Below are 274025 nucleotides of genomic sequence, written 5' to 3'. Positions count from 1 at the left end.
TTGGGTAATTTACACCCCAGCGGTATGAACATTGACTTCTCCAATTTCAGGTCGTCCTTGCTTTCTCCCTCCTTCCCCTCCCCTTCCCAGCTCTCTCACTGCCTACTATCTCCGCTTCTTCCATTTTTTCCACCCCCCCCTCCCCCCCCCCCCCCCCACGACATCAGTCTGATGAAGGGTCTCAACCCGAAAAGTCGCCTATTCTATCGCTCCATAGATGCTGCCTCACCCGCTGAGTTTCTCCAGCATTTTTGTCTACCTTTAATATGATTAATGATGTTTCTACTTTGGCATTTCTGCATATGTGGAAAAACTTGCTTTATGTTTATTCAATCAAATGTCTCACATTTCATATCTAATTTCTTCTTCTTGTCCTTATAAGTCCAGCCTCACATTTTCAGCACCATGCTGGTAAATCATTTTTACATCTTTCCAGAGTCTCCAGTGAGTTCTTTTAAAAATGTGTCCAGAGTTTTATGTGATACTCCAACAGTGGTGTGACCAACATCTGATATGCGTTTGGCATCATTTTTCCAGTTTTTAATTTTTCCTCTCAAATAATGGACAATAATGCTTAGCTTATTTTATTAATGTATTGATAATTCTGGCAAACTTATACTCTCTTATTCCTCCTAGAGGCATATTTAAAAAAAAATATATAATTCTGTTTACATACTAACCTGTACCACCATAAATTTAACTGTTGAAATGTATAGTCAGTTTTGTACCAAAGTATTGTTACATATTGAAATTACAGTTACATTTGAAAATATTGTTATATTTTGTTGTAGTTGACCCTGGTATTAAGAATCTCCTATTTTGGTGTTACTGCAAAGTTAGAAAACGATAGTTTATACAGTAGCATAGAAAAAGGCCATTTGGCTCATCATATCCATGCCAACTCTCTATACGAGCAACTCTTAATTTCCATCTCCTGGTAATTTTCCATAGCTCCTTAGCCATCATTTTCTCCGTAGCCTTGCAAATATTTAATCACCATATAGTTATCCAATTCCCACTTTAAGGCTACAATGGAATCTACTCCATCAGATTATAATGCTACAAACAAAAGTTTCCTCAGGCTTGCTCTTAATTCATTTTCCTTTTACTTTCTATTTGTGACCTTGAGTTCTCTCACCTTTTCACAAAAGTGAACAGACCTTCGCTGTGCATTCACTCAGAACTATCATCATTTTATATACATCTATATCTCTCTTCTCCAAAGAAATCAGTTATTGTGTCTTTAATCTATGTAGATTTATCCATTGAACTATTCTCATAAATCTTTTCTGGACCCTCTCTAATGCCTTCAAATCTTTCTTATCGTGTAGCAAGCAAAATTAACACCATACTCCATTTGGGACTGGGCCAATGCTTTTATACACTCTGTCTCCATGACAAAGCCCTTAATTGTATATGTCTTATTAACCCATTTCTCAGCCTATCCTGCCAATTTCAATGATTTGTGCGCACAGACTTCTGGATCCCTCTGTTCCTGCATTTCTTTCAGAACAGTATCCTTTCTTCTATATATTCTCTTCTCAAAGATAGACACAAAAAGCTCAAGTAACTCAGCGGGTCAGACAACATGTCTGGAGAAAAGGAATAGGTGACTTTCAGGTCGAGACCCATCATCAGACGCTCTTCTCAATCGTTCTTCCAAAATACATCATCTCTGAATTAGATTTTATCCGTCATCTTGCTACTCATTCCACTACGCTGTTCATATCCTGCTGTAATCTATCGCCAGCGTTTTTGCAGTATATACTGCTGCTGGGGTTTTATAACCAGTTTTATAAATTGTGGCATGCACCCTCAAGACCAGATCATTAATTTACGTTTAAAAAAAAAAAGGCTATTGTATTGATGAAGACTTATCTTCAATCCAGTTCAAATAAGCCATTCACTATGGCCCTTTGTGGTATGTTCTTCAGCCAATCTCCATTCTGTGCCATCAATGTCATTTTTATGACATATGCTTAAACCATGGTTATCAAAAGCCTCCTGGAAGTCCATGTACATGATATTTACTACAATGCCTGTAACTCAATTTATTTATTTCATCTAAAATTATTGTCAAATTGGCTAAGCATGATTTTATTTCAACAAACCTATGCTGGCTTGCCTTAATAAAAAATTACCCCCAGATGACTATTAATTCTATTCCAATTTTTGTAAAAGCTTTCCCACCACTGAGGTTAAATTGCCTACCTTGTAAATCCCAAACTTATCCATAGCTGTTTTTATGAACAAGGGATTAACATTCACTGGTCTTTTTTATCACTCCCATATCCAATGATAACGCTCAGTTCCCCCATAATTTCCTCCCCCATCCATCGAACAAACTCCTAGGATACATCTCACCCAATGATTCACTAATTTTAAATGCAGCCAATACTTTTAATACCACTATGGTCTCATTTTTGTAACAAAGCCAATGTTTCAATTTTCCTCTTTTCACTAGTATTTTGAAAACATCCTCTTCCCTGGTGAAGATAGATGCAAAGTTTTATTTTAGTATTTTAACAGTGCCTTCACCATCCTTGCACAAGTTGCCAGCATAATGAATTCTGAAGTGTATGGACATATCTTATATGCTCAAGTTCAAACAAATACCTCAAAACTCATTGGCTGGCAGTTCATTCCACAGCAAGACAATAATCCCAAACATGCTGCTAAAGCAACAAACTTGTTTTTTCAAAGCTAAAAAATTGAAAATTCTGAGTGGCCAAGTCAATCACCTGATCTGAACCTAATTGAGAATGCCTTTTATATGCTGAAGAGAAAACTGAAGCGGACTAGCCACCAAAACAAGCATAAACTAAAGATGGCTGCAATACGGGCCTGGCAGAGCATCACCAGGGAAGACATCCAGCAACTGGTGATGTCCATAAAAATCACAGAATTCAAGCAGTCATTGCATGCAAAGGATATGCACCAAAATACTAAATCTGACTACTTTCATTTACATGACATTGCTGTATCCCAAATATTATGATGCCCTAAAATGGTGGGACTATATATAAACACAGCTGTAATTTCTACATGGTGAAATCAAAATGTATAAAAATGGCCTTTATTAAAATCTGACAATGTGCACTTTATCACATGTGATTTTTTCTATTACAAATCTCAAATTGTGGAGTGGGGAGGCAAATAAATAAATGACCCTGCATAAGGATCTCAACCTACTTCTCTTTCACCATTACTTTGAAGGCACCCTCTTCCCTGGTGAAGACAGATGCAAGGTCTCGGCCCAAAATGCCAGCTATTCCTTTGCTTCCACAGATGCCTCCTGACTGGCTGAGTTCCCCCAGCAGTTGATTTTCTGATCCAGATTCCTTCATCTGCAATCCATGTGACTACATTATATTCCTATAAGGTAACCTGTCCCTGTAGTTCAACTTTATTTACAATATTTACACCTGGTAAACCAAATTTACTTGTTATTTGACGGCTTGACGGATAAGATGGAGGTAGTTGAGGCAGGTACATTAAAAAGACATTTGAGGGATATGGACCAAATAGAGGCAGGTGGTGTAGATGGGGGATCTTCGTTGGCATAGGTAAGTTGGGCTGAAGGGCCTGTTTCCCCGTTGTATGGCTCTGTGACTCTAACTTGTCAGCCTCACTAGTGCCCCACTCTGACTGCAGCCATTGCTCCAGCTCTGAAACCCAGATAACTTGCTACTTCAGCAGGAGATTTACTGCACACATGGATCAGCTCACAGGAAGTATCCATGCCTCCCCACATAGCACAATCCACTTTGCCAGATGGATTACCACACCTTCACTTTGCAACCTGTAATTTGTAAGACAGAAATTGGACAAAAGAACATGCTCACCAGCTACTTGCCAACTAGTAACCTGCCTTCTGCCTGCATCACATCAGAACTCTACATAACACTTTGCATATGTTAAATATTGGAGCAACTCAGCATGTCAGGCAGCAGCATCCCAGGAGAACATGGATAGAAGCATCCCGATCCAAAAGATTACCTATCCATGTTCTCCAGAGATGCCGCCTGAGCCGCTGAGGTATTCCAGCACTTTGTGTCTATTTTTCTAAACCAGCATCTGCAGTTCCTTGTGTCCACATTAAATGTGCTATTTGAACTCTAAAGGGCTCCCTTCCAGCTGGATTTACACTCATATATTTAAATTGTGAACGACAACATTGATCTGCAACGGTCCAAGCAGGTTTTGAAGATTTGGATCAATGATGGAGAAAGTACACTTCAAGGTTACAAAAAATCTATGTTTTATTAAAGTACAGTGAAATACTGTGAAAGGATTAGTAAGGAATTAATAACGCTACAAGCCTCACGCTCTTCGGTCTCTCCAGCGGGGACTCCATAGATTAGGTATGTTGCAAAGCCTACCTGAAGCGTCGTTGAAAATCTGCCGCTGCCCGTGTGCGCGATTTTGGCGCCGTTTAGAGGGGGGCGGGTTTAAAACGCGATTTTCTCTAGGCTGTTCAAATCGAAGATGTTCAGCCTAGCTAATTATTAACGAAAAATCGCTGGAAGACCCCGTCGCAAAAGCTATTATTAGGTTTAAAGGCCTCGTAAAATAGTTATAGTAGTTTAAAAATCAATCTCTAAACCCGCGACCGCCAGCAACCGCAGGGTCTCATAAAGCAGGCAACTGAAGTTAGGTTGTATATTTTTACATTAAAAAGGGCTTCTAAAGATCCCTTTATACAAAGTTTAATATTGCGAGTAGCTCATTTTGGGCCCATTATATCCCGCAGTATTTTTCTGGGCATTTGGGGCACAAATCTACCGCAATGTGAACGTTCTAAACCAGCGCGTTCCACAGGGACCCACTGGAAAGCTGATTTAAATGGGCATTTATTTACAGCAACTGAACACTGAATTCCTTCCATTTGGCCTATAAATTAATGTAAATGAGATTTAAAAATCATGTTTTATTGTGAATTATTTGTGAATATTATTTGGACATTTAGGGTATTTAAAAATGTTAATCATTTCTTAAGAAATGGATAGATGTTTAGATCTAGTAATTGAAGTCTGAAATTAGCTACAATTAGGTAACTAACTAATTATATGCTTTAATTTCAGGTCATCCAAGTAAGATTATTTTATATTTGTTTCAGAATGCTTCAATCTATGATAACTGAAAATTTCATTCAGTTCTCTTAATTTTTAAGAAAGTTATGGGCTTTTGACTGTTCACGATCACAGCTTTTTTGTTATGTCCATAGAAAATCAATAGGGAACAAGATGCTCATTTCCGAGTATGAAAATGGCCATAACTTTTTAAATACTTGAGATATGAAAGTGAATTAGGTGTCAAATTAAACTTATTTTTATGCTTTATCTGATGGGATAAATTACAGACTTGATTTTTAAAATCTCAAAATTTTGTAACATTGCTCCATAGATGAAGATTGTAGCAACGAGTCTCATGCTCTTCTGCCCGTTGGATACTCTATCAATGACAGCAAACCTGTCTTTCCTGGGGCTGTTTGGGATCACAGTCTGCGGAGAAGTTCAAAGACTCTTAACAAGACTCTCCCCTTATACACAAATACTATACAAAGAAAACAATGTCTCATGGCCATATACAGAGCACAGGCATTGAACTGTACAGCACAGGAACAGGCCCTCCAGCCCACAATGACCATGCCGAGCATGCTGCCAGGTTAAAATAATCACCTATGCTTGCACATGATCCATATACCAAGGGATGTCTCCTCTGGTACTGCATCTATTCCTTATAATTTATTAAGTTAAGTTCAATGTTACATGTGTTATCATTTCTGCAGATGATTTTAATATGTGTAAATTTAAGTCAACCAGACCTGGTTCTTTAACCTCCTTTATTTACATTAATTTTATATTTCTTCCTTTAATTGCCTGATGTTATGTCTACTTGATGTTTCATCAGGATACCATTCCTAACGTTCAATCACTTTCTGAACTGTCTGAGAATTATGACACTAAAATAAGTAATATCATTGTTAATGCATTCAGACTTGTTGATGCAACATTTGAAACAGTAATGAGCATGTTCTATGCACTTGTTATACTGAACATGTTTTTATAAATTTGTATCCAGATGGGGTTGTAACATCTCCAATAATTGTGTATATTTATTCAGCAAGCATTATCTTGCAGCTTTCACAATTGCAAAATATTTTTAATCTGCAACATACACAAGGAGGCTTACGTTCAGTGGACTCCTGCTGATAAACATTTAGGACATAGGTAATTGAAATAGACACAAAAAGCTGGTGATGCTGGGTCAGGCAGCATCTCTATTCGACACAAAACATCACCTATTCCTTTTCTCCAGAGATGCTGCCTGTCACGCCGAGTTACTCCAGCTTTTTATGTCTATTTTCAGTTTAAACCAGCATATATAGTTCGCTCCAACACATAGATAATTGACTTAATTTAAATGCCCAAGTAGATTGAGTGAGGTCTGACTGGAGTGCAGTGGGATGGTCGAGTCTTGAGGCAACAGAGATAGTGAGTGAGGATTTCAGAATAGAGCAGCAGAGGCAGGGATCATGTATTGCAGACATGTACATTGATGGCCTTGTAAATGGTGTGGATATATGATCCAGGGATCAATTTGTGATTGAATTTACATCCAAAATTTTGAACAGTGTGTGTAATTTCAGACATTTGCCAAGAAGGATAAATTTGTGCTGCAGCCCAAATACAATGACTTTAGTCTTCAATATTTAGTAGAATAAATATCTGTTCATGCAATGCTGATGCCTAGCAGCGTGATATTATGAAATTCATTGACAATTTACAATTAATTGAAACAAATTTGCAGTTTCTATTTTTTTCAGAAAAATGGGCAGGATCTGCTCGTGAGCCATCCAAGATCATCCAATTGCCTGCATTGAACTAGGCAAGATCTTTCAGCATGGACAGCAATGCTGTGTTCTGCTGTGAAGCAGCTCCCTAAGGGCCGGCAGTTAACTAGAGTTGCCGTTGCTTTTGAATGGAAATAGTGGTCCAATAATTCACTGCAGCCACGTTAATGTGCTCTCAGACCCCCCAGGTCGGGACGAAATCCTGTCGTCGTCTCACATTCGGTCTTGAGACTTGGAACCGTGCTTGTTTCAGTGTATAGGTGCAGCAGGTGTTGAAGTTGAAACAGGTGGTGTCCTAGCCATTAATGATCTTTTAATCACTTTTGCTGATTAAAAAAAATCACTATTGCATTATCAGAGGGACATTATCATATTGTTTCTGGTGCGAGCTTGAAGTGTACAATTTCGCTAACTTGTATTCTGCATTGCAACAATGTTTAGATTTCAAAAGGTAGTTCATTGGCTGTGGAGGCTAAGAGATGTTTAAAAGCGACGTGATAGGCACGGTGCAAATGAAAGGTTCTCACACTCGAAGCCTTTACACTCCTGGGACCCTCGTGGACTGCTGTGCGTGTGACGTCACCCGCCGGCGGTGGGGTCTGGGGAGGTGCGCGCGGCGCAGATTGGAATTCGGTGCTGGGAGTGCGCGGCGCAGATTGGAACTCGGTGCTTGGAGATTGGAATTCGGCACGGGCGCGCGAGGCTGGATAGACGGACGGACGGACCGGCAGGTGGAGGACGGTGAGTATCATCCGCGGCGGCTGCTCTTCCTACATTCTTGCACAAGGATTTCCCAGGAGTTTTGCTTCTGACAATTTTATAAGATTTAATGAAGAGAGTGGAGTTGAAAAGTAATCTTGCGGGGTCTTTGAACGAGAGGCAGCTAATTAGGTAGTTGGAGGGTCTGTTGTGCACCGTTGTTTAGTTTGCAGCATTAAAAAGTCGAGTGAGGATGAGAGAAAGAAACACAGTGAATGCACCCGAGAGCCAGAATCGATGCCGGTGAAGCTCGGTTGTTCGCTACCAGATAATTTGTTGGCGAAGCAGAATTTAATGTTGTAGTTCAGTGTTGCAATTTTGCAACTGTGCAGAATTTTATTTTTCATTTACAATTTAACTATAGAAGTGGCATGTTTAGGTTGGAAATTCTGAAATGCAATGAAGCGTTCTAACACTACTGGTAAAATTCACTTTGAGTGCTGAAATATTGGCTGAAATCCCAGCAGCTAGGTCATTTACGGACATTAGACGATTCCCGCAGTTAGTAAATGTTGGATAGATTCGACAACCCAGAAGTGGGTCATTTGGTTCAGTCAGTCCAGTTGGCACATGTGTTCCAGTCGTGCCACCTCCAATTCATTAACTTCATCATCCGTGACCTTCGAATTCCTCCCAGTGTTTATGTAGAATTTCCGTAAATTAATCAAAGCACTTCGTGGCGGCGAGTTCCATATTCCCACCACTCTGGGTAAAAGGAGGCTGTCATTAATCTCTCGTTTGTTTTTATCTGTCGTCAAATTCCGGAATGATTTTGAGGCAAACATCAGTGAAGAGAGAAACTGGTAATGCTTCAAATTGACTTTCATTGGAACCAATCAAACTTGGAAGTACCATTTTAAGGTAGCAATGAATGGGGAGGGATGGTCGGAGGTACTGGTGGAATGTCATGGATACAATTAGGCTGATGCAGGACATAGCCCACAATGTCAGTACAGAATATGATGCCAAGTTAAACTAATCTCCTCCGTCTGTTCACGATCAATATACCTCTGGTCCCTGCATATCCAAGTGACTATCCAAAAGCTCATAAAAGGAAGTGGTAAAGGCTGTTCGTGACCTGCCTGAACATATATAAATAGGAAACAAATTAAGATGGATTGGGTTTGGAAGTAAATTTGTTACTAGTTTGCATACAAACGGGAAAGGCTGGTTATCTGAAACTTGAATTCAATGTTAAGACTTGGGGCTAGAATGGACTAGATTCTACAATGAGGTGATTCTTGGAGCTTACACTGGGAATCATTGGTATAGTTTAAATAAAAGCCTAAAGAGTGGGATGAAAAATTCAAGTTTGAGCGTTTGGGGCCACAGTTGAGAACTGAACTGGAGTATTAAGCAAACCAGTGACCCAATTTATATTTGGTGATGCAGCAATTCATTTGTGACACTTCCAGTTTGGAAAACTGCTCTGGCTGCTCATGATGTGGCGTCTTCCACATCAGTGAAGAGAGAAACAATAGCAGGGTTTGAAATTTGAATTGATCTGTTGGTTTTGAGGTTTCTATTACTTGTACAATGTTTTTGTTGCCATAGATATTGTTGGCAATGTTGCCTATTTTCAGTCCCACCAAATCGGCTTTCCTTTTAATTTGTTTCCTTGACTTTTGCAATGTACTTGTGTCTTCAGTTATTGAACTTATTGTTCAATGTTTGCTGTCACCTAGATGTCCCCACATTTTCATTCCCTGTTACTGAGTGCAGCTTAAAGTTATTTATACATACTGGAAACACTTGGTATGCCTTCCAAGAGAACCTATGTGTATATACTGGAATGGGAAAACATTACATGCATATTAAGGACTATGTTCCATTTAATACCTGCCTGTACAAGGCAATCAATTTTCATGACATGGATTTTTTGGTAGGTGATCTGTGAAGAACCTTGTTGGTGAGATTGATACTTTACCATCTCATATCTGGATTCCATTTAGCATTTAAGTTTTATGTTCCTTATTACTGCTGTCATTGATATATTTATTCAATATAGCCATATTGTCTCTTTATGTAGGAAAGAGCTACAGATGCTGGTTTAAATCGAAGGTAGACACAAAATGCTGGAGTAACTCGGCGGGACAGGCAGCATCTCTGGAGGAATTAATGACGTTTTTGGTCGAGACCCTTCTGACTGGTCGGGGGTGGGTGGGACTAGAGATAGAATGTAGTCGGAAAACTGGGAAGGGGGATGGGATGATGAGAGGGGGAATGTAGTCGGAAAACTGGGAAGGGGATGGGATGATGAGAGGGGAAAGCAAGGGCTACTTGAAGTTAGAGAAGGAATGGGTGAAGTTTAGGGTCGAGACCTTTCTTCAGACTGATGTCAGGGGACGGGGTGGGACAAAGATAGAATGTAGTCGGAGACAGTAAGACTATTGGGAGAACTGGGAAGGGGATGGAGAGAGAAAGTAAGGGCTATCTGAAGTTAGAAAAGTCAATGTTCATACCGCTGGGGTTTAAACTACCCAAGCAAAATATGAGGTGCTGTTCCTCCAATTTGCGCTGGGCCTCACTTTGACAATAGAGGAGGCCCAGGACAGAAAGGTCAGATTGGGAATGGGAGGGGGAGTTGAAGTGCTGAGCAATCGGGAGATCAGGTAGGTTTAGACTGACTGAGCGAAAGTGTTCAGTTAAACGATCGCCGAGCCTGTGCTTGGTCTCACCAATGTAATGAAGTTGACTCCTGGAACAGCGGATACAGTAGATGAGATTGGAGGAGGTGCAAGTGAACCTCTGCCTCACCTGGAAATACTTTGGGTCCTTGGATGGAGTCAAGGGAGGAGGTAAAGGGACAGGTGTTGCATCTCCTGCAGTTGCAGGGGAAAGTATCTGGAGAGGGTGGGAAGGGATAACTTGACCAGGGAGTTTTGGAGGGAACGGTCTCTGCGGAACGTAGAAAGGGGTGGAGGTGGGAAGATGTGACCAGTAGTGGGATCCTGTTGGAGGTGGTGAAAATGTTGGAGGATTATATGCTGTATGTAATGGCTGATGGGGTGGAAGGTGAGGACAAGGGGGGCTCTGTCCTTGTTACTAATGGGGGGGGGGGGAGGGGGAGTAAGAGCGGAGCTGCGGGATAAAGAACTATAATGGAAGTGGTGAACCCCAGTTTCCTAAAGAATGAGGACATCTCCGATGACCTGGTATGGAACACCTCATCCTGGATACAGATGCAGGGTAGACTGAGGAATTGGGAGTAGGGAATAGTCTTTACAGGAAGCAGGGTGGGAAGAAGTGTAGTCAAGGTGACTATGGGAGTCAGTAGGTTTGTAGTAGATGTCGGTCAATGGTCTGTTTCCTGTGATGGAGACGGTGAGACCTAGAAACGATAGATGTTTCTATGCTAGGGAGATGTCGGAGATGGTCTAAGTGGAATTGAGTGCAGGATGAAAATTAGTCGTGAAGTCAGTGAGTTCTGCATGGATGCAGGAGGTAGCACCGATACAGTCGTCAATGTAGTGGAGGTAGAGTTTGGGGATAGGGCCAGTGTACGCATGGAACAGTGATTGTTTGACATACCCTACAAAGAGGCAGGGGACCATGCAAGTGCCCCTAGCTACGCCTTGGATTTGGAGGAAGTGGGAGGAGTCGAAGAAGTTAAGGGTAAGGACCAGCTCCGCTAGGCGAAAGAGAGCGTTAGTGGACGGAAATTGGCTGGTTCTGTGGTTGAGGAAGAAACTGAGGGCTTTAAGACCTTCCTGGTGGGGGATGGAGGTGTAGAGTGACTGGACATCCATAGTAAAGATGAGGGAGTGGGGACCTAGAAAACAAAAGTCATTGAAGAATAAAGTATCTCTTTATTGTACCTTGCAATATTTTTCACTTCCAGTCTTTTTTTCTTGTGTTTTTTTTGTCCTGGTCATATCTTTGCAATCTAAATACAATCTAAATGCATTGTATTCTTGAATTAATTCTTCTGTCAATCAAGGTTGCTTCCCTGATTGCAATTAGAAGTAGATCAATTTTATGCACATGATTCATTGACCGTCCCTCGGTTATGTACATCTGACTTATGGGCACCCTTAGTTACGACCGAGCCTCTATAATATTAACATCAAAAGTCCAATGTACATTAATGCAAATAGTACTACAAATGGCAGACATAGTTTCCTCTATCTCTTCACTTTTTTATTAATTGTTCTTTATTCCGTCTTGTGTGCATTTGGTGCCAAAGGCTGTGGCGGCATGGTTACCATGTCAAGTGAATTAATAAAAATAAATAAATTAAAAAAAAAAAAAAATTCCTACTTGTGGGGGTGAAAAAGAACCCAATCTGAATATGAAAATGTCTATCACCCAATAATTTTCTGGAGAAACTGTTCATTTACTAGTTGTACCTTGTTTTATTTGCCCCTTCATAGGCTGTTTATTGATTAAATAGGCTTTTTGCAGCATAAAAATGTTCTTATCGGCACCACCTCCAACGTCCACTGGCGCAGTAACAGCAATGCAGTAACAGTTCTTGTGTCTAGTCTTTTACACATTTGTGCTACCACTCTATTCTTGTTCCTTTGTGTTGATACACTGTTTTTTGGCTTTGGTTAAATTAAGGCACGTTCAATTTCTTTTGGATCCTATTACAACTGAAAATTAAGATGCCATTTAATTTCTAGTGGCATCTCTGGTCATGCTGTTCTAACCAGTTACATTGTTTTCTTTAAATGAGTACACTTTTTTTTGCAAAGGCTTCCCTTGTTTTGTTGGAAGTTCACTGGCAGATTTGGAGGTGCGATGTGCTGGCCACTGACGTTCCTCATTTTCACACTGCAATGGACAGGCATGGAGGTTGAGAGCAAACTGAGCCTTATGCTTCTTCTTTTGTGTGGCGTGCACAGCCTAAAGTTGTTGGGCAACTTTTTCTATTTGATCTTCCGTTTGTGCACGTCGAGTTGATTGCATTAGTCGAAACAGGGCGGACCACGTGAAGGTTGCAATCTTCCACCTCAGCCTTATGCTGAAGCCAACCTATGCATCTGGCTTCAGTTTGTTTAGTTTGGGCAATCTCATCACAATCAATTTCTCTCCTGGCATGAATAAAGTTTTATCATATTGTATAATTTGATGATATGTTATCTATAAATGCATGCACCTGTATATCTTTTCTTGACTGTTTTGTGATGTTTTTTCAAAGAATCTGACAGATTAGCAATGGTGCTAGTGTGGGCCTATTGCAGTGACAAAATGCTTATTAATAGTTCTCTAAGAGGTTACTTCAATTTAGAGTTGTGGGATGGACAACAAGCTGTTTTGAGGATGAGAAACTAGTTGTGTGAGGTGAATGGCTGAGATGGCGTGCTTTCGGACCTGGTGCTGAGATTGTTGCTGTGATTAAACCACAAAATCTGGATTCAAAATACAAATGTCAGATTTGTAGATAATACAGCTGGGCTGGGTAGTGGAATTGGAGAAGGCACCATTCGGATTGCAAAAAGCTGAACAATACCTGTGTAAATGTGTGGAATAAAGCCATTTGTAATTTAATCCAGTGAAATGCTATGCATAAAGGGAAATGAATAATACAGCATAGTATAGTTGAGACTGAAAGAGAGAAGAGACTTTCATTGTTTTGGTGTCTTCCTAATCGGCAAAGCTAAATGTAATTATGAATGGCTAAACCAGAATAGTATAGTCGGGGAGCTAAGGATCTAACTGCAGAGTTCCTGGGTTGCCAGAAAATGGAACATGAGTCACGGGAGAGTTGCTACACTGATTTGATGTTTTTTCTCTTTCATAAGGCGGGGGTTAATAAGAAGGAGAAACATTGTAAATTTGGTGATTGTAAAAGGATTATGCATGTTAAATTGTACTCTATTTTCAATTAAAAATAAAGTTAAACTGCATGAGTAGAATCAGTGTGATCAAGCTGGAAATGGGTAACATACAACTGGAAATGAGTTGCCTTCATGGCTAAACTCCCTCTTCATTAAATGATTCGATTCTGCTGTCGTGATTTGGATCGAAGTTTTGGGATTTCTGGATTGTGGAACAGCTGACCACAATTGTTATTTTGTAAAAAGAATAAACGAAATAATGAATGTCAACAAAGTTGACCTCTGACTGTGTTTCGCTTATCGTTCTTGGATGTTGTGTTGTGAAGAGCTGAGATTTATGAATGAAAAAGTGTCTACTTTCTTGTGTATTCTGCATTGACTTTTGAGTTGTGTGAACAATTAGTAGTTGTAACCATCATCAAGAAACAAGTTTAAAATATCAAGTGAAACCCTACTCCATTAAATGTGTAATGTGTCATATCTTCTAATGTTTCATATTAAAAACTACTGATTGAAATTACCACAAGCCCTGTTCTGCAGAATACTAGGTGGTGTGATCTCAGCAACGAAGCTTCTGTTTATTGAGACTTTGAATAACATTAAACTCTCGACACAAGACTGCAGATTCTGTAATCTTGAGCCAAAAAAAAACTACTGGATGAACTCAGTGGGTCAGACTGCTTCAAACTCAGTGCTCTCGCCTTGGTTGCAGAATCGTTTTACCTTTAATCCTGAAATTAAAATTAAATTATAAACAAAATTAAAATGTTGTTAAATCTCATTGCACCAAAACAATGTCGAACAAAAGTTGTACATGAATCGGCCGAATGTTTTCTTCACCTACAATTCAACAGAATTGTTAGCTGTTTAGTCAGATTGCACCCTTATCAAATTGGAGCGAAATAGATTAGATTTGACAACTTTGGTCATTTGGTAAAACTGTTCAGCATCTATAGAATTTAAAGCAAATGATCATCCACTGTGGCATTGTACCTTGTGGATTGATCTTTCCATTACTAGGTATAATAGCCAGATAGATTGGTAACCCTGTTTCAGAATGTGACTTGTGTTGTCATAAGTGGATACTGACCAATTCTGTCTGAGATGCCACTTAGCTAGATGGTACCAAAACATTCTACTGCCCTCTCGCCACCGAGCACTGCCTTGCTTGCAACAAAAATGTTTGTTCTTTTTCCTTGGGAAATTTTTTCATGTTCTATCTAGAATCTCTGCAAGATAAATTTAAACATGCCTTCATCTATATAATTGAAACTCAAATCTTGACCACTTCCTGTTTGTACTGTATATTGATTTTAGAAAAAACGCTACCACTTAAGGCTGTGATTTTTGGCCATCTTACTCAGAGTTTCCCTCCACTGCGCAGGACAAGAGGATTTTTCCCATCGATGAAAAATAAAAGACTTGTGTTAAAGTTGAGATTCTCTCTCCTGTCAATCTCGCCATGGAGGCCAGGCCCCTTCCGGTGGGAGGGGGGAGGGACTATAAAACCCAGAAGTGTGGACATGCCTCAGTCTCTACAAGATGGGGGAGTGAGAGGTCATGACTCTCAATCTGAGCTGTGAATAACACTGAACACATGTCTACTAAACTGTGTGTGGTTTTACTGACCTGTCAGTGCCCTTAATGTGGTTTGAAAATGAAGTTTGAAAATCAAAATGTGGTTGGTTTGAAAATGAGAGAGGTGGTTGGTTTGAAAATGAAAGAGGTGGTTGGTTTGAAAATGAAAGAGGTGGTTGGTTTGAAAATGAAAGAGGTGGTTGGTTTGAAAAATGAAAACGGTGGTTTAACTGTGCCGTGTTGAAGAGTGGCGTGCCGTGTTATATAATTAAAACTCAAATCTTGACCACTTCCTGTTTGCACTGCATATTGATTTTAGAAAAAACGCTACCACTTACTGCTGTGATTTTTGGCCATCTTACTCGGTCCCCCTCTGCTGCGCAGGACGAGGATTTTTCCTATCAATGAAAAATAAAAGACTTGTTAATGTCTAAAAAATGTTGTGATTCTCTCTCCTGTCAATCATACCATGAAGGCCATGCCCCTTCCACTAGGGGGGGGGGGGGGGAGAGGGACTATAAAACCCGGAAGTGTGGACGTGCCTCAGTCTCTGCAAGGTGGGGGAGCGAGAGGTCACGACTCTTAGTCTGAGCTGTGAATAACACTGAACACGTGCCTCAATGACTATCGACCAGTGGCACTAACGTCGGTGGTGATGAAGTGCTTTGAGAGGTTGATCATGGAGCAAATCAACTCCTACCTCGACAAAAACCTGGAACCACTGCAGTTCGCTTACCGCCACAACAGATCAATGGTGGATGCGATCTCGCTGGCCCTCCACTCCGCACTGGACCACTTGGACAACAAAAACTCGTATGTCAGGCTGTTATTCATCGATTACAGCTCGGCATTTAACACAATCATCCCTTCCAAGCTGGTTACCAAACTCGCAGAACTGGGTCTCTGCGCATCCCTCTGCAATTGGATCCTCGACATCCTCATTCACAGACCACAGTCTGTTCGTATTGGTGGAAATGTGTCAGCCTCGATAACAATCAGCACGGGAGCACCTCAAGGCTGCGTGCTCAGCCCCCTGCTGTACTCCCTCTATACTCATGACTGCGTAGCCGGTCACATTGCGAACTCCATCAAGTTCGCTGATGACACCACTGTTGTGGGACATATCACCGATGGGGATGAGTCGGAGTATAGAAGAGAGATCGAGCAACTGTCCATATGGTGCCAGCGCAATAACCTGGCCTTCAACACCAGCAAAACCAAGGAACTGATTGTGGACTTTGGAAGGAGTAGGATGGGGACCCACAGCCCCGTTTATATCAACTGATTTTTTTTTGCCATCTTACTCGGTCCCCCTCCGCTGCACAGGAAAAGAGGATTTTTTCAATCGATGAAAAATAAGACTTATTAATGTTAAAAAGATGTTGAGATTCCTAAAAGTGTGGGCGTGGCTCAGTCTCTGCAAGATGGGGGAGGGAGAGGTCACAACTCTGTCTTGTGGCCTTACACCCTGCTTGAAATGGTAGGAAACTGCACTTGAATTTGGTGGCCTTGCACCCTGCTTGAAATGGTAGGGAACTGCACTTGAGTTTGGTGGCCTTGCACCCTGCTTGAAATGGAATTTCAAGGAATAACCGTGAGTCAACTGCCAGGCCACCAGCCGTGAGTAGTGAGCTGCCAGCGCACCAGGCTTGAGAGACTGAGCTGCCAGCCCAAGAATCCATTCGGCCCACAATGTCCATACTAGCCCTCTGGAAACCAGTCCCTTCAGCCACAACACCCATACTAGCGCTCCAGAAAGCCCCCCCCCCCCAGACACCAATATTGGAATTGGTGGGGAGGTGGAATATTGCGTTGGGGGACCAGCCCTCCCGTGTGAACATGGGACCCAACGGGTTGTACTTGTACCTAGTCTAGTATATCACTAATTCCCTAACAAGTGGAAATTGTTTTCCTCTAATAGATCTAACTAATTCTAATTAAGGTATCTCTTGCACTTTGTGATAGCCATCTCCACTTCAATTGGGATAATTGGTCAGTTGTACAGTACAATCTTAATCCTTTGGCCCAATTCATCCATGTTCTACAAGATTCTCATATACGCTAGTGTCATTTGCACTCACTTGACTTGTATTCCTCTGAGCCTTTACTACCCATGTGCCTGTTCAAATGTATCTTAAATATTGTTATTGTGCTTACCTCAACTATTTCCTCTGGGATCTAATTCCATAAATGTACTTTATGCGGGGAAAACGATCTACCTCTGGTTCCTAGTAAATCTTTCCCCCTTGCCTTAAACCTATACCCTCTAGTTATTGATTGCACAATCCTGGGGGGGGAAAGGCTGTATGCGTTCATCCTATCTGTGCCCTTATTGATTTCATGCTGCTTTATCAGATCACCACTTAGTCACTCTCCTACACTCCAAAGAATTAAGTTCTGCCCAATCTCTCTAGCTCAAGCAACACCCTCGTAAATATATTTTGCATTCTTTCCAAATTAATGGCATTTTTTCTAGTTAGGTGACTAAAACTAAACACTATAGTCCAAGTACAGCCTCATCATCTTCTCTTACAACAGTGACAATAATGCCCCAACTTCTATACTCCATGTCATGACTAGTGAATGTTTGCGTGCCAAAAGCCCCCTCATCACCACATCCTCATGTGTTGCCATTTTGGGAATTTGTGTACTTTTACTTCTTGGTCCATTTGCTCTACAAAATTGCACAGGGCATTTCTGTTCAGTATTTGTTATGTTGGCAAATACTCGTTTGAACCCCTTCAGTGGTACTGTAGAGAATATATTGTCAGGTTATGTCACTGCCAGGTTCAGCATCTCGAATGCTCAGGAATGAAAGGATTACCAAATGTTGTGGACACATCCTGGTCCAGCCTTGGTACTGACCTCCCCACTATCAAGTGATCTATCGGAAGAGCTGTCTCAAGAAGGCAGCCAGTATTATCAAAAACCCACACTACCCTGGCTGTTTCTTGCACTTGTATTGTGGTTAATTTAATATATTTTTGTTTTAATATGATCTTTAGGTATTGTTTACAGGCCTGTTGTGCTGCTGCAAGTAAGAATTTCATTGTGCTGTTGATGGTGCATATGCCAATTAAACACTCTTGAAAGTCTTATTTGGTTTGATTTCCCAAATTCAACACCTTGCACATAACTAAATTAAACTCCATTTGCCATTCCTCTGCTCGTATGTTCAGCTAATTGAAATTCCGCTGTAAGTCTTTCGTCACTGTTTGTGATGCCACCTATTTTATGACATTTGTAACTTAGTAGTCATGTCTTGTACATTTTTATCCAAATCATTGATGATAAACAACAATTTGTCCAGCATTGATTTCTGAGGCACACAGCTAGTTACAGGTCTCCTGTCCGATAAATAACCTTCCCCCGCCACCTTCACACTTTCAAGGTGTGTCCACGCCTTCTTCACTTAGCTAACTCTTCCTGGATCCCATACGATCTAACCTTTCATATTAGCCGACCATATGGAACCTTATCAAAGGCCTTGCTTCAGTCCATAGGGACTATGCATACCAGCCTGCCCTTTGATTTTCATGATTATTTCAAAAAAGTGCAAGTCAATGATTCACAATCAGCTGATCACGTCTCATGCAATAACATGACACATAAATATCCAATAATCAATAAAACAATAAATTAATAATTAGTAATACTAGGTAGCCAGGACACAATGGGTCAGAACTGAAATACATAGTGCAACCAATACAAAGGCCATAGTTTCTGAGGTAGTGGTTAAATCTGCATTGCAGTAGAGTGATATAGAACCAAAATATTTGTTCAAGAAGGAACTGCAGATGCTGGAAAATCAAAGGTAGACAAAATTGCTGGAGAAACTCGGCGGGTGCGGCAGCATCTATGGAGCGAAGGAAATGGGCAACGTTTCGGGCCAAAACCCTTCAGTCTGAAGAAGGGTTTCGGACTGAAGCGTTGCCTATCTCCATAGATGCTGCCTCACCCGCTGAGTTTCTCCAGCAATTTTGTCTACCAAAATATTTGTGATGTGACATTGCCTGATTTGTGTGAATGCATGAATTGTTTAAATTGCAGCACAAAGTGCTTATTCAGTCCCCTGTTTAAGTGGAACTTGCTGTTTCGTTTTGGTTTATTGTCATGTGTACCATGAAAAGCTTTGTTGCATGCTAACCAGCCAGTGGAAAGACAATACATGAATACAATTGAGCCATGCACAGTGTACAGATACATAAGGGAATCACATTTAGTGCAAGGTAAAGCCAATAAAGTCCGATCAAAGATATTCCAAGGGTCCCCGATGAGGTAGATTGTAGTTCGGGTCTGCTCTCTGGTTGTGGTAGGATGGCTCAGTTGCCTGATAACAGCTGGGGAAAAAACTGGCCTGAATCTGGAGGTGTTCTTATGCACCCTTCTATACCTTTTGCTCGATGGGAGAAGAGGGAGTGGTCAGGGTGTGACTTGTCCTTGATTATGCTGCTGGCCTTGCCGAGGCAGCGTGAGGTATAAATGGAATCAATGGAAGGGAGGTTGGTTTGTGTGATGGTCTGGAGCTGTTCCCAAACCAAGCTGTGATGCACCCCGTTAAAAAAATAAATCTCGATTAAAATAAAATATAACTGGTCCAATCTTGATTATTAAATACTTCAAATCAGAATAATGTTCAAACAATCCCTCTATCTTTGACTTTCATTTTACACCTTAAAAATGTGCATGTCTTTCTGTTTTGTATGTGTTGGTGATTGAAGAGTTGTGGGGTGAAAAAGAGGTGGGCTTTTTAATTAATTTATCTAGTGAAATTTGCATGAGATGCCTGTTTTTGGTTCGGTCGCACAAAACATTGCTTGGAGAGAGATGCTTCAGTTTGGATTGGAACAATGTAAAGAGCGAGTTTACTGAACTTGTTAGGTTTAGTTCCAGAGTATCAACTATCTGAATTACTACATGCTAAATTCTGGTAACAAAAATATTGGCTGCAAAATAGAGAAAAGTGTACCTGCAAACTATAAATGTTCGAGTTGCATGCATCATGAACTAATAGATGATAAAACTCAATTTTGTTGAATTTGAATATGTTGGGGGGAAAATGTTTATTTAAATTGCCAGCATGAAAATTAGATCACTTGTATTCTTGCTAATGAATTGGTTGGCTGTAAATTTTAGTCAATTTTAAAGATCGAACACACTATCTTGGCTGACACTGCATTGCTAAAGGAGTTTTTGGATGTGATGTACTAAAGCCTTTCCTGGATGCAAGCCATCCTTCGGCATAATTCAAAGGGCAGGGATGTTCTCTATATGTGCTGGCCAACACTCATTCTGCATCAACAGCAGATAAGCAGACTATGGTCATTTCCTCTTTACTTTTGGACCACTGACTATTTGGCGCACTTCCCACGTTTGTCTTTTATTGAGTAGGTTTGGACAACCTGAGAATGTGAAATAGCCTTTATCTTCTCCCCCTCCTTGAATTCTTAGAATGAGGAGAAAATAAGTTGTAAATGTTACTGATGGGGAGCAATATTAAAATGTGCTTGCGGAGAAATTATTAATGATTTTAAGAATCTTTATACATAAAAAAAAGATTGATTTGGGAAGCAAAATATTGAAGTTCCTTAGACCCTGGTAAAATCATGTGGATCTGGGAAGCCAAAGATCAGAGAAATAACCAAATAAAATTATGTCCAGGGTGATGAGAGCAAAAACCGGTACCTTTTGGGAGTTGCAAAGTTGGCTTATTCTAGGCTGAGGAGGCAAAGAGTTGCCAGATGAGGACAGAGGAGTAAAATGTAAAGTCTTGAGAAAGGTATAAAGTGGGAGGGAAGTTTGAGGGGAAAGTGGGAGATGAAAGGGAAATGGGGGACTGGGATGGGAGCATACTGAGGAGAGGAAAGGAATATGGTGACTAGAGTGGAGGAAATTGGTGGGACAAATGTGTGCACACTGGGATGGGGGCAGTGGAAAGGGTTGGGATGGGTGGTTGTTGGTTGGGTATTACTTGAACTTGGAGGATTCAATTTTCAATTTCTGCCCCCCCCCCCTTTATATTTTCCAGAGTAGGTGACCATTCCTTTGAGTTCTTGCTCTCCATCAGCAAAGGGTGTTGCTGGATTTCCTGCTTTCTTACTATTTTAACTCCACTTCCTATTCTTGTACTGATCTTTCATCCCTTTGCCTCCTTCATTGGCAGAGTGAAGCTACATTGCGAACTGGAGGAACAGCACCTTCTATTCCACTTTGGTAGCTTGCAATCCAGTGGTATGAACAATGGCTGTAAGGTATAGGAGTAAAAGTAGGCCGTTTTAGCCCATCAAGTCTACTCTGCCATTCAATCATGGCTGATCTATTTCTCCCTCCTAACCCCATTCTCCTACCTTATCCCCATAACCTCTGACACTTGAACTAATCAGAAATCTATCTCTGCCTTAAAAATATCCACTAACGTGGCCACTACAACCTTCTGTGACAAAGAATTCCACAGATTCGCCACCCTCTGACTAAATTTCTCTTCATCTTCCATAAAGAATGTCCTTTAATTCTGAGGGTGTCATGGAGTCCTAGACTCTCCCACTAGTGGAAACATCCTCTCCATATCCACTCTATTCAAACCTTTCACTATTCTGTATGTTTCAATGAGGTCGCTCGTTATTCTTCTAAACTCCAGCGAGTACAGGCCCAGTGCTGACAAACCCTCATCATAGGTTAACCTACTAATTCCTGGGATTATTCTTGTAAACCTTCCCTGGACCCTCTCCAGAACCAGCACATCCTCAGATATGGTGCCCAAAATTGCTCTCAATATTCCAAATGAAGCCTTACCAGCGCCTTGGAGCCTCAGCATTACATCCCTGTTTTTGTATACAAGCACTCTTGAAATAAATGCGAGCATTGAGATTGCTTTATGAATGAACATGTTGAAAAATTTGCTGCGACCATACTGAGGCCGCGACTAGTTCCCTGAACGCTGGAACTCCTGTCGACCATGAAGGAGACTCACCAGAGACCACCAGCGATCATGTGGCGATCATGAGGCGAGCGCAGAGTCTCCTGCACTCGCCTAAGAAGTTGCCTAAATGGGACAGGCCCTTAACTTGAGATCCTCTGTGCATGTTGGGATCAGTGTGACATCACTTAGGCTCTAGAAGAGCACCATGTGTTGGGGTGCAATTATGATACTTTATGATTTACTATCTAAATTTTAGCCGTGCTTCAAGGTATTGTCATTGCTTTTTTAATACTTATCTATGAACAGAAATCGAGAATTTGGTTTCTCTGCTGTTGGCTATGTGGTTAAGTCATGCACTGCACGCCATTATAACTTGATCTGACTTCCATATGGTACTGCATATAGTACGTCCATTATACTTTGCAAATACCTGCTGAAAATGGTGTAGTTGCATTGGCTTTGAGTGAGGCCTTTGACTGCTTGTAATTGCAAGGTTTTTTTTCCCCCATGGGGTAGCTTTTTGATTTTAATTTTTAAATTGTTTTAATTTAACTCTAATTCATTTTAAAACTTTAAAAGAAAATCTGTGTTTATGCAGGCTTGAACAATAACTTGAAGACTTTTTTGTGCAAATGTTGAAAAGAACCTATTGGGAATGCATCTGATGTTTATTTTTATAAATGGCCGTCCAAGTGGCTTCATTGACAGTGCAGCAAAATAATAGAGCCAAGTGCCTGATGCAGTTTTCCTTTTACAATCTAGGAAGTTGGTTGGATTGGAACATAAGTACTTGTATTTGTTCATTAAAAATGCACGAGTTTTAGGTTTTATACGGAGGGAAGTTTGGCCACAAGCATCTGTTTTTAATTGCACTAATATTAAAAGCACTTTATGCTAGTGTTGGGATGGGAGCAGAAAAACCTAGCTCTGCTTTCTGAGCAAGCTCTCCCTACTGTTTAATTGTCATTTGTACTACAGGTGCACAACATTTTATCCGAAATTCCAAATAACGAAAAGCTCCGAATAGCGGACATTTTTTCGGTCCTTGAAGAAAGGTCCTTGAAGACGTTCACCGAGGGCGGCCTGCAGAGGTGACAGCGGAACCTCCGGTCGGTCCTCGAAGAAAGGGGAACTAAATCCCCATTCATAAAAGAGATGGTGAGGGTATATTGCGCGGGAGGGTTAATAATTGACAATCTGCTGCTGCCTGCCCGCTGAGTTAAGTTCCCACGGTAGACTCGCGATACACAGTGTATCGTGAGTCTTGCGTGGGAACTTTTTAACTCGGCGGGCAGGCAGCAGCAGATTGTCGCTCCCTTCAGTTTCACCCCACCTACACCCCTCTGCTTCCCGGCCATGTGTGTGACCCCTTCCCTCCCCTCTCCAGCTCCCCGCCCATTGCACTGGCGCGGGGGCTTTGCACTGTCTTCACGTCGGCGATGCCAGCAGATCAGTGCCAGTCACCGGAGACGTCAGGACCAACGGGACACCGACCCCCAGGCCCACTGCAAGCGCGGAGATCCCAGAGACCCACAGCCAGCAGCAGCCCAGCCCCGTTCCAACTCCAGAGGAACACGCTCCCCGTAGGGACAGAAGCTGATGGTGTGCAAGGTACGTCTTGTTCTTGGGGTTGCGGATGAGGGGGCGCAGCTCGGGCTGTGGGCGAACTGCCACTTGTCGCTGTAGCGGCCCATCGGGGAGCGGGTTCCTGTTGGTCCTGACGTCTCCGGCCACCCCCCTGGACAGGATCTGAGAGACGTCAGGACCACCAGAAGCCGCTCCCCGATGGGCCGCTACGGCGACAATTGGCAGTACGCCCACAGCCCGAGCTGCGCCCCCTCATCAGGACACCGACCCCCAGGCCCACTGCAAGCACGGAGATCCCAGATCAGCAACTCCAGCCCAGCCCCGCTCCAACTCCAGAGGAACACGCTCCCCGTAGGGGCAGAAGCTGATGGTGTGCAAGGTACGTCTTGTTCTTGGGGTGGCGCAGCTCGGGCTGTGGGCGAACTGCCACTTGTCGCCGTAGCGGCCCATCGGGGAGCGGATTCCTCTGGAGTTGGAGGGACAGGGAGACACAGCGGCTTTTGAGAATGGTGGGCAATCACTTCCAAAGTTCTGCCCACACAGTCAGTACACCTCTCCTACACTTGTCTCCCGCACTAAGATCATCTCGCAGAGAATGATCCCAGCCTAACCCTTCCTATTCTCTCCTATTCTGCAAGAAAAAACTACATTGAAGACTCAAACTCGCGATCGAGTAACTGCCGGGATCGAGGCGCAAACTCGCGACCTTGCGGATATGAGCCGAGCACTCTACCACTGAGCCAGCCGTTAAAATCTACGCTAAAAATCTTCCATTCCGAAAGCTGAAAATTTCCGTATTACGAAAAGTGTCTGGTCCCAAGGCTTTCGGATAAAAGGTTGTGCACCTGTAGTAATGGAACAATAAAGTTCTTGCTTCAGCTTTACAGGCCCATTAGCACAATAATAGATACATAAATGTGCAATAATCAATGTTCTAATAAATACGTCGGTAACCAGATCATGATAGTGATAGAGCCAGATAGATACTTGCTGGGAAGAAGCTATCCTTCAATCTGGAGATCATAATTTTCAGATCCCTGTACCACTTTAAAAAAAAATATTTTTTTTAATTTAAAAATAATAACACTTCGTTTTTCGAGCTTTAAAAAAGGTAGAAATAAAAGAAGTAAGGAAAGTGAGCAAGAGTCATGAAGGTGCAGGAAAGTGTTGGGAAAAGAAAGCCCCTTAAGGAAGAAGTTAGAGAAGGAAGTAAAGAAAGGAAATAGACCCTAGAAAGAAAAGAGAAAAAAAAGAGAAACAATCGCTCTATTATAACACAAAACTCCGCAAAAAAGGATATACCAACCGTGTTTTTTTTACCCCCCGTTACCAGATCCTGGTACCATTTATTAATGCTAGTAGCGAGCTGAGAGCAAGGTATGAGGATCTGATTTAATTTTGATTTGCTTTTTATTTAAAGGCAGTACTCCTGTCGAGCGCTTTGAGGAGTTCGGTACCCAAAATGGACTGGGCAATGTGCACCATACTACAGCCACCTTTGTTCCTGAGTGTTTGTTACCAAAACAACTTGTGATGCAATCGTGATCACTAAATGGCACTGAAGCATCTAAAAGCAAGTAACAGAACCTTTGAGTGGGATCCACATACTCAGCTGATTTTGAGCATAAAACAATGTGCTGGAGGAAGTTGGCACTTGATGATTCAGGTTGGAATGCTTTGTGAAATGGAAGCAAAAGGGTACAGGTGTGAAATTACTCTGGAAGAAGATGGTGAGACGCATGTTGAGCCGGAGGAAGAGATGATGGCTGATGCCTGGATGGGCTGTCGGGGTCCCTGAATGGAGATGAGGGAGGTGTAGAGACATGATATTTTAGATGCTGTGGCTGGTGGGATGAAAGGTGACTATCATGGAAACTCTTGTATTCCGCTGTGGAAGGGGTGGAGGAGGGAAGAGAGGACTGCAGGAAAAAAGAGACACGGATGAGGGCTCCATTCCACAACTGTGTGGGTGAGGGTATAGGAAAACCCATTTACTGATGAAAGTGGTCATCAGTAGGGTATCTGAGTGGAAGGCTGTTTTGAAGTTGATGTGGCCCAGATGCAGAAACTGCATGAAAGGGATGGCATTCTTGCAAAGACAGAATGGGAGACAGGATGGGAGGATGTGTCATCAAGGTAACTGTTGAAGCTGGTGGGTTGTCAATTCTTGAAAATCGATCATTTGTCTGTGAAATGGAGACAGATCCAAGGATAGAGACCGAGGGTCAGAGATTGTCCAAGTGAATTTGAAGGCAAGTTGGTTGGGAGACATTGAATCAACGTCATGAGATGCCTGGATTTATTGCCACAGTAGGAAGGTGTTTGCTTGCACAAATGCAATTTCTCCAACACTGCTGAATTTGTTGGCCCTCCTTTCATCTGCCAACATTTTGGAAGGCTTGCATGTTTTTTAAACATTTTATATTGCACCTTGCTGTCTGGCTTTTGCCAAATGGTTCTCCCCTCATTAATTGCCCCACTTCATTTTCCATAACTGAATAGTGCGCCGTAGTCTTGCCATTTGAGCATGTACAACAGCAATCTCGAAGCTGAGGTTGCATTTTTCAAAGGTTTTCGATGTGAACACTGCGCATTTTTATCCCAATATAATCTCCATCTTGACTCTACAGCATTCTCCTTCAGTGCAGCAGCAAAAAACTTTGTTTAATATTACTAGGCCACTTCTGCTTTCTGTCCTTCTGAAAATGTTAGGTAAGTAAGTTTATTGGCCAAGTATTCACATACAAGGAATTTGCCTTGGTGCTCCGCCCACAAGTAATAACATGACATATAGTGACAGTTACGAATGACTCGAACACTAAACATTAATAATAATAAAACATTAATGATAAAACACCATTGATCAAGCATGTGAACCAACAAAATACCAGATCAAAGGGAGGCTACAGATTTTTGGCTGTTGAGTAGATAAGTTCACCGACTTGTCTGACCTTAAGCCAATTTTTTTAAATATAGGTGGTGTATCACTCCATTCCGCAATAATCAATCAATTAATTTCTGATTTTTAATGTTTTAATTGCCATATCTAATCCTGATTCCTAAGCTTTTGTTTGTTGAAATCTTACTTTTAATACCACCCCTCTACTCTGGTTTCCTTTTTCAGTTTTGCGACCCTTACTGTTGGCTTTGCTTTCTGCATATCTGTCCATTCTCCCCTAGCTCCATATATCCCCTGCATTTAGTTTATACATTCCTGCCCCATGGGAGTTGCTGTCCAGTGAAGATATTAGCTCAGGTTATGCTCAGATGAAGACTTTCTCCTTGAAAGTCAGCACAAATACTAGGATGTGTAAGAAGGAACTGCAGATGCTGCTTTAAACCAAAGATAGACACAAAGCTGGAGCAACTCAGCGGGTCAGGCAGCATCTCTGGAGAGAAGGAATGGGTGATATTTTGGGTTGAGACCCTCTTTCAGACTGGTTAGGGATCTGGGAAATGAGAGATATAGACGATGTGGAGAGATAAAGAACAATGAATGAAAGATATGCAAAAAAGTAACGATGATAAAGGAAACAGGCCATTGTAAGCTGTTTGTAAGCTGAAAACGAGAAGCTAGTGTGACCTGGGTGGGGGAGGGATAGAGAGGGAATGCGGGGGCAACCTGAAGTGCGATAAATCAAATTTATACCACTGGGCTGTAAGCTGCTCAAGTGAAATATGAGATGCTGTTCCTCCAACTTGCATGGCATATCTTTACTTCATTGTTCTTTATCTCTGGCAAAAACTGCTGGATTGCTTGTATTTATTTGAATGGTTGACCTCTACTTGGTTGCACAGTTTCTAATCTGGGACTTTTGTGTATCTCAAAGAATGTTGACAGCTTTTTTTAATCGTTGTATGTATTGAAAGGATGAAGCTAATAGCCTGATATTGCGAATAAGCAATTGTATGTTGCAAATTTCTTGCCAGTTTTAGCATCCTCCAACCTAACTTCGATTGCGCACCTTTCCTGGTACTCTTAAAAATGCTTCCTATTCCTCCGAGCTCTAATCTTAGCAACATTTTTTCACTCCACATTATTAAGTATAAAGAAATGATTGGACAATTCTAAACTTGCAGCAGGATGTCAGTCTGGTAATGTTTCATCTTTCTTCACTTGTGAAGGATTACAACTACATCTGTAATATGTTTAAAATAAATTGAAGGCCATTTGAGCAAAAGCTCTGAATGAAAATCATCAGGATGCAGGATCAGGGTAACCAATAGAAACAGGAACCTAAGGTCAATTTTGAGTGTTATAGCAAAGGATCTGAAAACTTATGTAAATGTGATATTTCAGTTATTTATTTTGAATTACTTTGCAAAAATTTCTAAACATTTCTAAAATAAGGCAGTAACAACAAAATGTGGAAAAAGTGAAGGGGTTTGAATACTTTCTGAATGCACTGTAATCTCTTCAAACTGCCCGACCTTTACTCAGAAGTCAATGGCCTTTTTATTTTATTTTTTTATTTTTGTTAGAAGTACAATAATGTGGTACCACAGTACCTAATACTTATTGACATATTACGTTTCATATACAACTTCTTATTTTAATTTAATAATAAAACGGGAGTAAGGAAGAAAAGAGTAGAAAAAGAGAGATTATCATAGAGATTGGTGCGTGAGATAGTAAGGTAGCCCGAAAGAAGAGAGAAGTACACGAAAAGGTACAGAAGAATGGAGAAGAGAGAGATAAGAGAAGAAATAGAGAGAGAAAGAGAAATAAACAAAGTAGAGAAAAAAAAGGAGATTGAGGGAGATGTACCTATTTACTGTTCTTGGCCACCCGTCACCTGATTCTTAAACATTTGATTTCTACAGTTGTGTTGCACCATATCAATGGCCTTTAATTACCAAATGTACCAGGAACAAAACAATGAAATTATTCTTTGCTCCAGCTTTACAGGTCTATTACAATAACACAATAAATAAATATGCAATCAGTAATACAATAAATTAATAATCAGCAATACTCAGTAACCAGACCATAATAGTGCAGAACCAAAGTAGCTAGTGTAACCAAAACCAAGTTACTCATAGATTATTGCTGTGATAGGGTTGTGGTTGGTGTTGTGCAATGTGTACAAGAGCCTGATGGTTATTGGGAAGGAGCTGATATGATAGAACTTTATTTCTCCCAGGAGAGGATTATTTATCTGGGGTTCCTGACCCCAGAGGTCACGATTCTTTGGCTCCAGTACCTTCCCGCTTGTAGCAGCAAGATGAGTGTGACCATGGTGGTGTTGGTCTTTTTGAGGAAGCGACTCCTGTAGATACCCTTGATGTGGGGAAGTCAATACCCGTGATGGACTGCAATATCTATCATCATCAGCAGCCGCCTCTGTTTCTGGGTGTTTGAGTTATTTATTTACTCTATTAACATTTTCTGGTTCTGTCCTCTGTGTATTTTACGGACATTTTCAACCTCTCACTTCTGTGGTCTGAGGTCCCCACCTGTTTTAAAAGGGCATCAATTATACCGGTGCCCAAGAAGAGCAAGGTGACGTGCCTCAATGACTATCGACCAGTGGCACTAACGCCGGTGGTGATGAACTGCTTTGAGAGGCTGATCATGGAGCAAATCAACTCCTACCTCGACAAAAACCTGGACCCACTGCAGTTCGCTTACCGCCACAACAGATCAACGGTGGATGCGATCTCGCTGGCCCTCCACTCCGAACTGGACCACTTGGACAACAAAAACTCATATGTCAGGCTGTTATTCATCGATTACAGCTCGGCATTCAACACAATCATCCCCTCCAAACTGGTTACCAAACTCGCAGAACTGGGTCTCTGCGCATCCCTCTGCAATTGGGTCCTCGACTTCCTCATCCACAGACAACAGTCTGTTCGTATTGGTGGAAATGTGTCAGCCTCGATAACAATCAGCACGGGAGCACCTCAAGGCTGCGTGCTCAGCCCCCTGCTGTACTCGCTCTATACCCATGACTGCGTAGCCAACCACAGTGCGAACTCCATCATCAAGTTCGCAGACGACATCACTATTGTGGGGCGTATCACTGATGGGGATGAGTCAGAATATAGAAGGGAGATCGAGCAACTGTCCATATGGTGCCAGCGCAATAACCTGGCCCTCAACACCAGCAAAACCAAGGAACTGATTGTGGACTTTGGAAGGAGTAGGAGGGGGACCCACAGCCCCATTTATATCAACGGGTCGATTGTTGAAAGGGTCAAGAGCTTCAAATTCCTGGGCGTGCACATCTCTGAAGATCTTTCCTGGTCCGAGAACACTAACGCAATTATCAAAAAAAGCTCATCAGCGCCTCTACTTCCTGAGAAGATTACGGAGAGCCGGTTTCCCAAGGAAGACTCTCTCTAACTTCTACATGCTGACCGGTTGCATCGTGGCTTGGTTCGGCAATTTGAGCGCCCTGGAGAGGAAAAGACTACAAAAAGTAGTAAACACTGCCCAGTCCATCATCGGCTCTGACCTTCCTTCCATCGAGGGGATTTATCGCAGTCACTGCCTCAAAAAGGCTGGCAGTATCATCAAAGACCCATACCATCCTGGCCACACACTCATCGCCCTGCTACCTTCAGGTAGAAGGTACAGGAGCCTGAAGACTGCAACAACCAGGTTCAGGAATAGCTACTTCCCCACAGCCATCAGGCTATTAAACCTGGCTCAGACAAAACTCTGATTATTAATAACCACTTTCTGCTATTTGCACTTTATCGGTTTATTTATTCATGTGTGTATATATTTATATCATGGTATATGGACACACTTATCTGTTTTGTAGTAAATGCCTACTATTTTCTGTGTGCTTAAGCAAAGCAAGAATTTCATTGTCCTATACAGGGACACACGACAATAAACTCACTTGAACTTGAACTATTCTGACCTGTCAATGCTAAGCTCAACTTTTTAACGATTTCTGTAATACTCCCTTGGAAAAAGTCGCAAGCAATATTGTTAGAACAAGCTTGGCTTCTATCTCAGCAATGATCCACTGTGGACTCGCTCATGACACTCAGCCGCAGGTCTTTACCATTTCCTTTGGCTCCATAGATCAGCTGTTTAGTTGAACTGATTGAATCATTGCTATTAGCGTGGGTAGTGTGCTCAGTAACTTGTATTTTCATAGGACTGGATGTGGGAAGAGCTCACAAAAAACAGATTGTGAAGGAACTGCAAGGTGATAGTGGGGCTTATGACTATTTAATTGTGTTTCAAGGAGTATCTTAAAGGGGAAGTGAGGATGCAAGGATTGAAGAGTATTAAGAATTATTCTTGATACTTAAGTATTAAGAGTATTCAGGCAAGGAGTTTTGGTAACTGAAGGCATGAATGCCACCAGTGGGGTAATTTTAATTATGTGAGGATGCCTGAAAGATCCTAATGGAAGAATATGGAAATTAGGTTTATTTTAGAAATTAAAAACAGCATGGAAACAGGGTCTTCGGCCCACCCAGTCCGCACCGAACAACGATCCCTGCACATTAACACTCACGCTCACTCACGCTCACTCACGCTCACTCACGCTCACACACGCTCACTCACGCTCACACACGCGCTCACACACACGCTCACACACACGCTCACACACACGCTCACACACACGCGCACACACACGCGCACACACACGCACACACTCGCACACACTCACACACACTCCAAACCTGTTTGCAGTGTGGGAGGAAACCGACGATCTCCGATAAAACCCACAGTGGGAACGTACAAACTCCGTACAGACAGCACCCATAGTCGGGATCGAAACCGGGTGTCTGGCGTTGTAAGGCAGCAACTCTATCACTGCGCCACCATGCCGCCCAATTTTGAGAATCACAACAAAATGGGTTAATTTAGAATTCTTTATCGAAAAGTCTTTGAATGACGGTGAACTTAAACTGATTTGGGATACGACAGCAGCATTTTGATGCCCTCCACTTGAGTGTAAAATGAGCAGGATCAGCCAGGTGATTGATTGGAGTTATAATTTAGATTTAGTAGAGGGCAAGTAGGAGGTTGGCAACAGATGAAATTGATCTAGTGTTTATAGCTACTCTGTCCTTCCTGAGCACTTAACTCTTGTACTCCACTGTTGTTTTTTACACTATATGCATTATAACCATTAAGATAATCTAGCATTTTATTTTAGAAGTATTCAAAATTATTTTGTTGATGGCAGCATCACCTGAGTTTACTGCGCTTTAATTTGGTGTTGAGGCACTGATTCCTTTGCATCGTACATCCAGAGGAACATGGTTGAGAAATCCCACATGTGCATTTGGGCAATTTATGTTGATGTCAACATGAATATTTGTACCTTCCCATTTCCTAGATGGTGCCCCAATAGGGTTAGGTGATCCATAATTAATTAAGTGATTAATCCAAAAATTCTGCTTTTGTTGATCCCTTGGTGGGAATTTTATTCTGACAAGGGCATCAAGTCATAATGAAATGGCATAGAAATGGGACATTCAGCCAACCAGTCATTCCATGCCAGGTACCCCACTAATCCCACCAATCAGGTACCCCACTAATCTCACTTTCCAGCATATAGTCCATAGCCAAATATACTTTGACAGTGCATTCCCAATTGCTCTTTATGACAAAAGAAAGTTCTTCCTCTGACCTTTTATTCTGTACTTTAAAGCTAGTTTTGGATAGCTCATTTTGGAGGATGTTTCTTAATATCTGTGATCCACAATCATTTTCTATCAGATTCCTATTTTACCAACTGATTTATATCATTGTATGGCCATCCTCAACACAATCACTCTTAGAAAATAGAACTGTAACAGATGGCTGTGCTGATCATGAAACAAACTTAAACGGGCTCCTTCTGTCTGCACATGATCCACATCCCTCCATTCCCTGCCCGCAGGTTCATGTGTTTGTCTAAATGTTGCTAAATGGCACTATCCATCTGCTTCAAGTAACCTAGTGAAGTTCGAGGCACCTGTAATCTATATTACTAAATCTCTGTTCTTGACTGCTTTTGGCCTTCTGTGCTGCGATTTCCGAGAGAACGCCGCCACCTACGGCTGTCATTTTTGGCCACCTTGCTCAGAGCCCCCCTCCGCCGTATGTGTGCTGTGGGTTTTTTCCGTTGATGAAAAATGACAGAAATATTAATGTTTTTACAAAATTCCCCATTCTCTCTGCTGCCCCTGCTGGAGGGGGGAGGGACTATAAAACCAGGAAGTGGTGTGCCTCAATCAGTCTCTCATCAAGATAGAGCTCTGTCAATTAGTCTCTGTCACTCTGAGCTCTGAATGACACTGAACAAATTTCTTCACACCTGTGAGTAAGTACCCTTAATGTGGTTTGAAAATGAAAATATGGTTTGAAATAAAAAAGCACTGCCTGCAAATGGTTGTTTGGGGAGTTTGGGTTGAAATAAAAAGGCACTCTCTCTCCCCACACTCTCTGTATCCCTCTCTCTTTCTCTCTCTCCCCCCCCCCCCCCCCCCGGTCTCTCTCCCTTTCTCTCTCTCCCTTTCTCTCTCTCACCTTCTCTCTCTCTCCCTTTCTCTCTCTCACCTTCTCTCTCTCTCCTTTTCTCTCTCTCACCTTCTCTCTCTCTCTCCCTTTCTCTCTCTCTCTCCCTTTCTCTCTCTCTCTCCCTTTCTCTCTCTCTCTCCCTTTCTCTCTCTCTCTCTCCCTTTCTCTCTCTCTCTCTCCCTTTCTCTCTCTCTCTCTCTCTCTCTCTCTCTCTCTCTCCTTTCCTCTCTCTCTCTCTCCTTCTCTCTCTCTCCTCTCCCTCTCCTCTCTCAGTCTCTCCCTTCTCTCTCTCTCTCCTTCCCCTCTCTTCTCCCTCCTCCCCTCTTCTTCTTCTCCTTCCTCTCTCCCTCTCTCCCTCTCTCCCTCCTCTCCTCTCTCTCTCCTCTCTCTCCCTTTCCTTCCTCTCTCTCCTCTCTCTCCCTCCTCTCCTTTCTCTCTCTCTCTCCTCCCTTTCTCTCTCTCTCTCTCCCTTGTCTCTCTCTCTCTGCTCTCTCGTCTCTCGCCTTTCTCTCTCCCTCTCCCTTTCCTCTCTCTCCCTCTCTCTCTCATCCTTCTCCTCTCTCTCCCTCTCCCTCTCGCCCTTCTCTCTCTCCCTCTCCCTCGCTAAGCCCCTTTTCCTCTCTCTCCCTCTCCTCTCCTTTCTCTCGCTCGCCTCTCCCTCTTCCCTTCTCTCTCTCTCTCCCTTTCTTCTCTCTCTCGTCCCTTCTCTCTCTCCCTCCCCTTCTCTCTCTCTCCCTCGCCTCCCCCTCTCTACTCTTCCTCTCCTCCCGCCCCCTCTTCGTCTCTCTCTTCCCCCCTCTCCCCCCCCTCTCTCTCTCCCCTCTCCCCCTCTCTCCCCCCCCCCCCCTCTTCTCTCCCTCCCCCCCTCTCTTCTCTCCCTCCCCCTCTCTTCTCTCCCTCCCCCTCTCTTCTCTCCCTCCCCCCTTCTCTCTCTCCGCTCACCTCCCTCCCCGCCATCCTTGCTCTCCCGCCCCCTCTCCTCCTCTCCCCCCCCTCTCCTCTCCTCTCTCCCTCCCGATCTCCTCTCTCCCCCCCTCTCCTCTCTCCCCCCCTCTCCTCTATTCTACTCCCCCCCCTTCATCCTCTCGCTCCCCCCCTTCTCCTCTCTCCTTCCCCCCCCTCTCTCTCTCCCCCCCCTCTCCCTCTTCTCCCCCCCCTCTCTCTCTCCCCCCCCTCTCCTCTCTCTCCCCCTCGACCCCTCTCTCCTCCCCCCCTCTCTCTCTCTCTCCGCTCGCCCCCCTCCTCCTCTCCTCCTCCACTCCCCCCTCTCTCTCTCTCTCTCTCCTCCCTCCCCTCCTCTCTCATCTCCTCTCCCCCCCTCCCCTCCTCTCTCTCCTCCCCCCCTCTCCTCTTCTGCTCGGTTCCTCCCCTCTCTCTCCATCTCGCTCCTCCTCCCCCCCTCTCCTCTCTCTCTCCTCCCCCCCCTCTCCTCTCTCTCTCCTCCCCCCCTCTTTCCCTCTCTCCTCCTCCTCCCCCCTCTCCTCTCTCTTCCTCCCCCCTCTCCTTCTCTCTCTCTCCTCACCCCCCTCTCCTCCTCCTCTCTCTCTCCTCCCCAAGCCCCCTCTCCTCTCTCTCCTCCTCCCCCCTCTCCTCTCTCTCGCTCCTCCCCCCCTCTCCTCTCTCTCTTCCTCCCCTCGCTCCATCCTCTCTCTCACTCCTCTCTCCCCTTCTCCCTCTCTCTCCTCGCCCCCCTCTCCTCTCTCTCTCCTCCCCCCCTCCGTCTACTCTCTCCCGCTCTCCTCCCCCCTCTCCTGCTCTCTCCTCCTCCCCCCCTCTCCTCCTCTCGTCCGCCCCCCCACCGTCTCTCTACTCTCTCTCCTCCACCCATCCTCTCTCTCTCCTCCCCCCCCCTCGCCTCCTCTCTCCTCCCCCCTCTCGCTCCTCCCCCCTCCTCTCTCTCAGCTCCTCCCCCCATCCTCTCTCTCTCCCCCCCCATCTCCTCTCGCTCGCCTCACACCCTCATCCTCTCTCCCCCCGCTCTCCTTCTCTCTCCTCCGTCCCCCCTCCCCTCTCTCCCCGCCCCCCCGCCTCTCTCTCTCTCTCCTCCCCCCCCCACCCCCCTCTCCTCTCTCTCTCCTCTCCTCTTCCCCCCCCCCCCCCCCCCCCCTCCATCCAGCAATGTACACTTCCACCATGTCAACTAGGTTCTCACAGTTTGAACCTGTCTATGCCTGTCATAATTTTATAAACTTCTATCAGGTTGCTCCTCAGCTTCTGATACTCCAGGTAAAACAATCCAAATTTGTTTAACTTCTCCCTTATAGGTAATACTTGAATCCAGGCAATGTCATATTGAAGCTCTCCTGCACCCTCTCCAAAAGTACTTCATGCTTCCTGTTTAGCGGTGACCAGAATGTGCACCAAGTTGTAGTGTGAATTTGCAACTGTGATCTTTCACTAAACTGCCACATTGTTCATACGTGATCTTTTATCTATTTTAGGAAATTGGAGAAACAAGAACAACTTGCAATTAAGCAAATTTCCTTTTCTGAGATACATTATCGTAGTGAAATCATTAATGATAGGAATTTTCTTTCCTTCAAGTCGCTTGTATAATATTTTAAGGTGCAATAGTTATTTAGTGCACAACCACATCTTTTGGCCCAGCCTGTCCATACCAACCAGGTTTTACAACTGTGGTAGTCCCATTTTCATGAGTTTGGCTTATTCCTCTAAATCTTTCCTATCCATGTATCTGCCTAAATGTCTTTTTAACATCATTGTACTCTCCTAGTTTTCTCTGGCAGCTTGTTTCATTTATGCACCACCCTCTAGTAAAGAAACTGCCCTTTGGGTCTCCTTTATTTTTTTTCCCTTCTCACTGTAAATCTTCACCACTGTAAACCTTCACCATTTTATTCTGGACGCCTCTGCCCTATAAAAAAGAAACTTGCTATGCCTCTCGTGATTTTGTACAGGGTTAGCTCTTGGCCTCTGTTCTCCAAGGAGAAAAAGTCCCAGCTAATCCAGCCTCTTTATAACTTAACCCCCTGAGTCTGTATCCATTCCAGTTTTATGACATTCTTCCTATAGCAGGGTGACCAGAAGTGCACACAATACTCTTAATGTACTCATTAATATCTTGTACAGCTGTACAAAAAGTCCTAACTCTTGTACTTGGTACCCTTGCCATGAAGGCAAGTATTGCCAAACGCTACCTTCACCATGCTGTTGACCTGTCGCCTTTTTTCAGCTAACTGTGTATCCATATCCCTAGGTTTACTGGCTCTACAGTACTCTCCAGGGCCCTACCATTTGCTGTCCAAGTCCGGCCCCAGTTCGATTGACTCAACTGCATCACCCCTCACCTCAGAGATGAATCCCATCTGGTTTATCCAGATCATTTGTGCCCATTTAACCCTATAAATAATTGAAATGTTATATAATTTACAATAAAATTACCTACAAGAATCCCACTGCATTAAAAAGGTTTATTATATTTTGGGGTGACATTTTAATTTGCTGAATGTAAATGGAACATTCTAGAATTTTAATGTTATGGTTTACAGCTGATTCTTAAGTTTAAAAAAAAAAAAATATTTTTACTTAATCTAAAAATGATTACAAAAATAAATTCTAAGTTGCTGTATTTTCTGTTACAGATGAGGATCTATAAAGGCATTTTCTCTGTGCTTGTGCTAGTTAATGCTCACCAGTGGACGGATTAACCTACCCGTTGCTAAACAGATGCAATTTCCGACTGAGCATTAGTTCATGGAGCTCAGACGGCAGGATCTTTAACCACCTTTCCTGCTGTCATTTTCTGCTATGCCAGAGATGGTGCACTAAATCAGTTTCTGAAGAAGGCTTGAGTTGTAATTTGTTTGGAATTGGAGTGCTGAATGAAGACTCGATGAAGAATTGAGCGATCGCTTTGCTTTTTTTCTTGAATATTGATGTGTGAACAGCTTGAAATTATGCTGACACAGAGGCAGAGAGACTGAAGTGGCTCCCCAGTCTCCTGGTTACCTTGAACTGCTCTGCCTTACTTCAAGATTGTTCTTTCTCTCTAAATTTGGAAAAATAGAACGCCTGAGATTTTCTTCTCTGAATTGAGAGTTTGCAATCATGCTCATCATGGTAACAATACTTTTATTGATGCTTTGTAGTAGCACTGGAAGTGATGATCAGCCATGGGGCTACACAGCTGAAAATAAAGCATTGGAGTTTGGGGCTGTACCTGCTAGCAACTATGTGACTCAGGTATATTACGATCCAGGACTTGAAGGAATCCTGTTCCAGCTGGCACGTACATTTCTGCATGTCGTACAACCAAATCCTTTTCCTCAAGGCAAGTATGATTATCCAATTATCACATTGTGCAGAAATCTATATCGTCTAAGTTGTTTGAACATTCTATAATTACTGCTTTCATCAATACAGTGATTGTTTCATTCCTTCAGGTTGGGCTTTGTTTTAGAAAAAAACTTCTGAATTGATTTGTCTATATCTGGCTCTCTAGTTATTTGTGTATATTCAAAACATTTATTTTTGCAGACTTGTTACATATTTTTAATGCAGGTGTGGTATTTTCACTACAAATTGTTATTTGCCTGGATATTCTCGTACTGGAAAGGCACCCGTTGTTTCTGTTCTTCTTTCAGAACTTTGGAAGTAAGCAGTTTTAACAAAAATAGCTGCAATACCCAAGTTATACATTAATTATATCGCAAATCTGATTCTGTTTTCTTCATGTACTTCATGTTTAATTGATAATGTTCATTATTGTTTGGAGAGGATGGCAAAAATGAACAAGGAGAGAAGCAATCCACATGGACAGGTGAGTGCGTGCAAGTGAGGAACACCAGGGAGAATGCGTTACCTGAAATATTTCCGACTGAGTTATAAGCAACCCAAGGGGAATACAAGATATCCCTCTTCTAATCAATGTTTGGCTTCCATAGCAAATGGCTACAGTAGAGGACAGAAAAGGGGGAGGGAGTAATTTTATAATTTGCTTCAGGCCATTCTATATTTTACTTCAAGTGACTGAAACAATAAATGAAAACCCTGAATTGAAACCTTCAAGCTCAAACTACTCTTTCCAAAGGCACTGCCTGACTCGCTGGGTGTTGCCAGCGATCTGCTTTTGTCTAACGTACAGCATTTGCAATGTTCCCCACCGATTTTTCATTTGGATGAAACAGTAGATAAACTAACGTAATAAGACGCCAGAAGAATAAAATTCTGGTTTTCCCTTGGTTCCCATAAATAGATGCTTGTTAGGCATGTAACATTTTATAAATGCATTAATCTGCATTCATAACTAACACAATGACAAGCATTTAGTACTATCCATGTGCCTTCACTGCATTTCTTTGTAACTAGTACTAGTCTTTCATGGATTACATTAAAGTAACATTTTACACAATTTTTGACATTACAATGGTGCTCACATTAAAGTGGACCAACAGCTTATTACTCTGAGGAAGGCTCTACTTTGTCATTTGTCAGTCTGAAGATTCCAGCTAAGATGTTCATTACAACTAAAACAACATATGGTGGAAGAGCTTATAGGATTTACTAATTAGATCAGGTGATTCAACTGGCCATACCTCACCTGATCCCTGGATTTATGGATCATTTGCAGAAGCAAGAGTTTTAGTCATCTACTAAAATAACATGCTGACTAATATGCTGCATCTGCACTAGTCCCACCTGCTTGCTTTTGGTCCATATCCTTCTAAACCTATCATAACAATATACGTGTACAAATGTATTTTAAACATTGTGATTGTACCTGCTTCAACTACCTCCTCTGGCAGTTCGTTCCATATACCTACCACCTTTTGTGAAAAGTTGCATCTGTGGTTCCTATAAATCTTTCACCTATATTCTCTTGATTCCCCTACTCGGGGTAAATGCAATATTTTACCCAATCTATTTGTCTATGGAACTGAGGCACTACAATGCTGAGAACTATGTTCTGTGCTCTGTGTCTTCCCCTTTTGGACTACCTATCGTATCTGAGTTTGACTTGATTGTATTTATGTGTAGTATATCTGATCTATTTGGACAGCATGTTAAGCAATGGTTTTCACTGTACCTCCGTGCTTGTGACAATAATAAACCTAAACCAGCCGCTGTTGCATATCCCCCTTGTGGTGTTAAGTAATGTCAATCGTCCCTGTCAGACCCTATGCAGAGTTTCAACCTGAAAGAAAAGACCTCTAATTGAATTATTTCGACTATCCACAACTTCTGTTCTGTTGAGTTGAGGAATTGCAAAGGCAAGAAGACACTAATTGGTGTTATCTACAGACCCCCAAATAGTAGCCCGGATGTAGAGTGTAAGTTGCAGCAGGAGTTAAAACTGGCATGTAACAAAGGTAATGCCACTGTGGTGATGGGGGATTTCAATATGCAGGTAGACTGGGAAAATCAGGTTGGTTCAGGACCCCAAGAAAGAGAGTTTGTACAGTGCCTCCGAGATGGATTCTTAGAGCAGCTTGTAATGGAGCCGACCAGAGAAAAGGCAATTCTGGATTTAGTGTTGTCCAATGAATACATCTCCGGTCGGTGGGGGCGCTGCAAGCCGGCAGCCCTGTCAGCAGCGTGTCTGTTTTTTTCTACTTTTTTTGTTTTTTTTAGTATGTTTTAATGTATGGTTTTGATGTTTCTTTGTGTGTCTTGTGTGGGGGTGGTGTGGGGGAAACCGCTTCTGTCACCTCCTCCACGGAGAGGCGACTTTTTCCATGTCGCCTCCCCCGTGGCCTAACAGCAAGGATCGGTGCGGCCTTTCCCGGGGACGCGCCTGGGGCTTCAGCGGCGGGTGCAGCGCGGACTCTCGCCGTGGAGCGGGCGACGCTCCATTCGCTGGCCCGCAGCAGCCTGAAGCCTAAAGCCGCGGTCTGCAGAGCTCCAGCTGGCGCGGCGTCCGCAGCCTGGGATCCCTCGTGGGGGACCCGGGGGAAGAAGAAGCTCCAAATGCCGGCCCGCGGCCTACTTCTACCACGGACGCGGCGTGGACTTGCCATCAGGAGCGGGGTCCCTCGCCGGGGATCCCTGGAGGGGAGTTTCGACTGCCAGCCCTGCAGTCTGTGGTGCTTCTGGATGCGGCGCGAACTTTAGATCTTCGACTGCCGGCCTGCGGCCTACACCAACTTGAAGCCGCAGTCTCCGGTGGGGAGGCACCGTTTCAGGACTTACCTGGACTTTTTACCTTGTCTGCACATCTGGACGCCCGCAGCAACGGCTGCGGAAGGTTGAGGTCCCGACCACGGGGGGAAATGGAGGAGGACTGGCCAAATTTTGTGCCTTCCACCGCAGTGATGAATGCTGTTGTGGATGTTTGTGTTAAATTTCTATTGTGTTTTTGTGTGTTCTTTTTCATTGTACCACTGCTGGCAAATTCATTTCACTTGCACTTATGTGCAATGTGACGAATAAAACTGATTGATTGATTGAACCAGATTTGATAAGAGAACTCGAGGTAAAGGAACCACTTGGAGGTAGTGATCATAATATGATTAGTTTTAATCTGCAATTTGAGAAGGAGAAGGTTAAATCAGAAGTGTCAGTGATACAGTTGAACAAAGGGGACTATGAAGGCATGATAGAGGAGCTGGCCAAGGTAGACAGGAAAGGGATACTAGCAGGAATGACGGTGGAACAGCAATGGCAGGAATTTCTGGGCATAATCTGGAAGACGCAGGATCATTTCATTCCAAAAAGGAAGAAAGATTTAAAGGGGAGTAAGAGGCAACCGTGGCTGACAAGAGAAGTTAGGGATAGAATAAAACTAAAAGAAAAGATGTATAACACAGCAAAGAGTAGCCGGAAGCCAGAAGATTGGGAAACGTTCATAGGACAACAGAAGGAAACAATTGCAAAACAATTGTATGTAGTCAGAAATATGGTGCAATTCTCACCGTGCCTTGTGACCTTTAGGAATGAGACATGTGGGATGATGGCTTCATATGTTTGTTCTTCAGATGAGTGGTAAGCCATGAATTAGATAGTGCATCTGAAAAGAACAGAAAACACTTTTGAAAGCCAGGGTGATACTCTAGCTATCCTCAAGCAGTCAGTTATTAAACTTGCGTAACTGGGTTCCTTTTAAATGGGAGAAGATTGCCATAAAGGGCCATGGAAACCATTTTTACATCCATTCACACGAACATTTAAAGATTACAGGATCCATCAATTTGATAGCCTCTAACTATCCTTGTGCATCCCAACCAACTTAGCAGTTGAAATATTTTGAACATATTTTTAGCAGAAAAGGTGAAACCGTGAAGCTCTGTCTCCTACCTTCTCCACCTGATCAATTCCAAACGTATTTTAGCCACATGTAGGTTCTTGCAGATACAGTATTTATTTGTATCAAATGCTTGATGTTTGAATATTACATATTTTTTCCTAACGCTCTTAATTATAGCATTTTATTTTCTATCGCCATCTTGATTAGACCAATCATAGTCTAGGCCATAGATCAGCGTGGCCTTGTGTTAGGGTGACATTGTGGATACATTGGTTTTTCAGTCTGGTTTTACCATTTCACGAGCAAAGCTTTCAATTTGTGTTTTTGATTTGTTTTTAAATATTAATGTGATAAGCTATAGTTGGTGTAGTCAAATCTCTTGCCCACATTTAAAATCTACTATAGGATTCCCCCACTCAACAATTGTGATTGCTGAAGTTGTACCATATGTGGTTGCTTCATTCTCAAGAGTACTTTGACACCTGTTAGGTTGTGAGCTCAGCTGTGTCCAGATGGAGAAGAATTAGTATTTTGTTTGCTGCAGGTTGCTGAGAGCAGCTTATTTATAGCTTTTTCTGTCCGTTGCTGTGGAGACCAGGTGTTAGCTTCAGTAAGCTGATAATCTGGGATTCATTGGTTAGCATGATGTGCACAGCAAATCTTGAGCTTTATTGCCTGCATCTCGCAGCTGAGTCCAATGTTCCAGTAGTTTAAGCAGAGCTGTGCATATATAAAAGTGAAGCAAGACTATTACTATTACCCCCACTGCAAAGGCTAGAATGTCAAGCTGTGGCAGAGAAGCCTGCATTATTACCTGCCCTGAACATTTCACTAATGATGACAAGAAGCGCTTACTTATTGTAACTTCCTCATGTGGATTGGTACTATGTGCATGTACTTCAGAAGCGGGTACCAAACTGATGTTGCAACTGTACTTTGGACATTGCAAAATTGGTTGAGCAGATGGGTCCTTTTTTTCCTTTTAAATTGTACAGAAATTTAGGAAGGTATTTTGACAGAATAAATAACATAGCAGAGCTGCAGGAAGAGCAAGCCAGCAAAGGGCACTGATGTCAAGAAAGAAGCTTACTTTAAGGGCTAAAGTGGTGCAGCAGTCATTTCGATCTAATTAAATGTTCTTGTTTGATATGACATTTTTCAGCAAGTCTTCTGAAAAAAAATCAATCTGGTGTTGAACTGGTAGTCTTACAAATTTGGGGTTTATTATCAAAGATTGGTGGCAGCTGTATGAATTTTGATGTTGCAGTATCCCATCTGACTGGGCATGTGCTCCATGTTGGTAGGCCTGGCCTACCCTGTTCTAAATAGCCTTTGTCTTTCAAATATTGATCTAATTTATTTTCTAAAGGTTGCTGCCAAATCTGCTATGATTATCGTTCAGTGCATTCCAGGTTATCATCACTTTCAATACAAATATTTCCTACTGTTATTCTGTTTTTGCATATCACTGACCCTACTCCAAACATGTACTAAATCACACATTTTCATTATTGGTTTATTATTGTCATATGTACCTAGATATAAATCTTATGTGATATATATATATATCCTACCCTACTCCAAACATGTACTAAATCACACATTTTCATTATAAATACTTTATTGATCCCCTCAGGGAAATTCAGATGTCCAGAAGCTCCCAACCAACAAACCCACAGATTCAAAACGAACGCAGACAGAAAATACATAGAATACAATGTGGACACTACCTGAGAGCAATAAATACTTAAAAAGACCAATAATTAACAGTTAAAAATTAATAATTGCAAAATGCATCCCCCTACAGCCTAGCGGTCCGAATTATAAAATCTAATGGCTGCAGGGGTGAAGGATCTCCTGAACCGCTCCGTTCTACAGGGCAGGGAGAGGAGCCGGTTGTTGTTCCGAGTGCTCTTTTGACTCTCCAGAATTATATGGAGGGGATGCCCGGGGTTTTTCAGGATGACCTGCACCTTGTGCCTCATACGCCTCTCAAGCACCTCCATCCCAGAGTCTACATGACAATAATATAGATAATGCCACACAAGATATATATATATAGATAATGCCACACAAGAGTAAAGTAAATCCGGTAGTGCATATCCAAATTGCCCCATCTAGATTAAATGCAGTAAATCTTCTTGTGTCCTTGGAATTGTCCCAGTTTGTGTTGCCCAGACCTGAACATAAGGCAGTTTTGAAAGATACATTAAATGCCCTTGTTCTGTACTCTGATAGTTTACAAAGTCCAGGGGCTGTATGCTTTTTGAAACACTTCCAAGCTGCCCTGATACTTGATAATTTATGTACTTATCTGGTCCCAGATCTTTTGTCCTGGTTTACATTGCCCTGAGTTCTCAACTGAAATGCAACGCCAATATATTTATGCATTAAATTCCATTTATTGCCTGTTTGTCCAAACTGTTGATCTGTCTACAGTCACTTCATCCATCATCATCATCCTTTATTGTCATCTTGCAAAGCAACAGTTGTACAGTGCAAAATGAGAAGACGTTTCCCAGGGAATACCGGAGCATCGCACATAAAACTTAAACATTTCACGCATAAAATAAAAACAATAACAAAGCAATCCAGTTCCTGATAAAACAGTACGAATAGTTTAAAAAAGTGCAGGTAAAAACAGCAACATTAAAATACAAGTAAAAACAGTCATAAAATGTCCAGGGCAGCTGATTTAAGTGGCCAGAGCCAGTGCCAGAGTTATTACTCAGTGCCAGTTATTAAATTGTCAGTGCAAAGCAGCAGAATCGGGTGGAGTGACTGTTTAGCAGCCTCACAGCCTGTGGAAGGAAGCTGTTTAGCAGTCTGGTTGTCCGGGCTTTGATGCTACGGTATCTCTTTCCTGATGGTAGGAGATCTAGATGTGTGTGGAGGGGGTGCAGTCTGTCCACTTGCAGCCTGACTGCAAAAGACTGGGGCCTCGTCCACTACCCATCCCCTCCGTGCTGCCCAACATCAATCTGGCCACTTCTCCATCACCAACAATAGAATTTGAGGAGGTGGAGAGGCTGTTCAGAAGACAGAAGCTGTAAATCTCTAGGACCAGACAATGTGGCCACTAGGGGCACTGCATGATGGCAGCCTCTGCCTACAGTCTATCTGTTTTTCTATCCTTTTATTTATAGTTTGTTTAAAAGTACGTTTTGGAGGATTTTTTAAAGTATTTCTATGTGGGGGATGGCGGTAGGGTAAGGGGGAAACCGTTTCTCAGTCACTTCCTGGCGAGGATGTGACTATTCTCCGAGTCGCATCTTCGCCCCCCCTCCCCCCAGCGGTCTACCAACTCGATTGGCGCGGCCTTTCCTGCCGGAGTATTGGGCCTGCTGCTTCACCATCGCGGAGCTGTGGTTTGCAGAGCTTGTAGCGCGGGCGGTGCTGACCAACATTGTGGAGTCCTGGGATCCCTTTGCCGAGGGCCGCTAGTGTGAATCTCCGCCCAGCTTGGCCTGTGAACTTTGGGAGCCGCGGTCTCCGGTAAGAAGGGGCTGATTCGGAAGTCCAACCTGCTGACAATGTTCCGACATCGGAGTTCCATCATCCCGGCGAGTGGGCCTGAACATCGGGCAGCTCGTAGCGGCGATAGCGAGGGGTTCGGGAGCCCCCCCGACCACGGGTGAACAACAGAGGACAACAGAGGAGGATGACTGAACTTTGGGGAAACTTGATTCCGCTGTGTGGGGATGTCTATGTTAAAGACTATCGTGTTCTATGCTCGTTTTTATTTGTATGGCTGTATGGTGACCACAAATGTCACTGTACTAATTAGTGCATGTGACAATAAATGTCTCTTATTTTTCCCCCACTACTCTCAAGCTCTGTGCCGAACAACTGGCAGCAGTCTACACAGACATTTTCAACCAGTCCCTGCAAACCTGTACTGTCCCTGCCTACTTGAAAGTCTCCAATATTGTCCCTGTCCCCAAAAATACATGGATTACTGGTCTTAATGACTACAAGCCTGTTGCACTGACCTCTAGTCATGAAGACACTTGAAAGACTTGTGCTGGCCAAGGTGAAAAATATCACTAGCCCCCTGCTGGACCCTCAGCAGTTTGTATACTGGGCCAATAAATCTGTGGATGGTGCAGTCAATCTGGGCCTGCACTTCGTCCTCCAGCACCTAGACCGCCAGGAGACATTTGTGAGGATCCTGTTTGTTGATTTTAGCTCTGCATTCAACACCATTGCGCCAGAGCTACTACACTCCAAACTTTCCAAGTTGACTGTGCCTGAACCCCTCTGTTGGTGGATCACCAGCTTCCTGACAGACAGGGAGCAGCATGTGAAGCTGGGAAAGCACATCTCGTACCCGCAGACCCTCGGCATAGGAGCAATACAAGGCTGTGTACTCTCCCCTCTCCTCTACTCTCTCTACACCAACGACTGCACCTCCACTGACTCCTCTGTCAAGCTTCTCAAGTTTGCGGACCACACAATCCTGATTGGGCTGATCCAGGATTGGGAGGAATCTGCCTCCAGACAGGAAGTAACACAGCTGTGCTCTTGGTGCCATCGCAACAACCTGGTCTCATTGCTCTTAAGACAGTGGAATTGATTGTAGACTTTAAGAGAGCTCCCTCACCCACTCGCCATCAACAACGTCTCAGTCACATCTGTGCAGTCTTTTAAGTTCCTGGGAACCATCATCTCCAAGGACCTTAAATGGGGGGCCACCATCGACTCCACAGTCAAAAAGGCACAACGGAGGATGAACTTCCTGCGGCAGCTGAGGAAACAGTCTGCCACAGGCAATGATGGTCCAATTCTATACGGCCATCATAGTTTGTCCACCTCCATCATGGTCTGGTTTGGCTCAGCCACCAAGCACGACACCCGGAGGTTGCAGCGAATCATCCGATCAGCTGAGAAGGTTATTGGCTGCAACATTCCCTCCATTGACGAACTGTATACTGTAAAGGCCATGAAGCGAGTGGGTAAGATCAGCACTGATCCCTCGCACCCTGGCCACAAACTCTTTGAATCACTTCCCTCTGGAAGGCGACTCCGAACTGTCAAAACTGCCACAGCCAGACATAAAAACAGCTTTTTTTCTACCAGTTGTAGCTCTAATCAATAACCAAAAATCTGTAGCCTCCTTTTGCTCTGGTATTTTTTAATTTGCTTGTTTAATCAATAATGTTGTATTATTAATGCTTTATGTTTCATTCTTAATTGTCACACTGTCATGTCACTTGCGAGCGGAGCACCAAGGCAAATTCCTTGTATGTGAACATACTAGGCTAATAAACTTATTCATTCAGTTTTGCTCATAAAGTGGGGTACTGATGGCCAGTTGACATCCAGAGTACAACAATGTTGTTAATCTGCCATACATGGACTTGGTTTATTATTTTTCCAACATTCTTAGATGTTTAAAATACATTAAAGTGACTTAATAAAGTACTGCAGATAATACATAAAATAGGTATGTTGCAAAACGTACCTGAAGGTCGCTGAAAATCTGTCCCAGCCTGTGTGCGTGATTTTGGCGCCGTTTAGAGGGGGGCAGGTTTAAAACGCGATTTTCCTTAGGCTGTTCAAATCGAGGATGTTCAGCCTAGTTAATTATTAACGAAAAATCGCTGGAAGATTCCGTCGCTTGAGCTATTATTAGTTTTAAGGGCTTTATTTACTTGTTATAGTAGGTTAAAAATTAACCTCTGAACCCGCGACCGCCGACAACGGGCCGGATCTCATACAGGGGAAAACGGAAGGTAGGCTGTTTATTTTTACGTTAAAAAGGGCTTCTTAAGATCCCTTTATACAAAGTTTAATGTTGCGAGTAGCTAATTTGGGGACCATTATATTCCGCAGTATTTTTCTGGGCATTTGAGGGCACAAATCTACCGCAATGTGAACGTTCTAAACCAGCGCGTTCACAGGATCCCACTGGAAAGCTGATTTAAATGGACATTAATTTACAGCAATTGAACATTAAATTCCTTCCATTTGGCCTATAAATTAATGTAAATGAGATTTAAAAATCATGTTTTATTGTGAATTATTTGTGAATATTATTTGGACACTTAGGCTATTTAAAAATGTTAATCATTTATTAAGAAATGGATAGATGTTTAGATCTAGTAATTGAAGTTTGGAATTAGCTACAATTGGGTAACTAGCTAATTATATGCTTTAATTTCAGGTCATCCAAGTAAGATTGTTTTATATTTGTTTCAGAATGCTTCAATCTATGATAACTGAAAATTTCATTCAGTTCTCTTAATTTTTAAGGAAGTTATGGGCTTTTGACTGTCCACGATCACAGCTTTTTTGTTATGTCCATAGAAAATCAATAGGGAACAAGATGCTAATTTCCGAGTATGAAAATGGCCATAACTTTTTAAATACTTGAGATATGAAAGTGAATTAGGTGTCAAATTAAACTTCTTTTTATGCTTTATCTGATGGGATAAATTGCAGACTTGATTTTTAAAATCTCAAAATTTTGTAACATTGCTACATAAAAGGACACTACGTGCTTGAGTCACTCGGCAGGTCAGGCAACATTTATGGGGAACATGGTTAGGTGAAGTTTTGGGTTGCAGTCTGAGGAAGGGTGAAACAGTGCTGGATTTGGGTAGCACCGTGGTGCAACTGATTGAGCTGCTCACTCACACTGCCAGAGACCCGGGTTAGATGCTGACCGCAGTGTCAGCCTGTGTGGCGTTTGCATGTTCTCCATGTGACTGCGTGGATTTCCAGGGTGCTCCCATTTCCTCCCACATCCCAAAGATGTGCAGGTATGGTTAATTGGGGACTATTTTAAGGACCAATGTGTAAGAAGTGATGACGGTATTTACTGAGGATAAAGACAGGAGGACGGAGGAACTTGGGGCAGTCAATGGAAGTATCTTGAGAGCAGTCAGTGTTACTGCATAGAGGTGCTGAAGATAGACAAATCTCCAGAGTCTGACCATATATATCCGAGGACATTGTGGAAAATCAGAGAGGAAATTGCGGGAGACTTGGATGAAATTTACAAGTCTTCTTTAAATACAGGTGAGATGCCGGAAGACTGGAGGGTGGCAATTGTTGTGCCTTTATTCAAGAAGGGCTGAAGGGAAAATGCTAGGAACTATAGGCAAGTGAGCCTAACATCTGTAGTTGGAAAGTTACTAGACAGTATTCTGAGGCATAGGATATACGGACATTTAGACAGGCAAGGGCTGATCAGGGATAGTCAGAATGGGTTTGTATGTGGGAGGTCCTGTCTCACAAATCTGAGTTTTTTGAAGTACTTGACCAAAAAGGTTTGAGAGTAGAACTGTAGATGTTGTATATAGCAAAGCATTCAACAAGGTTCCATATGATATGCTGCTCTTGGTTAGCTCACATGGGATCCAAGGAGAGATAGGTAAATGGATAGAAAATTGGCTCCATGGAAGGGATCAGAGGGTGATGGTGGAAGGTTGATTCTCGGACTGGAGGTTTCTGACTAGTGGTGTGCCTCAGGGTTCGATGCTGGGCCCGGTACTGTTTATATCAATCATATTCATCTATATCAATGATTTGGATGAGAACATACGCAGCCAGATTAGCAAGTTTGCAGATACAAAAGTGGATGGTTTTACAGAAAGTGAAGATGATTGTGAAAAATTGCAGCAGTATCTTGATCGATTGGCCAGGTGGGCTGAGGAATGGTTGAAGGAATTTAATAGGAATGTGAGGTGTTGCATTTTGTGAAGTTTAACATGGGCCAGACCTACACAGTGAATAGTAGGGCTCTGGGGAGTGTTGTAGGGCAGAGGGATCTCGTAGTGCAGGTGCATGGTTCCTTGAAGGTGGAGTCATGGGTAGATAGGGTGGTCAAAAAGGTGTTTAGCACATTGGCCTTCATCAGTCAGAGTATTGAGTATAAAAGTTGGGAAGTCATGTTGCAGTTGTATAAGATGTTGGTGAGGCTGCATTTAGAGTATTGTGTTCAGTACTGGGCACCATGTTACAGGAAATATATTGTCAAGCTGGGAAGGTTACAGAGAAGGTTTACAGGCATATTGCCAGGGCTAGTGGGTCTGAGCTGGTGGGAGAGGTTGAGTCGGCTGGGTCTATATCCCTTGCAGCACAGGAGGATGACGGATGACTGGGGCCCTAGCATGTGCGGTACTGTATGATTAACATAGATTCTAAATTGTTGGAAGACCAGCTTGTAAAGTAGGAAAAGGACTGGCAAAGATGAGAGTTTGAGTGGTTTAAATAGCATGTGGGTGCAGAACGGGTCTCTTTCCACAAGGGTTAAGCTATGGGAACCAAAGTCAGAGTTATTTAGATGACTGGAAATTGTGAAAGAAGGAAAGGTGTACACTGCGTGTCAGATAAACTTCAGTGAGAGCTGGGTTGAATATAGTGAGCTGAGAGGGGTGAAAATAAAAGGGAAGAGGTTTGGGGGAATAGCTGGGAAGGGGAGGGGATGGAGGGAGAAAGCAAGGACTACCTGGAATTGGAGGTCAATGTTCATACCGCTGGGGTGTAAACTACCCAAGCGAAATATGAGATGCTGTTCCTCCAATTTGTGCTGAGCCTCACTCTGACAATGGCGGATGTAGAAAGGTGTGAAATTATGCATGTTGACAAAGAATGAGTCCAACACAAGAGTAATGTAGTGTAAGATTAATGTACATTCATAGAAAATGATGTCAATTCAATGATATGAGTTCCAAAATAATGCTTGAACGGAGTGGCTGCGATTTATTTTGATTTAATCCCTGAAAATTGCTATTAAAGGCTATAGAATGTGGTTTGTAAGGATAAGAAGGTCCTAAGGGGATGCAGCAAAAATGTAGTTGAATGGTTCCAGAGGTGAGGAATTTTAATCACAAGATTAGACTGGAGAAGCAGGAGGCCATGCCTGAAACGAGGAATTTGGAAAGCAGAGTTGATAGGGGTACACAGCATCACAATTGCTTTAGATCTGCCAACTGGACCTCTGTTTGGTTATTTTACTTTTTTGCACTACTTCAGAGTGCATTGTAATCTTTGCATTCATCTGTTTATTGTTGTACCCATCAATATTGCATGCAGTTTATGAGTTATGTGAACAAGGTATTTCATTGTACCTTTGTGTGTGTGTATGACAGAAATCAAATCTAGAAGGAAGCTCCTCTTATCGGCCACGTTCAATGAGTGGGGATGCATTTAAAATTCTAGACTAAAGGTGTGGTGAAGGAAAATTCTTTATCCAGACCAGTTAAGATTTGGAAATCACTGCCTGTAAGACTGGTGGAAACAAATATGGTTCTTGACAAAGGAAATGGATGTGCACTTTAGTGAAAGTATGTGGTATTGGTAAAAAAAACGTGTGATAGGATAGGCTGTGAGGATCCAGTATAGACTGAGAGGCTGACTGGCTCATTTAATGATATAACAGTTCCATCATTATGGACTTGTTACATTTGCTGTTTCAGCCTAAATGTCACAACTTTCAGCCTAAAAGGAAAAGCTGTCTGCTTGGTGGTTTCCCCAAGTCATGCACTACTCAAAATATGAAATTCTTCTCCAGCTCTCTAAAAGTAATTGTAAGATTGTATAGTTTTCAAAGGTGATCAATCACTTTATTGAAAATCCTCCAGCAAGTAGCTCTGCACGAGTGGGGTTTTATTGCTGGTTTAAAATTTGGTGTAATTAAGTTGCAACCATTTTGGAAAAACTCTAACGAGCATAACAAATACTTCTGAATAAATAATTTGTAACTACGATGCAATAAATGTGATTTAAAAAACAAAACAGAGTTGGGCCTGTAACCAAGTTTTGAGCAGACTGCGTCTGCATCAGTTCTATGAATGAATTTCTTCTGAAGAGAATGCAGAAATTGCTCAGTGATGAAATCGTGCATATCAAATGTTTTCTTCAAATCAATGGCAGCGTGAGCACGGGTGAATTAACAAGCCTAATCATTAATAGAAGTAATGTTGATAAGTTGGCCTGCTTTTAGTAAGTGGGTGTTTGATAGCAGTGTTTATACACTACCAGTTGGGCTCCTGGCTGACTAGCTCTTAAGCTTATGACGGTTGGCCTTTTTATAATCCCTTTTACTGTAGATGCACTTAAAACTAGACTTTGATTCCTTCGTTGCTAAAAAGAGCCTGTTCTGTGGCATTGCATTTGAGTGCTAGTGAGTGTTTCGAACTGTCGATGCAGGCATATCAGACCCACATTTAATTCACATCCCTTTGCTTGGAAAGAGAACACTGATGTGAGTTGGCATAGGGAGTTAGTTGGATTTGTATTACAACACAACATTCTTTTATTCCTGTCCTCAATTTGAGATATTAGCTTAGACTTGGAATTGCTTTAACTATGTACTGGAAAATTTAGTATGTGCTATTTGGGGAATTGAAGTTCCCCAACCTTGCTAATGTGTGATCTTAATGTTCTGGTCCTTTGCACAGAGGTGTTGACAGTTGAAAGCTGCAACTGGCAGAATACTCAAATTAGACTCGAGGATCACTAAATTTGGCTTGTTCAGCACAATTTATGTTCAAACAATTGATTCATGCAGATAGAACTTTTCTTGCCTGTCAGAAGAACCAGTTACAACCTAACATGCCCTTGAATTTCATAATTGTAGTGTTGGAGTCTTTGAAATTGGTTGTTTGCTTTCTCCTTCTTTCCTTCCCTCTTTGACAAAGCTCTGAGTAAAAATCCTTATCACTCTCCCTTCCGCTGCTTAACCCAATGTCACTACATTTATCATAATTCTTGGAAATCTGGTTTTATTGTAACTACCAATGCACTAGACAATTAAGGATATTTTCATTGCGTGCAGTATTGTTCCATAACATTTTATGAAAAACATTTTGTGCCTAGACATCTGCAAGCTCAAATTTGCTATCCAATGTAAAGCAAGTGTGGATTTGCACGAGTGTGATTTTAGTTTATTTAGAAATAGTTCGGAAACAGGCCCTTCGGCCCACCGTGCTGACCAGCAATCCCCAAGTCCATGCTGACCAGCAATCCCCAAACATTAACATTATCCTACACACACTTGCAATTGAAAACTGCTACACATAATTTGCAATTATACCAAGCCAAGGAAATACCAAGGAAAACATTTTTCACACAGAGAGTGGTGAATCTCTGGAATTCTCTGCCACAGAAGGTAGTTGAGACCAGTTCATTGGCTATATTTAAGAGGGAGTTAAATGCGGCCCTTGTGGCTAAAGGGATCAGGGGGTATGGAGAGAAGGCAGGTACAGGATACTGAGTTGGATGATCAGCCATGATCATATTGAATGGCGGTGCAGGCTCGAAGGGCCGAATGGCCTACTCCTGCACCTATTTTCTATGTTTCTATGTTAATTGACAAACCTGTACTTTGGAGTGTGGGAGAAAACTGGAGAAAACCCACGCTGGTCACAGCGAGAACATACGAAATACGCACAGACAAGCACCCGTAATCAGGATTGAACCCGGGACTCTGGTGCTGTAAGGCAGCAACTACTGCTGCACCACCATGCCGCCCTCTTGTACTGCGTTCAAGTTTTGCTCTTACAGGGCATACTTGGGTCCCATTTTGTGTGTAAACAAAGCCGTTCCTAACCTTGCTGTGTTATTAGATGAGTGTGCCTCCTACACTCTATGCGGATGCTGTGGCCAGCTTTGTGCATTGGATAGCAGTTGTTATGATCGGGATCCTTGGAATTTCTTTTGACCAGATACAAGTCCAGGACTTCTGAAGCCCATTGACATACTAAAGCCAGTACAAACAAGATCACAAGTTAGGGACAGAGTCCTATAAAACTTGTTCTGCAGCCACGGTATTTATATCTTCAAGTTGTTTGGTGGCTCGTGTAGAAATGAATATACCCAGGTCTCTCAGATGAGATGGATGTTTTCAAGAGAGAGTTAGATTTAGCTCTTGGGGCCAAGGAAATCAAAGGGATATGGGGGAAAAAAACAAAACGGGGTACTGATTTTAGATGATCAGCCATGAGCATATTGAATGGTGATGCTGGCTCGAAGATGCTACTCCTGCATCTATTTTTCTATGGAACAGCGTGTATTAATTGATGTGTTGAACAGTAATCTGTATTAGACATGGATGGACATTGATGTGCTTGCTTTCATGGCTATGATTTATTGATCAGCATGGTACTAATAGTATTAGTTTTTCTTGAAACACTTCAAAATCACTTTAATGAAATCAGCATGCATATTGTTTTCATTTTTATGTTCACACTGCCACTCTTCCTTCTGCTAACACTTTTTTGATACTTTAAACTTTTTTTTCTCTATTTAAGATGTCTTAGGCACTTTACAAAAAGGTGTGCTTTAATTTTAAAGTGGGCAAGAAAACATTCTGGAATGGTTCCAATCATTTGATCTCTTGCAGTTCTTTGAACAATCCACAGCCGATCCTTGACTCGCGATCCACAGCCAACATTGAATCCTCTTCAGCAACAATTTTATGTATCACTAGACCAATTTGGGCCCATTGGGTCCCTGTCACACGGGAGGCCTGGTCCCCCAACGCAATATTCCACCACTCACCCATGGCCCCCACGGGAGGCTTGGTTCCCCCAACGCAACCCGTTCCCCAAGGCAATATTCCACCACTCGCCCATAGCCCCCAACTGCGCAGGGGCTGCTCATTTCACCTTATTCAAAATACTGTGACTTTAAAATATTTTTAAAAATGCACTCTCCCTCCAGTCTGCCAGGAATATACTTGCTGTAACATTGTTGTCGTTGCTGGTGCTGTGCAGGGGCTGCTCATTGGGTCAGCAAGGATTTTAGCTGCTAAATTTGTCTTAACTTGAATTTCTAAAGTTAAAAATTATGAATAACTTGTGGAATATAACATCAATCTGAATGAAACTTGACACAGACCACCACGGGACAATGGTGAGTAAGGTGGTGCAAACATTTTAGAGCTATCGTGTATCATTTTGGCAGAGTTCCAGGTTAGCATGAATAAGCATAGATAGATATAGATAGATGGAAACAAGATGATAGTTTTAGTAATATAATAATAAATAATAATGTAGATAGATAGGTGAATAGTTCTTCAGATTGAGAAAACGGTTTTTGATTATAATATGCAGGTTTTGTGATTCAATTTATATTGAATTTAAATACAATTATTTTGTAGATTTTAATTTTCCATAAGATAGCTAAGAAATTGAATTGCATAATGCCCTTTTATCCTTTTAAAATGCTACTTTTACCTGGAGCGAATTGCAACTGGCCCTTTCTAGGCATCTTCTTTTGCAAAGTTCAAAGAATCAATTGTTGTTCATTGCAAACCAGGCACTTTTTACAATCATGGATGTCATCATGTCGCTGGAGATACAATTCACGTTGAGGTTCGTGGAGGAGGGGGGCAGGAAATTGGGATAAATTGGCCTGGGAATGACCATGGTTGGGCATTTCCAAGACAGCGAGGGTTTAACAATATAATGCTGCTGTGGAACCCTTCTAAGACAGGCTCTTATTTGCCCCTCATCTCCTCGATCATGATTAGTTACTTGATTGTTGCCCCTGATCTTTCTATATTTATCAGTCTTTTGCCACTGCCCTCTGCCACCCCCTACACCTGATCCCAATTTTGATTAGTGCAATGTCAAAAACAAAAACGTGTATTGGCATTTCATTAGTGTCTCATGTCTTTTTCATTTTGCTGTTTGGAAACCTATTTTTGGTTGTTAAAATTACCACTGTCTCTATTGTCCCTCATCCTCTTGATTATAAAATTGACACAGGGTACATTTCACCAAATGTTATGCCATGAAATTGGTGCAAAGCTGCTACTTGGCATCTGCTGTTTGACATTCTCCTATGAACTTATGACGACCACGATCCCTCAGAATTTTTAGTGTTTTTGAGTCTATCTCCAGATGACTTTCTAGCATTTTGTTATTTCAGATTTATAACATCACCAATTTTTGTTTTCCGTTGCATGACTCGCCACGTTACTGACCCTTGTAAGCTGACTTAATCGTAGGTGAACTAGTGCCAGATTTTAATCATAAATTTACCCTTCAACTTTATTTTGTAGTTTGGTGAAAGCTCTTTCATCATGCATTTTTGCACAAGTCCTATGCATAACCTTGCGGTACTATCAAAGATTAAAATAAACTGCTATGTGATGCACAAGGACTGTTTTAAATAAGTTGAAAAAGATATGCAAACTGCTCTGTGGCACTGCATTTAGTGCCTTTGCTGATAAAACCCACAGCTTGTGGATCATAGAATCATAGAATCATAGAAAGTAGGTGCGAGAGTAGACCACCAGGTCCGTCGAGCCCGCACCGCCATTCACTCATGGCTGAACACTAAACAGACACACTTACCCACAAACAGTAGACACAAGACACAGAACACAAGACACTACCCTCCCCTTTATACCGCTATCACCCCTCTCCACCCCAAGAACCGCGTGATCTCCTGGGGGAGGCAAAAAAACGGATAAAAACCCAGGTCCAATTCGGGAAAAAAATCCGGGAAATTCCTCTCCGACCCCAATCCAGGCGATCGACACTTGTCCAGGAGATCACTCAGGTCTTACTATACTAACCATACCTAGGTCCATATCCCTGCCCTCTCCCCGTAGCCCCTTATCCCCTTGGCAGCTAAAAAACCATCTATTTTTGACTTAAATATATTTAACGTTTCTGCTTCCACTGCTCCCTGGGGCAGTGAATTCCACAAACTAACCACCCTCTGGGTGAAGAAGTTCTTCCTCATCTCAGTTTTAAAAGAGCCCCCCCTCACTCTGCAACTATGTCCCCTAGTTCTAGCCTCCCCGATCATTGGGAACATCCTCGGTGCATCCACCCGATCAAGGCCCCTCACGATCTTATACGTTTCAATGAGATCGCCTCATTCTTCTAAACTCCAAAGAGTAGAGTCCCAGCTTACTTAACCTTTCCTCATATGTCAATCCCCTCATTGCAGGAATTAATCTTGTAAACCTTCGCTGCACTGCCTCCAGGGCTAGTACATCCTTTCTTAAGTATGGACCCCAGAACTGTACACAGTATTCCAAATGTGGTCTCACTAATACCGTGTACAGCTGCAGCAAGACCTCCGTGTTTTTATACTCAATCCCCCTAGCAATAAAGGCCAAAACTCCATTGGCCTTCCTGATTGCTTGCTGCACCTGCATACTGACTTTTAGTGATTCATGTACTAATACCCCTAGATCCCTTTGCGTTGGATAGAGTACATTGGGACATGTTGCCAGCAATATAAATTCCCGAATTTCCTGTCCTGAAGTCCCAGAATTTCCTTTCTCAAGAGTCTGCGGATATGTTGCCAGCAACGCCACTAGGAAATCCTTTGGTTTAATGGGGAAGATTTCCACATCAAGGCCAGTTTCTTGTCTGAAGCTAATACAACCAGCTGCTTCTCATACACCATCGCTGTTGGGCAGGTCAATGTATGTGGATGGCAAGTTCTCATCTCCCAAATACCTTGTACCTATCAATACCCAAAGTTGGCAATTCTGTGGTGGTCTCAAGAAAACGTGAATATCCACCAGTTGGAAAACGTAACCCATGCACAATGGGAAGTAGCTACTTCAAGGAGAAACATTGCGCCTTCACAGCTGAAAATAAGGTAACTAAGGAAAGATCCCATGCAGTAGAAAATGGGTGCGCAAGGAGCTGTCTGAGTGTCTTATAGGCTCCATGATTGGATTCCCAATCATCACTAGATCTGCATGTAATTATTTTGCAGCGATGGTCCTATGATAGATGGGCAACAAAGATGCCATGTTGTCTCTGAACTTTATTAAAGCTTTATTTCAGACACAGGTCCATATAACACATCAAACAGTACAAAGAATTACAAAGATACATTAAAAAATTGCATATTAGCCTAAAATATATATAAGCTATTGCACCAATGCCGTCTTAGCCTAGAAGTGAATCTATAGCAGCTTTTCAGAGGGCTGACTAGGGCTTCAATTATGTGGTTCTCTGATTTGTCCAGGCGACACATAAAACTAAACATCAGCTGTCTTAAGAGTGCCTCACAGGTTGGCACTCTAGTGGAAACAAACAATTGACTGGCACTATGCCACCTAGGGACACGAAGTAGCAACCTCATTGCATCATTGTATGCAACCTTAAGCCTCTGCATACTCTTTTTCTTATAATTAGACCACAATTGAGCAGTATATAACGGTGTGATGTAGGTTCTGAACAGGGAACACTTCACAGAATCAGAGCACATATAAAACTTCCTTATAAGCATGTTGGCTTGAAGATAAATTTTACAGCGCTGTCGGTAGAGGTCTTTGTCATCCTTCCAGTCATCAGATATGACATGACCTAAGTATTTAATTTCCTCACACACAGCAAGAGGACTGTCTGACAAATAAAAGGTCGGAAAAGTTGATTCCCTGTCCTCAGCGCTTCTAATTACCATTATGCGGCTTTTCTTAGCGTTATACTTAATGTCATAATCAAGGCCATACTGAGAGCACACCTTCAGCATCTGCTGCAGCCCAGCACTATATGGACAGAGCAGGTCCAGGTCATCTGCATACATCAGATGATTAACAATAGTGTTGCCCACAAGACAGCCAGTTTTTAGCCTATTTAACTGATTTGACAATTCGTCCATATAAACATTAAATAAGATAGGAGACAAAATTCCTCCTTGCCGCACTCCGTTACTAACACAGAATGGAGCAGATACAACATTGTCCCATTTAACGTAAAACGTTTGATGGGCATACCAGAACACTAAGATTCTCACTAAGAATTTAGGGGCACCTCTATTTAGCAATTTTACAAACAAGTGTTCATGGTTAATTCTATCAAATGCCTTGGACGCATCAATAAAACATAGGAATACAGATGAATTCAGGCTTGTGTACCTGAAGACAATCTCTAAGAGCATAGATACACAGGTCAGTTCCATGTTTTCTTTTGAACCCAAACTGATTGTCAGTAGTAAGGACATACATTTCTAGCTTTGTCAGCAGTATTCTCCCCAGTACTTTAGATAAGAACTGTCTGAAACTGGTATTTTAATGGATGGAAATTTGCATTGCAGCAAGATGTGAAGATAGATGTCAAGCAATGATTCGGTTTATTGTTATGTGCACTAGGATGTAATAAAATTCCTTGTTCACATAAAGCTCAGAGTAAACATGGTGATGATAGATACAACAAATGTACTGAAGAATGCAACAGTAAAATGGTGGATAGTGTAGTGCAATAAAAATAAAGTACAATGATGGAATAACTGATTTAATGTTATGAGAATCTCTTCAAATCTGTGTAATAAAATGTGACAGCAAATCTATGTACATCAAATTGCAAATTAGATTAATTGCAATATGATCGTTTCACAGCAATTGTAGGATGTCTGTCTCCCCTAGCACTTGTAATAAGGTTCAACACAAGCTGAAGGGTAGTCTCCTGCAGCAGGAAACCGATTGAAAGCAGTCTTTGGTCTTGTGGATGTTGGGTGAAAGGTCATTCACCTTGCATGCTTTGTTTGAGTGAGTTGATTGCATCTTGGTGTGTGCCCTCGGAGTGTGCACAAAACTGTTTTTTATTTTCTGCAGGTTGTGAATCTTGAGTGTAGTTGGTGGTTGAACAGCTTCCACTTGGTTCCACTCCAAGGGATGTTTGTTGGAGGTGTGGTGCAATAAGCGAGTCGGGTATTCCGACTGCCCATGCCCAAGTCATTGTCACTGGAGATAAACATTGGAGGGTGCGGATCTGCTGTATGTGATCTTTGGTTATCAGACCTTCGTTTCAGTGATTGCTTCATGCTTCGTGCTGCTCCGTGGGGTCAGGGTCCATGGTCGGGTCGGGCGAGGGTGTCTGGCGCCGCCGAGCCGTCGCTGGGCGCCCCCTCCCCCGGATGTTCCGTCCGGAGGCGGCCACAGGTGTTGGGCCGGGCGCTGCTCCGGCTTCCGGGGGGGCCGTCTCCCCCCCCAGAGGACCGGCTGCCGCGCCTCTCCTTGTCTGGTGGCCGTTGGTTTGCCCCCTCGATGGAGGGCATGTCATTACAAACAGCGAGTCGGCCCGAGCTGGGATAGGCAATCAGTTCCACTAGATCTGCTTGTAGTTTTCCGGCATCAAAGGCCCTGCTGGTGGAGGGTGTTGTGACTTAGACAGAGGTTTGGTGGCGGCGGGGGCCAAGCGCCGGCCACGGGGAGGACGCACACGAGGTGCCGCGGTGGGCCAGGGAACATCTCCAGAGAAGGGTCTCGACCCGAAACGTCACCCATTCCTTTTCTCCGTCCAGTCTGGCAGCATCCCCGGAGAAAAGGAATGGGTTCCTCGGGAATAGGAGGGCTGGTGCAGGCGCCTCCCCGAGCGCCGGGGACGGGCTCGACCCGGCCTGTGGATGAGACGTGGGTCTTCCACTGACATCTGTCCCCTCTCTGTCGCTGTTACACCCATTCTCCCGCTACCTGGCACCTCGTTCCTCAGATTAAATATATTTTTACACGTAAATCATGAATAAAGATAAGAATTTACATACAGTTTATGCAGCCAGTGCTTCGTCTGCTTTTTCTTTATAGCCGGTGACCTTTGACAAATCCCATGATTCCTTGTGTTTTTCTGAACACTGAATTCACTCACACTGGGGAGGAAGATTTGAAAACAATCAGGGTAATGAAGCAGTATTGGCTGACTGGTTCTGAGGATGTTTCTTTTCCAGACCTGCTGGTTAATATCCTGACTTGCATATTGTCAAGGAGCAAAGTGTAATGGAAAACTCGTTGCTCTGGATAACTAAATCTGAGTGTGTTCCACAGTAATTGCAGATTTTAAAGTCTGAGACTTTAGTGAGGCAAAGTAGTTAATGTATAATAAATGGTGGTGCTCTTTTTTAAAGTTGTCGTGTGGGGCATTCATATCTGTTGTCTCCAGATGGATGGAATTTGCACAGACTGGTGTGTAGCTTTCTTGAAGATGGTCGTGATTGTAGCATCTTTCAAGTCCCAGGTGCATGTTAATCTTTCCCAGATATGAGTAATGAGATTGTGGGTTGCAAATCAAGCTTGGTGATTTCAGTAGTGATGCCGCCTGCTCCAGAGTCCCTGGTACTATTAAGTTTCCTTGTAACTGACACTGACTTTTAGGTTGAGCATATGTGATGGAGTTCAGGGTACCTGTGAAAAGTCCAGTTGTAGTTATGAAGGCCTAGAAATGCTGCTTCCAGCTGGTGTCATTTATCTTGTGTCTTGAGTTCAATCCCTTGGGTCCGTAGGATAAGGCCATGGGAGTCTGGACCCTTGAGAGCTTTAATTTTGTTTTTGCAGCAATGTTCCTGCTGGTATTTTGGGGCCAACTCTGGAGATTGAAGTGGCCAGACAACACTTGTGGCATGGGTGATGCAGATTTTTGTAGTCCCTTGTATAGACAATGATGCAACATAATAAGTGTGAGGGCTTGTAATGTGGGTGCTGCCATGATCTTATCACGCTTAAAGGTGACCCTACTGGGCCATTACTTCAGGCCAACATTGATCAAATCTATTCTGTTTGTATGAAACAATCCTGAGATCACTACTTTTGAGGTCCTGCTCTTTAAACAGCAACTAGCGCCCTGAACTAGTCCCATCCCATCTACCTATGTCATTGATAAGTAGTTTTAGAATGTCCTCCAGCTACGTGGAGACAGGTCACAGTTTCAGAAAGATGGACCACCTGAACTATAATTGACAAAAATAATTGGGTTAATAATAAGAGTTCAGGGGCAAAAATGAACAATATTGCAGAATGTAACCATCTCTTGATTGGTAACTTTAGGGATTTGAAGTTCAGTTTGATGCCAGCTGGCATTCAGCTTTGTTCTGGTTGTTGAGAAGCAAGAATCATCAAGGAAATGTTTTGCGAGATTTAACATGGATGGCTTGGTTACAAAGAATATTTTCCTTTAATGTTTTAATTGTTGACCTGGAAAATGTAGCCACTTCAATGAGTGAGTAAAATGAAGAGCAACTGTAGGGCTGTATGTGTGTTGTTTTAATAGTATGGAGAAATGTGGATAGAAAGGGGGGGGGGTTGGGCTGGTTGAGTCCAAGGATTAGCTGCAGAAACAAAAAGGAAACCCCTACTACATATGGCTGGTAAGGACTGCTATTGCACAAATAGTCTCGCAGAACAATGATTTGAAGGAGACAGTACAGCATGGTTCTTTGAAGTTCCATTGAAACTACAGATTAATGGGAAAGAACTAGAGAAATATGACTCGTTCACACAACTTGCAGGGCGCTGTCTTTAGGAGAAAGCACAATAGTTGGAGAAAACATGAAGATACTGGGAGGGTTTTGAATGTGGATGAAAACAGTTTTTGAAGGAAAGTGGATCATGAATCATGTCAGCTAGCATGGGAATTGAAGAAAGGAGTTTATCGTCTAATTATGGTCACATAAGTAAAATTAGATTGACAACCAAATTTTGTCTTGATCTAATTACTTATTATAGATGAGCAAAAGATGCTTGAATAATATAGATAGGTTTAGTAAACTAAGGGGATTCCTTGCATTTTTCACATTGCAGTTTATACTTTTGTGAAATTTTTGCTTTTATTTGAGAATCCTATCAGTTTTTGGTCATTTTCTTTAACCTGGTTTTCACTATAGCCTTGTTCATCCCAGAGGAATGTGCTTTAATTTGGCAGCATGAGTAGGACAGTGCACTGTAATTATGCAAGCTTAATATTAAGGCTTGCTCTTTGAAAAGAAGATTGCTCTTCGATAAGATGTGCTCGGCATTACAATTTTAAGGGGCATTTTTTTTCCTCCAAAGCCCTTTGATATTTGAATATATTGGGGGGTGGGGGGGGGGAGGAAAGAGTACATTTAATTTCATCAGGATTTTGCAAGAATTTATTTTTGCTTTAGAAAACGTTTGTATTGAAATAAGTGCATTTAATTGCTGAGTTCAAAAGAGACTGGAGTTTTGTGCAGCTGAATATCTGGTATAAATAGCTTGACACTCGCAGCTAATCTTGGTTGTTTGATCCTATCCTGCAGCTTAATGCAGTTGTCATGGCAATTCTGAGTGAGAATGTTGTTGCTTCATGAAAACACTATGCACTTGTTTTTAGGAGTGAATGATGCCCAAGATGGTTTAGCTGTATCAAATTATGGAATAAACCACTTTATTCTCCAGCATGCTGTACCCTGCACTTAGTCTCACCAGAGGCCTTCCGAGGGAAATTTAGTGGAAAAAGAGCCACTGTTGCAAAATGTTTAATAATGGTTTAAATTCACTGGATGTTTGGGCAAGTTATTTGTTGTGTTTCATCCATCTTGCTGGCATCAGATCACATTTTTAACTTCAATTTTTTTCTTTCTTCCTTTGCTACCATCTGTAAGTTCCAGTTACTTTTTTCAGTTACTTGCACAATCCCTTGCATCTAGTCTGCCTATTTGTGCCGATATTAGTCAGTCAAGCTATCCTCTCAGTTTATTGTCATTAGCACAAGTGTGCCAAGGTACAGGTATAATTGGAATCTAGCTTGTAGTACCATCCCAGATGCAGAGACTAAGACAGCATACAAATTATACATGACACGAATTCTACAAGATTGTGAAAAGAAAGGCTGTGCAAAATGACATTAGTGCAAATGTACACAATTGGAAAATAGGTAATTGGTAGTGCACGAGGTGTTTTGTTGTAGAGTTAGGATTTGGGTTGTTCAGGTCTGTTCAAAAACCTGATATTGTCGGAATGTCGTTCCTGAACGGTGATATGGGACCTCTGGTTTCTGCACCTCCTGCCCGATGGTAGCAGCGAGAAGAGGGTGTGGTGCATATAGTGGGGATCATGATAGATGACACCTTGAGGCAGTGCCTCATGTAGATGCGAAGATAGGGTGCATAGTGCCTGTGATAGATGGGGCTGAGTCCTCCACTTTTTGCAGCCTCTTGTATTCCTGTACATTGTAATTGCTATACCAGGCCATGATGCAATCTGTTCTGATAATTTCTAAAATGCATCTGTAGATATCTGTTGAAATATTTGGTAATTTGCTGAAGCACTTTAATCTACTTTAGAAAAAAAAGATATTGGTTTGCTCCTCTCATCCTCTTTCATGCCTATCAATTTCTTTATTCCAAGTAACAGTATTGGTTATGTCTCCATATCCTGTGCACCATATTCATACCCACATGCAATTTATAGGGAACAAATGATTATGTTGAAATTAATGTTACAAAAAAAGCATTTTCCAAAGTTCTAAACATAATGCAAATCTGAAGGGCTTGGACTACTCTTTGCCAGTACTGAATTTGTTGTTTAGCAGTAAGATGCCACAGTAACAAATATTTTGGTACAGTTTGAGTGCATAGGTCCTATTGAGTAAGAGCTGCAACTACAGCCATTTGATGGTCAGAGCATCTTGAACCACCATTTTCATTTGCTGTTTAACCATGCCTGCGTTTGTGCTGAAAATTGCTATCTAGTTTACAATAAGGTGTTGGTCTCGTTGCTATTCCCACCGCAAAATCTGGGCCAGTCTCTGGTCATTACTGAGAAGATGGCAGTGCTTGGAGATTTCCATAAAATTATCAGTTTACATTTGTTTTCACGATGTACGTGAGGAATATGTGAACTGTTCTGTTGTGAATATTGGATCTCTAGGGGCCTTTTATTTTTGCCACTACACTCAATTTATTTTCTCCAATGCATGTTATTATTTTGTGAAAGTGAGCAGATGAACTGCTTGAAGTATTTTGCTGTCAACTGGGCCAGCCGCTGGGACCAGTTAGCGTGACACTGGGTAACTAGGTCGCCTTCTCCCTTTTTACCTGAATGCACGAGACCAGAACTTTTTGGAGATTTAGTCTTGATCACCAGTTTTTCTCTGGAATGCTGACTTACCATGGCTCAAATCTGTTTAAGCCGCTCCATTGAAATTGGCACCAAAAAATAGATCTGTACGATTACTTGTAATTTGACATGTGTAACGGCGCCTGCTAGCGCACGCAGATATCAAATCCGGCGTTCGGAAGCCGCGAGGGGCTGTTGTTTTCGCGCGTTTTTTCCCCTGCGCGCGTTAGGTCAGTGCTGATCACCGTTGTGGGCAGACGTGTCTGTTAAACCTGTATGCTGTTTATCAGACCACTAAACATGTTTAATTTCAGTCTTTTTGTTTGGTTCGCATTTAAGAGCCTGCTTGCCTTGAGCAAAAGGCATGAATAGTCATTTTTATAGTGGATTATTTTTTAATTATTATTTAATGTTTCTATTGTCCATTCATAAGTAACTAGTTTCAAATGATGGTTTCCCCTTTTCCATCTTATTTTCCCCACCTTTACATACATTGTTTATTCTCACTAATTTCTCTTTTCCCTCAATTCTTTTCTCCCCTCAGGACTCTGCCCTACCTCTCCTGCACTATCTCTTGGTAATCCACTGTTTTGTATGCAATGCCCATGGAAAATGTCAGGTATCAGCTGTCCTTTTGTATTGGGAAGGTTAACGCTTGTTAAAAATTATGAAGTTCAGTCCGCCTGGACCTATCTGATCTCCCGGTTGCCAAACACTTTAATTCCCCTTCCCATTCCCAAAATGACCTTTCTGTCCTGGGCCTCCATCTGTTAGTTGTTAAGGGATATGATATAGTTGGGTTTACGGAGACATGGCTCCAGGGTGACCAAGGGTGGGAGTTCAACGTGCAGGGGTATTCAATATTTAGGAAGAATAGTCAGAAAAGAAGAGGAGTGACGTTGTTGGTTAAAGAGGAGATTAATGCAATAGTAAGGAGAGACATTGGGTTGGATGATGTAGAATCTGTATGAGTAGAACTGCAAAATAGCCAAGGGCAGAAAACACTTGTTGGAGTTGTGCACATACCACCATACAGCAGAAGGGAGGTTGGGGATAGCATCAAGCAGGAAATTAGGGATGTGTGTAGCAAAGGTACAACAGTTATCATGGGTGACTTTAATCTACATATAGATTGGACCAAAGTGTATATGGGATGTTTTTCTAAGCCAATTTGTCGAGGAATCAACTAGAGGGCAGGCCATCCTAGACTGTGTATTGTGTAATAAGGAAGGATTAGTTCGCGATCTTGTGCAAAGTTCCTCGGGCAACAGTGACCATAATAGGGTGGAATTCTGCATTAAGGCGGGGAGTGACACTATTGATTCAGAGATGAGGCTCCTGAACTTGAAGAAAGGTAACTTTGATGATATGTGATGGGAATTGGCTAGGATAGACTGGCAAATGATACTTAAAGGGTTGACGGTGAAGATGCAATGGCAAAGATTTATAGACTGCATGGATGAATTACAACAATTGTTCATCCCTATCTGGCGTAAAGATAAAACTGGGAAGGCGGCTCAACCGTGGCTAATGAGGGACATTAGGGGTAGTGTTAAATCCAAGGAAGAAGCATATACATTGGCCAGAGGAAGCAGCAAACTGGAGGACTGGGAGAAATTTAAAATTCAACGGAGGACAAAGGGGTTAATTAAGAGGAGGGAAATAGAACATGAAAGAAAGCTTGCAGAGAATATAAAAACTGACTGTAAAAGCTTCTTTAGACATGTGAAGAGGAGAAGATTTGTGAAGACAAATGTAGGTCCCTTACGGACAGAAACGGGTGAATTTATAATGGGGGGAACAAGGAAATGGCCTGTTTCCTTTATCATCGTTACTTGTTTTGCATATCTTTCATTCATTTGCTCTATCTCTCTCTCTCTCTCTCTCTTGCTATCTCGTTTCCCTTTCCTCTGACTAGTCTGATGAAGGATCTTGACCCCAAATGTCACCCATTCGATCTCTCCAGAGATGCTGCCTGTCCCGCTGAGTTACTCCAGCATTTTGTGTCTATCTGAGGAAGTTCTGGTCTTGACCATTATGCCTTGCCTTTGTCACAATCAAGTTAACTATTTCTGCTATGTTGGATATGACTAACCATATTTATTTTGTAGCTTTTTTTGTGGTTAATATGCATTCATTTGAAACTATTCAATATAAGGATTCAATATTGATTTCCTGTGAAAAATAAATTTGCTACAAAATAAAAGAATGGCCAGTGTTAGACTCTGTTCATGTTGTGTCATATTACATGTTTTCCTCTGATTGCAAAGAACCAACCTTTGATCAGGACCAACGGACCTGCTATTATTCCAGTGATTCTTTGAAGGTGGACGTTTGCCTTTTTGTCTGAAGAATTGTTTCGACTCAATGTCACTCATTCCTTCTCTCCAGAGATGCTGCCTGTCCCGCTGAGTTACTCCAGAATTTTGTATCTATCTTCGATTGCACCTTCCGTTTACCCATCATCTAAAATGCCACCATCCCTTCCCATATTTTAACCCCAGTAGTCCGGCCATGATTCTGTATCCTTTAATGTGGAAAATGTTCCAAGGTGGTCAATTGGTGATAAATATACACCAGAAAAGAGAACGTGTCTGGAGGTTTGTGACGAGAAAAATGGCAAGACGACCATGTGCTGGAAATGACATCATTATTTTCCCATGCTCCTACCTTGAAAAATAGACATGAACAAGAGCAGAAAAGATCTGCAGATGCTTGTTTAAATGGAAGGTAGACCCAAAATGCTGGCGTAACTCAGCGGAACAGGCAGCATTTTATCAACAGGAGTAGACCATTTGCATCCTTGTAGCTGCTCTTCAATAGAGTTGTGGTTGATCAGTCGATGGAGTCACTTTCCTGCACTAACTTTGACCCTTTTATAGCCTCAATATCTAAAAACTGCTATCCACCTTTAGTATACTTGGTAACTGTTTCCTCTCTAGCCTGCGTTTTGAAACATCAAAAGATTTGCTGCCCTTTGGATGAAAAATTCTTCTGCCTGCCCCGATCCCATGTTTTGAGGCTGTCCCTTTGTTCTGGACACTCCTGATGGTAACCATCGACTCTGCATCTGCTCTGTCAATACCACATGAGTTCTGTTTCTTGAAAACTACAGGCCATGTCTGCACAATCTTTCCTCGTTTGATAACTGTCCAACTAGGAAATTATCTGATGAACTTCTGCAGTCCTTTTTACAATCCATCCTTAAATGGGAAGACTACACAGTATTCCAAATCTGGCCACAAAAAGGCTTAATTGGAGCAAGATGTCTCTGCATTTCTAACTTCCTAGCTGCTCACTGAATCTACACTAACGATCAGTAATTTATTTAAAAAGATCTAAAACTACCTCTGAAAACCAATCTCTAGCCACTTAAAATATGTTGTCTCTTGTGTTTTTGTTCCAGGAGATGTATTTTCCACACTAGAGAGTCAAAGAGTGGTACAGTGTGGAAATGAGCCCTTCGGCCCAACTCGTCTACACTGGCCAACAATGGGTATTACACTAATCCCACTTGCCTGTGCTTGGTCCATAACCCTCCATACTTGTCCTATCCATGTACCTGCCCAACTGTTTCTTAAACGATGGGATAGTTCTCAACTACCTTCTCTGGCAGCTTGTTCCATAAACCCACCACCCTCTGTGTGAAAAAGTGACCCCCCTTATTCCTATTAAATCTTTTCCCCCTCGCCTTGAACCTCTGTCCTCTGGGCAAAAGACTCTGAGCATCTACCCGATCTATTCCTCTTATGATTTTGTATACTTCTATAAGATCTCCCCTCATCCTTCTACGCTCCATGGAATAGATCCAGCCTACTCAACCTCTCCCTATAGCTCACACCCTCTAGTCCTGGCAACATTCTTGTAAATCTTTTCTGAACCCTTTCAAGCTTGACAATATCTTTTGTGTTACATGGTGCCCAGAACTGAACACAATATTCTAAATGCGGTCTCACCAATGTCTTATACAACTGCAACATGACCTCCCAACTTCTATACTCAAAACTCTGACTGATTAAGGCCAAAGTGCCAAAAGCCCTTTTGACCACCTTATCTACCTGCGACTTGACCTTCATGGAATCTTCATGCACTTGTACTCCTAGACCCCTCAGCTCTACAACACTACCCAGAGCCCTACCATTTACTGTGTAGGTCCTGCCCTTGTTCGACGTCCTAAAATGCAACACCTCACACTTCTCTGTATTAAATTCCATCAACCATTCCTCTGCCCACCTGGCCAATCGATCCAGATCCTGCTACAATCGTTCACAACCATCTTCACCATCTGCAAAACCACTAACTTTTGTATCATCAGCAAATGTGCTAATCTTGCCCCGTATGATCTCATCCAAATCATTGATGTAGACGACAAACAGTAATGTGCCCAGCACCGTACCCTGTAGCACACCACTAGTCACAGGCCTACATTCTGAGAAACAACCTTCCACCATCACACTCTGCTTCCTTCCATGGAGCCAATTTGCTATGCATTCAGCTATCTCCCCTGGATCGCATGAGATCGAACCTTCCAGAGCAGCCTACCATGCGGCACCTTGCCGAACGCCTTACTAAAGTCCACGTACACACAACATCTACAGCTCTGCCTTCATCAACCTTTTTGCTCATGTCTTCAAAAAAATCAATCAGATTTGTGAGACACGACCTCCCACGTACAAAACCATGCTGACTGTCCCTAATCAGCCCTTGCCCATCCAAATGCCTGTATATCCTATCCCTCGGAATACTCTCCAGCAACTTACCAACTACAGATGTTAAGCCCCTGTCCCACTTAAGCGATTTTTTTTGGCGACTACAGGCGGCTATGCTGTCGCCACATGATCGCGGGGTGATGCTTGTATGGTCGTGAGTAGCCTCCTCAATTGGCCTAAAGAATCGTAAGATTTTTCTGGTCTCCGCTGGATTTTGAAATATTCAAAGCATTTTGGCAACTGTGAGCTTGACGTAGCTTGTCTTCTCCTAGGTAGTAGGTGCTGTCATAGGTTGTCGCCAAGGTGACGCAGGTTGTTGCCAGGTGACGTTGGTTGTCGCCGGGTGCTGACTTTGGTGATTTCCATTGGCGACTACCTACGTCAACCGGCGGCAGCTACCGGTGACTGAATTGTCTTCAGTTGTCACCGACAGGGTCGTTGCTTGACGTGGGTTGACTTTGGTTGTTGTAGGTTGTCGCCTGTGTGGTCGTAGGTGGACGTCCTAATGGGTCGTCTGTTGTCGGTAGCTTGCCGTAGCTTGACGTCAACTAGGTGGTAGGTTGTCATAACTTGTGGTAGACCTTGTCGTGGGGTGGGTCCAGTCGCTGCTTTTTCGGCGACCAGCTACGACTGTGATAGTTGCCGACAGTCGCCGAAAAAATCGCCTATGTAGGACAGGCCCTTTAAGCTCACCGGCCTATAGTTCCCAACATTTTCCCCTCAGCCCTTCGTGAAAAGAGGCACAACATTTGCCACCCTCCAATCCTCTGGCACCTCTCCTGTATTTAACGACGACTCATAAATTTTAACCAGGGCTCCCGCAATTTCCTCTCTAGTGTCCCGCAATGTCCTCGGATATATCTGATCGGGCCCTGGAGATTTGTCTACCTTCAAACACAACAGTACCTTCAGTACTTCCTCGACGATGAACCTGACTGCTCTCGTGACACTTCCAGTGACTGATCTAATTTCCTCCGTCCTACTGTCTTTCTCCTCTGTAAATACAGAAGAGAAATACTCATTGAAGACCTTGCCCATCTCATGTGGCTCCACACAGGTGACTGCTTTGATTCTTGAGAGGTCCCACTCTCTAGTTACCCTTTTCCCCCTATACCGTATCATAGCCCACACTGCTCCTTAGCTTTGTCTATCTTCTTTCTGGTATCATAGCCCACTATTGCTTAGCTTAGATACATTACACTCTGTCCCCTCCATTGAAATGAAAATGGGAATAGCTGACACGGCAACACTGATCCCTGTTTATTATAGTTCCAACTGATTCCATGTTCCAAACCAATGATGCCAACTTTTGTATTTCCAAGGAAGATCGGCACTGAGGACCCATCTCTAGATTCTCATTTTTGTACTTTTAGTTGGAAATGCATTGTTTTGGTTTTTAAAAATAATAAATTAGAGGATACCTAGCTTCCTGGCTAGAGCTTCTATTTATTGCTAATCTGGTTTCCAAGTTTACTAATTGAGAAAGTAAATGCCTAAGAATTGAATAGAGCAATATTATTATGCATTGAGTTCCAGTTTTGTTGTGAAATCATTCACTGGAGAATCGTTAACTTGTTTTGACCTTGTTTTGTGGTCCTCTGGTGGTTGTTAAACCAGAATACATCCTTCACATTACTTGGGCTTTTCAGGAATACAATAAACCCTCGTTTTAATAGACCCTAGGGGGTGGGGTGAAATGGTATCCGTTATTGCCGATTATCCGCTATAACAGAGTAAGAAATTATCATTGTATGAGTAGTAGAAACAAACAAATGCAGATGCTAATTAATATACAAAAGGATACAATGTGTTGGAGTAACTCAGCCGGGGGAGAGCTGAGAATCCACAGAGTTGATGGTCACAGCCCACGGGCTGCTGGAATGCATGTAAGGGTCAGCAGTGGTGGCGGCAGCAGGCCAAGGCAGCTCGGTGGGCTGGCGAATGTGGCAGCAAGTCTGGCCAGGGAGGCGATGCGGGCAGGCGTTTGCTGCCAGGTGTGGAAACGGCCGGGGAGGCAGTGTGGGCCGCTGGTGGCGTTATCAGCCTGCCCTGGCAGTGGCTGGAAAAGCAGTGGGGGCATTGGTAGCTGTCGGTAGGTCAGCATGCTATAAGCAAAATCTGTAATAGAAGTCCATTAAAATGACGGGAGACTTTTCAACAAATTATCCTCTGTTGTGGGGTCCATTGCTGGAACTGCTTTCTGGTAGGCCCTTGAGTGACATGCGTACTCTTTCTACCCCCGCATATTTCATCGACTTGTTCCCTTTTGTGTTCTTTATTGGATGAATGTGGGATGAACCCAGAAGCATTTATGAAGGTGGTATTCAATAACGATTGGCATTTCTTGATGTTGGCAGGCAGCTGTGAAGGGAACATTGAGGTTAAATGTTGCAGATCATATTTAAATGATGACGAAAATGTTGAAATAAATTTATGAATGGGAAATCTGTGACCATACCACATTAAGTTGTATGAAGCTACACATTCTCTCAATTGTCAAACAGCAAAGTTGAATTCCTGCTGCATTCTAGATTTATGGGTGGTGGTAGTTCAATTGTGGGATGGAATAGACATCAAATTTTAAACAACTGCATGTATAGAAAAGTAACTTGTACTGTTTAAACCTGAAACGGAAATCAATCGTACATAGAATCTTGTAGCAGTTTCATTTAATGATTCACCAAAGTACTGAATTTATTCTATAATCTATAATCTATAATACTGAATCTATAATATGATGCACATTGCATAATGAATTGTTGGTGTGTACATTCAAAGTGTTCTCTTTTAGACAATATTAATCTAATGTCTGAAGCAAATAGATTTTGTACTTCCGTGAAGTTTACCCTTAAATTAGTACTTCCTCCCCCCTCTTTTGTTTTTTTGAAGGAAGAATTGCCCCCTATTAATAACAACTTGCCCAAATGGGAGTAGTAATGTGACATCTTGTGATGTGATAGAACTATTAAGAGTTAGAATTGCAGAATGCAATCTGATTTAGATAATTTGGTAAATGTACTGCAAAATACAAAGTAATCTTAGAGACGCGAAACAATGCAATACTGGAATAAAGTTAATTGTGTTTAAAGTGCTGGAGGAACTTGGCGGGTTAGGCAACATCTGTGGAGGGAAATAAACAAAAATATTACTGGGTGCTGATATGGCGATCAGATTTTACAATTTTAATAGCTCTGAAACTAAATCTAAATGACCTTGTATTAACCCATAAATTGCATTTTTTCGAGTTTAAATGATTAGTTTGAATCCGATGGGTAGGAAAAGATAATGCTAAAGGTATAATGTTATTTGGACACAAAACTAGTCATTGTTATACAACACAGAAATGAGCCCTTTCGTCCAGATTGTTCACCAAGCTGCCTTCCTTGGTGAACATTTGCCTCTGTTGGTCAAATGACTCAAAGCATTTCCTATCCATGTACTTCAAATCTTTGGAAACATTGCAATTGCACCCACCACTACCACATACCATCGCTCTGTGTGAAACAATTGCCTCTTGGGTCTCCTTTAGATTTTTCCATTCTCACCTTGAACCAATGCCTCTAGTTTTATACTTGTCTGATCCGTGGAAAAAGACTGACATGCCCTTCATGATTTTGTGGTCTCCATTCCAGCCTCCTTGGTTCAAGGGAAAACAATCCTATCCTTTCCAGTCACTCCTTATCCTGTACGCATCCACGTAAATCTTTCTCTGCACTCTAGCTTAATCACAAATTTCCTATTTGGTTATGGCCAGAATTGCACATAATACTCAAAGCACAGTCTCACCAATGTCTCGTATGGCTGTAACCAAAGATCAGGCTGTAACAACATTCTGCCTTTTGTACTCTATGCCCTTATCAATGAAAGCCTGTATATGCTTCACTTTGTCTACCTGTGTCACCAATTTCAGAGAGCTATGTAGTTTTAGGAGTCTACGTTCTACAGCGCTCTCAGAGACCATGCCCTATGTATGTCCAACAACGGTTTAACATCAAAAAGCATCAGTTTGCACCCATCGTCCATTTCTTGGCCCACTTTCCCAGTGGGGAAACATAGACTGCGCCTCCGGAACTTAGTAAAAACATTGTTGCAACCCAGAGAGCAGGTAGTTCATGACAAACCTTAAACATTATTGTGCACAGCCAATATTGCGCATGTGTGCTACATATTGATAGTCAAAGGGAAGTGCAATTGTCTGGGCACTGGAGTAGTCTGGGAATACTTTTGAGCTTTTGCTACAGTAATGTAACTGAATGCCTCCAACATTTCCATCTGGACAATGTACCTCACTGGTCCAGTCTCAGAAGTGTCTCTGCATGCTCTTGCTTGGTACTCAAAACAATATTGGATTCTCCTGTTTTTTTTTTTTTTAACCTTTCCAATCTTCCTTAATCTTTACTGAGACCAAATTGTGCATAGAGAATAATGGAATCAATTTGTGGGGGAGGGATGGGATTAGGAATCCTAATGCTCAATTACAGCGTGATGGATAAAATAAAACTTAAACTGAGAGTGACCATGGACAAACAAAACTGACCCGACCTTGGGACATGCAATTGTTTCAAACCAGACCAGAATCCCCTGTAAATGGAATATCAACCATAAATTCGATTATTTGAGGGTGAAACACTAATTTTATCAGGAATCTCTAATACAGTACAAATTATCCTGATGTGTGTGATACTGAGCCAGATCAGGGCTGAGTATGGCACCATTCTTAAATGTGTTTTAGGCACTCAATGTAGGTGAATTATAACGGGCCACACATTTCAGAGCAGCAGCATTAAGTTAGTGGGGGTTAGGCTGGTGTTCTTTAAACATTGCTCCACAGGAATCAAGACCAGCAAGTTGTAGAGTAGTTACATGGGAGGCAGTTAGGTTGGGATACTGGTGAGGAGAGAAGCCCAATGTTTGCTGATAACTGGGGATTTGAGGTGTAACGTCCCTTTAAGGGAAAATTGATGTACAATCATAAACATGAGCTGTAATGGGAGAGGATGGTGCTATAGCTTAGATTTCAATACCTCAAAGCAGCCGATGCCCAGAATTACTTCAGCATCAGCTGGCCCTTTGGTTAATATGCAGGTGTATTTAATAGTTTAGTTTTAGTTTGGAGATACGGCGAGGATACAGGTCCTTCGGCCCACCGAGTCCACACCGACCAGTGATCCCTGCATATTAACACTTTCATACACGCACTAGGGACAATTTACACATACACCAAGCCACTTAACCTACAAACCTGTAAGTCTTTGGAGTGTGGGAGGAAACAGAATATCTCTGAGAAAATCCACGCGGTAACGGGGAGGAGGTACAAACTCCGTACAGACAGCACCTGCAGTCGGGATCCACCTGGGTCTCTGGCACTGCAAGCGTTGTAAGGCAGCAACTCTACTGCTGTGCCACCGTGGCCCAGAGGGAACTATGGCAGGCAGAGAAACTCAAGGACATTTTTGGCATCTGAGGCTTGTGTGCCGTACATGGAATGTGGGAGAGACGTTGCCAAAAAGTCAGAACGTGTGATCTGCTTGCTGGGTAGATTTTAGGATGTGGGCAGCTCACAAGTTATAGGAGTAGAAATAGGCTGTAGAATTAGGCCATTCCGCCCATCGAGTCTACTCCGCCATTAATTCATGGCTGATCTCTGCCTCCTAATCCCATTTTCCTGCCTTCTCCCCATATCCCTTGACACCCATTCTAAACAAGAATTTGTCTATCTCTGCCTTAAAAATATCCACTGACTTGGCCTCCACAACCTGCTGTGGCAATGAGTTCCACAGATTAACTACCTGCTGACTCAAGAAGTTCCTCCTCACCTTTCTAAAAGAACACCCTTTAATTCTGAGGCTTTGACCTCTGGTCCTAAACTCTCCCCCCAGTGGAAACATACTTTCCACATCCACTCTATCTATGCCTTTCATTCTTCTGTAAGTTTCAATGAGGTCCCCCCTCAACCTTCTAAACTCCAGCGAGTAGAGGCTGTCATGCGTTCATCATATGCTAACCCACTCATTCCTGGAATCATTCTTGTAAATCACCTCTGGATCCCCTCCAGAGCCAGAACATCCTTCCTCAGATATGGGACCCAAATTTGCTCACAGTACTCCAAATGTGGCCTGACCAGAACCTATAGAGCCTCAGCATTTCATCTGTTTTTGTATTCCAGTCCTCTTGATATAAATGCTAGCATTGAATTTGCCTTCCTTACTGCTGATTTGACTTGCAAATTAACCTTTTGGGGGTCCTGCACCAGCACCCAAGTCCCTTTGCTCCTCCAATTTCTGAGTTCTCTCCCCATTTAGATTCTCTCCCCTATGCCCTTATTCTTATTACTAAAATGCATGACTCCACACTTAGCTACACTGAATTTCATCTGCCACACCTTTGCCCCCTCTCCTAACCTGTCCAAGTCCTTCTGCAGAGTCCTTGCATCCTCGACACTGCCTGCGCCTCCGCCTATCTTAGCATCATCTGCAAACCTGGTCACAAAGCCTGCAAACCTCTTATCCAAATCATTAATATACAACGTAAAGAGGAGCGGCCCAATAACCGACCCTTGTGGAACTCCACTAGTCACAGGCAGCCAACCTGAAAAAGCGCCTTTTATTGCAACTCTTTACCTTCTGCCATCCAGCCAACCCGCTATCCATGATAGCATCTTCCCTTTCAAACCATGGGCTCTCATCTTCATTAGCAGCCTGATTGAAGGGTTTCTGTAAATCTAGGTAAACGACATCTACAGACTCCCCTCTATTAACTTCTTCAAAGAACTCCAGCATATTCGTCAGGCAGATCTTCCCTTCACAAAACCATGCTGACTTATTAGTATGGTTACCAGCCTATTTTATCGTGAACTTCTAAGCACTGCGTAACCTCATCCTTTATAATTGACTCTAAAATATAGATAACATATTTTTTTTTTTTTAACAAGTCTTCTTTTGGACCCATCACGGGCAAGCAAATATTTCAGGGACATTTCATTTGCTTGCCCATGAAGGATCCAAAATAAATCTCACGGGTTAAACAGCTCACGTTAATGAATGCAGCATTGAAGTTTTAGTATCATTTAGAGATTTCCATTCAATTGCCTGCCTCATTCATGGACGAGATGATCAATTGGTGAACTACTCCAGTGACCAGAACTCTGGGAATACACCAAGATCTATGTATATTCCCCTCTTTAGATCAATTTCAACTGTACAATTTAGGGTGTTTCTCGCTCTACAGTTTGATAAGCTTATAAGCCTCAATGTCAATCTCCGTGCTGTTGGCATGGACCGTGCATTGCTGTTTGTAGACTTCACTGGTTGCTTCTTCTCTGGTCATCCTCATTAGGTCCCATGGTTTTGGAAACTTCATTTATGCACCTATCCTGGCTGAATTTATGTTGGCCAAAATTGTTTCTAGTTTTTTAGCCATGGTGGAATTCATGAAACTGGTGTTGGCTGTAAAGTATAATTTTCATCTAACAGCAGGAGCTTGTTTATCTTCAGTTTCCAGACTGGGAATATTTCTAAAGCAGAGATTAACACACTGACCCAAAAACTTTGTTTTGCTGCTCCGTGTTGCCTAAATTAATTGGTCTCTTTGTGGTTCATCTTTTAATGCATCCGTGAATCATGTAATGATTAAAAGGGGAGAGTAAATACACGTTTCAATGTTTCTTGCATTTTACACCGTTGTCTTGTATCTTATCGTTTCTTGCAAAACTGAGGCGATTTCATGTGGGCTGTGGGCAATCCCAGGTTAAGTTTTAGAATGTGTCATCCCATTTTATATGTGAAGTAGTAACAATGTTCTCTATGTAACAGCATGATGTTTGTAGTGATGAGACTGCCTGCTATACCACTGACTTGGTTAGTTAGCTTTTCTCTGCTTCATGGAGACTTCTCCCTCTGTCTTGCATTCCATCTTAATATTGTTGAATTACAGGTGGTTTAACATTTTTTTGAAGCTCTACTTTAATGGGCTTATTTAAGAGGTGAATGCTCATTTTGTCATGGCTCCTAATTTAAAATGTGAAATAATGAAGAAGTTGAATGTTGTCTTTGGACTGAAGTACAGATGCACCCCAATTTACTATGCTTTGACTTACGATATCTCGACTTTAGGATGGTGCAAATGCTCGGCAATGGCAGCGAGCCGCACATCGCTTCCGGTCACGTGATCAAATTGTATTAAATGTGTTTTCGACATGATATTCTCGATTTAGGATGGGTTTATCGGAACGTAACCCCATCGTAGGTAGAGTAGCAGCTGTATGTGAATTGTGTATCGTCTCTTAGCCCTCGGGAATACCGTTTTTGTTTTCCCCCCAAGTGTTGAACATATTTTGCTACCATCTTTGTGTTAAGGAAGGTTAGTATTCTGTATCTTCTAACTGGTCCTCTAGTTCATCATTCTTGAGTATCCCAGTTGTCTTTGGTTCTATTTGCATGTAGGTGTAGCCATTGTGTATTCTCCAAGGAATCGGTGATTACAGATCACTGTTCTAGTCTCCAGTGTTCCTTTGGTCATGGTGAATAAAATCTGTTGGAGCAGTTTGATAAACTGCTGCTTGTTGCTCTGAAATCAAATTTGATCTAAGTGCAAGGTTCCTGTTTCACGATTACATTTGTTGAAATTTAGATTTATTTTGTTCTGTTTTTTGATTTGCATCAGCCTTACCCCCCCCCCCCCCACCCTCTCTTTCAATCCTTTCTCCCCTTCCTTCTGCCTTCCTCTCTTCCCTTCCTCTTTACTCTATTACTCTATCCCCAAGAGAAAGAAAGTATGTGTTTCTGTGAAGTTATTTTTCCCAACTCGCCATGTCCATCTGCATATCTTATCTTTTGTTATGTGTACTTGCCTGCTTTTCTGTCCTTTTCTCTACCCTGTGACCATTCTTTGCTTCACTTTTGCTTCTTCTTCAAAGTCATATTGCACGGAAAAAGGCCCTTCAACCCAACTCGTCCATGCTGGTCATCTAAGCTAGTGCCATTTGCGTGCTTTGGTCCCTACCCCTCTAAACCTTTCCTTTCCATGTACCTGTCTAAATGTCTTTTTTTTTTTTAAATATTGTGATTATACCTGACTCGACTATCTCCTCTGGCAGCTCATTCCAAATGCCCTCCACCCTCTGAGTGGAAAAAATTGCCTCTCAGGTTCATATTAAATCTTTCCAATTTCACCTTAAACCTATGTCTTCTGGTTCTTGAATACCCACCCTTGGTTAAAAAAAACCTCTCCATTCATCCTATCAATTCCCTTCATGTTTTTATACACTGAAGAAATTGACATAGTTTGCCCAATCTCCCTTGAGTCCTGGTAATTTCTTCACAATCTAAATCCAAATTTTATTAGTTATTTATGTTATGGCATCGGTTGGAAGCTGCATACCAAATCTTGTTGCGCTTATGTGCAATGACAATAAAATATATTATTATTACAAATCCCTTCTGTACTCTTTCCAGCTTAAATACATCCTTCCTATTAGCAGTGTGACAAGACTGAATGTACTACTCCAAATGTAGCCTCACCAACGTCTTGTACAACTGTTACAACCTCCCAACTTCTCTACTCATTAGCCTGACTAATAAAGGCCAATGTGCCAAAAGTCACCTTAACCATCCAATCTACCTGTGACACCACTTTCGGGGAACTGTTCACCTGTACTCCTAGATCCCTCTGGTCTCCACCCCCCTTCCAGGTCATACCATTAATTGTGAAGGTCTTGCCCTGGTTTGACTTCCAAGAATGCTACACCTCACACTTACCTGCATTAACCTCCATTAGCCATTTTTCAGCCCACCTGCCAAGCTGGTCAAGATCCAAATGCATATCTATCGTATCCCTCAATCTTTTTCCGTAACTTAGCTACTCCAGATGTTAGGCTTGCTGGTCTATAGCTCCCAGGGTTTTATTTGCAGCCCTTCTTAAAATAGAGGCTCAACACCCTACGGCATCTCACCTGTGCCTAACGATGATTCATATCTCTGTCGGGGCCCCTGCAATTTCCTCTGATATACCTGATCAGGCCCAGGGGATTTGTCTTTCTCCATCTTGATTGCACCTCACCGAATACTTCGCTGTTCCCTCAGTCCCTTTCACTCTACTGTTATTCTGCATCTCATTTCTTGTTTCCTCTTTCTGTGGTTGTTTTTCTTGCTTGCGCTACTTCGATAGGAATTTGCAGTGTTCTTCCCCCGTGCTCCTTGCTCTTGCCGAAAATGGTGCAGATAAACTCCACGCTCTCTAGAACATGAATTATTGGTATAGTTTTACCAGTTTGTATTAATTGATTTTAGCATTTTTCTATCCTTGTGTTTGTTTTCGTGTGTGAAACCATTCTTTTGGTCAATTAGTAAAATGGCACTACAGTTACACTTTCAAGTGCTTGCATTATAATTGTACACTTATCTTGCAGCCATATGGGTTTCTAAATGTACCCATGTTTAGAATAAGTTTGTTGTTTGGAAATTAATTTAGCAAAATGCAACATTTTCAAGGGAACAAAAGATCTGATATTTAAAATTACAAACTTCTTTGTTGCAGAATTGATCATTGAGGTAATAAAGCAGAACTACCAACACGTTCTTCAGCAGTATCAAGAGGTAATGGTTAATGAGGCAGTCTGCCCCATTCTACAATATTTGACCATGCTATTTCTTAGTTGTATTTAAACTTAAATTTCTTTTTGTATTTATGGTGAGGTAGAACATTGTGACGATACTTGGGTCTGAAATAGTGTTTTGATTGGTTGTCATTGTCCCGTTTTCGTTTTTTTTAAACTATTTCTTCTTTAGCATATTTGCTTTTGTGTCCATGTAGTGCACTTATAGCTGGATATTTGAATTTTGCTTGTTTCTTTTTGTTCTGCATGCATCATTAAACCTGCTTACATGCATCTACTTTGGCTGCACAGTCAGAAAATGTTGTTCTGATGCTACAGGTACATTTATTCCTTTGTGAATTCATTTTTTTAAATTAATAGATGGATTTTAAAAAACTGCATACAGATCCCTCTCTATTTTTAAATGAAGTGTTGTGATAAATTTTACTTTTATTTAAATAACCTGGTTATTTTCAAATTGATTTAAATCATTGATTCTTTTTTGTTGTATAAGCTGGAGAAATAATGGGTGAACGGTGTGGATTGGTCCTTGTGGCTGGGATATCTTGGGCCACACAGGATGAGGACAGGGAGAGGGGCAGGACTAGTAGCTTGGTGATCCAGAGTATAGATACTGCAAGTGTGATAGTGCAGGTCTTCTTCTTTCGAGTCCAACTTGTTACAAATGTTGACCTCGCTGTCATCGTCTGTTCCGAAAAGGACGCAAGCTTCCGGCGACAATCAGTGTGAGCCTCCTTTGTCACAAGAGATCAGGGGTCGGCAACTTACGACCCTCGGGCTGAATGCGGCCCGTAACCCGAAATCATCTGGCCCGCAGGCGTAATTTTTCCCCCGTAAATATCCGGACTGCAGACGGTACCTCCCGGGCCCGAGGCCACGGCGCCCAGGTGCGATGACACATGAATGCAAGGAGGCCTGCGCTGGCGGCCACAATGGAAGATGCGCCGAGCAGCGGCGACGCCAAGCTCTGGTTGTACTGCATCCTGCGCCGGCAAGGACGCACACCTTCTGTGTCTGAGCTTCACTGTTGGGATCGGGGTTGTCAATAGGCCGGGGACGAATGAGTGTGAGTATTTGAGCCACTGTCTTCAGGACAGAGCCAAGGCAATGGTCTGTAGGTACGCCATGTTCGTGAGCGCCCGTAATTAGGGGCCTGTGTGTTGGGTGGCGTCCTCGAAGGGGCAGGATCTATGTGAACATGTGATTTGATGGCTGCCATCCGGGGAGGGATGAGGGCGGGATCCATGTGTACACGTGATAGATGTGGCCCGCCATCTACTCACAGACATGCGTCCTGGCCCCTATACAGAAAAGTTGCAGTCCTCTGCAATAGAGGTTGTTGGTAGCAGAATTAGCTCAGGATTCTTCCAATTTCCAGCCCTGCGACGGGATGCTTCATAGTTGCAGGTGAGAGAGAAGGAAGGGGGGAGGAGTTACATTTTTGACGAGGTTACTTGACTACTTCCAGATTCAGGGACAGTTTCTTCCATTGTAATCAGGTATGGTCTTTACGCTGACTTTATAGCGAGCAACACAAAGCTTTTCACTGTTCCTGTGAGAATAAACAGAACTAAAATAAGATATTCTTGGGGATCGTCCAGTGAGGCTATATGGGTGGAACAACTCAGAAATAAGAAGGGATGTTTACTTTGATTGTATTGTATTTTAGACTCTCCATTATTCAGTGGGAATTGGATGAGCAAATATATAGGGAAGAACAATAAGAAATAAAGCAATGCATTTAAGGAAAATCAGGCGGGGGTGGGGGGTGGGGGCAAGAAAAAGACATGAGAATGCTCTGACAGACGAGATAAAGGAAAATCCTATGATTCTACATTTATATTAAGACCTTGTGGGTAAAAGGAGGGAATAAGCCCCTTAAGGATAAACTTGGGGTCTTTGTATCAAGCCCCTGAAGATGGATCAGATGTTAGTAAATACTTATCTGCATTTACTTTGAGAAGGTCAATGAGGGAAAGGAATTGAGGGAAATCAGTATTAATCTGTTGGACCATTAGTCTCCAAGGTCTGACCAAGTATGTCCTCTGCAATTGTAGGAAGCTAGGGAAGAAATTCCTGCCACCCTGGCAGAGATTTTTGATCATATTCTGTCATCTGGAGATACTTGAAGATTTGGGATTAGCCAATGTTATTACTTTAAGAAGGGCTGCGAGGACAAATGGGGAACTATAGGCCAGACATCATTAGTCACTGGAGGGGATTCTGACAGGCAAGATCTACCAGTACTTGGATAGGGGATTGATTAGGAATTTTTCAGCATGGCTTTGTGCGTAGGAAATCATGTCTAACAAATGTGATAGAGTTTAGATGGGATCACCGAAATGATTAAGGACAGGGTGGTGGAGGTTGTCATTTTTTGGACGAGCAAGATCTTAAAGTTCTTGTGTTGGGCTAGTCTAGAAGGATAGATCATGAGATGAAGGCTAAGCAAGTCCCAATTGGATTCAAAATTGGCTTGGTGGAAGAAGTCAGAGGGTTATAGTGGAATGTTTTGTTTTCTTAGTTGGGTTGTAGTGTGGAGAGGAGTGTTTTTCTGATTGGCGTCCTGTGACCAGTTGTATGGCACAGGGATCTGTGCTGGGTGCCCTGTTATTTGTCATCGATATTTCACAATTTGGGTGACATAATTAATGTGATTAGCATATTTGCAGATGACGCCCAAATTGTAGAAATATACTGATAAGGGGATAAAAAGGTCATTGAGGATAGCTAGGAATGCATAGTTAAGGTTACAATCCAATCATCTGAATGACTGAACAGACTCTAGTTGTCTCTTAAATTTAAGAGACATATGAAAGATATGGTTAAATAAAGATGAGATGTCTATTCGCTGCAATCCTCTAAAATAACAGGAAACTTCATGGAAAGAGACAAAGCACTGGAGTAACTCAATGGGCAGCAATTCTGGAAAATGATCAGAAATGAAAAGACGAATAATGTGAGATAAGGAGAGATTGTGAAATGCGAGGGGAAAGAATATAGGTGGAAGGCGCGTGGGCAAGGGAAGGGGAACATGGGTGCAAATGGACACAGGTAAGAGGGAGAATAAACTGGGGTGCGGACGGGGAGAGAGAGGGGGGGGGGGGGGGGAGAGACTGGGAAGGTGTTCGAAGGTTACCTAAAATTGGCGAAATTGATGTTCATGGGTTATTTTCCTCCATTCCTATCTTTGCGTTACACGGTATTGAATAACTGCTATTCTCATTTGTTTATAATGAAGTGCATATTATTTAATATTGGTAACAAGCTTCTTAGACATACTGAATCTAACTGGTGTGTGCTATGCATTTATTACATACATAATTTTAAGTGTATTCTTCAACTTCCAGCTAAGATAAAGGTTTAAGTGTTCTGTAATTTTTGATGTGACTTCTATCACGATAAACCTGTCAATATTTTCTTTCTGAAACAGATAATCTACTATGAGATTGGTTTCATCATCTGTGCAGCTTTGGGAATTGTGTTTATACTGCTCATGCCTATTTTGGGCCTGTGTTTCTGCATGTGCCGTTGCTGTGACAACTGTGGAGGTGAGCTGCACCAGCGGCAGAAGAAAAATACTGATTGCAGAAGAAGCTGCTTTGCAACATCCTTGCTGCTTGTAACGGTACTCATAACGTAAGTTCAAATGTCAACACCGTCTTGCGGAGAATGTTGGTCTTTGCATTGATGGCACTTGGTTGCTAAGTAGGACACCCAATTGAAGCAGTTGATGCTCTTTCCCCTCTGGTATCAACTTAAAGAATAGCACCAGGGGTAGGCCCTGTGCCTTTTTAAATCTCCTGTGCTATCTGTTAGATCATGGGCTCAACTACAAAAACCTCTCATTTATTCAATGATTCAGGCTCTCTGCATTCTGGAATAGAGAATATCAGATTCATAACCCCAAATGAAAACAAAATCATCCTGGTCTGTGCAATCTTATATTCTCACATTTGGTGGAATGATGGAAAACATCCATTTCACATCTTTTTCTATTTTGTCCACTCAGAATCAAGGATAATAATAATAATAATAATAATAATAAATTTTATTTGTGGGCGCCTTTCAAAAGTCTCAAGGACACCTTACAGAGATTAACAAGAATAATAAAACATATAATCGGAATAAAATAAATAATATAGACATCACCAATACACAAATTAAAAACAGAATGTTCTTCCAAACCTACGTGAGAATATGCTTAATCTGCTCATTTCCTCTTCATGGCAACCCATTAAATCCATTGAACTAGTGAATATTCTCTGATCTGATATCAATCCAAGTAAATCCCTCTAAGGAAACCGAACTCTGCACGATTTACCAGGGGTGTAAGGTTGCAGTAAGACATCCCTCCTTTTGCAACTAATTCCCATTGCATGGAAAGACCAATTGCATTGCTTTCAAAGGTACACAAAATTGCTGGGGAAACTCAGCGGGTGCAGCAGCATCTATGGAGCGAAGGAAATAGGCGACGTTTCGGGCCGAAACCCTTCTTCAGACCCTTCTTCATTGCTTTCAAATTTGCTGCAGCAGCATGTTAATCTTGTGCTCAATGTACAAGCCTCCACGGAGCTTTTTCTAGAATCTAGACATATTTGGAAGACCCCAATCCGTGGATCTGCTTTCTGTGCAATTACTTAGTTTAAGAACCTGGATGCAGACCAAGTCCAGAGGACTTGTTTACTATTGGTGTCATCAATATTTTAACTAAATAGGTACTGCAGACGCTGGTTTAAATAGAAGAGACATAAAATGCTGGAGTAACAAAATGCTGGGACAGGCTGCAGATCTGGAGAGAAGGAATTGGTAATGTTTTGGGTCGAGACCGTTCTTCAGGCTGATTCGGGTCGAGACCCTTCAGACTGATAACTAATTCTGACTGATTAAATTATTAATAATTTAGTTTTTTCCCCCCATCCCCTCGTTATGTCTTTATCCAGGTATGCTTTTAGTTTTCTAATTTTTTTATTAGCTTTACGATATCCTTCCTATTTCAGTAATGATTTAATTACCGATGCAGAAACTAGAGGTTGATGCTCGATACTTTGTGCCACAGCTGCACATTGCTACAATGTGATGTGCAATATCATCTTCCCCTCGGCTAACAATGTACCATTCTACATTTCCTTGGTCATCATCCCCTTTGATCTGTGTTTTCACACCGTATTCTTCCATATTTGTCTCCCTTTCCCCTGACTCTCAGGCTGAAGAAAGGTCTCGACCCAAAACGTCACCCATTCCTTCTCTCCAGAGATGCTGCCTGTCCCGCTGAGTTACTTCAGCATTTTGTGTCTATCTTCAATAGAAAAACGAAAGCTTCCTTGAGCAATACAAAAATGTGAAGTGGGAGCAAGAGGAGACTACTCGAGCCTGTTGAGTCATTCAGATGATCAGATTGTAACCTCAACTACGCATTCCTACCTGTCCTCGGTGACCTTTTCATCCTCTTATCAATATCTTTCTACTCTGAGATTCTGCTCTTGGGTTCTGCTTCTACTGCCCTTTCAGGAAGAGTGTTTCAAAGATTCCAGACCCTCTGAGAAAAAAATATTTCCCCTTCTCTTGGTCTTAAATTAGTGACTTATTTTCGTAACATTGTGGCCGTTGATTGTAGATTCTCTCTACACGTTCACCCTATCAAGTCTACTATGGATCTTTCTTTCAATCAGGCTGCCTCTCATTCTTCTAACTTGCAGTGCTGCCATTTATTTTGAGAGGACTAGAATACAAAACCAGTGGCTTTAGGTGCTGAGCAGACCGCATTTGGAGTATTGTGAGCAATTTTAAGCCGCATGCCTAGTGAACTTCTGTGAACTGCATCCTTATAAAAGTGACAAGTGTTGTAAATCGGACACTATGGTCTCACTAGTGCACTATTTAACAAAAGCACAGTCTCCTATTTGGGTATTCAATTTCCATTGCAAAGAACACTTTTTTGGTTTTCTCATTTGCTCAGCCTGCATTCCAGTCTTTTGCAAATCATGCTCTGGTGGACCCAGATCCCTTTGTATCCTACAGCTTTGCCATCTCTCAACATGTAGGTAATGTACCTTTTTCTGTCAAAATGGACAATTTCACACTTTTCCATATCATCCTCCATCTGCTAAATCTTTGCCCACTCATTTAATATGCCAACACTTTGTGAACTATTTGTGTGTTCCTCAGGACTTGTTGTCCTACCAATCTTTGTCTTCAGCAAATTTAGCAACTGCACTTTTGGTGCCTTAATCTAACGTTTATAAATTGTAAAAGTTGAGGCTGCAGCATTGTACCTTGCCAACCTTTAAAGACCTATTTATGCATACTCCTTTCCTATTAGCTAGCTAATCTTCTACTTTTGCCAACTTGAGCATTTACTTTCCACAAAAACTTGAAGTGGCACCTTATCAAATACCTTCTGGTAAATCGTATGGTATGCACACCAGTTCCCTTTTCACCTCGGTACATGTTACTTCATAGAACTCCAATAAATGGATCAAACACCATTCCTTTTCCATGAAACCATGTTGATTTTGCTTGCAGTTTTCCATGAACCTTGCTCCAGCATCTCTAATAATAGCTTCTAACTGCCTGCAGTTTCCTACTTTTCTTGAACAAAAGAGTTCCATTTATTATTTTTTCATCTAATGGAACCTTTCCCAGATTTGGAAATTTGAAACTAATGCATCAACTATCTCATCTAACCATGAGATAATTTGAAGAAGTCCAGAAAGTCCTAGGGATGTTAGCTCAGAGCCATTTCCCTAATAATTTGATTTTTTTTATCATCCCCACAATTCCTTGTCTTCCAATTACTGATTAAGAGCTAATTCTGGGATATTACCTGAATCCTCTCTTGTGAAGGCTGATGCAAAATACCTGTAATTCATCATCAGCTCCTTACTTTCCGTATTGGCCAATATTGCGATGGTGTTGGAATTTTGTTAGAATTGTACATGGTGTTGGTAAGGCCACACTTGGAGCAGTGTGCACAGTTTTAATCTCCTTAATGTTAAGGATATAGTAGATTTGGAGGCAGTCCAAAGGAGATTTATCAGGCTCGTTTCTGGAATGAAAGAGTTGCCCTATGAAGAGAGGCTAAACTGATTAGGTATACATTGTTTGGAATTTAGAAGATGTAGTGGTGATCTTATTGAAACATAAGATCCTAAGGGGGTTTGGTGGAGTAGTGGTTGAGCTTTTTTCACAAGTGGGAGTGTCTCGAATGAAGGGACATGGTTTCAAGATAAGAGGTCGAGCTTTTGAAGTAGAAACTTATTGCAGATAGTAGTGCATTTCAGCCGCAGTATGTGATGGGGAGCAGATCATTAGATATATTTAAGATGGAGATAGATAAATGTTTGTAAAATTGAGGACTACGAGGAACTGGCACAGAAGAAAAGTTGAGGCCAGCATTGATCAGCCTTAAGGGCTGATACAACACTCCCCAGGGTCCTATTGTTCACTGTTAATGTCCTTCCCTGGTTTGACTTCCCAAAATCCAATATGTCACACTTAGTTGAATTAAAATCCATTGACCAATACTCTAGCAGTTCCCTGGATCCCATGCAATCTGCCCTTCCAGAGCAGCATTCCATATGGAACCTTATCAAAGGCCTTGCTCAAATCCATGTAGAATACATCTATAGCCTTGTCCTCATTAATCTTCTTTGTTGCTTCAAAATTCAATAGCATTTGTAAGAGACAATCTCTCATGTACTTAACCATGCTGACTATCCCAAATTAACCCGTCCTTCCAAATGCATGTATATCTTATCCCTTTATCTCCAGTTACCTTCCTACCATAAATGTCAGGCTCATTGGTCGAGATTCCCAGATTTTTCTTTGTTGCCCTTGGGGGTATAAAATTATCCACCCTGCAGTCTTCCAATACCATGCTGGTATCTAACGATGATCCATGTATCTCAGCCATGACTCCAGCAATTACTTTTTTTAGCTTTCCAGAGTCCATAGATATACAGTGCATCCATCCAGATAGTATTCAGACCCCTTCAACTATTTCCACATTTTGTACGTTACAGCCTTATTTTAAAATTGAGTTTTTCCTCATATCAGTCCTAAATGGCCTACCCCTTATTCTTAAACTGTGACCACTGGTTCTAGACTCCCCCAAAATTGTGAACATTTTTCCTGCATCTAGCCTGTGCAAGCCCTTAAGAATTTTATGTTTCTATAAAAATCCCTCTCATCCCTCTAAATTCCACTGAATACAAGCCCAGTCGACCCATTCTTTCCTCATATGTCAGTCCCGCCATCCCGGAAATTAACCTGGGAGCCTACGCTGCACTCCCTCAATAGCAAGAATGTCCTTCCTCAAATTAGGAGACTAAAACTGCACACAGTACTCCAGTTGTGGTCTCACCAGGGCCCCGTACAACTGCAGTAGGACCTCCTTGCTCCTAAACTCAAATCCTTTCGCAATGAAGGCCAACATGCCATTAGCTTTCTTCACTGCCTGCTATACCTGCATGCTTACTTTCAGTGACTGATGCACAAGGACACCCAAGGTCTCGTTGAACCTCGCCTTTTCCTAATCTAACTCCATTCAGATAATAATCTGCCTTCCTGTTTTCTGTCACCAAAGTGGATAACATCACATTTATCCACATTATTATACTGCAATGGCATGCATCTGCCCACTCACCCAACCTATTCAAGTCATGCAGCCTCAGAGCATCCTCCTCGCAGCTCACCCCGTTGCTGGACACTTGCACCTGCAACTGGGTCCTTAATTTTCTGACGCAACGGCAGCAGACAGTCAGGGTGGGCAGCTGGACATCAAGAACCATCGAAGTGAGCACTGGCTCACCCCAAGGCTGTGTCCTAAGCCCCCTGCTGTTCAGTCTGCTTACTCGTGACTGTACTGCCAGACTCAGCAATAATTATATCAATACGTTCGCTGATGACACAACAGTGGTGGGTCTCATCAGCGACAACAATGAGTCGGCATACAGGATGGAGGTGGAGCTGCTTACAGAGTGGTGCAGATCTCACAATCTCATCCTCAATGTGGAAAACACTAAGGAAATGGTGATCGATTTCAGCAGAGCCATCTCCATCATTAAGGACCCCCTATCTCCATTCTGCCATCTGGGAAGAGGTACAGGAGCATCAGCTGCAGAACCAGCAGGATGCTACACAGCTTCTTCCCACAGGCAATAAAACTGGTTAACGGACTGTGTCCCCTCCCCATACATCATACACCAACACACCTAACCTCGCCCATACTTTGACAGCTAGACACCTGTCAAAGCAAAGCCACTGTCCGATCTGAATGTCTGTTTTTAACTCAATTTTAAAGTCTATTTTAGAAAAGTTAATTTTAAAGTTGTATGTATTTATTCTGTTTTTATGAACTGCACTGATAGGAACTGATTGAGAAACAATTTTTCGTTTCCTCTGTGTATGTAAGTACTCGGTGAAAATGGCATTAAAGTAAATACTGAATACCCAGCCACCCAGCTTTGTTTCATCCGCAAAGCTGGAGATGTTCTTGGGAACAACTTGTTTATTTAGTTCTGCCTGCCTCTGAAATGAATGTGAAATGTATGGTATGATACTACATGTTTGAATTTTAAGCAGTACAAAACATTCTCAGGGATCGTTTGGACAAAATTATTGCTATGTATGTGTTACTTCCAGCCACTGCAGATCCAGAATTGGTTCAAATCCCAGATACTCTTGTACTTTTTCTTCCCTGCCTCTGTCTGCATACTATCATGTGGCAGATTGGTCTCTAGCTCCTTTGTACTCGTGTGCTTCATTAATATGAAACTTGATTTGTTCCCTTTTCCAACATAGTCACACATTCTTAGTATCATGTACTACATGTAAGAATTTACAGTTTCTTCTTTCGACCCAGGGGAATGATGTTTGCTGTCATTGGCTTGCTAACTAGTAATTTGCCAATGAGGCTCGATGTTCATACTTAAAAGGTCAAACATGTTTGATTTGCTTAAAGTTAAAATGGGATTTAGGGATTTGGATGTTGACCATTTGGCGAGTATGTGGAATATATTTAAAAAATTGCACTGTTCTTAAATGTTTAAAATCAACCCAGTTATATCCCAACTTTATTTTTTGTCTATCCAGTTTGAGTGTACAATTTTTCTGGTTATATGTGAGATTTGTTTGGCTGGTTCATGTACCCAACACACCCTTTTCTCTATTGCTTGAGAATGGCCGACATCTAAAAATATATAGGTTTTGCTGTTCTGTGTTTCTTATTAAATTTCTTATTGGTATGATGTGTTTCCGGTTAATATTGGTTACTGTGGGTGTTCTGCAAAACTGAGGTTGCGTTTAACTTGTCGTCAAGTCACTTTTATTTCTATAGCACATTTAAAAAACAACTCTAGTTGACCAAAGTGCTTTACATTGGTGGAGGTACTAATGTTATACAACAGTGGTTCATAGATTAAGTACATACATCTAGCCCTCCCTCAGAGGACGTCAAGAAAGGCTTGAGAGTAAAGATGAGTTTAAGTCTCGATTTAAAAGAGTCGATGGAGCGGGCAGTTCTGATGGGAAGAGGGATGCTGTTCCACAGTCTAGGAGCTGCACAGTGGTGTACATTGTTATTTGAAGTGATTTCTAAGTATGGAAATTGGATAGGAAATCAGCCTGCATCTGGACACCGTAAGATAAATGAGAGGCCAGACAATGTTTTGTAGCCTTTGTTTCAGACAGGATGTTGTCCTAAATACTGTACTAGGAGAATGCAATTTAAAGAATAATCAGCTTTTGACCATTGTAATCTCTCAACAAATACACTATTCCCTGCTAAAGTGTCCCTACCTTCACTGGCTAGTTTTGAATTTTTATGATTGGATGCTTTATTTGACCCTAGCTAGTTTTGAGCAATGGCTTCTCTTCCCATTGACAACAATTTATGCTCTCCTGTGTTTCAACCTTGTCGTCTTTCTCATCCGTGCTATATTCTACATATGTAGTCTATTGGATGTGTACCACGATGACACCTCTGTGCACAATCTTTGTCAACTCATCTGCCCATGTGCTGTTTGATGTCTAATTCTAGGCACCGTTTAACCCACTGGCCAAACAGTGATACAATGACCTGACCCAAAGCTGCTGTCATTCCTGGCAGCTGAGTTGAGCTTCTGACCTGACACTTGCACCTCCACCAACCTCATCTAATGTATTCGCTGTACCAGGTGTTAACTTCTCTACATCGGCTAGACCAAGCGCAAGCTCTTTGATCTTTTCACTGAACAGCTCCGCTCAGTCCGTCTTAACTTACCGGTTGCTTAGCACTTCAATTCTCCCTTCCATTCCCAATCTGTCCTTTCTGTCCTGGGCCTCCTCCATTGTCAGAGTGAGGCCCAGCGCAAATTGGAGGAAAAGCACCTCATATTTCGTTTGGGTAGTTTAAACCCCAGCGGTATGAACATTGAATTCTCTAACATCAAATAGCCCTTGCCTTCCCTCTCTATCCCCTCCCCCTTCCCAGTTCTCCCACCAGTTTTGCTGTCTCCGACTACATTCTATCTTTGTCCCGCCCACTCCTCTGACATCAGTTTGAAGAAGGGTCCCGACCCGAAACGTCACCCATTCCTTCTCTCCAGAGATGCTGCCTGACCCGCTGAGTTACTCCAGCATTTTGGGTCTACCTTCTGACGTGATATCTTTGATATTACACGCTACTTAATTCCAGCTCAATAAAATTATCTGTCTGGTTCCCTGCCTATCTCAGCACAACTTTCAAAATGTTCAACCTGCTTTTCCACTGGACTCTTGTATTCCACTGTTCCCAAGGCTCCTCTCCCATTCTTCACATTGCAGCTCATCAAAAACTGCTTGCTGACAGCATTACTTTTGCCTGTTGTTCCCTATTATTTTTAACCTCTATTTAAATATCTTACCAAGGCAAGAGATTGCAGGTGCTGAAATCTGGCACCAATCAGCAGGCCGGGTAACAATTGTGGAGGCAAAATGTATATGTCAATGCTTTGGGTGAATATCCAGCATCAGGACTGAGGAAATAGTGCCTATTTATCGCAGTTCAGCAGAGGTGTGGGCCAGAGGCTGTAAGTGGAATTAGATTGATTAGTTTGAGGAAGAGATGGTCAGCAATTGGCAGCTAACTTGCTCTTTGTATGTGCATTCATTATCTTATCTCTGAGGCCACCTCTTGCCGTAAATGCACACCACAAGGAATCGTTTAATTCTCATCTTTCACCTTTTCCTTGTTTCCTCTCCTTTTTTGATGTATACAAGAGAGTTAGAGATAGCTCTTGGGGACATGGAATCAAGAGATGGGGAGAAAGCAGGGGACTGATTTTGGACGATCAGCCACGATCATATTGAATGGCGGTGCTGGCTCGAAGAGCTGAATGGCCTACTCCTGCACCTATTTTCTATGTTTCTAGTCTCCTTTAATCTAGTTTATCTTCCTAAATGTAAGTGGTCTCTCTCCTCTCCAGCAAGACTGCATCTCTTTAATTGCAACAACCAAAATGTCCTCAAACCTTCATTTTTGAAATTGGTGTGGAAGAAAGTAAGCCAAGCATTTTGATTTTCATTTAATCAGAAAAATAAATGAATATTGTACGACCATGGTAAATTTAATGCTTCCTCGGGCAATGGCAAAAGAATAACTTGACAGCAAATCTGAAAGTTAAATGCATTCAGAGCATCCGATGCCGGTGCGTTTTCTGTATTAAGAAAAAGTTATTGCTACGGCAAAATAATTTAATACAGAATACATGGGAATTTTAATTCCTCTGAAAGAGCCTTTGTTGTTTTCACAATTCTCTTGTCTTCAATTACCCTTTGTCTGTTCCAGTGGTGCAGATGACCTTGAGAGCCTGTGGATACTGTCGATCCTTGCTTTACAAAATGGGAACAAAGAGGTCTTTCTAAGAATTTAGAATTGATTATGATTTACCTAATTTTAATCTCATCGCTGGAAACTCATTGAATTAATAGTGCAAGCATTGTATCCACCCGTTTGTACCCAACTATCAGTTTCCCTTTGAGCAGGTTAAATAACATATTATGAAAAGCATATAATTTGATGCTGATCCTTTGGGCATTGAACTGGAAATGGAGCACTGTTCAAAAGCTAAGATAAATGCAACAAGGGTAAAATGTCCTTTATAGAAAAGATGATTATTTTTTTCCAGGAATGAGTAACATTTGTATGTTTGACATTGTATCATCTCATGGTCAGATTGGCTGAACCATGGAATTATAATTTAAATTGTAATTATACATTTTACTGCTTGGGAAACCTATTTGAAGGGAAACATGCATTTTGTAAATGACAACATGTTTGGGCAACACATAGATTCAAAGGCATGTGTGTGGTGTATGTTTACAGATTGATGCTAAATATTTGTCTACCATGACTAAGGATTTCTCTATTCCCCTATCCCACCACCAAATACTTTGCTTGGCTTGAAGTCTTTTGATTTTTTTTTAATGTGGCAGACAGTGGAACAACTGAATATTTCAGCTGTGAAATAAGGGGCAAAGGGAGAGAAAGCTTGAGGTGTGCATTGCTGTTGCCATGGTAATTTATAAACTACTGGAACAAGTTGTTTTGGAGTACTAGAATACAAATACTGTAGTATGAAAAATGCTGATGCTGTCTGAAGGATAAGCTCCATCGGTTTTGCTCGAGCCCAAAGTTGCAATACCCTCATACTTGTAGTCAAATTGGTAATATAATTCATCAGATTAAAACAGCATCTGCAGTTCCTCTCTACATAGTGCAATATGATTGATGTATTTTAAGGAAATTGAGAATATCTAAGGTAGATAATTGAAAATGTATGCTAGAAGTAATATCTGTACACAGCTGGATAAGTGTGCATACTTTGTTTTGCACCACAATTGTAGGCCAAGTATATTACTGCTTGTCTCTAGAGGATGAAAGCAGTGCTGTGATCGTTCAGAGCATCTTTGTGTTGTTTGTGCAGTGCATCACATACCTTCTTGTTCAAAAGCATGAAGGAGTTGTTTATGTGGTGTGGTTGATGTTGCCTTAGAATGTTAATTTTTGGGGGCCAAGGATATGTTAAAATGGATTCTTCGAATGAATAATGCAAATAGAGCTTTGTTCCAAAACTTGAGAAAGTTGTTGAATTGGAACTGCTATTACCACTTCATGTTCAATTCATCCTATTCCTCGTCACAATTGCTAGGCTAGATGCACTTGTGAATACCACCATCTGCAGTTTTTTTATTAAGCATGGATCGGAGATGAATTGAGCTGTTCTTACCTGCACCCTATTAAATTGGGGTTGTTCATTATGCCAGTCGACTGATCTCGCTGCTAGGATTGAGGTGGCGTTGCAGAATTCTCCAGGGCTGCATTGAGGAATGACCAATCGATTAAGATAGACACAAAAAGCTGGAGTAACTCAGCGGGACAGGCAGCATCTCTGGAGAGAAGGAATGGGTGATGTTTCGGATGGAGACCCTTCAGACTAAGCCAGGTTATTTTCATTTGGCACAAGTAATCCTGGATGCGTTTCAACAATGTACAAATTAAAAAATTATACTTTCAAATGCCACAACTGCGCATCGTTTAGATGGGAGTGGAGGAAGCGAGTCACTTTTTCCCCCAGGACAAGGCATATCCAGGGCATTCATTAGGTGAAGTGGTGAATAGGACAGTTGCATTATCTGAGAACTGAGGCGGAAGTGTTGGTTATGGAATAGTGGGGACTTGCTTCTCAAGTTTAGGAAAAAGTAGAGAGGTACATTTTGTGTTCTCTTTCTAGGTCTGCACAAAACTTGAGAGTATTTAATTTACAACAGAAGTCTTTAATGCTTTACCCAATTTTTAGTTTTTATCGACGGTCGTCAGCGTTTTGGATGAGAACGCTATTGGTTCTTCCTTGCCGTTCGGCGCCGTTTGTGAGATTACTGCTCCAAGACCAGACGGCGTTGCATCGGCGGCCAGCGAGATCGGCTTCGATGGGTCATAGTGGACCAAACGCATCTTCTGGGCGAGCATCTCCTTCAACCTGGTGAATACATGGTCACATTCTTTGGACCAGTGCCGTTCGACGTCCTGTTTTCAAAGGTTGCTCAATGGTGCGCACAAAGTCGAAGGTGCCGGTATGAACTTGCCATAGTAGTTCACCTTTGCCAATGAAGCTTTCAAGCTGCTTCGCATTTTCGGGCGTCGGCAATTTCACAATGGCGTCCACTCTTTCTTCCGATGGCTTCAGACCACTTGCTGAGATCACATGTCCGAGATATGTGACCTGTTGTCCATCCTCAACTTCATGCCGTAGTTGTTCAGTGCCGTGAGGACCTGTTTTAGGTTCTGCAGGTGTTCTTCCTCTGTCCGGCCGGTGACAATTATGTCATCCAGGTAGGCGGCTACGTACGGAATCCCTGCAACCAGATTGTCGACCAGTTTCTGGAAGATGGCTGGTGCCGGTCCAAACGACAATCGGTTGTATCTGAACACGAGCAGGTTTTTTGTCTCGTTGTCCAGTTCCACTTGGAGATATGCGTCGGACATGTCCAATTTCGAGAAGTACTGTCCTCCTTGCAACTTGACGAACAGTGGTATGGAGTGTTGATCAATGTGCAATTGAGGGTTTACAGTCACTTTGTAGTCGCCACAGATGCGCACCTTGCCGCGAGGCTTCTGAACGACAACTATGGGTGTGGCCCATCTGAATGGTCCACATGGGTGATAATTCCCATTTCTTCAAGACTGCAGAGTTCCTTGTCGACGGCGTCCATCCGACTGAACGGAACTGGTCTTGGTTTGAAGAACTTAGGGATGGCATCGTCTTTGAGTATGAGCCGTGCCTTCGTCTTTGTGCAATGTCCGATGCCAAGTGCGATCTGTGGTAGATGACATTGCCATAGTTGATCCATCATAGATCAAGGCGTTCATGTCAAGCTTGAAAGGTTGGATCCAGTCGATGGCACACCGGGATGTACCTTCTTTACCAACGACGATCAGCGGCAACATCTATGTCATACCATTACAGGAAACGGCGACAGTGCATTTGCCTTTCGTGGGAATGGGCTGTTGGAGGTGGATCGGCTTCAGTGTTGGCGATTCGATCCTCTCCCAGATGTCCTGACCCACTAGCGACACAGCTGCACCAGTGTCCACCTGGAACTGTAGATTGACGTTCGAGACCCGTAGCAAAATCCTTGGCTTGTCGGTGATCGTGGACACCCCGAGCACTTCAATAGAAATGATCACCGCGATTTGGTCGACTGTGTTTTGCGCTTTCTTGTCCTTTCTCAGCTTTCCTACGGATTGGCACACTGCCTGGAGATGACCTTTTTGGTAACAGGCATAACAAAAGGACTCGATATACGGGCACTCGCGGTGATGATGAGCAGTTGAGCCGCACCGGTAGCAGGGTTTTGATCCTCCCCCCACAGGGAGACGGCCCTTCTGAAACTGTCCCACCTTCTCCGGATTTACTCTGGGTTGATCAAGTTGTTTCTGGCGTTGCGGAATCTGGCGTTGCGGTCGAGCCTGACGAACTGTATGCTCCTCCTGGGGGAGCTTCGACGCTGTTTCGCCGGCCATTTTGTGCAGTTCTTTACTTAGCAGCTCGGCCATCTTAGCACACTGCACCACATTCTTCAATGAGGCGTCCGATTCCTTGAGAATCGCCTGCTGGATGAATGCGTGCCTGCAGCCCATGACCAGTCTATCCCGCAACGCATCGTCTTGGCATTTTTTGCAGCATTGAGCTTTAAAATCACATGCCTTTGCATTGGTGCGAAGTTCGGCAAGAAATTCGGTGATCGATAGCCCTTCCTGTTGCATCGTCTGGTAGTAATCGAGGTGCGCTACGAGGAAATTTTGACTTTCTTCGAAATGCAGCTGCAAAGCTGTTGTGATTCTAACATAAGAAACTTCAGTTACTTCTTCTGTAAGTAAATTTTGAAGCAGTGCAAAAGTTTCTGGAGACATTGATGAACACAAGGCAGCCTTCTTCCTCTGGCCAGTCATAATTGCCATACTTCCAAAGTATAACTCGGCGCACATTCAATACAACGACCACCTTTCTCGCTGGGGATCGAATTGTCGAGACATGTTAGTTTGAGTTCTGTTTTTTTTTTAAATTTAAAAAAAAAGTCTCTTATCTGGGTCTTTGGACGCAAACCGAAGTATCCCACTCTTGACACCACTTTCGTGTTCTTTTTCTAGGTCTGCACAAAACTTGAGAGTCTTTAATTTACAACAGAAGTTTTTAATGCTTTACCCAATGCTGGCAGCAAGACAACTCAAAATGGCTGCAACCACACACACTGTCTACAGGCAGGATAAACTATATACAAAACATCTCCCTTTGTTCTGTGCAGCGCCACCTGCTGCACGGGAGGAGCAACGGTTCCACCCACCCCACAGTCCACCAAATATCACAGTACACGTCATATTTCTGTTTAAAAACATGCATATCAGGATTAAGGGGATTTAGTATAATCTTTTCTTGCTTCCATTGAGCACCATTTGGTAAAACTAGCAAAATACTTCACTAACAGTGACCTAGTTTGGTTTTGTGTGTGTGCATTAAGCTACAGGCATGCAACATTTAAACCTATTAGCTATCACTGAACTACTTCAATCTGCTGAAATGATTAGTTTGGGAAACATTAATACTGAATTCAGAAGTGCATTTTTATTATATTTCTCAGCTTTCTTAATTACTCGTGGAAATATCAGTAATTAGAAAAAATGCTGATGTATGTATATCTACCAATTAGTAGCAGTTATTTTGAGGAGAGCCAAGTGTAATGTATCCAGCTGTTAATCTGGCTTGCAGTCTGGAATGAGGAGGATGAAAAGAGCATTAAAGGGAATATAATGAATGAGCAAATCTGTGACTGGTAGAATATAATATGGAAAAATTATATCCATTATTGAAAGGCAGAATACAAGAATAAAGACATTTATTTGCTCCTGGGTTATACGGCACTAAACCAGCAAATCTCCATGCCCTAGAGAAGATGGTGGGGAACTGCCTCCATGAAATGCTGCAGGCCATGAAGTGTGGGTAACCCGTGATGATATAAGGGAGGGAGGTCAGGATTTTGACCCAGTGCTGAGGAAACCATGATATATTTCCAAATCAGGATGGTGTGTGGCTTGGAGGGCAGCTTTGAATTGGTGGTGTTCCCATGCTTTTGCTTCCTTTATCCTAGCTGGAAGAAATTGTCAGTTTGGAAGATCTTCTTCAAAGAGTTTTGCTGAGTTTCCGCAGTGCATTCTGTAGTCGGCGCCAATTGCTGATTCTGTGCGTTGGTGGAGTGAGGGAATGTGGTGTCTATTGAGCGGATTACTATGTCTTGTTTGATCATGGCTTCTTGAGTGCTGTTGAAGCTGCAATCATCCAAATAAGTAGTGAGTATTCTATCAGTCTCCTGACTTGAACCTGATAGATGGTGGACAGACTTTGGGGAAATGTGAAGTGAACTATTTGCTGCAGGATTCCTAGACTCTGACCAATAGCCACATAGTGTAAATTTGGGATGACCTCTACGATATTGATAGTGGGAGAATTTAGTGTTGTCAATGGCGTTGAATGCATTGGGTTATAGCTATTATTTTTCCTGATGGCTAAGGCCATTGCCAGGCACTTGTGTGGTGTGTCTGTTCCTTGCCACCTAACAGCCCAAGGCTGGATATTATCCAGGTCTTGATGCATTTAGTTGTGAATTTCTCTATTATCTGAGTAGTCATGAATAGTGCTGAGCATTGTGCAATCATAAGAAAACAGCCCTACCTCTGAGCTAACAATTGAAAGAAGGCCTTTAAAGATGATTGGGCCTAACACAGCCATGAGGACCTCCTGCTGAGTTAATTATCTAAGGCAGAGGATGGCTTCCAACCACCGCAACCATCTCTGTTTGTGCTAGGTATGATTCCAGCCAGCAGAGGGTTTTGCCCGATTCCCATTAACTACAATTTAGCCAGGGCTTCTTAACACTCAAGCCACATTCAACCACATACTGCCAGTTTCTTCGTATACGTTCTGCCGAGATAGCAAGGGTAGTTACACTCACCATCTCTAGAATTCAGCAATTTGGTTCATGTTTGGATAAAGGCTAAAATGAGATCAGCAACTTAATAACTTTGGCAGAACCCAAACTGAGATGTGCAGAGGTTGCTTGATAGCACCACCAATTATTCCTTCTGTCACTTTGCTCTTGATCAACAGTAGATTGAATTTATCTTGCTGCTTGTGGACAGGACTGGCTTGGGCAATTTTCTACATTGTCAGGTACATGTAGATCGACTTTGTGTTGCAGCTCTGGAACAGCAGACCAAAGGGTGCAGCACGTTCCGGAGCACATCAAGAATATTAGCACTGGAACAATTAAATTCTTGATTTGGGTTAACAGGCCCATTAATGCAATAATACACAAATATACAATAATACAACAACTTAATAACAAATATTAGTGTGCAAAATTAGAGCACATGGTGTTGGGGGTAGGGTATAGACATGGATAGAGAACTGTTTGGCAGACAGGAAGCAAAGAGTAGGAATTAACAGTCTGTTTCAAATGGCAGGAAGTGACTATTGGCGTGCCGCAAAGCTCGGTGCTGGGACCCCAGTTATTTACAATATATATTAGCGATTTAGATGAGCGAATTAAATGTGACATCTCCAAGTTTGTGGATGACACAAAACTGGGTGGCCATGTGAGCTGCAATGAGGATGCTGTGAGGCTGCAGAGTGACTTGGATAGGTTGGGTGAGTGGGCAGATGCAGTAATGGTGTCAGATTAGGAAAAGGAGATGAGCAACGAGACCTGGGTGTGCTTGTACATCAGTCACTGAAAGTAAACATGCAGGTACAGCAGGCAGTGAAGGAAGCTAATGGCATGTTGGCCTTCATTGCGAGAGGATTTGAGTTTAGGAGCAAGGAGGTCCTACTGCAGTTGTACAGGGCCCTGGTGAGACCGCACCTGGAGTATTGTGTGCCATTTTGGTCTCCTAATTTGAGGAAGGACATTCTCTGGAACTCTCTGCCACAGAAGGTAGTTGAGGCCAGTTCATTGGCTATATTTAAGAGGGAGTTAGATGTGACCTTTGTGGCTAAAGGGATCAGGGGGTATGGAGAGAAGGCAGGTACGGGATACTGAGTTGGATGATCAGCCATGATCATATTGAATGGCGGTGCTGGCTCGAAGGGCCAAATGGCCTACTCCTGCACCTATTTTTCTATGTTTCTAATACTAGCTAAGCATAATAGTACAAAGCAAAAGTCCAATAGTGCAACCAAAAACGGTCCATTGCAGGGTATAGTTGCTGAGATAGTAGTTATAGTTGTGTGCTGCTCAAAACCATGATGGATGCTGGGAACAAGCTGTTCTTCAACTTGGTGGTCGTGATTTTCATGCTCCTGTACCAAAAAGAATGTGGCCAGTGTGCTTTGTATCTTTTTGAAGCGGCTAGTTTCCTTTATGATGGGAGATCGATACCTGTGGGAGCAGTAGAATGTTTTCTACTCTCTGTAGCCTCCTTTAGTCTTGGGTGTTCGAGCTGATCAGTTATCTCTACCACACCGAGAGTATTTGGCAGCATCCTGAATTTTCTCCATCTTCTAAGGAAGTGAAGATGTTGCTAAACTTTCTTTGTGTGCTAGGCCCATGCTGGATGCTCAGAGAGAAGCATATCCTGGAGCTTAACTGTTGACACTTTCCATTGCCACCCTGTTGATGAAGACTGGTTCATGGATTGACAGTCATCAATATTATTGGTGGAATGGTGTTATGACTCATTGCTTTTACCTCATCCTATGTCTTTAGACATTTCTTTGTCTTATGGAAGATTGCCATCTATGTTGGGCACCACTGAAATTTGCTGAGATGCACCATCTACGTGGCACTTATGGCTGCAGATACTTGCAAATGCTTCAGCTTTCTCTTTTGCACTGATTGCTGAGGTCCTCTTCTCCCCCCCACCCCACTAAGAATAGTGCAATATATGGAGCCTGCTCCTGCAGCAAGTTATTTAATTGTCCAGAATTAAACAATGGTAGACCAGGGGACATGCTGGGCTGTGAGGTTGCCAATTTTAGTTGAGTGCAATTTTGTTGCTGATGGCCCACGTTGCCTCAGATGCCTAGTCCCGAGTTGCATACAGACCTTATGGAGATTAGATCCTGTTTTCAGTGAAAATACGTTTCATGTTGCAAGGTACTACCGCCATGCTGAATAGAACTATTTGCAGCCTCCCCATTCCGCATGGTGGTGGTGGCTTTCCATACGAAATGTATTTTCACTGAAGACAGGATTTCATCTCCATAAAGTGTGTGGGGTCACTCCTACTGATACTGGCATGGACAGATTCATCTGAGGTGAGTAGTTATGTGAAGAAAAGATCAAATGGGCTTTTCCCCTCCACCTACCGCAGTGGCAATATATCTTGGCCCTTGATCAGTTGTTCTACTGAGCCACTGGGGATGGATGTTTGGTCCCCCCCCCCCCCTCCCAGAGAACGTTCTGTGCATTTGCCGTCTCCGTGGTTCTTCCAGGTGATTAATGGAAGGAATGTTCTGATTGTTTACCCTATCTATGCCGCTTACAATTTTATGTACTATTAGGTCTTCCTTTAGCCTCCAATGCTTCAGAGAAGACAATTCAAGTGTGTTCAACCTCTCCTTATAGTTAATATCCTTTAATCCAAGCAGCATCCTGGTGAATTTCTTCTACACCTTCCCCAAAGCCTCTATCCTTCTTGACATGGGGTGACAACTGCACAGTATTCCAAATGCAGCCTAATCAAAGTCCTATAAAGACGCAACATGACTTCCTGACTATCGTGCTCAATGGCTGTACCGATTGAAGGCAAGCGTACCATGCACTGCCTTTACCACTCTTACCTAGTGTCAAGAAGGTCCAGACAGGAAATGTCATATTTTCTTCTCTTCATTTAACATGTTCATTAAATGGTAGGCGTAAAGCAAACTATTTCTGTTTCATGGAAGGGAATAGCATATGGATGTATGTTACTCCTGATAAGAGTACGGCCGTGACATCTGGTCTATAACGTAGCAATGTGGCTGATTACATTAGTTTTGGGATAGAAAGCTAGTTCCCTTGGGGTGACAGCTGTAGGGATGCTGCAGCATTCGTGCTGCTTGTTTGTCGAGATTGTCACATGAGCGAGGACTGCATTTTCTGCGTGATGGTCCAATGCTTGTTGTTTTCTGTGATGTGTCAATGTTGAATCTCTTCAGGGATGTCCTGAGAGTCTTTGAATCTCTTGTTCTGCCCATCGTGTGCTTGTTTGTCAGCTCTCCTTAAACTAGCTGCTTTGTTATTTTGTCTTCTGACATGTCCTTGGCACCTGATCTGTGATACTTTTAGCAATTTGTAAATTCTGGGGAGGTTTGTTTGGGACAGAATCTGTGTCAGGAATCTTGTCTTGCCACTTGATATGAAGTATTCTGCACAGATAGAGCGTTTGGCATGTCGAATGCACACGGTCTATGTCTCTGACGATGTGGAAATGACAACTGCACGGTGCACCTTGGACTTTCGGCTGATTTCTCTTCTTCCCATGCTTTTCAGTCTTCCAAATGCAGAGCTGGCTTGTGCTATCCTCTTGTTAACACATAATCACACTTTGGACACGAGTCAAATTACCCATGCTTTTCAAATTGCGGAATTTTGCTGCTAATTAATATTTTAAAATTCCTCCTGTTTTTTGGAATGCTAATTGGTTTAAAAAGCTTCAAAATAATATAGGAGTGAATAAATATTTGTTCCTGCAATGTAATTTACATTCTAATCACTGTAATTCATGTTGATAAACTTAGAAAACATCATTCAACACATTTTGTCACATTGGTAATTTATGCATATAATTGATTTTGGCATCATAAACTCTGGATACACATAGCCATTTGCATATTTTAAAATAATGTTTTTGTATATTTGTAACAGGGCAGGGACCCTGTGCATGTTTGCAGCAAATCAAAACTTTACCAACCAAATTAAAGGTGTTAAGAAGCTGGTCAACAACAACTTCCAGGATCTACACACTTTGCTCGATCAAGCACCAACAGTAAGAAATATTTTGGCTGCATAGAGAAGGAAGATTTAAAATGTAGTGAACTTCAGCAAATGTTTTTTTTTTTTTTCTTTCAGCAAATAAAATATATCATACATCAATATGACACAACCAAGAACAGAGCATTCTCTGATCTTAACAGTAAGTAATCCTTTTTTAGTTTACTTTCGATGAACTTGTGTTTATTGGCTATTGCAATGAACTGTGACAGCTGGGCAAGGTGCTTCACAAGAAGACATAAGAGACTGAATGCTGTAATCTGGAGCAAATAATGCTGCTGGTGGACCAGTAGTAACCTGGCAGCACATACGGAGGGAGATGGATAGCAGGTGTTTCAAGTCACACTGGGGATATTCTTCTACCTCCATAGATGCTGCTTGACCTGCCGGGTTTCTCCAGCAGTTTGGTCTGCATACTGAGGAAAATGTATTTGCTTCCAGTAATTTATGGTTGCTGCAACTGTCTGTGCCGCTGAAGAGGAAAGTAGCCAAGAAATGTACTAAATTGTCAAAGGTATTTCTGGGTGGAACTGGTCAGGTGGGGGAATGATGGGTGGATGGAAACAGGTAGGGAATAGTAACAAATCCAGGTAACTGGGTTGGGGGGAGAGGGAAGGTGAACAAAGGGAGTGGGAAGGTAAATGGGAGATGGACACAGGGTGTAAGTTACTTGAAATTGGAAAATTTAATGTTCATATTATTTAGGTTGTGGGCTACCCAAGTGGAAAATGAGGTTATTTTGTGAGTTTGATTTTGGCTTCAACACTGCAGAAAAGAAGATGAGGACAGACAGCTTGGTGTTAAAGCATTTGAAATGATGTACACCAGGAAGCTCCAGTTGTGCAAATGTAGATGGAGGGCAGGTGCTCTGCACAGCAAGCACCTGGTCTACATTTGATTTTGCCGGCATAGGTTGGCGGGGGGGCGAGGCCTACATCAAGAGCATGGAATACAATAGATGAGGTCGGAGGAGGTGCAAATGAATCTCTGCCTCTCTCTGCTTGGTTCCCTGGATGGTGATTGATGTGGGGAGGTGTAGGGACAAATACCAGGGGATGAGGGGCAATGAGGTCGGAGAGTCACAGAATGAGTTGTCCCTGTGAAGAGCAGAAGGGGGAGGTGGAATAGATACTGAATTTAGGTCTAACAATATATGGATAATTAAAACATGTTTTGCACCAAAATGTAATTATTTAATATTCAAATGATAAGGAAATCTGGAATTCTGTGCAACAAAATGGAAATATTAGGTAACCCAAATGAATAGAATACCCAAACATCTTATTTTCCCTTGCAAATGCTACCTGATCTGTTGCATTTCTATCAAATTGTAATTTTTCATTATTGTCTTTACTGATCTGTACACATTGATTGGCAAACATCCAGCAGTATATGTTGAGTTTCAAAATGTCTATATTGCACCTTTTTATTAGTGTGCAATAAGATCAAAGGATACTTAAAAACAATTTTACTACTTGCATTTCTTGCTGATCACTTAATTGTGCCTGTTGCTTCTGTTAAAATCGACCTAATCAATTGAGGTGTTTAAAAATAAAATGAATTATATTGCGATGCATGGTAAGTGGGATTGTCTTGAGGTTTATTGAATTTTACTTCATTATAATCTGCTTTATTTCATATCATTTAATATGACAAATTAAAATTTCAACTCATTCCTTAGAGATCCATCATTTTAAAATGATCTATTTCTGTTCAAGGACACTTGAAGGTATCTTGAGATAGTCAAATGTTTTGGGAAATGGGCGCTACCTTACTCGACACTTGCATGAGTTGAATGCCAAGTGATTCCAGAATGCTTTCCTCCATTTACTATGGATATCTTGTATTCCATGACATTATTACTGGACGTGAGTGGGGTGGGGGGTCATTAGAGAGAAACATTTTGCCAGCACTTGTGGAACCGGTAGGCTGTGTTTTCTGCCCAAAAGCATTTAAAATTTGGCTACAACCAAGATGACGACAATAGACCACTTTTAAAGTTTTATGCAGCTAAAGATTGGAACATGGACATAACTAGTAACTAAAATTCAATGCACCATTTACTCTGGATGCCTGTGCTCTAGCATCTGTGGTTAGACTGAAGCCAACACACTCACAGCTGATTGCAAAATGCCAGAAAGATCTGGTAACCTCCAGCAGGAAATTCCCATTTTCCAGCTTCTGTTGCTGCCAACTACTTCATTTCTGACATATGGCAACCTCTGTCGTGAAACTGGTTGAATAAGCTCTTGCATTAAATCAGGCAGGCACGACATTTTTTGTGGATAAGAGTAGATTGACAAGTCAAAGGTCATGTGTAATTTATGCAAAATGTGGTGCTGATGTATTTAGAAGTTATGTTTGTTAGCCTTAACTGGCAGTTCATACTGTTTGTTTAAAATGATCCTGCAGCACAAAAGCAAAAGAGTCCACTTATAAAACTTGGATCAAATGCGTCTCCGCTCATTCTTGCACACTTGCATTCATTACTTCCTCATCAGCACACTACAATCACTATAAATTGGCACCAATGCCTACTTCTCCGTGATCATCACAAGCGCACTGATGTGTGCAGTCCTCTGCTCGATTCACTCTGTGCCCATGACTGGAACCAGGCATTGCTCCAACACCAGCTTTAAATTCAACGACGATACCACTGTTGTTGGATGAATAACGGGCAACAATGAGCCAGAGAGCAGTAGGGAGAACGGCAATATAATGGAATGATGTCAGAACAACAATCTTGCGCTCAACATTAACAAGATTAAGGAACTAATTGTTGACTTTAGAAGTGGAGTGCAGAAGATCCATGAACCTATCTTTATTGACATGATGGCAGTGGAGAGAGTCAACTACTTTAGATCCCTGGACATTCATATTTCTGAAGATCTATCTGGGAGCTCAGCATGTTGATGCAATCACTAAGAAAGTTCATCAATACCTCTAGTATAATAAATTGAGGAGATTCATTATGTTGATGAATACTCTATTGAACTTGTACAGGTGTCTACTAGAGAGCTGACTGACTGGTTGCATCACGGGTTTAAAAATAAATTCTGGCAAAAATAACTTGCATAAATTGCATTTCTCAGAACTAACTGACTCATTCTTTCTCCCGCTTAGATATTGACCGTGTACTTGGTGGTAAAGTGAAAGTTCGCTTTGCAAAGGATGTTATTCCTGCGCTGGATGCTTGCTTCCACATGGCCAAAGGTTCGTTGAGTGCATGATGTAGTGTTTAAGTGTAGTGCAATGAGTGTAATGCTTAATTATAACCTATTTTAAATTATAACCAAATAGTGCAAATCTCTGTATTGGTGGGGGTGGGGGGGATAGGTTTGCAGGGAGTGGAATTGGAAGGTGCACGGATTCCATAACATGCAGAGAACATTCTATACTTGGCTAACACCATGTGCAACTTGGAATTTAGGGTGACGCATCGTAGGGTGAACTGGGGTCCTCGTTATTCTAAATGAAGATATTAAATGACAATCTGCTGTAAATTAGACTTATACACTAACAGCTGGACTTTTGCAAGATACACACCTACTGACACGGATGTACAGAGAGTTAAATGCTACAGATTTTATTCAAACTAAATTCAAATCTTTTCATGGATACATTTTATTAATGCTCCTACTTCAATTAATAAAGTTATTGCTATAAGCTTCCACATTTGTATTATAACCATGTGATTTAAAAGAAAACTAATTTTGAGTGCTGAAAAAAATTGCTGTTTAGTTTTATTATATCTCTTAGAGAAGTGAAACAGGTTAAAGAACAATATGTAATGAACATCTTCAAAGCAGGGGTTAAAATGCATTTGAGATAAATAGTTGAAACGTTATTGTTCATTAATTCTAATTAAACAAATTTCTGCAGACAATTGCAGCATGCTAGAATTTCGGGCTATCGTAACCATGTGGGGTCAGTTGAAAAGGCATCCCATTTGGGTGGCAAGTGTGTCATGACTGAATTTTCTGTAATTAAGCTGTTTTATTTGCCTCCATCTATGATCTGAATTTTCAACGTTCACCATTCCTTTTATTCTCCAAAATCCTGTAACTTTTGCAAATTTTGATCCTAATCTTGGATACCATGCCCAGCTTCCTGTTGTTTCATAGATGATGTGTTCGGCCAGTCTATTAAAATGTGCAGAGGATGGTGTGATAGTTAATCTCAACCCCGTCCTTGTACATTGCACACACCATCCAACAGAGTTTGTAAGAGCTTTAGGTGAAAAAAATTGTCAATAGATTAGATTTCTTCCTTCATATTATTCTGCCTGGGAATAGTTGACATAATGATCTGATCTGGAATCATATGGGTCAACATCATGTGAGAAACTGGATTAAGGAAGTGCTTCAGTTTAAGCACTATAATGTGAAACGGTTTACAGAAAATGAACTCTGCTTATTGGTAATGTAATGCACCCACGCTTAAAAAAAAAAACTAAGGAAAGGATGAGCAAGTTCTTTTTTTCCTCCTATGTTCTACACTTTTCTATTATCTTTCTTTGGTTTATTTCTTTCTTGCATTGAAGCCACCGTGAAAAGGGCTGTCAAAGGTAAATTTGGTATCAGTTATGTGAAGTCTTGTTTGTTCATGATCTTTTTGTCTAAATTCATATTTAATTGTTGTGCTTGGCCTTGTTGTGGATTTTACTCATTGGATAGTCATATTTATTTAATTTACCTGGGAAATTATTTAATTGCACAGAATCCACCAGTCTGCAAGAGTTCTGTGATGTTATTGAAATAAATTATATTTTAATACATTTGAGCAATATTTATATATTTTTTAAATATTGAATGTTTTGAATTGGTATCGACATTTACAAATGTTTGCCAGAATCATTATTCAAAGAAAAAAATCTAGACATGCTGTACACAAAGGAGCTTTTGTAACATGAATTTTACAAAAACAAAATTAAAATCCAGTGATAAATGGTCCAAAATTCTCAGTTTTGAAAGTGTTACGTTTTCATTTCTGTGTGCTTTAATATTGGGTTTTCAGACGCTGCATGCTGTGTTGCTAAATGATGTGGAAGCAGGTAGCCATCTAGAGGTGATAAATCAGTACTTCACATTTTGCCTAGAGCACAAGTGCTGGAGTATCTCAGCGGGTCAGGCAACATCTCTGGAGAAAATGGATAGGTAACTTTTCAAGTCGGGACCTTTCACAGTTTTTTTTTGTTTTTTTTCCCCCCAGGAATCTTTATATCTTCTGACTTTTGAGGCTTTTAACATCTTAATACAAAACTGCACCTAGAAATGGATCTTAATGTTTCCAATATATACTTCAAATGGAAGATTGAACACATTTTAAAGAATCCAGAAAATGCCTTTTTGCTGCCAATAAACAGCCCATGCATAAAGCATGTGAATCTTCTTTGAAGAATCAAATCAGATTTTTATACATCTGCTGCAAGATTTCCATGTTTTTTTAAAATTGTCTGCCTCTATTGTACTCCATCTCTGAAAGTTTAATCAAATTAATTAAATTCCCTTCAGTTCAAAGTTGGAAGGACCAAAGACATTGGGGTCATATCTTCCACTGACCAGCAAGCTCCCCGAGCCTCCTGCTGATGTGTTTCTTCCAGTATGACCCTCGATGGAGCCTCTTGTGAACCTGCTGATTATGGACGAGCATGGCACAGGCACTTCTTCAAACTCATGTAGTCAGCTCTTCAACTGCAATGGCTACGGTAGATGGTGTCGCCATGCCCCAGGCTTGCCACCTGTCCTTGTCATTGAATATGTGAATATCTTTGACATTCTGACAATGAACCTATCAAAATTAACAAAAACGCAAAAAATTGTAACTCCCACACACAACAATTTTATTGTTAACTTAAATGCATATGTCATCCTGCAATGGCTGTTGTTCCAGTTATCTTAAGTGAGGCGCAGTAGGCAGGTGGAAATTGGACAGACTGAACTGTGTAAACCTACTGACTCCCACAGCTATCTAGACTACACTTCCTGCCGCCTGCAAAGACTCTATCCCCTGCTCCCAATTCCTCAGTCTACGCTGCATCTGCGCCTAAGATGAGGTGTTCCATACAAGGACATCTGAGACGTCCTCATTCTTTCGGGAATGGGGGTTCCCTTCTATCACAGATAAGGTCCTTACTAGGGTCTCATCAATATCCTACAGCTCTGCTCTTGTTCCCCCTTCCCCCAGTTGCATCACGGACAGAGTCGCTCTTGTCCTCGCCTGTCACCCAATCAGCAGTTGCATACAACACACAATCCTCTGACATTTTCGCCACCTCCAACAGGATCCCACCACGAGTCACATCTTCCCATCTCCAGGCCTTTCCGCAGAGACAGAGGTTCACTTGCACCTCTTCCAACCTCATCTACTGTTTCCACTGTTCCAGGCGTGGACTCGTATATGGCCGAGAGCAAGCGCAGGCTCGGCAATCGATTCACTGAACACAACCCCACATAAATTGTCAAACCATTAAGTCTATAACATTTCATCAAGTTTTTAATCTTAAAAAGCAATCATTAGTATGCTCAAAGAAAATCGTATTTTACTATTTATTGCCTCAGTTTAGTTTCCTCAGTGATATCACAGAGGGGCATTATCTGTGCCAGGTCCAACCTTGTGCTTTATAGTAAAGTGGTGCAGGTTGCTACCACTTCCCCACGTGGACAAATTGGTGAGCCTCCCACTGCAATTTTGCATGATTGTTACTCGTGTGGAAATTTGATAAAATTCAATTGATTGGCACATGGTAAACAATTATCCTGCAAGATCTGAGTGTTTTCTTCCGTGGAAGACGTAGCAGAATGAAGAACTCTGATGTATGGTGGGTTTTGTCTAGCCAGATAAAAGTTAAATGTTTTACTGGGCAGTGGGATAACTTTTAATCAACCCTCTAAATCTGCAGCCATCAGAGTAAGCAAGGAAGCTTTAGAGAAGGTGATTGTCTCCAAGCGAACATTAGAGGAAGCAACCAGCAATCTCCAGGGAAACCTGTCTGCTGTACGAACAGATCTCGGCAACACACTGAATGACGCAGCTTGCAAAGCACCAGGAACTGTTGACCAATGTGATGACATAAGGGCTTCACTGGACACCATCAGCATCAATGTAAATTTTAGCCAGGTAGGTCCTTTTTAATCACCCATCACTGCGCTTATTAATATCTCACTTGTTTGGTTTATAATTTGCACTTCAGCAATTGTTTTGCCTGCTCACCACTCCCAACCTACTAATTTTACTTTGGCTATGATGGCTCATTTGTTTACTGAGCACAAACCAAACAACTACGAAATGTGAAAACTCTGAAGCAAGTTTGACTTGGGAAAATATTTCCATGTAAGTTATTTAAAGGTCACACAGCACAGGAACAGTCCTTTTGGCCCAAATGTCCATGAAGTCATGTGGGCCCATTTATATATTAACCCGATGCCAATTTATACTAATCCTGTCGAGATACTCTCAATGTTGTGAGCTTATCTGCCTCCAGTGGCTTCAGTGTTTCCTATAAGCAACAGTGCTCTTTGAGAAGTGCTTTATGGACTGTTAATATATTTGTCTTGGGTGCGATGTGGTTTCCAAGCTTTTGCTAATGTTTTTTAATTTTTTGCTTTGAATGCTTCAGTTAGATAATGTGGATTCTGAACTTGCCAAAGTGAACGATGTGTTGAAAACTGACTTTGAAGACTTGATTCAGAAGGTAAACAGAACCCAATACTTTACAAACCAATTTTGTAATACTTCCAGCTCTATGATTTTTGTGCTCTTGGTGGTGTGGCTCTTTAGTTCACAATTTGCATTATTACAAATTAATGACGACGTTTTGCCTACTTTTGAAGCATAATTAATGGAGATAAAAGATTAGTCGTATATTCCAAATAATGCAAATTGTGGTTCTACGTTTCAAGTCCTGGAGGCTGCAACATGGACTGAAGGATGATGAAGCGCTGTTTCTCAGGCTTGCATTAGGCATCATTGGCCAGTGTACGAGACTAAGTACAGAGAGGGCAGAGTGGGAATGAGATGGAAAATGAAAATAAAAGGCAACTGGAAATGAAAATAAAAGGCTGAGTCATCCCCTGTGGACTGAAGAGGAATTGTAAAAAGTATCACTCTGGTTTCTGTAAAGGAGGCCGCATTCTGAGTAACAAATACAGTATACTTCGAAGTGCAAGTAAATTGTTCACCTGTAGTTGCCTGGTCCCTGTATAGTGGGAAGGAAAAATATAGAAGGGCAGTTAATGCATCTTGCAATTGTGTGGTAAAGTGAAATGAGAAGGGGAAGGACTGGTGGAAATGGAGGAATGGTCCAAGAGGTTTCCCCTGGTCTTCCCGACCAACCATCCAGCAATCTGCATAGTACATCCAAGTGAAGTGGCAAATCACTTACTCTTCCAAGTTAATGCACCAACCACCAAACTTTGAACTGTCCTACATTATATACATTATTATTATTAATGTTTATAAACTGAGGAAAAATTCAGGATTTCTTGTAAATCTTAAAGACTTTTTAAAGTTTTTGTTTCATTCTTCATCAATATAGTCTCAACTCAGCTGATTTTCCATTCAATTCAAATATACTGATCTGCATTTTGTTCTCTGTCCTTTTCACTCCTTCTGCTGTTGCTTAAAGTCAGCATTGCTTGCACCGTTCACTTATCTCACTGCAATCTTTTCATCCTGTGCTTCCAGCAATTTGCAACATGTAAAAACATCTTCTTCTTATCGAGTCCACACACAAGATTAGAAGTTGTTCAGCCAGAGCTGAACACACTTCTCGGCATCTGCACGATGGTGTCTGTCTTGCGCTTCTTGTGCTTCTTGTGCGTGGTGGTGGAAAGATTGGTTGAAACAGGGCCGCGACGTGAACGCTCTTTCCTTGGCCCCATGTAAAAACATGAAAAGCTTGCTTTGCCGAGGGAATTCTGGCTAACAGAAACCATGATCACACCAACAGTAAAAATGATAGCTTGTAGCGGCGCCTGCTGGTGCACGCAATATCGAACCCGGCGTTCGGAAGCCGCGGTCACGTAACTCGGGAGGGGCTGCTGTTTTCGCGCTGTTAAGCTTTCGCGCCACAGTGGTTTTGCTAACCACCGTTGTGATCAGACGTGTATGCATAGACCTGTTGACTAAGGAGCGAGTGTTCAATAAAGATCGTTCAGAAAACGTTGTCGTTTCTGCATCTGCTAAATTGGTGACCCCGACTTGTCTAGCTGTCGTTAGACAGGGATCATGCTGGAGGACTACTTCCCGCAGAATCGGCCGGCACGATGGCAGGGCTCACTGGGCTACAAGCTGCCTTCATTTTGACCCGATCAACCTCAGGTAGAGGCACAGTTTCATCTGCACAGGATCATAGCGGATGACACGATGTATTTTCACGTGGTGGGAGCTCTGCCACAGGACTGTGCCTCGAGGCTGCTGCCGTATATCAGAGACCCGCCGACGATAGCCAAATACGAGGGTTTGAAGGCACTATTGCTACATATCTTCGTTCTCAGCCGTAGAGACAGGGCGGCGAAGATCGTCCACATGGACAGTGTCGGCGATAGGCATCCGTCCACCATCATGGCGAAGTTGCTGGCCCTGATGGACGGGCATCGTCCATGTTTGTTGTTCGAGCAGGCGTTCCTGGAGCAGATGCCGGACGAAGTCCGCTTAATGCTCGCCGGGGCCGACTTCAGCACCTCGCAGAGAGAGTCGACGAGTTGTGGACCCACAGACGGCGGGACGTTTGTTCTTTCGCCCACCCCACGGCTAGGGTGCAACCGAGAAGACATCGGGACGAAGGTCATGATTCGCCCAGCGCAGAAGCAGCGTCGCCGCAGCCAGAGATGTACAGCCGATGCCTTTGGTGTTATCACCATGTCCATTATGGTGTCGAAGCCCCTGCTCGTCTCAGGGAAATGCCTCAGCCGATCGCCCATAGAGGCGAACCCGATCGGCACGAACGAACGCCTCTACATCCGTGATCGCCACTCCGGCCACTGTTTCCTGGTCGACTCCGGTGCCATTGCCAGCATCCTGCCACCAACCGCCCATGATACCTGCATCGGTAAGGTAGGACCTGTCCTCTCGGCCATTAACAGGAGCGACATTCGAACTTATGGCGCGCGGACCCCTGACTTAAATTTCGACTCCCACCCATATAGGTGCTCGTCGATATGAGAGGCGGGCGAATGGTCCCGTTGTCGGACCTGTGCCCTGCCGAGCCGCGTAAACTGTTAACATTTCCACAGCAACCCGACGAGGTCGCTGAGATCCAGCAACCTTTCGCAGCCCTTCTTGCCGAGTTCCCAGGGTTGCTCACACCCCGGTTCGACGGGGCTGTGCCTCGTCATGGCGTGGTCCCCCACATTCCCACCGAGGGTCCACCGGTTCACCCCCGCGCGCGCCGCCTCCCACCCGATAAACTGCGCATCGCATGAGACGATTTCCAGCTTATGGAAGACATGGGGATTGTCCGGCGGTCGGATAGCCCTTGGGCTTCCCCTCTCCATATGGTGCCCAAAGAGTCCGGGGGATGGAGACCTTGCGGTGATTACAGGCGTTCAAACGCGGTAACCACAGCAGATTGGTACCCAGACCCGAACATCCAAAATTTCTCGGCTCATTTGGAGAGCGCCGCCTTCTTCTCGAAGGTCAACCTGGTCCGTGGGTATAATCAGATTCTGTTCCATCCCGACGACGTCCCTAAGACGGCCACCATCACCCCTTTCGGCCTTTTCGAATGGCTAAGAATGCCTTTTGGCCTGAGGAATGCCGCTCAAGCGTTCCAAAGGTTAATGGATCAGGTCGGGCGGGGTTTGCCGTTCATATTCATCTACCTCGATGATATTCTGGTGGCCAGCAGCTCACAGGCTGAACACATTAGGCACCTCCGCCTGCTCTTCGAACGGCTGCGTAAGCACGGGTTGGTGATCAAAACCGCGAAGTGCCAGTTCGGATTGCGCTCCATCTCCTTTTTAGGTCGCAGGGTAACCTGCCACGGCGCACAGCCGCTGCTTGAGGAGGTCGACGCAATCCTTCGTTTCCTGAGGCCACTATCCGTCAAGGGCCTGCACGAATTCATCGGAATATTCAATTTCTACCACCGATTTGTCCCGTCAGCGGCTGCCATCGTGTGGCCGTTGTTCCAATGTCTGCCCGGCAAGTCCAAGAACCTGGTTTGGTCCAGGGAGGCTGGTATAGCTTTCGAGGGGGCTAAGACCGCGCTGGCCAACACCACCATGCTGATACACCCGAGGGCATCAGCCCTCACAGCTCTCACCGTGGACGCGTCAGACGTCGCCGTGGGTGCTGTCCTTGAGCAGCGGGTAGGTAACCGTTGGCTGCCGCTGGCGTTTTTCAGCAGGCAGCTGCGGGCCCCGGTGATCACGTACAGCGCTTTCGATCGGGAGCTCCTCGCGCTTTACCTAGCGATCCGACATTTCCGTTATTTCCTAGAGGGCCGCACGGACCACAAGCCGCCCCCTTTCGCTTTGAATAAGGTGTCTGACCCCTGGTCTGCCAGGCAACAGCGGCACCTCGCCTACATATCCGAATTCGAGTCTGACATTCGGCATGTGGCGGGGAAGCTGAACGTTGTGGCCGACGCGCTCTCCTGTCCGGCGGTCCCTGAGGTTTCCGCTTTAAACCTAGGTGTGGATTATGCGGAGCTGGCAGCAGCTCAAAGGGCCGACGCCGGAATGGAGAATTACTGCAATGTTGAATCGTGACTCAAGCTGACTGAAGTGCCTTGCAGCGCTGCAGGCGTGCGAGTCATTTGCGATGTCTCAACGGGTAAAGCCTGCCCGATCTTCCCGATTGCCTGGAGGCGTCGGATTGTCGACACCATCCACAGCCTAGCTCACCCGTCCATTCGCGCCACCTCTGCCCTGGTCGCGGCCAAGTTCGTCTGGCACGGGTTACGAAAGCAGGTCGCAGCATGGGCCCGCGCTTGTATCCCGTCAGACTTCCAAGGTGCAGAGGCATGTGCGCCCGCCCGTGCAGGATTTCGCTGTTCCAGACGGCAGGTTCGTGCACATCCATGTTGACCTGGTGGGTCCCTTGCCGTGTTCGCGAGGGGCTACTCATCTACTGACTATCGTGGACAGGTTTACCAGGTGGGCGGAGGCAATACCGTTAACCGATGCCTCAGCTGAGGCTTGTGCGCTGGCTAACGTCTCACATTGGATCGCTCGTTTTGGGGTCCCTTCAGATATCACTACTGATCGAGGGGCCCAGTTCACGTCCTCCCTTTGGTGTGGTATGGCGTAGCTGTATGGCGTGAAGTTACACCAGACCACCGCATATCATCCGGAGTTGAATGGGTCAGTCGAGCGGTTTCACAGACACCTCAAGTCGGCGTTGAAGGCCCGGTTCACCAGCCCCGATTGGGCTGACCAGTTGCCCTGGATTCTCCTAGGCATCAGAACTACGCCTAAGGAAGACCTCAACGCCTCCTCGGCCGAGCTGGTTTACTGCTCGGTTTTGCGAGTACCTGGGGATTTTCTGCCCATCCCCTGGGATCAGGAGATCCCAGCTTCGGCGGTGTTAGCTGACCTTCGCGAGCGGGCGCGCACTTTGGTCCCGGTCCCCACCACCCGACATGGGTCGTCCGCGGTGCATGTGCCTACTATGTTACGGGATTGTGCTTATGTTTCCTTCGTAGGGATGCTCACCGCTCACCGTTACAGCGGGTGTACGAAGGATCGTACGAGGTGTTAGCGACTGGTACCTCGACGTTCACGTTGAACATGGGTGGCAAGGAGGAGTTCGTCTCCGTCAGCCGCCTTAAGCCAGCACACGTCGACGAGGATAGCCCGGTGGCAGTGGCCACTCCGCGGCGTAGAGGGCATCCACCGGCCGTTTTGCCGCCCTCTGCACCTGTTACCCCCGGTTATGTTTCACCGGTCCCCTCTGTTACGCTCGTTTGGGTTTGTTGCGCCCCTCCGGTTCTGTTATGCCGGCCCCGAATGTTAAGGGCCTGTCCCACCAGCATGCGATTGCATGTGTCTAGCGTGACCAAACGTGGTCGCTTGAGGCATACGGCCTCGCGGGGCCGGTCCCATTTCGAACCGTGGAGGCGTATGGAGTTGTCCGGGGCTGGTCCCGACATCATACTCACCAATCAGCTGGGCAGGAGGTGGGCCGACTGAATTTGGACGTCGCACGGCGTCGGGCGGTGACGTCATCGCGCAACGCCATGCGCTAGACGTACACCGTCAAGATTGCACGATGACGTCACCGCCCGACGCCGTGCGACGTCCGAATTCAGTTGGCCCACCTCCTGCCCAGCTGATTGGTGAGTATGATGTCGGGACCAGCCCCGCACAACTCCATACGCCCGTCGAGGAGCTGCGTACGGCCTCAATGCGGATGCGGGCCGACAGGCTGTTGTCACGGGGGATTTTCGGACAGTGCATGATTTTTGGAGCCCACGCGATGTCGGGACCAGCCCCGTACAACTCCATACGCCTCCGCCGATCGAAGTGGGACCGGCCCCGCGAGACCGTACGCCGCAAGCGACCACGTTTGGTGGTGGGACAGGTCCTTTACGCTCGCCCTGCGACCTTGGACTGCGCGTTCCGGTCGAACCGTCCGGTTACCCGTGCGTTTCCGTGTCCCGGATTTTGGGGGGGGGGCCATGTAGCGGCGCCTGCTGGTGCACGCAGATATCGAACCCGGTGTTCGGAAGCCGCGATCACGTGACTCGGGCGGGGCTGCTGTTTTCGCGCGGTTTCGCTTTCGCACACAGTTGTTTTGCTGACCACCATTGTGATCAGATGTGCATGAATAGACCCGTTGACTAAGGAGCGAGTGTTTAATAAAGATCGTTCAGAAAGCTTAGTCGTCGTTTCTGCATCCGCTAAAAGCTGACTATGCTGAATAGTCCGTGGAACAAGTCTCCTTCACTTTGGAATGATTGTTGTGTTAACTTTATTGCAGTACAAGCTCTGCTCTGGGAAGCGTCTTACTTCTCACCAAGAAATAATTCAACTTGCACCAATGTTTATTCGTATAGAAGTTGGATGAGTCTGAGCCTTAGTGTTGTAATATGCTAATCTGTCACTGCATTAAATACAGTTGAATTGTGCTGATATAATTTAAAAATATTCTATGGTTTTATGTTTGTGAAGTTGAGAAAAAGTTGACAAACATGGGCACAGTCATGGTTGAGCTTGTGGAGAGAGCAGCATCTCATTCAGCAAATTCTATAAACCCAGGCTTTCGAAAATCAGATTGGAGGATATGCGTCTCTTCACGTTAAAGAAAATTTCCACTCTTATTCAACGGATTAATTTTTCCTTGAATAAGAGTGGCAGTATTCCGTAGCTTGACTAATGAGTGTGGTTGGCATTTTGCAATGTGTTGGCTAGCTTTGTGGTAGGGACTGATAGCCTTTAGGAATTGAGTTACATTGAACTAAACTCATTTACAAAAAATCGTTTCCTGCACACCGAACAATCGTTATCCCAGCCAATATGAGGAAAGGGCGACACTTGTGCCTCTTGACCAACATTAAACATTTATTTTGTAACTATCATCAAATTATGCAGAACCAAGAAATTTGTGGTTTTTGTTGCATTTTCTCATAGCAGATTTTATTTTTTCTGGGATAAATTCAATTATCTTGATTAAAAAATAAATTTAATAAAAGCATCTTTGCTGTCAAGGCCAAGATGTGTGACTGATTGTCCTATGAACGCTGAACAGCAGGTCACGCCGTGATGGTGCTATCATTGCAGTGTGTGGGAGTTCCAAGATGCAGATCATGTGGTAGTGTAGAAATTATGTATTTCTGTGTCTGAATGGTTATTGATTATAAACGCAGATATTGGATTCCACATTGAAAGAACACTGAGCTGTGACGAAAATAAAGCAGCTTTCTCCCAAATATATTTTTATGACGATAAGTTATATCAAATGTTTATATTCATGTTAATTTATTTGTATCTTTCTAGGGACATGCGTCATTTAACAAAACTCCAGAAATAATTGAAAATGAAACCAAGGCAGTTTCAGCAGGTAGTTACAGAAAAATCAACTTTCTATACTATGCATTTACTAAATGGCTATTACTACAAAATTAGCCAATAGATATAGCCAATGAATGAAGAATTTTATATTGTTTATCCAATTAATGTCTCTTTTTAAAAGGTATCAAAGGTCTTTTCTTGTCACATGTACCAATTAAGGTACAGTGATATGCGAACCATACAGCCATAGGGGGAAAAAAGCAACAAGACACAACTACATTAGTTAACATAAACATCCACCACAGCGGATTCCCCACATTCCTCACTGTGATGGAAGGCAAAAAAGTCCAATCTTCTTCCTCTTTATTCTCCCGCGGTCAAGGCAGTCGCACTATCCGTCGGCGCGATCGAAGCCCCCGCGTCGGGGCGATCGAAACTCCCACTTCGGGGCGGTTGTAACTCCCGCGGCTTGGAGTTCCCGAAGTCGGTCTCTGACCAGAGACTGCGGGCTCCGTGGTGTTAAGTCCGCAAGCACCCATGGTTGGAGCTTGGCAAATTGATTGCGAGCTCCGCGATGGTAAGTCCACAGGCGACCGCGGTGGAGCTCTCAAAATAGGTCTCCAGCAGAGGCCGCCAACTCCTCGATGTTGGTCCGCAGTGCGGAAGCAGATACGATACGGAAAAAAATCGCATCTCTGTTGAGGTAAGAGATTAGAAAAAGTTACCCCTCACCCCGCACATAAAACAAGCTAAAGAACACAAAAAAATGTATAACACATACAATTAAAACACAAAGAAGGAAAGAAAAGGCAGATTGTTGGTGAGGCAGCCATTGCTGGTGCCACCCTTGGTAACTTTGCATTTCTGCAGCACTTCCTCTATAAGTTTAAGCAAATATTAAGTGCAGTATGTAATATCTGTGACATACTGTATCTTTTTGTGTTTGTATGCCATGTGCCAGTGTCATTTTTCTAATTGCATGGCAATCTATTCGCAGAAGTTATACCTCCCTAGTAAATTTTCAAGTCTCAAACTGAATTTGTATAGTATTTAAATGTGATGACCTGCTAATTTGGGATGGAAAATGAAACTGTATACTCCAGGGCAGTTCAATAATTTGCTTTTACTAAGTAGAAATTGAGATCTCATCAACTCCATAGAAACTTTACGTAAAACACCCACTTACATTGTTTCCAGAAATAATGTTTTGGCTTCTATCTATTATACACTAAGTGTGCATTGCCGCATGTTATGTGCTCTCCATATAGGGTGCATTTTCACGAGTCTGCTCCATTTTTAGTGGTTTCAGTGACAGAAAGTGTGTGCAAGGAACCATGCAGTTTGTAACATTTTTCTTTTCCTTTCAGATGTAAAGAAGGTTCTCAATGATGTTGGTAATATGGTTTCGGATTTCAGTAAGAAACCAGCTATTGATGACGTGATCAATACTTCTACTGCGTATCTCAATCAGGGTCAGAGATATTTTCTTGAGTATCTTCCTTATTTGGAAAAGTATGATTTCTACAGGTAGGTTTTATTTCAGAAAAGTATTGCTGAAAATTTGAAATTAACAGTTCATTTGAATATTCAGTTCAGTCAGGTTGTTTGGCAAGCAGAGCTTAACTTTCACATCAATGATTGATGATTTGATCAATTCTGAATAAATGTCTAGTTGAAACAGTAACTCCTACTTCACAGTAGGTGAAGTTGGGTATTTCCAGCATTGTTTTCCTTCAGCTTTTAATGCATTCCAACCTTAAATGCCGAGTCATGACTGTTTGTGAAATGTTTGCAATTTAATTAACTTGCACATGGTTTGGTTTTTCCAAATATGCTTGTGCCGACATGAAGAGAGTAATCGGTAAATCTCATTTATGGTCACAGCATGGAAGATTACAAGAATGCTTTTTAACAATGGTGAGGTGTCTCTTAACTTTAGTTTAAAAATGTGTATCGCCACGAATGCCACCAATTATGTGATATGAACCTCTGCGCAAAAGTTGAAAACAGAACTGATTTCTGACCTGTATATTCAGTATGAAGAATGATCCCGACCTAAAAGTCACTTATCCATGGTACACAAAATTGCTGGGGAAACTCAGCGGGTGCAGCAGCATCTATGGAGCGAAGGAAATAGGCGACGTTTCGGGCCGAAACCCTTCTTCAGACTGATGGGGGGTGGGGAAAGAAAGAAGGAAAAGGGGAGGAGGAGGAGGAGGAGCCCGAGGGCGGGCGGATGGGAGGGTGGGAGGAGACAGCAAGAGGGTTAAGGAAGGGGAGGAGACAGCACGGGCTAGCCAAATTGGGAGAATTCAATGTTAATGCCATAAGGACGCAAGGTCCCCAGACGGAATATGAGGTGCTGTTCCTCCAATTTCCGCTGTTGCTCACTCTGGCAATGGAGGAGACCCAGGACAGAGAGGTCGGATTGGGAATGGGAGGGGGAGTTGAAGTGCTGAGCCACCGGGAGGTCAGGTAGGTTATTGCGGACTGAGCGGAGGTGTTCGGCGAAACGATCGCCCAACCTACACTTGGTCTCACCGATGTAAATCAGCTGACATCTAGAGCAGCGGATGCAGTAGATGAGGTTGGAGGAGATACAGGTGAACCTTTGTCGCACCTGGAACGACTGCTTGGGACCTTGAATGGAGTCGAGGGGGGAGGTGAAGGGACAGGTGTTGCATTTCTTGCGGTTGCAACGGAAAGTGCCCGGGGAGGGGGTGGTGCGGGAGGGAAGGGAAGAATTGACAAGGGAGTTGCGGAGGGAGTGGTCTTTGCGGAAGGCAGACATGGGGGGAGATGGGAAGATGTGGCGAGTGGTGGGGTCACGTTGGAGGTGGCGGAAATGGCGGAGGATTATGTGTTGTATTTGCCGGCTGGTGGGGTGAAAGGTGAGGACCAGAGGGACTCTGCCCTTGTTGCGTGTGCGGGGATGGGGAGAGAGAGCAGTGTTACGCTCTACCCATGTGCAGTCACTTATCCATGTTCTCCAGAGATGCTGAATTACCTCAGCAACTTGTGTTCTGTAAACCATCATCTTCCTTGCGTCTATCCTTTTTTTTTTATAGATGGCTCGGTGGAATTGCACTCTGCTGTTCAGTTGTGCTTATACTTACTTTCAACTACCTTGGTTTGCTGTGTGGATCCTGCGGCTTTGACAAGCATGCTTCGCCAACCACCAGAGGCTGTGTATCCAACACGGGAGGCACCCTTCTTTTAGCGTAAGCAAAATGTCAAAAATATTGCAGTCGCCTTGCTTGCCAGTACATGGTACAGTTTTTTGTAGTAAAGATTGTGTCTTTAAGGTTTATTTCCAATTCCCAATATTTATTAGGAACTTTATAACGTCTTAACTCTAATTCTGCCATTTATTTTAGTGGTGTTGGAGTCAGCTTCATCTTCTCCTGGCTTTTGATGCTGGTAGTTGTGGTCACATTCCTTGCAGGAGGAAATGTAGAAAGACTCAGCTGTCAGTCTTTTAAAGACAAGAGTTTATTTAAGGTAACGTGCAATAACTTTATTGTAAGTAAAAAATATAGTAAAATAAAAGTAAAGAAAATTTGAATTTTTTATTCGATTTTCATTTTTTTTGGTGAGTGTTTTATTAAACCAATTTTGAGCTTGTATTGTATGAAAAACCTAATTTGCTTCTGCAGGTCTCCATTAACTGGAGGCCATATCAGAAGTCAAGACTTGGAACTCTGCAATCCTCTCCCTTAATGCCATGGCCATTCCTGGTTAAGATGCTTCTTCAGTTCTAACTCTTAACCAATCTTTATTTTTCCATGTGCCCCTTATTTGGTTCACCAGCTGTGGTTCCCACCCATTTCCACTTAACCCGGGCCAATTGAGCTGGGACTTGGCGATGGTTGTGGCAAAACCACGAAGGCAACTAGGCCTCTGCAACAGCGCCTTTTGGGTCCTATCCTCAACTCCCCGGAAGCCTTTGATGGGAGGAAAAGCTGGTCACAGAATCTCACCGTCTGTCAAAGTTGTCTCCAGTTTTTGTTTTTATCCCTACTCTTCAGAAAATAGTTAAAAATATACAGTAAACATAAAATTAAAAATAAACCCTAGAATCACAAGGATTTGGCCAAGCATCTCCTTTTGCAGCTTGATGTCACCTTTTGCTTGATTGTTGTGTCAGTGTTCCGGGGACACTTCACAAATAAACCTGAGTGTTTAAATGAGCTAAAATGTGGTGTAAAATGGGATTCTGCGCGATGAAATAATTTGAGTTATTACCGATACGAAATTCAGGGTTACAAAATTTTCAAAACCCTCAAAATATGGAACTTTGTTTGAAGTGGCTTGTATAAGCAGATTTTATTTTTCGGTCATGTTTTCATTGTTTATTTCTTAGACTTTTAACAATAGTAAGGTGCAGTGCTTAATGTAAATGGGCCTAATGCAAGATATATTTGGGGAAACTGGTATAAGTGATACACAGTTTTTGCTACTAAGTTGGTCATTTTTGTGTTTTCAAGCTTTTAGATACTCCTTATTTATTGAACTCGCAGTGGAAAAATTTCCTTTCTGGATATCTGTTTTCTGACTACAACGTAAACCTCACCTTCGATCTAAACCTCACTTTTCAGAGTGTGTACAGGTCAGATACTAACATTTAATGCAAAGTCTTGATATTTTGTTTCTTGGGGAATAAAAACAGTTTGTATCTGTTTATCTCTTGGATGCAGTAATGCTTGCATGCAGGTACAACAGGCAGTGAAGAAAGCGAATGGCATGTTGGCCTTTATAACAAGAGGAATCGAATATAGGAGCAAAGATTTGAGGAAGGACATTCTTGCTATTGAGGGAGTACAGCGTAGGTTTACAAGGTTAATTCCCGGGATGGCGGGACTGTCATATGCTGAGAGAATGGAGCAGCTGGGCTTGTACACTCTGGAGTTTAGAAGGATGAGGGGGAATCTCATTGAAACATATAAGATTGTTAAAGACTTGGACACGCTAGAGGCAGGAAACATGTTCCCGATATTGGGGGAGTCTAGAAGCAGGGGTCGCAGTTTAAGAATAAGGAGTAAGCCATTTAGAACGGAGTCGAGGAAACACTTTTTCTCACAGAGAGTGGTGAGTCTGTGGAATTCTCTGCCTCAGAGGGCGGTGGAGGCTGGTTCTCTGGATGCTTTCAAGAGAGAGCTAGATAGGGCTCTTAAAAATAGCGGAGTCAGGGGATATGGGGAGAAGGCAGGAACGGGGGACTGATTGGGGATGATCAGCCATGATCACATTGAATGGTGGTGCTGACTCAAAGGGCCAAATGGCCTACTCCTGCACCTATTGCCTATTGCCATACATCCCCCTGGTGATTTTTGTACTGGGGTAGGGATCCAGGTTTGCCACATGGGTAAGTTAGCAAGTCTGGAGAGAGCTTTGGTCTGATTCTTCAAAATCATGAAGCCATTCCCAATCCTTTGGTACCAAAATGAATGACAATTGGTAGTGGCTTTATTACTCTCCATGGTAAACACCATGCGATTTATTTTGCCTGCTCCCGTAATCATTCAGACAGCTTTGTGGTAATACTGAAGCTATTCACTCTACTCCCTTTTGTCACACCAGGGTACTTCTCACCAATGTGCTAACAGACCACTGTTAATCTCACCAATGTGCTAACAGACCACCAAAATGCTTTTACCTGGGGGAGGGAGATATTGATAGGATGAGCCTCTGTGTCTCCTATGTGAGCTTAACTTGACATCACATCAATATTTTCAGGCCTATTAAATTTTTATAATGGTCTTCATTCACTTCAGAATCTGCCGAAGGGCCTATTTCCGTGCTGTATGACTCTTAAGTAATATCTTTTGAAAGTAGGATGAACTGGAGGATGTAGCCAAGGAAAGAGTCATGCAATCTAAGATCTATTACAATTTCCTGAACCACTTCAGGCCCATCTTGGAGATAATGTATTTTAAAAGAGTGCCTACTGTGAATGTTACATCATAATCTATTTTTAATTTCTCTACAGCAAGTGTCGCAGAAATGAAGGAGTATATTCAGCCTTCCAGCTACAACATGTATTCAATATTAATGATGTAAATTTCAATGCAGTAAGTAAAAGCAGTGGATTTCCTTAGTAATGTATTCTTCTAAGTCGAAAAGATGAACTTTGCAGTTGCAGAGAGAGGCACTGAAATGCTGCTTATTGCTTTCTTGTTTATGTTCTACTTGTTTCCAGTGGTGAAATGAGATATTAACCAAAAGTTGATCAAACTCTGCAATCTTGTACCAGCTCAGTTTTGTCTTTAGGGCAAATTGACTTTGTTGTTGAAAATTGTTTTTATGCCTCTTGGATTTTCTTCTCTCGCTCGGACTTTGGCTAAAGAGGGCAAGTGTCAAAGCTGCTGCAGCCTTGGACAGTCACATTCTGGTCAATTTAATAGCAGTCAATAGCTGTATTTCAGTTGTCGTTTTAACTTTCCAGCAAAAAAATTCCATACTTTCATTTCACACACTTTGTAGTAATTCATCATATAGTGAATATTATTTTCCTCTGATTTTGACCTTGTAATGTGCTTTCCTGTATACATTTGAAAAGGCTGTTTGAGCACAGTATAAATACAACATTCTGGAGTAACCTGGTGGGTCAGGCAACATCGCTGGAGGATGTGGATAGGTGATGTTTCCATTTGGGATCCTCCTTTGGATCAGAGTCTGAGCCTGAAGAGGCGTTCGGACCTGAAACATCGCCAGTGCATGTCCTCCAGAGCTGCTGCCTGACCCGTTGAGCACCTGGTACTCTAGCACTCTGTATTTTGCATAATATTCCAGCATCTGCAATTCTTTGTTTTTGCAGAATAAATGGCTGTATACATTCCCTAAGGAATATACACTGTGATTTGCAAGCAAATTTTGCTTTGGACAAATGGTTGTGTTCCGTTTTACAGCTCCCTACTTATTTTAAAACTGCAGCTCAATTTGTTCAGAATAATTTTCCATTTGGATTTTGGAAGTGTGTATGATTTGGTTTAATTCCTGCATATGTGCTGCAGCAGTTTTCTCAATGCAAAGCAATCAAAGTAATGGACTTTTGAAGGAAATGCAGGGCTGCTGCTATCTGAAAGTCAAATAAAAATGGTGCTGAATTTGAATTGAAGTGAGCTGGAACACTCACTGGCTGGATGATGTATCTGAAGCTCAAGGTTATAATACTAGACTTTATTTTATTTGATTGGCATTTCCAATGAAGAGACTATTTTGAATAGATCTTGCTTGATTAGGATACTGGAGTGACATGTACTAGGACAAGGTTTATGCAGCAGTGGGCTAAATTTGTTATGTGACTGGAATAAAATAATATAGTAAATGCAAAAGTTGTTTGAATGTACACTTTTAATAGCACTGTCTTTTTTTCAGTATACAGCTAATGTGACGGACAAATTCAGCAATGTTGAAGTGAACTTTAGTAGCATAATAATACTGGAGGAAGAGGCTAAAATTGGTCTGCGTGATTTCACTGATACTGGCATTGACAAGATAAATTTTGCTGCCTATTTCAATGAGGTATCACTTTATTCTTTGTACGCTGAAATGTAATGAAACTAGATGTTTACTAGAAATATTTTTGTAATCAAATCTAAATATCCTATATGAAAGCAGAAACTATCTCATTGCACATTTCATTTGAATTATGTAAATTACAAGTGAACCTGATACAAATTTGTTTTGCTTGGTTATATTTGAGCACAAAGTCTAATTTACAGTGAAGTTTTAATTAAAGATATTTCAATATACAAAGGAGTTGATTGTATAATAAAATAAAATCATTTATTCTCTGTTACCTTCCAATACAGGTGCTCCAATACTTCCAGTGTGAAATTCTCATCCTGCGTTTTTCCATATTCCTTGTTTTCAATTTATTTCTGTAGAGCTGCTTCCCAATGTCACAATCTCTGACCCAGGCTCATTGTCCGCTCTGACCACAGAACAATTAGCAACTGGGTCCCAAAATGTGGAAATGCTCCCATTCCAATCGGATTACAAAGATTTTGTTTACACCTAATATTGCTTCCATTTGCTTCACACATTTTTATATACTCTACATTTCTGTAATTGGAAATGTTTTATTATTAGCATATTATACATGCACATTGCTATAAACCTTCTTTAAAAAAAACAAAAACAAAAATATTTAATCAACATGAAATCTGAAGGGAAAAATAAATCTGGTGGATAGAAAAAATAAGTTCCTGTTTGGAACTGAAGGGTTATTTATAGGTTGAATGTGCTCCAAGTCCACCATCCTTATGAGGATAGGGACACAAGCATTCTGCTGAATGTATAAAAGTGGATGTCACGGAGGCCCTCTTCTATGTACCCAAGGCATCCTTAAACACAAGTTTGTCCTGTAATAACAGTGCTCCAGTAACTCAGCGGTCAGGCAGCATCTGTGGAGTTACTCCAACACTTTGTTTTACTCAAGGTCGCAGCATCTGCAGTTCCCTGTGTCTTCATTTGCCTTGTACTGTTCCACAAGCATCAATCAATATATAAAGTGTTTAGATACCCTAAATGGAATGACAAAACAACCAACTTCCTCTGACTTAATTGCAACTTGCAAACAGTGGTTTTGGAATTGCCAGCTGTAGTTATGTATGCAAGTTCGTATTTTAGAACAGCACACAATGGGAGCCACTTGACGGGACTGGTCTGGGAACTGATCACTCTACTCTACACACAGTTGTGCCCAATGTGTACATGTATGTAGATCGTGGTTGAAAAAATGAAATGGGGTCTGGAGCCATACTCGTGAGTATGCAGATCCACAGATATCAAATCAGCAGATAACGTGGGTGGAATGTTTTTGGTAGAATTTGAAAAGTGTCTGATAAACATCAATGATGTTGAAGTCCCTCATCTTTGCAACTACCTCTCATCTGCAACTTACCATGCCAGTTCCCGTGAAACTAATTGCCTTTCAGATTGATGCTCATTTTTTCCATGGCTGAATCTCTCATAATGTCACATTAGAAAAATATCCCCAAATTATAATAAAACACAAACATTTTATCTTGTGCCCATTTTGCTGTGTTGCTTTTATGGTAAGCCTTACTGTGTCCTTTGGTGAATATTGTCTTTATTTGAGCAGTTGCTCTTCTATCTTTTCAATTGGATCTCTAATGTAGTCAAGAATTGCTTTCACTGATTTTCTGCAATTGTGAGTTTCAAACTTTTCCGACAAGTTTTTCTCAATTTATTTCTCTCATTTACAGATTAAAAAAAATGTGACTAAGGTGGACCTTGGGGTATTTGCAAATGATCTAGTAGCAAAAGTAAATTCACTGGTAAGTTATTTGGGGGAAATTTGGTCTCTGACACAATTTGCTTTCTCCTTTCCCTCTGCTCTCAGCAAACACATCTACAGTGGTTGGGAAACCACATTATACATAGCAGAAAATCCAACATGACTCACATTTGTGTTTTTTGGTGCTGTGCTAACCTAAAAATAAATGATGTTATTTCTCTCACACCAGTGCTCTATTTTAAAAAAAAAATCAACGTATTATTAAAATAACACACATACGTGTCACAAACAAAATATTGATGTTGATACCCACAGACTTTGATGTTACAGTTCAGGTGACAGTTCAGTTGGCTGCTGAACAACAAACAATTATGACCCAGCTGCTGCTATGACCGAAGATAGATACAAAATGCTGGAGTAACAGCGGGTCATGCAGCATCTTTGGAGAAAAGAAATGGGCGATGTTTTGGGTCAAGACACTTCTTCAGACTGAGAGGGAAAGTAGAAGTGCTATGACCTGTAAACCGCTTAAGGTGTTTTTCAGGACTGACTGCATAATTAATAGATTCTATTTTTCAAACTTTAGTAATTCAATTTAAATCTAGTTTTTGAGGTTCTGGTAAACTGTAAAGCACTGTCTCGCTATAATGAAACAAACTTGATTTGAATAAACACTGAACTCCTGTGAGTTTTGGCAGCTCCGATTTGTAGATCATGGTGATCAAACCCTGAGCCCCTTTTGTTTTTGGTCAGAATTAACCTAAAATGTCTGCTAGTTTGTTGCAAACCATGATGTAGAAACATTGAAACATAGAAAATAGGTGCTGGAGTAGGCCATTCGACCCTTCGAGCCAGGACCGCCATTCAATATGGTCATGGCTGATCATCCAAAATCAGTAACCCATTCTGGCTGTTCCCCCCCCCCCCCCCCCCCCCCCCATATCCCTTGATTCCCTTTGCCCTAAGAGCTAAATCTAACTAGCTGTAGCGACAGAGCAACATAAGTGCTTCCTGAAAAAGCTATTCAATATCTGTTGCAGGAAATAAATGTCGCCAGTGCATGTTTTGTTTTGCAAAATGCCACTTACATTTGTAAAGCGATCAAGCATTAAGAGGAACCGAGATGAGTATCTATTTCTCCTGTACTTCCAATCTTGGTTTTTTTTTCCATCAGCGCTGCCATTTTAATTGTCAGTTTCTTATCTTTTGCTTGCCTTTCCTGAAAGTGGCAGTTTATGCTAAGTAAATAACATTTTAATTCTCCAATCATTTCTGTGCATAGAGCAAAGACAAGCTTCTTCTAAAGACACACAATCCTGTTACTGTTATGCCATCCACTTGTTCTTGCAGCTGAGAGGGATGATCCTGTTCAAAGAGATTGGAGGTTATATGACCAATTTATAGAAAACCGTTCAATCAAATATTTGATTGCATTATAAATAGTTGTGGGTTCTATATAGAGTACTATATTGGCAAGCATGTATTTGTAATTTATTGGTATGTGACTGTCTATATGCAACTTATTCAGCCCGCAGGAGCCTTGGCAAATGCATTAAGAAGATATGCAAACAATATTCGGGAAATATACAGGCAGCAAGTGATACCTCTCGAAGCAGGAATGGTAAGAAAAGTGCAGAAAAAATGTTTACTTGATCAATTTTGCACATTATTTAAGCCTGTTTAAGATGTGCTTTGAATTTGCATTGTACAGCCATATTCTTTGCTATTGATATCAGAAATGGTCAGCTATCATCTTCTTGCCTCTATGAAAGGATTTTTGCCCGTTGGCCTTGCTTTTGTTCAAGTAAAAAATTGCAGGCTCTATAAACAAACCAAGTCCCCAGGGTGGCACAGTGGTGCAGTAGTACAGTTGCTGCTTTACAGCGCCATAGACCCGAGTGCTGTCTTTACTGAGTTTGTACATTCTCCCTGTGACTGCATGGGTTTTCTCCGGGTCCTCCTGTTTCCTCCCACATTCCAAAGACATACAGGTTTGTAGGTTAATTGGCTTCTGTAAATGGTCTGTTGTGTATCGGATGAAACTGGTGTGTGGGAGATCGCTGGTTGGCGTGGACTTGGTGGGCCAAAAGGCCTGTTTCCACGTTGTATCTCTAAACTAAACCAAACTTTCAATCAAAATCAATTCTTATTGTTACTGCTATTAAATGGTTGAATGATCGCAAGTAAACTACTTGCTGGAAAATAGGTGGAAGATTTTTTTTCAATCAAAGGTGGAGACAAATTTTACATTAGAATTGGATGATGTTGATATTTAAATAATGAAAATAAATGGATAGACAATTCCCAAACAGGCATACCTTGAAGGAGAAGGTAAAATCGGGCCATGCGGGGCTGGGGAACGATGAGGCTGGAGGCTTGGGGGGGCAGGGAGCCAGGGGAGAAGGTAAAATCGGGCTGGAACGTTACCTATTTCCTTCTCTCCATTTATGCTGCATCGCCCGCTGAGTTTCTCCAGCATTTTTGTCATACCTTCAATTTTTCCAGCATCTGCAGTTCTTTCTTAACCATCCTGTTTTGAAAGGTGTTTTGGAGATGCTGCTGCTAGCCAACTCCTGGAAGATCCAATCCCAATGGTTGACTGGCGATAGACTTCATGGCTCTGGCAGTTTCAGCTGTCAGCTAAAATAGTAGTGAATTGAATTTCTTCACTTTATAGCCTTTTTTGGGGAAATTAATTTGTTCTTCCATCAACAAACTTCCCCTGATCCTTGTTTACAGTTAGTTGTAGATGCAAGTTTCTATATTGCCTTAAGATTTTGCACTCTTTTGGGCAAGTAAAGAAAATTTGTTATACTTATTGCCCACTTCAAAGGAATTATCTTTCCAGGTGCGGCAGAGGTTCACCTGCATCTCCTCCAACCTCATCTATTGCAACCGCTGCTCTAGGTGTCAGCTGATCTACATCGGTGAGACCAAGCGTAGGCTTGGCGATCGTTTCGCCGAACACCTCCGCTCGGTCTGCATTAACCAACCTGATCTCCCTGTGGCTCAGCACTTCAACCCCCTCCCATTCTGAATCCGACCTTTCTGTCCTGGGCCTCCTCCATGGCCAGAGTGTGCACCACCAGTTGTAGGAGCAGCACCTCATATTCCGCTTGGGCAGTTTGCACCCTAGCAGCATGAACATTGACTTCTCCAATTTCCGGTAGCCCTTGCTGTCTCCTCCCCTTCCCAGCTCTCCCTCAGGCCTCTGGCTCCTCCTCTTCCTTTCTTCTTCCCTCCCTTCCCCCCCCCCCCCCACCCTACATCAGTCTGAAGAAGGGTTTCGGCCCGAAACGTTGCCTATTTCCTTCGCTCCATAGATGCTGCCTCACCCGCTGAGTTTCTCCAGCACTTTTGTCTACCTTCGATTTTCCAGCATCTGCAGTTCCTTCTTGAACATTTTCTCCTCCCCTTCTCAGGTCTCCCTCAGCTCACTGTCTCCGCCTCTTCCTTTCTTCTCCCCACCCCTCCCCACCCTCACATCAGTCTGAAGAAAGGTCTCGACCCGAAACATTGCCTATTTTCGTTCCATTGATGCTGCCACACCTACTGAGTTTCTCCAGCATTTTTGTCTACCTTCGATTTTCCAACATCTGCAGTTCCTTCTTAAATATTTCCTTAAATAAGTTTTCCACATGTAATCAGAATTTCAGACCATTTTTTAAAAATTGATACGGGCAGCTGCTGAACTGAGGTTGAATGGCACTGCTGCTCCAGTTATGACATAATAGAAATCATCTATTTTAAGTTCAAAAGCCTTGTCCTGGTTACTATTTACAGCAGTTACTGTCATCCCAAAAAACACCATCTAGAGGGTAATCTGTTTTTGAAAGGTGACCATCTCGATTCACGTGCTTGCCTTGCATATCCTGCTTTAATTTACTGCAGATAAAAACATACTTCTATATCAACTTTATATCTTATAAATTACTATGAATTTGTAGTGGCTGTTTCCATAACCTGTGTAATAGTCACGGTTCAATATTGAAATCATGCCATGGGGTGGCGCTGTGTTTACTCTGTAGAAATTGTTTCCACTTCTAGCAAATTCTGATACCTGGTGATTCTTTCCTGTCTGAGATATCTTGATTAACATTTATGAATTTATGGTTATGTTAGCATTTAGTTGAAGGAAGTCTTTGTCAACAATTATTGATCATTATAAGTTAGGACTTTGGGCTTGATGGCTGGAACGCAGCTGAATTAGTGTTCTCACTTTATCACAGTTGCAGCTCTCCTTATCAGCCATATGTTTGGGCTGCTGAACAGTTTTAGAGTAACTACCAAATGGTTTAATATGTTTGCCATGCATTCCACACCTTGAATCATGGCAATTTGTTTAATTTCCTCAAGTGAAATTGGATTTAAGGCTTTATGCATATAATGTAAGCTATAGAGGTTTATGATACAATAGTCCAAAGCTGTTTATATGAAATCAGGTCTTCTCAAATTAATTTCAATTGCCTTTTGTTATTTAATATTTGGTCTTTGATTTTTGAAACTTCAAATTCGTTTATATTTGGTCGAGATTTAATCAAAGCTACAAGGGGTTTACAGCAGCATCTAATCTCGTTAAGGAGTTTCTATAGTTATTATTGTTTGTCTGAAACGCATCTTGAATCTTATATTCAATGATTTCTTTTTCATTAACCTTGTGTCCCTTTTAAAAAAAAATAATTCCAATTCTTGCTTTTTTTAAATGCTTACCAGAGATATGTTGAAGCACGGGTAAGAATTTCTTGTTTCATGGCCATTGTGAATGTATTTCCTGATTGAAGACCATGGTTATGTTCGTTGAGAAGTTAATTGAGACTTTTTAGAAGCGGGCAAACCTGCTATGTTTAAAAAGCTTGAAACCTTTGTACTATGCTTGTGGCCTTTAAAAAAAAGAAGGGGTACATTCTTAAATAGTGTCATGCACGCACGAGTTTTCAGTTTTGGAACTTTATTTTCCAGTTTGGGCAAATATGGATTTTCTAAGCTTGATAAAGAACTACATTTTATCTTGTTCTAATAATAGCCACAAATACAAGCGCATGCATGACAAACATATTTCCATTTTTCATGTGTTTTGCCTTGCAATTGCAAAAAAATGTGTGCCCACATGAAATACAAATATATTCTGGATTCCTGTACAAAAGAAACACTTTGTTCTTCTGGGCACTGAAATGCTAGTTAAATTAAAAAAAACCCAGCAACAAACGGCCCCTAGATTTTTTTATTTCTGCAATAAATGATGTTGAGCCCAAGATGATCAAGTTATGTAATCCAGCAACCAATTGGCTAGGAGCCAGTTTGCATACAAAACCATTCAGATGCAGTGGCTTTTTTTCTCCATTACAAGGAAATAACTCCAGCAGATGGGAACGTGAGTGAACCACCAGGCTTCTCAAGCCTGCCCAGCTAATCAATACGCTGGAGGCTGAGCTACCCCAGGCCTGAACTGCTCTGTGCTGAGACCCAACTTAATACCATGATCTTGCAAAAAACGATCTAACTCCACAAATATATTTCTAACAAGTTGGTCTCTACAACTCCAGGGAAGAGAATTCCAGAAATTCACCATTCTGTCTACATATCTCTCTTTAACTGAGATCAAATGTTTCTGGCCTGAGCCCAAAGGTTTTTTTCATCTGATAAACTCCTCTCTAATATTATCATCTGTGTAGATCTGTATGTAAGATGACGTTTAAAGCACCAATCTCTTTTTAACCTTTTATTTTTTTTTTAACCGTATCAGGAATAAGCGGGCATTTCTCTGAGCATCTTAAGCTAAACCCATCAAATAATCCATTGCGTCCTGTATTATTAGTGTTATTGAACAAATTAACAAATGTTGCTACTGTATTCTTTAAGTAAAGGAAAGGGTTAAATCAGTGATTTAAAGGTTGTGTGAGTTACAGGTGGATGTTAATCAACAATTACTTGTGTCAAAAAAATCTGTTTCTGGTGTGTCATTGTGCAAATATATGCATGCAATCTTGAGAACATTTGATTTCAGTATCTTGTACTGTATTTGAAAATACTGATTAGAATTTGTATTGCTTTATTATTGTCGTGTGTACCACGATACAGTAAAAAAACATTGCATGCTATATTGTTGAATCATACTATACATGAGTACAATCAAGCCATATGCAAGCATAAAGAGAAAAATACCAGAGGCAAAATATAGTGTTATTGCATTCTAGTTGGAGGGAGTGCAGGTAAAGGGGAAAAAATGCAAGCTTTGCAAAGCGGTCGGTTAGAAGTTTGGGACCACACCCTAGTTTAAGGGAGGGCCATTCAGTAGTCTGATAATAGCAGGGAAGAAGCTGTTCCTGAATCTGGTGTTATGTGCTTTGTATCTTCTGCCCAATGGGGGAAAAAGAAACAACCAATTGATGGCTGCTTCCCCGAGGCAGTGGGAAGTGTAGATGGAGTTGATGTTGAAAGGGGAAAAAGGGGGGAGGAGAAGGCTAGTTTGTCTGATGGAATGGGCTCCATGACTTTGACCAATTTCTTGCAGTCCTGGGCAGAGCTGTTGTCAAACCAAGCTGTAATGCATCCGAAAGGATCCTCTCTATGGTGTATCTGTAAAAGTCGGTGTGAATCTCGGGAGAAATGGTAATATTCCTTGGTCTTCTAAAAAAATAGAGGCGTTGGTGTGCTTTCCTGGCTATAAGAATGTGGTTGGTCCAGCTCAAATCATTGATATACAGTATATGCTGTTCTGTGTACGATAAGCAGACCAGATGGAAAATTTTAGAACCCTGGCCAAACAGTTAAGCAAATGGAATCAACTTGTATGTGACATGTATATTTTATATAATCTCTTACTGAGGTCAGTTAAACGTATAATTAAAGCTCCAATAATCCATCACTTTTGTGTCATTGCTGCTGTACAGGTAGAAGTTCTGGCTATTCGAAGTTTACTTCTATTAATATCCTGTCAGATATTTTAGGTGCACATAGGAATAATACATTTTCCAGTGATCAGGCTAATAAGTTTAATGAGAACAGTAGGAAACTGGAAATTAATGAGTTTAAAAGGAATGTCAATCTCTTTTTTTAATTTTATGTTTGAAAATACAGGGTGGGAAAAGGGAGGAGAGATGAGTACCCTGAATGATTTCTGTCCAGTTTATACTGCTACGCATAATTGTCTGTCCATTTCAAGGGTTTATTGATTGCCCAGTGTTCTTGACCGTAATATTTTTGCCTGGAACTTTTGTCCTCAAAACTATTTGGCATGCCATTCTTCAAAGTCTGGATGAATGATCAGGCAAGATCTTTAAATTAATTCTATCATTCAAGTGGGGTATTACAGCTCATCTTCTTTCTCGAATTACCAGTTAATGGTGGTTTATGATGTAGCCAGATTTTCCAGGGCATTTCTCTAGTGGGAGGAGGGAAGGATATTATCCAGCCACTCTTCACACATCTCAAATTAATCAGATTTTGTTATTTCTCAGTTGTAGCTCGGTATCAACAGTACACTGGTCCATCATCAATCATCTTGTCTTTTCCAAAACCCTTGGAAATTCAAACAATGTAAACATCCAAGTTGAAAGCAGGATGAAGTGAATGTTTAGATATAGCCTGCATGGGCAAAACATTTCCTTTGCACAGTAGCAGATATTGACATTTAACAAAAATATCCTCATTTTGCATTTAACAATTTTGTTCTCTTTTATAATTTACAAAACCTGTTTACTTTAATAGAGTACGTTGAATCACAGTATTGGATTACTGCAGAACATAGCAGCAGGCTTAAAGGTAAATCTTTTGTTGTCTTCTTGAATTTAAATATATTTTTGTTGGCACTTGCTCATGTTTTGTACCTGGTTTAGTGTTGTACAAAGAATGTAATGCAAAATAAGGATATTTTTTTATCCTGTTGTAGTTGAGCTGGTCATGTCAGCTTTTCCCAGTGGATATGAAATGGTGCCTTCCATAAACTTCCATTTGATTACTTACTGTTCCAATTCCTGTGCAGACATCACTCCAAACCTCTGTACAGAGTAACCTCAGCTGAAAAACAATAATTAAATCTGTATCCCTCCCATTGATGAAAGTGTAGTTAGTGTTGTACCATTACTGTGTTCTACATGTGCTCATGTTCTTCCAAGAACACTGTCATAGTGCTTGACAGTAAGTGATTTCAGATTTTGAGCTGATCCAGTCCGTGCACAATAATCAATGTGCTAAACCGCGATAAAGGAGTCAGACAATGTCCACATGAGCCGGCTTAAGACGCACCACCAATACAATCTCAGGCTTTCTACCCACATCCAACACAAATGTCGAAATGCCATTTCTCCTGTTCCAACACCTCGACACAGGAACACATATGGGCAGTCCTTGAGGGCAGACGGAACATAGGAAAAAACAATCCCGTGTCGGGATGTTGGAACAGGAGAAAGCGTGCTCACTGCTCCCGAAGACGCAACAGCACAGAGGAGGTCGACTCCTGCTCCCGCGCAGCCAGAATAAAAATCGCCAGGAACCGTAAGCGGTGTACCGTACACTAATTCTCAACAAGAGCTGCGGTAACTCATCGACCCAATCCGGGCCTGTGAGCCCTGCTTTCAAAGCATCATTGAGATGGCGGTGGAAACGCTCAACCAACCCGTTGGATTGCGGATGGTAATCCGTGGTGTGGTGCAGCTGAGCCCTCAACAGCTGGGCCATGGCAGACCACAACCCAGAGGTGAACTGTGCACCCCTGTCAGACGAGATGTCCACCAGCACACTAAAACAAGCTTTCCAATGAGCAGCAAGGGCGCGAGCGCATGTAGTGGCAGAGATATCAGCAATCGGACGGAACAGCCTCCGGCCATCGAGTGAAGCGATCAACGATAGTAAACAGATGAGTAACCCCTCTAGACGGGGGCAATGGACCCACAATAACAACAAAGATATGGTCAAAACGCCGCTGGGGCACAGCAAAACCCTGCACGGGTGCGCTGACATGGCGATGGATCTTAGACGCCTGACAGGAGATACACGTTCCGGCCCAGTGACCGACCTGCTTACACAGACTATGCCACATGAACATGCCACCTGCCGCCACCAACGCAATCATCACCCAGATGGATGGATGAGCCAAACCATGAACAATATCGAATGCCCGGTGACCCCAAGCTGCAGGAAGGATGGGTCTCGGCCGACCAGTCGACACGTCACAGAGGACCATGGCACCAGCAGGGCCAAACCGCACATCCTCCAACACCAAACCAGAAATAGCGGTGTGTCACGCTGTGCGGCCGCCAGGGCAGTATAATCAATACCCGGAGCCACCTCATGGATAGCAGTGCAGGACAACGTATCTGCAATTAGGTTGCTCTTCCCTGCAATGTGCCGGATGCAAGTCGTGTATTCCGAAATGTAAGCCAAATGGCGCTGCTGCCGTGCTGACCAGGGATCTGAGATCTTTGCGAAAGTGAAAGTAAGAGGTTTGTGATCCGTGAAAGCGGTAAAGTCCCTGCCCTCAAGAAAATACCGGAAATGGCGAACGGCTAGGTATAATGCGAGGAGCTCCCGGTCAAACGCACTGTACTTCTGTTCAGCTGGGATCGGGTGCCGACTGAAAAAAGCGAGAGGTTGCCAATGTCCATCAATCAGCTGCTCGAGTACGCCCCACACAGCATTGTCAGAGGCATCAACCATCAAGGCAGTCGGAGCATCAGCTCGCGGATGGACCAACATCGTCGCCTTCGCCAGCGCCTCCTTCGCGCCCTCAAACGCAATGGTGGCCTCTTCATCCCACACCAGGTCACGCCGCCTGCTGGACAGGAACATAAACAATGGCCGCATAATCCGAGCAGCCGCGGGCACGAAGCGATGGTAAAAATTGACCATCCCGACAAACTCCTGCAGCCCACGCACCGTGGATGGGCGAGGAAACTGCCGAATGGCCTCAACCTTACTCGGGAGTGGCACCACCCCCTGCGATGTAACACGATGCCCCAGAAAAGTGATGGAACTCAGACCAAACTGACACTTTGCGAGGTTGACAGCCAGTCCATATTCACTGAGATGCTGACAGAGCACACGGAGGTGGGCACAGTGCTTCTGGCGAGGATAAATAAATAAACAAAAATTCTAAACCATGACCCACCATGTCCATGAGACGCTGGAAAGCCTGCGTGGAGCTCTAGAGACTGAAAGGCATGCGATGAACTCAAAGCCCAAAAGGGGTAATGATAGCAGTTTTGGAGCGTTAGCCGGATGAACTGGAATTCAAAAAAAATTTGGCCCCATTCAAATGGGCCATGAAGTCCTGGATATTTGGAACAGGATATCGATCAGCCATCCTGACATCATTTAAATGGCAATAATCCCCACAAGGCCTCCAGCCCCCATTCACCTTGGGAACCATGTGCAGTGGAGAGGCCCACGGGCTATCAGAACGACGCGCAATTCCAATCTCCTCCATCTGGAACTCAGCCTTGGCAATGCCAAGCTTGTCAGGAGGCAACCGGCGTACATGAGCATGAAGTGGTGGTCCGGCGGTAATAATATGATGCAAAACCCCATGTTAGGAAACGATCGACTGAAACTGAGGGGTCAGAATGGCAGGAAACTCCGCCAATATCGGGGCGTATATATTGTCAACAGCAGAAACAGGGTCGAGGTGATGCAGAGGAACTTGTCCGGGGCGAAGAGAAATCGACTCAAAAGTGCTAGAATGCACGAGACGCTGCCCCCGCACATCAACCAACCGGGATGGTGGCTGTAAAAAATCGGCGCCCAGCAACGGCTCAGTGAAAGTCCATGTAAAATGGCAGGAGTGGAAATTAAGCGGGACCGTGCGAAAACCGTACATACGGATGGAGCTCCTGTTAACTGCGGTAAGAGCGGGCCACCACTTACCGGATCAAGTGTCGACTCCCGCTGAGGGCAAAACGCTGACTTCCACACCCGTGTCAACCAGAAACCGCCGTCCTGAATGACGGTCCCAGGAGTAGAGGCGATTCAGCCACTACTGACGGCCGGCCACAGCATTTCCCAGATACGGGCAGGGCGGGCGGCTTTGTTGGGCCACTGCGTTTCCCAGATACGAGCAGGGCGGACAGCATTGGTGGGCTGCAGGACCCCAGCGTTGGTGGTAGTAGCACCACCTACCTCTACCCACGTCACTCGAAACTGACTTCCGGTGGAACCCTCAATCGACACAGAAAATGGCCACGGGCTGCGTTGCGGCCTTCCCGACACCTGCCCGACAGACATCCGACTGTTTGGCGTGACACAGCTCGTTGGCACGTTCAGCCAGCCGCAGGGGGTCAGCAAAATCCTCACCCGCGAGGAGCAGGCGGAAATTCTCGGGCATCTGCTCCAGAAACACGTGCTCAATAAGGAAACGGGGCTGATGACCGTCCATCAAGGTGAGCATTTCACTCATTAGATCCGACGGCTTGCGATCACCGAGACCACCCATGTTCAGAATCCGCTCACACTTGCTGAGCCCGAAAGTGCTCAATAAGAGCGCCTTCAGGCTGTCATACTTGCTGGCGGCTGGCGAAGAAAATGAACGAGATGACCGGCCATGTCCTGATCCAAGGCCCCGACCACGTAATAATATTTTGTGTCGTCAGCAATAATGTGCCGAATATGAAATTTAGCCCTGGCCTGCTCAAGCCATACGTGTGGCTGCAACGTCCAAAACATAGGCAATTTAACCGCAACGGCGTTCTGCTGAGCTGTTGGGCCTGCGACTGCATCTGGGGGGCTGTTATCTGCTTCCATTGTATGATCCGAAACCACAGTTTGGAAAACGTCGAGGTCACCAATAAAGCGCGAAAAAACAAAAAAGAAATCAAAAACAAGAGCAGTGTTGCTGAGCCCAGAGTAACTGCAATGTGTCTGCAGCAGAACACACCCTCTACTTCCTTTCTAACCCCCGCCCCTAAGTCATGTGCCTCTTATCACATGATGAACGAGGGTTCGATTAACCAGTGGCCCGACCACCAGATGGCGCCAGTGCCATATTTAAATTTAGCGATGCTCCAAGAACTTACTTGAGTGCAGGAAGCAACTGTGTGGGAGTTCTTGCAGTTTTTGATACATGTTCATAGTTCATTACAGCATATTGTTACTATCTGTTGCTGCTCCACAGGTGAAAGTGGAAGGTATAATTACTGCTGTTGAATCTGCTCAGTATCTAATTCACCACAACGGCACTGAGATCGTAAAGCAGGTAATGTTATTTTACCAATCAGTAGATAATCTCAATTTTGATTTATGTATGTCTCATGTGTTTTTCTTGATCTACTTCACCTAAATGATGGCATATCTAAAATATATACTTCTCGCCAGGAAATCTATCACTTCATGAAGAATCTAATTGGCTACTTCACAGAATATTTAGAGTGGACCGAAGATGTTGTAAGTATTGCCAGACCTACATTGTAAGGAAACTTAGTAAAAAACTTAGTTAATTGCACTATATTTATTTAAATTGCGTCTAGTTCGTTATCTGACCAGTGTAATTAAATGTGAAACTGAAAAAAGAGAGACAATGCTTTGAAATACAATAGTGCTGGAAATACTCAGCGGGTCAGACATCTGTAGAGGGAGAGAGAGAGAGCTGTAATGTTTCAGGTCCATGTCCTTCCGTCTGGCAGATAAAGTTCAATTAATTTGTTGTTTGTTAACCAACAAGCATCCAGCCTACAACACCAAATATCATGATCTAATTAATCACCATCCTCCCACCACCACTGTCCTAATGTCAGTTCTCTTTTATTGATTTGCCTTTCCCCAAACACATTTTAACAATGATGCTTCCTATTCCTTTCCCCACCACTCCCCTCCATCTTCTAATGCTATCCAATTTACTTTCTCTTATTGCCTAGGTTTTCCTCCAGCACAGTCCCTTGGCAGACGTAGCTCAATTTGCCAATCTTGGTCCTTGTCTATCTGTCCACATGGTAATCCCCAATGGCCCTGCCAACCACCTCTTGTTTTTGGAAGATAGACTTCCCCCTTATTTTCATTACTATAGGCTTGCTTTTCATCCATAATTGATGCCCTTCTCTATCTTCCATAGCAAAGGGTGTTTCCAGCAACCTGGTTCTATCATTCTGAACTTGCACAAAAACAAGAAGGAATAGTTGCAGGAATTGGCCATTGGGCCCTTTGAAAGGGCCCCACTTTTCAATATGATCATGTCTGATTAGCTCTTCTTGTGCCAGATCCCCCTGACTGTCATTTCTTCAATCTTTTAAATATTTGTCTTTCTCAATCTTAAATGAATCTAATGCTCTGGCTTCTGCCATCCTCTGGGAACTTAGAATTTTAGAGATTTGTTACCTTTGGATAAATCTCTTCACATCTCGGATTTAAATGACCAGTGCTTTGACTAGTACTTTGTAGCCATGTCCCCTGGCTTGTGACTCTGCCACTAGTGAAAACATCTCAACATTTGCCTTGTCAAGGTCCACCTCCTTACTATCATGTATATTTGAATAAGATCACTCTTCTAAACTCCAATAACTATAAATCCAAACTGTCCAGAGAATCACGCTCTCATCTCAGGAATCATCTTGGTGTATCATCTTTGGACTGCCTCAATGCTACTGTATAGGGACCAGAAAGATGCGCAATATTCATGATGTTTGAGTCAATAATCGAAGATGAAAATTTCTAACATTCTGTGCAACTAACAAGACCTCCCGAGTAATAGAACTCCAAACCCTTCAAAATAAAGGCCAAAATGCTGTCTGCTGCCTTAACTATTTGTTCACCTTTGTGGTTCATTCACTAAAATGCCTAGATTCCTTTTGAATCTTTCCTATTCGGTCTCTTACCACTTACATAATATTCCACCTTTTGACCTCTTACCTTGATGTACATGATCTTGGACTGCCCCTCTTTTAACTCTTATCAATCGCTCCATCTATTCCGATTGATGGATCATAATGTCCTTAACAGCATCACAGAATGTCCTTCCACCTTTTACATACCATTGGCCAACTTGGAACCCTTGTGCTTTGTTCCCTTCTCCAAGTCATTAATATAAATTGTAATCGATTGAAGGCTAAGAACTGATCTCTGGGTAGTTCTACTAATTGCATTCCTCCAGCCTGAAAAGGACCCATTTATTCTAAAGATAGACACAAAATGTTGGAGTAACTCAGCGGGTCAGGCTGCATCTCTGGAGAACATGGATAGGTGACTGAGGAAGTGTCTCGATCCAAAACGTCACATATCCATTTTCTCCAGAGATGCTACCTGAATCTGAGTTGCTCTAGCATGTGTGCATCTTTGGTATAAACCAGCATCTGCAGTTCATTTTAATTACTCATTTATTCTAGCTTTGTTTTCTGTATGACAGCCATTCGTCCACATATCCTCCTTCACATTGGGCTCTTAATATTTGCATGATTCTCTTGTGTTACACTTTGAGTATCTAACTGCACTACATCTACTCTTTCCCCAGTTTAACTCTCCCTGACACATCTTCAGAGCTCAAACACATTTGTCAAGCATGAATTGCCTTTCATAAAACAAAGTTGACTTGGTTTATTATATTCAGCTTTCCTAAATGGTCAGTTATTTCCCCTTTGATTATTGACTCTAGCATCGGGCCAACAATTGGTGCTCAACCATATTGTTTTCAGTTCCCCACTTGCTGTCTTCCTCCCTTTTTTTGAAGAAGGAAGTCACATTGGCTGTTTTCTAATCTTTTAGCATCCTCATGGAATTTGGTGACATTTGAACATTCTCTGCCAATCTATATACTATCTGTGCAATTACTCCCTTGGGTACAGGCCATTGGGTTTGGCAATATATCAGCCTTTAACCCCATTAATTTCTCCAATAGTTTAACCCTTGTCATAGAGTGATACAGCATGGAAACAGATCTTTCGGCCCAACTTGCCCACATCGGCCAACATGTCCCAGCTACATTAGTCCCACTTGCCTGCATTTGGTTCATAGCCCTCCAAACCTGCCTTATTCATGCACCTGTCTTAACGGTTTCTTAAACATTGGGTTAGTGCCAACCTCGACAACCTCTTCTGGCAGCCTGTTCCATACTCCCACCACCCCTTGTGTGAAAAAAAATTACCCTTCAGATTCCTATCTTTTCCCCTTCACCTTAAATCAATGACCTCTGGGCAAGAGATTTTGTGCATCTACCCGATCTATTCCTTATGATCTTATACACCTCTGTAATATCACCCCTTAACTGCCTGCGCTCCAAGGAATAGAATCCCACCCTACTCAATCTCTCCCTATAGTTCAGACCCTCTAGCCCGGGCAACATCCTTGTAAGTCTTCTCTGTACCCATTCCAGCTTGACAACATCTTTTCTATAACATGGTGCCCAGAACTGAACACAATATTCTAACTGCGGTCTCACCAATGTCTTATACAACTGCAACATCACCTCCCGACTTCTATACTCAATACTCTGACTGATGAAGGCCAATGTGCCAAACGCCTTTTTGACCACCCTATCTACCCATGACTCCACCTTTAAGGAACAATGCGCGTGCACTCCTAAATCCCTCTGCCCTACAACACTCCCCAGAGCCCTACCATACACTGTGTAGGTCCTGCCCATATTAAACTTCCCAAAATGTAACACCTCATATTTCTCTGTATTAAATTCCATCACCATTCCTCCGCCCACCTGGCCAATCGATCCAGATCCTGCTGCAATTTTTCACAACCATCTTCACTATCTGCAAAATCACTCACTTTTGTATCATCAGCAAACTTGCTAATCTTGCCATGTATGTTCTCATCCAAATCGTTGATATACAGTAGATGACAAACAGTAACGTGCCAGGTACCGAACCCTGAGGCACATCACTAGTCACAGGCCTCCAGTCTGAGAAGCAATCTTCCACCATCACCCTCTGCTTCCATGAAGCCAATTTTTTATCCATTCAACTATCTCTCCTTGGATCCCATGTAATCTAACCTTCCAAAGCAGCCTACCTTGTCAAATGCTTTGCTGAAGTCCACATATACAGTATCAACAGCTCTGCCCTCATCAAACGTTTTGGTCATGACTTAAAAAAAAAACTCAATCAGATTTGTGAGTCAGGCCTCTCACGTACAAAACCATGCTAACTATCCCAAATCAGCCCATGTCCATCTAAAATTGTTGTTGGGGTTTTTGAAAATTCTGTTATTTGCAATTAACCTGTCTGATATCTTGGGGATGTTTCCAGTGTCTGCCTCAGTGAAGACTGATGCAAATAAATTACCATTCATGTTATTCACCACTCTTAATTTTCCTAAAATTATTAAGGGATTGGACACGCTAGATGCAGGAAACATGTTCCAGATGTTGTGCGAGTCTGGAACCAGGGGCCACAGTTTAAGAATAAGGAGTAGGCCATTTAGAACTGAGATGAGGAAAATCTTTTTCACACAGTTGTGAATTTGGAATTCTCTGCCTCAGAAGGCAAGGCCGATTCTCTGGAGGTCGATTCTCTGGATGCATTCAAAAGAGTTAGAGCTCTTGGGGCTAGCAGAATTGAGGGATATGGGGAGTAGGAAGGAACAAGGATTGTGAATGATCAGCCATGATCACATTGAATGGCAGTTCTGGCACGAAGGGCCGAATGGCCTACTCTTGCACCCATTGTCTGTATCTGAGGTCTCATACTTGCATTACTTGCCTTCCTATCCGTATATCCATTACAGTATTTACTGTTCAGAGTCATTTAAACAGCATGAAACAGGCCCTTCAGCCCACCATGTCCATGCTGAACATGATGACCCATCTAAGCTGGTCCCATTAGCCTGCATTTGGCCATATCCCTCAAACTTTTCCATCCATGTACCTGTCCAAGAGTTATTTAAATGCTGTTATAATACCTGCCTAAACATCCCTCCTCTGCTGCCTTGTTCCATATACCTGCTGAATGTTGCTCCTCTGGTTCCTATTAAATCTTTTCCTGCTCATCTTAAACCTATATTCTCTGGTTCTTCATTCCCCTACCCATTTGATGCCTCTTCTATTATTTTCCTTAAACTTTGCCTATCCATCTTCTCCAGAGAAGCTCCCTGACCAGCTGTTATTCTTGCACTTTCTATAGTTTCTATAGTTAAACCTGAAACTCCTTCCTGTTGCGCATGTTCCACTTAGGCGCCTTTTTAAGCGACTGCAGGAGACTATGCGGTCCCCACATGTTCGTGAGTGGTTGCCGAGTAGTTGCCTTCATGGTAGTGAGGAGTTTCCGCATTCTTGGAACTAGGCCTCATTATGGTCGCTGCAAATTTTTCAACATGTTGAAAAATTAGCGCCGACCAGAATGAAGCCGCCATGGAGAGTAGCGAGAATTCTCGTGCCGTATGTAGGTCGCCAGGAGGTTGCCAGGAGGTCGAAGGTTCTTGTAGGTTGTAGCCAGTGCTGACCGGTGAAGCTCATTGGGAAAAAAAGCAGTAGTTTTCGGAACCAAGGACAACTGACCAGTAATGTTAATATCCGCCGAGCTTCACAGTCATGTATCTCTGGCTTATTAAGTTGTCTCCTCTCCTTCTCCCCACCCCATCTCCCCCTTCCCTCCTCTCCCCCCCCCCCCCCTCTTTTAAAGGACTTGTGACCCTTCCAGTACACTGTGCTTTCACCGTCTTAATTACAGCGCCACCCTTCCTGTTCAATGTGGTGTGTGTCTGTATCACATTGGCTTTGCACTCAGACAGCACTCCCCCTGCTTGCCCTGTCCCCTGCCTGCATAACTTGCTGGTGAAGGAAGCGGTGTGTGTGTGTGTGTGTGTGTGCGTGTTCCACTCTGACATTCGCCATTCCAGTCGCCAGTTTTTCAGCGACCTACTACGACGTGACAGTCGCCTGAAAAATCACCTAAGTGGGACAGGCCCATTAAGCCCCTTACACTTAGCCTGCGTATTCTCTCGCCCTCGCCTACAATCAACCTGTTACTGGAACAGTTCCATCTAATTTAATGTGAGATACCCTGGGACTTGTTAAATACTTGGTTACAAGATATTGTCCTGCACCTATCACCTTCACTACCCCAACTTATGACAGGTAACACACTGGCTTTGAACTGATTTTATGTTGTTTGTGGGATGTTAGCAGATTTGCCATTTATTGCCCACTACCGATTACCCTTCAAGCTGCTGGTAAGCTGCTGCCTTGAATTGTTTGTTCATTTGGTAAGTGTGCTGTGATCTGGGGAGCTCCAGGATTCTAACCCAATAACATTGAAAGATTCTGTCACAGTCTGGATAGTCTCTGACTTCATTCTCTTTCCATCCTTCCTCCCACCCTCTACCACGTACCAAAAAAAGCATCTAGTGCTTCTTGTTTAAGAAGGAACTGCAGATGCTGGAACATCGAAAGTAGACGAAAATGCTAGAGAAATTCAGCGGGTGAGGCAGCATCTATGGAGTGAAGGAAATAGGCAACGTTTCGGAAGGGTTTCGACCCAAAACGATGCCTATCTAGTGCTTCTTTGCAGTTTACTATAATTATTGTGGCTATTTATTCCAAAGTAATTAAACAGCTATGTTTCTGATTGGGAGAAGTGAGATTTGTTTTCCTTGGAAATAATGCATGTTCTTTTTTGCAGATGAACAATGAAGTTGCAATCTGTAAGCCCGTTGCTAATGTGGTGGATACAGTTGATATGATACTATGCGGTTTTATTGTGGATTCCTTGGTAAAATAAAAAAAATCCTTCCATTTTATGATGCACAGTATTTTATTTTGGTCATTTGTTTGACTGTCTTGGAATAACTGGTTTCTGTATTTTGTTTATCTGCTGCTTTTAGAATGGATTTTGGTTTAGCCTTGGGTGCTGTACAATATTTTTAATTCCAAGTATTATAATTGCTGTGAAGTTGGCCAAATTCTATCGACGGATGGATACAGAGGACGTATATGATGAGTGAGTATAAGAAGTTTGCAGAAGTAATTTCTCCATGTTATTAGTGTTCTACTTTTGTCAAATACTAGGAATTGTGAATCCATTACTAATTATTATTATTAAAAAAAAAATTCTATGCACAGCATTGATTAAAATTCATTTTCCAGATAATTGATGTATATCTTTAATTGAACGAATGAGTGCATACGATGATTGGGCAGGAGTGGGGAGGAGAATTTACTAGTTTTCGTCCATTGTATACGAAACACAATCTTTCCAAATTTTATGATTTCACAATGGATTAAACCAATTGAAACTAGATTTGTGCAGCTGTTCTCAGACAATGGTTGTTCTTATTCTATAAATTAGGTAACATAAATCAAGCATCTTTGTTCATGAACAGCTGATAATAGAGTTGCTGTTTCCTAATGCTAGGTTTGGTACTAATTTTTTTTTTCCTTGTGTTGGACAAAAGTAGTGCTTTGCAAAATAGTAATATTCTTTCACTCTCTTGTTACTCTTGAATTTCTTGCCTCTTAATAAGTAATGGAGAGTGCAAATTTGAACCTTCACTTGTTATACTAATGGTTAGAATCTAAATTCTACATATTCCTTTTCTCCTTTACAGTTCCTCTGTCTCAGGGACTTGGCATTTTACTTTGTGATAACCATTGATACCCTTTCCACTTTCAGTTCAGCTTTTTTACTTTGGGCATTCATTACTGCTTTCAGTCAGGGATCAAATGCAAGTTGGACAAATTCTGCACATTTATGACCTCTAGTTTTTGTTTGCTGAAAAGTTAAAAGCTGATGAACAGAGTTGATTTAATGCGTTGAAATGCACCCAATAAATTTATCAAATAGGACATTGTTCATGGTAAAAGTATACCTGCTGCTTTGATGTTGTCTGTTCATCTTAACATTATTCCCATTTCTATTCCTGTGTAGCATTGAGATTATCCGTATGAAAATGTAAGAATTTATTTTATATTGGTGCACCTTGAGGATTAAATTTGTTAGACTGATAGGGTAATTGTTTGTGAAAGGTTGCACTAATGGTGGCACGTAAACGTGGGAATGCAGTGGTGTATTTAAACTAATTTAAATTGCATTTAAGTGCAAAATACTTCTGAGCAAATATTCGGGAGGGGGGAAAAATTGAACAAAAATATTGCGTCATGCACTTTAATTGCATAACTTTTTTTGACTTATTTTTGCCTGCTTGAAAGATAAAGATGCATGTAAATATTAACAGCTTTTTATTAAAAATAAGTTATCTTGATGCTGTGTATTTAGGGTTAATTAGGTATTTTCCAATATAGGATAATGCTGCAGATCTGGAAATGGAACAAGTATAGCTTTGTTTTGAAATAGGTTTAGCAATGCAGACATACTTCACTTTTCATTTTATGTCATGCATTTTTTTTAAACTTGAAATCCCAAGCTTTTATTTCCTTTCCCCTGTGCATATTGTTCATCTTTTGTTGCAGTTTGGAAAATGGTAGTAATGGTTATCAAAATGAGCATTCACATGATAATCAAAGTCCAGTTTTAATAAGGTAAATGCCTTGAAGTAAATCTATGCATGCTACTATTTCCTCAGGGAATAGATTTATCTATAATCACTGCAGATGTTTCCTTGCTCGAGCTAATCACTGAAAATCCTCTTAACGTTTGCATGCTTCTTTAAAACTAACCAGCACGAATAGTGTATGTACATTTATAACTGATAATCTGCCAATTTACTATGCTCCACAGCAAATGGAATTGATTACTCAATCAAAATTTGGCATGGATATATATTAAAAAACTAAAATATTTACAGACTAATACTACTTTCATCATAAAGGACTTTTAATTCTGTAATCTCATGAAAATCTACAAAAAGCATGAGTTAAAGGTTTGCAGCACCATTGCTGATCAGTGCTAGATGGTTTACTTGCATTTGATATATATTTCTGCATGGCAGAAATGGTGGAAATTTACTTTCGGATATTAGTGCAGTAATTTCTTCACAATGCATGATCTGAAATGAAGATAAATAGGAGATTTTTTTAGGGCACATCTCAAAGCGTGTGACTTGCATTGGCTTAATGGCATCATGCATGATTTATGGAGCAGATTTTTACATGAGGCACGATCACTGTATGATCAAGTTGGTTATCACTTTGTTAATTTTTCAGTATTCCATTTGGTGTCTTTGGTAATCATACACCGGAGAGCTGCAATTTCAGATCTGTGAATTATTTTAGGCCGCAGTGCAAAAATTCAAGAGGCTTATTTTTTTACCTGCATATCTGGCGGGTAGCAGAGGATAACGAAAAAATAGTTTTGCTTGTGGTAAATTTTGGCTTTGAAATGCCTTTAGAGTTTTGTGCATGTCAGTTAGCAGGGTTGCAAACCTGGTTGCTTCTGACACGTTTTGTACATTAAAATATAACCAATTATTTCCACAGTTTAGGATAATAACAATAATGGCAAATCTTTAGATTAAGTGAAACGTACTTTGTGTTTTTTGAAACCCATTAAAAAAAAAACCATGATGTTGGTGTCTTGTTTAGACTAATTTGAGCAGAGCAAGGTTCTGAAGTTTTAGATTTAAATATTTTAGTTAACGAAAGTTACAAAACCAGGTAGCTTGAGCAAAAACACACCACTGTCAGAATTTGAAAAGTTGTATTATACTTTTAGAAGCTTTACAGGAAATAATTACCATTAGAAATAGCAAGCTAATTCCAATGTGTAAACTGGTGATAGTTCCTTCTGTATGGATAATAGTAAACCCATTTCATTGATTGAATAGTTTAATACTGTGAAAGAGTGCAGTTTGTGCGTAAACATCAAGCTCCAATCATTTTTATTATACACGAGCATGCCGGCTAATATTTTCATGAGATTTATAGTTTTTCATACACTGTGCCACCTTGATTATATTTTAAATGCTGGTCAAAGGCAAGAAAGCACTTCTCTAAACATACGATGAGATCATTTCTGCAGTAACATGTCTCAATCTAAATTCAGAAATTTATTTTGATATGGTCACTTCCATTTGAACAAAGAGCATGGTAACGAAAATTTTATTTTTAAAAGTACAATCTCAAAACAGTTGAATAAATAATTGTTTAATTATTGTAAAATACCACTTAATTACTTCTGGGTTTTTATTTTATGACAATAGCGCTCTACCATATGATACTTTGACCAGATTTCCCAGGGCTTCTGCTCCGCCAAAGCATTCTGGTTGGTGAGACACACCTGTCTTTGGGTTTGTTAAGGTACTAGATATACTACATCTTTCACTTGTATATTTTAAAAAAATATTGTGGAATAGCACAATATAGGAAGGCAAGACCAAATAACCTTTTACGTTCTCGGTGCTGTACAAACTGAAGTAGGAAGCTTAATAGCAAGCTCCCATAGATGGCAACGTGATCATGTCTAGATAATCTGTTCTTCAATGTCCATTGAAATGCAGAATAGGATTGCCAACAGTACTACATTGAAGAGGTTTCTCTGTGTCCAAAATGAAACTTGGCCATCCTGTATGATTTTAGGTACAAAAAAAACTTTTTAGTTGCCTGTGGGGCAGTGCCAAGTATTCACAGAACAGCCCAAGCAGCATGTGCAGCATCTTATTAGGTTAATGCCAAACAGAAACTACACAGTATGGTTACCAGGGTTACTTGTCTTGCATGAAGATGTGACAACAGCCAGAGATGGGAAAGCTTTGTTACATTATTATTATTATTACAACCTTATCAAGTAGGATATTTTCTTGATTACAATTCCTTGCCTCTGTTCATTCCCGCTCTAATGCTTATGTTGTCAATTTGGCTTGCTTTGGCGGTGGTTTGCCCGGGTGTTGGGTTAGGTCCAGACTGAGATGTTGGAGCCTCACTTTATGTCAAGGTAAACTGGGTGGGAGTTGGGGCTGGGAAAAGGTGGGGTTGGAGAGGATGGATAAAGGATGAGGGTTAAGAGGGGGCTTAACTTTGCTGGCATCTCTTGGCAGACCGGGTGCAGGGTTGCATTGTTGACAGTACCTGGATCATTGGTCAGGGGCCATAGGCTGAAGCAAGGGCTGGAGATGCTGCTGGCACATAATGTGAGGAGTTAGTAATGTAGCCGAGGCCCAGGGCAAGCAGTGAGCTTGCAACAATACAAACATATTCTGATCAAAAAAACGTCTTTGGTACTGGGAAATCAGAGATCACAACAGGCAAGCCTCCAGCAGATTTGGTCTTTGGGAACAGATACAACCGGATAAATTATTTCCTATAACATGCCCTTTATTCATAAAATAGTGTTGGCAATCCTAGCATTGGTGTTGCCATGGATACATGGGTTTTTGCTACACTGTTGTTACACATGATGTTATGGGGTCTTTTGTATCTTGAGAAAACTGATGGGATTATGGTTTAATATTTCATCAAAAAGATGATTTCTCTGACAATGTAAGAATCCTTCAGTGCTACATTAAGTCTTTTTTGTCTTTTTGTCTTTATTTTTGTGATTGATTATTTGGAAAGGAACTTAAAACCTCCACCGTGATTCATGGCACCAAGAGTATTATTCACTGAGCCATGATGATGACCTAATTGTTAATTTATTGTAATATTATAAACTGCAAGGTCAGTAATCAAGATTAATGTAAATTATGGAATTGTAGCTCTGTTCATCTTTAGACAAGAAATACAAGTGAGAAATGAAGATCTTCAGTCTTGGTCCCATCTCATTTAAAATGGCATTTAAAATATTTTAATATTTAAAATAAACCTTCAATTTATCTTTTTTGATACCTAAGAAATCTGTTGATCTTGGTATAAAACACATTTAGTTGCCTTTTGAGTGTAAATACTACAATTCCATAACTCTTTGTGAGGGGCGAAATATGCGGTGATGTGTAGTCATAGAATGATACAGTGTGGAAAAGGGTCCTTCGGCCCAACTTGCCCACACCGGCCAACATGACCCAGCTACACTCTTCCCACCTGCCAACGCTTGGTCCATATCCTTCCAAACCTGTCCTGTCCATGTACCTGTCTAACTGTTTCTTAAACATTGCTATAGTCCCAGCCTAACTGTTTCTTAAACGTTGCTATAGTCCCAGCCTTCTGCAGTTGTACAGAGCCCTAGTGAGACCACACCTGGAGCATTGTGTGCAGTTTTGATCCCCTAATTTGAGGAAGTACCATTCTTGCTATTGAGGGAGTGCAGCGTAGGCTTACAAGGTTAATTCCCGGGATGGCGGGACTGTCATATGCTGAGAGAATGGAGCAGCTGGGATGAGAGGGGATCTCATTGAAAAATATAAGATTGTTAAGGGCTTGGACACTCTAGAGGCAGGAAACGTGTTCCTGGTGTTAGGGGAGTCCAGAACCAGGGGCCATAGTATAAGAATAAGGAGTAAACCATTTAGAACAGAGACGAGGAAACACTTTTTCTCACAGAGAGTGGCGAGTCTGTGGAATTCTCTGCCTTAGAGGGCAGTGGAGGCAGTTTCTCTGGATGCTTTCAAGAGAGAGCTAGATAGGGCTCTTAAAAAAAATAGCTGAGCCAGGGGATATGGGGAGAAGGCAGGAACGGGGTACTGATTGGGGATGATCAGCCATGATCACATTGAATGGCGGTGCTGGCTCGAAGGGCCAAATGGCCTACTCCTGCATCTATTGTCTACTCAACCTCTCCCTATAGCTCACAGCCTCTAGTACTGGCAACATCCTCGTAAATCTTTGCTGAACCCTTTCAAGCTAAGCTTGATAATATCTTTTCTATAACATGGTGCCCAGAACAACAGAATATTCTAAATGTGGTCTCACCAACGTCTTCTACAACTGCCACATGACCTCCCAAATCTATACTCAATACTCTGACTGATGAAGGCCAATGTGCAAAAGCCTTTTTGACCACCATATCCACCTGCGGCTCGACCTTCAAGAAACCATGCTCCTGCACTCCTAGATCTCTCTGCTCTACAACACTCCCCGGAGGCCAACCATTCACTGTGTAGGTCCTGCCCTTGTTGGACGTCCCAAAATGCAACACCTCACAATTCTCTGTATTCCATCAACCATCTTCACTGTATGCAAAACCACCCACTTTTGTATCAGCAAACTTACTAATCTTGCCCTGTATGTTCTCATCCAAATCATTAATGTAGATGACAAACCGTAACGGGCCCAGCATCAAACCCTGAGGCACAGCACTAGTCACAGGCCTCCAGTCCGAGAAACAAACCTTCCACCATCACCCTCTGCTTCGTTCCCTGAAGCCAATTTGCTATCCATTCAGCTATCTCTCCCTTGTTAGATCCCATGTGATCTAACCTTCCAGAGCAGCCTACCATGTAGAACCTTGTTGAATGCCTTACTGAAATCCATGTATACAACATCTACAGCTCGGCCCCATCTACCTTTTTGGTCACGTCTTCAAAAATATTAATCACGACCTTCCACGTACAAAACCATGCTGACTGTCCCTAGTCAGCCCTTACCCATCCAAATGCCCGTATAACCTTTGGATGGGTAAGGGCTCCATCAGAATACTCTCCAGTAATTTTCCAACTAAAGATGTTAAGCTCACCGGCCTATAGTTCCCAACATATTCCCTGCGGCCCTTCTTGAAAAGAGGCACAACATTTGCCACCCTCCAGTCTTCCGGCACATCTCCTGGATTTAAGGACCACTCATAAACTTGACAATTATTATTATATCTTCTGTGAAATATAAATATCATACATTGCTGTCTATTGTCCACTCAACCTCTGTACATACACAACTCTGTGGAAAAATAGCTTTATTTCCTCCAGGAGTTTCCAGTGGATTTGGAGCATTATCTAATTTACATGTTTATTGATTGCATGCTTTTGGGAGTTCTTATCTATTAAAGAATTTTGCTCATTATTGATTCTTCTCAGTGGCTGAGTTCTTCAGTTGATATATGCTACTCCTTTCAATGTTGGGCTGTTAAAGTATTCACTATGCTATATTTGCCACGCACTGCTTTTATTTGGGGAGTTCTAAAATGTTAAACTGTGCTATTATTTCCATGATTCCACATGTATCTCATTTGATCGTACATGTGTTTTAAATTTTTCCATTTCGTATATGATCTGATGTGATATGTCAATTTCCTTGGACTCTTTGTTTTTCTACAAGATTTCATTCCCTATCTGCTTTTTCCTACTTTCCCACCATTAAGGATATTTTTGTTAAATACTCTTACCTACAAGGTGTATTTTAATTGGCTTAGCAAAGCTCCTACAATTTGTGTGGTGTTAATGTTTGAATGTTTCTATTTGCACAACATATTGCAGAAAACAAACTGCTTGAATTTGGGGGGCAATTCTGGGATACTTTTTCACCTTGTCTACTTTAGTTTAGAGACACAGCATGGAAACAGGCCTTTCAGCCCATCGAGCCTATAATCGAACAGTGATCTCCCTTTCCCAGATTATTGAATGGTTTTATAATTTGAGGATTTGTGTCTATTTAGTCATCCTGAAAAAATAAACGTTAATCTGCTTTTAGCAATTAATAAACAAATAGTTTTTCTGATGTAGAGGTAAAAGCATAGAAAAATAGATGCAGGAGTAGGCCATTCGCCCCTTCGAGCCAGCACCAATATGATCATAGCTGATCATCTAAAATCAGTATCACGTTCCTGCATTTTCCCCATATCCCTTGATTCCTTTAGCCCTAAGAGCTAAATCTAACTCTCATCATCAAAAAGCTGCTTTCTAATAAATTTCAATAACATTCCCTTTTCCTTAGTTTGTTAGCACAAAACTGCAGCAGTTATTTGCCTTCCTCTTCTGTTTTATAAAAACAGAAGAGAAAGAAAAAAAAATATTCTCGAAGAATAATTCAAAATATCGATTGTAGAAATAAGGCTTCTTTCTCCTTGTGAAGTCTCCTTTATTGCTTTCCCCCTCCATAATGTTCGACTTCCTAACAGTTTTAGTTTTTCATTCTGTCGGCTGTGGATATAATAAATTAGTGCACATCCCTTCCCACACCCCTTAAGTATTCATGCAGAATTTCAATTTAATACAGTCCTGGCATCTAATCAATTCCCAGCATTTATCATTGGAAAACAGTTGCATGCAGGTACTGCTGGTGTTTGTTTTCCTTCTTCCCATTATGACCCAAGCCCTGGGGTTACTTAAGGTCAACAAAATAGTTCCATATAAAATCATAAATAAAGCTACAGCTTTGCAAGAAGCCATTTGGTCCACTTTGTCCTTGACATTTTGAATAAAAGAGCTATCCAACCAGCCACTTGTCCTGTCCAGAGTCTATCACTCTGCAAGTTGAGGCTCTTCAAAATTATGTGCATATTGTTAACTTGGTGAACAGATACCAAACTGAAAGGATGCCCAATTCTGATTGTAAAGCTGGTACTTGGAAAGAGCTGCCTAAAGATGGGCAGGATCCATGGAGTAAGAGAGAATGAATGTGTAAAAACAAAGCCTACTTGACAGTGTGAATTAAAGAAGGCTGTCCCAACAGCAGAAAATTAAGATACGGGTTAGTTTGTTGTCATACACACCAGTGTGTAATGAAATTACTTATTTGAATGAAGCTTATAGAGAAAACAGTATAAACAAAGTAATGATAAGTACAACAATATATACAAAGATGAACAGAAAAACAGCAGAATGTTGCAAAGATTGTAACGTATTCTTTTCCAATGATAAAAATCTTGTAATGTTCCAGTAATTGAATAAGTAGGGAACATTAATGGCTGTATTTATTTACGTGTGAAAAGTTCTGGTTTACTGAATTGGATCAGGAAATGCCGCTGTACCCTCCAACAATGATTTCAATTGTTATTAATTAATTATGTTTGAAAGGAAGGGTAGTTGACTTCCCATTTAATGCCTTTGCAACAATATTTTTTTCTGAGGTTTTGAACCTTGTACAAATAATAATATTCGAGAGGAGATTTAAAAAAATAAATAAAAATATTTCATTTAAAATGAACAGCCAGGAGTTGCCTGAGACAGAAACAATGCATAAAACTTCATTTTGTCTTAAAACAGAATGATTCTCTAAAAGCTGGGTTGAAACCCTTCTGTGTGGCTTAGTCTGTAGATTCCTTTTCGTTGTAAAGTGCTTTGGCTTTGCTTTAATTTCAGACCTGTGAAACCTTGTGTCGTATAAAGCTGTGCAGTTTGTTGCATTCAGATCTGTTCTAGTAATAAAAATGTTTGACTTTGCTCAAATTTAATATTTTATATTGCTTAAATGTCAATGGTGATAAATATGTAGAAATGTTAATGGGTCAAAAATAATTTGACCAATAATATGTTAGAATTTAACAAATGACATTCATATGAAATGTTTTCACTACTAAATAGATAAGATATTTTAAACAAATAAATAGTTACAATGCAGCCATTGATTAGTTGTATTAAGTTTAACCTTATTTCTTTCTGGCATTGTAGCAGTATAATGGAATACTGGTAGATGAACAGGGCAGCTTCTTGGAGGTATGTTTCTTAACCACCATCTTAATTATTTTGTTCTGTGTAGAATTACATTTCTTTCAAAGCCTGAATGTAAAATTGAGATGAATGTGATCAACATGAGTCATTTAGTTTCTGATTAATTTTTGGTGTGCAAATTGAATTTCTAATGTTTAATGCAACTAGATATGTTAATGAAATGCTAAGCTAAAAGGAAACTTTCTGTATAGTTCTCGGCAATGAATTGTGAAACCTATTTGTGTTGTAAGACATTCAGAAGAAAATATTTCTTGATATTCACCAGAATTTTTCACTTTCTATCCAGTTTCCTTCCTTTTTGCTTCTCAAATTCAATGTGTCCTTTTGTTTCATTCTTTGTCCCTCATCAATGTGGTTTCTGATCCCACCATTAGTTCCCTGAACACATCTATGCTACGTGATGTGCTGGAACTGGGATAAAAGACCTCCCAGCAGCCACAGCCATCTTCCTTTGTACACGGTACAACTTAGACCATTGGCATGTTTTCCCTTTGATGTCCATTGACAATTTCTGCTAGGGCTCCCTACAACCTAATTTGGTTAAATTCTGCCTTGCAGTTGAGGTCAATCACCGCTGCCTGCCCTGTGGAATTTATCTACTCTGAACTTTGAGATTAAGGCAGTTAAGTACCCAGAGGTCCTCGTGAAAACGAAAGTTATTGATGAGCTGGTATTGGAGTACGAGGTACACTTGATGGCAATATTAATGCTACCTTCGGTCTGATTGCGAGTTGAGGCAGCAATTGGTTGAATTGGATCTGTCCTTTTTGTGACGAGGACATACGTGGGGAGTTTACGGTATTATTTAGTAGCTACCACTGATGTAACTGCACTGTAACAGCTTGGCCAGAAATGCAGGTAGTTTTGAAGCGCGGGTCTTTAGTACAATAAGATAGACACAAAATGCTGAGCTCAGAGGGACAGGCAGTATCTCTGGAGAGAAAGAATAGGTGATGTTTCGGGTCGAGACCCTTCTTCAGACTGAAAGTAATGGGAGATATAGACTATGATGTGGAGAGATATAGAACAATATAATGGAGATTGAGTTCGGGGATATGGCCTGTATACGCCTGGAACAGGGATTGTTCAATGTACCCTACAAAGGCAGACATAGCTGGGGCCCATGCGGGTGCCCATAGCTACTTTGATTTGGAGGAAATGATACAAGATACAAAGAATTTATTAGCCAAGTATGTAAGAACATACAAGGAATTTGATTTGCCATACAGTCATACCAAAAAAAGAAGCACGACACACAACTACATAAAAATCAACATCAACATCCACCACAGTGCACTGTGATGGAAGGCAATAACGTATTATCTTCTTTCCTCCTGATCTCATGCAGTTGGGGCGACCGAAGCTCTTGCTGCCGGCAATCGAAGCTCCTGCGATCAGGCGGTCGAAGCTCATGCGGTTGGAGCTCCCGAAGCTGATCCCTGACAAAGGGACTGCGAGCTCCACGATGTTAAGTCTGCAGGCCCCTGCAGTTTTGAGCTCCAGAAGTCGATCCCCAGCAAGAGGCCGTCAGCTCCACGGTTAGGCCGCAGTGCAGACGGAGATATGATATGAAAAAAGTTGCATCCCCGACGAGGAAAGAGATTTTTTTAAAGTTTCCCCCACCCTGCTTCGCGTCCCCCACATATTACAAAACTAAAGATACACTGAAACATACATTAAACAACAAACTAAAAACAACAAAAAAAAAAGGACAAGACAGACTCAGCAAGGCTGCCATCGTACGGCGCCATCCGAGATGCCCTCATTCTTTAGGGACAAATCAATGAAGTTGTTAAAGGTGAGGACCAGCTATTCCAGCAATCCCTGTTCTAGGCCGAGTAAAGTGTTAGTAGAAGGAAATTGACTGGTTCTGCAGTCGAGGAAGAAACTTAGGGCTTTAAGGCCTTCCTGGTGGGGGTGGTGATAAGGAGTGACTGAATGTCCATAGTAAAGATGAGGGAGTGGGGCTGGAAAGTGGAAGTCATTAAAGAGATGGAGGGTGTGTGAGGTATCTTGGACATAGGTCGGGAGAGATTGGACCAAGGAGGATAGGATGGAGTCGAGGTACGTGGAAATTATTTCCTTGGGACACGAGCAGGCAGAAACAATGGGTCTGCCAGGGCAGTTCTGTTTATAGATTTTGGGGAGAACGTAAAACCGGGCCGTGCAGACCACGGGAACGGTAAGGTTAGAGGCCTGGTTTCTGTTTTAACCCGTCTGGAGGTCCGGTTTTAACCTGTTTCTGATTAAGCACAGGATTGGAAAATTGGGACCAAACTGAGCAAAGGTTAACCTTTAAAATATAGAAACAAGGAACTGTGTATGCTGAATTACCAAGAAAAGAGACAAAATGCTGGAGTAACACAGCAGGTCAGGCAACATCCCTGGAGAACATGGATAGGTGACATTTTGGGTCGGGACCCTTCTTCAGAGCATTTGTTTAGAAATTATATGGGTCTGATGCAGTCATGTAGTGCAGAAACGAGTCCTTTGGCCCACCCAACCTGCACTGACCATTGAGTGCACATTTACACTACTGATCCAATTTTTAAAATCTCCCTACATTCCCATCTGTAGATGGTTTATGCATGCAACCAATCATATAGCTACCTCAGCGCCTACTGATCTACTTAACCTCAGGAACATTGCCAGAGACACAACCCTGGGATCGCCAGCCCAGCGGTTAATGTCCAGAACGACGCGACCACCAATTCCGATTGCTCAACACATGCTGCTACCTCATGTACGGGAGCCTGCCTCCATCCAGTCGCACATTCAGGTGAAGCACGATATCCAGAAACTGTCCCACGACAGGTCATGCAAACCGCTCGTGCCCCTGCTGCCAGGACAGGTCGTTCGCCTACAAACTGCAAGTGGATATTCCCGTCTGGCCACCGTTGTTGGAACAGCGGCCTCGATCTTACCTTGTGGACTATGAGGGGACTGTTTACCGCAGGAGCCGTCAGCATCTGCTTGCTGTACAGGAGCCCCATCCGCCGCCAGCTGGACCCTACGCTCCACCACTCCAGTTACCGCCGTCCGCTGCTGATCCCGTGACCGGCTCCAGCATGCCCGATACCCCTCGCATGTTCCGTTCTCCTCCGCGTGGCACGGCTATATCTGACTGCAGATTCACCCCTCCTGCATGCTTGACCCCTACCTGCCACCTTCTGTCCCCCCCATTGGCTTTCTCGCCTTCGGGTTCGCCGCCGTCCTCGGGTCTTTCTGATGAAGAGGGGGAAGGTTTGGTCCGTACGCGTTCGGGCCGCGTCAGTAGGCCGCCTGTTAGGTATGGCGATTTTGTCTAATTTCGTTTAACTTTGTTTAATTTTGCTGGCATGGATACATACCATGTTTAATCTTCTAAGGGGAAGGATGTAGATGGTTTATGCATGCAACCAATCATATAGCTACCTCAGCACCACTAATCCCGCCTTAGGTATCATTTATAATAACACCCACTTCTCCCTCTGCGCAGTTCAGTAGCAGACGAGTCAGTCACTACTTATGTGTTGTTTAAGTCTGAGTATGTATTAAAGATTATTTCAAAGTCACACGTGTGTAATGTCTCATTTACACCATCAACTCCTTCATAATGGATATTTTGCAACTGTCTTCACAGATAGGGATGATGCTATTGCTATAGTTAAGTATGGCAAGGGTGAAATACAATATAAGATAAACACAATAAAAGAGCAAGTGTTAAAGGCTTAAAGTTTACACCCCAACGGTATGAACATTGACCTCCAATTTCATGTAGTCCTTGCCTTCTCCCTCCTTCCCCTCCCCTTCCCAGCTCTCCCCCAAGCCTACTGTCTCCTTTCTTTCCCCGCCCCCCGACATCAGTCTGAAGAAGGGTCTCGACCCGAAAAGTTGCCTATTCCTTCTCTCCATAGATGCTGCTTCACCCGCTGAGTTTCTCCAGCATTTTTGTCTACCTTGGTGTTAAAGGCTTGTACTCTTTTGAAATGGGTAAATTGTCAAGTTTGGATGGAATAAATCTTGGGTTGTCAAAAGAAGGAAATTGCAGATTGTTCCACTATCCCCTCTGCACCGTTCATGCAGTCAGGAAGCTGCAGGGTTGCTTACATTGTTGCCTTGTTTGGTAGGAAGAAAATAAAATAATTAATTACGGGCCACTTACCCAGGCTATAGACAATTATTGGAATCTCATGTTTAACAAAAAAACAAGCTTTAATTTAGCAAGGCATACATCAACATCGATTATCATGGGCTGCCAACATGGGGTTGTGAAGGGAATTTGTCCTTTAAGGCCGTAATGTAGGTTGATGAGGATTGTGTAAGATGGTGAGTTGAGTTGGTAAGATGTCTGTATGTAGCAATGCTAATAACTATTCGGTTCCACTTAAAATGTGCATTTTGTGTACACTTTAGTCACAGCGCACTGAAAGTTTAGAATGTCATGGAAATTAAATGAATTACCTGGCCCTGGATGTGAAGCTCGTAGCTGATTGTTGAAGCTGCATTCGTGCAGGGAAATGTAAAATATTCCTTTGTATTCCCGCCTTGTGCTTTGTTGGTGGTGGCTTTTCATAAACAGGAGGATGGCCATTAATCACAATATCCAGCTCCAGATGTGCTGTGGTAACACTATTTATACGTGCAGTTTCAACTGTCAGTTATGACTTGTGACACCCCAGGTAGTTGTTGATTTGGCCTTGATGATATACTTGAATGCCACGCGCAGGAGGTTCAACCCTTCAATTTTGGACATGGTCATTACTTGGCACATGTGTAAAGTGCATATTTTGTAAGGCCATGCCTCAATTTTCCCTCCGTCTTCCTGTATGCAGTCAGACTGTTTAATTTTCTGATGAGATTTGAATGGAATTAAAGATTCTGCTTTCAATAGTAGGCATGCATTGATCCGAAATTATGATAAAAGGAAAGCTTTAAGGAAGAAGGTTGAGTCTATAAATTTGAAACTGCTTGTGTATTTATTAAGACATTAGCTATTTATAATATGTTTAAGAAAGAACTGCAGATGCTGGAAAAATCGAAGCTAGACAAAAATGCTGGAGAAACTCAGCGGGTGAGGCAGCATCAATGGAGCGAAGGAATGGGTGACATTTATTCCTTCGCTCCATAGATGCCGCTTCATCCGCTGAGTTTCTCCAGCATTTTTGTCTACTAGCTATTTATAATACTTCAGTTTATTCCATCTGTGAGTAAGTAATTTGTATAAATTAAAGTTGTAACATATTCAATACTGGAGTACGGAGGACAATCTTTCTAGAGAAGTAACTGCAGCTTTTCAATGAACAGTATACAAGAAATTAATTTATACTCGAACATATTTTGATTATAGCCTGATTTCACTTCATTGTTTTATTTGTCACCAATAGGAGAAACTTCACCAGTTTATGGGTGCAACAACAGCTTCACAGAAGGCCTTCAAATGATTTCAGCCTCGTCATAGTCAATATGCACCTTATTAACCACGTGTTAAGATATATTGGGAATAAACAATTGAAGTTACAGTGTACTTACAAAAAAAATGCCTTGGTCTATGGTCAAATGGTATCAACGTAACTACAAGTCTTGCTCAGTGATTGATTGAAAGATAATCGGGTACTATTTTTCCATTTCACAGAGTATTTTATATAATTTTCAATTTACGACTCCACAACAACTGGTGTTTCAGTCGAATCTTTTCCTTATTGGCTTGTAACTTGTTACTTTAGCACTTTTACTAACATTTTTGTTACATTTGTTCATGTATAATTTAAACTCTGAGCAGTTTAAAACAGATTTTGGATAACTCAAGCTGAGTGAAATTGCGTTTTGTAATTTTGAAGGTAGATTGTTTTCTATACGTAAACTGTGGATTGGGTAAAATATTTTACGTGAAACAAGTTTAGAAGTGTTAATGCAATAATACACTAAAATTGGATTTGTGCTGTTGTGTTATATGGACGGCTGTTCAAACTAATGAAGAGATTTATTTTATGTGAAAAGTAGTTTATGAATCCTTTTGTTAAATACATTGAAAACCACTCTTCAAAAGCCTGTAGTAAACTATTATAGAAGAAATTAAGAAAACTTCTGATTGGGACTTCAACTGTTTTCTTTGAAAATATTAATACCACTGTAGAGTATTTCGGTGAAATTGGTTAGAACATTAAGTTAACATGAGGCTGCCTGAACCTACCAAACATGCGCAACAATTTAAAGGATACAGTATTCAAAGTATTTAAATGAGTTTATCTCTGTTATTGTGTAGTTCAGTTGCTTCATTGTTGGGTAGAATGTGCAAATACTGTACACTTTAATTATAACTTTTTTTAGAATTTGTAAATAATGTCCAAAGTTGTAGATTTATGGGATTTCCTCTATTTTGAATATTCAATAAAATATCTTGGATATTGGTGTTTTTTTCTATGCTCCGAACAAAAGACGCAGACATGACATGAAAATGCCTTTTGTCGACTATGCATACACTCGACATTACACCACAATAACTCACAATTGGATCTCAAGTAACAAACTGAAAAAATTATATTTTAGTATTGTAAATTTGCTGTTATTATTTCTCTACCTGCCAATCCACCATGACGCCTAAATGAGTTCAGCTGTACATGATCTTGGGATTCCATCTTTCTGCTTTCTGTTCTTTGATTTACATACTGGAAGTTATCTAATAAGAGCCATTGCTGTTCTTCAATCAAGTTTCCATCTGGTGAGGAAGTCTTTGGGGAGGTTAGAACAATGTGTCTTTGGGTGTAAACTTGTGCTGTGCCACTTTGGGTGGCCTTCACTGGTATTTCCTTTCACTCTGTTGCTCAAGGTTTTGCAAGAGTTTATGACCTTTGCTTTTCTATCATTTGAGTGTGGTTGTGGTAATTTACCATGCATGTGTTAATAACCTAGTTTGTTGAGTGGGCACAATTGTTTGTCTTTGCCCTTCAGGCCTGAACTTCAATTTGTTTTGGCTACTCCCTGAATTATACCTTTGTGACATATTTTGGTTAACACCTAACATCGCTTTGCTGCACCATTGAAGATAGCAAAGACACCAAGCTTTCAGGATGCTTCTGAATTATCCTGGCATTAAGACAAATTCAATGTCTGTTAATATTGATAATCTAAAATAAAATAATTAAATCTGAATCACTAAAGCATTTAAATATTTTAAAATATGAATGTTGGGGCAAGATATTTTTATGTATTGTTATTTGTGCTGTTCTTTCTCGCAGTGATAATGCCTTCAATAACTAAATTGGTGAAGTATACATAGTCGCGTTTATGCGGATGGACTTTATGTGGAGTACAATTTTAGTTTTAAGATTTGGCAGATAGAACCTGTCAACAATTTGCAACTTGCACTCTTAACCCCATTCTCCTGCCTTCTGCCTGTAACCTTAACCCTAATGAATCAAGAATCTACCAATCTCCATTGTAAATCTCTGCTCATTGGAGATAGGAATGGAAGTAGGTCTTCTGATCCTTTGAGTCTGTTCTGCCCTACGTTGAGAACACTGCTGATCTCCCTCATGTCATCTTCAAGAACTATCTTCACATTCCTTGGTGTCCACAAATCTTTTGATCTGTGTTTTCAATGAGCTGAGCTTCCATAGCTCAGATATCAAATCTCAACGGTTTACCATCTGGATGAAGAAGATTCTCATGATCACAGCCCCAAATGGTCTATCCCTTGTTTTAAAACTCTCTTCGATCATATACCACTCTGTCCAGGGAAGGACTTTAGCCTGTTCCTGAGATGTCAATGTCTTGTGATGTAAAAAAAAAAAACTCTCAATAATACCATTGCAATTTACTCCTTTCATGATGATCCTGCCATCCCTGGAATCAGGCTAATGAATCTTAACTACATTCCTTCTATGGTAAGTACATCCTTCTGTAGTTGAGAATAAAACTACCACAGGCTGTTCCACACAGGCCTTTTGCAAATGCAATAAGAATCATTGCTGTATTCCTATTAATCATTTTCAAATGTTCTATAGACTCTGGATCAGTTATTGTGAACTGGAGGGTAGCTAATGTAACTCCACTTTTTAAGAAAGGAGGGAGAGAGAAGAACGGGGAATTATAGACCAGTTAGCCATACATGGGGAAGATGCTCGAGTCGTTTATTAAAGATGTAATAGCAGCCCATTTTGAAAGCAGTGACAGGATCGATCAAAGTCAGAATGGATTTATGAAGGGGAATCATACTTGACTAATTTTCTGGAATTTTCTGAGGATGTAACAAGTAGAATGGATAAGGGAGAGCCAGTGGATGTGGTGTATCTGGACTTTCAAGAAGCCTTTGACAAGATCTCACACGAGATTTGTGTACAAAATTGGAACACATGGTATAAGGGGGTGGGGTATTGACATGGATAGAGAATTGGTTGGCAGAGAGAAAGCAAAGAGTAGGAATTAACTGGTTCTTTTCAGAACGGCAGGCAGTGACTAGTGGGGTGCCGCAAGGCTCAGTGCTGGGACCCCACTTCTTTACAATATATATCAACGATTTAGACGAGGGAATTAAATGTAACATCTCCAAATTTGCGGATGACACAAAGCTGGGTGGCAGTGTGAACTGCGAGGATGATGCTATGGATAGGTTGGGTGAGCGGGAAGATGCATGGTATAAATGTGAGGTTATCCACTTTGGTGGAAAGAACAGGAAGGCAGATTATTATCTGAATGGTGTCAGATTAGTAAAAGGGGAGGTGCAACGAGACCTGGGTGTACTTGTTCATCAGTCACTGAAAGTAAGCATGTAGGTACAGCAGGTGGTGAAGAAAGCTAATGGCATGTTCGCCTTCATTGCGAGAGGATTTGAGTTTAGGAGCAAGGAGGTCCTACTGCTGTTGTACAGGGCCCTGGTGAGACCGCACCTGGAGTATTGTGTGCAATTTTGGTCTCCTAATTTGAAGACGGTCATTCTTGCTAGTGAGGGAGTGCAGTGAAGGTTCACTAAGTTAATTCCCGGGATGGCGGGACTGATATATGATGAAGGAATGGGTCGACTATTCACTGGAATTTAGGATGAGAGGATATCTTATAGAAGCATATAAAATTCTTAAAGGATTGGACAAGCTAGATACGGAAAAAATGTTCCCGATGTTGGGGAGTCAAGAACCAGGGGTCACAGATTAAGAATAAGTGGTATGTTTAAGAAAGAAGTGCAGATGCTGGATAAAATCGAAGGTAGACAAAAATGCTGGAGAAACTCAGCGGGTGAGGCAGCATCTAAGGAGCGAAGGAATAGGTGACGTTTCGGGTCGAGACCCTTGTCATTTAGGACTGAGATGAGGAAAACCCTTTTCACCCAGAGAATTGTGAATCTGGAATTCTCGGCCAATTCACTGGATTCACTGTTTTCAAGAGTTAGATTTAGCTCTTGGGGCTAAAGGAATCAATGGAAAGCAGGAATGGGGAACTGATTTAGGTGATCAGCCATGATCATATTGAATGGCGGTGCTGGCTCGAAGGGCCGAATGGCCTAATCCTCCACCTATTTTCCCTGTCTTTTTATGGGTCTAATGGATAACGTGCCATTTAGTCTTCTAATCTCTCACTGCAACTTCATGTTGTCTTCAACTTGTGTACAAGCACTTCGAGGTCCTTTTGAACATCAACATTTAATGAATTTTGCCATTCAACGTTGCTTTCCCTGTTATATACACCTGAGTGGAAACCTTAATATTTTTCCATATCAGCTAAATTCTCACAGTTGTTTAGCTTATTTGTATCCCTTGCAGACTCTATACTCCCTAATGTCACCTAGTTCAGAATAGGGTGATTTCACGAAAGGTCACTGGAGCGTAGATCCGCACCCACGTGACCGCAAAATTTAACTGGGGGACAAGCGTCACTTCCGGTACGTTAGTGAATGGGAAAACACGCACTTTCACACCCGTTAAAAACATCGAAAATGGCCAGTTTTTGAGCTGCAATTTACTGTACCAGTCGGGGTGACCGTGAGGCACAGCTACCTAAATTTACAGTCAAAATAAAAGATAGAAACTAAGGTAAATTCAAGAGGGAGCTGAAGGTGCAAAAACAGCGGAAGTTGTTAGCGGACATTTGTCGTGGAGATTTAAAGATATCGGGAATTATCGCGTTTGCTCGCTGCATTTCATCAAAAGTAAGGCATTATTGGCTTTGTTATCTTTATTCATTTGTTAGATGAAAAGTTTTAAAAGTGAAAAGTCCGTCAGTAAAATTGCAAAATCGCCCATGGTTCTCAGGTGGGTTTTAACATGCAAAATGAAAACGCTTCTGAAGCTCCATTTACCATTTAAATAATCGTTCAAAGTTCAACATCAACTTGCAGAGCTATAGATGCTTGAGCTGCGACCAAATCTGCTTTAATACTCTCTTCTTGTTGCACGTGCATGGCGTTCTTGTGCACATTGTCTATCCTGCTCACAGTGGGTGCCCAATCAGGATTGGTGACATCATTCCATGCTGCAGGCTTGTCTGTTATTAGATGATAAATAAATAAGTAGTTTGGGTGATTGTGCAGGCTTTAAACAAGAAACATTGAGAAATATATTTTGGCAAATAAAAAAATCTCCTGATTTTGTCCAACTAACAGCTGACAATTATCCCATTCCTTAGCTAGCATCTGAGTAAAATTTATTTCCAAACGCATTGAGAGTTTACGATTATTTAAATGGTAAATGGAGCTTCAGAAGCTTTTTCATTTTTGCATGTTAAAACCCACCTGAGAACAATGGGCGATTTTGCAATTTTACTGAAGGATTTCTAACTTTTAATACTTTTCATCTAACAAATGAATAAAGATAACAAAGCCAATAATGCCTTACTTTTGATGAAATGCAGCGAGCAAACGCGATAATTCCCGATATTTTGGATCTTTAAATCTCCACGACAAATGTCCGCTAACAACTTCCGCTGTTTTTGCACCTTCAGCTCCCTCTTGAATTTACCTTAGTTTCTATCTTTTATTTTGACTGTAAATTTAGGTAGCTGTGCCTCACGGTCACCCCGACTGGTACAGTAAATTGCAGCTCAAAAACTGGCCGTTTTCGATGTTTTTAACGGGTGTGAAAGTGCGTGTTTTCCCATTCACTAACGTACCGGAAGTGACGCTTGTTCCCCAGTTAAATTTTGCGGTCACGTGGGTGCGGATCTACGCTCCAGTGACCTTTCGTGAAATCACCTTATTATTGCATGTAGTTCCTGCAGCAAAATCGTTGACTATGTTGTGTAAAGCTTGGTCCTAATCACCAGTTCCTGCAGTGACCCATTAGTTGCATTCTTCCAAGCAGAGAATGATCAGTTCAGTTCCACTCTTTGTCTGATTAAACAATTCTGAATCCATGTCAGCATTAGTATTGCGTTACTGTTGTCACCGGTACGGAGATAAAGAAAAACATGGTTTGTCTGCTATCCAGTCAAAATCATACTGTACTTGAGTACAATTAAACCATACACAAGTACAACAGGTGGTGCAAGGAGAAAAATACCAGAGTGCAGAATATAGCATTACAGCATTAGTGTTACAATTAGAGTAAATAAAAAAATATAACCAGTGCAAGGACTACAATGAGGCAGGTTGTGAGGCCAGGGCTACACCCTCTGCTCAGAAGATATATTTTCTGTAGTCTAATAACTGTGGGGAAGAAGCAGTCACCGAATCTGGTGGCACTTGCTTTCCAGCTGTTCTATCGTCTATATAACAGAACAGGGAATGAATGGGGTCCTTGATTATGTGCCTGCTTTCCCGAGGCAGTGTGAAGTATAAATAGATTTGATGGGGCTAAGGCTGGTCTGCATGATGCACTGGGCTACACCCACAACTCTACAATTTTTTTTGCAGTGTTCTGCAGAGCAGTTGCCACACCAAGCTGTGATGCAGTCGGATAGGATGTTTTCTGCAATGCATCTGCAGATGTAAATAGCTCGTTCTAAGCTCCCTCCAGACTAGTTGCAGTCAATAAAATACTGAATCAATCACTTGAGCAACTAAACTTTATTTTGGATAACACAATACAAGTTTCCCTATACGATACCTAACCACCGCGGGTTCGATCCTTGTATCTGCTTGGCCAAGCCCTTCTAGCCTCATGCAAGCAGAGACACTCCAAAAGGTCACGCAGTCCCAAGCGCTTTTCCAGAAGATCGACATCGGACCTCATGGGGGTAACCTTTTATAGGTCCCCGAACCTTGAGGGGCCGAACCACATGGGGGTGGTCTCTTCACTACCCAATCACACATATCGATTAACACAGTACATAACTGACTTCCCCAACCCAATAATACAGTACCTAATACATTGTATCTGGTAAGGCTTCGAGCAGGAAGCTAACATAGACGAATAATGCAACATGTGCCTTGGGATTCAGACAACCCAGACAAGGCTCAACATTTAACCCAAACAACAAAGTAAAGCTTCGCAACATTATTTACAGTATGTATATCTGGTTTGCATCGATCCAATTAGCTCTATGCATTTCACACTTCATTGTAAGACCTCTGCAGATGTCCCATTCTTTCTCTGCAGCACTTATCTGGGGCACAGACATACTGGTACCATTCAGCAGCTTGTCTCAGTTCTGCACAAAGATCCTACAGCAGAGCAAGATAGACCACTCCTGCTAAATGGGCTGACGTGTAGTACGCAACGGAGCGGAACGTGGGCCTTTTTTTCATCCATTTCAGCAACCCGACCCGCAGTGTAATCAACGTTGCGGGTGAACAGTTTGTGTTAATAAATTATAATTCTGAAAATGAGGAGAAGATTTTTACAAAATAACTTTTATTTTCACGAGGATGTTTCCGTAACTGGCTTCCGTCTCCGCACTAGTATGTTTGCTCCGCTATGGGATCGTTGGTGCGGAGACGGAAGCCGGTTACGGAAATGGGGCCGAAAATGACCCATGAATCTGCCCATGACCGTACTACGTCTTTTTCGTCGAGTGGACTATCTTGCTTGCTATAGGATCTTTGGTTCTGCAAACGCACATTTAACTTGACCAAAATGGCCTAGCAGCACATCAGCCCTTACTCAATTTTAATACCATGGCTGCTCCAATTTAGCCAGGATTAACACAGGTTGTTACAAGTCATGGAACAGTAAAGCACCAGAACAAGTCCTTTGGCTTTGGAATGTTATGTTTAGTTATTCATTTCATTTAGAATTGATATCTACATATTTCTGGCAATTAGACAAGTCAAGGCATATGGCTGCAGGGCAAAAAAGTGGTGTAGCAGTTAGAAAATCTGGCAGAATTAAGGGGTCAAAATGCTTCCAATTCCAATCACTTATAGTCCAGGGAATCTCGACATGATGAAGTTTTGCTGCTGACCTTCATGTAGAGTTCAATTATGTAGTGAACTAACAGTATTTTAATTAATAAGTTTAGGATTGCACCATTGATCAGCAAGATTGTTCAAATTTATCTCGTACAATAATAAATTCAAATTATCTTGCGCACTATTTTCTGATTATATTAGGGTACAGTAGTTAGCTTCACAAATCGTAATATAAAACTGTCTATTAATGTTTTATACTGATAGCAAACAAACGTAAAAACTTTTGGAAAAGGCCTGCAAATGGTTAAAATAGCGAGAAGCAGTTATGCCACAAGTTCAATTCACCCAGGACAATTTCCTGCATGGATCAGTTTATGGAAGAGGTTTTCTAATGTAACTGAGACCTTTGCAGAAATACTAATAGTCCTGAAGAGTTACAGTTAAAAATCCCCATATTTCAGGTAATTTAGGCTGGACGTAGCAGGCTAACCTAATGGAAACTCTAGCCCTAAATTTGTTGGGAAGTCTGTTGCCCTGTATTTTTGGCTCATGAACGATGAACATTCTGCCCAAACCCCACAGGAAATCAAAAATATTTCTGGAGCCCAAGAGCAATCTATTTGAAATTCTGTATTTGATGTTCCACACATTGGCAGCAGATGTCGCTGTAAATTCTTGCACTAAGATTACCCTCGGCAATTACAGTTCATCACATGCGAAGTCAAAATAATTTCAGTTCATTATTCATTTCTTCATGGGTATTTTGTTGAAGATAAAAATCACAACTATAATGTATCATAATTTCTTGCAATGCAAGGTAAAGTAATAAAAATGAGAGGAACAGAACAAAATCTAGTTATTTTTATTTTGGTGACATTCACTAACTTAGTTTTCTTTCATGCTTGCAATTTGAAAAGTTATATTATAAGACAAACTCGTATGAATACTGCAATTATTATTGTGTTTAATAACCACACTAGAGAATAATAGACAATAGGTGCAGGAGTAGGCCATTCGGCCCTTTGAGCCAGCACTGCCATTCACTGTGAAATTGGCTGATCATCCACAATCAGTACCCCGTTCCTGCCTTCTCCCCGTATCCCTTGACTCCGTTATCTTTAAGAGCTCTATCTAACTCTCTTGAAAGCATCCAGAGAATTGGCCTCCACTGCCTTCTGAGTCAGAGAATTTCATAGATTCACAACTCTGGGTGAAAAAGTTTTTCTTCATCTCTGTTTTAAATGGCCTACCCATTATTCTTAAACTCTGGCCCCTGGTTCTGGGCTCCCCCAATGTCGGGAACATGTTTCCTGCCTCTAGCGTGTTCAATCCCTTAATAATCTTATATGTTTCAATAAGATCTCCTCTCATCCTTCTAAATTCCAATGTATACAAGCCCAGTCACTCCATTCTTTCAACATAAAACAGTCCCGCCATCCCGGGAATTAACCTTGTGAACCTACGCTGCACTCCCTCAATAGCACGAATGTCCTTCCTAAAATGTAGCACCATCAAGGAGTGTTTGATTTTTCATTCACTGGAACTGTCCAATGTTACTGCAGCAGAGGGTGGTTATAAATACAACTATTTAGATCTTTAGAGAGAACTAGACTAAGTGGGATCCGTTGGGTCCCAGGTTCACACAGAGGGCTGGTCCCCCAACGCAATATTCCACCTCTCCATCAATTCCAATATTGGTGGCCAGTGGGGGTGGGGGGGGGGGGGGGGTGGGGGGTGGGTTCTGGAGTGATAGCACGGGTGTTGTGGGTCAAGTCAAGTCAAGCACAGTGAGTGCAGGGCCAACAATCCATTTCAAGTCAAGTCAAGCACAGGGCAGGCGGGGCCAGCCAACAATACAATCCATTTGCTTTCATTTCAGGTGAGCTCAAGCAAAGCAAAGGCAAAGCAAAAGTACAGGGCAGGCGGGGCCAGCCAACAATACAATCCATTTGCTTTCATTTCAGGTGAGCTCAAGTAAAGTAAAGGCAAAGCAAAAGCACAGGGCAGGTCAAACAACTCATTTCCATTTCCATTTCAAGCACAGGGCAAGCCAAACAACTCATTTCTTTAAGGGCTAACAAATCATTTGTTGCAAGCACATTAATGGGGCCTTTTCACGGGGCGAGTTGACGCAAGATGTCACCAGAGTGAAGAGGTCGTGGTCCAGCACGAGTCTCGCACGATATAACGGGGGTAGATAAAGAGTTCCCACGGTACTCGGCATTTCTGTTATTTGTGCGAGTGACTTGTCCGTTTCCCGAGCTTTCGCGTTAAATCTTGAATGAACATCGTGAACTACACGTGACACAAATGATGTAACTTTTTTTTTCACACACTATATATATCCTCCCTTGGTTGAATTGGCTCATTTGGAGACATATTTTACTGTGTATGTGGGAGACACAGATGGACTGAGCACAGTACCTCGGTCTTACTGTGTGTGGGAGAGGGGGAGAAAGAGACGTACACTCACAGAGGCAGAGTCTCTCAGCCTGTGTAAGAGGGAGGGAGAGAGAGAGAGAGAGGCACACACAAGGTGGATGTGAAATCTCACCTGCCTGTTTCAGTGACAGACACCCGCCGCCAGTAAATGAAGACACCCCCATCTGTCTCCCCCTCCTCTCCCTCGACTCCCCCACCTTTCCCTCCCAACTCCAGTCCCGTCCCGACCCCCTGGGAAACTGAATAGAGCAACAATATAGATATAGAAACTGAAACAATATAGAAACTGAATAGCGCAACATGGCAAAAACATCTCTGACACGCTTTACCCCCTTTCTTTGAGATTTTCTGGGAGCCATCTCTGCAAGTGTTCCTGTTAAAAAGATTATCCAACAATGACAATTAGGTGGGACGTCCTCGAAGGACACATGTTCCCTTGTCGATATTTTTACTCACCTTCTGTCCCCTCTGTCCAGCTTCCGGGTTTACCGTTCGCAGGAATTCCCACGCGCTATATCTCTAAAATCTGAAGTTAGGTACTGTCTAAAGGAACTGCAGACGCTGGTTAATGCTGGTTAATACGCACAGAAGGACACAAAATGTTGGTGTAACTCAGCAGGTAAGTCGGATCTGGGAAGAAAAACATAAAAAGCTGGAGTAAGTCAGCGGGTCAGGCAGCATCTCTGGAGAAAAAGAATAGGTGGCGATTCGAATCGGAGCCCTTCTTCAGACAGTCTAATCGGAATTGAATCTGAAGATGTGTCTCGTCCCGAAACATCAGCTTTTTTTCTCCAGAGATGCTGCTTGACTCGCTGAGTTATTCCAGCTTTTTGTGTCTGTCTTCGGTTTAAACCAGCATGTGCAGTTCATTCCTTACACGGGTCTCTGTACAACATTGATTGGTAGCGTTCCGGACCCCTGGACCCGAGGACTCCGACCTGTATCTCTCAAAGAAGTACATGTGAAAAATTTCTCACGGACCATAAAAATGCGTAACCTTTCAGTAAAGTCTCTTTTAAAGTCCCTTTTAAAGATTATAGTTATGTTCTTGAATCTCATTAACATAACTAATGAATAAGTTGATGTCCATATGCGGATGCAAATCTTTATTTTTATTTATTTTTTAAATTCAATCCCACAGAAGATAATTTTTACTCACCTTCAGTCCCCTCTGTCCAGCTTCCGGGTTCACCGTTCGCAGGAGTTCCCACGGTACCCGCAAGAGTTATTACGGATATCGCACTGGCCACTACGTTCATATAATGTTGCAATACTCAACCACAAGTGTACGTCAATCTTGGAGAAATTCAAACTTTCTTGAATTTTCTCCCGAGTGACCAAGTTACACGATGACCTGCCGTTAGCGCTACGGTGGTCCACGGTGGTCCACGAATGCTGTACTGTTATCGCACGAGGTTCCCACGATGTTAAACTCCGGTTAACTCTTGCGTCAAGTCGCCCCGTGAAAAGGCCGCTTCAGGGTTAACAAATCATCATTTATTGCTAGCACATTGCTGGTTAACAAATCATTTATTGCAAGCACATGAAGGGTTAACCAGATAAAGCACATAACCACATAAAGCACAGTTCAGTAGACACGGCAGAATCAGAGTTGTGGCTTCTCCCTCGCCATCTTCCAGAGTGACTGACTCAAGTCCTGCCCCCCCCCCCCCCCCCCCCCCAAGGAGCGTTATCTTTATCATTGTGATTGACAGGGGAGAGAACCAATCAGCTGATCTCAAAAGTTTTAAACATTCATAACTTTTTAAATTTTCATCGATTGGAAAAATCCTCGGGGCTGCCTCCGCGGAATAGGACTGAGTAAGATGGACGAAAATCATAGCGATATATGATAGTGTTTTTTTCTAAAATCAATATATAGCACAGACAGGACGTGGTCAAGATGAGACTTTTAGTTATATAGATTATGAGACCAGTCATCCAATCATAGACACATTTGTGTTATTTACGAGGAAGATGGGAAGTTAATTTGGTTCTTGCAATGGTGACTATTTTAAAACTTTTTATTAAAAGCAATTAAGTTGCAGAACCAAAAGAACATGAAATGACAAAGATTAGAGAGTTACAGTAACTGCAGGCAAAATGATAACCACAATTCTCTGCCGAGGCATTAAAGTCCTGCAATGTTTAATCACCACTCCAAGGATATTTTTGAAGTTCTTTCAAATGATTTGTGTATAGTCTTTGTTTAAGAAGGAACTGCAGATGCTGGAAAGTCGAAGGTAGATAAAAATGCTGGAGAAACTCAGCGGGTGAGGCAGCATTTATGGAGCGAAGGAAATAGGCAATGTTTTGGGTCGAGACCCTTCTTCAGACTGATGTGAGGGTGAGAAGAAGAAAGGAAGAGGCTGAGACAGTGGGCTGAGGGAGAGCTGAGAAGGGGAGGAGAAAGCAGGGACTGCCTGAAATTAGAGGTCAATGTTAATACCGCTGGGGTGTAAACTGCCCCAGCGAAATATGAGGTGCTGCTCCAATTTACGGTGGGCCTCACTCTGGCCATGGAGGAGGCCCAAGACAGAAAGGTCGGATTCGAAATGGGAGGGGGAGTTGAAGTGCTGAGCCACCGGGAGATTAGGTTGGTTATTGCAAACCGAGCGGAGGTGTTGGGCGAAGCGATCGCCAAGCCTACGCATGGTCTCACCAATGTAGAGCAGCTGACACCTAGAGCAGCGGATGCAATAGATGAGGTTAGAGAAGGTGCAGGTGAACCTCTGCCGCACCTGGAAAGACTGCTTGAGTCCTTGAATGGAGTCAAGGGGGGAGGTAAAGCAACAAGTGTAGCATTTCCTGCGGTTGCAAGGGAAAGTGCCCGGAGAGAGGGTGGTTCGGGAGGGAAGGGACAAATTGACCAGGGAGTTACGGAGGGAGCGGTCTCTGTGGAAAGCAGACAGGGGAGGAGATGGGAAGAGGTGGCCAGTGGTGGGATACCATTGGAGGTGGCGAAAATGTCGGAGGCTTATTTGTTGTATGTGAGGGCTGGTAGGGTGGAAGGTGAGGTCAAGGGGGACTCTGCCCTTGTTACGGGTGGGGGGATGGAGAGTGAGAGCAGAGTTACGGGGTATAGAAGAAACCCTGGTGAGAGCCTCATCTATAGTAGAAGTGGGGAACCGTTCCCTGAAGAATGAGGACATCTCCGATGCCCTGGTGTGGAACAACTCATCCTGGGTGCAGATGCGGCGTAGACGGAGGAATTGGGAGTAGGGGATGGAATCCTTACAGGAAGCAGGGTGGGAAGAAGTGTAGTCCAGATAGCCATGGGAGTCAGTGGGTTTATAGTGGATGTCGGTCAGTTGTCTATCACCTGCGATGGAGATGGTGAGGTCTTGAAATGGTCGGGAAATGTCGGAAATGGTCCAGGTGTATTTCAGTGCTGGACGGAAGTTAGTGGTGAAATGGATGAAGTCAGTGAGTTGTGTGTGGGTGCAGGAGGTAGCACCAATGTAGTCGTCGATGTAGCGGAGGTAGAGTTTGGGGATAGGGCCCTGGTACGCCTCGAACAAAGATTGTTCGACGTACCCTACAAAGAGGCAGGCATAGCATAGGCCCATGCACGTGCCCATAGCTACGCCTTGTGTTTGGAGGAAATGGGAGGAGTCAAACGAAAAGTTGTTATGGGTAAGGACCAGCTGCGCTAGGCGGAGTAGAGTATCAGTAGACGAGGATTGGTTGGTTCTGTGGTCGAGGAAGAAATAGACCCTCCTGGTGGGGGATGGAGGTGTAGAGTGACTGGAAATGCTACACAAGTCGCTTTACCTCCCCCCTTGATGGTGGAGGTAAAGCGACAAGACCTGACGTAATTGTGTGCAGTTCTGGATGCCACATTATCGAAAGGGTATAGAAGCAATAGAGGGTGCAAAAGAGTTTTGCTAGGAAGTTGGCTGGAATGGAGGGCTGCAGTTTTAAAGAGTTAGGGTTTATTCTCTCTCTGTTGCAGAGGCTTGATGGGTGACTTTGTAGAGTTTTATAAAATTGAGGAGCATAGATATGGTTCGCAGAGTCTCTCTCCCCCATCCCCCCCTCCCCCGAGCAGGGGACTTTGGATCTAGAGGATACAGTTTAAGATGAGAGAGGAAAAACAAGAGATTTGAGTGTAGGTTTTTCCACATAGTGAGGTGGTTAATTAGAATGAGCTGCCAGATGGGAAAAGTATCTGATGAACACACATAATTGTTCTATTAATGCAAGACATAATTTAATTCAATTCAAATTATTACATAGACTATATTATTCAAAAACGAGGTTGAATACATTTTATCCAAACGTCTCTCCCAGATGCGATAAATGTTTGTTTCAAAACGCTAATATAACACATTCATTTGTAGGATGTACAAAGTTGAATAAATGTTGGAGTGATATATTTGATATATTTACAAAGCTCTTCAAGTCAAGAATAGAACCCAAAATGGAATGGATTATATTTGGAATAATAGGAGAAGATACCAATTTAAATAAAGACCAAAATGTTTTTTTTAATTATGAATGAATAATTGGAAAGAAATTGATACTTAAATTTTGGAAAAATACAACCATACCAACTGTTAAAATGTGGATTAGGAATATGATGGACATAGCACGCCTTGAAGAAATGAGACTCCGACTAATAGATAAATATGACCAATTCTTAAGGAGTTGGTCTCCTTTCATCGACTTTTTGGAATCATGTGATGCAGCGGTACCATAAGGATTGCTGATTTCAGTTCATGACGTGGATAGATCTACATCTCCGAATACAGATTTGAAAAATTCTCTTTTAAGGGGCCTTCTCTTCTATTTCTACTTTCCACTTTTTCTTTTTTCTTTTTTATATACACACTTCACGTTTTTCTACTCTCTCCCATCTATTTTTCCACTTTTTCCCCTTTCTATTGTTTTCTTTTTCTTGTCTTGCTTACTTCCTTCTCATAACATAAAACTAGAGGTTGTACATAGAATGGATTATGGTATGACATAGTTGGCACCTAAAATTAGGTTCCACTGTACTGTTTTGTACTGTATTAACTTCTAATAAAATAAACAAAAAAAAAGACAAAAAAAAAAGAATGAGCTGCCAGAAGAGGTGGAAGAGGCAGATACAATCACAATATTGAAAACACATTGGACAGATACTTAGACAGAAAAAGCTGAGAGAGGTAAAAGCCTAATGCAGGCAAATGGCTGAGGTGGGCCAAAGTGGCCTGTTTCTGTGGTGTATAATTCTGTGCCTCACTTCAGATTCAGAATCATTGTACAAGTACTTTTGCTACTATTTGAAGTTAATTTTTTGCTTCATGGACAATTTAGATGGGAAATAAAACATTAGATAAGCTAAAGGTTCACCAGACTCTCTTTTATAAAATCAACTATGTAAGTGAGGTATCAGGTGAGGATCAGACCAGAACTGCAGTTCTTCCAATGAACTAATAGTTCTTCAAAATTCTCCCCTACCCCTTCTTCAATAAATGGAGCTGAAGATGATTGGGGATGCCAGTGGTAAGGTTCTGAAATTAATGCTATATTTTAGTGGTTAGAGGTGACAATGGCATGGGTTAAAGATTTTAACGCCAGAGAGAGGAAGAACACTAACATTAGGGACTGAAGCACAACAGGGGCGATGGCTGCCCTGTCGGCAGTCTGTTCGTCTTTTTACTCTTTTAAGTTTGTTAAAAGTTTTTGTTTTATTGTTCTTCGGTTTGTTTTATGTGGGGGGAGGGGGGAGGGGATCAGGGGAAACTTTTTATCAGGTTCTTACCTTCCCGGAGATGCGATCAATTTTCGGATCACATTTTCCGGGCTCTGCGGCCTACCATCGATGGAGCTGGAAGCCTCCTTGGACTGTCGTGAACCCCACCGTGGGGCGTGGACTTAACATCGGAGCTGATCCCTTGCCTGGGATCGCTCCCACCGCGACCACCGCGGACTTACCATCATGGGCGCGCAGTCTTCTGGAGAGGCTAGACGGGAAGCTCCAACGTCGCGGAAGGTTCGACCAGCCCCGAAGCGAGGTTCAATCACCCGGCACGGGGGAGCTGGCAGGAACAGATCGCTTCAACGCGGAGGGCCCGAACGCCGCCGGCTACGGGAGTCAAGATCGTCCCGTCAACGGGGGCTCGAAGCCCACGACCGAGGAAGAACTAAGGGAAGGACTTGAATTTTTTTTCGCCTTCCATCACAATGAGGAATGTGCAGGAGTCACTGTGGTGGATGTTCATGTTAAAATGTGTTTTTGAGTGATCTGTTACTTTTAATAGTAAGATTAAACGAGACCTTACCAGTTTGAAGTTTGATCTGTATTTTATGAGGAGTTACGATGAGGGATTACGTGAAGAACCCGTCCAGCATGCATGCGCAACATACTTCAAAGCAGCGGTGTGGAATCACAAAGACACAATAATTGAAATAAACATAGTAAAGAAAAGGAGAACTTAAATACCAGCTGATCTCTATTATTGAGGGTGGGAGCGGAGGGCACGTAATCCCTCATCGTAACTCCTCATAAAATACAGATCAAACTTCAAATTGGTAAGTTCTCGTTTAATCTTACTATTTTACTTCGGAGTCACGTGAGTGACTACGTGAAGATTTTAAAGCTCTGTGATTTCAAACCGTGTAACAGTTCATACTTCACTCACTGCCGAAGTCGTTCGAGGGAGGAAGTATGTTATCGTAATCAACCATGAATCTGTTTGTAAAAACAATAATGGTGTATCTTAAACAATAACAAAAAACAAATTGTTCCCCTGGGCTTAAATTATATATTTGCAGATTCTAATATTTTTTCAGCAAATGATGCAGGTTCTGCCAATGGCTTATTATAAAAAGTTTGAAATGTTCTTTCCCCAGACCACCCCGCTGTAGCCAGGATGTGGTCCATTGGCACGTCCATTCTCTTAGCCGCCGACGAAGATGCTGCCCTGGTGGAGTGAGATTTATACACGTTAGTATTTACACCAGCGGCTTTCAGCACCTGCTTGAGCCATCTTGAAATGGTTTGGCTCGTCACCCGACCATGAGGTTTCTTGTGGCTGACCCATAAGGCTTTTTCTCTCCCTCGAGGGATTCTAGTTGCGTCAATATAGTTCAGTAGGTGGGTCATGGCACATAACCGTGGTTCTGGTGGGTAAGCCCGGAATTCCATGACTGGGTTTGATGTTCCTGGCCTGCTCTGTTTGACCAGCCCCTGGATAGTAAATGAGACATGGTCTGGAGTTATGATCATGTGTCCAGTCGTAATAGGTGAAGTGACTGGACTCTTTGTGCTGACACAAGTGCCATCAGCATGACAATCTTCAGAGTTAATTGTTCCAGGGTGAGGGACCTAGCTGGTGACCATCCCCTAAGGTATGTCAGGACCACACTGACATCCCAGATTTGGGTGTACCTAGGTCTGGGGGGATTGCAGTTAAATATCCCTCTCATGAGCTTGATCACCAGCGGGTGGGATCCCATGGCCTGTTGTCCTGGTGCCTGAATTAAATAGGCTGACAGAGCACTTCTGGCTGTATTAATGGCGCTGTAGCCGAGTCCTTCATTATGGTGAAGGCCTGCCAGGAACTCCAGTACATTGGTTACAGTTGTAGTTGAGTATGTGGTTCCTGTGTCAGAACAGTATTTTTCCCACTTCTTGATACTTGATAAGTATTGTCTCCTTGTGGATACATGGTGGGATGCTGTCATGGTGTTGATGGTGTTTTCTGACAATCCCAGGCCCAGCAGAGGCCTTTTCAAAATCTGCAACCCAGGAGTTTAATTTTATCGTGGCATGGGTGGCTTATGCCAGATACTGGGTGAGTTAGCAATTCTGGGCTACTGGGGAAAGTCATTGGGGTCTCGACGACCATGTCGAGGAGCACTGGGAACCATGGCTGTGTAGGCCAGTCGGGTACTACCAAAATACCTGAAGCAGAATCCATTTGTATTTTGCGTAGTACCCGACTGATGAGGCAGAAGGGAGGAAATGCATAAAAGAAGAATTTTCCCCAGTCCAGCGCGAACGCATCTACCGCTGCTGCCTCAGGGTCTGGTTCCCAAGCGACATACATAGGAACCTGGTGATTTAGTCTGGATGCAAATAGATCGATATCTGGCGTGCCATGTTGCTTTGTAATTTTAGCAAATACTTTGGGATTTAACATCCATTCGGTGTTATCATTGAATTTGCGTAACCTGGTGTCTGCCACTGTATTTAGCTTACCTGGTGGGTAAGTTGCTGATAGCCAAATATGTCTGTCGACACACCATTGCCAGATTGTGTTGACCAATTAGTCACATGATATAGATTTTATGCCGCCCATATGGTTAATATAGGCCACCACCGTGGTATTATCTATTTGTAAACGAACATGCAAGTGATGCATATTTGTTGAATATGCTTTTAATCCATAAAATGCACCCAACATTTCCAGATAATTTATGCCCAGTGTAAGTAACATAGAACATAGAAATTAGGTGCAGGAGTAGGCCATTCGGCCCTTCGAGCCTGCACCGCCATTCAATATGATCATGGCTGATCATCCAACTCAGTATCCCGTACCTGCCTTCTCTCCATACCCTCTGATCCCCTTAGCCACAAGGGCCACATCTAACTCCCTCTTAAAAATAACCAATGAACTGGCCTCGACTACCCTCTGTGGTAGGGAGTTCCAGAGATTCACCACTCTCTGTGTGAAAAAAGTTCTTCTCATCTCGGTTTTAAAGGATTTCCCCCTTATCCTTAAGCTGTGACCCCTTGTCCTGGACTTCCCCAACATCGGGAGCAATCTTCCTGCATCTAGCCTGTCCAACCCCTTAAGAATTTTGTAAGTTTCTATAAGATCCCCTCTCAATCTCCTAAATTCTAGAGAGTATAAACCAAGTCTATCCAGTCTTTCTTCATAAGACAGTCCTGACATCCCAGGAATCAGTCTGGTGAACCTTCTCTGCACTCCCTCTATGGCAATAATGTCCTTCCTCAGATTTGGAGACCAAAACTGTACGCAATACTCCAGGTGTGGTCTCACCAAGACCCTGTACAACTGCAGTAGAACCTCCCTGCTCCTATACTCAAATCCTTTTGCTATGAAAGCTAACATACCATTCGCTTTCTTCACTGCCTGCTGCACCTGCATGCCCACTTTCAATGACTGGTGTACCATGACACCCAGGTCTCGCTGCATCTCCCCTTTTCCTAGTCGGCCACCATTTAGATAATAGTCTGCTTTCCTGTTTTTGCCACCAAAATGGATAACCTCACATTTATCCACATTATACTGCATCTGCCAAACATTTGCCCACTCACCCAGCCTATCCAAGTCACCTTGCAGTCTCCTAGCATCCTCCTCACAGCTAACACTGCCCCCCAGCTTAGTGTCAAGTAGTAACGATGACTCTTGGTTAGTCCATCTACCACCTGTGCTGGATATGGAATTAGTTGCTCCCCAGCCTTGAGCACTGGCATCTGTTTGAATAATTAACGTAGGGTTAATGATGATGATAGGGCTGGAACTATGCCAAATGTTCCCTACCCACCACTGTAACTCTGATATTGCTTCAGTGGGTAATTACATGACTCGGTCAAAGTGACCTGCATGTCGTTTTAACGCCTGCACTTTTGCTCTTTGTAAGTTTTGATAGTGCAGAGGTCCAAATTGTGTAGCTGGAAATGCTGCTACCATCTTTCCAATTACTCTCGGCACTTGTCGAATGGTTGGTCGATCGTTGACCATTAAATTGTTACATGTTTGTGCCAATTCTGCTGCTTTGTCTTTTGGCAAAGTTACAGACATGTGGACCGAGTTAATTGTGAATCCCAGATAGTCCATGGTTGTGGATGGCGTCAACTTAGATTTATCTGGATGTAAGACAAATCCCAAGGTTTCAAATAATTGTTTGGTAGCTGATACAGCTGATATAGCCAATTCCAAGGTTTTGCCTACTATTAAGATATCATCAAGATATGCCATGACAATATGTTTCTGTTTTCTTAATATTGCCAAGGCTGGTTTTAGTATCTTGGTGAATAATCTTGGGGCTGATGTTAACTCGTTAGGCAACGCTTTAAACTGCCATTGTTGCCCCATCCAGGTAAATTTCAGGTATCTGCGATGATCCTTTTGAATGGGTACTGAATAGTAAGCATCTTTAAGGTCGATGCGTGCCATGAAGTATCCTTTGGAAATCAGTTGTTTGGCGGTTATACATTTCAAAATGGAAACGTTTGTATGCTTAACAAACATATTTAGTGAAGTTAAGTCAATGATGATGCGACGTCCACCATCTTTTTTAGTTTTAGTGAACATATTTGAGACAAATTCCAAGGGTTCATGTTTGGTTTTTTCAATGATACCCATTGTAATTAGCCTCACCAGTCCAGCTTGTCCCTCTCGTTTTTCTTTAACTGAGAGGGAAAAGACCCTTTGGGGTGTATGCTGAACTGGTGGCATGTTTTCTTGAGTAAATTCTATTTTGTATCCACGAATGCTGTTGAGTATATATTTGTCATTCGTGATAGACCTCCATGCTTGCACAAACAGGTGTAATCTCCCCCCTGTTAGTATAGAACCCCCACTTTTTATATGGTGGTAGGAACCAGACCCACCTACCTCCATGGTTACGGGTGTTTCTTCTGTTTCTTTGTCGGACGATGTGTTGTCTGATGTGTTGTTGGTTGGGGGTGGCACATTTTCCATGGGGTCCGCTCTGGGCCCTGGCCTAAAAAAGGCTTCTGGTGGTAATGTGCGGACCCCGAGCTTTCACCAGTCCCATAGGGTTGACGTCGACTGGTGGACGCGGTGGGGTACTGCCGATTGGGTTTTGTGGCTTTGCTCGTCCCGGGGCCTGCCCTCATGAGGCCAAATGTTTTGGACTCCTCCTCCATGTCCTTTACTTTTTTGGAGAGGTCCTTGCCGAAGAGCAGGATTTGTGGTTCTGTGGCCGGCGTTTTGCCCAAACCCGCGAATTTCGGGTTGAGGGCAGGTCTTATTATCTCCTTACGGAGGTTGTTGATTTCGAATTGGGTATTGCACAGCAGTGCGAGTGTATCCTGCTGATTCGTGGTCATTTCCACCCCATTCACGGAACGAGCATATGAAGTGATGGCTGACGTCAGGAGCCTGAGGATCCGCTGTAGTTTTAGTTCTTGGTTGCGGATATTTGGCGCAACGTGCCTCCAGATTTGGCTATTGACGGCCGGCACGTTGAGCGAGGCGCAATTCTCTGGGGCCGAATACAGCTCTAGGGCCTCATTAACTACCTGCTCTTATAGGAGCTTGAAGGACAGGTAATTAATGCTGGCCGCCAGTTTTGGCTCTAATGGCCGTCCTGCTTGTGGAGCTGCCACGTAGCGGTTGACCACACCCAGCAGCTCTTCCTGGTCCTGTACCCCAAGCGTACTCCCGACATCTTCGGCCAGTGACCCCTCTTCTTGACCAGCCCAGCCCTGGTCGCCAACGCTGCCCTCGGTTGAGGGGGAAGCGATGGCCAGTGCGTTGTGAGGCACTGTGGTGGGAGTGCCTGAACTCCCTTTGCGAGACTGCTCCTCCCGAAGCAAGTCTCGCTGGAGCATTTGCTCCACGAGCCGCTCCATGCGGCTCAGGCGGCTGTCTCTGCCCCGCTCGGGCGGTGAGACGTCCCCGTCCGAGGAGTCAGATACCACCGGCCGGTTAGTCTTCCGTGCTGATTTACATCCAGCCTGCTGCTCAGGCTGCGCTAGCGGGATTGGGCTCGGCTCGGTGTCGGGGATGGTGGATCGCAGAGTGTGCGGTCCTCCCGCCACTTGCCCCCCACTGATGGAACACTCCTCTGTTGGAGCACGGGGGGCGGACTTCTTGGCTTGCCTTGATTTGCTCATATCCCTGGTGAGACAAAACAAAGCAACTTCATTTTGGAAAAAACGAGCTCAGAATAAACTTACCTGACGGTCCGTCTTTTTAAAACTCCCGTTCGGCGCTGTTGCACTGCGTGAACGCTCATGTCGCGCATGCGTGCTGGACGGGTTCTTCACGTAGTCACTCACGTGACTCCGAAGTAAAATTGTATGACTGACCTGGCCAATGAAACTCCTCGTATGTTGCAAAATTTACTTGGCGAATAAAGTGTGATTCATGGGAGTTGCTCTGCACAATCTGGTTTATTGAGTGAGTGGGGAATGAAATGTTTACAGCAGAGGCCAGAAATGAAGGCTTGGGCCTAGTTCTTCATTTCAAACACTTTCTATTCTGTTCCCTACTCCCTGGTTATATCAAAGCTCTGAAATGTGACAGTCAAACTTCAGCTATTTCTCAGGTACTCTGCCAATGTAGCCATGTTCTCCTTAATCCTCACCACATCCACCACTGAAACCTTGTAGTAGATATAAAAAGTATTTTTATCCATAGCAATGCCCTCCTCCCACCCCCACCCAATAAAAAGCTGTCATAGAATAACTTCCTTTGCAACCTCCTTTTGAAAGCATTTGCACTAATTATAAAATGTTGCTTTTAGTTACCAGTGAACAGAATAGAATGCCTTACGTTGCGAAGTTCTTGGGGTACACAGTCACTTGAAATATTTCTACCTTGGATCAACTTAATCTCCACTTTTAAGCCAATTGCTTTGACTTCTAAATATATCTTGCAGTTGTTATGTGGTTGTCAAAGATATGTAATTGTCTATTCTGTCTACATAGAATTTGATGGACCTTCACTAGTTCCAGTTTTGTGCAATAATAGATTCTAGTCTGCCTCAAGGGGAAAGGCATTTGTAAATTTGGCAATGGCATTTACTTTTCCTCAAATGTCATAACCCAAGACGATCTTCCTCATTACTTAATGATAGATTCAAACAAATTGACATTAGGAACTGAAGTTGCAGGCCATGATGACACAGTTTGTATGCTAATTACACATGCTGAACTGGAAGACACACAAGATTGTGTTTTTGCATTGGTACATTTTGCAATTTCCAGCCTCCTTCAGAATATAAATACTTCAAAGCATTTTTCTCATTGAAAAGGCACTGTCCATAGAACGTGCTAATTTTGATTTAGCCCCTGAATCATTTACAGTCTATCACAGGGGACCTACAATTTAATGTACAATATAATAGATGGTGTTCTGGTGTTCTGATGATCATGTTCAAAGGGCTTTTCAATGAACGTTGTAATAGCATTGAACAGTATATTGGGTTGAGGTGGAGGGTGCAAAAATTGAAGGCAGAGGACCTGGTGGGGAGAAGGCATTGTGAGGATTCCAGGGAGTGTGGGGAGAGGATCCAGCTAAGTATGGGCATGTAGCACTTGATTTTCTCAACTGCATCCAATATGTTTAATCTGACCATCTTCATGTCAACTGAAGTGCAGATTCATACTACAATATCCGAGATGTCCTCATTCTTTAGGGAATGGGGGTTCCCCTCTCCCATCATAGATGAATCCCTCACCTGTGTCTCCTCGGTACCCCGCAGCTCCGCCCTTGCTCCCCCTCCCCCTAGTCGCAACAGAGACAGAGTTCACCTAATCCTTACCTTCCACCCCATCAGCCATCGCATACAACAAATAATTTTCGCCACCTCCAACGGGATCCCACCACGAGCCACATTTTCCCATTTGCACCCCTTTCCGCCTTCTGCAGAGACCGTTCCCTCTGCAACTCCATGGTTAACTCAGCCCTTCCCACTCAAACTACGCCCTCCCCAGGTACCTTACCATGCAACTGCAGAAGATGCAACACCTGTCGCTATACCTCCTCCCTCAAATCTATCCAGGGACCCCGACAGTCCTTTCAGGTTAGGCAGAGGTTCATTTGTACCTCCTGCAACCTCATCTACTGTTTCCGTTGTTCAAGATGTTGACTCTTTTACTTCGGCGAGACCAAACGCAGACTGGGCGGTCATTTGACGGAACATCATAGCTCAGCCCGCCTGAACCAACCTGATCCCCCGGTTGCTGGCCACTTCAATTCTTTTTCCCATTCCTACACAGACCTTGGTCTCCTCCATTGTCAGAGTGAGGCTAAACGCAAATTGGAGGACCAGCATCTCATATTTCACTTGGGCAGCTTACAGCCCAGTGGTAAGAATATTGATTTCTCTCACTTCAGGTAGCACCGGCATTCCCTCTCTCTCTCTATCCCTCCCCCATCCAAGTCGCACTAGCTTCTCATTTTCACCCAACAAACAGCCTGTTTACTTTATCATCGTTACATTTTTGCATATATTTCATTCATTGTTCTTTATCTCTCCACATCACCGTTTCTCTCGTTTCCCTTATCCCTAACCAGTCTGAAGAGCGTCTCGATCTGAAACATCACCCATTCCTTCTCTCCGGAGATGCTGCCTGTCCAGCTGAGTTATTCCAGCTTTTTGTGTCTATCTGCTGATTCGTAAACCTATCTTTGCATTCCAGCATAACCAAAATCATCGTACTAGTTTCACTGTCGTACTGTTGAGTTTCTCTGTCTGTATAACCTTCTTACCATCTACCCCACAGCCAACAATGGACCATTGTGAGATCCACCTTTGCCTTGATCATTGTATTTTACATATCATGTTTTTTTACAAATCTTGTTTTTCACAAATCACAATTTGTTCTCTGTGCCATCTATATCTTTTGTTTCCATTTCCCCTAACTCTCAGGCTGAAGAAGGTTCTCGACCCGAAACGCCACCTTTTCCTTTTATCCAGAGATGCTGCCTGACCTGCTGAGTTACTCCAGCTTTTTGTGTCTAAAGGCAAAGTGTTTTGTTAAATGAAAAATAAAATATCTCTGTTGAATCATCCTGCATTAGGGTTCTAATCAGTGACTTAGACAGATTTATCTAACTTAACATCCTTTCTCACCTGAGTTGTGCTGCAGCTGTTGTTGTTTTAATGACCAAAACATCTGCTGTGCCATTGCCTGGGCTTGGGCTTGGGCTTGGGCAGCTGCTGCTGCTGCTGCCCTCCTACATCTGTCATCTCTGTGCTTAACTATTCTAATACCCTTTCAACCAGCTTTCTCTCTTGTATCAATCCTAAAAACAAGGTTATTGATATACCTTTACTGGCATCAAATTCATTTTAGCCACAGCTATTCTTATTAACCTGCATTACATGAAAGAACGGGTTGACTGAACATCCACCGAGCCACTTGATAATCTATCTTCCATTGAAGACTTCAGAGAAAGTGCAGATTCTAAGAATTCACGTGTGAAATAGATGGAACCAAAGAGGTATTTGAAGGGATGAAGGAGCAGTGTGAGGAGTACATATTTTGTCTTGAACTTCATATTGCGAGGCAGGAGGCGCCTGTGTGTGGTTTATCTTAACATGGGGTCACCTCTTCACTCCAGTTACTGCGCAAGGTATCAATCCAATGGCAAAAGGACACCAGCTGACTGGAGGGTAGGTTCAGACACACGTTTAAGAAAGAACTGCAGATGCTGGTAAAATCGACGGTAGACACAAAATGCTGGGGAAACTCAGCAGGTTAGGCAGCATCTATGGAGAGAAGGAATTGCCGATGTTTCGGGTCAAGACCTGAAGAAATTAGTCTGAAGGGTCTCGACCCGAAACATCGCCAATTCCTTCTCTCCATAGATGCTGCCTCACTAGCTGAGTTTCTCCAGCATTCTGTGTCTACGTTCAGACTCACGTTATCTGGTACCAAACAAGAATATGTCATTGTCCCATATTCTTTCTTCTTTGCTGTAATGCTGCACCTCATCCCCAACAAACTTTTCAACATAATTGTATAAGGGGTAAGTGTTGTAAAAACAAGCCTGAAGGCTTTGTGTCTCAATGCAAGGAGTATTCGTAATAAGGTGGATGAGTTGAATGTGCAGATAGCTATTAATGACTATGATATAGTTGGGATCACGGAGACATGGCTCCAGGGTGACCAAGGCTGGGAGCTGAACATCCAGGGATATGCAATATTAGGGAGGGATAGACAGAAAGGAAAAGGAGGTGGGGTAGCGTTGCTGGTTAGAGAGGAGATTAACCCAATAGAAAGGAAGGACATTAGCTTGGAGGATGTGGAATCAATATGGGTAGAGCTGCGAAACACTAAGGTGCAGAAAACGCTAGTGGGAGTTGTGTACAGGCCACCTAACAGTAGTAGTGGAGTTGGGGATGGCATCAAACAGGAAATTAGAAATGCGTGCAACAAAGCATTAGCTATATTTAAGAGGGAGTTAGATGTGGCCCTTGTGGCTAAAGGGATCAGGGGGTATGGAGAGAAGGCAGGTACGGGATACTGAGTTGGATGATCAGCCATGATCATATTGAATGGCGGTGCAGGATCGAAGGGCCGAATGGCCTACTACTACACATATTTTCTATGTTTCTATGTTTCTAAAGGTAAAACAGTTATAATGGGTGACTTCAATCTACATATAGATTGGGTGAATCAAATTGGCAGGGGTGCTGAGGAAGAGGATTTCTTGGAATGTATGCGGGATAGTTTTCTAAACCAACATGTAGAGGAACCAATGAGAGAGCAGGCTATTCTAGACTGGGTATTGAGTAATGAGGAAGGGTTAGTTAGTAGTCTTGTTGTGCGTGGCCCCTTGGGCAAGAGTGACCATAATATGGTTGAGTTCTTCATTAGGATGGAGAGTGACATAATTAATTCAGAAACAAGGGGTCTGAACTTAAAAAAAGGTAACTTTGAGGGTATGAGATGTGAATTGGCCAAGATGGCATGGATGAACTACAACAATTGTTCATCCCAGTTTGGCAAAATAATAAATCAGGGAAGGTAGTGCATCTGTGGATCACAAGGGAAATCAGGGATAGTATCAAAACAAAAGATGAAGCATACAAATTAGCCAGAAAAAGCAGCCTACCAGAGGACTGGGAGAAATTCAGAGTCCAGCGGAGGAGGACAAAGGGCTTAATTAGGAAAGGGAAAATAGATTATGAAAGAAAACTGGCAGGGAACATAAAAACTGACTGCAAACGTTTTTATAGATATGTGAAGAGAAAAAGTTTAGTCAGAAACAGGTGAATTGATCATGGGGTACAAGGACATGGCAGACCAATTGAATAACTACGTTGGTTCTGTCTTCACTAAGGAAGACATAAATAATCTGCCGGAAATAGCAGGGGACCAGGGGTCAAATAAGATGGAGGAACTGAATGAAATCCAGGTTAGCCGGTAAGTGGTGTTAGGTAAATTGAATGGACTAAAGGCTGATAAATCCCCAGGGCCAGATAGGCTCCATCCCAGAGTACTTAAGGAAGTAGCCCCAGAAATAGTGGATGCATTAGTGATAATTTTTCAAAACTCTTTAGATTCTGGAGTAGTTCCTGAGGATTGGAGGGTAGCTAATGTAACCGCACTTTTTAAAAAGGGAGGGAGAGAGAAAACAGGTAATTACAGACCAGATAGTTTAACATCGGTAGTGGGGAAACTGCTAGAGTCAGTTATTAAAGATGGGATAGCAGCACATTTGGAAAGTGGTGAAATCATTGAACAAAGTCAGCATGGATTTATGAAAGGTAAATCATGTCTGACGAATCTTATAGAATTTTTCGAGGATGTAACAAGTAGAGTGGATAAGGGAGAACCAGTGGATGTGTTATATCTGGACTTTCAGAAGGCTTTCGACAGGGTCCCACATAAGAGATTAGTATACAAACTTAAAGCACACGGTATTGTGGGTTCAGTATTGATGTGGATAGAGAACTGGCTGGCAGACTGGAAGCAAAGAGTAGGAGTAAACGGGTCCTTTCACAATGGCAGGCAGTGACTAGTGGGGTACCGCAAGGCTCAGTACTGGGACCCCAGCTATTTACAATATATATTAATGATTTGGACGAGGGAATTGAATGCAACATCTCCAAGTTTGCAGATGACACGAAGCTGGGGGGCAGTGTTAGCTGTGAGGAGGATGCTAGGAGGCTGCAAGGTGACTTGGATAGGCTGGGTGAGTGGGCAAATGCATGGCAGATGCAGTATAATCTGGATAAGTGTGAGGTTATCCACTTTGGTGGCAAAAACAGGAAAGTAGACTATTATCTGAATGGTGGCCGATTAGGAAAAGGGGAGATGCAACGAGACCTGGGTGTCATGGTACACCAGTCATTGAAAGTAGGCATGCAGGTGCAGCAGGCAATGAAGAAAGCAAATGTTAGCATTCATAGCAACAGCGACACATGTTAGCATTCATAGCAAAAGGATTTGAGTATAGGAGCAGGGAGGTTCTACTGCAGTTGTACAGGGTCTTGGTGAGACCAAACCTGGAGTATTACGTACAGTTTTGGGCTCCTAATCTGAGGAAAGACATACTTGCCGTAGAGGGAGTACAGTGAAGGTTCACCAGACTGATTCCTGGGATGTCAGGACTTTCATATGAAGAAAGACTGGATAGACTCGGCTTGTACTCGCTAGAATTTAGAAGATTGAGGGGGGATCTTATAGAAACTTACAAAATTCTTAAGGGGTTGGACAGGCTAGATGCAGGAAGATTGTTCCCGATGTTGGGGAAGTCCAGAACAAGGAGTCACAGTTTAAGAATAAGGGGGAAATCTTTTAGGACTGAGATGAGAAAAACATTTTTCACACAGAGAGTGGAGAATCTCTGGAATTCTCTGCCACAGAAGGTAGTTGAGGCCAGTTCATTGGCTATATTTAAGAGGGAGTTAGATGTGGCCCTTGTGGCTAAACGGATCAGGGGGTATGGAGAGAAGGCAGGTACAGGATACTGAGTTGGATGATCAGCCATGATCATATTGAATGGCGGTGCAGGCTCGAAGGGCCGAATGGCCTACTCCTGCACCTATTTTCTATGTTTCTATGTTTCTAATTTCCTTGTAGGCTTTCGCTGTGAACATTCGTTGTTTGAAGACAGTGTAGTGGACAACTGGTCGAACTAATGAGACCTATGGCCAGGGCCGTCTTAACAGTACTATAGGCCCCCGGGCAAAGCAGTGCACTGTGGTCCCTACACTTCCAGTTTCTTTATGCCGAATCAAATATGCCATCATGCACTTGCGATGTTCTTCTCTGTTTTCATGTTCTACAATAACATTCTACAATACATAGATTAGCATGTGGCCCCTATGCTCGTGGGGCCCCGGGCAACTGCCCAGCGTGCCCATGCGTTAAGATGACCCTGCCTATGGCGACCATGCTCCAGAACAAAGATTATCCAAACTTCTATCATCAAACTGCAGTATGTAATCACACTTATGTTGTGCACATTCAGAGGCTGAGCTCCAAGTTGTTGTTGACATTTCACTGAAGCTTAAGAGAGGATGTGCCTTCTACTCAACACCCGGACGACAACATTTCTTCTCCTTTTTGAGCAATTGTGGACCTGAAATGCCTGGGAGGTGGAAGGCTGGTGCATTTCTCCAAGACAGCTTTGGCAATCCTTTGAATTATTCCTCCATCGCTTGAAAATCGTTTCCTGTGACAAAGATTAGTGTCATTTTGACAACCTGTTGTCAGGCATGCAAACGGTGACCAACCCAACATAGCTCCCCTTGGTGTACTACACTGTCTTCAAACAGAGAATGTTCACAGTGAAAGCTTACACAAGGGCAGCCACTTACCTTCTCTCAGTCAAGGGAAACATCAGTAATGGAATCCACCAAAGCAGCTTGTGTTGTATTTGAAGATGAAGATCTCAATCCTGGCACAAAACCAATAATGTACTGAGCAGCAGAGATTCTGACCTTCCTAGTTTGTTCTGAGACCTAGACTACTCATAGAAGGCATCTCAGAACTCCATCATGATGTTGTCCTTGAAGCGTTTCTTTGACCCGCTGGGGGCTCGCCGACCTTCCTTCAATTGAGAGTACAGGATTTGTTTAGGGAGACATGTGTTGGACATGCGAAAGACATGGCCAGTCCATCGAAGTTGGTGCGGCATTATTGTGGTGGTGATGCTGATCATGTTGGCTTCCTCCAAAATGCTGATGTTGGTGTGTTTGTCCTCCCAGCTGATCCTCAGAATCTTTCGTAAGGATCTTTGATGGTATTGTTCCAGGGCTCTCAGGTGCCAGCTGTAGGTAGTCCATGACTCGGCTCCATACAACAGGGTGTAGATGACAACGGCTCTGTAGACCAGCAGTTTTGTTTGAGCCTTTAGGTCTCGGTCTTCAAAGACTCTTTTCCTGAGTTTGGCGTAGGCTCCGCTGGCACAACTCAGGCGATGGTTGACCTCAGAGTCGATGTCAGCTTTTGAGGAAACGTTTTCAAGAGTGATGTCGACCACTTTTATAGTGGGCTGGGTAGATGGCTTCTTGGATGGAGATGATGTAGGACCTGGGTCTTCGTGATATTTAAGGCTAGGCCCATGGCTCAGTATGCCTTGCAAAGGCATTCAGGATGCCTTGGAGGTCTTCCCTACACCAGTGCTGTCTCTGCAAATTCCCTGGAAGAACAAGTGAAATAAAATCACTGCCGTTGTCTGGGTGTACTGTGCCCTCCATAATGTTTGGGACAAAGACCCATTATTTATTTATTTGCCTCTGTATTCCACAGTTTGGGATTTGTAATAGAAACAAATCACACGTGGTTAAAGTGCACATTGTCAGATTTTAATAAAGGCCATTTTTATACATTTTGGTTTCACCATGTAGAAATTACAGCAGTGTTCATACATAGTCCCCCATTTCAGGGCACCATAATGTTTGGGACACATGGCTTCACAGGTGTTTGTAATTCCTCAAGCCATAAGAATTGACCATTTTTTAGCTTTGAAAAACTCCTTTGTTGCTTTAGCAGTATGTTTGGGATCATTGTCTTGCTGCAGAATGAACCGCCGGCCAATGTTTTGAGGCATTTGTTTGAACTTGAGCAGATAGGATGTGTCTATACACTTCAGAATCCATGATGCTACCACCATCAGCAGTTGTATCATCAATGTAGATAAGTGAGCCAGTACCTTCAGCAGCCATACATGCCCAGGCCATAACATCCCCACCACCGAGTTTCACAGATGAGGTGGTATGCTTTGGCAGTTCCTTCACTCCTCCATAATTTGCTCTTGCCATCACTCTGATATAAGTTAATCTTCATCTCATCTGTCCACAAGACCTTTTTCCGGAACTGTGGTTGCTCTTTTAAGTACTTCTTAACAAACTGTAACCTGGCCATCTATTTTTGCGGCTAACCAGTGGTTTGCATCTTGCAGTGTATCCTCTGTATTTCTGTTCATGAAGTCTTCTGCAGACAGTGGTCATTGATAAATCCACACCTGAATTCTGAAGAGTGTTTCTGATCTGTTGGACAGGTGTTTGGGGATTTTTCTTTATTATAGAGAGAATTCTTCTGTCATCAGCTGTGGAGGTCTTCCTTGGCCTGCCAGCCCCTTTGCAATTAGTAAGCTCATCGGTGCTCTCTTTCTTCTTAATGATATTCCAAACAGTTGATTTTAGTAAGCCTCATGTTTAGCTGATGCCTATAACAGTTTTATTCTCATTTCTCAGTCTCATAATGGCTTCTTTGACTTTCATTGGCACAACATTGGTCCTTATGTTGATAAACAGCAATATAAGTTTCCAAAGGTGATGGAAAGACTGGATGCTGCGAGCTCTGTTATACCTGCATGAAGGAGCCAATTAAACACACCTGAGCAATTACAAACACCTGTGAAGTCATCTGTCCCGATCATTATGGTGCCCTGAAATGGGGGACTATGTATAAACACAGCTGTAATTTCTAATTGGTGAAATCAAAATGTATAAAATTACCTTTTAATAAAATCTGACAATGTGCACTTTAACCACATGTGATTGTTTTTCTATTACAAATCTCAACTTGTGGAAAACAGAGGCAAATAAATAAATGATGGGTCTTTGTCCCAAACATTATGGAGGGCACCGTACATTCCCAATGCTGGGGAGCCAGTTGCGATTAGCCAGTTAGACTTGCACTTGCACTGAACTTTGCCATAGGAATAGGTTTCAAGGCAGACAGTGGAAAGGCTGAAGGATGTGTTTAAAGCTGACTTGAAGCTATGCAATATTTACACCAACTGCTGAGAATCTCAAGGCTGCAATTGCTCAAGATGAAGATAGCTTTTGGGGTGAGATTGAGAACTTCCAAATCAGGAGCAAACGAAGGCCCTTGGCAAGGGATTGATGGCACAGAGCACATTGCAGTCCACTCACTTAGCTTTACTCTCAGCCAGCACCTCCCCCACTGCTCTCACAGTGCCCCTGGGGTAACCAGAAGTAAGCCATCTTCAATCCCAAGAAAAAAGTAATGACCAGCAGAACCAAGGCGGGGAAGTTATCAAATAATGCAGAAGTGGGAGGTTTGGGATATCATTGATCACATAATTTCAAAGAGAAACGGTAGGTTTGATATATGAGATAAATTGTTTTTTTTAGGTGGGGCTAATATTGGCAGTTTAAAAAAGATGAGATACTGTGTTAGGGTGAAGCAGCCATAATTAGGGTTGATACTGTAGTAACAGTATTTCATACAGACAGGAGTAACAAACACAACGCATTCCAGGCACCCTTCACATTCTGTGTGAAAACCTTGTCCCCTACATCTCCTTTTAAACTTTAACCACCACTCACCTTCAAGCTACGCCCCTCTAGTTTTTGGTATTTCCACCCTGGGAAAAAGGTTCTGACTGTCAATGTTCCACATCAGTATTGCTAAGAAGTCCTCCTTTTCAGTAACCATTGTCTCATCTCATCAGAATTGACAACGCTCTCAACTGCATTTGTTCCAATTCCCAAATTTCACCTCAGTTTCTCTTCATAGCTAGAACAAGGCTAACCTTTCTCCTGTCTTCAGGTTCCAGCCAAATGAACCATCCTCCATGACAGCCAGTCCTGGTTTTCCCTCCTTCGGCATTCAGGAGGCAGTTTCATTTGCATTTCCAAGGATCACACGTCCATTTCCAGCAACATTCACTCCTTTTTCCAGGTGAAGCAGTGAGCTCTTCCAATTTAGTGGTCACAGCCTGCGGTCATGGTTTTGGCCCCTCTGCTGAAACCATATGCATATGAAGTGACTGTGTAGCAGACCACCTGAGCTTCTTGGTGAGAGTCACTTAATTCCACCATTCCACTCCCACTCAACCTCTGTCTTTGGCTTCTAGCACTGTTCAATATTCGGGAACAGCATTGCATCTTGACTGGGCATGATGCAATCCCCAGAGCTCAGTTTAAATTCAAAGTATTATTAAAGAGCCCGTCTGATAAGAACTGGTTTCCACGCTGTAATGTTAACTAATTTTTTACCTCTGTAGAAACACCGGCCAATCTTTTGTCCACACCTATGGCTCCGCACCTATCGTATCATGTCCAATTGCCTACCTGAGCGAAGCCTACTTGCCCATTTTTAATCCATCTGTCTGCCTCCCTCCTGCCTGTCTGTCTGTCTGATTGATCCGATCCTGAAATTATGGCAAAACGGTACACGATTGCGCTACAATTTTGCTCACTCACCTTGCTCACCATTGTCCTGTGGTGTGGTGTATCAAGTTTCGTTCAGATTGATTGAATATTTTACAAGTTATCACATTTTAAACTTTACAAAAACGAATTTGACAAAAATCTCTTTCATCTGCATTGGCAGTTAGCAGCGTATGATGTCACGATGGGATCTCATTTACATAAACTGCCCATCCGCAGTGTTTCACCCCACAATTACATCACAATGGGATCTTATTTGCATTAAAAAAACTTTTCAAATACACAGCAGCTTCCACCTCACAGTGACGTCAAGGGGGTAGGGAGGGGAGGGGGGTTATGGAGGGAGGGACTGATGGCAGGGGAAATGAGAGGGAGGGAGATGTGATGGAGGGAGTGGGGGAGGGGAAAGAAGTTCGGTGACCAGCCTTCCCGTGTGACAGGAACCCAATGGTCCCACTTGGTCTAGTATCCCACTAAACCTTTCCCAGCCATGTATTTGTCCAAATGCATTTGAAAGGTTGGAATTATACCTGACGCCATCACTTTCCCTGGCTGCTTGCTCCATATATCTGTCACCCTCTGTGTGATAATACTGCTGCTTGTGGCTCCTCTCTCACTTTAAACTATGTCCTTTCGTTTTCGACTTCCCTACCCTAGGAAAAAGACTACTTTTCCTTATGCATTCGCCTTTCTTGATTTAATAAGCATCTATAAGATCGCCTCTCAGACACTTGGGCTCAATGGGGGGGGGGGGGGGGGGGGGGGGGGGGGGAAGCGCAGCTGTGTGTCTGTAACCTTTTCCTTTATTTCAGCCATCGAGCAGATGCAGTGCTTCATATTTCAAGTTCCAGCGAGTGTTTTCTCATTGGTAATCTCCCTCTAACACCATCCCTGCACAGATGGCCTGGGCTGCGACCAATCTTTGCTATCCATTCACAGCCGTGCCATCGCCTTTCGTGTGTTATTCTCTTTCTTGTTCTTCCCTCTGTCACCTGTTTCCTCCGCCTTGCCCAGCATCCATACAACATGTTTGAATTCTAACTTTTTCCATTCCAGATAAAAGGCAATTGCCCTTAAACATTAGACGTAGAAACAAGCTGATGCTTGTTTACAAAAAAAAGACACAGAATGCTGGAGTAACTCAACGGGCTAGGCAGCATCTCTGATGAGCATGGATAGGTGATGTTTTGGGTCAGACCTTTCTTCATACTCTCAGTCCGATGTTGCCCGAGTCGCTGAGTTCGTCCAGCACTCTGTACCCTTAAACGTTAACTCGGGTTCTCTCTTCGCAGATACTGCCCGAAACATCAGTGTTCCCAGCATTTTTCTTCATATTTGTGACTTTGAAAATCCTGCTGTCAGCAACCGGTGGGAAAGGCATTTCGAAGAGCATCTATAGAAGGGCAGAAATGGAATTGGGACAATAGGTTACAGAAGCTGTAATCAAGAGTTGGTCGACGTTTCAGTCCACATCACGCACCATGAGAACTGGCAAATGGAAGTTCAGCATCACCCTTGGAGGTGAATGGGGGATGGCAGAGCGTGCGGACAGAAGGTTTAAAAATGCAGGGAGACCTTTGGCGAGTGAATTGAAGGGAAACTCACCTGGGATGCAGCCAGTACACGATGAGATAGTACGGGTTATTAGTAAAATTAGTTTGTATTTGATGTTCTTTTTGAATCTATCACTGCCCAGAAGGATTGAGTATGTGTTGTCCTGTAAGCATTTAAACCATGACAGGCAACAACCATGCATTTAGAACTGCATGGGGCTGGACGCAATTATAGAAACATAGAAAATAGATGCAGGAGGAGGCTATTTGGCCCTTTGAGTCACCATTCATTGTGATCATGGCTGATCATCCACATTCAGTAACCCATGCCTGCCCTCTCCCCATATCCCTTGATTCCGCAAGCCCCGAGAACTCTATCTAACTCTCTTTTAAATTCATCCAGTGAATTGGCCTCTACAGGCTTCTATGGCAGAGAATTCCACAAATTCACAAATCTCTGGGTGAAAAGTTTTTTCCCATCTCAGTTTTAAATGGCCTCTCCTTTATTCATAGACTGTGGTCCCTGGTTCTGGACTCCTCCATCATTGGGAAAGTTTTTCCTGCATCTAGCTTGTACAGTCCTTTTATAATTTTAGACGTTTCAATAAGATCCCGCCTCATCCTTGTAAATTCCACTGAATACAAGCCTAGTCTTTCCAATCTTTCCACATATGACAGTCCCGCCATCCCGGGAATTAACCTTGTGAACCTAGGCTGCACTGCCTCAATAGCAAGGATGTCCTTCCTCAAATTAGGAGACCAAAACTGCACACAATACTCCAGATGTGGTCTCACCAGGGAACTGTACAACTGCAGAAGGACCACTTTACTCCTATACTCAATCGTGTGCCTTTGTCCAATCATGGAATAATCTGCAATTCGCTTCCCTGTCTTTGAAGTGAATTGCGAATTCGCTTCCCTATCTATGCTGACGTGGATAGAAAATTGGTTGGCAGACAGGAAACAAAGAGTAGGGATTAACCTTTCAGAATGGCAGGCAGTGACTAGTGGAGTGCCACAAGGCTCGGTGCTGGGACCACAGCTATTTACAATATACATCAATGATTTAGATGAAGGGATTCAAAATAACATTAGCAGTGTGAATTGTGAGGAGGATGCTATATGAGAATGTAGGGTGACTTGGACAGGTTGGGTGAGTGGGCAGATGCAAGGCAGATGCAGTTTAATATGGATAAATGTGAGGTGATCCACTTTGGTAGCAAAAACAGGAAGGCATATTATAGTCTAAATGGTGTCAAGTTCGGAAAAGGGGAAGTAAAACGGGATCTGGGGGGTCCTTGTTCATCAGTCAATGAAAGTAGGCATGCAGTTGCAGCAGGCAGTGAAGAAAGCGAATGGTATGTTAGCATTCATAGCAAAAGGATTTGAGTATAGGAGCAGGGAGGTTCTACTGCAGTTGCACAGGGTCTTGGTGAGACCACACCTGGGGTATTGTGTACAGTTTTGGTCTCCAAATCTGAGGAAAGACATTCTTGCCGTAGAGGGAGTACAGAGAAGGTTCACCAGACTGATTCCTGGGATGTCAGGACTTTCATATGAAGAAAGACTGGATAGACTCGGCTTGTACTCGCTAGAATTTAGAAGATTTAGGGGGGATCTTATAGACACTTACAAAATTCTTAAGGGGTTGGACAGGCTAGATGCAGGAAGATTGTTCCCGATGTTGGGGAAGTCCAGAACAAGGGGTCACAGTTTAAGGATAAAGGGGACATCTTTTAGGACTGAGATGAGAATAACGTTTTTTACACAGAGAATGGTGAATCTGTGGAATTCTCTGCCACAGAAGGTAGTTGAGGCCAGTTCATTGGCTATATTTAAGAGGGAGTTAGATGTGGCCCTTGTGGCTAAAGGGATCAGGGTGTATGGAGAGAAGGCAGTTACAGGATACTGAGTCGGATGATCAGCCATGATCATATTGAATGGCGGTGCAGGCTCGAAGGGCCGAATGGCCTACTCCTGCACCTATTTTCTATGTTTTGACACGCTAGAGGCAGGAAACATGTTCCCGATGTTGGGGGGAGTCCAGAACCATGGGCCACAGTTTAAGAATAAGTGGTAAGCCATTTAGAACAGAGACGAGGAAACACTTTTTTCACAGAGAGTTGTGATTCTGTGGAATTCTCTGCCTCAGAGGGCGTTGGAGGCAGGTTCTCTGGATACTTTCAAGAGAGCTAAATAGGGCTCTTAAAGATAGCAGAGTCAGGGGATATTGGGCGAAGGCAGGAACGGGGTACTGATTGTGGATGATCAGCCATGATCACAGTGAATGGCGGTGCTGGCTCGAAGGGCCGAATGGCCTACTCCTGCACCTATTGTCTATTGAATGTAAAGGTGATGATCGCCCCGACCTGCCCTTAGGCTCCTCTTCGGAGGTCTCAGTCGTGAACATGCGCCAATGTCCGTTGCGCAGAACGGCACAAGCCATAAGCTTTCTGCCGCGCTCCTGAAACGACAAAAACAAGTCCTGGTGCAAAGTCCGACACCGAGAGTTGGGCGCAAATGGAAATTTTAATGCACCGTCACCGGATCAAGTTTTTAACCGGGTGAAGTTTGTGCGCCCGGAGGAGAGGGAGGTAGATGCTCAACGCGGCGATTCTTGCTTCAGCAACTAGTCCCCAGCTCGGAGCACAGCCCAGCATACTTACTTAACTAACGCGTTTAACTGCACAAGCGTCCTGCTTCACACTCAACTAGATTTCACTACAGTACTCAGCGAACTTCAGCGTCCGCAGAAGGCCAGAGCACAGATCACTATCACTCCAAAACACAAAAAGGAAACCAAGCGGGATTTATCGTGGACAAGATTTTTCTCCCTGTTACTGAGGGCCATAACATATTGTTTATTGACAATCCTATTCTCTGCATTTATATGGAGGGCAGGGCCTCCGTTGAACTAAGTCATTTAGGATTCAATTTTTTTTTAAAAATTGTCATTGCACTTTTCAGTGCAACGAAATAGTTTAGCCTGCAGTCATAACATAGAATAATAACAAAACAAACACTAAACACAGTTTAAAGTCCCATAAGTCATTGTCTCTTCCCTCCTTGCTCTCCCTCTGCGCTGAGGCAATCCAAGCCTCCGATATTGCGACCCCGCCGGGTGATGTTGTGCAAGTCCCGCGGCTGAATCCAAGCTCCGCAAACGGGCCGGTTCAAACTCCGCGGCCCGGGGCGGTTGAAGCTGCCGGAGCTGCCGCCCTCCAGTCCAGCGGACGCAGATGTAGTTGCGGGAGCTCCGGAAAAACAGGTCACCAACATGTGAGCTCCCGACGATGTCGTCCACTGGCCCGCGGCCGAGCCTCCGAGGCTCCAAAGTCGGGTCGGAAGTTGGGTCGCCCCGCAACCACAGCCCTGAAGTTGGTAAGTCCTGGCTCTGCCTCCGCAGCCTCGAGGTCGGTCGCAGTTGGTGGCCGCCAGGTCCGCGATAGGTCTCAGCGCAGACCGGCACGGAGACGGGGAAACGGCAAGAAAGGTCGCACCCCCCCCCCCCCCGAAGGAAGTCAAAGAACATGTTACACCCACCCACCCCCCCACACACACACACACAACTAAATAAACCGAAATAAACTGTAAAAACGGGACAAAAGAAAACAAAAAAAGAAAAGACAAACGGACTGCAGGCGAGCCGCAGCTGCAAGGTTCCAGTTGCCCCTTTCCCGGGAGACATCAGAATGAAGTTGGCGAGAGTTGGCTTACTCCTGCTGTTCCTGTTCGTCACGCAGTGTCTCCTGGCCGGTGCCCACGATAAGCAGGTGAAGCGAAGGAAAGACAAAGGGCGCAGCCGAGGGGAGTCCCGGGACGGAGATGACCACAGGGATGTGAATATATTCCAATTACGCCAAAAATGCAGGTGGCACTTCCCATTAATCCTGATCCCAAGTAAAAGATGTCATCAAATGAAGCCAACGGCCAGGTTCAGACTACTCCATGACCCGCGATCTTTTATTCCCAGCCATTGAAACCATCGCCGACTCCCCACTTGAATGGGAGAATGGGACGTTAATGCGGGGCATCGATGCCAGTTTCTCACCGGGCGCAAACAAAAGTAGCGCTGGCCGATCAGCCGCCCGTTGCGCGTCGCATCCGATTTTGCTCCATACATTGGCTCAACTATAGAAATGTTACAACAAACTACCTGTGCTGTATAATACACATCCCAGGAGGAAATCGTCCAAAGTGTTTTGCTCAAGGAATGGACTTGGAAGCGCGGTGACTCTAATTCATGGAGTTGGCCGCTGATTAAGTAACAGGGAGAGGTGGGCATCTTGGGGGCGACGGTCACGGGTCGCTGTCCACAGCCGCTTGTGGCCGCTTGCGGCTCAATGGACAGCGGGTGCCATCACTTTTGGGCAGCAGCGCTGCTCAAACCTGCAAGGTGTGGTGGCCTGGACCTGCGTCAGGCTGACTTGAGGTATTCTCCGGGTTGATCCTCCGAGATGCCCCACCCAACGTAGGCGTCGCTCAAACGTATAAATGGCGAAGGACCGAGGCTGTCGCCAGTAACGGCGGGACCTGCCTGTCAACGGCATCTGAAAGCGCAGCCTCTAAGGTACGGGCACCAACCACGCTGCTTATTTTACTTTGCCGAGCCGTGTTTTAACCACCGATCTCGCGCGGGTATCTTGATTTATAATAAAACCACTAAAAAGGTTTTCTTCTGTCTTCAAGTTCCAGTTGCCCCTTTCCCCGGAGACATCAGAATGAAGTTGGCGAGAGTTGGCTTGCTCCTGCTGTTCCTGTTCGTCACGCAGTGTCTCCTGGCCTGTGCCCACGATAAGGAGGCGAAGCGGAGGAAAGGCAAAGGGCGCAACCGAGGGGAGTCCCGGGACGGAGATGACCACAGGAAGGCACAGGCATCTCCAGTCGAAGGGAGGAAGCAAGAGCGCAAAGGCTCGGCTCCAAAATCTGGTAAAATCGTGGGCAAAAACAAGGAGGAGTGCAAGTGGACATTGCGAGGGGAAGAGACCGGCGAGAGGAACCTGCGCCTTGATTGCAAAAAAGATCACAGCGATTACTGGTGTGAGTTCACGGGGCATCCGTCGACCTGCCAGAAGTACGGTAGCAATGTAAAGACCTACTGGAAACAAGTCACCAGGGCACTGAAGAGAAAGGCAGACTGCAGCGACCCGTCGGCGGTGCTGAAAGCAAACTTGTGCAAAAGCACAAAGGCGGCGCTAATGAAAATGAGCCGCTCCAGCCTGTTGCCCGCGGCCGCTGCCGACCAGAAGGATCCGAAAGCCTCAGATGCCACAGAGGGGGGCGAGCGTCCCGACATTGAGCAAATAACCGCCGAGAATTGCAGCGAAAAGTGGGGATCCCTCTGCAAGTTCATGCTGTTAGCCTTCGAGGGCTAAAACAAGGGGGACTGCAACACCTCTGTGTCTGCGCTGTGGTGTATTTTTTTAACTTGCTCTGGGACTACTGTTTGTATAGCTGATAAATTGTATTAAAGTTCCACGATTTATAAATAAGCCATTAAGGCGCAAAGTGTTTCTAATTTATTAACAGGTGTTCGGAACATAGTCTCTCGCCCAAAACTCTTTTAAGACGCGCCGCTGTCCGTGACCCGGTACCGGGCAGAGCACGGTGTCCCGGGACTGCCTCTCCCTGCCTTTGCTTCCCGTTCTTGAACCAGTGCAAGGCATGATCGGGGTTGCAATGATTTTAAGCCCCTCTCTCAGACAGCCACGCGGACTAAACAACCGTCTCTCCACTTCAGGTTCTGCTTTGTCCAGTGTCAGTGAAGGGAAAGATATTCCCACTCACACAGCACGGCGTCTGAGCCACCAAGCGCACTGTCTGTCGCATAGATTAACCAGCGCGCATTGTGAATACAACTGTTTATATACAATACTAAAATGGATAATAAAAATATTTTGAAACACAATGTAAAAAAGGTGTTGGTGTAATATTTCTCCGTGGGTGCGGGTACTGAGATTGACGGGGGCCGCTCGGTGATTTAAGTCGCGACTTGTTCTTCACCGATCAAAACCCCCAAGTGTTTGGTTTACACAGACCCAAGCAAATCCAAGGAGCCCTCGGGGCTGATCATGGGTGATGTGTTGAGGATCGCAACTGCTCTGCTCTCACCGCGAGTCTGGAACCCGCTCTTAGTTGGGTTAAACAACAGTGATTGATTTATCTGATCGAAAGTGATCGAAGCTGGGGCTGAGAACGGTGCCTGGAAATCTCAGCTGGGTTCAGTGGACAGAAACACCCACCTCAGCGAGGCGGTGCTGACTCTGCCGTGAGACCAAACTCATTTAACCCATATAATAGATTAAAAAATAACATGACTATTTTCCTTCGTAATTTTAAATTTAAAATCACTTTGTAACAAATTCGAAGTGTTAACCCCACCCAAAACCAAATTTGCTGTTACTAAGCAACCCGACTCTCTCAAAATGAAAATAAGACATTGAAATGAAAGGCAGCGTGCTGCAATCACTCCGTAAGTCAGGCAGCATCTCTGGAAAAAAAGCAATAGGTGACGTTTCGGTACGACACCCTTCTCCAGACTGAGTCATATACATATAGAGATAGAACAAATTAATGAAAAATATGTTAAAAAAAGATGCGAGTCTGGGTTAAAAGGTAGTGGTAGAGCGGAGGGATCACGGTGGGGGTGGGGTGCATCGAGAGAGGATGTTGCCGTCGGAGAGAAGGCATTGCACGGTTGACCACTGCCAACTATTATTTAATTTGTTCCAGCTCTCGCCCATTCATTGCTCCGTACCACTGCCCACCACAAGGACCACCTCTCCCGCCCGTTGTCCCTCCCTCGCTCCCTCCCTGCGAGGTGAGTTGCCGCTCTCCGGCTGTGGGCGGTCCCAAGGCTCCCACTCGTCAGCCCAGCGCTCACCCCACGCCCGGGGAACCAACCCGCTCTGCGGCCGCTCCCTTTGCATCGCCCCGCCCCGCCCCGCCCGTCAGTGCGAACCTCGGGGCGTCCGGGAGACGTGTCGTCGGCTCGTCGTCCTTATCCGGGGACAGTGCACCCTTGCCACCTCCCGGAGCGCACTCGCACACTCATTTGGCGAGATTTCCACATAGAATCAGTCTTCACACCTTCAGCGAGCTCTGAGCCAGGGGCGCTTGCACCCGATTTCCCTGGTGTTAAATCTGACAGTATCATTAACTCAGTGCTGTTTGCAATGCAGCAGCACATCGAGTGACAGGTTTTCTTATTCTCATTCCGTAGACCTTGAACAAAAATCGGAACACCTTATTTCCTCTGCTGTCATCATCTATCAAGAGAGACTTGGATTTTGCTGTTAGGGCTAAGGGAATCAAGGGGAAATTTGGGAAAAAGCGAGAACGGGGTACTGGATGATCAGCCACGATCATATTGAATGGCGGTGCTGGCTTGGACCGAATGGCCTACTCCTGCACCCATTTCTATGTTTCCATCCTTTGTTTTATTGTGTTCCTTCATGCATCGATTTGTTACTTGATTAACTTGCCCCTCCAGCCGGGGGGATATGGCCCACCCTTTTTTTTAAACAATGCCCCAGGGACCTGTGTGCCCGCAACCTATTTTGAATCCATGCCCAGAAATGGACTCCACGCCCCCACCCTGCAATGCCAGTGTGGAGAGGCTGCTTGTGAGAGATGATATCGGTGGGCTGAGGCCAGCCGTGCCACAACTCAGTGCTCTCACGTATAGTTGCCCTGTCCGGCCGGCATTGCGTGGCTGGAGCATTGCTGGGGTCGAGCAGCTTCATGTGTTGACTGACCACCCGGATCTTATTGGCTCCCTCATCATCATCTCTTATGCATCTGATGGAGGTTGTCTGCACTCTCTCTTGACGGCACAGTTCCCTTCTCCATGGTAACACGCTCACCTTAGGCTGTTTCCTTCTGACTATTTTAGTGGCTACAGTTTGAAAAATAATTAATTGGTTTTCTAGTAGGGATATCCTGGGGTGTGAACCTCACTATAAATGCTAATCCTTCCTTATCCTCTGTCCTTTCCCTCTGATTTATTTTTATAAATCTTTACGAGTTTTTTTTATTGCTTTGGTTAATCTTCCTCTCATCCTCCATCTTTCTCCCCACCAATAAATGTCTTATCTTCCACAGCAGTTTTTTTCCCTCCAGCTTTTCCGTATATAGTTGAAATCTCCCCTTTGGGCTTCACTTATCTTAATCCACATTTAGAACGTAGATGAGGAAACACTTTTTCACACAGAGGATTGTGAATCTGTGGAATTCTCTGCCTCAGAAGGCAGTGGAGGATAATTCTCTGGATGCTTTCAAGAGAGAGTTAGATAGAGCTCTTAAAGATAGCAGAGTCAGGGGATATGTGGAGAAGGCAGGAAAGGGGTACTGATTGTGGATGCTCAGCCATGATCACAGCTTGAAGGGACGAATGGCCTACTCCTGCACCTATTGTCTATTATTTATCATATGTTTTTAAATGTTGGCTGGGGAAAGCCTGATAGACAATGAAGGTGCAATACATACACTTGTACAGATTTGCAAAAAAAAGTTGGGTAAAGTTAATATAGATGCCCATAAACTGAGACAGATAAAATTAGATTTGAGAATAAGGAAACAATTGAGATATTAATTTAAATATTCTGTGTCTGATTTCATATATAAAGATGCAGCCAACCTCCTAAAGAAAGAGAACAACAGTAAATGAGCGAAAATAAATTATCATTGATAACCTTTTATAATTAATTAAGGACAGCACAGCTCCGCAGCTGATAGAACCACACATTGCCAGAGACCCAGGGTTAATCCTGACCTCAAACGCTGTTTGTGTGGTCTTTCAGCCCTCTGAGTTTAGGCCGTTCATCAATCACCTGTTCACACAAGTTCTGTGCTTTCCCATTTTTGCATCCACTTCCTCCACACGAGAGGGAATTTACTGAGGCCAATTAACCTAAATGCCCAAACGTGCTTTTGCGGTATCATTCAATTAATCACTAACAAATTAGTAATGGGGCTGTTTCCTTGCTGTTTCTTTCAATCAATCAATCATTCGATACCAAATTGATAATGGGGTTGCGGACTAATGGGTCCTAGGACCTGATGTCCTACCCATACGGTTTTGAAAGTAGGTCAAATGGAGATATGGATGCAATGATTTGCCATTTTTTAAATTCCATTGATTATAGAATTTTTTCTGCAGAATGAATGGTTATAAATGTGATTTAATCCCACCATTTGCAAAAAAAAAGGAGAGAAAAATTTGGAAATAAGGTCCGTTAGGTTTACATCAGTGTGAAGCGAACCTTCAGAATTAATGTGAAACTGTTTAAACTATGCAGAGGGCACTTCAGAAATACATTGACAGACTTCAGTAAGCAGACAATGGTTACATTTGCATACAACCAGAGACTGAGTAGCAAGAGTGTTTAAGAAGGAACTGCAGATGCTAGAAAATCGAAGGTACACAAAAAAGCTGGAGAAACTCAGCGGGTGCAGCAGCATCTGTGGAGCGAAGGAAATAGGCAACGTTTCGGGCCAAAACCCTTCTTCAGACTGATGGGGGGTGGGGGGGGGGGGCGGGGAGAAGAAAGGAAAAAGGAGGAGGAGGAGCCCGAGGGCTGAGGGGGAGATAGGAAGGGGAGGAGACAGCAAGGGCTAACAAGACATTGTTTGCACTTTCACTGTAGCACGTAAAATAATGTGGCGTACACTCAATGTCTGCAAGGCAAGATTTTCTCTATTAATCTTCTTCTGCTCAGCGGAAATAAATATTTTAAAGAGTGGAGCGATTGTAATGAATGATAGTAGATCCACTTCAAGGACCAGCATGCAAAGATTGCTTCAATAAGTGTATACATAAGGTTAATTAATTACATCAGAGCATGGGAGGTGTACGACTATTGACCAGTGGCCTTGGCATCCACCATCATGAAATGTTTTGAGAGGCTATTTATGAAACGCATTAAATCCAATATACCAAGCAGGCTTGACCACAACAGGTCCACGGACGAGGCCATCTCCCTGGCCTGGTGTTGAGGCAACAACCTTCCTCTCAATGTCAACAAGACAAAGGAGATAATATTCAACTTCAGGAAGCGTAGCAGTACACATTGATGGCGCCAAAGTAAAACTTCAAATTCCTTATATCACCAACAACGTCTCTCCTGGACCACCCACCCATATTGAAGCAATGTCCAAGATAGCACAGCAACGACTATACTTCCTCAGAAGGCTAAGGAAGTTTGGTATGTCCCATACAACTCTCAACAACTTCTACAGGTGCACCATTGAAAGCATTTTATCAGATGCATCACAGCATGGTTTGGTAATAGCTCCATCCAAGACCGCAAGAAATTGCAAAGAATTGTGGAAGCAGCCCAGACCATCACACAAACCAACCTCCCTTCCATTGATTCCATTTATACCTCACGCTGCCTCGACAAGGCCAGCAGCATAATCAAGGATGACTCCCTCTTCTCCCCTCTCCCATCATGCAAAAGGTATAGAAGTATGAAAACGCACACCTCCAGATTTAGGGACAGTTTCTTTCCAAATGAACCATCCTATCACAACTAGAGAGCAGTCCTGAACTACTATCTACCTCATTGGAGAACCTCGAACTATCTTTGATCTGACTTTACTGGCTTTATCTTGCACTAAACGTTAATCACGTTATTCCCTTGATCACGTATATGTACACAGTGAATTACTCGATTGTAATGATGTATTGTCTTTTCCCTGACTGGTTAGCACGCAACAAAAGCTTTTCATTGTACCTCAGTACACGTAACAATAAACTAAACTCAAATTCAATAATGTACTGGTGTTTTTGAAGATTGGCCATGTTTTTAGTTTTAGAGGTACAGCATGTAAACAGGCCCTTCGGCATACCGAATCTGCACCGACCAGCAATCACCCTGTACACTAACACTATCCTACATACTAGGGACAATTTACAATTTTTACCGTAGCCAATTAACCTACAAACCTGTATGCCTTTGGAGTGTGGAAGGGAACCAGAGCACCTGGAGAAAATCCACTGTCCCAGGGAGAAACTCCACACAGACAGCACCCATGATCAGGCTTGCACCTGGATCTCTGGCACAGCAAGGCAGCAACTGTACCGATGCGCCATTGTGGTGCCCCAACTGGCAAGAAACAGTGTAGAAATAGATGGGTTCCACTTTGGTGGGGGAGGTTTTGGTTATTACAACACTGAAGGACTAGGCTGCTCTTAACCTATATCAAGGCAACCAGGAGTCATATATTTGTGTCTAAAGAAGGGCACCAACTCGAAATGTCACCCATCCTATTCCTCCAGGTATGCTGCCCGGCCCGCTGAGTTACTCCAGCATTTTGTGTCATATATCTGTGTTTGTTGATTATACTAAGATAATGGCATTGTGAGTTGTGAAGAAAATGAAAGGAGATGGAGCAGGCTGAATTAATATGGAACATTGAATATCTTGTGGAAAAATGTGTGGTTATCTATTTGACAGGGAAAACTGAAAGGCAGTCTTTTTTTTAAGGAGATTGAAAAGGCATGATGCTTAGGGGGATCTGCATGGTTTCGATCGCAAAGCTTTGAAAGTTAATGTTCAGGTCAGAAAGCAATTCACCTTTACTACTAGAGAAACTGAGTGAAATAGTAAAGATGTCTTACTGAAATTATTAAAGGCATCCAAGATTACATCTGGAATATCCTGTGCGGATCTGAACCTGTGGGAATGCAATTAAGACAAGAGCATAAGAATTAGGAATGGGAGTGTGCCATTTGTATTCTTGATCCTGCTCAGCCTTTCAAGAAGATATTGGCTGAAGTAATTCAGCTCGAATTCCATCTCCCTTGATTTCTTTATTATTTAAAATGCTGTCAATGAAGTCCACAGCTCACAAGGGTAGAGGATTCACAACCCTTTGAGTGTAAAATATTACTTCTCATTTCATTTCTATGTGACTTACTTTTGATGTGAGATTGTCACTGGGTTTTAGACTGCTCAAACCAAGGGGCCATTTATTCTCCCGTTGTGATCACAGATGATGTTGGTTTTGCACAGTATATCAGAGAAGACTCTCACTTGTCGCAAATAAATTTACCCCCAAATGACTAATCCCAGAAAGCCTTCCATCAAAACTAGAAAATTTGAAAATAAACACTTCAAACTGCAGAGAAAAAGATGATAGAATGGCGAGAAGGAAGGGGAAGGTATATGATGGGGTGAAGACTTGAAAGGAGAGATGTAAACACGAGGTAATGGGACTAGCTTGGATGGGGCACCATGGTTGGCATGGTGAGTTGAACCAAAAGGCCTATTTTCATAATGTATGACTGCGCTGGCTGACAAGAGGACAGTAAAAGTATGTCTACAAGAGTAAATAAGAGATGATGATTGAAATCTGAAATAACCGAGGAGAAGAAAAAACTGAATGCTAGAAATGTGAGAGGCAGGATTGGATTGGTTACTAGTCTAAAATTGCTGAAATTTGCTGTTGAGTCCTGAAGGTTGTAATGTGCCATGCCAGAAGTTAAGGTTCTGGGCCTTGAATTTATATGGCGCTTTTTTTGGAACAGTGTAAGATGCCAAATTCAGAGAGGGTGGAATGCAACGAAAAAGTAGAGTGACAGGAATTGGATTCTTAAGGAGACCCTAGCAGGCAGACAAAGGTTCTTTGCAAAGTGGATACCTAATATATTTGTTTCCCCATTGCAGAGGAGACCACATTGAGAGCAATGAATGCCGTGCGCTCAAATGTAAGGAGTAAATGTCAATCACTGTTCTCTCAGAAGAAGTGTTTGGAATCCTGAACAACCAGCAGGGAAGAGTTACAAGTGAAGGCATTGCAACTCCTTTGGTTGCAATGGAAGGTGCTGTGAGAAGACGAGTGCCCATTGATGGAGATGAACAAGTGCCCCACATCTTCATGGAAAGCTGAAAGAGGAGGGGAGGGAATGACCAGTTTATCATTAATCATCCCCAATTTACTTGGCTTCACCTGCTTCTTTTCTTTGTTACCATATTCCCAAAATGGGAATTGTAGAAATCTACTTAATTTGCTCACAATTCTTCTAATATGTAATGAACTTCAACATTATAAGCTCGCCAATATCATAAAATGGGAATATTGATTGGCAAACATTGATATGGGATGTGGGAAGAAACTGGGGCACCCAGAGGAAAACCAAGTGATCACAGGGAGAGCGTGCAAACTCCACACAGACAGCACCCAAGGTCAGGATTGAACCTCGGTCTTGGGCACTGTGAGGCATCAGCTTCACCAGCTGAGCCACTGTACTGCCACTTATTCTTCTAAATTCCAGAGAATATATGCTTATTTTAATCTGGGTCATAGCCTTTGCCAATGTTGTCAATCTCATGAACTTTCCTTTAGCAAGGAAACCAAAATGGTACACATACTGCACTTGGTGATCTTATAGAGGTGTATAAAATCATGAGAGGAATAGATCGGGTAGATATACAGAGTATTTTGCCCATAGGTGAATCGAGGACCAGAGGACATAGGGTTAAGGTGAAAAGATTTAATAGGAATCTGAGGGGTAACTTTTTCCACACAAAGGGTGGTGGGTGTATGAAACAAGCTGCCAGAGGAGGTAGTTGAGGCATGGACTTTCCCATTGTTTAAGAAACAGTTAGACAGGTACATGTATAGGACAGGTTTGGAGGGATATGGGCCAAATGCGGGCAGGTGGGACTAGTGTAGCTGGCTGGTGTGGGCAAGTTGGGCCGAAGGGCCTGTTTCCATGCTGTATCACTCTGACATTATAACTAATTATGGTCTCACCACAGTGCTGCACAATTTGCCACAGCTTTGCTTTAATCAGGAACCTTCTTGCAATTACAATTAACATCCCATTTGTATTCCTAACAGCAGGCAACACCTGCAAATTATATACATTATTAGAGCCTATAATTAAGGTCAGAGTGAACACCTTGTAAGCATGATTTAAGGAGAGCATCACTAAGTTGTAGAAAGTAGATTGCGGTTGAGAAATCTGATTATGTTTTTTGATTCTCCTGCAATTTAGCAGATTTGAAAAGATATTAACATTTTCACCATATTAAAGAGAATCGATATGAAAGATGAAATAATTTCTGCTACATGTCAGATTATGCCAGGGGCCTTAGTTTAAGTGCAGAGTTAGAATTACGAGATTGACGCGAACAAAGATTTCAACACAGAAAGAGTGTTAGAAGTTTGGAATTTGGTTTTGGAAAAAGTAAATTCTGTTTAATCGGATACTAATTTTAACCCTGAGGTTGATAGAGATTTGTTAACCACAGTTTACAAGAGATGTGAAGCAATGGCAAGCATATGGATTTATGTCAAAGATTAGACTGGAGCCACTGGCTCAGATTCTCTGGTACCACATTTAGTTGATACATTAAAAAGTGGAGGTGGGTGTAAAGTGTTGCAAAGGGGCATTTGTTGGACAAGTGAGTGGACAATACCCTGGCAGCTGCATTTCTGCACTGGCAGTGTGTGTTTATCTAATTTGGGGATGATAAATTACAGTATTTTCCAAATAGCCAGAAGCTGAGTTAATTGGAGATTCAGAGGGATTTAAGGAGTCAGAAACAAAATAGCCCAAAGATAGATTGAAAATAGTTTTAAAGACCAATGTAACATTGGATTTTATCAAAGGTAAAATATATCTTTTAATCCCATTTATACTTCTGTAGTCAGTTCTAGGCACCAGTTCTCAGATGTAGCAAGCAATTCACCAGAAAGGTGCTGGGCAGTGATGGAAATGGATTTTAGGAACTAGGGGTACGTTAAGGCCTGTGAGGCTGAGGTTGGGAAGGAAGTGGGGTGGGGGTGGGGGAGGGGGGGGGGGATTTTTTTTAATGTGCGGTCATACCCATGTAAGAGTACAATAATGCATAACTTGTTTATTGTGTATTTGTATTTGGCCGCTGAGTGACCAGTGCATTATGTGATTGGACACAATGCCCTTGGAGACAGTGGCTGATTGGAGGGGAATTTTAAGGGAAGCTGGTCGGTGATTGGTCACAACGCCCCCTCAGAGACTGTGCCTGATTGGCCGCCGAGTGACCAGCGCATTATGTGATTGGACACAGTGCCCTTGGAGACAGCGGCTGATTTGACGGGAGAAGACTGATTTGTTGATTGGACGGGAATTTTAATGGAAGCTGGTCGGTGATTGGACGCAACTCCCTTAGAGACTGCGGTTGATTGGCTGCCAAATAATCGGGCACAAAAAATTGACAAATAGGTAAACAATAAAATCGGAATTCCAATTTAAATCGGAAGAATATCATGCCTGATCTGCAGCAAAGGTACTAGTATCCGCTCTAGTATCTTTGATCTGCATTTCCTTCCTATTGAAGGAGAACCCTGGCCCGAAACAACTCCTAAACCATTCCCTCCACAGATGCCGCCTAGCCCGCTGAGTTTCTCCAGCACTCTGTGTTTTTTATTTAACTCTGAAACTGAAACTAGACATAAAGCTGGAGTAACTCAGCAGGACAGGCAGCGACTCTGGAGAGGCGACCCTTCATCAGACTGAACTGAAAAGAAGGGCCTCGACCCGAAACGCCAACCACTCCCCAGAGCCGCCGCCCGTCCCACAGAACTACCCCAGCCCCCCGTGTCCACCTTCAACTCCAGAGCCAAACAAAAAACACAGAGTGCTGGAGGAACTCAGCGGGCCAGGCGGCACCCGCAGAGGGAACGGACCAGGAGCCGCCAAGGGCCAGGGTTCCTCCCCCAACAGGAAGGAACTGCAGATGCAGCCGTCCCTGCAAAATGCCAAATGTCTCCGGGAATGCCGAGGTGAGAGGGTGAGGGAGAGATAGCTCGCGAGAGAGGGAGGGAGGGAGAGACTGAAAGACAGAGAGACACAGCGAGAGAGGGAGAGAGATCGAGGGATGGAGAGAGAGAGAGGGGGGAGAGAGGGGGAACAGAGGGGGGAGAGAGAGAGCGATAGAATAATAAAATAACGTGAGTGAATTACTTTACCTGCACACCAGGAATAAGCCCATGATCGCGTTCCGGAGTCCTCAATGACAGTGAGTTAAGAAATTCTCCCATGAATTTTATCCAAAGGAACACGGCGTCATTAATACTTGGTCAAAACACAATTACATCTACTGGGGAATGTGGATCAATGTATTGATGATACGTTGTATAACTACGTGTTAACTACTGGCTGTTAACAAGTGCTAACAGTGGTAGTTAACAAATCGTTTTCGTCTCATGGCCGGTGCAGTGGTGACTCGTAACGATTATCCATGATCGTTTTTAAAAAAAGATCCGTATTTAACAACTCTGACTCCCTTCTAGTACAGAAATTGGACATAAACTGGTGCTGGTGCTCAAGCAATATATAATGAGGACAGACCACATCCTGAGTGTGGAATAATGATGGGAACTACAATATGGAAGATTAATATAAGCTTAAGAGAGAAACCAAATGCAGGAGTAACTCAGCATCTCTGGAGAGAAGGAAGGGGTGACGTTTTGAGTCGGAGACCCTTCTCAGACTGATGTTAGGGGAGAGGGAGATTGAGATCCCTCCTTTCATGCCGTGAAAGTGAGGAGGGACCTGCGAGCAACCGTGAGGCGGGCTGTCGGAAGCTCTCACCCGCTGAGTTACCACATCACTTTGTGGTGTTTTTGAGTGGGTTTAAACTAGATTGGCAGCGGGACGGAAACATTTCTCAACACATTTTAGTAAATTCTGCCCAATCACAATCAATCAATCACAATAATACTTATTAGCCAAGTATGTTTTGCAACATACGAGGAATTTTATTTGCCAATTCGTACAAATAAAAAGCAAAGGAACACACAAAATACATTTGAACATAAACATCCACCACAGTGACTCCTCCGCATTCCTCACTGTGATGGAAGGCGATAAAAAGTTCAATCTCTTCCCTTAGCTCTCCCGCGGTCGTGGGCCTTGAACCTTCCGTTGACAGGACGATCTTGACTCCCTTAGCCGGCGGCGCTTTGGCCCTCCACATCGGGGAGATCAGGCTCCTGCATCGGGGGATGTCAGCTCCACCTGCGCTGGGTTGATCGGACCCTGGGTCAGGGCTGGTCGCACCTCTACAACGTTGGACCTTCCCGACTAGCCTCTCCCGAGACTGCGGGCTCTTGATGATAAGGACGCCGGTCACGGTTGGAGCGATCCCAGGCAAGGGATCGACTCCGGTGTTAAGTCCACGACCCGCGGTGTAGCTCAAGTCAGTCCGAGGAGGCCTCCAAACTCCATCGATGTAGGCCGCAGAGCGCCCAGAGATGCAATCCAAAATTAATCGTTTCTCCGGAAAGGTAAGAAACTGAAAAAAAGGTTTCCACTGACCACCGACCTCCGCATAAAACTAACTGGAGAACATTTACACAGAGTTTTAACACACACTAAAAATTAAAAAAAGACGAAAAAAACAGACGACTGTTGGCGGGGCTGCTAATCGTGCGGCGCCCCCTGGTGGGCCCTAAGTACCACGGCAGTCTCAATCTGTATTGGGCAAGTTATAATCCCTCCTGTCTGCAATCTCCCAGCACATTTGTTCCTCTAATTCCTGTTAACTATTTGGGGGCCTCTAGTACACTCACAACAAGGTGATCACTGCCTTTAATTTCTCAGCTACACATATAGCCTCACTGGACGTGCCTTCAGTAATGTCACTTTGAACTCCTGCATTGATGCATTAATCAATAAAGTAAATTCCCCCCTCCTCTTTTACCTCCACCTCTATCTCGCCTGTAGTACCTGCACCCTGTAACGTTAAATTGGCCTGTCCCGTCCCACCCATCAAAGCTTTGGTAATGGCTGTAACGTCCCATTCACAAGTTAGGAAAAGGGGAAGTACAATGGGATCTGGGGGTCCTTGTTCAGCAGTCGCTGAAAGTAAGCGTGCAGGTACAGCAGGCTGTGAAGAAAGCGAATGGCATGTTGGCCTTTATAATAAGAGGAGTTGAGTATAGGAGCAAAGAGGTCCTTCTGCAGTTGTACAGGGCCCCAGTGAGACCATACCTGGAGTATTGTGTGCAGTTTTGGTCTCCAAATTTGAGAAAGGACATTCTTGCTATGGAGGGAGTGCAGCGTAGGTTCATGAAGTTAATTCCTGGCATGGCGGGACTGTCATATGTTGAAGAATGGAGCGACTGAGTTTGTATACACTGGAATTTAGAAGGATGAGATCTTATTGAAACGTATAAGATTATTAAGGGATTGGGCACGCTAGAGGCAGGAAACATGTTCCTGATGTTGGGGGAGTCCAGAACCAGCCACAGTTTAAGAATAAGGGATAGGCCATTTAGAACGGAGATGAGGAAAAACGTTTTCACCCAGAGAGTTGTGAATCTGTGGAATTCTCTGCCTCAGAAGGCAGTGGAGGTTTCTGGATGCTTTCAAGAGAGAGTTAGATAGAGCTCTTAAAGATTGCAGTCAAGGGATATGGGGAGAAGGCAGGAAAGGGGTACTGATTGTGGATGATTAGCCATGATCACAGTGAATGGCAGTGCTGGCTCGAAGGTCCGAAGGGCCGAATGGCCTACTCCTGCACCTATTGTCTATTGCCCATCAATGCCCTAAGTTCATCCACTTTACTCATCAGGCTTCTCACATTTAAATTTAATCCAACTTTAAAATTTAGTCCTGCCATATTCCTGCCTACCCGGTCCATTGAAATTGCTTTCATCACCTTCCGTACCAAGTTCCAACCTCTCACCTGCCTCACTCTTGCATTAAATTCCTTTTCCCAACCAATCTAGTTTAAATCCTCATCAGTAGCACTAGCAAACCTGTCTGCCAGGATATTGGTTCCTCTCCAGTTCATCGAATGGCAGAGTGGTGAAGGGGCGGAGGGGAAGGCCAAAATACCTATTTAATGTTTAAATTAATGAGTCTTCCGGTGGCGCTATGCTGGAGTAAGCCACGCGCCAGCTATCTTCGAGGAAAAGTCGAAAAAAAAGGGAGAAAAAAACGGGACGGGCCCTCTGAAAAACTTACTGGCAGCTTGTGTCGAGGGATGAGTGACGTCATCAGACCGCGACGACGGTTATTTAATGTCGACTCCATGAACTCCCCCGAAAGTACAGACAAGGAAAACCCGGGTTAAACAGCTGGAGGAAGAAGTAGGCCCGAGTGAAGCCTCGACCTTAATTTCAACGTCGTCCCAAGAAGAAATTTCTAAACATGTTCAGAAGGTAAGACCTTAAAAAAAATGGAATGGAGGAGTTCCGTAACATTATTTCAGAAGAAATATCTGTCATAATGGAAGAACTGAAAATTTTTAAACAAGAAATATCAGATTAATTTCGGACTGTCCACACCAAAATTCTGGAACAATTGTCTACCTGGAAGGACGAAATAAGTGGAAAAATAAAACGACATATGGAAGAGGTAAACGCTAAATTTAATATATTGGAATCCAATCTTCACTCTAAGTTGGATCCAGTTATCAGTCTAATAAATCAGCATACTACAGCTATAACTGAATTAGAGTCAATTGCTCAGACAAGTGCTGACACTACGAAAAGGATCTTAACTGAGACCAAGCGTTTATCAGAATTATTGAATAAAATCTCTGAAAAATGTATTGATTTGGAGGGACGTTCGAAACATCAGAACTTGAGAATCGTGGGAATCAAAGAGGGCAGAGAGGGAAATAAAAACCCTTGTGAATTTGCTGCCGATCTTCTACAAAAGGTTTTAAATTTAGATAAAAAGCCTCTACTGGATCGTGCACATAGGGCATTGAGACCACGTCAGAACCCTAATGCCCCCCCAAGACATCTGATACTGAAGGTGCATTATGACCACGTTTTGGAAGACATTTTGTCAAAAATTGCTGGCATCAGTAACCTATCATTTGAAGGCGACAATATCCGTATTTTCAGAGACTATCCCAAAGAGGTTGTCAAGAGAAGAGCGCTTTTCAACGAGACAAGAGGAATTCTCATGAAGATTTCAGACCTAAGATTTGGACTGTTGTATCCTGCAAAACTCCGAGTTACCTACAAGCATAAGGAACACTTCCTTACCGATCACAAGAAAGCATTTGAGTTCGCCCAGGACATTGAGAAATCATTTGAGTGATGAACAACATCTCCACGGGGTGAACACTTGGTGGCGAACAAATGGAACTTTAAGTTGTTATATGGTCTATTATTAATAAGATATTTTTAGAGTTAGTTACAAACAAGATATGTAATCAATACCTAATGCAGATATTTCATTTTATTCTATTAAAAAAAATATATATATTTGTAAATAATTGACTAATAATTGACTAATATTGGACTAATATTTTTTGATTTAAATCTTTTTATTTGAATTTCACAGCAATTTGCATACATACAATGATAACAGACAGTGACAGTCAAGGCATAATTGTGCAACAGTATGTAAGCGACCCTCAAAGCCCTTACCCTTACCCTTACCCACCTTCAACCCACCCGAATCAGGTCGGAACCAAACGGGGACAAACAACACTCACATACATACACATCCACACAAATATGGTAAGATATACGAAACAAAAAGTACTAAAAAAAAAAACGAAAAAAAAAAGGGGGTCACTAATAACAGTAAATAAGTAAGTAATTAAATAAATAAGTGTGGGGAGGGGGGGTTAAGGGGAGAGCAGCTGCAGTAGAGCAGAACAGTGGTGGAGAGCACTCAGTCCTCTTCCGAGTCCGGGGACAAGTTGAGAGAGTTAACAAGTTCCAAGAAAGGGTTCCATGTATCTAGGAATGTCTTGGTAGAGCCTTTGAGAGAGAACCTAAGTTTTTCAAGCTTTAAATTGTAAAGCACCTCCTTAATCCAGCGGGTGTTTGTCGGTGGACAGGTGAGCCTCCAGTTAAGCAAGATCAGTCTCCGGGCTAACAAGGTTGTAAAAGCTAGAACCCGTTTCACAGCAACAGAGAGGTTGGTGTTGGGAGGGGTACCGAAAATGGCTGACAGTGGGTTTGGAGGAATAGTCTGGCCGTAGGCTCTGCTTATCAAGTCGAAAGCACTCCTCCAAAAGGCTGCTAGCTTAGGGCAAGACCAAAACATATGGCTATGGTTGGCAGGAGATTGATTACATCTGTTGCAGGTGTCCCTAACAGTGGGGTAAATTCTAGATAATCTTGTATTTGTGTAGTGGACTTTGTGAAGGACTTTGCATTGGATTAGGCCATGACGGGCACATATGGAGGAAGAATGGGTCAAATCCAAGGCAGAGTCCCATTGCTGGTCTGTTAGTTTCGTATTCAGCTCACCCTCCCACGCAGCTTTTAATGAGGTATGAGGTTTCAATATAACCGACCCTAGCAAGTTATACAAAACAGAGATGCATTTCTTCCGGTTGGGATCTTAGAGCTAAGATGGTATTGGTCAGGGTTTCAGGGGGGCGATTTGGGAAATGGGGGAATGTCTTCTTCACAAAATCCCTAATCTGGAAAAAATGAAAAAGGTGGGAGTTTGGGAGGCTATAGTTGGACGAGAGCTCCGCAAAAGACGAAAAGATGCCATCCTTGTATAGGTTTTTGATACTACTGATACCATTGCTATGCCAGGTTTTGAATGTGTGGTCTGTACTTGAAGGTTTAAAGATGTGGTTTTTAAGCAGTGGGGTCAAGATGGAAGGGCCTTGTAAACCAAAGCTTTTCCTGAGTTGACTCCATATCTTGAGCGAGAGGGACGCAATTGGGCCTGCACCCACAGATGTTATAGGTAGGGGGAGTTGGGAGCATAGGACAGACCGCAACTAGAGATGTGAACTCGCCTTTTCCATGTGTACCCAGGTCGGTAGGTGGTTGCAATCATCATTCATCCAATACAGGAGTTTTTGCAAGTTAGCTGCCCAATAGTATCGCCTAAAGTCAGGAAGTGCCAAACCGCCGTCACTCTTAGGAGACTGCAGTATCGCCTTTCGGATTCTAGCCGGTTTGATACCCCATAAAAATTTAGATATTGTCCTTTCTAATTTATCAAAAAAAGATTTAGTGATAAGTATAGGGACGTGCTGGAAAAGATACAGGAATTTGGGTAGGACGACCATCTTGACCAGATTTATCTGGCCCACGAGGGATAGCGGTAAAACTGACCAGCGGTCAAAATCTCTTTCAGCTTTCTCAACCAGAGGCAGAAAGTTTGTGCGGAACATATCAGATAAGGGTGTTGTGATAAAGATGCCGAGGTAGCGAAACCCGTCCTCTGCCCATTTGAATGAGGTTAAAGAGCGAGGGAGCTGCTTAGCCAATGAGTTAATCGGTAATAGCTCACTCTTTTGGTAGTTAAGTTTATAACCAGAATAGGCGCCAAACCGTTCTAAAATATTCGTAATCACAGGGAGAGAGCTGACTGGGTTTGAGATGTACAGGAGCAGGTCATCCGCATACAATGAGACTTTATGAGTTGTGTCGAACCGTGTAATACCTTTAAAGCCCTTCTCTGAGCGTAACCAGACCGCCAAGGGTTCTATCGCGACAGCAAACAGAAGTGGTGATAACGGGCAACCCTGTCTGGTACCTCTCTGAAGGAGGAAGTGGGGCGACAGTGTGCCGTTTGTTTGTACTGAGGCCACCGGGGACGAGTATAATAGACTGACCCAAAGAATAAAACTGTTACCGAGGCCAAACCTGTCCATCGCCTCATATAGGTACCTCCACTCGGCCCTGTCGAAAGTTTTTTCGGCGTCGAGGGAGACCACTATCTCCGGGGTCTCACTACTCGGTGAATGGATGATGTTAAGGAGACGCCTAGTATTGAGGGAAGACTGTCGGCCTGGTATGAACCCTGTTTGGTCTAACGAGATAATAGAGGAGCGCAAGGGCTTTAGAGAGGATTTTGAGGTCCACATTCAGGAGTGAAATTGGTCTATAGCTACTACAAAGCAGGGATCTTTCTCCTTTTTAAGAATTAGGGAGATAGTAGCCCACGACAAGGTGGGCGGTAGGCGACGATGTAAAAACGCCTCATTGTACATATCTCTCAGGACTGGTGCGAGGAGAGCAGAAAAAACTTTGTAATATTCTACAGCGAAGCCGTCAGGGCCGGGTGACTTTCCGCTTTGCAGCGATGTGCAGTCAACTCCCAACTCCCCCTTCCTATAACATCTGTGGGTGCAGGCCCAATTGCGTCCCTCTCGCTCAAGATATGGAGTCAACTCAGGAAAAACTTCGGTTTACAAGGCCCTTCCATCTTGACCCCACTGCTTAAAAACCACATCTTTAAACCTTCAAGTTCAGACCACGCATTCAAAACCTGGCATAGCAACGGTATCAGTAGTATCAAAAACCTATACAAGGATGGCATCTTTTCGTCTTTCGCGGAGCTCTCGTCCAACTATAGCCTCCCAAACTCCCACCTTTTTCGTTTTTTCCAGATTAGGGATTTTGTGAAGAAGACATTCCCCCATTTCCCAAATCGCCCCCCTGAAACCCTGACCGATACCATCTTAGCTCTAGATCCCAAGCGACTAATATTTTTTAACTAATATTTTTGACTAATAAAAAAATTCCCATCACTGGATTAAAAATCCTTCAGACCTAATTCTCTCTCTTTTTCCCCCTCCCTTTTACAAATTGTTATTACTGAGATTTTTTTGTCTTTTAAAACACGGAACTAGTATTATTATTTTTGTAACAAGGCTACGGAAGTCCTTAGAATTCTAGCCACGCTAGTGTGGCTATCACTAACTACACTTACTGTGGTTGTAGTTTTTCTATCTTTTTGGCACCCTACTAACTTTCTATCTATATCTCTTAGTTTTAATTATATAAATGTTAAATTTAATTATAAGATTTTTTTAAGGAGATATGTTCAAGACGAAGATCTGTCAAATTTAAAATGCATTGAACCTGTGTTCAGGTGGAATACCAGATTCAAGGTGTTGAACCATTTGCTTCTTTACAGGCCACCCATATCCATAAGATGCAAGATGTTAATATGAAAATCGGGGGTGAAGGAATTACATTTTGTAGTTGGAATGTCAAAGGTATTAATGAACCAATCAAGAGAGGTAAAGTATTAGCACACTTAAAATCACTCAAAGCTGATATAATATTCCTTCAAGAAACCCATCTTAAAAATGAAGCACAACATAGATTGAAAGCAAAATGGATTGCTAAAATGTACCATTCCTCCTCCCATAAGTCTAGAGGGGTTGCAATTTTAATCCGTAAGGGTATACCTTTTAAACATGTCAACTATTGCGGATAATGATGGTAGATATATTATATTGGTGGGTGAATTAAATTCAGAAAAAGTAATCTTCCTTAACGTTTATGGTCCAAATTTTGATAACCCACTGTTTTTTAAGAAAACATTTAATGCTATTCCGGAACTTACACAATACAATCTGATAATTGGTGGAGACTTAAATTGCACATTAGACCCTTATTTAGATAGATCATCAAGGCAAAGGAAAATAAAATCCAAGGCAAGTGAATTATTAAATTCATATATTAATACTACCAATATTAAAGATGTCTGGAGAATAGAAAACCCTACTGGATGAGAATATTCATTTTATTCACCAGTACATAAAACTTACTGAAGAATTTACTATTTTTTAGTGGGCTCCAAACTTATCCCATATACATACAATTCAAAATATCATAATATTATAATTTCGGATCATGCACCTTTAATATTCATGGTTAAATTAAAAGGTATAGATAAGAAGCAAATACACTGGAGACTCAACCCTCAAATTTTAAATGATAAAGCGTGCTGCGAATGCCTCACAACACAGATTAATATGTTTTTTCAGACGAACGATCTCCCAGAAACCCCTGTCTCCCTTCCGTGGGAAACATTTAAAGCATTTGTAAGAAGAGCGCTTATCTCCTCCCAAGCCTTTCATAATAAAAAGAGCCGAGCTAAGCAATATGAACTAGAAATGGAAATAAAGCAATTAGACATTGAAAACGCGATTGCTCCTTCTATGATAAAACACAACAAAATTGCTGCACTTAAATATAAATTAAATTACATATATTCAGACTAAATTATAAAACTTTATCAACATATTAAACAATTACAATTTGAATTTGGTGATAAACCACAAAAATTGCTAGCTCGTCAACCACACAAGTTAGATCAGGAAAAAACAATTCATAAAATTAGATCAGATATGGGAGAAACACTATCATTGCCTAAGGACATCAATGACAGATTTTTGAAATATTATCAGACACTTTATTCAGCCAAAATAACAGATTGTATTATAAGAATGTAATCTTTCAGGATTAGATCTGAGAGAGAGAGGATTATTAGGTGCTGAAATTTCAATGAAAGATATCGAAGAGTCCATTTGATTCTTGAAAAATGGAAAGGCTGCGGGCCCCGATGGTATAAATTCTGAATTTTACAAAAAAGTTAATGATCCCACGCCTACAGACATTATATAATTATGCTTTTACACAACAGGTATTGTCAGAAACTTTAAATGAATCAACAATAATACTTATACCAAAAATTGATAAAGATCCTGAAGACCCTGGCTCATATAGAGCAATAGCTGTTTTATATACCGATCAGAAAATATTAACAAAAATCTTAGCCCACAGATTAAGTTTAGTAATTCATAAATTAATACCTGATCAAACAGGTTTTATCCCAAAATGCTATTCATTCTATAACTTGAGACGATTGTTTAATATAATATACTCAAATAGAATAGCTAATGTAGATTTAGCAGTCATCTCGTTAGATGCTGAAAATGCATTTGATCAGGTAGAATGGCCCTATCTCTTTTCAATTGGGTGAGAAGTTTTGTACATGGGTTAAACTCCTATATACTAATCCATCAGCTGGAATATTGACAAATTAAATGTTATCACCTAAATTCAAGCTATCTAGAGGTTGTAGACAAGGATGCCCACTATCTCCATTACTATTTGCTTTAGCTATTGAACCACTTGCAGAAAGTATCTGAGCTCATCCAGAAATTTATGGGTACAATACGGAAGATACAGTTAATAACATTTCTTTATATGCAGATGATGTATTATTATACATCACAAATTCAGAAACTAGTATTCCAAATTTATTAAATCTTATAACGCAATTTGGGTCATTTTCGGGATATAGAATTAATTGGAATAAAAGTGAAATTATGCCTATAATGGAACAAAACCCATATATATTGCAACAATCTCCTTTTAAAATAGTTTACGAAAAGTTTAAATACCTTGGAATTTATGTGACTAAGAAATACGTGTCTTTATTTAATTCAAACTTCCCTCCTCTACTTAATAAACTACATAAGAATATTCAATATTGGAAAACACTCCCCATTTCAATGTTTGGTAGAATTAATGCCATAAAAGTGATTTTCCTTCCACAATTACTGTAGTTATTTCAATCAATCCCAATCTACCTTCCAAATATTAAAAAAAAAAATTGACTCTATTGTTACAAGTTTTATTTGGGACTACAAGAATCATAGAAAAAATAAAAAACACCTGTGTAAATCAAAGATGAATGGAGGATTAGTTTTACCAAATTTTCTATTTTATGTTTGGACAATTAATATCAAAAATATGAACTTCTGGTTGGAGGATATGGACCAACAACCAGATTGGTTAAAGATGGAAAAAGAGGCCTGCCTACCTTTTGAAATTGGTGCGATTTTGTTAACACCTACAAAATTGATTAAAAAAACATAGTGGTATGCGAACCTGGAAACAATTAAAAAAGACTCTAAAATTGGATAATTTGTCACTTCTTCTTCCGATCTTAAATAATCCCTCATTTAAACCGTTCGTGTTAGATAAAGGATTTGTAAAATGGAAAAACTATGGAATTTCAAAAGTGGGACACCTTTGTCGAAAGGGTATCCTTCTTTCATTCCAGGAGCTACAACAGAACTATGGACTACATCAAAATATTTTTTTTAGATACTTGCAATTTAGAGATTATATAAAATCACATACACAAGTGTAAAAAACTAAGGACCCAGAAATCCTCGATGAATGTTTGAATAAACATCCTAACACAGATAAATTAATATCCTACATTTATAATATCCTGTTAGATACTGAGGTCCCGTCGACGGAACCACTTAGACAAGCATGGGGAAATGAATTGGCTCAATCCATAATGAAGGATATATAAGGGATGAAATCTTACAACATATACATTACTGTTCATTAAACGTCAGACACTCTTTAATACAATTTAAAGTATTACACAGATTATATTACTCCAAAACAAAATTAAACAGAACTTTCCAAATATCTCTCCTAACTGTGATAAATGTCAATACCTAGAAGCCAACTTAACTCATACCTCGGTAAATTGCATAAAAATCAAAACATTTTGGATGGATATTTTTAAAATTATTTCTGAAGTTGTTAATATTTAATTGGATCCCGATCCAAAATTAATAATATGGGGAATATCAGAACAAAGTATAAAACTTACAACAAATCAAATAAGTTTTCTTGATTACCGTATAATTACTAGGAAAAATGTAATACTAAGATTTTGGAAAAACTCAACGACCCCCACAATTAAAATGTGGATTACAGAAATGTCTGAGACCTTACCCTTGGAAAAAATTAGACTTGTCTTAACTGACAAATCAGAACTATTTGCTAGAATATGGTCTCCATTTATTGATTTCTTAAAGAGGTAAATTGGTTCAACACAGAAACTGGACTGAAACCTGAGCTCAGATGAATAACTACGCCTTATAATCTACAGACCTATCTCCAAAATTGTTATTGGTAATTGTTTTTGTTTGTTTTTCTTGTTTTTTCCCCCCTCCCTATTAGTTTATAGACCTTTATTTTCAGTTCTATCTTTCAAAAAATTCTAAATAAAAAGAACAGAAGCTTTGTATGTAATTGATCAACAAACCATGTTGTTATTATGTGTTAATGCTTCTAATAAAAATAATTAAAAATATATATATCTATCTATATTACTAAAAGTCTGTTCTTGACCGGTTTTAGCCATCTGTGCTGCAATTTCTGAGAGAACGCCACCACCTATGGCCGTCATTTTAGGCCACCTTACTCAGAGCCCCCCTCCGCCGCATGTGTGCTGAGGATTTATCCGGTCGATTAAAAATGACAGAGATATACATGTTTTTACAAAATTCCCCATTCTCTCTGCTGCCCCCGCTGGCGGTAGGGGGGAGGGACTATAAAACCAGGAAGTGGTGTGCCACACAGTCTCTTCAAGATGGAGGAAGGCAGAGGGTCACGTTTCTCTGAGCTGTGAATAACACTGAACACATGTCTACTCAAATGTAAGTGCCCTTAGTGGTTCTAAAATGCTTGCAGAATGTGTCTATTGGTTCTAAAGCTTGCAAAAAATTGTCTATTGGTTCTAAAGCTTGCAAAAAAATGTCTATTGGTTCTAAAGCTTCAAAAAATGTCTATTGGTTCTAAAGCTTGCAATAAGTTTCTCTATTGGTTCTAAAGCTTGCTAAAAATGTCTATTGGTTCTAAAGCTTGCCAAAAAAGTGTCTATTGGTTCTAAAGCTTGCAAAAAAAATGTCTATTAGTTCTAAAGCTTGCAAAAAAAATGTCTATTAGTTCTAAAGCTTGCAAAAAAATGTCTATTCGTTCTAAAGCTTGCAAAAAAATGTCTATTGGTTCTAAAGCTTACAAAACGTGTCTCTATTGGTTCTAAAGCTTGCAAAAAATGTCTATTGGTTCTAAAGCTTGCAAAAAAAATGTCTATTGGTTCCAAAGCTTGCAAAAAAAATGTCTATTGGTTCTAAAGCTTGCAAAAACATTTCTATTGGTTCTAAAGCTTGCAAAAAACGTCTATTGGTTCTAAAGCTAGCAAAAAGTGTCTATTGATTCTAAAGCTTACAAAAAGTGTCTCTATTGGTTCTAAAGCTTGCAAAAAATGTCTATTGGTTCTAAAGCTTGCAAAAAAATGTCTATTGGTTCTAAAGCTTGCAAAAAAATGTCTATTGGTTCTAAAGCTTGCAAAAAATGTCTATTGGTTCTAAAGCTTGCAAAAAAATGTCTATTGGTGCTAAAGCTGGCAAAAAATGTCTATTGGTTCTAAAGCTTGCAAAAAGAGTTTCTATTGCTTCTAAAGCTTGCAATAAATGTCTCTATTGCTTCAAAAGCTTGCAAAAAGTGTCTATTGCTTCTAAAGCTTGCAAAAAATGTCTATTGGTTCTAAAGCTTGCAAAACAATGTGTATTGGTTCTAAAGCTTGCCAAAAAAGTGTCTATTGGTTCTAAAGCTTGCTAAAAATGTCTATTGGTTCTAAAGCTTGCCAAAAAAGTGTCTATTGGTTCTAAAGCTTGCAAAAAAATGTCTATTAGTTCTAAAGCTTGCAAAAAAATGTCTATTCGTTCTAAAGCTTGCAAAAAAATGTCTATTGGTTCTAAAGCTTACAAAACGTGTCTCTATTGGTTCTAAAGCTTGCAAAAAATGTCTATTGGTTCTAAAGCTTGCAATAAAAATGTCTATTGGTTCCAAAGCTTGCAAAAAAAATGTCTATTGGTTCTAAAGCTTGCAAAAACATTTCTATTGGTTCTAAAGCTTGCAAAAAACGTCTATTGGTTCTAAAGCTAGCAAAAAGTGTCTATTGATTCTAAAGCTTGCAAAAAGTGTCTCTATTGGTTCTAAAGCTTGCAAAAAATGTCTATTGGTTCTAAAGCTTGCAAAAAATGTCTATTGGTTCTAAAGCTTGCAAAAAAAATGTCTATTGGTTCTAAAGCTTGCAAAAAATGTCTATTGGTTCTAAAGCTTGCAAAAAAATGTCTATTGGTGCTAAAGCTGTCAAAAAATGTCTATTGGTTCTAAAGCTTGCAAAAAGAGTTTCTATTGCTTCTAAAGCTTGCAATAAATGTCTCTATTGCTTCAAAAGCTTGCAAAAAGTGTCTATTGCTTCTAAAGCTTGCAAAAAATGTCTATTGGTTCTAAAGCTTGCAAAACAATGTGTATTGGTTCTAAAGCTTGCAAAACAATGTCTATTGGTTCTAAAGCTTGCAAAAAAATGTCTATTGGTTCTAAAGCTTGTAAAAAAATGTCTATTGGTTCCAAAGCTTGCAAAAAAAAATGACTATTGGTTCTAAAGCTTGCAAAAAAATGTCTATTGGTTCTAAAGCTTGCAAAAAAAATGTCTATTGGTTCTCAAGCTTGCAAAAAAAATGTCTATTGGTTCTAAAGCTTGCAAAAAATGTCTATTGGTTCTAAAGCTTGCAAAAAGTGTCTCTATTGGTTCTAAAGCTTGCAAAAAAATGTCTATTGGTTCTAAAATGGTTCATACTAGCGCTCCAGAATGCGCCCCCCCCCCTACCCTGGTTGGCTTGGCTTGGGTGTGTCTTGAAATTGAAAGGCACTACTTACTGCAAATGGTGGCATGAAGTTGAAAGGCACTACTTACTGCAAATGGTGGCTTGGGAGCTTTGGCTTGAAGTTGAAAGGCACTATTACTGCAAATGGTGGCTTGGTTGCTTTGGCTTGAAGTTGAAAGGCACTACTTACTCCAAATGGTGGCTTGGTTGCTTTGGCTTGAAGTTGAAAGGCACTACTTACTGCAAATGGTGGCTTGGTTGCTTTGGCTTGAAGTTGAAAGGCACTACTTACTGCAAATTGTGGCTTGGGTGTGGCTTGAAGTTGAAAGACACCACTTACTGCAAATGGTGGCATGAAGTTGAAAGGCACTACTTACTGCAAATGGCAGATTGGTTGCTTTGGCTTGAAGTTTAAAGGCACCACTTACTGCAAATGGTGGCTTTGTGTTTTCTAGAATTGGGTTTGCATGTAACATCACTTTTTGCTGGGTTCCCGGGCATGCTGGGGTGAGGGGGAATGAGCAGGTGGGCCTCATAGCAAAGGAGAGTTTAAGAAGAGAAATAGATATCCATGTATCATTGGGGAGAGTGGAACTGAGAGAAATAATTAAAGAGGGCTTAACAAAAGAATGGCAGAGAGGATGGGAAATGGAAGTCAGGGGTAGACACTACTTTTCTATACAATCTGAAGTTAGGAAAATATGTTTCTGTACATCTCTGTCCCGTAGGGACTCAGTTAAACTGTGTAGATTGAGGTTGGGACACTGTGGGTTAAATTACTATTTGTGCATTGTAGGGAAACATGTTTCTGGCTTGTGTGAATGTGGGAGTAATGAGACAGTTAAGCATGTTTTCCTAGAATGTAAAAAGTATAGCGTAGAAAGAAAAGTATTGTTTGTTAGACTGACATGACTTGGAGTTGAGGCTTTTTCTGTTTTATCTCTGTTTGGACACAGTGAGAAACATCAACTGATATCCAGGGCTGTTCTTCAATTCCTGCAAGTTACAGGACTGTATGTAAGAATTTAGTTCAAACTTTGACCTGTGGAGGGCAGTAATACGCTTAGCAGCGTCTACACTGCCGGAATCCTACAAGAAGAAGAAGTATGGTGGCTTGGGAGCTTTGACTTGAAGTTGAAAGGCACTATTACTGCAAATGGTGGCTTGGGAGCTTTGACTTGAAGTTGAAAGGCACTACTTACTGCAAATGGTGGCTTGGCTGTGGCTTGAAGTTGAAAGGCACTACTTACTGCAAATGGGGTGCGTGGGTGCATTGGCTTGAAGTTGAAAGGCACTACTTACTGCAAATGGTGGCATGAAGTTGAAAGGCACTACTTACTGCAAATGGTGGCATGAAGTTGAAAGGCACTACTTACTGCAAATGGTGGCTTGGGTGCTTTGGCTTGCAGTTGAAAGGCAGTACTTACTGCAAATGGTGGCTTGGGTGCAATGGCTTGAAGTTGAAAGGCACTACCTGCAAATGATGGCTTGGGTGTGGCTTGAAGTTGAAATACACCACTTACTGCAAATGGTGGCATGAAGTTGAAAGGCACTACTTACTGCAAATATTGGCTTGGGAGCTTTGACTTGAAGTTGAAAGGCACTACTTACTGCAAATGATGGCTTGGGTGTGGCTTGAAGTTGAAAGGCACTACTTACTGCAAATGATGGCTTGGGTGTGGCTTGAAGTTGAAAGGCACTACTTACTGCAAATGATGGCTTGGGAGCTTTGACGAAGTTGAAAGGCACCTCTTACTGCTAATGGTGGCTTGGGTGTGGCTTGGGTGTGGTTTGAAGTTGAAAGCCACTACTTACTGCAAATGGTGGCTTGGATGCAATGGCTTGAAGTTAAAAGGCATTACTTACTGCAAATGGTGGCTTGGGTGCATTGGCTTGAAGTTGAAAGGCACCACTTACTGCAAATGGTGGCATGTAGTTGAAATGCACTACTTACTGCAAATGGTGGCTTGGGTGCTTTGGCTTGAAGTTAAAAGACACTACTGTAAACGCACTTACTTCCTGTTTGCACTGTATATTGATTTTAGATAAAACGCTACCACTTACGGCTGTGATTTTTGGCCATCTTACTCAGTCCCCCTCCGCTGAGCAGGTGCAGAGAATCCTTCCCATCAATGAAAAATAAAAGTGTTATTAGTTTTTTTTAAAATGTTGAGAATCTCTCTCCTGTCAATCACTCCATGAAAGCCACACCTTTTCCTGTGGGGGGGGGGAGGGGTTATAAAACCCGGAAATGTGGGTGTGGCTCAGTCTCTGCAAGATGGAGGAAGGAGAGGTCACGACTCGCTGTCTTTAGTGGCTTTGCACCGTAGTTCAAATGGTATGAAACTGCACTTAAATTTGGTGGCCTTGCACCCTGCTAGAAGTGGTAAGAAACTGCACTTGAATTTGGTGGCCTTATACCCTGCTTGAAATAGAATTTCAAGGATTAGCCGTGAGTCAACTACCAGCCCACCAGTCGTGAGTAAGTGAGTTGCCAGCAAAACAGGCTTGATTGACTGAGACGCCAGCCCAAGAATCCATTTGGCGCACAATTTGCATACTAGCCTTCTGGAAACCAGTCCCTTCAGCCCACAACACCCATACTAGCGCTCCAGAAAGCCCACCCCCCCCCCACTGGCCACCAATATTAGAATTGGTGGAGAGGTGGAATATTGCGTTGGATGACCAGCCCTCCTGTGTGATGCTGGGACCCAACGGGTCCCACTTAATCTAGTACCTATTAAATCTTACAGTGAGATTCACAGCAAAAAATGCAAAACGTTAGGAATTATATTGGAGTGCGGGTTCAGGTGACTTCCAGCATTATTTCCTGGAAATTTTGAATCGTAAAGTAAGCTGGCGATCTCCATTCATTACGGCCACAATTGTGAAGGAATGGCTGGACAAAATAATGTTGCTCTTTGTTTTCCTCATCCATCCTGTCCGATCAGGGAACCATGCTTCCATTTCATACAAACTCATTTCATTTCATTTCATTTCAAAGGGTGGTCACAGTGGCGCAGCGGTAGAGTTGCTGCCTTACAGCGAATGCAGCGCCGGAGACCCGGGTTCGATCCCGACTGCAGGTGCTGTCTGTACGGAGTTTGTACGTTCTACCCGTGACCTGCGTGGGTTTTCTCCGAGATCTTTGGTTTCCTCCCACACTCCAAAGTTTGTAGTTTAATTGGCTTGATAAATGTAAAAATTGTCCCTCGAGGGTGTAGGGTAGCGTTAATGTGTGTGGATGGCTGGTCGGCGCGGACCCAGTGGGCTGAAGGGCCTGTTTCCGCGTTGTATCTCTAAACTAACCTTTCTGTCAATTACCTCTTCCTTATTGGCCAAACAAAGGCTTAAACACAAGAAACTGCAGATGCTGGTTTACAAAAAAAGACACAGAAATGCTGGCTGGAGTAACTAAGTGGGTCAGGCCGCATCTGTGGAGAACATGGACAAACAATGTTTCAATTCAGGATCCTTCTTCAGACTGTTAAAACAATCACATTTACTGAATGTTCTGAAGAAGGGTTCAAACCCGAAATGTTCTCCAGAGTTAGAAACATAGAAACAGAAACATAGAAAATAGGTGCTGGAGTAGGCCATTCGGCCCTTTGAGCCTGCACCGCCATTCAATATGATCATGGCTGATCATCCGACTCAGTATCCTGTAGCTGCCTTCTCTCCATACCCCCTGATCCCTTTAGCCACAAGGGCCACATCTAACTCCCTCTTAAATATAGCCAATGAACTGGCCTCAACTACCTTCTGTGGCAGAGAATTCCACAGATTCACCACTCTCTGTGTGAAAAATGTTTTTCTCATCTCAGTCCTAAAAGATTTCCCCTTTATCCTTAAACTGTGATCCCTTGTTCTGGACTTTCCCAACATCGGGAACAATCTTCCTGCATCTAGCCTGTCCAACCCCTTAAGAATTTTGTAAGTTTCTATAAGATCCCCCCTCAATCTTCTAAATTCTAGCGAGTACAAGCCGAGTCTATCCAGTCTTTCTTCATATGAACGTCCTGACATCCCAGTAATCAGTCTGGTGAACCTTCTCTGTACTCCCTCTATGGCACGAATGACCTTCCTCAGATTAGGAGACCAAAACTGTACGCAATACTCCAGGTGTGGTCTCACCAAGACCCTGTACAACTGCAGTAGAACCTCCCTGCTCCTATACTCAAATCCTTTTGCTATGAATGCTAACACACCATTCGCTTTCTTCACTGCCTGCTGCACCTGTATGCCTACTTTCAATGACTGGTGTACCATGACACCCAGGTCTCGTTGCATCTCCCCTTTTCCTAATCGGCCACCATTCAGATAATAGTCTACTTTCCTGTTTTTGCCACCAAAGTGGATAACCTCACATTTATCCACATTATACTGCATCTGCCATGCATTTGCCCACTCACCCAGCCTATCCAAGTCATCTTGCAGCCTCCTAGCATCCTCCTCACAGACAGCTAACACTGCCCCCCTGCTTCGTGTGATCCGCAAACTTGGAGATATTGCCTTCAATTCCCTCGTCCAAATCATTAATATATATTGTAAATAGCTGGGGTCCCAGCACCGAGCCTTGTGGTACCCCACTAGTCACTGCCTGCCATTCTGAAAAGGACCCGTTAACTCCTACTCTTTGCTTCCTGTGCCAGCCAGTTCTCTATCCACATCAATACTGAACCCCCAATACTGTGTGCTGCTTGACCAGCTGTGCCACTCCAGAACTTTGTGCTTTACTCTGGGTGCAAGTTGTGTTATTCTGTTTTAAAGCTAATTTTGCAAAACGTTTCGCTGAACACTTCCGCTCAGTCCACCTGGGCCTACCTCATCTCCTGACTGCTAACCACTTTAACTCCCCTTCCCATTTCCCACACTGTCCTTTCTGTCCTGGGCCTCCTCCATTGTCAGAGTGAGGCCAAATGCAAATTGGAGGAACAGCATCTCATATTTCGCTTGGGCAGCTTACAACCCAGGGCTTTCAGTCTGAAGAAAGGTCTCAACCCGATACGTCATCCAATCCTTCTCTCCAGAGATGCTGCCTGTCATGCTGAGTTACTCCAGCTTTTTGTGTCTTCGGTGTAAATATTGATTTCTCTAACTTCAAGTAACCCTTGCATCGCCCCTCTCTCCATCCTTCCCCCATCCGTCATACTAGCTTCAAAGTCGTCTTGTTGAGTCTTATTCTCTGTAACTTGTTTTCACCTCGATCACATTGGCCCGTTCCCTTTATCATCCTTGTTCTATATCTCCCTATATCACTGTCAATATCTCTCATTTCTCTTTCCCATGACTCTCAGCCTGAAGAAGAGTCTCAACCCGAAACATCACCTATTCCTTTTCTCTAGTGACGTTGTCTGACCCGCTGAGTTATTCCAGCTTTTTGTGCGAATCCCATGGAAGTAATCTGTCTCAGGTGAGTGGCAGGTGAGGAGCTTGTCTGGGCCCACACACCTGTTATTTTGCAATGCATGCTTCTTAAGGTGAGTTCCTCCTATGCAGCAGGTTAAAAGCAAATTCTTTCCTAGCAGGGTGCTGATGGAAAGGATGTTGTGGATATGGGGGCAGAGAGCGTGATGGAGTCATAGTTATACAGCATGGAAACATGCTCTTTTGCTCAACATATCAATGCCAAACAAGTTCTTGCCCTGCTTGCCTGCACCTGGTCCATATCCCTCCAAGCCTTGCCTATCAATTTAGCTGTCTAAGTGTATCTTGTTGTTATTATACCTACCTCTATCACTTCTTCTGACAGATAATTATATGTATGCATCACTCTCTGTGTGAAAAGGCTACCTCTCTGATCCTTTAAAAATATTTCATCACTCGTCTTAAATCTATGTTTTTGACTCCCCTTCCCTGAGAAAAATACTTTTGCTGTTCACATTATCAGTCCCTCATGATTTTATATTCCTGTATCTCTGTTATCTACCACTCAGCCTCCTCCGCTCTGGGGGAAAAGATTGAGCTGTTCCTTGTAGCTCAACTCCTTCAGACCTGGCAACATCCTCGTAAATCTTTCTTGCACATTTTCCAGTTTAATAATATCCTTCCTCTAGCAGTGTGACCAGAACTGTACGTAGCACTCTTAATGAACTTTTAGATCAATGTCTTGAGCAGCTGGTGTACTCATCAGTCAAGAATGATGTGCTACACACATAGCAAAGATTGTGTAATGAGGAAGGATTAGTTAACAATCTTGTTGTGCAAGGCGCCCCTTGGGCAACAGTGACCATTATATGGTGGAATTCTGCATTTGGATGGAGAGTGACACAGTTAATTCAGAAACTAGGGTCCAGAACTTGAATAAAGGAGATGGGGTATGAGATGGTAATTGGCTAGGATAGACTGGTAAATTATACTTAAAGGGTTGACAGTGGAAATGCAATGGCGAAGATTTAAAGACTGCATGGATGAACTCCAGAAATTGTTCATCCCTGTCTGGCGAAAATAGATAACTGGGAAGGCGGCTCAACCGTAGCTGACGAGGGAAGCCAAGGATAGTGTTAAAGCCAAAGAAGAGGCATATAATTTGGCCAGAAGAAGCGGAAAACTAAAGGACTGGGAGAAATGTTGAACTCAACAAGGGGTTAATAAAGAGGGGGGTGGGGGTGGGGGGGGGGGGGGGGGGGGGGGGGGTGGAGAGTATAAAAGAAAGCTTGTGGAGAATATAAAAACTAACTGTAAAGGTTTATTTAGGTATGTTAAAAGGAAAAGGTTAGTGAAGACGAATGTAGGTCCCTTAGAGTCAGAGACAGGTGAATTTATATTGGGAAACAAGGAAATGGCAGAACAGTTAAATGAGTACTTTGGTTCTGTCTTCACTAAGAAAGACATAAAGAATCTCCCAGAAATATTAGGGGATCGAGGATCTAATGGGGGGGTGGGACGGAAGGGAATCCACATTAATCAAAAAATTATATTAGGTAAACTGTTGGGACAAAATCCAGATAACTCCCCAGCGCCTGATGGTCTGCATCTCAGAGTACTCATGGAGGTGGCCCTAGAAATTGTGGATGCATTGGTGATCATTTTTTAATGTTTTCTCGACTCTGGATCAGTTCCTGTGGACTGGAGGGTAGCCAATGTAACCCCACTTTTTAAGAAAGGAGGGAGAGAGAAAACAGGGAGTTATCGACCAGTTTGCCTTACATCACTAGTGGGGAAGATCCTTGAGTCGATTATTAAAGATGTTATAACAGCGCATTTGCAAAAGGGGTGACGGGATCGGTCAAAGTCAGCATGGATTTATAAAGGGGAAAAAACTCCCCTCTCATTCCCACACTGACCTTTCCGTCCTTTCTGATCTGTCCTCGTGCTTTGACTAATCTTCTGGAATTTTTGAGGATGTAACAAGTAGAATGGATAAGGGAGAGCCAGTGGATGTGGTATATCTGGACTTTCAAAAAGCCTTTGAGGTCCCACATAAGAGATTATGTGCAAAATTAACGCACATGTTATTGGGAGTAGGGTATTGACATGAATAGAGAACTAGTTGGCAAACAGGAAGCAAAGAGTAGGAATTAACGGGTTCTTTTCAGAATGGCAGGCAGTGACTAGTGGGTTGCCGCAAGGCTCGGTGCTGGGACCCCAGTTGTTTACAATATATATTAACGATTTAGACGAAGGAATTAAATGTGACATCTCTAGGTTTGCGGATTACACAAAGCTGGATGGCAGTGTGAGCTGCAAGGAGGATGCTATGAGGCTGCAGGGTGACTTGGATAGGTTGGGTGAGTGGGAAGATGCATGGCAGATGCAGTATAATGTGGATAAATGTGAGGTTATCCACTTTGCTGGCAAGAACAGGAAGGCAGAATAGTATTTAAATGGCATCAAATTAGGAGAAGGGGAGGTGCAACGAGACCTGGGTGAGCTTGTACATCATGTGTGCTTGTACATCAAAGTAATCATGCAGGTGCAGCAAGCAGTGAAGAAAACCAATGGCATGTTGACCTTCCTAGCGAGAGGATTTGAGTTTAGGAGCAAGGTGGTCCTACTGCAGTTGTACAGGGCCCTGGTGAGACTGCACCTGGAGTATTGTGTGAAATTTTAGTCTCCTAATTTGAGGAAGGACATTATTGCCATTGAGGGAGTAGGTTCACGAGGTTAATTCCCAGGATAGAAACATAGAAACATAGAAAGTAGGTGCGAGAGTAGACCACCAGGTCCGTCGAGCCCGCACCGCCATTCGCTCATGGCTGAACACTAAACAGACACACTTACCCACAAACAGTAGACATAAGACACAGAAAACAAGACACTACCCTCCCCTTTATACCGCTATCACCCCTCTCCACCCCAAGAACCTCGTGATCTCCTGGGGGAGGCAAAAAAACGGATAAAAACCCAGGTCCAATTCGGGAAACAAATCCGGGAAATTCCTCTCCGACCCCAATCCAGGCGATCGACACTTGTCCAGGAGATCACTCAGGTCTTACTATACTAACCATACCTAGGTCCATATCCCTGCCCTCTCCCCGTAGCCCCTTATCCCCTTGGCAGCTAAAAAACCATCTATTTTAGTCTTAAATATATTTAAAGTTTCTGCTTCCACTGCTCCCTGGGGCAGTGAATTCCATAAATTAACCACCCTCTGGGTGAAGAAGTTCTTCCTCATCTCAGTTTTAAAAGAGCCCCCCCTTATTCTGCAACTATGTCCCCTAGTTCTAGTTTCCCCGATCATTGGGAACATCCTCGGTGCATCCACCCGATCAAGGCCCCTCACGATCTTATATGTTTCAATGAGATCGCCTCTCATTCTTCTAAATTCCAAAGAGTAGAGTTCCAGCCTACTTAACCTTTCCTCATATGTCAATCCCCTCATTGCAGGAATTAATCTTGTAAACCTTCGCTGCACTGCCTCCAGGGCTAGTACATCCTTTCAAGTTAGTTAGTTAGTTAGTTTATTGTCATGTGTCCCTGTATAGGACAATGAAATTCTTGCTTTGCTTAAGCACACAGAAAATAGTAGGCATTTACTACAAAACAGATAAATGTGTCCATATACCATGATATAAATATATACACACATGAATAAATAAACTGATAGTGCAAATAACAGAAAGTGGTTGGTAATAATCAGAGTTTTGTCCGAGCCAGGTTTAATAGCCTGATGGCTGAGGGGAAGTAACTATTCCTGAACCTGGTTGTTGCAGTCTTCAGGCTCCTGTACCTTCTACCTGAAGGTAGCAGGGAGATGAGTGTGTGGCCAGGATGGTGTGGGTCTTTCATGATACTGCCAGCCTTTTTGAGGCAGCGACTGCGATAGATCCCCTCGATGGAAGGAAGGTCAGAGCCGATGATGGACTGGGCAGTGTTTACTACTTTTTGTAGTCTTTTCCTTTCCAGGGCGCTCAAATTGCCGAACCAAGCCACGATGCAACCGGTCAGCATGCTCTCGACTGTGCACCTGTAGAAGTTAGAGAGAGTCTTCCTTGACAATCCGACTCTCCGTAATCTTCTCAGGAAGTAGAGGCGCTGATGTGCTTTTTTGATGATTGCATTAGTGTTCTCGGACCAGGAAAGATCTTCAGAGATGTGCACGCCCAGGAATTTGAAGCTCTTGACCCTTTCAACCATCGACCCGTTGATATAAATGGGGTTGTGGGTCCCCCTCCTACTCCTTCCAAAGTCCACAATCAGTTCCTTGGTTTTGCTGGTGTTGAGGGCCAGGTTATTGCGCTGGCACCATATGGACAGTTGCTCGATCTCTCTTCTGTACTCTGACTCATCCCCATCAGTGATACGCCCCACAATAGTGGTGTCGTCAGCGAACTTGATGATGGAGTTCGCACTGTGGTTCGCTACGCAGTCATGGGTATAGAGTGAGTACAGCAGGGGGCTGAGCACGCAGCCTTGAGGTGCTCCCGTGCTGATTGTTATTGAGGCTGACACATTTCCACCAATGCGAACAGACTGTGGTCTGTGGACGAGGAAGTCGAGGATCCAGTTGCAGAGGGATGCGCAGAGACCCAGTTCTGCGAGTTTGGTAACCAGTTTGGAGGGGATGATTGTGTTAAATGCCGAGCTGTAATCAATGAATAACAGCCTGACATATGAGTTTTTGTTGTCCAAGTGGTCCAGTGCGGAGTGGAGGGCCAGCGAGATCGCATCCACCGTTGATCTGTTGTGGCGGTACGCGAACTGCAGTGGGTCCAGGTTTTTGTCGATGTAGGAGTTGATTTGCTCCATGATCAACCTCTCAAAGCACTTCATCACCACCGGCGTTAGTGCCACTGGTCGATAGTCATTGAGGCATGTCACCTTACTCTTCTTGGGCACCGGTATAATTGATGCCCTTTTAAGGCAGGTGGGGACCTCAGACCTCAGAAGTGAGAGATTGAAAATGTCCGTAAAAACTCCCGCCAGTTGGTCCGCACAGGTTTTTAGAACACGGCCGGGTATACCATCAGGACCAGGTGCTTTTCGGGGGTTCACCCCTCTGAAGGATTTCCTGACATCGGCCTCTGTGACTGAGACTGAAATGCCATCGCAGCGAATGGGGGATCGGGAAGGCACATCAGTATTAATCGGGAAGGCACATCAGTTCTTAAGTATGGACCCCAGAACTGTACACAGTATTCCAAATGTGGTCTCACTAATACTGTGTACAGCTGCAGCAAGACCTCTGTGTTTTTATACTCAATCCCCCTAGCAATAAAGGCCAAAACTCCATTGGCCTTCCTGATTGCTTGCTGCACCTGCATACTAACTTTTAGTGATTCATGTACTAATACCCCTAGATCCCTTTGCGTTGCATTACAACGCAGCTCCTCCTCATTTAGAAAATAACTTGCCCTATCATTTTTTTTCCCAAAGTGAATGACTTCACATTTATTAGTATTAAATTTCATCTGCCAAGTTGTTGCCCACTCACCTAGCTTATCTATATCCTTTTGCAGACTCTTCCTATCCTCCTCATCCCCTACTTTTCCTCCCATTTTTGTATCGTCCGCAAATTTTGATATATTACACTTGGTTCCCTCCTCCAAATCATTTATATAAATTGTGAACAACTGGGGTCCCAGCACCGACCCTTGCGGAACCCCGCTAGTTACCGGTTGCCATCCCGAGTATGAACCATTTATCCCCACTCTCTGCTTCCTATTTGTTAGCCAATCCTCTACCCATGCTAATATATTACCCCCAATCCCATAATTTTTTATTTTTAGCAATAGTCTCTTATGTGGCACCTTGTCAAAAGCCTTTTGGAAGTCCAAGTATACCACATCCACCGGTTCCCCTTTATCCACCCGGGTTGTTACTTCCTCAAAGAATTCGAGCAGATTCGTTAAACAGGACTTCCCCTTCACAAAACCATGCTGGTTCTGTCCGATGAAGTCATGTTTATCCAAGTGCCCCGTTAGTGTTTCTTTAATAATTGTCTCTAACATTTTACCCACCACCGATGTTAGACTAACCGGTCTATAGTTACCCGCCTTCTGTTTACTTCCTTTTTTAAATATAGGTGTTACATTGGCCATTTTCCAATCCACTGGGACCGTTCCTGCCTCCAGGGAGTTTTGGAAAATTATCACCAATGCATCCACAATCCCCACCGCTATCTCCCTCAAGACCCTTGGATGTAATCCATCAGGCCCAGGGGATTTATCCTCCTTCAGTCTCATTAATTTCCCTAATACCACCTCCTTGGTGATCTTAATAGTATTTAGCTCCTCCATTCCTACCGCCCCCTGTTTATCCAGCGTTGGAATATTTTTTGTGTCTTCTATGGTGAAGACTGATACAAAATACTCGTTTAATGCCTTTGCCATTTCCATGTTCCCCACCAACAACTCTCCAGTCTCACCCTCCAATGGACCAACGTTCACCTTAGCCACCCTTTTTCTTTTTATATAGCTATAAAAACTCTTACTATTAGTTTTTATGTTGTTCGCTAAATTCCTTTCATAGTCTATTTTCCCCGTCTTAATTAATCTCTTAGTTATTTTTTGCTGACCTTTAAATGCTTCCCAATCCTCTACCCTCCCACTATCTCTGGCTACCTTATATGCCCTTGCCTTCAGCCGAATACTATCCTTTATAGTTTTACTGAGCCATGGCTGACTGTTCTTACCCTTACCCCTTTTTTTCTTCATAGGAATAAATTTTTCTTGAAGGTTATACAGTATACCCTTAAACGTACACCACTGCTCATGTACCGTCTTATTCTTGAGTCTGCTATCCCAGTCAACTTTGATCAGCTCAGTCCTCATACCTTCATAATCCCCCTTATTTAGACTAAGCACCCTAGCCTGAGTTTCAACCTGCTCCCCTTCTATTTGAATATGGAATTCGACCATATTGTGGTCACTTGTTCCCAACGGGTCCCTAACTATGACATTTTTAATTAATCCTGCTTCATTACACAGGACCAGATCCAAGATTGCCTCCCCCCTTGTCGGTTCTGTGACATACTGTTCTAGGAACCCGTCTCTAATACATTCTATAAACTCTTCCTCTAGTCTACCCTGCCCAGTTTGGTTTGCCCAATTAATATGAAAATTGAAGTCCCTCATGATTACAGCAGTTCCCTTTTTACATGCGTCAACTATTTGCAGATTTATGTTCTGACTAACAGCGTCACAGCTATTTGGAGGTCTATAAATTACACCCACTAGTGTTTTTTTCCCCTTATTATTCTCTATCTGTACCCAAGCTGTTTCACTATCCTGATCCTTCAACGCAATATCCTTCCTCTCTATTGCCGTTATTCCCTCCCTTATTAAAAGGGCCACCCCTCCTCCCTTTCTTTCCTGTCTATCTTTCCTAATTGTCGAGTACCCCTCTATATTTAACTCCCAGTCCTGATCCCCTTGCAGCCATGTCTCCGTAATGGCCACGATATCATAACTATATATACTTAATTGCACCGTTAATTCATTTATCTTATTACGAATACTCCGTGCATTTAGATAAAGCACTTTCAGATGATTTTACTACCCTTCCTTTCCGTTTTTGCCCCTTTTACATCTAGAGCTTTATCTTCACACATTCTGTCTCCTGTCACATTTTGACTTTCCGCTTCCCCACTGATACCCTGCTCTATTTCCTCTACCCCTGCCGTTATTACCCCCCTTGATACCTCCCCCCCGCTACTTAGTTTAAAGACCTCTCTACTGCCCTAGTTATATGATTTGCCAGGACCCCAGTCCCAGCACCGTTCAGGTGAAGTCCGTCCTTACAGAACAGATCCCCCCTGTCCCAGTACTGGTGCCAGTGGCCCAAGAAACCAAACCCATTATTCCCACACCAGTCTTTGAGCCACGCATTTAGCTTTTTAATTTTACGTACCCTCGCCGATTTGGCCCGTGGCTCAGGTAGCAATCCGGAGATCAGTACCCTCGAGGTTCTGCTTTTTAATTTATTCCCTAACTGCTCAAACTCCTTCAGCAGATCCTCCTTCCTCGTCCTTCCTATGTCATTGGTCCCCACATGGACCACGACCACTGGATCCTCCCCCTCCCACTGCAAATTTCTCTCCAGCATCGCAGAGATATCCTTAACCCTAGCACCGGGTAGGCAACACAGCCTTCGGGACATGTTCTGCTGGCCGCAGAGAACCTTATCTACCCCCCGAATAATACTATCCCCTATCACTACGGCATTTCTTCTAACTCCCCCCTCTTGAATGGCCTCCTGATCCACGGTGCTGCAGCCAGGTTGCTCATCCCTCCCACAGCCCCTGATCCCGTCCTTACATTGAGTAAGAGCCTCGGTCATGCTCGTCAGGGACAAGGGCTGTGGCTCCTGCCACATCTCCTCCTGGTTCCCCCTACCTGCCTCGCTTATGGCCACACCTTCCTTTCCTTGCTCACTGCCTACTGAATTAGTTAAACTGGTCGGTGTGACCATCCCCTGGCACAAAACATCCAGGTAATACTCCCCCTCCCTGATGTACCGCAGCGTATGAAGTTGGTGGTATGATGAAAGAATTGGTTGACTGGGCTTGTTTCCGCTGGAATTTAGAAAGATGAGTGGGAATCTTATAGAAACATATAAAGTTCTTAGAGGATTGGACTGGGTAGATGCAAGAAAAATGTTTCAGATATTGGGAGAGTCCAGAAGCAGGGTTCACAGTTTATGAATAAGGGATAGGCCATTTAGGACTGAGATGATGAAAAACCTTTTCACCCAGAGAGTTGTGAATCTGTGGAATTCTCTGCCATAGAAGGCTGTGGAAGCCAATTCACTGGATGTTTTCAAGAGAGAGTTAGATTTATCTCTTAGGGCTAAGGGAATCAAATTTATCTCTTAGGGATATGGGGGAAAAACCGGAATTGTCTACTGATTTTGGATGATCAACCATGATCATATTGAATGGCGGTGCTGGCTCGAAGGGCCAAATGGCCTACTCTTGCACCTATATTCTATTTCTATATTTCTAATCCACTGACATTTTTGCCACCTCCAACGGGATCCCACCACTAGCCACCTCTTCCCATCTCCACCCCATTCCACTTTCGGCAGAGATCGGTCCCTCCACAACTCCCTGGTTAATTCGTCCATTCCCACCCAAACCACATCCTCCCCAGGTACTTTTCCCTACAACCCCAGAAGATGCAACATCTGTCCATAACACCCCCCCCCCCCCCCCCTCGACTCTGTCCAGGGACCCTGACAGTTTTTTCATTTGAGGCAGATGTTCACTTGCACCTCCTCCAACCTCATCTACTGTATCCGCTGTTCCAGGTGTGCATTTTTGTATAAAATGAGACCAAGCACAGGCTCGGCGATCGTTTAGCTGAACACCTCCGCTCAGTCCTCCTAAACCTACCTGATCTCCTGGTTGCTAAACACTTTAACTCCCCCTTCCATTCCCACACTGACATTTCTGTCCTGGGCCTCCTCCATTGTCAGAGTGAGGCCCAGCGCAAATTAGAGGAAGAACACCTCATATTTCGCTTGGGCAGTTTACACCCCAGCAGTATGAACATTGACTTCTCTAACTTCAAGTAACCCTTGCTTTCCCTCTCTCTCCATCCCTCCCCTTCCCAGTTCTCCGACCAGTCTTACTGTCTCCAACGACATTTTACTTCTGTTTGCTTTGTTGTTACCTTCTCCCAGCTACCAATGATCTATTCTACATGTTCCTTGATCCCCATTCCATTTGTCCTGTTTTCACACCCGACACTTCCTTATCTATACACTTTCTTATCTCTGTACCTCCCACTCCCCTGACATCAGTCTGAAGAAGGGCCTTAAGGTTAGATCCCTATCAGTACCTCTGTTTGGCCATCTAAATAATTGTCCCCCGAACGGCTTTATCTGTCGTCGCAGCAGACGCTCTAAAATAATAACAGTCAATGAAACAATCAGCTGTACAACAATAATAAAACGAGAGATCATTCGGATCCAGGGATGGATTTGTAAATTCAGACCCCAATTCCAAAACTGTCCCACAAGGAGGACTTATCCTTGCGGGACCAATGTTTGCTAGCTTCTAGTTTTTTTTAAAGTTCTGTGTTTCTCAAATTGAAATAACTCATATTTCTACACATTGTACTATCTATTTGTCCAGTAACCTTGCTTGTCTTTGTACATTTGAATTTTCCATGCACTTTACCTTCCCAACTAGCTTCGTACGATCAGGAACCTCTGATGCATTTCAGAGTTCCAGGAGAGGGAGCTGTCAGGACAGCAAATTAATATTTGGTACAGTTAAAATATACTTCTTTCACAGTGGAGTGACCAGACCATATGGATCTGGTTATCCTTGGGAATAAAACCTCTCCCCCCCCCCCCCCCCCCCCCCCCCATCATTACCACAAGTAGTAAGATTCCTTAATGAATGGAACATCTTTTACCGAAGTAGGACGTGTTCTATTAGCATTTTGGCTCGAATTAGAACCTAGTGAATATTGTTGCATAAAACAAAATTGCCTGGAGCCAAAGTTAAAAGTCTGACTGATGACAGGAAAGGTAAAGTTTTAGGTGAGGATTCTTCAATACGTATTTCTGTCAGAGACTCCTATCACAAAAGGAACAGTGGTACTGTATGTCATCAGAGATCTGCTCAGTGTCTCCATTGAGTTGGGAGATGCCAAAGCTAGCTGGTCGCTGCTGCCAATGCACATAGGGACGGTACCCTTGAGTAGCTTGCAATTCTCCCGCTCCTCGCAAGCTTTGTGAGCAGAGTGCGCGGAGATTGTACAGAGAGCTGACACCAAGAAGACTGAATGCAGCAGGGATCAGATACCTGTGATTAGGAATATTCACCTGTGATATGCCCAAATCTAGGGACCAAAGCAATAGGACAACCTGGACGTTGGCAGATCATTGCACCACTGCTCACTCAGTCCCCCAACAACTTGTCTGGTGTACAGGTTTCAGGACACCAAGCCACCTCTTACTGTGACGTAGGCAGAATGTTCACTCATACTCCACAGCCAGCCAACCTAATCTACTTCCGAAAACTGGAAAGGGTACAGAGAAGTTTCACGAGGATGTTGTCAGGACTAGAAGGTCTGAGCTATAGAGAGAGGTTGAGTAAGCTGGGACTCTATTCCTTGGAGTGCAGGAGGATGAGGGGTGATTTTATAGAGGTGTATAAAATCATGAGAGGAGTTGATTAGGTAGATGCACAGTCTTTTGCACAGAGTAGGTGAATTGAGGACATAGATGTAAGGTGAAGGGGAAAAGATTTAATAGGAAGCTGAGGGGTAACCTTTGCACACTAAGGGTGGAGGGTGCATGGATCAAGCTGTCAGAGGAGGTAGATGAAGCAGGGACAATCACAACATTTAAGAAACAGTTAGACATGTACATGGAGGGAAGGGAGAAGGCAGAAGGGACTAGTGTAGATGGGACATGTTGGCCAGTGTGGGCAAGTTGGGGTGCAGGGTCTGATTCCATGCTGTATCACTCTTGGACTCTAATTGATCCTGGGGAACAATCTGACCCTTCGGGTTACTGAAAAGTTTTCTGATTTTCATTAATGTATTAATTGATTTGGCACTGCTATAAAATATTCCTGAGGCATGTTCACTGTTAACTTGCAATCTCATAAAATGCAAATTACTCACTTAATTTTGGTGAGAATAAATCGCACTGCTATGGCAGCTGCTGTTATTATATATTTTATCGTGCCTCATCTTGAAAGATTGCTAATGCCATGTGCATGATGTGAATGAGCTTGAACAAAACCCTGATTACAGCATGACGTTGAATAATATTATAACCTTAAATATTATAGTCAACTGTAACAAACAAAATGAATGCAAATTACTTATACTCATGCCACAGCTACTAATTTTGTGTTTTGTATAATTCACAATATAGTAAACTCTCATTATTACAAACCTCTTTATAACAGATTTTGGTTATAGTGAATGGAGTGTGAAAGAAGGAACTGCAGATGCTGGTTTAACCCAAAGATCTTCAAGCTGGAGTAACTCAGCAGGACAGGCAACATCACTGGAGAGAAGGAATGGGTGATGTTTTGGTTCAAGACCCTTCTTCAGTGTTCCCACGGTAATCAGCCACCACTGACTCTTTAGAAACACTGCAGGAGGTCATTGAAATTGACAAGGAATGGCTTCAATTGATACGTGCAATAATGAAAGACACAAAGTGCTGGAGTAACAGCAGGTCAGGCAGCATCTCTGGAGAGCATGGATAGATGATGTCTCAGGTCGAGACCCACCGCTGGATTATGCCGCCCACCCGACCACCATGAGGCTGAGACCCGCATTTAACTAAACGATGCCTTGATGTGAAAGGCAGCCACTGAGGTCATCTTGAGGTCTTGAGTAGTGTGGTCCCAGTGTAACCCAAACGTAACCTTATTGAGTAAACTACAGCTTAATAGCATTGTCCATGGTAGTTTTCATTACTGTTCAGCTGATGAAAACTGACATGGATGATGCTATCAAGAAGTAATTACTCAATAATATGAGTAAGATGATTGGTGGCAATTAGTCATATTGGATCTATCTTGACGGGACATAACTGGACATATTTTTTCTCATGGTGGATTAGATAACTTTATTGTAACTGTAAAGGAACTGTTTGGCTGGAAGCTCGGCTTGTTCTGGACTGCATGTCTTCAGCGCCAAAGCCACGATGTTGCCTGGTTTCTCAGCCTTTACTGTGTCCAGTGCTTTTATTGATATCATGTGGAATAAAGCAATAAAACTTCTGTGCTAGTGGGGTTGAGCACCACTAGCCAGGTCTGGCTAATCGTGATTGCAAATTCTTCAGCCGTTTCTTTATCAGTTACCCGCTGGGACCTTACTTTCTTTGAGAAGGTGGATGCTCTTGAACCTTTCTCCACTCGGTAGGTGATTAATCAATCATAGTGGATGACACAGGTGCAGCTCCGCGATGTTTCATCGGCGGTCCCAGCATACCGGAGTTCCAGCGCGGCGACCCGGCAAGGCATTGCCTGCTCCGCGATAGTGCTCCAGCGCTGTGCCGCCGCCGAAGCCGAGGTTCTGGCTGGTCCCCTCAGGAAACGCCGCACTAGGCCCGCTGGTAGGCCGCGAGGACGGGTTGAAGGTGCTGCTCGGAGGAAAGCTGCCTCTCCGACCAGGTAGGGACCCTGAAAAGCAGTTTCCCCCTCCCACCTCCCACATAAAAAAGACTAAACCTCCAAAAACAAAACACTTTAACTCACTAAAAATTAAAAAAAAGCGGTGAAAAAAACAGACAGCTGCAGGCTGGGCAGCCATACCCATACAGGCCGGTGCCCCCTAGCCACATATTCTGAGATGAATCACCAGCGCTTCCAAAAGCTTACCTTTCCAATTATTATTACAAACCCACCATTTGCTTCCATTTTCTTTCCTGAAGCTACTCACTCCATTGACATGGGCAAAATGGTACACAGTTAGAGATATGTGTTAATTTTACTTTGTCTTCCCCGAGTGATATTCATTCAACAGATGTGTCAATCCATTTCAAAACCTGCTAAAAAGTATTAAATTCATTTTGGACATTGTCCAGAACAAATCACAGGATGAATATTTTTTACCGAGTGCTTAAGTTTATCTTGTTCTTCATTAATAAAAGAAATGTCAAGAATTAATGAACCAACTCTACAGGTCTGGTACTTGCTTTTCCAGATTTGAAAAGGTTATGAATCAGCGTGATAAAACGTCAATGAAATCAATGATCATCAGCCTGTGTCTACTATATCTAGAAATCAACTGTTGAAAACAAATGCCTATGCCCTGATCCTCACAGGAATAATATCAGGCCTATATCTAAATTAATAACTTCAATTGCTTTATCTATAAATTGAATTCATCATCACATGGAGACAGATAACAAAGGTTTGATTTATTCAGTTATGGGACCTTGCTAATGTGGTCAGAGATGGTGAACTGACTTCTTAGACTGCTGCTGTCCATTTGGTGATGGTCAAAGCATTCTGGTGGTAGTAATGCTGTATAAGGGGCTCCAGGATGTCGACCCAGCAAAGATGAAGAAGTGCTGATAAACACCTTGAAAGGACAGCTCAGGATGTAATGTTGCCTCACTGCTGTCAGGGTTAAGAATATCACTGTGATTACAGAACATTTGAGAAGGTGTGGGTGAAGATCTAGGAGCTGTGGTCCATATTGGTAGAATAAAGTTCCTGCAGGTAAATATTAAGCAGTTGGGGAAGAGATTAAGGAAAAGTCAGGAATAAAAAATGAAATTCTTACTTGCGGCAGCATAACAGGCCCATAATGCAATGCACATAATGTATAATAAATGTACAATAATAATGTATCATTAAGTTAATGCCGTCACTACTTGTGCCAAAGACCTTCATGCAACCAAAGACAGTCCATGGTTCATCGCTTCGTGTTGTGTGGTGTTCAAGAGCCTGATGGTTGCCAGGAAGCAGTTATTCGAGGACCAGCTGGGATATAGAAACATAGAAACATAGAAAGTAGGTGCGAGAGTAGACCACCAGGTCCGTCGAGCCCGCACCGCCATTCGCTCATGGCTGAACACTAAACAGACACACAGAACACAAGACACTACCCTCCCCTTTATACCGCTATCACCCCTCTCCACCCCAAAAACCTCGTGATCTCCTGGGAGAGGCAAAAAACCGGATAAAAACCCAGGTCCAATTCGGGAAAAAAATCCGGGAAATTCCTCTCCGACCCCAATCCAGGCGATCGACACTTGTCCAGGAGATCACTCAGGTCTTACTATACTAACCATACCTAGGTCCATATCCCTGCCCTCTCCCCGTAGCCCCTTATCCCCTTGGCAGCTAAAAAACCATCTATTTTAGTCTTAAATATATTTAAAGTTTCTGCTTCCACTGCTCCCTGGGGCAGTGAATTCCATAAATTAACCACCCTCTGGGTGAAGAAGTTCTTCCTCATCTCCGTTTTAAAAGAGCCCCCCCTTATTCTGCAACTATGTCCCCTAGTTCTAGTTTCCCCGATCATTGGGAACATCCTCGGTGCATCCACCCGATCAAGGCCCCTCACGATCTTATATGTTTCAATGAGATCGCCTCTCATTCTTCTAAACTCCAAAGAGTAGAGTTCCAGCCTACTTAACCTTTCCTCATATGTCAATCCCCTCATTGCAGGAATTAATCTTGTAAACCTTCGCTGCACTGCCTCCAGGGCTAGTACATCCTTTCTTAAGTATGGACCCCAGAACTGTACACAGTATTCCAAATGTGGTCTCACTAATACTGTGTACAGCTGCAGCAAGACCTCCGTGTTTTTATACTCAATCCCCCTAGCAATAAAGGCCAAAACTCCATTGGCCTTCCTGATTGCTTGCTGCACCTGCATACTAACTTTTAGTGATTCATGTACTAATACCCCTAGATCCCTTTGCGTTGCATTACAACGCAGCTCCTCCTCATTTAGAAAATAACTTGCCCTATCATTTTTTTTCCCAAAGTGAATGACTTCACATTTATTAGTATTAAACTTCATCTGCCAAGTTGTTGCCCACTCACCTAGCTTATCTATATCCTTTTGCAGACTCTTCCTATCCTCCTCATCCCCTACTTTTCCTCCCATTTTTGTATCGTCCGCAAATTTTGATATATTACACTTGGTTCCCTCCTCCAAATCATTTATATAAATTGTGAACAACTGGGGTCCCAGCACCGACCCTTGCGGAACCCCGCTAGTTACCGGTTGCCATCCCGAGTATGAACCATTTATCCCCACTCTCTGCTTCCTATTTGTTAGCCAATCCTCTACCCATGCTAATATATTACCCCCAATCCCATAATTTTTAATTTTTAGCAATAGTCTCTTATGTGGCACCTTGTCAAAAGCCTTTTGGAAGTCCAAGTATACCACATCCACCGGTTCCCCTTTATCCACCCGGGTTGTTACTTCCTCAAAGAATTCGAGCAGATTCGTTAAACAGGACTTCCCCTTCACAAAACCATGCTGGTTCTGTCCGATGAAGTCATGTTTATCCAAGTGCCCCGTTAGTGTTTCTTTAATAATTGTCTCTAACATTTTACCCACCACCGATGTTAGACTAACCGGTCTATAGTTACCCGCCTTCTGTTTACTTCCTTTTTTAAATATAGGTGTTACATTGGCCATTTTCCAATCCACTGGGACCGTTCCTGCCTCCAGGGAGTTTTGGAAAATTATCACCAATGCATCCACAATCCCCACCGCTATCTCCCTCAAGACCCTTGGATGTAATCCATCAGGCCCAGGGGATTTATCCTCCTTCAGTCTCATTAATTTCCCTAATACCACCTCCTTGGTGATCTTAATAGTATTTAGCTCCTCCATTCCTACCGCCCCCTGTTTATCCAGCGTTGGAATATTTTTTGTGTCTTCTATGGTGAAGACTGATACAAAATACTCGTTTAATACCTTTGCCATTTCCATGTTCCCCACCAACAACTCTCCAGTCTCACCCTCCAATGGACCAACGTTCACCTTAGCCACCCTTTTTCTTTTTATATAGCTATAAAAACTCTTACTATTAGTTTTTATGTTGTTTGCTAATTTCCTTTCATAGTCTATTTTCCCCGTCTTAATTAATCTCTTAGTTATTTTTTGCTGACCTTTAAATGCTTCCCAATCCTCTACCCTCCCACTATCTCTGGCTACCTTATATGCCCTTGCCTTCAGCCGAATACTATCCTTTATAGTTTTACTGAGCCATGGCTGACTGTTCTTACCCTTACCCCTTTTTTTCTTCATAGGAATAAATTTTTCTTGAAGGTTATACAGTAGACCCTTAAACGTACACCACTGCTCATGCACCGTCTTATTCTTGAGTCTGCTATCCCAGTCAACTTTGATCAGCTCATTCCTCATACCTTCATAATCCCCCTTATTTAGACTAAGCACCCTAGCCTGAGTTTCAACCTGCTCCCCTTCTATTTGAATATGGAATTCGACCATATTGTGGTCACTTGTTCCCAACGAGTCCCTAACTATGACATTTTAATTCATCCTGCTTCATTACACAGGACCAGATCCAAGATTGCCTCCCCCCTTGTCGGTTCTGTGACATACTGTTCTAGGAACCCGTCTCTAATACATTCTATAAACTCTTCCTCTAGTCTACCCTGCCCAGTTTGGTTTGCCCAATTAATATGAAAATTGAAGTCCCCCATGATTACAGCAGTTCCCTTTTTACATGCGTCAACTATTTGCAGATTTATGTTCTGACTAACAGCGTCACAGCTATTTGGAGGTCTATAAATTACACCCACTAGTGTTTTTTTCCCCTTGTTATTCTCTATCTGTACCCAAGCTGTTTCACTATCCTGATCCTTCAACGCAATATCCTTCCTCTCTATTGCCGTTATTCCCTCCCTTATTAAAAGGGCCACCCCTCCTCCCTTTCTTTCCTGTCTATCTTTCCTAATTGTCGAGTACCCCTCTATATTTAACTCCCAGTCCTGATCCCCGTGCAGCCATGTCTCCGTAATGGCCACAATATCATAACTATATATACTTAATTGCACCGTTAATTCATTTATCTTATTACGAATACTCCGTGCATTTAGATAAAGCACTTTCAGATGAATTTTACTACCCTTCCTTTCCGTTTTTGCCCCTTTTACATCTAGAGCTTTATCTTCACACATTCTGTCTCCTGTCACATTTTGACTTTCCGCTTCCCCACTGATACCCTGCTCTATTTCCTCTACCCCTGCCGTTATTACCCCCCTTGATACCTCCCCCCCGCTACTTAGTTTAAAGACCTCTCTACTGCCCTAGTTATATGATTTGCCAGGACCCCAGTCCCAGCACCGTTCAGGTGAAGTCCGTCCTTACAGAACAGATCCCCCCTGTCCCAGTACTGGTGCCAGTGGCCCAAGAAACCAAACCCATTATTCCCACACCAGTCTTTGAGCCACGCATTCAGCTTTTTAATTTTACGTACCCTCGCCGATTTGGCCCGTGGCTCAGGTAGCAATCCGGAGATCAGTACCCTCGAGGTTCTGCTTTTTAATTTATTCCCTAACTGCTCAAACTCCTTCAGCAGATCCTCCTTCCTCGTCCTTCCTATGTCATTGGTCCCCACATGGACCACGACCACTGGATCCTCCCCCTCCCACTGCAAATTTCTCTCCAGCATCGCAGAGATATCCTTAACCCTAGCACCGGGTAGGCAACACAGCCTTCGGGACATGTTCTGCTGGCCGCAGAGAACCCTATCTACCCCCCGAATAATACTATCCCCTATCACTACGGCATTTCTTCTAACTCCCCCCTCTTGAATGGCCTCCTGATCCACGGTGCTGCAGCCAGGTTGCTCATCCCTCCCACAGCCCCTGATCCCGTCCTTACATTGAGTAAGAGCCTCGGTCATGCTTGTCAGGGACAAGGGCTGTGGCTCCTGCCGTATCTCCTCCTGGTTCCCCCTACCTGCCTCGCTTATGGCCACACCTTCCTTTCCTTGCTCACTGCCTACTGAATTAGTTAAACTGGTCGGTGTGACCATCCCCTGGCACAAAACATCCAGGTAATACTCCCCCTCCCTGATGTACCGCAGCGTATGAAGTTGGGTCTCCAGCTCATCAATGCGGAGCTGGAGTTCCTCTAGCCTCAAACACTTACTGCAGCTGTAGGGATCTTCTACATCAATGGTGTCGACAAATTCCCACATCTGGCAGTATTGGCACATCTCCTGACCGCCCATCTTATATAAGTAATTAACTGGTCCTATTTAAGAATCCCCTACTGTATTGATACACCCCTGTTCTATGTCCTAGTTGCTGCAGGAACTTTCATTGGCTTTGGACATAACCATTCACACATTTATAGATTCAGAGCTGATGACTGGCAACTGGAAATATGCAAATATTGCAAATAGTGCACCCTTCTGCAGAAATGTATCGGGATAAAACCAGTGATTGCAGACCAGTTAATTTAATCTCAATGGTCGAGAAATAATATCAAGTTAGAGGGAGGAAGAGGCTGGAGGATAACAGGTGAAAGCAGATGAGGGGGAGGCAGTAAGATGGGTGGAGAGAGGGAGGGGGAATTATTGAGGCAGGTGCTGGTAGGTGAGAGGCAGAAACATGAAAGGTGGGAAAGAAATTGAAGACAGATGGAGGGGGGGGGAGGACGAGTGAGAGACAGGATCTCATGGGTGATATATAGAACCAAATAAAAGAAGGATAACGGGAAGATAGAACCAGTTGGAGGAGGAGATAGAAAAGGTGACAAAGGGAAAAAAGGGGGTGATGAGTCCGGGCAACGTGGGGAAGGGAAATGTGATCAAAGGAAGCGGGAGCCTGGGTGGACTGGTATGGGTGGGAAAGGGGTGTGGGGTACCTGAAACAGAAACATTAAATGTTTATACCATTAGATTGTAGACTGCCCACGTGCAGTTCTTCCAGTTTGTATTTGGCCTCTATGCCAGTGGAGAAGGCTGAGAGCAAACAGGTTGCTGTGGGAATGGGAAAGAAGGGGGTTGAAATGACACGTGACTGGAAGCTCAACACGGCCATTTGGACCGATTGCAGGTGCCCCTCAAAACTGTGGTCTAGTCTACACTTGGTCTCGCCAATGTAAAGGAGGCCACATTGCAAGCACTGTATGCTACAGACAGGTTGGAGGAGGTGCACCTGAATCTCTGGAACGATTGTTTATGTCCGTGGATGGCAGTGAAGGAAGAGGTGTGGCAATATGTGTTTCACTCCCGACTGTTGCATGAGGAATTGCCACAGGACTGGGAGGGGGAGATGTGAAGGAATGTTCAGATCAGGGACCTATGGAGAGATATGAAGGGTGTTTGGGGGGGGGAAGGGGGGGGGGGGGGGTTGAGGCAAATATGGAGGTGATGAGATCTCGTTGAGCTGGCGGGATGAAAGTGGATGCAGAGGACGGTGGGGAGAAAGGTGCGGACCAGGAGAACTCTGTCCTCTTTAGAGAGAGGAAGCATGAGAGCAGGTGAGCAGGAAATGGGGAAATGCATGTGAGGTCTCATTCAACTATGGTAGAGGTTGAGGTAAGCTGCGTTTCCTGAAGAAGAAGGACATTTCAGAACCAACGGAGTGGAAAGCCTTATCTTGTGAACAGGAATGGTGGCGATGGAGAAACTCAGGGAAGGTATCCTTACCTGATCAGTAAATGAATGCTGGTCAGTAAATAAATGCAGGATGCAAGAATTCATGCTGAGGGACATACTGAAGCTTGACACAGCCACTGCAAAGGCATGGTGAGGGAAGTTTACATTCAAGGATTCTGCTGCCCACTCACTGTGGAGATGGCTCCTGTGTGACTGCCTCTCAAACACTTGTGTTCTGCTGAAAGTTCAGTTTGGTTTAGTTTATTGTCACATGTGCGGACGTATAGTGAAAAGCTTTTTGTGGTGTGCTAACCAGTTAGCGGAAAGATGATTACAATCGATCCGTCACCAGTGTAAGATACATGACAAACATGAGAGGCACTGATGCACTGTAAACATATGTACTGATTTGAGGACACAATTAATATAAAGGGAGGCATGTACTGATTGTATTTCCTGTATATATATTTTTATGAATAAAATATATTTTCAAATTTAAAAAATGGTGGACAGTTGGTAAGAAGTGATGCTGAGAACTTCAGAGTTGACTCTGTTCTCCATTGCTCATCAAGGCTTCTGGGCCATGCAGCCAAGGAGCTCCATTGTTGCTTATCATCGTGTTTCCCCTCAACAGGCGATACAGTGCAGGTTCATGGCACTTGAGCGTTCAAGGCATAGATGTTCACTTGAGCGTTCAAGACATAGAAATAGGACAGCGCCCACTCTGGATGTGGACTTCAATGCTGATGACCAAGCACCTCTACTCAATTCAGTAATGTCGTGCTGGCTGAGGCCCAAAGAATCAAATGTTTGGAGATAGACACAAAATGCTGGAGCACGTCAGCGGGACAGGCAGCATCTCTGGATAGAAGGAACGGGTGACGTTTCGGGTCGATCCCCTTCTTCAGACCTTCTTCAAACTTCTGGAATGGATCTGCGTCAGATGGTGAGAACCAATAGTTTAAGAAGAAATGGGATGTTTTCTGACAGGCTGATATCTGCCTTTTCTAGTGTGGGTGGCATTCTTTAAGAACATGTATGCGGTACTCCACATGGCAACACCCAGACTTTCCCATGGTTATTTTAACCCACACGTCATGTAATGTCAGCAGAATTTACACAGGCAAGTACCTGCATCCCCAACTATAAAATTAATTGGCACTAATATTGCAAAGACATGTTTTTGTCCTTTGGGCTGTAATTATACACGTATTTGGGATGATACGTTGCCGAGGAAAATGTCAATCAGATTAACAATAGTAAAAAAATGTCCGATATAATTAGGTCAGGAAATGTGTCCAACTCAAAACCTCAGATAGTTCTCTGATATTTGCTCTGGTTGGACGACATCTTATCTCCCACTGCTGCAATCATTGTGACCCTGGTTATGTGCAGTCAGCACCAGCTTCTGTTATAAAATAGTTACAGGAACATAAGGTCTCTTCCTCTTCTAGCAGTATCCCTCTGCTCTATTTGTAGACATTTTGGGTCCACTCTCCAATTTCACCGATCCGATTCTCCAATTTGGGACAAAGTTTAAAGGAGATACGCAGGGCAAGTTTTTTTTTACACAGAGGGTGCTGGGTGCTTGGAACGTGCTGCCAGGAGTGGTGGTGGAGGCAGATATGACAGTGACATTTAAGAGTTTTTTAGATTTGCAGGGAATGAAGGAATATGCAACATGTTGCAGGCAGAGAGATTAGTTTATAGACAATAGACAATAGACAATAGGTACAGGAGTAGGCCATTCGGCCCTTCGAACCAGCACCGCCATTTAATGTGATCATGGCTGATCATCCCTAATCAGTACTCCGTTCCTGCCTTCTCCCCATATCCCCTGACTCCGCTATTTATAAGAGCCCTATCTAGCTCTCTGCTGAAAGCATCCACCGCCCTCTGAGGCAGAGAATTCCACAGACTCACAACTCTCTGTGAGAAAAAGTGTTTCCTCGTCTCCGTTCTAAATAGCTTACTCCTTATTCTTAAACTGTGGCCCCCGGTTCTGGACTCCCCCAACAGCGGGAACATGTTCCTGCCTCTAGCGTGTCCAAACCCTTAACAATCTTATATGTTTCAATGAGATCCCCTCTCATCCTTCTAAACTCCAGGGTGTTAAAGTGCAGCCGCTCCATTCTCTCAGCATATGACAGTCCCGCCATCCCGGGAATTAACCTTGTAAACCTACGCTGCACTCCCTCAATAGCAAGAATGTCCTTCCTCAAATTAGGGGGCCAAAACTACACACAATGCTCCAGGTGTGGTCTCACTGGGGCTCTGTACAACTGAAGAAGGACCTCTTTGCTCCTATATTCGACTCCTCTTATAAAGGCCAACATGCCATTCGCTTTCTTCACTGCCTGCTGTACCTGCATGCTTACTTTCATAGACTGATGAACAAGGACCCCCAGATCCTGTTGTACTTCCCCTTTTCCCAACTTGATGCATCTTGACATTATATTTGGCACAGACATTGTAGACCAAAGGGGCTGTTCCTGGCTGTACTATGTTTCATGTTTTAATGCGAACTGCATCATAGTTGGATACTGGCAAGCTGGATAGATCACTCTACAGTCAAAGGATAACTTCCCCATGGCTGGGTATAACAATGGTTCCAATACCCCCTCCAATAACTCATAGGAAGATATTGCTCAGCATTGCAACAAATATATCAGGATGGGAAATAGGAGACAACAACAATGACTGCACCATACACAGCAATGATTACAAACTAAATATAATACTTGGAAAGGGAAAAGAGAATACATGGACGGAAATCACTGGACATGGGGGGTGGACACAATTTCCTGATAGCCCGATGACAAGTGTGCATGACAACAATTTAATCTCCACACACACACACACACACACACACACACACACACACACACACACACACACACACACACACACACACACACACACACACACACACACACACACACACACACACACTTCTAACACGCATCTAACTATAACGATCCTGGGGCCTGGGGAAGACTTGAGAGACAGTGAAAGAAGGCCAAAAGTGGTGTAAATTAAAATAGATATGTGTTTGCGCAAAGGCCTAACATCGAGGAGCTGGCGGCCTCCAACTGGAATCGATCTTGAGGGCTCCGGTCGCAGAGCCTGTGGACTTACCATCACGGAGCTGGCTGACTTCAGAGGCTGTGGTTGCGTTGCGGCTGCGACTCGACTGGAGGCTTCGGCCGCGGGCCCTGTGGACGGTAACATCGGGAGCCTGCAGATCAGGGGCTCCAGCAACAATAGCAGCTTCTCCTGCCCCGAATTGTGGGGCTTGGATCGGCTCATTCGTGGGGCCTTTAATCGCCCGGCGTGGCTTAAAATCGGCCGTGGGATCTACCATCGCCCGGCGGGGGCTTCAACATCGAGAGCCTCAATTGCCATGACGCAGCAGTTTGACTGCCTGACCGCGGTAGAAGACGCAGGGAAGAGATAACATGGAGGGGTAGAATTGTCCCCCACCTCTGAAAACATGGCCCCCCCCCCCATCTCCCCTCCCCCAGGATTACCGCCCATGCTTTTTACAATAGATCATTTTTCTGAGAGATACCCATTTCGCCAGCATAACTGGTGGGATACGAAACTGTTCCTTCAGCAAATCAGTCAACTCTTGAAAGTCGGGCGAAGGGTAAAAAAATCAGAAAAATAAAGTAAAAATGACAGGTATGAAACATGGCTGCTGTGGAATACAGTATAGAAGGCACTGTGACTGAGAAAATGTATGGGAAACAACATGTGGATTAAATTAATATTTTATCTGATCAGAGTTGATTTCAGAAATGCCTAATATTACCTACACATTCAAGGAACCACTCCTAGTGAGCTTGTATAGTTTATAGAACAGTGCAGCACAGGAAAAGTTCCTGCAGCACCCAATGCACCAAACACTAAAATAAACTCATCTCATCTGCCTTCACATGATCCATATCCCTCCATCCCCTGCACATCCATGAACCTATCTACAAGCCTCTGAAACACCACTATTGTATCTGTCTCTGTGAATATGCAGGGATTTGGGTACTTTGGGAAATGGCAGGGGTCTGTTAAAGACTGGGCTTCATTGTTAGTGACAAAACAATGCAAGGTGACCTTGCTGTTGCCAGTAAGTCTAGACCTCGGAAGAAGCTCTAGGAAGCTTCTGCCCATGTGCCCCACCTGTCGCCACTCAGTCTGGGTTCCTAAAGAAGTTTCTGTTATGTTTCAATCCACTGACGCTTGTTCCGTGTTTGTGAGTGGTTAGGGGAGTTTGATGTTTCTACTTTGTTTCCGTATCTTCCTGCTGCCATCTGTGATTGGTGCAGAGGGGTTACCTCACCGAATATGTCTTTGCTTTGTTTCTGTGTACTGAATAGGTGCCGTGATTGGTTTGTATGGGTTACCTCCCCCTGCACTTATGCCCCGTTAGTTTTCCCACCACTGTAAAGGGGTATATAAGGGCGATCGTTCTGTTGGGACGTGTCAGTTGTCTTTCCTACTGTTCTGTTTACGCGAGGCTGCTGAGGGCTCAAGTGAGGGGATCCGAGGTCGGCCCCGCGGTGTTGTGTACAAATAAAGAAGGGTTTGGACTGCAGTGTTGGACTCAGTGGTTTACTGAACCAGACTAGGGAGTTGGTACTAGATCCAGAATCAACATCTCCACCTTCATCTCTGGCAGCATGTTCCAAGCACTCACCGCTCTCCGTGTAAGGGTACCTTATGCCTTCTTTACCACTCTATCTATTGTGTTGCCACTTTAAGGGAGCTATGGACTTGGAACCCAAGATCCCTCTACACATTAATGCTGTTATGGATCTTGCATCAACCATATACATACATTCCCCTTACATTTATCCTCCCAAAGAGCAACATCTGATTCTTGCTTGGATTTTCCATCCGCTGTTTTTCTCCATCCCATTCCCGTAGTTGATCCACATCCTGCTGTATAGTTTGATTACCTCGCTGTCTGCTGAGTTATGGTGTCGAAACATTTGTCATAACATCACTCTATCTTTAATATATGAAGTTATTCAAATTTGTGTGCAAAATAGTTATTTTCATTTTTAGTCAAATTATTATTAGTCTTAGTCAATGTTGTAACTGAGATGAGGATAACATATAAAAGGACTGTTTGTCTAATTTAAAAGCTAATTGGAATAAACATTAAAACTAAAGGAAAACACAATGTAACACTGATCATTAATGCCATAACACGCTTTGGTTCTGTAAACATTTCAATGATTTCTGCTCACACACCTTACATACCCAAGGAAAAGATACATAGAAACATAGAAACATAGAAAATAGGTGCAGGAGTAGGCCATTCGGCCCTTCGAGCCTGCACTGCCATTCAATATAATCATGGCTGATCATCCAAATCAATATCCCATACCTGCCTTCTCTCCATACCCCCTGATCCCATTAGCCACAAGGGCCACATCTAACTCCCTCTTAAATCTAGCCAATGAACTGGCCTCAACTACCTTCTGTGGCAGAGAATTCCACAGATTCACCACTCTGTGTAAAAAATGATTTTCTCATCTCGGTCCTAAAAGACTTCCCTCTTATCCTTAAACTGTGACCCCTTGTTCTGGACTTCCCCAACATCGGGAATAATCTTCCTGCATCTAGCCTGTCCAACCCCTTAAGAATGTTGTTAGTTTCTATAAGATCCCCCCTCAATCTTCTAAATTCTAGCGTGTACAAGCCGAATCTATCTATACATTTTGCAAGTGAATTATTCAGACCTCTACGTACTTAGGTTAGATCAAAGCTTTGAAGGGCTGAATGTCATGTTACACCATAACATGTTGAAAATGGTTCTCAGAATGTTGAAAACAAGTTAACTGGAACTGATGACCATGCATGAAAAAATGCAAGAAAGGATTTGCACTGAGTTTGTTATGTAAAGGCCTTTTCAAAAACATAATAATACTGGAATTTTGCAGGAAAATAAATCAGAATGGGAGAAATTAACCTTTGGATTGTTATCATTAAGAACATAAAACAAAGAACAAGAACAGTACAATGTTTGTGCTGAACATGATGCCAAATTAAACTAATTCCATCTGCCTGCCCATGATTCATATCCCTCCATTCTCTGCCTGTTCTTGTGCATGTCAAATTATTGTACCTCTTAAATGCTGCTGTCGTCAGCACTTCCACCACCACCCCTGGCTGCATTCCAAGCATCCACCACTGTAAAAATCTTGCCTCACAAATCTTCTTTAATCTCTTCCCTGTCACCTTAAAACTATGTCCTCTAGTATTTGCCATTTCCATCCTGAGAAAGGAATCTCCGACTGTCTACCCTATCTATGCCGCTGATAGTTTTTTATATACAATTTAAATCTATTAGGCCATCCCCTCAGCCTCCGATGCTCCAAAGAAAGTAATCCAAGTCTATCCAACCTCTTGTTACAGCTAACGCGCTACAATCAAGGCAATATAGTGGTGAACCTCTTCAACACTCTCCCTAGCCTCCATGTTTTTTTGCAGGGTGGTAACCAGAACTGCACAAAATACTCAAAAAATGGCTTAACCTAAGTTAAACTAAAGCATAACTTGTTAACCTTTATATTTAATGCCTGACCGGTAATGGCAAATGTGTTGTACACCTTCTTTCCCATCCCATCTACTTGTGCTGCCACTTTCAGGGAGCTGTGGACTTGCACCCCAAGATCCCTCTGTACATCAATGTTCCTAAAGGTGATATCATTTACTTTATACTTTCCTCTTACATTTGACCGCCCAAAGTGCAATACCGCCCACTAATCCGGTTAAACTTCCATTTCTTTGTCAACATTTCTAACCGATCTATATCCTGTCCTGTGCTTGACTGTAACCCCTACTATCTACAATTCCAGCAATTTTCATGTCATTTGCAAAGTTACTGACCAACCCATCTACATTTTTGCCCAGTTCATTTATATGTATTCTATGGAACACCACTGGCCACAGACGTCCGGTCACAGTAAACCTCTCCACCACTTTCCTGCTTCTTCCCCTCTGTTATCAAGCTCCTGAATGGCCCTTCCATAAACCAGGGTACTGTCCAATTCACCTTTATCCCTTTGCGGACGTTGGACTGTCTCTGGAACAGATGCGCTACAATGCAGAGAACTGTATTCTGCACTTTGTATCTTTGTCTTTGCTCCACCTATTGGACCTAAAATTGGCCTGATTGTGTTTAAGTATAGTGTTATCTGATTTGATTGGATGGCATGTAAAACAAATCATGCTACTTATTGTTACTGTATACATGTAACAATAATAAACCTAAACCCGTCTCCATTCATTCTTAAAACTTACGGAGTCGTAATCACTGTTCCCAGAACTCTCTCCCACTTGAATTGCAATCACTTGGCCAGGCATGTTAATATAAAGGTTAGTATTGCCCATTCTCTGGTTGAACTATCTGCAAACTGTTTCATGAAACCCTCCAGGATACACAAACGTTTTCAAGAGACCCTTGTGGATGTTAAGGCATCATGATAGAGCATCCGACACTGGATGTACTTACACTGGATCAATGGAGGTTGTGGGAACAAAATGCCAAGAGATACGAAAAAGCTGACTCCAATACTCAAGACTATTTTCGTGCTAGCAAGGTAATCTCTGACCCCTCTCACCCTGGCCACAAACCCTTTGAATCACTTCCCTCTGGAAGGCGACTCCGGACTGTCAAAGCTGCCACAGCCAGACATAAAAACAGCTTTTATCCACGTGTAGTTGCTCTACTCAACAGCCAAAAATCTGTAGCCTCCTTTGATCTGGTATTTTGTTGGTTCACATGCTTGATCAATGGTGTTTTATCATTAATGTTTTATTGTTATTAATGTTTAGTGTTTTCTGAGTCATTCATAACTGTCACTGTATGTCATGTTGTTACTTGTGGTCGGAGCACCAAGGCAAATTCCTTGTATGTGAATACATGGCCAATAAACTTACTTACTTACTTACTTGAGTCTGAAGAAGGGTTTCGGCCCGAAACGTCGCCTATTTCCTTCGCTCCATAGATGCTGCTGCACCCGCTGAGTTCCTCCAGCAATTTTGTGTACCTTACTTACTTACTTACTTACTTACTTACTTATTTACAAGCATCTATTCTGCTGTTTCCAAATCAAATTTGTATTGGTATCATAAAATTCAAACTTTCATTTACTTTAAAAGATAAGCTTGTTCCGCACTAACTTCAGAATTCATACATTTTCACACACATTCTCTTCATTTTAACCTGAATTTAACGACCTATTTTCATTTTTGTTGCCTATTCCTCCATAAACATTAACTCGCCTGAGTTCCATATACGTTACAAACAGTGAGTCAGTTCTTCATTGTATTCATATATATTATTTTCTTTGACTGGATCATATACAAACAAGCTATTCACTGTATCTTGGTACACGTGACAATAATAAACTAAAGTGAACTAAACTAAACAAACTAAACTAGACGACTATCCTTAACTTTCCATGCCAAGTTTAGCCAGCAATAAATATGCAATTGTAGCAACTTCCATAAGCTGTGGTTGAGATGGCAGAATGGCTTTCTAGTGTGAATGCTGATACATCCAGCAACGTGGCAATTTACAATTCACACGGCATCTCTTCCCATCCTGGTTGCTGGGAGATTTAGTCATTGCCAATGATATGCATTGTTTACCAGCTGTTCCTGTTTTCAGCAATTTCTAGTCTGCTGTTTATTGCATGCGAGCCTTACCTTGGGTGTTGCACAAACAGTTTGAAAGAAAATCTGGAGGTCCCAGTGGGAGAACACACAGATCTGACAAGAAGCAGAGGTGATATGTAGGTAATATATAGAGGCTCCAACAAGGGAGAGGGCAAAGCTCAATGGGGCTTTTCAATGGTGCTTTCATTGTCACATGTGCGAAGTGCTAACACAGTGAAATTATTTTTCTTACAAACAGTGCAGTGCAGCATTGCCATGCCGCCGATTCTCGATTAGCAAGTGTACAGCCACAGTCTGCTGAGCCCGCATGCCATGTTTTGGCACCATTTTCAAAGTTCACGCTCCAGTTCTTACGAGCGGTGCCTGTTCCAGGCAGGTCTCAGGCTGCTGTGGGCCTCCAGCCATCTCCTTCCTTGGGCACCACGTCCCTCTCCTTGCCCATCCACCTTTGTTCCCTGGGGCAGCTTCCCGCAGCCGATCACGTGGGTGCAGTAGGCCAGACCCCAGTTCCCACTCCTCTCCTACCGGCCTCGCTCATCGCTGGTCACGTCCCTTCCTCGCTCATCACCGGCTTCCTGCTCTGGTCTCTGGTCTTCGGGGGAAGAGCAGGGGCTGGCTTGGTGGGCTCTCCCTTCCAGGACGGCGGTCCGCCGGATCCAACGAGCAGGGGAATGCCTCGGCGGGCTCCCTCTGAAGCCGTGATCCACCACTCCAGGTCTTGAGATCGGCCGTGCAAGCCACAGTCCTCTGGGAGTCATTTGACCATCTTGTAGTGAATTGGACAAGGCAAGTGACTGAACTGCCAGTGAGTGGGCATCCTGGGACCAGCAACAACAGTACTATCAACTTCAGAGTAGTTATAGATAACGACAGGGCTAGTTTTCAAGTTAAAGTTCTAAATGCGGGCAAGGCCAACTTAGATGGCATTAGATAGGAACTTTAAAAAGTTGACTGGAGTAGGTTATTTGCTGGCAAAGGTTCATCTGGAAAGTGGGATGCTTTCAAAAGTATGACAGCGAAAGTTCAAGATGCATATTCATATTAGAGTGAAGGGCAGGGCAGGAAGGAGTAATAACACCTGGATAAGAGAAATGGGAGACTCTGATCAGGGAAAGGAGGCATGGGTCAGGGTTAGGGGATCAAGTGTATCCATCGAGGAGAACCGGGGAATGAGGAGAATACCTAAGAAGGAAATCAAGAAAGCAAAAAGGGGGCATGAAATGGGTCTGACAAATAATATTAAGAAGAATCCAGAGATGTTATAAGTATATTCAGATTATTTATTGAGGTGTATGAATGGATAGGGGCAATGCACACTTTTGCCTAGTGTAGCATAATCATGAACTAAATGGCATAGGCTTTAGGTAAGAGGGGGATGATTTAATAGGAACATGAGGGTTTTTTTCACATATAGGATGATGGGTATATGGAACAAACTGCCAGAGGAGGTGGGGCAGCACGGTGGCACAGCGGTAGAGTTGCTGTCTTACGGTGCTTACTGTGCCAGAGACTCTGATTCGATCCTGGCTACAGGTGCTATCTGTAGGGAGTTTGTACATTCTGCCTGTGACCGCGTGGTTTTTTTCCCGAGATCTTTGGTTCCCTCTCACACTCCAAAGATGTACAGGTTTGTAAGTTGATTGGCTTGGTATAAATGTAAAATTGTCCCTAGAGTGTGTAGGATAGTGTTAATGTGTGGGGATCCCTTGTCGGTGCGGACATGGTGGGCTGAAGGGCCTGTTTCTGCACTGGATTTCTAAGCTAAACTAATAGAAGGTCAAGTCAAGTTTATTCGTCACATACGCATACGAGATGTGCAGTGAAATGAAAAGTGGCAATGCTCGCGGACTTTGTGCAAAAAGACAAACAAACAAACAACCAAACAAACTACAAACAGAATCACATATTCTTTTACATCTTTTACTCTAATTGAGGCAGATGCAATTAAAACTTTTAAAATACATTTGTTCAGACACATGGATATGAAAGGCTTCGAGGGATATGGGCCAAATGAGTGGAAATGGGACTATTCTAGATGGGGCATCTTGATCAGAGGGACAAATTGGGACAAAGGGATTGTTTCCGGCTGTATTATATAATTTCTCTGTGATTTTATAATATCTGAAAACTCCACCCAGAATTAATCCCTCTGCTGGGAGCAATGTTGGAAGACATTCCATAACCTGTTAATATTCGTCCAGGTAAGTAATTTGATATTTTGTGTACTTATTATGTTGCAACCAGCTGCAGCATTCACTGCTGATTTCAACAAACATATAAGCACGCGCATATTTACATATTTGAAAGCATGCAAATTGGTGTATGTATGTCTGCATGTTTGTGCATGTGAATGGATTCTGTCATTTTGAGAATCTTATTAAGCTGCTATCAACTCAAACAATCACTGCAGACATAAACAAGAACACTTATGTAAATATGAGTGTGCATTTTTGATGCGGAGGGTGGTGGGTATATGGAATGAGCTGCCAGAGGAGTTAAGGGCCTGTCCCACTTACGTGTCCTTGGCACGCTAATTACGTGACCTCATGGGCGCATTGAAGCGTGACGGTCCCGCGAAGGTCCCGCGCAACTTCATTCGCCCGCACAGCCGGCTGGAGCGCGTGACTTCATTTGAAGATAGACACAAAATGCAGGAGTAAATCAGCGGGACCGGCAGCATCTCTGGAGAGAAGCAATGGATGATGTTTCGTGTCGTGACTCTTCAGTCTGAAAGAAGGGTCTTGACCCGAAACGTCATTCATTGCTTCTCTCCAGAGATGCTGCCGGTCCTGCTGAGTTACTCCAGCATTTTGTGTCTATCTTCAATATTCTTGGCTCCGCTCTGGGAGTGGAAGTGGGGGCAGATCCGCAACGGCCGTGAGCCCCAGGCCGAGTTCGGCGATCGTTTGCCTGCTTCTGCTGCTGTTGAAGGTGAGACATTGCATTGCGCCAGGGTCTTGAGCCTGTCCCACTTTGGCCGTCAGTTCCGCGACAGGCCGTTGGCGCACGAAAATTTTGTTCACTACAAAAATTTCAGAGCCCCGTGCGATGCTGCGCACAACTACATACCCCTCCGCACTTCTCAGTGGGACCGGCCCCGCGCGGTCATACGATGCCCGTGTGCCTCAACGCGATGAAGAGGTCGCGTAATTTGGTTGCCAAGGACACTAAGTGGGACAGGCCCTTTAGTTGAGGTAGATACTATAACAGCATTTAAAAGACACTTGGCCAGGTACGTGGATAGGAAATGTTTAGAGGGATATGAGCCAAATGTAAGCAGATGGGACTAGCTTAGATGAGGTATCCTAGTCAGCATGGACAAGTTTGGTATCTTATCGTGCTGTATGACTCTATGACTTGAGGACATTTTGTTTCCATTATGATTTGCACTTCAGAGCTGACTGCAAAAGGCACTTCCAGATTACAGCAGCTGATGGAGCAGGTTTCTACTTCATACAGTCGTATGCACAACACAGGCAAAGTACCTGTTTTTCTCTGATTGTAATAACTTAGGCTACTCCAGTCAGAGTCCTGCTTGCTGTCACCTAGGAACAGATTGTGTTCTGCATGAAGGATGCAAGTGGGCAGAAACCCAACTGGATCGCTGCACAACACAGTAGCCATGTCTGTCTCGTCCGAGAGTGTTCCAGGCTTTTGTGGCAACTGACAGTGCTGATTTGTCTCAGAATTTCATCATCTTAATTCCTACCGCTGGCTCTCTTGCAATGGTCTCACCAACCTACAGAGCCAGCTACCATTGACTGCTGCAATGCTGCAATTGCCAGCCTGCCGTTACAAGGCAAAGATGCATAATCCCTCATCATGGGCAACTGGAGACTCTGCTGCAGTTGTGCAAGCTCAGATTGAACTGCACATGATCAGATCTGGCCATTGTATCTGGGAGAGGTACATTGGAGGAGGTTAAGGTGCAGATTCACCAGAATGGTATCGGGGCAAAGAATAAAACTAAGAGGACACACTTGCAGGTGAACAACCATCCATCAGCTGCAGGCACAAAGAAAACAAACACATCAATTCAGCGAGAGGAAGCAAATGGTAACAGAAATTGTGAAGCCTTAGTGACTGGAAGGTTATGTGGAACAAGGTTCTGCCAGGTTCACTACTAATATCTAAGGTTATTGTGATATATTTTAGTGGTCTTCTATATCTATATTACTAAAAGTCAAATCTTGACCACTTCCTGTTTTTCTGTTTCATGATTTTAGAAAAAACACTGCCACCTTACTTTTTGGCCATCTTACTCAGAGTCCCCCTCCGCTGCGCAGGACAAGAGGATTTTTCCCATCGATTAAAAATAAAAGAATTATAAATGGTTAAAAAATGTTGACATTTTCTCTGCTGCCCCTGCTGGTGGGACGGCGGACTATAAAACCCGGAAGTGTTATGCCTCACTCAGTCTCTGCAAGATGGAGGAAGCGAGAGGGTCACTTCTCTCTGAGCTGTGAATAACACTGAACACATGTCTACTCAACTGTGAGTGCCCTTAATGTGGTTTGAAAATGAAAATGTGGTTGCTTTGAAATGCTGCACTGCAAATGGTTGTTGGTGGTGGTTACTTTGAAATGCTGCACTGCAAATGGTTGTTGGTGGTGGTTGCTTTGAAATGCTGCAATGCAAAATGTTGTTTGTGATGGTTGTTTTGAAATGCTGCACTGCAAATGGTTGTTGGTGGTGGTTGCTTTGAAATGCTGCACTGCAAATGGTTGTTGGTGGTCATTGCTTTGAAATGCTGCACTGCAAATGGTTGTTGGTGGTGGTTGCTTTGAAATGCTGCACTGCAAATTGTTGTTGGTGGTGGTTGCTTTGAAATACTGCACTGCAAATGGTTGTTGTTGGTGGTTGCTTTGAAATGCTGCACTGCAAATTGTTGTTGGTGGTGGTTGCTTTGAAATACTGCACTGCAAATGGTTGTTGTTGGTGGTTGCTTTGAAATGCTGCACTGCAAATGTGGTGGTTGCTTTGAAATGCTGCACTGCAAATGGTTGTTGGTCTAAACTTGACAACTTCCTGTTTGTACTGTACCTTGATTTTAGATAAAGTGCTACCACTTACCGCTGTGATTTTTGGCCATCTTAATCAGTCCCCCTACGCTCATCAGGTGCAGAGGATTCTTCCATCAGTGAAAATTAAAATGTTATTAGTGTTTTTAAAAAAATGTTGATAATCTCTCTCCTGTCAATCACGCCATGCAGGCCACGCCCCTTCTGGTGGGAAGGGGAGGGATTATAAAACCCGGAAGTGTGGGTGTGGCAGTCTCTGCAAGATGGGGAGGGAGAGGTCAGGACTCTGTCTGAGCTGCAAATCAACTGAACACACTGAATGTCTACTGAACTGTGAGTGTGGTGTTTATGTGGTGTTTTGTGTGGGTTTTATGGTGGTTTCACCCTGCTTGAAATGGTATGAAAATGCATTTGAATGTGGTGGCCATGCACCCTGCATGAAATGGTATGAAACTGTATTTTAATTTGGTGGCCTTGCCCTCTGCTTGAAATGGTATGAAACTGCACTTCAATTTGGTTGTCTTGCACCCTGCTTGAAGTGGTATGAAACTGCACTAGCATTTGGTGGCCTTGCACCCTGCTTGAAATGGCATGAAACTGCACTTGAGTTTGGTGACCCTGCACCCTGCTTAAAGTGGTAGGAAACTGCACTTGAGTTTGGTGGCCCTGCACCCTGCTTGAAGTGGTATGAAACCGCACTTGAATTCGGTGGCCTTGCACCCTGCTTGAAGTGGTAGGAAACTGCACCTGAATTTGGTGGCCTTGCACCCTGCTTGAAATGGTATGAAACTGCACTTGAATTTAGTGGCCTTGCACCCTGCTTGAAATGGTAAGAAACTGCACTTGAATTTGGTGGCCTTGCACCTGCTTGAAATGGTAGGAAACTGCATTTGAAATTGTGGCCTTGCACCCTGCTTGAAATGGAATTTCAAGGAATAGCCGCGAGTCAACTGTTAGCCCACCAGCCGCGAGTGAGCTGGCAGCACATCAGGCTTGAGTGACTGAGCTGTCACCCCAAGAATCCATTTGGCCCACAATGTCCATACTAGCCCTCTGGAAACCAGTCCCTTCAGCCCACAATACCCATACTAGCGCTCCAGAAAGTGTCTCCCCCCCCCTCCCACTGGCCACCAATATTGGAATTGGTGGAGAGCTGGAATATTGTGTTGGGGGACCAGCCCTCCTGTATGAATTTGGGAGCCAACGGGTCCCACTCAGTCTAGTATATAACTAAAACTCTCATCTTGTTATCTGCAGGTTTGCATTGTACCTCTATTTGTGCAAAAACGGTACACGATAGTGCTACAATATTTGGCCCACCTTACTTACCATTGTCCTGTACTGTAAATTAAACAAGTTTTGTTCAGATTTATGGTATACTAGACCAAGTGCAGACCCGTTGGGTCTGCTCCCACAACGCAGCCTACCCGTAGCCCCCACGGGAGACGTGGTCCTCCAACTGAAGATTCGAGCACTCAGCAGTGCGGCTGTTTTTAAATGGCGTCTTTGAGGAGAGAGGCAGGCGCCAGCAGCCATTATGGTCGCTGGCCAGCAGGAGGCGACAAAATGAGTGAGTGGGGGGGGAGAAGGATTTTATTAAAAATGTGTACATAAACACGACGAAATTTAATGAGGAGTGGATACTTGGAATGAAAAGTGAAATCTCTACCGAAATGGAAAAAACCTGGGCGTTTGTGGGTCTGGTGTTGGCGTAGCAACGAATCAAAGGCTGGCACCCACAAGTCAGGCAGAAACACAGCCAGCCAGCAGCCACAGAGTTTTAATATTATATAGATTTTAAAAGTTATTAACGTTTAAAAAAAAACTAACAAAACAGCACCCCCATCCACGTATGTGCAGTTGGGGGAGAGTTCCCATGTGCGTATTTACTGGTGTCGCAATGGGTCCTCAGCCGCGCTTGCGCAGTTGGGGCCTTTCCAAAATTCAGATCACCATCTTTTTTTCACAACGGCGACATGGGTAAGATTATTTCCATCTTAATTTCTGCCTCCCCGGGCCCGCGGGGATCTGCCACCTTGGCGCTGAGGCTGCATCTGCGGATGGTGGCTGCTAGCTTCGGGGGAGAGGCTGCGCCGACCACGGGGATCTGCCGCCTTGGCGCCGAGGCTGGGGCTGCAACTGCAGGGGTGGCAGCGGCCGGCTCTGGGGGCGGGGAGAGGTCATGTCGATGATCCGGGGCCTGGGCGCTGAGCCTGGCTCTGAGGGCAGCGGCGTTGCTGCTCCGGGCAGGCAAGGAGGGAAAGGAGCTGGGATGTGAGGAGGAAGAGTGGGTGGATTGAGGGAGAGGAGGGGGTATGGAGGGAGAGGAGGGGAAAGTGGGGGAGGCGAGGAGGGAGAGTGGGGGATGAGGGGGAATAGAGGCAGAGTAGGGCAGTGAATGAGGTGAGGAGGGATAGTGGGGGGGCGTTAGGGGGAGGTGAGGAGTAGGGGAGGTGGGGGATGGTGGGATAGGAGGGGGGTAGGGAGGGGAGATTAGCTATGGAGGGAGGGAGGGAATGACTGAGGTTGGGGAAAGGAGAGGGAGGGAAAGGTGGGAGAGGGATAGGGGAGTGGAGGGGAAAAAAGAGCGAGGGTGAAGTGGAAGGGGAGGGATTGCTGGGGGATGAGGGGAAAAGAGCCACGCCTGCGCAGTTGGGGGCCATGGGTGAGTGGTGGAATATTGCGTTGGGGGAACGGGTTGCATTGGGAGAACGGGTGAGTGGTGGAATATTACATTAGGGGACCAGGCCTCCCATGTGACAGGGCCCACTTAGTCTAGTTTTTACTTAAAAGTATGGAACATTATTATGAGTAATTTATTTTCATAGAGTCATAGTTATACAGAGTGAAAGAAGTCCCTTCGGCCCAACTTGCCCGTGCCAACTAATATGCCCCATCCACATTAGACTCACCTGTGTGCGTTTGACCCATATCCATTATAAACTTATTCTATCCATGTACATGACCAAATGTTTTTTAAACTTTTTATAGTGCCTGCTTCAACTTCCTTCTCTGGTTGCTTGTTCCATTTACCTACCACCCGTTGTAAAAAGTTGCCCCTCAGGTTCCTATTAAATCTTTCCCCCTAACCTTAAACATATATCCTATGTTCTCAGAGTTCTTTACTCTGGGTAAAGGACTGTGCATTTACCTTATCTATTCCTCTCATGATCTTATACAACTCTATAAGATCATCCCTCATCGTCCTGCACTCCAAGAATAAAGTCCTAGCTCAACATCTCCTTACAGCTCTGGTCCTCGAGTCCTGGCAATATCCTTGTAAATCTTCTCTGCACCCTTTCCAGCTTAACGACATCTTTCCCGTAACGGGGTGACCAAAACTAAACACAATACTCTAAATGTGCTCTTGCCAACTCTGTGTACAACTGTAACATGACCTCCCAACTTCTATACTCAGTCTTCTGACTAATGAACGCCAATGTGCCAATAGCCATCTTGACCACCCCATCTACATGTGAGGCTACTTTCAAGGAACTAGGTATCTGCACTCCTTGATCCCTCTGCTCTACAACACTCCCTGGAGCCCTGCTATTCACTGTGAAGGTCCTGCCCTGGTTAGACTTCCCAAAATGCCACACCTTACACTCTCTGTATTAAACTCCATCAACAATTCCTCAGCCCACCTGCCCAACCAATCAAGGTTCTGCTGCAATTTTTTGCAAACCATCTTCACTATCTACAATACCACCGACTTTAGTGGCATCTTCAAACTTACTTTTCATGCCTTGTACCTTCTCATCCATATCATTGAAATAGATGATAAACAGCAATGGGTCCAGCACCAAATCCTGAGGCACACCACAAATCACAGGCCTCCAGTCTGATAAATAACCTTCCACCATGCTTCCTTCCTTGAAGCCAAATTTCTATCCAGTTGGCTATCTCCCCTTGGATCCCAGGCAATCTAGTCTTCCAGAGCAGCGTACCATGTGGAACCTAATCAAATGCGTACTGAAATCCATATATACAAAGTCTACAGCTCTGCCCTCATCAACCTTTTTGGTTGCACCTTTAAAAATTCACTTTCTTGTGTGTTGCCTTTGTCTAGGTGCCTGTGATTATGCTACCAGCAAGATTTTCATTGTACGCATACAATACTGCACTTGTGCATTTGACAATATATTCAACTTGACTTGAGAAGTTTGTGACCGGTATCGGGTCAGCAGTGAGATTGATAATGAAGAATTAGGTTCGGGACTGCAGAAAGAAATCAACAGATTGTTAAAATAGACACAAAAATGGCAAAGCGAAATAAATCTGAGGAACTATAAAGCAATGAATCAGGAGTGTTTTATTGTCATATGTCCCAGATAGAGCAATGCAATTCTTACCTGCAGCAGCACAACAGACTACGTAAATAAAATGTAAACTCTGTTAACAACATAATAAACGAGAAAAAAAAGTTATGTGTGTATATATACATAAATACACACATACATACATAAAAACAAACAAACAATAATAGTGTAAAAAGACAAAACCAATGCCCCCAAGTATATGAAGTTCAGAGCTTATTTGGAGGTTGTAGTGTTTAATATCCTGATGACTGAAGGGAAGAAGTTGTTCCTGAACTTGCATGTTACAGTTTTCAGGCTCCTAAATGTTCTTCCCGATGACAGGAGTGAAATGGGTGTGTATCCAGTGTGGTGTGGGTCTCTGATGATGCTGGCTGTCTTTCTGAGGCAGCAACTCCTGTAAATCCCTTAGATGGTGGGGAGGATGGTGGAGAAGAAAAACGAGGAGCAGAATTAGGCCATTCGGCCCATCGTCTACTCCGCCATTCAATCATGGCTGATCTATCTCTCCTAACCCCATTCTCCTGACTTCTCCACATTACCCCTGACACCCGTACTAATCAAGAATCTACATATCTAACTCTGCCTTAAATATATCCACCGACTTTGCCTCCACAGCCTTCTGTGACAAAGAATTCCACAGATTCACCACCAGAGGTGAAGGAATTTACAGTGAATAAAAGGACACTAAGAAGTGAAATGATCTTAAAGTTGGCGTCAAATTCCTGAATGTAATGAAATAGCTATGATGGTCAAGAAGACAAGCAGGATTCTTGCCTTCATCAGTTAATACAATGAGTACAATCGCAGGGTTGTGCCAAACTGTATAAAATAGTTAGGCCTGAGCATGTGCAATTTAATTTGCCAAACCACAGCGAGAATGTGATAGTGCCAAAGAGGGATCAGAAGAAATTTAGACAAAAGTTGGAGAATTTCAGTTATGAGGAGAGACTAGCCAGGCAGAGCTTGTTTCTTTAGAAGAAAGAAATTGAAGGGGGGTTGTAGCAAATTCAGAGCGGCTTGGAAAGCATGGTTGATAACAAGGGGATGTAGGTAAAAAATAATTCAATGAGGTATTAGAGGGGAATTGATAAAGAACAATTTTCATCTAAGGGGACTAAGAGTTACTGTCTGAAAGGGTATTGGGGACAGAAACCGTCACCACATTTACAAGGTACCTAGACGAGCACTTGTAGAGCCGTAGTGTACAAGGTATCAACTAAGAACTGCAAAATAAGAGTAATGTGAATAGTGCTGCATCTCAACTATGGATGAGTTACATCCTATTTACAATATATTAATTGGCTAACCTGATCTAATGCTTGAGATTTTAAAATGTCTCTTCCATGCTAGAGTTCATACATTTTTTACTACTGCATGCAACAAATCCATTGTATATTTCCGAATGTATTTATGCACTGTATGAGGAGGATTAAATTACGTACAGCTGCAGAAGGTAATGGAAATATAATATTTCAATTAATACGAGTGCCTCTATCACAAGTTTTTTCTGGGGATTATATTTTATTGTCTCATTTTGATGTTTTAAAAACTTCTGATTTTCCCTTTCGCATGAACTTAGGCGTTAACTATTTGCTTACCATCTGTGCAGGAAGGAACTGCAGATGCTGGTTTAAACCTAAGATAAACACAAAATGCTGGAAAAACTCAGCGGGACAGCTAGCACCTCTGGGGGTGGAGTAACTCAGTGGGACAGAAGCACCACTGGAGCACTTCTTTCCCCCTCTCCAGAGACGCTGCCTGTCCAGCTGAGTTACTCCAGCATTTTGTCTCTGCTTTCCATCTGTGTTGGATTCTGCTCATGAGAAGTATTACAGGGAATCTTTGCTTTATTTTTATTCAGGCATATTGAAGAAAATCCATGGGGTGTGGAATTGAGGGGTGGTGGTGGAGAGGAAAGTGGACCTTCATCATTAACCTAGTCAAGTATTGGAAGAACCTTTATTTCCATGGCAGAGCAGTGGTGGAGAACATCGACATATCACCTTTCCAGGCCCAACCCTGCAACACTGACCCAGTGCCGCTGTGAGGACGACAGGTCTTTATGGCCAAGTTAAGACTAACATTTAAAACAAATTCAGACTGGAAGGGTACAAGATGGTGCCTAAAACATAAATATCTTAGAACTAATACCTTCCTTAGAAGGCTTGGATGTTCAGCATGTACCCAACAACTCTTACCAACTTATGAAGAAGCACCATGGAAAGCATGTTTTGGGGATGCGTCAGCATGTTTTGGGAATGCTCCATCCAAGACTGCAAGAAATCACGGAGACTTGTGGACGCAACCTAAACCATCACACAAACCAACTTCCCTTCCATTGACTCCATCTATATTTCACACTACCTTGGCAAGGCCATCAAATTAATCAGCGACGAGTCTATTGATTCCTGGTCATTCCCACTTCTTCCCTCTCCCATCAGGAGAGAGGTGTAAATGCTGGAAATCAGGCAAGTGAATCATCCTAACAATAGCTAGAGAGTGGTCCTGAATTACTATCTACCTCATTGGAGATCCTGGGATTATCTTTAATTGGACTTTACTGGACTTTATCTTGCACCAAACTTTATTCTCTTTATCATGTTTCTACACACTGCGGATGGGTCAATTATAATCATGTATAGTATTTTTGCTGACTGGTTAGCACACAACATAAAGCTTTTCACTGTTACTCAGTACACATGACAATAATCTAAACTGAAACTAAAAATATTTCTGTAGCTGATCGATATCCCACTATATACTTTGACAGCCTTCCTCTTTGTCCTCATGTTTACCAATTTTGGTGTGGACCGCAAACTTGCTAACCAGTAGGTATGTTACAATACTTACCTTCAGCGGCACCGCAGTTCTGCCACTGACCGTGTGCGCGACTGTGGCGCCTTTGAGGGGGGGGGGGGATGGAGGGGGGGGGGGGGTGGCGGGATTAAAATGCCATTTTCTCCTGCCTGTCCGAGATATATTTTCTCGGGCTGCTAACTGATGCTGAAAAATTGTTCCGACTTGCGGGACAATTTAATCGCTGGAGTTAAATAAAAAAGCGACTTCTAACGCTGTCAACGCCGCCAACGGGACGGATCTCAGGTAGGGGATAAAACATAAGGTAAGTCATTTATTTTACATATAAACTTGCTTCTTAGGATGACTTTAATCAAAATTTCATTGGCGAAAATATGATTATGTAAATATACGAACTGGCAGTGTTTTTCCTGCCGATATGGGGTTCAAATTCACCGCAAACCGCAACGTTCCAATCGATGGCCATTAATTTATGGGAATTAAACATTAAATTCCTTCCATTTGGCCTATAAATTCATAACAATGAGATTTAAAAATCATGTTATAGTGTGAATTCTTGTGTGAATGTTATTTGGACACTTAGGCTATTTAAAAATGTTAATCTTTTCTTAAGAAATGGATAGATGTTTAGATCCAGTAATTGAATTTTGTAATTAGCTACAATTAGGTAACTAACTAATTATATGCTTTAATTTCAGGTTATCCAAGTAAGATTGTTTCATATTTGTTTCAGAATGCTTCAATCTATAATAACTGAAAATTTCTTTCAGTTCTCTTAATTTTTAAGAAAGTTATGGCCTTTTGGCTGTCCTCGATCACAGCTTTTGTGTTAAGTCAATGGAAAAGCAATAAGATTCTAATTAGCAACAATATACTAATTTCCGAGTATGAAAATGGCCATAACTTTTTTAATACTGAAGATCTGAAAGTGAATTAGGTGTCAAATTAAACTTCTTTTTATGCTTTATCTGATGGGATAAATTGCAGACTTGATTTTTAAAATCTCAAAATTTAGTAACATTGCTATAACCAGCCCATCTACATTTATGCCCAAGTCAATTATATGCATCACAACTCAACAGAAATACCAGCACCTGCAGTTCCTTCTTAAACTCCCAGCACAAATCCCTGTGAATACTGATCTCCAGCCAGTATTACATCCTTCCACCACAACACTCTGTCCTCTATGAAGAAGTCAGTTCTGAATCCAAACAACCAAGCCACCTTGGATCCCATGCATCTTATTCTTCTGGATCATCTGCCATGCCATTATCAAATACCCACAAACTGTATCTTTTAACAAAACATTAATTGCCCTTTCCTCACCGATCACCTTCGTCACCTCCTCAAAAGCCTCAATCGTTCGTAAATTATGACCTGTCATGGACGGAGCCATGCCGACTATCCCTAATCAACCCAGTCTCTTCCAAATGTGAGTAACCCTTATCCCGAAGAATCCGCTCAGATAGCTTCCCCACCACCAATGTGAGGTTTAGCAAACTAAATTTCCTGGATAATGTTTCCTGCAGATGTTGCATAAATTCCCATTTTCCCATTCATGCTGAGTGCACCTGTTCTTTATTCATCAGTCATTTTGACTTATTTCATGCTGTTTTAGTCTTATGTTTCCAAGATCTCAACCATTTATAATAAACTCTGTTCTTGAAGAATCTGAGGATACAATAATGCCCATATATCTTTTTAGTTGGATTTTAGAATGTAAATCAGACATGGGGACGTAGCTTTCATTTTAACCGCATCAATATATCGGTCCTATGATCTCCCCTGGTGTGGAGTTTGCCAACGTAATTTCCAAACTATCAGGGGAGGTTAATGGATGTGTCGAACATGGCCAAGGACACAGATCATGGCTACAATCTGTGACTGTTCCACAGTCTCACATTAGAAGATCCAGCCCATTGACTGCCTTCAATCATTGCACAACAGACCTGATTAAAATCTTAAAGGATTTATTTTGTTGAAGAAGTTAAGATTAGCTGATTACTTCCTCAAGTAAAATTCATTTTCTCAATTGAAATAG

General features: G+C 42.9%; 2 protein-coding genes across 9 annotated transcripts; both read left to right on the top strand.

The window, feature by feature from the left end:
• The first annotated feature begins 36565 nt into the window (after positions 1–36565).
• Positions 36566–161265, top strand: prom1 (prominin 1). 7 transcript variants are annotated; one of them, XM_033025778.1, is made up of 29 exons: positions 36566–37254; positions 79183–79241; positions 79553–79579; positions 82695–82900; positions 102182–102302; positions 102386–102449; positions 105431–105520; positions 109209–109426; positions 109926–110000; positions 117250–117313; positions 118632–118791; positions 120333–120485; positions 120642–120765; positions 121752–121873; positions 123254–123335; positions 124642–124788; positions 126498–126569; positions 128058–128150; positions 131243–131260; positions 134237–134290; positions 138633–138713; positions 138833–138901; positions 145072–145161; positions 145274–145389; positions 146317–146340; positions 146859–146927; positions 148547–148643; positions 154817–154861; positions 160243–161265. In XM_033025778.1, exons 1-27 carry the CDS (start codon positions 37032–37034, stop codon positions 148614–148616), a joined length of 2691 nt encoding a protein of 896 aa, XP_032881669.1. In that variant the 5' UTR covers positions 36566–37031; the 3' UTR covers positions 148617–148643; positions 154817–154861; positions 160243–161265. The 7 variants fall into 7 exon arrangements, with proteins under 7 accessions (XP_032881669.1, XP_032881697.1, XP_032881680.1 ...); XM_033025806.1 differs by lacking the exon at positions 79553–79579; XM_033025789.1 differs by lacking the exon at positions 131243–131260.
• A 38632-nt stretch (positions 161266–199897) lies between these two features.
• fgfbp2 (fibroblast growth factor binding protein 2) lies at positions 199898–201356 on the top strand. Of its 2 annotated transcripts, none has more exons than XM_033025765.1 (2): positions 199898–200018; positions 200144–201356. In XM_033025765.1, exon 2 carries the CDS (start codon positions 200170–200172, stop codon positions 200821–200823), a length of 654 nt encoding a protein of 217 aa, XP_032881656.1. In that variant the 5' UTR covers positions 199898–200018; positions 200144–200169; the 3' UTR covers positions 200824–201356. The 2 variants fall into 2 exon arrangements, with proteins under 2 accessions (XP_032881656.1, XP_032881647.1); XM_033025756.1 differs by having other exon boundaries at positions 199920–200018; positions 200138–201356.
• Positions 201357–274025: the final 72669 nt, after the last annotated feature.

The sequence above is a fragment of the Amblyraja radiata genome, chromosome 1, assembly GCF_010909765.2.
Source record: "Amblyraja radiata isolate CabotCenter1 chromosome 1, sAmbRad1.1.pri, whole genome shotgun sequence".
Classification (NCBI taxonomy): Eukaryota; Metazoa; Chordata; class Chondrichthyes; order Rajiformes; family Rajidae; genus Amblyraja; species Amblyraja radiata.
This window is presented reverse-complemented; position numbering and strand designations above follow the sequence as displayed.

What these genes read in the sequence shown, in the direction of transcription:
- prom1 (XM_033025778.1), top strand. Translation starts at nt 37,032, where the DNA reads ATGCTCATCATGGTAACAATACTTTTATTGATGCTTTGTAGTAGCACT. An exon ending in ATGTTGTTCTGATGCTACAG is followed by an intron (nt 79,580 to 82,694) that starts GTACATTTATTC and finishes TTTCTGAAACAG; the next exon opens with ATAATCTACTATGAGATTGG. An exon ending in AACCAAGGCAGTTTCAGCAG is followed by an intron (nt 117,314 to 118,631) that starts GTAGTTACAGAA and finishes TTTTCCTTTCAG; the next exon opens with ATGTAAAGAAGGTTCTCAAT.
- fgfbp2 (XM_033025765.1), top strand. Translation starts at nt 200,170, where the DNA reads ATGAAGTTGGCGAGAGTTGGCTTGCTCCTGCTGTTCCTGTTCGTCACG.